The sequence below is a fragment of the Carettochelys insculpta genome, chromosome 6 (genome assembly GCF_033958435.1).
Source record: "Carettochelys insculpta isolate YL-2023 chromosome 6, ASM3395843v1, whole genome shotgun sequence".
Classification (NCBI taxonomy): Eukaryota; Metazoa; Chordata; order Testudines; family Carettochelyidae; genus Carettochelys; species Carettochelys insculpta.
Window position 1 is genome coordinate 60,540,471 of NC_134142.1, and position 255,818 is coordinate 60,796,288.

The 255,818-nt window shown below is 45.2% G+C and overlaps 6 protein-coding genes, 1 long non-coding RNA gene, 1 other non-coding gene and 1 pseudogene across 16 annotated transcripts; 5 read left to right on the forward strand and 4 right to left on the reverse strand.

Moving 5' to 3' along the window:
- Positions 1–27,674: 27,674 nt before the first annotated feature.
- On the reverse strand, positions 27,675–28,772 carry LOC142015366 (prolactin-releasing peptide receptor-like). Its single transcript, XM_074998847.1, has one exon. The coding sequence runs from the start codon at positions 28,770–28,772 to the stop codon at positions 27,675–27,677; it is 1,098 nt and encodes a 365-aa protein (XP_074854948.1).
- Positions 28,773–64,850: 36,078 nt separating this feature from the next.
- Positions 64,851–73,482, reverse strand: CCDC32 (coiled-coil domain containing 32). 3 transcript variants are annotated; one of them, XM_074996991.1, is made up of 4 exons: positions 73,377–73,482; positions 72,226–72,481; positions 68,831–68,987; positions 64,851–67,461 (listed from the first exon to the last, which is right to left on the reverse strand). In XM_074996991.1, exons 2-4 carry the CDS (start codon positions 72,467–72,469, stop codon positions 67,323–67,325), a joined length of 540 nt encoding a protein of 179 aa, XP_074853092.1. In that variant the 5' UTR covers positions 72,470–72,481; positions 73,377–73,482; the 3' UTR covers positions 64,851–67,322. The 3 variants fall into 3 exon arrangements, with proteins under 3 accessions (XP_074853092.1, XP_074853093.1, XP_074853091.1); XM_074996992.1 differs by lacking the exon at positions 73,377–73,482 and adding an exon at positions 72,799–72,851; XM_074996990.1 differs by lacking the exon at positions 73,377–73,482 and adding an exon at positions 72,645–72,750.
- Positions 73,483–73,585: 103 nt separating this feature from the next.
- On the forward strand, positions 73,586–91,159 carry LOC142014436 (protein-L-isoaspartate(D-aspartate) O-methyltransferase-like). 5 transcript variants are annotated; one of them, XM_074996985.1, is made up of 9 exons: positions 73,586–73,724; positions 81,493–81,638; positions 82,957–83,061; positions 86,833–86,864; positions 87,376–87,480; positions 88,138–88,258; positions 89,977–90,062; positions 90,273–90,442; positions 90,775–91,159. In XM_074996985.1, exons 2-9 carry the CDS (start codon positions 81,521–81,523, stop codon positions 90,785–90,787), a joined length of 750 nt encoding a protein of 249 aa, XP_074853086.1. In that variant the 5' UTR covers positions 73,586–73,724; positions 81,493–81,520; the 3' UTR covers positions 90,788–91,159. The 5 variants fall into 5 exon arrangements, with proteins under 5 accessions (XP_074853086.1, XP_074853085.1, XP_074853090.1 ...); XM_074996984.1 differs by lacking the exon at positions 73,586–73,724 and adding an exon at positions 73,820–74,190; XM_074996989.1 differs by lacking the exon at positions 73,586–73,724 and adding an exon at positions 78,510–80,289.
- A 1,712-nt stretch (positions 91,160–92,871) lies between these two features.
- Positions 92,872–97,688, forward strand: RPUSD2 (RNA pseudouridine synthase domain containing 2). Its single transcript, XM_074998849.1, has 3 exons — positions 92,872–93,357; positions 94,493–94,789; positions 95,921–97,688. The coding sequence occupies exons 1-3, from the start codon at positions 92,965–92,967 to the stop codon at positions 96,701–96,703; spliced, it is 1,473 nt and encodes a 490-aa protein (XP_074854950.1). The 5' UTR covers positions 92,872–92,964; the 3' UTR covers positions 96,704–97,688.
- Positions 97,689–108,903: 11,215 nt separating this feature from the next.
- TRNAS-GCU (transfer RNA serine (anticodon GCU)) lies at positions 108,904–108,985 on the reverse strand. Its single transcript has one exon. It is a non-coding gene; the product is annotated as a tRNA-Ser (tRNA).
- Positions 108,986–112,785: 3,800 nt separating this feature from the next.
- On the forward strand, positions 112,786–157,059 carry KNL1 (kinetochore scaffold 1). The gene is made up of 27 exons (XM_074998850.1): positions 112,786–112,820; positions 113,637–113,676; positions 117,641–117,700; positions 121,323–121,384; positions 121,844–121,893; positions 122,376–122,415; positions 126,014–126,051; positions 126,317–126,369; positions 127,977–130,416; positions 130,474–130,860; positions 131,425–134,219; positions 136,307–136,454; positions 138,060–138,127; positions 138,268–138,366; positions 139,248–139,363; positions 142,617–142,707; positions 146,884–147,000; positions 147,732–147,819; positions 149,100–149,180; positions 149,565–149,604; positions 149,732–149,833; positions 150,265–150,365; positions 150,683–150,751; positions 150,882–150,991; positions 151,605–151,723; positions 154,663–154,785; positions 154,918–157,059. Exons 1-27 carry the CDS (start codon positions 112,786–112,788, stop codon positions 155,030–155,032), a joined length of 7,587 nt encoding a protein of 2,528 aa, XP_074854951.1. The 3' UTR covers positions 155,033–157,059.
- Positions 157,060–165,594: 8,535 nt separating this feature from the next.
- RAD51 (RAD51 recombinase) lies at positions 165,595–187,591 on the forward strand. 2 transcript variants are annotated; one of them, XM_074998851.1, is made up of 10 exons: positions 165,595–165,689; positions 166,805–166,917; positions 167,556–167,693; positions 173,658–173,775; positions 174,364–174,455; positions 178,506–178,600; positions 181,501–181,614; positions 183,140–183,269; positions 183,567–183,688; positions 184,381–187,591. In XM_074998851.1, the coding sequence occupies exons 2-10, from the start codon at positions 166,831–166,833 to the stop codon at positions 184,502–184,504; spliced, it is 1,020 nt and encodes a 339-aa protein (XP_074854952.1). In that variant the 5' UTR covers positions 165,595–165,689; positions 166,805–166,830; the 3' UTR covers positions 184,505–187,591. The 2 variants fall into 2 exon arrangements, with proteins under 2 accessions (XP_074854952.1, XP_074854953.1); XM_074998852.1 differs by lacking the exon at positions 165,595–165,689 and adding an exon at positions 165,891–165,966.
- Positions 187,592–190,190: 2,599 nt separating this feature from the next.
- On the reverse strand, positions 190,191–234,267 carry LOC142015370 (uncharacterized). Of its 2 annotated transcripts, XR_012646140.1 has the most exons (4): positions 234,253–234,267; positions 228,237–228,282; positions 225,099–225,249; positions 190,191–190,499 (listed from the first exon to the last, which is right to left on the reverse strand). It is a non-coding gene; the product is annotated as an uncharacterized LOC142015370 (long non-coding RNA). The 2 variants fall into 2 exon arrangements; XR_012646139.1 differs by lacking the exon at positions 190,191–190,499 and having other exon boundaries at positions 224,467–225,249.
- A 4,235-nt stretch (positions 234,268–238,502) lies between these two features.
- Positions 238,503–242,285, forward strand: LOC142015371 (cytochrome P450 1B1 pseudogene; annotated as a pseudogene).
- Positions 242,286–255,818: the final 13,533 nt, after the last annotated feature.

Below are 255,818 nucleotides of genomic sequence, written 5' to 3' on the forward strand. Positions count from 1 at the left end.
CTCCGTGTGCTTCCCTTGGTCTCCCTGCCACACCACCTGCTCCTCTTGTGCATCCTTCAGCCCCGCTTGCTGCCCATTCAGCAGAGCAGTGTGGCTAGAGTGACTTCTAGCTGCTCACGGCTTGTGTGTCCCTGCAGTGAGAGGAACGTGGCTGTGGCTCAGGGAGGTTTTTCCAGGGGCCCCAAATTAGCTGGGCACCATGGACCCATGCAGGATTCTGTCACTGCCCCCTCCCCTACTCAAACTCTCCCTCCATTACCACCTGCCTCAGATACCCGGCTTCTGCCACAGGCTCACCCGCCCCCTGCCTCTTTGCAGTTTCCATTCCTTCCCCAGAGCATTGGTGGGGCAGGCTGGGGCCAGGTTACCTGCTGGGGCCAAGCCCCTAGGCTAACCTCCCAGGCTGCCCTGGAGCCCTATATTTCCTTGCTGTGTGGGGTGCCTCAAAGTGTGGGGCCCAGGGTGGTTGCTCTGTCCGTCCTACCAAAAATGATACAAACCCCAGGCCTGTGCCCAGTGCTCCCCGAATCCTGCCCACTCCCCAGCTCTTCTGCACACAGGGCCTCGTGCTTGTAAATCGGTGGTGGTGGTAAATGAATATGATCAGCTTTTAAGTTAGGGTATATTTGGCTGCCCACCTGGCTCCTGACGCCCTGCGGTTTCGGGGAGCTGTGAGCCATACCGGTGTGGCTGCCACCTTGTTCCCAGCTCCCCAGCCTGTAGAGAGCTGGGAGCTAACTGGCACGGCTGGCCCAGGTCCGGCTCCCTGTGGCTCAGGGAAGCCAGGTCTGGACTGGCATGGCTGACGCCTGGTTCCCGACTCCCCTGGACCGGCACAACTGCTGCCTCGCTCCCGGCTCCAGAAGCCAAGAGGTGTGGCTGCTGCCTGGCTCCCAGGTCCCTGCTGCTCAGGAAAGCTGGAGCTGGCCTGGCCTGGCTGCCACATGGTTCCCAGCCCCCAGCCTGGGAGAGCTGGGAGCTGGACCAGCGCTGCTGTTGCCCCATTCCTGACTCCCCACGGCTTGAGGAAGCCAAAACCAGCAGCTGCCCTCTGCAGCCAGGGAGCACCCCCTCCTCAGCAGGGTGGCAGCCCCCGCCTGACTGGTAAGGTGACCATCTGTCCTGTTTTGACCAGGACACCTAATCGTCCCCCTGTCCTGTATTTCCCCTGGGAGGTTTGGTCACCTTACTTTAAGCGCAAGACCAGGAGGCATAGTCATCGCTCCAAAAAGCCCACACTGTGCCATAAGAGCTCAAAGCAGTCTGGTGTTGTGCAGGCCTGTTACTTAGCTAGCATGTCTCACCTCTTAGTGTTCAGCATGTGTGTAGATTGTGGTTTGGTTTTCTGGCAGGTTTTTTAAATTTTTTTTTCTTCCCCCAGCCATCTCTTTAGTCACTTTTTGGACCTCCTTCTCATGCAGCTGAGATAACAAGCCTTGGGCAGCTGATGCTGCTTGTGTCTCACAGGCAGGGGGGCAGGCCTGCTGAGGACAGATGGGTGCTCTTCACAGCAACTGCATCATCAAGGTGAGTAATTGCAAGGCAAATTTGTTCTGTCATCCTTGTTTACTTTCCAAGACGAAATACACCCTTCCAAGCAGTCTCCACTCATTCTGCAGAACAAAGCTACAAGATAAAGGGGGGGGAAATCAAGCCAACTTATTCTCATCATGCTAAATCAATTACCTGCACTCAGCAACGGTGCACCTCAGCCCCTCCTATTTTCTGTTTGTCACACACAATCATCTAGTCCCTGTGAGTTGCAATATTTTAGTCAAACCCAGGTTACTGGGTTGAGCACAGGGACAACTGGGCTACGTCTACACGTGCAGCCAACATCGAAATAGCTTATTTCGATGTGGCGACATCGAAATAGTCTATTTCGATGAATAACGTCTACACGTCCTCCAGGGCCAGCAACGTCGATGTTCAACTTCGACGTTGCTCAGCCCAACATCGAAATAGGCGCAGCGAGGGAATGTCTACACGTCAAAGTAGCACACATCGAAATAGGGATGCCAGGCACAGCTGCAGACAGGGTCACAGGGCGGACTCAACGGCAAGCCGCTCCCTTAAAGGGCCCCTCCCAGACACAGTTGCACTAAACAACACAAGATACACAGAGCTGACAACTGGTTGCAGACCCTGTGCCTGCAGCATAGATCTCCAGCTGCCGCAGAAGCAGCCAGAAGCCCTGGGCTAAGGGCTGCTGCCCACGGTGACCATAGAGCCCCGCAGGGGCTGGAGAGAGAGCATCTCTCAACCCCCCAGCTGATGGCCGCCATGGAGGACCCAGCAATTTCGATGTTGCGGGACGCGGATCATCTACACGGTCCCTACTTCGACATTGAACGTCGAAGTAGGGCGCTATTCCTATCTCCTCATGAGGTTAGCGACTTTGACGTCTCGCCGCCTAACGTCGAAGTTAACTTCGAAATAGCGCCCGACGCGTGTAGACGCGACGGGTGCTATTTCGAAGTTGGTGCCGCTACTTCGAAGTAGTGTGCACGTGTAGACGCAGCTCTGGAGTGTGACTGAGTGGCCTATGATGTGCAGGAGGTCCAGAATGACTAGACACTAAGGCAGACACATTTTTATTATTATTCCTAATGAACCAGGAAACAATAAAAAGTATTTGAAATTTCCTGAACACTGAACGCAATCCCAGGTCCTCAGGGGAAATTCTCATACAATGGCTGGATTACAAGAGGCATTATCACTGCTAACATGATGAGAGAATAAAAATAGAAGGTGGACCAGGACCAGTGGCAAACGACTGGGCCAATTTTATTTTTGCTGCCTGATTGAGGACAAGGGAGAACATTTTCCAATAGGTGAGTCAGAACAAGCAAAAATATCCATGGGCTTCTATGTACATTTATGACTAGTGTTACATCTTGTTTCATTTGGAGAGGAAGGCCAGAGCTTGTTATGATTTGCAGCTCTTGGACCACTCTGAACAATAATCAAACGTTGTTAAACACCTTGCATTCATCTAAAATCTTTCAGAGGATAATCTCCAAGCAATTTACAAAGGAGTGTTTTATAACAATTATTCACCTCTTGGAGTAAATGGAAGCACAACCTGTTAAGCAGCCAAACGGTTGCCTTTTTAAAGCTGTTACATTAATGAATGATGTTGGACTGTGGGTAATCAACACCACTGAGGATCAGCTCATACATTTTCAACCGATGCAGGGTGAGTCCTGTGGCCAGCAGAGTTAAGAACAATAAGGTGGTCAAGCAGATTAGGAACAAAAGAAATACCAACAATTAGGGCTGTTGACTGATCACAGTTAAGTCATGCAACTAACTCTAAATGTTAATAGCAATTTAAAAATTAGTCATGACTGATCACAATTTTAATCACTGGTAAACAGACTAAAATTGAAATATGTTAAATATTTCAGATGTTTTCTACATTTTTCAGTTACAACACATAAAAATTATACAGTGCTCACTATATTATCTATTCTAAATATTCAAATTGTAAAAATGATTGATAAAAGAAACACTTTTTTTCAATTTGCCTCATACAAGGAATGCAATGCAATCTGTCATGAAAGTGCAACTCACAGACGTAGCTTGTTGCATAATTGCATTTAAACATAAAACAATGTAAGACTTCATAGCTTACAAGATCACTCAGTCCTACCACTCATTCAGCCAATTGTTAAGAGAAGCTGCTCAGGGTCGACGTTCTGGGGCTAAAGTGTTTTTGCGCACATGATAGGGATGCGTGAAATCAACCTGTCAGGGGTCATCAGTAGCGAGGAGTACGGGGGATCGATGGGAAATTTTCTCTCATCAACCTTCCTCAGTGAGGATGGCCAGGTAAGGCAATTTCAGATAGGTTGATTCAGCCATGCAGTTGTTGTAGCTAGAATTCTGTCAAAAACCTGAGAATGTGTCTTACAACAAAGAGACTTTAACAGCAGAGTGCAAAGGGAGACATGGGAGCTGGAGTTTATGCTCAAATTCGATACATTGAATCTTGGCCTCAATAGAGAGAGCAATTACCTCACACGTTCCAAAGACTGTTTCCTTACCTTTTGATAGTCATACTGATCTCAGGCAGGACACTTAGTATTTCACACCACCCCCTCCCCCCGCCGCTTTGGTTCTATGCATCTGATTTGTCAGTTTTTATTTCAAGGTTTTTTTGGATGGACGTATTATAAAACCATCAGTGCTGCACTAGAAATGTTATCTCCACATCTGAGGAAGTGGGTCTGCCCCACGAAAGCTCATCACCTAATAAATCATTTTGTTAGTCTTTTAAAGTGCTACATGACTGCTGGTTGGTTTTGTTAGAATACAGACTAACACTTCTACCTCTATCAAAACAAAAAGCACGGCTTCCTCTCTGTTACTTCTACCTCTGTGTTAGTATCTGAAATCAACTCATTGTCCTAGTGTAGACCAAACCTCAGGGTCTTTCATCACTGCTTAAGACTGCAGCTCCTGTCTACAGGTGGAGGGCAAAAATCAGAAAGCAGTAAAGTTCATTTCAAAGAATACAAGCCTCTTTAGCTGAACAACAGGACAATGAAGCCTGAGTCTGGCAGGCACAGCATGGGAAAATTCATGCCTGAAGCCCACAGGCTATCTTCAGAAGTGAAGAATGAGGATGAATCAATTACTTTTTTTCACTCCAACTGCTTTGCACCACTTATGCTCTAAGACCTGTTCAGACTCTCTCTGCTCTTGTGTGAGTCAAAATTGCGCTAACATGCTTGTAAGCAGATGATGAGGTGCATTAAAGTAGCTCTTGTCCTATATTGACATAATCCTTTTTTCAGGCTCCTAAATTAAGCCAGTTTATTCAACATCAACACTTAGAGCAGGGGAATGAGATTCCCACTGGGATGATAGACATACGTCTGCTAGCTCTCATCAAGCTAATGCACTAAATGTAATTGTGTAGTTGAGGTGGTAGGAGCAGCAGGGAAAGGTGGCATAGGATAGCTGCCCTCAGGACAACCCCACCCATACCCACTGAGTATGTATCCAGGGCAACTTGCCCCTGCTGCCACTGGCCATGCTACTGCAAAGCTGACTATGCTAGTAAGCCTTCAAGAGCTCAAACTGCAAACATAACCGCAGGCTCCCTTGTTCAGGCTGTAAGTAAGTCTCTAGGCCAGTCTGAAAGGGTCATTTCCTGTTGACTTCAGTGGAAGCTGGATTAGGTAATAAATTAGTACAGTGTATGTGTGTGGGATAACTTAAACTGCTTCTGCATTTGTTCCCATCAGAAACTGTGACGGAAATAGTCAGCATGAGGGGTCAGAACCCTGGCAGTCATGCTGAGTGGTCAGAGCCAGAGGGTCAGTGCCGGAATCAACAGTCCAGAGCGGGGTGGGAACAAGGTGGGAGTAGGAGCAAGACTGGAGCAGGCTAAGGCTTGTGGGGTGTTTGCCATTATCAGAGCTGTGCTGCACTGCTATAGGAGAGCCATCTAAGTTATGCAGCTTCAGCTGTGTGAATAGTGCTGCTGAAGTGGACATCCTTAACTCTATTTACTGCAGCATCTTCACTACGGTGCATCAACTGGAGACACATTCCTGTCGACTCCCCTTGTCCCCTTGCACTTCTTGATTGGGTGAAGTACCAGAGGCCACGGGATAACAATTTGGCAGTTGATTTATTGTGTCTCTATTAGATCTGCCAAATCAACCCCCCTACCCACCCACTGGATCAGTCTCTGCCTCGTGGATCCATCCCATAGTGAAGCTATGCCCTCAGGCTGGGAAGAATTCCAAGCCCTGCAATGAGCCTGGGTAGACTGAGCTCTTGCTCTTCCCATGACGTTTATATGTCTACCCAGCAGCACCCAGACCACCTCCTGGCATGTAGATTAGCTGCAGCTTGGCACAGGAGTGACTTGGTCAAAAATGTGGCAGGGAAAGACTCTTTATTTCAGGGCTGATTCATCAGCTTATATGTCCTACAATATTTAATTGAGCCCTGCTACAGTATTGAGGCAAGACAGATTTTTAAGTCCCCTGAGTGGTAAATGTGCTGCTAGGTGGTGAATAAAATTAGCCTGAACAGGTGGTGATGCATCACAGAGAGAATAATGTGGGGCCTTAGCAGAGTCAAAGAATCCACTACAAGACATATTAAGAGAGGACAACTTCTGCATCAGAGATGTGCCGCTTTAACCTTTGAAATTGTACTGTATGCAAACTGCAATTTCAAAGGAAAGGATAGATATAATTAGATTGTCCTATGAGCCAGTTTTGACATTTGAAAAGAAAACTGCAGGTGGGATGAAACAAAAACAACATTACCAAGTGGCTGAGTAGCACCAGCAATCGGAAAGTCCTAACACAAGAGCCCTTACACTGGGTCCCAGCACAGTGGTTCGTTCACATGCTATTGTTGGCTGACCATGTCCTGGTGAGCTTCATTATGAAGTTCACATAGAGCAAGAAGGAAAAAGTGGCTTCATGAGGGATTTTTTTTAATGAAGCTGTCTGCAAAGGAGAAGAGCTGATGGAGTTGCAGTTGATTTCAATGGCTCTGCTTACGTAACTGCTGCTCAACAGAGTAAAGGTTTCATTCAAGAGGCTCAGTAAAAGAGCTGCAACCATTTCTGTCTTTGCATCTGCTGTTGCAAGATCATTATTTCAAAAACAAGCCCACAGTTTGTAGCTGTGCTATGTGTGAATGACTCAGAAAGATTTCACTGTCATGCTCACAGATTTCATAGCTAGAGCTCATCGGTGGTGGTGTTTCACAGGTGGTAGCTGGGGCAGAAGTTCTGGTGTAGCCAAGGCTTAGGTGTTTTTACTCAGGTTAGAGTAGGAATGATGACACAGCAGTAAAACCTCTGTGCCTGGGTACCCTAGCCATGCCTCTGCAGAGCTGTACTGGTGGCAGCACAGTAGACCCCCCTGAGATACACACTTGAGTTGCACATATCGCAGGTTAATGCAATTTTGGGTGACACAGAGCTGGTGCCTGGCACCAGCACCCCATCACTCAGAAGAGTGGTCAGTTTCCTAGCTCCTGTCAGGGGCAGCAGCTGACTCGGCTGCCACCCCTGACAGGAGTGGAGAAACCACAGTTGTCAGGGGCAGCAGCCTGACTCTTGCCACTCCTGACAGGAGCTGTTTCCCACTCTTGTCAGGGCAGCAGCTGCTCCTGTCAGTGGTGGCAGCCAAGAGTCAGGCTCTCAGCTGCCACTGCTGACAGGAGTAGGGAAACTGACATGGGCAGCAGCCCTGGTCAGTTTCCTGGCTCTGCAAGAGTTGGGGAGTGGGGAGCCAGTCTGGTGCCTGGTTCCTGGCTCCCCTCCCATCACAGGAGACAGGAAACTGACCAATGCCGCTGCACTGGTCAGCTTCCTGGTTCCCCCAAGTTGCGTGAATTTTGACTTACGTGGATTGAGCAAGAATGCAACCCCCGCATAAGTCGAGAGTCTACCATATATATATGGCTTTGGAGCTTGCTAATGTAAATGAAATTACAAGTGCAAGCAGCCTCACAGGCTGGCCAGCATGGACCAGGCCCAGGATGTGCCCTATGGGGAAGAAGGCTGGCTGGAAACAAATTACAATAATAGTCTATGTGGCACTGGGTACATCTAGGCATCTTAGGACACTCTGATGCCACTTGTGTGCCACTTTTCACCTCTGAAATTACCAGGGCCCCCCAACCTGTTGAATGTCATCCAACCTGATGGAAATTTTAGTTACATTCATATGAAAAAAAATCCTTTCAGCACGTGTAAGAAAGTGTGTAGAATGTAACAAACTTTACTACAGTAAACCCTCAATTTTACCGACTCTGATTTAGTGGACTTTGGGAACAATGGACATCCACCAGACCCCCATAGTTCCCAAAGGCTGCTTAATCGGGGTCCATAAAATCCTAAACCCCCCCATCCTAAAATACTAAGGACAAGAATTGAGCGTTATTTACAGTGTTAAAGCAGGTTAACATACACCCAAAAGGGATGCAGCCCTAGCTACTCTTACCTTTTGGAATTTACCAGAATGGGCCAAGCTCTATCTTTAGGGCTAGCCCAGCTTGGGGATCTCCTGCTTATGATCAGAATGTTCCCCCAGCCCTGATGGAACTGATGTGGTTCCCTTCTGGTCTTCAAGGGAGTGGGTGTGGATGGGAGGGGCTGGAGACAAATCAACAGTCCTTGGGCTTTGGTTTTGCGCAATGGCTCATTTGGTTTCATACCATGGACTGCAGATGATGTAAGTGATAGCAATACATGCAGCATCCTACAATCATTTCAGCAAGTCTAAACACGTGCCTAACACACACACACAAAATAACTTACCCAAGCTACTGGAGCCGTTGCAGCCAGGGCAGTCACCTCTGCCAGAGTTGCCCTGTGTTCCCTCCACCAGGCATAGAGCGTGTACGCAGGCAGACGGTACTCATGTATGCCCCCACCCCTGGTGGGAGGAGCATGTGGCGGCTCCAGGGGCAGCGGCAACTCCTGTAGCCACGCAGCAGTCTCTGGAAGCTCCAGCCATGGGGCTTGGGGCTCCCTGCAGCTACGCAGCATGAAAGCAGCTCCAGCGGTGCGGCACGGGACTCCCTGCAGCCATGCAGCACGAGGACAGGTCCAGCAGCCATGGCAGGCGGCTCCTGCAGCCACAGCTCCTTCCACAGTGGTGGCTTCAGTGGCTCTAGCAATGCTGGTGAGTCGCCCTTTTTTTGGATGGGGGGGTGGGATCTGTGGAAGCCTGGCTGAGGGGACGCTAGGGTGAATACAGTAAACCCACTTATATAATGGACATTGGGCATTAACGCACACCCCTCCCTCCTCATTAGTCCAGTGTATAGAGGTTTTACTATAATTAGTATACAAATGTGAATACACATCCATAAGAACAGTAACAGATTTCAACAGTTTGAATGGGATGGATGAGCCTGAGACCCAGCAGCTGATTGTGCTGTGCCCCCCCCAAATGTCATGCCCCCCCAAAGCAGCCCAGCCCCAACTTTGCACACACCTGGGCTAGACAAAGGCACATCAGAGGGTTCTCATCTAGTCCTCAAAATTCCAAGTGAATTCAGCATTCATTCATCATTGGATGGCTAGGCATATATTCACTAATCATCACTGATAAAGTGTGGTGAGGTTCTGAACACCCAGAAGGAGAACTGCTACACAGGTTCTTCTACACCCACACTAAGCTAAGATATTAAGTAGGGAGGGGGGGCCTGATTATGCAGGTAGTGTCATAGGAACAAGTATACAGGGAGGGCTCAGCAAAAAGTCCCACTAATTAAGGATCCTTCAATGATGTTCTAGATTAAAGAGGATAAGCAGCCACATAATTATTTATCATGAAAGGAAAGACAGATGATACAATGACAAGCACAACTCCCGCTGACATTATTAATAATCATAAGAAAAGAATCCAACCAACAGAAATGTTTGGGAGAAAAAAAACATTTTTAACTGGAAGGTGCCCGCATCAGGGGACAGAGTGTAAACCCAGAGACTTTTCAGCACTGCAGCCTTCCTCAAAGCTAATTCTAGGTACAAAACTGTCGTAATTGAATAGGATCATCTTACTAGCTATAATGTGTCCTAAAATGTAGGTTTTAGTGAAAAGAAGTTTACAAAATCTAAGCCCAACAGAAATGTTCCCATGATGTTTAAAAAATTCTACTATAAATGAGTTTTAAATACACACAGCTCCCTGTTGTATCTTTTTTGCAAACTAAACATTGCAGCTTTGTGATTGTGCATGAGAACTTGAATGTGAAAACACTCATTTTATATTTAAAAAATGTGTATGTGTATGTATTAAGAATGTGTTCCTTGTTTAGACTTGCTGAAATGATTGTAGGATGCTGCATGTATTACTATCACTTACAACATCTGCAGTCCATGGTAGGAAACCAAATGAGCCATTGTAAAATATCAAAGCCCAAAGACTTTGTTGGTTTTATGTCATCTCCTCCCATCCACACCCACTCCCTTGAAGAGCAGATGGGAACCACACCTGTTCCACCAGTTTGAAAACTGAGGGACAGGAATAAAAATCCTTAAGCAGATGGCACTGGGTCACTGTGCTGCCTGGAATTCAGAGGGTGGGGTTGAGGGGGAACGTTCTAATCATAAGCAGGGAATCTCCAAGCTGGGCTAGCCCTGAAGCACAGATAGAGTTTGCCCGTTCTGGTAAGTTCCAAAATGTAATAGTACCTAGGACTGTCTCCCCTTTGGGTGTATGTTAACCTGCTTTAACATTGTAAATAACGCTCAGCTCTTTTTCTTGGTTCATAAATCCTTAGTTAGTATTACAGAATCAGCTATAAGCATTATTTTTGGCTTCCATTCTGAAGTACAATTGATGTGGGGTAAACATCTGGTTGCATACTGCTATGATCTTTGATGTAAGGGACCATCTCTCAAAGGTAAGTTTTGCCTGGCTGGCAAGATAAACCAGTACCTAAGGGAACTCCCCATGACTCCATTTTAAGGCTGTTTTAATACTTGTGTAGTTCACCCTGGTTGGTGAAATATGAGTATAGAATTCACACCTAGAATGGGACTCTTACCCAGTTTCTTGACAATCTGCCTTGAAACTGGAACTCACGGACAGCTTGACCCAAGGTTGGTGAGACAGCACTTTTTATTGGCCCAACTCCTGTAGGGATGAGAGACCAACTTACTACAGCTTTCAAGCTTACACAGAGCTCTTCTTTTGTCAGGTCAGGCATGAAGAAGATACGCTGCATATGTTCAAAAGTCCATCTCTCTCACCCACAGAAGCTGATCCTGTAGAAGATATTACTTCATCCACCTTGTCTCGCTGATATAAGTTCATGTGTTTTTTTTTAAAGCTATCTTTGCACGGAAAAAGAAAAGGGCTAGAAACATACATTTCCTAAAAGAAAACCAAAGTGTGTCCTCTCATTTCCAGCTTCTTCAAGTCGGGTTCAACTTCAACAGCTTTACAGAATTCGAAGGGCAGCTTGGAACATACTTAGCTGGTTAAATTGCTTTACTAGGTCACCCTTGGAAAATATTACTAACCCACTGGTCTTGTTGAGTAACTTTGACAGATGAGTAGACTATGACTAGGTATGAGTGTTACCCATCACCTTCAAGGTAAGGGCGGGTGAGTAGGGTTGAGCTAGGGTTACCAGATTTTTCGAGGCAGTTTTGCAAAGTGGTATTAGGTGCTGGTCAGCTTGCCACAGGGTGAGACAGGCCTTTAAGAAGGAAGAGGCCATTCAGTCTGTGACTGGTCAATAGAGCTTCAGCTGGGCTATACGAGAAGGAACCTGGAAGGGGAGCGATTCAGGCAGTAAAAGGCTGAAGAGAGGGGACACAAGGCTCTTTCTGCTTGCTCCATGAGAAAAGGGAAACAGCTCAGGAGGCCTGGGTGGTGGGAGAAGGACCAAGTTCCCTCAGACTGGCTGCCAGAGTCCCCTGGAAGGTGAGGGAGTGAGAACCTGCCCCCGAAGAGAAGAGCATTCTAACTGAGCATGGCCACCCAAGAGAGCATTAGAGACTCCTACCATAAGCCCTGAAGCAGGAGGCAATGGCAGGCTATAGCTCTGTCTGGCTGAAGAAAGTGTTTATGGTTGAGAAATAAAGCTGCCTGCCAAAGGGCGTGGCAGTGGGCTCTGCATGGGCTAGGGGCACACCAGCACTTTGCACAGTTATTTAAGACATGGATGCTTGTTACAGGCAGATTAGTTCCGTGTGTAAATGGGAAGGTGAACACCCAAACCAAGCTTTGCAAGTGGGGTGTCACTGAGACACTAGCCTTGAGGATCAGCCCTGGGATTATTTCCCCGATCCTACTGCTGGAGAAGGTGGTGGTCCAAGATGGGTGGTTTCCTCTCACTTTAGTTCTGTGACTGATGAAGAGGATGAGGCCAGCCTGCAATGCTTGGATGTTGTCTGAAGCCTTCCCCTGCAAAAATAGATGGGCTCTGTAAAATGGTTATTTTGGCTCGGCTCTCACTTTGCTAAAGGCTGAAAAGCGGTAGAGTCATAGAGCTTAGGTCTCCCTCTCCTGCTGTGGGTGACTCTCTTTCTATTACAAGTGCACTTTCCTTTGCAAACAACAGTAAGATTGGAGGCATGTAAGCTGTTTTCCTTATACACTGAAATAGAGAGAGTGTCAGAGAGAGAGAGAAAGCTTGCTGCCTGTCTGAATGGGGGTCGTGGGATTATGCTTTCAAAACCTGTTGTGCTCCATTACATTAGCCAGCCACAGGACAGACAGCAGGAGAAAGATGATAATTATATAGAACCAAAATGGTAGGAAAAGTTGACTTTGCTGTTCACACAGGCAACTCTGGAAAAACCCTAGAATATTCACTTTGAGTCAGTCCAAATTTTTCATTTTGATTTGGACCATTTTTACACATTTGATTGTTTTTAATGCAATTAAAGGAAAATTGAAAAAAGTTGTTTTGAACCAAAACATTCAAAATAGATTTTACTTTGTTGAACTGAAATGTTTTGATTTGGGGGACTTTGGTTAAAGATTTTGGGGTTTTTTTGGCTGACACAATTCAGCCAAACCAACATGAGGAGAGAGATCCTGAAGGCCACATATAGACCACTGGTTAAAATATTGAAATCCAGGACCTCCATTGTAATATTCTCTTAAATGCTTGTCATTCACACACAGGACCAGTTAGACACACAGAAGTCCGGGTTCTCTCGCGGCTGAGATAGTAGACTATGGAGGAGATTTAGATTTATTGGGAACTGGGGAAACTTTTCAGAAAGCGGGACCCTGTATAGGAAGGATGAGCTCCATCTGAACTAAAACGGAACTAGATAAATGGCACTTACAATTAGAAGGGTCATAGAACAGTGTTTTTAAACTAAGGACTGGGGGAAAGCTGACAGGTTCAGAGGAGCATGTGGTTTGGACAGAGACATCCCTTCGAGGAGGATCTGTTAATGAAGATTCTGTATGACTTAATGAGGAGGAGAGGATGGAAGATGAAAAAAGACAGGTAGGATCTGATAAGCAGTCACATGATAGAGTCCTATTCAAATTCATCATGAAGTAGCAGAGAGCTAAAAAGTGACCATTTTAAGTACCTATATACAAGCGCTAGAAATCTAAATAATGAGCTGGGCGAACTAGAATGCCTCCTATTAAATGAGGATGTTGAGATAATAAGCATCACAGAAACCTGGTGGAATGAGGGTAATCAAAGAGATACAGTAATACCAGGGTATGAAACATACTGAAAGGACACACTGGCTCATGCTGGTGGGGAAATGGCATTATTTGTGAAAGAACACACAGAATGAAGTGAAGTAAAAATTGAAAATGAACAAAACTGTACCATAGAATCTCCATGAAGAGTATTTTCTTGCTCAGATAGTAAGACTAAACTCCTCCCCCGCTCTACAAGCACAACTTGTTCCCAACTTTGTGCTCGTAGGCAAAAACTCTTAAGAGGCACACTAAATTCTCATTAAAATACACGTAAAAGTCTCTGATTGGTTCCTAGAGCTTGGCGAAGGAGTGGCGGCAGGTGGTGCTGCTTTTGAAAGGTAAGTGAACCTTGGGTTTGGGGGCTGGAAAAGGTTAACGGCTGGGGGCAGTTTGGGGCCATGAGTGGGAGGGAGGGTTAAAAGCTGGTGGCTGGTTGGGTCCATGGGGTGGGTGGGGGTTCAGGCTGCTGAAGGTTGCGTGTGTGCTCCAGCAAGGGGTGGGAGTGGGGAGTCAGGCTGCGGCAGGTTAGGTCTCTGGGGCTGGTGGAGAGGGGAGGTGGGGGTCAGGCTGTCACGGGGCTGGTGGAGGTGGGGGGTCAGGCTGCCGTGGGGCCAGTTGGTTAAGGCTGTTGCAGGTTGGGGCCGCGGGGTCAGCGGCAAGGGTCAAGCTGCTGCGGGGCCAGCACCGGGGGGAGGATTCAGGCTGCTGCAGGTTGGGGCTGTGGGCCTGGCAGCGGGTTAGACTAGGGCAGGTTGGAGCAACGGGGAGGGAATTAGCCTCGTGTTAGCAGGGGGAGTTCATGTAAGTAAGTAAATGTGTCCCTCGTTTAACAAGGGATGAGTGTATAGCAACAGGGATATTCTACCAACCACCCAAGTGGGCTAGTGATAACGGGTGAAAGTAACTTAAGTTTCCTACAGGTACTGTCATTTTGCGCACGCACACACGGAATGGGCTCAGAGCAGGGGTGGGAAAGTGCAGGAGTCAGGGCAGGAGCTTAGGGCCTGGGGCAGCTGCCCCACCTCGTCCTATGGATGGGATGGCTCTGGGAGCACATCTACACATGCCTTGGTGCATATAACCTAATTTATTCCACTCATGGATGGAAAAATATAGAGGGAACAGTGGCTGGCACTTCATATTCCACCTGCTAGGCACGGCCCAATTCCCTCCAAACAAATGAGTATTCGTGGTGGGTATGTGGCAAAGGATTAAGAATTCCATGTGCTTTTTTTTTTTTTACGAGCACTAAGGGCCAGAATCCAAGGGGGAGAAAGAGTTATCTGTGCTCAGGGCTATGGACTTGTGCCATCGGTAATCCAGGCCCTAGGATGGATGGACTCTAAAAATCATGTAACTGCTTGGATGCCTCTGTAAAGAAACCAGTGTCTAGCAAATCAGGATTAGCGTCTCCAAGGGTTAGAAAACCCCCTCTTCTGGCTAATCAAAATGCAGTATTAGCCTAGCCCTTGTGCTCTGTGCCACAGGAAATCCAAATATGATTGCTCAGACACTCTGTCTCTTTCTAAGCCAACAGAGTGGCATGTCAATTAGATGATTGCTGTTCAGCCCTGGAAGCCGGATTAACCTTGCACTACTCTCCAAGGCTTTGTCTACACTAAACAGTTTCATGCAGAGCTGCGGCAGCACTTTAAACAGAAAGAATGGCCACAGCACAAACAGTGGGAGAGAGGTCTCCGAGCACTCTGTGTAAACTGCCTCCGCAAGGGGAGTAGCCCGGTTCACACTTGTGCTGTAACCCCCACCTTGAAGAGGGATGGGGGTTCAGGAGTTTCACACCCCTGAGCCAGAACGTTACAGCTCTGTAAAGAGCCAGTGTTGACTTGGCCAAAGTGATGCAAATCAGGTTAGGATTGGGAGGCTGTGCTGTGAAACGCTAGGCTGGAAGGGAAAGGCTGGAGTACTAATGAATCTGACCAGTGAGCATTGGGACCTATAGCATAACGGGTTAGTGCATAAACCCTGCGCTCCAGGACAATAGTGAACTAGTAGTGAGTGATGTGCATGTGTGCCTCCAGCTTACATCACGCTAGAGATGCTAGTGAGGGGAAGTGATTCAAGGGCCTTCTGCCAGTGTAAGCCAAGCTACGCCATCCCAGCAAGCAGAACGTCTGCCTAGAAAGGCGTCGGTCTACCAAAGCTGCAACCAGCTAGTACAGTACCAGGGGTAGTTGCTGTGACCTGGGCACCCAGGGGCTGGGCAATCTAAGGCAGTGTTTCTCAACCTTTTTTTTAATGAAGTACCACTTTTTAAATAATATAAGTACCCCCAGGCTTCTCCCACATACCTCTAAGGGTAAACGTACCACTGGTTGAGAAACAGAAACAGGTAGTCTGAGGTCTTAAAACAAGTGCCATTCAACCTTTCCAAATTACTGTACCCTTTGCAGGAGTCAGATTTGTTTTGCATACCACGAAGTTACACCTTGCTTAAAAACTACTTACTGACAAAAACATACAAAATATCACAGATGACTTCTACTGAAAACTTGCTGACTTTCTACCATCTTATTATCAAATAAATGAACAGTAATAGAAATATTGTACTTAAATTTCAGTGTAAGGTATATGAAGCTGTAGAAATAAGTCACTGTCTGAATGAACTTTTAGATTGTACTGATTTTACCAGTGGTTTTTTTTTTTGTCTAGCCTGTTGTGAAATGAGTCAAATCTCTAGATGAGTTGATGTAGCCTCCTGGAAGACCTCAATGTATGCCCAAGGGTACACATACCCCTGGTGGAAAAACGCTGCTCTAGAGGATGCACAAAAATCAATGCATCTTTTCCCCATTCCTGTAGTCTCTGGGCAAAGGTGCCTGCTGTGTGCTGCCTCTTGGCCAGCAGACCTTCACCCACCGTCCTATTTCCAGCCAGCATCCTCTACTTGCTGCAGTGGTTGGTAAGTGCAGGCAGGCAGTGCTCACCCATTGGCCCTTAACATGCTTCCCCTCACTGCACTCTCCCTGCTGTGACCGTTCACCTCTCCAGCCCTGCTGCTTTTCTATAACCCCACCCCCCACCCCTGAGAGGTGCATCCCGCTCCCAGAGCTGGGTGGAGAACCAGACCTTGGTCGGACCATTCAGCTGGCTGGCAGTTTCCTTCCTCCCCTTACAGCTTCTAGCTAGGCTGGCACCCAGGGAAAACTCGAGACTCCCTAGCCAGGAGGAGCCAAACCTTGTATGTATGTGCCAAAGCCCCTCATAGGGCTGGCCTGGGGAAGCTTCTGCAGTGGCAGGGAAAAAGCTATTTCCAGCCTATTTGTGCCCCAAACCTGCAGGCTGCCCAGCAGTGCCCCAGACAAGAAGGAGGAAGGGACCAGCATAGCACTGCCCTGACTACTCTGATCAAGGATGGCCCACTGGGGTGCAGACTAGGAGGACAGACAATCCCCACCCCAGCGCTAAGACAAACTGCCCTCAGCCCCTACAGACTATGTTCACCTCCAAAATATTGGAGCCTGTCTACATCAGGGGCCTCTGCCAGCAGGGTTCCCTGCATGGCCTGCCTGATCCTTGTGCAGATCCTGGAAAGGACAGACAGCCATGGGTCACTGCTGGAAAACTGGGAAAACTTCTCCTTGTCAATAGCCCCTTTCTTGGCTCTGAGAAATGGGAGGCTAAGAGGTCTCAGCAGATATCCCAGAGGATGGCCCAGGTCACCACTAAATGGGATCAGTCTCAGAGCAGTTGCAGCCCCACCTCTTTGGGATGGCCTCCCACAAACTCATAAGAGGAAGGAGTTTCTCCCTGCCTTCCACCTCTCTCCTGTTTAGCTGATGTCAGGGTCTCTCTGTGAGGTCACCAACCTTTCCCCAATAGGCTGAAGTCCTGCAACAGGGATTTGTGATGTCACTGCTACACCCACCTCTCCACTGCAAGGCCCACCCTTCCCTCTAGCCGGCCCCTTAGGACTCGTTGGTCACAATAAAGTACTCTCTAATGAGCTACAGTCTAACAATTCCTCATTGTCATTATTCAGCAAGTATTTTAGAAAAACTGACGTATTAGAGAGAGTCGGGAATTGCACAGAGACAATAATTGCAGAGAGGCAGCATGATCAATCAATCAAATACATGATTGCTTGTGACTTAAGGAGAACAAAAGGACCTGAGTTCTTCCCTGTCAATAGCCACCTGCTTGGCCAATCAGTATTGACACTCTGAGAGATAGAGTCTCATCGAAAGTCCAAAAGGATGGCCAAGGTCACCACTGGAGGGGCTCAGTCTCCAAGCACGCTTCCAGACCCACTTCTTTGTGAGGACCTCCCAGAGTGACAGCAAACCCTGCTCATGCACACACTTCCTTGGTGGGGGCAGGGAAGAATAGAAAAGAGGCAAGAGAAGAAGAGAAAGCGGGAGGGAAGAAGGAAAAGGGAAACTTGAAAGGACAAATCCCCAATGTCCCCAGTGATTCTAGGGGACAAAGGCCTTGGTAGAAAATTAAATCACCCTAACCATTTCTATGCCTAGAATTCAGCTAGTACCAGGTGGATCAGACTGAACAGGTTCCAAACCTCGCTGAGACTCGTACCTTCTAAATGGGACCTTCAAAATCAGTAGGAGAGAAAGAAAACTCTGACGAAGTTCCTCCTTGTGCTCATGCGTATTAACCCTAATTCTCTCTCATTCCCCAAGGAGACACTTTGTGAAGGAGCCTTGGTGCTATAAAGCCAGGGAAGTCTCTGAGGTTTCCCCTGCCTTGGCCCCTTGTCCTGCTTTAATGATGTCAGGGTCATTCTACGAGGTCAAAACCTTCCTACTGCTGTCTGCCAATAGGCTGAGGCCCTACAACAGGGGTGTGTGATGTCACTGCCACACCACCCCTCCCTTCTAGGGCTACTATCCTGACCCTATCCAGCCTCTTTGAATGTTTGAGTGGCTTTCCCTGGGTCATCCCATTTAATGACAGCTGAGTTTGGGGCTCAAGCTGGCTGCGCTGTGAAGCGCCAGCAGTTCCCCCCATGCCACACTGAGTATTTCATTACTTAGAAGACTTTAAGGCCAGAAGGAACCATTAGAGCATCAAATCTGACCCCTACATATCCCAGCCCTCCTGTATAGCACAGTAACTAAGTTGTGATCCAAGCACACACCAGAAATGCATCTAGTCTTTATTGGAAGACATCAAAAAATAGAGAAACTATCAATTGCTTTGGCAGTTTGTTCCAATGGTGAATCATCCTCATGATGAAATATTTGTGCCTTATTTCTAATACGACTTTGCCTGTTTTCACCTTCCAACCGTTGCTCTTGTGCTGCATTTTTCTGCAACATTGAACAGTCCTTTAGTACCTGATAGTTTCCCTCCAGGAAGGCACTTAGACATTTCAATGAAGTTACCGCTCCACCTCCTTTTGGAGAAGGTAAACAGATTAGACTCCTTTCACGCGCTCACACAATCAGGATTTTTTTTTTCTTTCAGTCCTCAAAAACACTGGGCTCTTTGCTGGCCTATGGCCAGGATGGTTCCCCCATACGTATGTTAGCCCAAGGGTGCCAGGGTGACCTGGGGGATTGCCTGGGGCTGGCAGTAGAGGACAGGGCTCTGTGTGCTCACTGCAAAAGTGACACGAGCCATAGGAAGTGGAGTGACGCAAACAACAGCTCCACTCCATTGTCACCTCCAAGCTGGGTCACCCCCACTTCAGTGGGGCGATGGGAAGTGGAGAGACCATTCCTAGCTGGCTCCACTCCCCCAGATGACATGAGCTCAGGGGAGTGGTGCTCAGGTCACTCCAGATCCTGCCATAAAAGTGATTGCAGGAGCCTGACCACTGCTACTCCCATAAGCCAAGGCCCCCTCAGTAATTCCACAGGGCGTGTCACTCGGGGGGGAGGAGGCTTTGGAGAATGGGGGGCAGGAGAGGGCTGAATGATGGCGGGGGACAGGTTGGGGAGAGGCAGGGCTTGGGGGGGAGGGTAGTGTGATGGTGATCTCGGGCAGAGCAAGGGTACTGTAGGGCAGAGGATGGGGCCTGGGATGGAGAGGGAGAACCCACTGGTCACCAACCTTCTTTGTGAGTTCCTTTGAGCCACAGTCCACCTAAAACCTGTCTGAGCCAGAGCTAGAGGCTCTTTAAAGAGGATGAGGATGCAGTGATATTTGGGGATGATGGACTGAGATCCTGGAGCAATGGAACTTGGGTTCAGTGACTTGCTCTGTGATTAGCTGCTCTCTTTCAGGGCTTTTGCTTTAGTGCAGCATTACAGGAAAACTTGTTTGTAACCACAACCAGAAGCAATGTGGGGGAGCACCCTCCCTCCCCCATGAGCCAACCATCATCACCTTTAGCGCCACACCACTTTCTTCACTCCCAGCCCCATTCCCCTGAAAGCAGCTCCCATCTCTTCTCTCTGGCACAGCGCTGGAAGGCTGTTGCTTGCCACATTCTGGAGTGACCACTGCCTTAAATCGGGTGGGAGGGAGGGGTGTGACCTTGCCTGCACCTACATGTTGCCTTGAGAAGATGTGATGCCAGGTACCAAGAGAGGCAGGTCCATCCGTGGGGCCCATCTAGGTATGAAGGGTGGAGAGCACTGGGCAGGGAGAGTTGGATTAGCCCAGTCGGGCACCCCAGGTGAGAGAGTTGTACAGGAGTGTGTGTGTGTGTGTGTGTCACCTCTCCCGGACAAATCTTACAGGCAAGGAGGTAAATAAAGACTTCAGCTAAGCTGTACCAGTTGGAAAACTCTCACCCAGCAACATAGTTAGCTGCATGAGCACTTACTCTCAGTGTGGCCAAGTTTCTCATGGCCCCATAAAGTTTATTTACAGCCGTCAATCCTGGCTCTCAGTGTTCTGTGCTGTTATTTAGCTGTAATTTACCCCAAAATATCTTCTAAGAGCCCAGTGGGCGTTGGAAGCATTGGTAATGTACTAGACAATATTGACCTCCCGTCGTTCGGCATCAGTCTGATCCCAAGGGCGTCAGGTGAGAGAGGTTGAACCTTTATTTCTTTTTAACCAGAGCTCAGTTAACTTAATGTTAATTTGAACCTTTGTACTTCAGAGTTCTGATTAATAACCAGATGCTGACAATGTGTGCAGAGGGAAGATGCATGGGATTATGTTGCCTGTGTCATTACACTATGTAATGGAGAATCTTTTAAATTGCATTGGAAAATTAAATGCAGTTTACCTTTTATGAATGAATAGAGTCTGGTGTTTCTATTCAGGACAAACAGAATTGAAAGGACAAGTAATTCATTGGAATGTATAGCCACTAGACTTTGCTCAACAGGCAAATGCTATATTTTTCTTGGAGCTATATGTTGCTTCAGTGTGGCTGCATGATGCAATCGGAACTAACAGTGCTTGAGTTAATCTAGGATCTCCTACCAAAAGTGTTAATAACGTTGGACTTCAGTGTTTCATTAGTTTTTGGGCAGAACTCCCCAACGTAGGGGGTCTACTAAAAATCAGTTATTTCTGATATCCCTTTTTATTTTTAATTAAAATACTAATTCTGAAAAAAAATAGGAAAATCTGCAGGCAAAGAAAACTAAATCAGTGGAGGCTTTGTGCCCAGAGATGAGTACTGTATTTCTTCCGATTCTCATCTCAATCATTCAGTAGGAAATGGTTCCTGCACACCTGGGATTACTTATGAGCCAGAAAACTGCAGTTTTATTTCATCTGCTTTGCTTGAGCTGCTCCAAGTCCAGTGGAACAAACCCTTAAAACACAATAAATTGAAAAAAAAAAAAAAATCTGTAGCGAGCATTTATCTGATTCTCATGTGCCCTCTAGTGGCTGGAGGCCTCCAAAAAGTCCTTATGCTGTCATAAAAGCTGGCTCTCTGGGAAATTTAAACACCTTAATTACTCAAAGGGTCCTCAGCTGAAGTACCAATGAATTAGCTCTTCTACAGCTGCATATATTTCCCAGGCTAATCAAAGGTTAAATTACTATATCAATGGAGAGCTGTACCATGCAGACCATTTGCCATTGTTTCATTTAAAAATTTTAGATGGGTGCCACTGGACACCACCTCTTTAAGACAGTTTATAATTCTGCAGCATGCAGATAGATTTCATTTAATAAAATGTCCCAGATTAATGGAGAGAGAGTGATAAGCGCTATATGCCCATTAAAGCAGCCATGCCAAGAAACGTATTTGTTGGCAATATTCACATTTCTTACACATCAACTTTTTTATTTCAACATTTTAATGATAAAAAGATTGACTGTGACAGACACTAGAAAAGTACCAAGGGAAGCTCCTATCCTACATTCCTCACACATTCTTTTTCTGATCATTAATCAGTTTTTGCAGAACTTCTTATTTCTGCCATCAGCAAAGCCAGTTTACATACAGAGTAAAGAGTACAGTTTACATGACAGGGTAACGAAAAATATTGGTTATTAGCCTCTGAGGAGTAGCCGTGTAAAGCTATGTCTATACTAGCATGATCTGTCAACAGACGATACTGTCAGAAGATATTGACCGATAACACTTCTGTCGACATATCGCAGCCACACAAGAGCGGATTGCTCTGCTGATCCGCTCCGTCGACTGACAGGAGCCGGACTATCCAGCCACTCTCTCAACAGAATGACAAACCAGAAGCACAGAAGGCAGGGCTGGCGACTGACCCGCAAGCCTGTCTGTCGACACACAGCCCCCAGGAGCGTCCACATGACTTTTTTGTTGACAAAGTCTGTTGAGAAAGGCATTCTGCCTCATGCAAAATTGCCACATTCAGTCGATTTACTGTCAACAGAACACATTCTTTTGTGTGGATGCTCCCTGAGTTTTGTTGACAAAACTCTCTAGTGTAGAGATAGCTTTAGTTTGCAGCTTCACAAATAACAAGCAGTCCTGTCGCACCTTAGGATGTATTTATACAGCAAAGTTATTTCGGAATAACAGCCACTATTCCAAAAAAAAAAAAAAAACTTTGAAAGTGTCTACACAATGCAGCCACTGTTTTGAAATAATTTCAAAATTGCGGATGGCTTATTTCGAATTTGGTAAATAGCACCTGTTCTGAAATAAATATTTCAGAGTAGGGGCTGTATAGACGGGAATAGTGGCTATTTTGAGCTAGGGGGCCTTGGGCTATGGCTACACAGCATCGTTATTTCAAAACAGATGAGTGCCATTTCAATATGCATTTCGTCTGTAGCCAAGCTATTTCCAAATAAGCTATTCAGGAAAAGCTCTTCCAGAATAGCTTATTTTGAAATAACACTGCTGTGTAAATGCAGCTTTAGAGACTAACAAATTTATTAGGTCATGATTTATCTGAGGAAGTTGGCCCTGACTGGGCTCATGATCTAAAAACTGTTAGCTTCTAATGTGCTGCAGGACTGGTTATGACATCTTTGGTAATGCTAATAAATGTGAAGGAGTGGTCTGGGCACTGAGTACTGGTCTGAAGAAGCAGACAAAGAGTAATGTGTAACTGTTTCTCAGGGAGCGAGTATCACTTATCTGTCTTCTGAAACGCTTATGAATAAACAGAGAAAGCTCCAGTCAGAGTAGAGAGATTATTTTACCTCTGTACTGGCACGGTTGTGACCACTACTGGATTCCTGTGTTCTGTTCCAAGTTCACAATTCAAGAAGGATACTGATAAATTAAAGAGGATTCAGAGAAGAGCCATGAGATTGATTGAAGGATTAGGAAAAAAAATCTATAGTGAGGAACTCAAGCTGCTCAGTTTACTTAGCTGAACAAAAAGAAGATGAAGGGGGCACTTGATTACAGACTATATTTCATGAAGGTATTTAAGTATTTAAAAATTGGCTCTTCAAGCTAGCCAAGTAGTGGATAGCATGGTCCACTGGCTGGAAGCTGAAGCTAGATAAATTTAGACTGGAAATAAGGTCAAAAATGTTACTGATAAAGTAATTAACCCTTGGAGCATGGAGCATGGTAGAGTCTCTGTCACTAACAATTTTAAAATCAATATGGGATGGAAAAGCTAAGCCATATGAATTATTTGTGGAAAGTGTATGGCCTATGTTGTATAGGAAGCCAGAATGAATGAGCACAGTGGTCCCTTCTGACCTTGGAATCCATGAAAATAAAGGCATAGGAGGTAAGTTAAAACAAATCTAAATTTGTTGCTGTATTAAAAATATGTATTAAAGACACATGGTGCCCACCTACCACAGTCAACTTTTTTTCTATCTGGTGACATTTACTTAGAGAAATATCCTAATATAGCAACTACAAGTTCACTTAAACCCTGTGATTTCACCATTACCCACTGCAAGCCTCATCTGTAAGCCACCGCTGCACATTGAACCTCTCTCATCTGGCACCCTCGGTACCTCACCCGTGGCAGACAGGAGAACTTGCCAGACCACGGGAGGGCACTATTGTTTTGCTCATTACTAACACTTCCACTGCTTACTGGGCTCTTAGAAGACAGTTAGGGGTAAATTACAGATAAGTAACAGCTCAGAGCACTGAGAGCCAGGAGTAGTGGTTGAAAACAAACTTCATGGGAACATAAGAAACTTGACCACACACATGATAAATGGTTGTCCAGCTAATTAAAATCCTACTGGATTACAGAAATTGCCAGATGACAGAGTTCTGGATTAGAGAGATTCAACCCATAGATGCAGCAGCAACTTGGATAATCACATGTAGACACAGTATTAATTTTTAGAATAAGAGTGAACTGCATGGATTTTCTTTCCTTAGTGTGTCAAATTAAACTCCAAAAGATGATGGGCTTTGTACATATTTATTGGAAAACAAGAAGTGTTAGGTTTTTTTTTCCTGCGGAACAAATGACCCAGTCTCTTCCACAGAGCACAATCATACACGAAGCCGTCAAAAGTAAATAGTGTTTGTTCTTTTACAGTAGTGAAGCTGAGAGCTTACATGTTGCCCACATTGTATTTAATAGGTTCCAACTTCAGCTAGCTACACTGGAAAACCTAATACACCATTTAGAAGAACATCACTAGCACACACAAAGGTCTGAGAAAGAATAAAGCATGCAACAGCTCTTCCATGTGTATAATGAGACTGGATTAGGGAACCCACTGGGACTATTATGTTCAAACAGGCTGTGTTTGCACTGAATAATGCCAACATGCATTTTAAAAACATAGGGACATGAATGATTTCTACAGCCATTGCACTGAGAGCTTACACCTGGCAGTGGGAAAATGGGCTGTGCAAATCCTGCAATTCTGCCTTCTCTGGTGAAATACCAGGACATAAACTCTCGTTCATCTGAAGCTACGTGGACAGCTACACAAAAGGCGTTTCCTCTTAGAATGTCATCACAGGAACAGCAGCAAAACCAGCCCCTCCTGTTGAACTCAAGGTGAAAGTGGCCTGACACAGATGGTGGACACAGATCCTATTTTTGTCTCTCAAGTGGATTTATAAAAATAGCTCTTTGTTTTCAAGCTCTTCTGTGAGGGTTGGCATTAAAGAGAATGGGGCCCAGGGACAGTGCGTTTGCAAAGCCCACAGTGTGCCATCACATCTATATGTGGGAGGAAATACAGGAGCTGCTTGGTTAGTTTTTCACTCTGATGCTTTTTAGAAGGTTATGCAGCTTCAATTCATGAGCATATGAAAATCCTTCCCTGTTCTAAATGAAGCTTGTCTTGACTCTCTCTGGTACTATCTCTGGAGTTTGAACGTCACACAGTCACAGGAAAACATATTTCTTAATGTAAACTCTTTGCTAACAACCCATTTTGTTTGTGAAAAAATACACATTATAGAGTAACATAATTATTCTCTGCGGTGCTATTTTAGCACTTTTTTGTAGAAGAAAGAGATTGTTTCTAAGCAGCAAGTATTCTGAGTAATACAAAATGAATTCATAAACTTTTAAGCCTTCTTCAAATACGTCTAATGTGTGTGTATTTTGTTCATAGTTTATATTTGGTTTATAGTATATATTTTGCTCACTAGGACAGACCACCAGGAACATTTTACTCCTGTGCAGTGCGCTGGCTGGCTGCCCACTTCTGCTTGCACCTCAGGATGCCCTGGGTACAGTCTTATTGGCCTACTCCCAGCTATGTGCCACTCCTTTTGCACCTCACTCTATCAGCTGCATGCCAAAGACCGTCTTTCATGTTGGTGCTGAGCACTAAGTTATTCATGTCTGATCAAAAGCAAAAGCAAATGATTGTCTTAGAGAATACCTCATCCCTGTGGGCTGAGACTGAGGTGCAGTCATGCAAATCTTTCCTGGTCTCCCAGTACCGGCGTCACAACACAAGCTGTTGTGTCTTTCTCTGATAAGACTTCCTTCCCATCAAGTAGTGAGACACAGCTGCTGCCCAGGGTCTTTGCTGCACCATTTTCAGAATACTTGTTGGCCCTGTGCCTCTCACACAATGCCCCAGCCAATATTTTGACCAGCCTTCATTACCAATGGCATAACTCTAGTGAGCAGTCTCCTGCTTCTGTTGTTATACCCCTCCACCCCATTGAGGTACAGGTCAGACTCTGGGTAGTCAAGCTTGGCTACATTTTCTAGAGCCCTTTTCCCCGCAGCCTTTCCTTAAAATGCACTTCTGGTTATCCTAGGCTTTCCCCTGCTGTCTGGGTTTTCTTCATCCAAGGACTGTTTGGGCCTGGCAGTAGTTGTCATCGTGTGTTGGCTGACACCTATTTTGAAGGAAATGCTTGTTCTAGACGTGATCTAACCTCAGTACATGTCACAGAGATACTGTGCTGGTGGATGCCTGTAGTGAGCAGGGATGGCCACTCACTGAGCACTGAGCGCTAAGCCCACCCACTGCTAAGGCCTCTCCCCCAGCCTAGTGGGAGGGTGCCACTCACTGAGCTAGAGAGTGAAGAACCCCTCCGTGGAGCCTGATGGGCAGAACCTAGCCCTGCCCCCTCACCTGACAGGAAGGCAATGGGTGGGACTACCTGTATAAAAGCCCCAGCCAGAAGTCCAGTTGGGTCCCAGCTGCTGGTAGAGCCAGACAGTGATCCTGAGCTCCCAGGCTGATCCAGCCCAGCAAGAAGCTGAAGACTGGCCCAGACTGCAGGGCCCACAGCTGGACTTCACTGAGGAGGAGCTACCAGCCAGGCCTGAGACGCTGCTCTACCCACGCCCATAGGAGCTTGACCAGATTCCCAGCAAGGTATGTATGACCCAAGAGGGAGTTTTAGAAGTGGCCCAGGGATCACTGGCTCAGCGTGTTGTGGTGTGGGTCCCCACTGACACCAGTGGCAGACTGTTCTGCCGCTAATAGGGTCCTGGGCTGGGGTGCAGTGGAGTGGGTGGGCCTGCACCCTGTCACCTGTATCCTGGGGGTAGCAGTCTCCTCCTCTTGCCATTACAGGCAAATGCCTGGGTCTGCCGGCCGTCCGCCTTGTGAGAACCCTACCCTGAACTGTTGTGTGTTGCACCACCCTGAATCAGGGTCTGGGCCTAGTGACTTTAGCCCAAACTGTTGTTTGTTTGTTGTCCTGACTTGAACCAGGGCTTGGGCCTAGTGACTCTATGCTGAACTGTTTGTTGCCCTGCCCTAAAACAGGGCCTGGTCCTACTGGTTCTACACTGAACCATCATTTGTTTATTGCCCCACCCAAGATGAGGGTGTGGACCTAGCGAGGCCCAAGCACAGTCCTGAGTCCCAGGACTAAGCCTTTGCTGACTGACAGCCTGAGCACTGTCTTGAGCCCCACGACTAAGCTTTGGTGGCTGACAGTGCCATAGAAATCTGCATAATAATCATAAGCAAGTTAGGCAATGCACCATTTGACAGAAATTGTCGCAAAGTCCACATGCTAGCATTGGAATCTGTGTCAAACTGGCTCCAAAATGTGTGGACGTTCCCATTTTGGCACCGGTCTGTATATGCCTTTTGCTCTTGAAGTGTTTGAATGTGCCAAACTGATCTGTGCAACCAAATACAGCTCTCAGATGCCCAGTCCCCAATTTTTACATCAAAATACAATTTACTGATCCACACTTGACTTTTTGTGCCCCTGTAGGCACTGGAAAACAAGTAGAATACTAAGCATGCATATTTGCTGGCCGTGTCTGAAAACTGTGGTGTTTATAATAAAATAGTTAAGCTTATATTTACTGATCTGTTGCGACAGAACAAATGGTTGTGGTTTCATATGTAAAGACTTTTTACCTTTGAGTTGAATTAAGTTGAGAGGAAATGCCTGCTCCTCCCATAGCATTACAGTATACAAAATGAGGAAAATGTTAATGACTAAAAATTGTACAGAATGAACTTAAACTTACAGGACTGCCATTTTTGTTGTTGAAGTTGCTTGTTTTCACAGAGAGCGGAATACACTTCATTTGCTCAGATAAGCTGTTTCTGTCCTTTCAGACATAAACCCCTCTCTGTCTGTTTCCCTTGCACTACTCTTAAGTTTTCAGATGTTGACGTTTTCTTGAAATGACCAGATATCAGTGTTATGTAACTTGCAGCACAGGTGCCTGTGTCCACTATAAGCCTAGAACCAAGGGGCACACCACCTCTGCTCATTTGATTTCTTCCTGTATTTTAGTTAAAAGAGAACCAGCCTTGCACGGTTAGCTTATCACTGTTGCACATGGGAATGTCTGCCAGGGTTGAGCAGGTGTTGAGTCGTGAGGCCTTGCGGGACGTGATGCTGGACATCTTCTTGTGATGGCCAAAATAGTTACTAACATGAAACCGGAATTTGTCATGGAGGGAGGCATAGATGAAAGGGTTATAACAGGCTGAGCTCATGGCGATCAAGTGACATGACACCTGAATGACATTCACATACTTCTTATCTAAGATGGTAAATTCCTCGTCTAAATCTCTGATGAGGTTCACCACCTGCAGAGGTAGCCAGCAGATAGCAAAGCACATGACGGAAATAATGAGAACTCGGAAGGTCTTTCGCTTTTTATTGGTCCATTTCTCTTGATTATGGTAGGCAGCTCCTGGGACATTCCTCTTCCTGAGGTGATAAGAAATGGCACAGTAGGAGATGGACACGGCAGAAAGTGGGAGCATGTAGGACAAAAGGAGCATCGAGCAGGAGTACAGTAGCCTCTCTCTCTCTTGGTGCTTCCAGAATTCTTCACAGATGAACATGTCGTGGCCAATCTTGTTGAGATCCAGATAATGGGTGTGCATGGATGTAGGCACAGAAACCACAATGGAGAGTACCCAAATGAAGGCCACTGCATAGATACAGGACTTGCGGCTTAGCCTTTTACGAATGGGGTAAGCTACAACAATATATCGGTCCACTGCAATAGCTGTGAGAGACAGTACGGCCACAAATACAGTGGCAGTCTGCATCAAGGTGACAAAGTAACACATAAACACACCAAAGAGCCAGCCCCGGGTCTCAAAGGCATAGGATGCAGTCAGTGGGACGCAGAAAATGCACATGATCAGGTCAGCTGCAGCCAGGTTTCCAATAAGGAAGTTAGTGGTGCTGTGAAGTTTCTTGGTGACAGCAATAAGGATAATGAGGAGCAAGTTGCCTGTGCAAGCCACAGCCACCAAAGTGGCATAAAGGGGAATGAAGAGGGGCTTCAGGTCAAAGAGGAGGTCCAGGCCAGTGAACACAGGAGTCGATATGTTCTTCAAAGTGTTATTGGGTAGCTGGCCATGTGCCATATTGAGCGTCACGTCTGAGGACCGTCACTTATCCTTGCCTTAAACAAATTCAAACAGGGAAAGCTTGTTAGTATTAAAGAAAAATGGTGGTTTCGTTTGTTTATTAGTTTCTGACACAGGAAAGTCCCCTGATTTCACAGCCCAGATGTTAAGCTGTAGCCAAGGAGCCTACAGCCTGGCCCGGAAAGGGGTGGGCCCTGGAAGCCTTACCTTTGTGTTTCTCTGAATCTGGGCTGGCTGCCTGGAAGTTCTCCTGGAATCTGTTAGACTAGTCCAAATGCTGCTATGAATTATTTTGGCTACCAATGTCCCTAAGAGACTGCTATGGCACCAAAGTGCTGGGATGCCTAAGCCACACACCTTTTCCTCCAACTTCAGGGGAGTGGATGGCATGAGAATCACCAAGGTGCAGGATTCCCTCACATGGGGATGATCCTTCCTGTGCTGTTTACATCAGCTGTAGGGTTGTTTTATGTGGTGGTGCAGGGCAAAGCAGCCTGAACCTGGAGAAGGAGTCTGGTTCCATGGCTGTCTCTTAACTGTTCCTTTTGATTCAACCTCAGCTAGGACATATGCCTAAGAGTCTCTTTCCACATATGAAAGTGGCCAGTTAGAGCTGCTGGTCATAAGACTTTAATCTCTCAGTGAACATCTGATCTGTATGTCCACCCTACTTATTCTTTGCTGCACTGCTGTAGCACCAAGGGGCTCCGGGTGCCATGCAGTAGGCACTGTACAAACACATAACAGATTGGTTCCTGTCCCAAAGATCTCCAGGCCAGGAACCTGATTCTGATGGCCCTCATACTGAATATAAATAGCTCAGCCCCACTAAAGTAGTTATCCCCACAACTTCTTTGTGGGGCAGGGCAGTGCTATGATTGTCTCCATTGTCCAGTTGGGGAATAGAAGTACGAATAAGCTAAGGGATTTGCCTGAGGTCATTCTGGAGGTCTGGCAAAGCAGAGAATTGAACCAGGTCTACCAAATTCTTGGCTAGTGTTCTAACCATATGATCATCCTTCCTCTCAAGAACTTTGGTGGTACAAAGGACCCTTACATTAGGTGTAGCACTGCCACAGTGATGTGAATGAAATTCAGGCCCAAAGTACTTCATATGTTAACTGCACCTGACCTACCAGGAAGCCACACTTAGCAATGCCCGAGACTATGAACGTACCACCCTCACAGCTTGCTAGTGGGTGAGAAAAAGTCTTAAAATATTACTCCTGTCTCACTCTTCTTTCAAGCCCAGGTTTGCCATGAGGTACAGCTGTGACTGTCATTTTAAAATTGTTCAAAGCAGAAAGACACACCAATGAACTTTGTAAAGGGCAAAGAACTTAAAGAATTGTCAAAGCAGTGAAACATAACAGCTCAGCTCATGCTCAGTTTTGGAACATAATCCAGTTTGCCACTGCTGTTTCACACAGAGCAGCTCATTATACTTTTGTCACTGAGACAGCCAGTCAGTCATTCAGAGAGTTGAACCTCGAGAGCAGTGGCTCTCAACCAGGAGTATGTCAATTCCTCATTTGACAACAGGCTACATGAAAAGTGCTAGCAAAGGCAGTGCAAACTAAAATGCCATACAATGGCTTGTTCTCTACTGCTCTCTATAGCAGCGCTTTTCAGCCTGGGCAGGGAGTAATGATTTACTTTATAATTATAAAGTAAAAAAGGAGAAAGTAACCATTTTGCTATAACCGTGTGGCTGTGTATACACATGCCCCTCCCTTTCGGAAACTGGGAATGACAGCCAGTGCTTCTTCTGAAACGCAGAGTGGCTGTATTGACATGGGCGCTTCAAAATAAGCACCACACTTTGAAATTCCCTTATTTCCCAAATGAATTGGGAATAAGGGAATTTTGAAGTGTGGTGTTTATTTCAAAGTGCCTGTGTCTATACAGTCAGTCTGAGTTTCAAAAGCAGCACTTTCGAAGCACAACTGGCTGTCATTATGCTAATGAGGTGCTGAATATTCATGTCAGCACCTTATTAACCTGTTCTGAAGTGCCTCGTTAACATGCCCCTTCTGAAAGGGAGGGGCACATGTAGACATGGCCTGTACTGTTGCACTTCTGTATCTGATAAAAGTAGTTGTTAAGTGAGGTGCAACTTGAGATATTCAAGACAAACAAGCATCCTAAAAGGAGTACAGTTGTCTGGAAATGTTGAGAACCACTGCTGTAGAGTTGCATTTTATTGTCCCCTCTCCCAATTCAACTTCCCTAGCCCCAACCTTCCTCTCTAATCCAGCCTGTCTTTCTCAGTTCTCATCTTCCTCTCCCACCACTTAGACAGAAGGGCCTGACTCTCCCTTGCCCTGCACAATAACCTACAGCGGTGCAAAGTGCTGGTGAAATGTTATAATTCTGCACTGGTGACATTTTGCGCTCATGCTGTACAAATATGAACTGTTGTAGAAGGTGAAGGGCAAAGAAAAACCAGACTCCATGTCTATCCGCTCTGGGAATCTCTGTACTGGCTTCCCCTTGTCTTCCTTGTGAAGTTCACATTTTTCATTCTCCCTCTCCAGGCTTTGGACAGCTCTGTCCCCTTCCCCCTTGTACCAGTTATAGCATATTGCTTAAGTAACCTTTTATTTTACCCTTGACACATATTTTTGTTTTGATGATAAATGCCTATTTGCTTTGAGAAATCTTCTGAAGAGGTGGCAGTAATACTGGCCTTTACGTAAAGCCCGAAGAACCAATTCTGATCTCACTCTGCAGTCGATTAGGAGTAATTCTCTTGAAGCTAATAGAAACACATCAGTGTTTCAGCTTGTGTGAAAATAGAATCAAATCCTGAAACACATAGAGCAGAGGAGAGAATTGCTACAGAACTGTGGAGGCATATTATATACTGAGATTTATGCATGCAGCTTGTTGTGCAGTGAGATTAAACTGAACATATATCCTATTCATCCACTGAAAATACAGTACATATTGCTCTGGAATGACTGGAGTGTGTGTAAGCAGATATTAGTGACATTTAACACAGATCCCTCTAGAACTACATCTAAGTCAGTGCTAAGCCGGGGACTGGAGGCGCCAACATCACACTTTTTCATCACAAGAGGAGCACTGGCATCAACTCAGCAATGGTCCAGAAAATTATCTGTAACCAATTCATTACTTACTGACGGAAGGAATGGGATTTTCTTTCACTTACTTACATTTTGAGCATATCACATTAAAACTGAACAGTCTATTGGTCTTTTGTCACAGTCCATATTGACCTATGTAAACACAAATCAGCGTTTACATATAGCTCAAGGTTATGCGCCATTTGGGTTTGAATGTAACTAATATGATTAATTCCCAAAGGCTACGTCTACACTAGAGAGTTTTGACAAAACTTGCTGAGCCTTCCCCCGAAAAAGCGTTACCGTTGACGGAACCCAGCACTTTTGTCAACAGCCTTCTGCCTCTCCCCCATGAGGCAGAACACTTTCTCGAAGCTGTGTGGGCACTAGGGGGAGCCCTCTGTTGACAGACAGGGCTTCCAGGTCACCGGGGCTGTGCTTCTGGTTGGTCATTCTGTCCAGAGAGCAACCAGGCTATCTTGCCACTCTGAACAGAGTGGATCAACGGAGTGATCTGCTTTTGTGCATAGCCACAATATGTCAACAGAGGTTTTGTCATAAGATAGCTTCTGACAGTAACTTCTGTCAACAGATCACTGTAGTTTAGACATAGCCTAAGAATATGTCTTCCCTTTGCATAGTTACATGACCACCTTATCACTATCTCTGGTAAACTATCTTTGCTCCAGGTTCTTCTCATGCACTACTGGTTCTCCAGTGCTTTCATCCCTACTGATTCATACTGCAGTCCAGCCTTTTAGCAAGTAGCTCTCACCTTTGACAGTTATTGATGCCTTTCATCCTCTCTATAGTCTGTGGATCTGGTACCTTACAGGCATCAATTGTACAAAGCTTCAAAGACAAAAAATTGTGAAATTGGAGCCTACAAAAAAGGCATATAAGCAAGTCTCTCTCTTCACAGCATGTATGCCCCTAAATAAAATAGGCAATCAGGAATGGTAAGCAGACAATCCATGCTTTCATTTCAGTAGGACCCTTCCACTTCATAAATAAAACCAAGAGGGCAGTGGTTTAGTAAATTTGTGGAAATAAACTACATCACTGTAAGTATCTTTATACCCAGTGATTGCAGTAGCTTCACTAGCTCTGTGTGCACTCTCGGGAACAGCCCTGATTTATCAGTCAGTTACCAGAATAGCTGCATTGATTCTAAACTCTGATTGTTGATAAAGGCAAACTGAGAACTGGACCACCTGAGGTAATCAGGGTTTATCCTGGCTTCAGGCATGTCCTTGTCTACATTTAAAGATTGGGAATCAGCGCAACTACACTACAGGAGAGATAAGACCGAGGCTGGGGGGTTTATATTTTAAATGTCTGAAGTATCATTCCAATTTATTCTGTTATTTCTATCATGAGTATTTCAGTATGATATTTGAGTGTTCAGGTTGGATGGATTTAATTTTGTTTGTTTCTTTTGCTTTTCTGGAGTAAAACCAATTATTCCGCCCCTGAGACTTGTTTCAAACTTCCCATGGGATTAATAGTGTTACATCTCACCTGATATTAAATTGCAATAAATATTGTATTGCCAACTCAATGAGGTCATTGAAGGCCCAGCTTTTTAAAGGGATTTAGGCATTGCTTCATTTGGCATTACGATATCTGACTTAGGTCCTAAATCACATGACTGACTTAGCTCCTAAATCACATTTTCAAAAAGCACTATGGCTAGATTTGTATGCTTAAGTGCCACTTTAGGTGCCAAAGACTAAAACTGAGATTCTGAAGCCCCACCACTCAGCTGCCACCTAGACCTAAAGGGGGTTGACATTCCTAATTGCCCAAGTTCTTGCCACTGAGTGTGCACATTACACAGGCTGTACATAAGGGTCAGCAACCTTTCCAAGGCAGAGTCCGAAATGTGACCTGTTGACCTCTATGTACAGTACGAATACAGGTGACACTTTTTAAAGGCACTAAGAATCCTACTTACAACAGTTTTATTAATAAATAAGATGCAGAGATTTAACATTTAGGTGGTGGTTGGTAGCAGTAGCTGGTCTTTTGTTAATCCACAGGCAGCATGGTTTTGAGCAAGCCCCAGATGCATGGGGGAGGATGGGGTGGGGCTGAGCTCCTGCCTTGTATGCTGATGAAAATCAGCTCACGTGCCACTTTTGGCACCTGTGCCAGGGATTGCTTACCCCTGGTGATCATTCCTGACCACCGATGGCTCCTTGAGATTGCATTGATGAGATCCTTGGTCAGAAAGAGACTGCCCCAAAGCCCACCCAAGTCTGGCACCTCCATCATGAGGGGAGGGTGGTGAGATCAATATGCAACAAGTGCCACTGTGACCTGGTCATAAAGTAGGTGAGGAGGAGTGTGCAACTGCTGTGTTGGCACTTGGAGAAGGTCGCACTCACCTTGTCACACGTGGGGGGGCGGGTCACAACACTTCTGGGTTTGGCTCTGCAAACCTTTCATTGTGACAGGTGGGGGGGTCAAAACCGAGAGAGTGGTGTTGCAATCTGGCCCACAGGCCGCATGGCAAGTCATTGCACTGCTCAGTTTTGATCTGTTCACACTCCCCTCCCCCCATCACTTAGTTAGCAATGCTGTAGTCCCTCAACTCACCCCGTGCACTAGATCACAATGCCATTCAATTGCAGCTCCACGGCCTCTCCTTCGTGATGGAGGGAGGACAGCAGGGCCAAAACTGAGCAATGCTATGACACAAAACTTTGTGCACCAGATCGGGTTGTCACTCATTCAATGACAACAAGAAGTCTGTGGCACCTTATAGACTAACAGGTAATTTGGAGCGTAAGCTTTCAGGGGCAAAGACCTGCTCCACCAGATGTTGGCTCCACCACTCCTCTGTCATGAAGAGGGGACTGTGGGGACACCTTTGAGCAGTGCTGCAACACTCGCATGCCACCAGAGCACCTGTTGCTCCTGCTCTTCTCAGCAATGGAAAGAGGGTGGACCTGAGGCTTATAAGCAGGGAGGAGTAGGGAGTCAGGACCAGGACAGGAGACTCAAAGGATGGTGGGGGAGTTCCATGGGCTGACACTCTTGGAAAGGGGTGACTGTAGGGTCTCATGGGTGGGGTGGTCAGGCTGGTGAATGGTGTGTCCACTGTTCAATGCAGCTGCCTAAGTTCCAATGCCCAGGTGCCTAGCTCATGTCTAAGACCCAGACGGGGATGCTAGTTTGAAGGCCCCTCTATCTCCTCTCAACGGTCTGGTCTGGTAAAAAGGCTCACAGCACTCCTACCAGATTGGGCCTCACACAAAACACAGGAGGAGAAGGTGTTTCTGCCCTCCAGTGACCTTAATCCACTGTTTAGAAGAGTCACAAAATCCGTAGTGCCTAATTGCTCATTCTTAACAGCCTCTATTACCAGACATAGACCATGTAGCAAATGCCACCCAACCATCAAGACAAGAATAAGGGGGCTGGCATCCTTAGAACTAAAAAGAAATTTTTTAAGCATTATAAAAGTAACTGGAAAACTGACTTGATTTTAACAATTTAAACAGCATATAAATACTGGAGAGAAATGCTAAGGACAGTTTACTTGAGAAATGTTAAACATGACATTTGAACTGGCAGTGAGGGTTATTTCATTCATTCATTCATTCAAGAGTCATACTCTTTGTGTCCAGACTAGTTCAAAAAGTGTGTTAACATAACCAGCTAACATGTCTATAAAGATGCAAAATCCCTCCTACAGTAGCTGCTAAGCAGTATCTCGAACATCAGATTTTAAGAAGTGTTGGCTAACGTGAAAAAACCACTCCAAAATCTTTAAGGCTCATTTAGGTAAAACATTTCTACATATAGTGCACAAGTTGACGGTAGGCCTAGGATCTTTTCTGCAAGAGTGAATGAAGCTGTGCTATGTCTACACTGACCCTGAGCAGGGTGATCTTTCAGGGTAATCTTCTGAGGTTCAGTTTCAGCCATTTAGCATAGATGAACGAAATCGACCTCTCAGAGGTTGCAGTCGACCCCTGTACTCCTTGCAAGAGTGAAGCATAAGGGAGATTGACAGGAGAAACTCTCCCAAGGATTTTCCCCAGTCAAGTGAGCTGTGCGCAGATACGTCTATTCTAACTACCCAAAATCCGTGATAGACTTACTTTGCCTAATGTTGACATAGCCCTGGACACAGCTTTTCCCTTCATGTCCCAGAAGTCCACAGCCACAGATGCTGTTCCAGTGTGACCTGCACTCCAACCCATTACATTTTTCCCTCAGCTCTTTTCCCCTCAGAGCATTTGAGTGCTTGGTCTATTTGAATACACATCAGTCCTTCTCTTTGCCATCTCATGCTCTGCTTCCACTCTGCAGGGCTGAAGGCATTTGGTTTTTATTTTCAAGAAAGTGTTCAACCATTGTGCTTCTCAGCTGTATCCTGCCTGAAGGAGCGTATCTTTGCTTCCCTGTGTTTCCATTTCTTTGACCAGCCCTAGGAGGCTACAGAGCAGCTCATAGGCATAGCTGCCGATGGGGAGGAGGAGCTGGCAATTTGCCTTCTGCTCTCTGAGTGTTTCTCTGTGGCAGAATGTTGTTCTTGTTGACGTTCCTATTTCCTGTTGCCCAAGAAGAAAGGGCTCGTTTTGACTGAATGCATGATAAGCCAGGAAAGGCCACATCCAACCCTTAGTTTTATCAGACTGGGGGATCAGACATTGCTGTTTTTAGTCCTCTCCTGGCTTCCTTATTAGAAGGGTTTTGACAATCAAACTAGTAACTCCAAGGAAGTGGTATAATGAAATAACTCCATTCAAAGAAGTTAGAGGCAAGTGATTGCCCCCAGTCTCGAGCAACACCTGGTGCATGTGGAGATGGGTCCTTTCCCTGTGGTTAGATGATTCACCTGGTACAGCACTGTGCATAAGTGGTGAGGCTACATCTCACAAAGGGAGGCCAATGTGATAGGTCTATAATTCATTTCTGGGTCAAGTCATTTTATTGATTGGGCTTCTGCCATGTTCATTAATATTATTTGTTAATTATATTCCAAAAGCAGCTATGAGCTTTAGTCATGCACCAGCCTCCACTGTGCTAGGTGCTGGCCAAGCTGAACAAAAAGATGGTCCCTGGCTCCAAAAAGTTCACAGCCATAGGTGGTGAGTTATATAGGCCCCTGGTGGCCCAGCACCAGGAATATTCCTATCCTGGGGCTGGGCTCCATCAAATCTCGATACCTGGGCTCCCTGCCCTGTGCGCAGGCCTCCACTGCCACACTGTGTGCTCCCCCACACTCCAGCTGCTGGAGCAGCATATAGAGACACCACCCTTCCCCAGGGGCAGGGACGCATATGCCAGCAGCCAAGGTGAGCAAGCAGCCAGCAGCCACTCTTACCTCACTGGGGCATCTTAAATCACCGTGGGGACCAGCAGAAGGGGCTGGGGGATGGATGCATGGGGGCAGCAGCCCCCTGAGACCCCTGCATCCCCAGGAACCCTTGCCACAAGGGGTGCTGCCAGGTAAGTATGGCAATTCCCATCCACTCCCCCACGCCCTGTGCACCCCACTCTCTCCAAAGCCTGTGCCCTCTTCTCCCACCCCTGTCCTGCCACCAAGTTCCCTCTCCGCCGCCAGCACCCTGCCTCCATCTCAGGGCTGCATCCATATTCCCCTGCACCCCTCCCCCACCCAAACTCCCCAGCCCCGAGCCTGCGCCCCTCCCCCACCCAAACTCCCCAATCCCGAGCCTGCACCCCCTCCCCCACCCAAACTCCCCCTCAGAGCCCGTGAGCGGAGGAGACGAGCCTGAGTGGGGCGGGATCTGGGCACTCCGGACAGCCCCTAAACCGGATCACCCCTTCACTCCGCGCAGGAGCTCCGCGTGGGGCACCCCGGGATGGCGGGGTGGGGAGGCTGCATTGCTGAGGGGCGCGCGGGGAGCCTGAGGCATTGCCAGAGGGCTGCTGACTCCTGCACGTGCCTCCCACCCGCCAGCAGCGCTCTGCGGCCGGGGCAGCCCGGCGGAGCGGGATTCAATCCCACTCGCCCGTCTCTGCCTGTGCCCCCTCCCAAGCCGCCCCCCCTCCAACTGCTCGCACTGCAGCTGCCCGGCCGTGGGGGGGGGGGGGCGCAGGAGATCCGCCCCCCAGGAGATGCGCCGAGCGCGGGCGGGAGTCAGCCCGGCAGCCCCGCTGCTGCACCGGCCCGGGGGGGATGGGGCGCTCGGCTCCTGGGAACTGGTGTGATTGTAGCCGGGCACGCGGGATGGAGGGCGGGCTCCCCGCGCACGCTGGCCCGCGGCAGGGGGGCTCCCGAGGTCGCGCCCTCCCTCGGGCATTGCTTCGCCCCCGCGCTGGGCGCTGGCTGCCTCTCCGCTGGCGCGGCCGCGGGGGGAGAGCGCGGCGGGGGGGGGGCCGGGCGGGGTGCAGAAGCGGGTCCGCGCGGGAGGGCGCCAGTCGCGGCTTCTCCGCCGAGCCCCGTCTGGGCGGTTTCAGAGCGTCCCTGGGAAAGCCCGCGTCCCGCGTGCAGCGCCGAGCACCGCGGCTGGGGCAGGACGGGCCTCGGTGCCAGGGCAGTGCAGCCCAGCAAGCGCCGCTTTGTTGCCGGGCCGAAGCCGGCGGCTTGCCCCGGGGAGCCAGCCCAGAGCGGGGAGCCCGGGGGGGGGCGGGGGGCGGAGAGCGAGAGGTCGCTGTCTGGGGACGCGCGGGAGCCTGGGCAGCAGCTCCGCGGTGCGGGGGGCCCCTCTACGGCCGGGGGTAGCGTGAAGCCAACCGGGGGGGTAACTGCTACCCCGCAGCCCTCGGGCTCCGGCACTTACTAGGTGAAGCCGCTGGCAAGGCGAGGTCCTGCTGTAGCCTGGCGGCGCGCAGGCGAAGGCGCCGGGCTGCTGGAGTCGGGGCGCGGCGGTGGGGGGAGCCCGTCACCCGGCGCTGGCCGCTCGCTCCATCCCCCGGGGCTGGGCAAACTTCGCCGGGGCCGTGGGTCGTGCAGAGCCGGGCTGGGAGCTCGATCCCCGCGCTACCGGCGCTGGGAAGCCACTGGGGGTGCAACGCCCCCGCGGGTGGGAGACGCTGCCGGCTACACCCCCACCCCGCGCCCGGGGAGGGCGGAGGCTGCGGGGAAGCGCCGAGGGGTCACCCGCGGGGTTGCACTAGCTGGAGCCGGTCACCCGCAGGGCAGGGGGCAGCCCCTGCGCTCGGAGCGGCCGCCCAGCTGCACGCCTCGGCCGTCCCAGCTGCAAGCCCGGAGCCGGCCGGCACTCGGGAGCCAAACGCGCCCCCTAGGAGCTGTCCGCTCCCCGTGGTGCTGGAGCCTCGCCCCCTCCCCGCGCTGCAGGACAGGGAGCCGCCGCCGCCCCCCTCTGGCCCACTGCGTCTGGGGGACCTGCCACTCCGCCCTCCCTCCCTCCTTCAGAGACCGCGGAGAGCCAATCAGCCGGGCAGAGCGGGGGCGGGGGGTGAGGAGCGGGGGCTGCTCTGGCTGCTTTCAGTGAATTCCCCAGCCCCACAGCAGCAGTTGGAGGAAAGGGAGGAGGGGGAGAAACAGTCTCATCTCCGCCTGCGTCGCTGCGTCAGTACTAGGGCTTACAGACCGGGACCTGTAGATCGCTGAGGACAGGGTGTATCTTCTGGAAACCTCACCTTGAGTAAGGGAGTTGCTGTTCCAATTGCCCCAGCACAGGTCTGTGGCGGCCCCTGATGTTCTGGTCCAGAAGTGGGCTTGTCTGGCTTGAGACAGCCAGAAGCTGCCCCTGGAAAAGGCAGCTCTTCCTTGCTCTGACCCTCTTCCCCCCATGAGGCACCGGACTTGGGCGCCCTTTGCCATCACTGGGACACTTCTCAGAACTGAGAAGGACAGAATGGCTCTGTGGGGCCATCCACAGCTCTCCCCATGGGCCTGGAAGACCTGACATGGGCAACTCCAAGTAAGTGTCTTCTTGGGCCCTGTAGAATCAGAGCAGATGCTGGTTGGAAGCTGTGTTCCTGTAAACTGAGCACTTGGGATGCCACCCAGGAGACTGTCAGGGGCCATCTAGCTGATTAGCAGAGCACCCACTGCCACTCACGGCTGGCAGCATGAGTTTGTAACGGTAGCGAATATCTGCATATATCTCGATGCCCATGATAAAGTTTATTCTGCCCCTGGATGGAAAAAGATTATAAGGAAGGTTGTTTGGAAGAGACCTCAGGAGGTCATCTACTCCAACCCTTGTAGCAGCACAGCAAGGCAGAAACAGGTGTGTGCGGTCTTGCAGCTGATACGGAGCTCCCAAAAGGCTGACAGTTCCAAAATGAAGCTATGGCATCAAGAAAACTGCACAGGTGAACTGCAGAGAATGAAATCTACACACACTAGGCTGGACGTTAGCTGCTGCGGAGCTCCACTTTGCTCAGCTAATACAGGGAAAGGGTAGGTCTGGTTCAGGTCCCCAGAACAATTTACGCATCCTCAGAAATCTTTAGCAAGGACGAGCTGGCAACAGCTTCTCACTCCGCCCGTTGGGGCTCACCAGAGAAGAGCAGCACTCTAGTCACTGCGTCTGATAGGCCACTACAGCTCCCAGCTCTTAGAGGTAGATCTGAGTTTGCTGGCTCTGTGCTGCCAAGGAATTCCCCAGCACTAGGGAAAAGTCCACTCATGTACTAGAGGTGACTCTCCACCCGCTTTCCATTGACAGAATAGTACGAAGCTGGTGTGGGGGGATATTCAGGATATGACCCGTTGTGTTTAATCAAAACTTAGTCTTCCTACCTTTTGGTTTTATTGGTAAGTCTACTAACAATAGTAAAACATAAAGCAAACCTAAGTTTTCCGCCCAAGTTTGGCTGTTCATGGGGTTTTCATATAGCAGCTTCATCCAGCCACCCCAAGTCCCTCCAACCAAAGACCAATTTGCTCTTCAATTTATAGCCAGGGTGGATTTAGCAAGCCAGATGTGCCCCAGTGAGTCAAGACGAATCAGCCGCCATCTCCCTAGAGGGATCTACCATCTGCTAATAATTAAGTACTCTCCCAGGCTGCTGCAAAAATCAACTACACACACAACAGATGCTAAAGGCCTGATTCTGATTTCATTTGCCTAGGTTTTACAGTGTTGTAACTCTAAAGATTTCAGTGGAATTATTCTTGGTTTATATCAGCATAAATGGAAGCTAAATCAGGTCCTGTATGTCACTGAAGATGTATCTCCTTCCATCAAAATTTCATCTCAGCTCTGGGTCTTAATTCTTTTCTTCAGAGATGCTTCAGGACAGTTCTAATCTCAGAATGAATTAACCAAGACAATTGAAGTATCTCAGAAGTGGCTTCATGCAGAAATGAAGCAGAAATTTGTAAAATAAATTCTTTCCACTTGCGATTCTCCTGGTGAATAGATCATCTATCTCCCAAGGTCATGGCAGATTATTTTTTTACTTATTTAATACAATTCAACTTTAAATAAATGGATGAGAAAAAAGCTTTGCTCGTGAGCTTTTATTTTACATAGCTACTTTGTGTGTGGCAAGTACTTTTCCAATACTAAATATATTTAGGACACAGAAGATGTTGGTATTGTGTAGTATTCTAGTTTGACATGATTATTCTCTCATGTATCTGGTCTTAAATATGTTACAAGCAATGTAAATGTCTGCAGGAAAAAAAAACGTGCTACCAGGTCCCAGAATGAATGTTGCTTGATTTTGTGTTTTTGTTTGTCCAGTGAAACTGTGGCCCTGATGTTACAATCGGAATTGGGTAAGCAGATGTCAACTCCATTGCTTTTAGGAGAAGGACCTCTAATTTGTAAGGAGACTGCAATCACTTTCTGATCAATTAATATTATAGGTGCACTTTGAAGCATCCTGAATGACGACTAGAGCTGTGCAAAATATTTGGAGTGACCACTTCTGTTGTTGAATGTTGATGGTCTCGAGTTCACAAAGCTTTCACAAAATTTGGACCCATTGTATGATTTTTAAATTATTCCATCTATTTATGACTGCATATATTACAGTGAATGTTCTTATTATTTTTGCAAGGTTTTGAAATCATTTGCATTGGTCATGTAAGTGAAATGGTTTTGGTTTTGCCTTCCTGATTGGCTAAGTCCAAATAGTTAAGAGGGTTAACAGAAGCCATTTGGATCTATTTTCTCAGGGGAAATGGCTGCATTTGTACATGGCTCCTAAGCCAGGCAGAAACAAATGTGATAGCAGCAGGCGGTGACTCAGTCCACTACTCCCTACTGCAGTGCTACTGCTACTAAACTAGAAATTCCCACTCACACTGGGAATGTCATTTTATACCCTCTTTGCTCAAGTATAAATAACTACTCAAAGTTCAAGTCAGGGAACAATCAGTCCTGCTATCGACTAAACACAACAATTGTTGGGCCTCATCCTGTTGCCCTTAGTGCTAACAGCAAACTTCTAACTGATATCAACGAGAGCTGGATCAGCACCTTTGAGCGTTGTTCCCTGTATGCCTAGTTTGGGAAATAAACAATGTATAAAATAACCTTTGTTCATGAAAACACTAGTCATCATCATCATCACCGACAATCATGGTCTCAGTGTCCGTTGGTGTCCGATGCCTCCCTCACTATTTCCTTCCATCTTTCCCTGTCCAATGTGAAGTGGCTTAGTTTCTGTAGACTAGCTCTGCACCAATCCATTATATCAGCTACCCATTCTCTGTTGGGTCTGCCTCTCCTATTCGAACTGTCCATTATGACGAATACCAGGGCCTTGAGTTTTTGTTCGTTATTCATTCTGCAGAGATGCCCGAATAGCTGTAACTTCTGTTGTATAAGCTTCTGCAGTAAGTTCACTTTTATCTGTATCTTCCTATATAATTCATCATTGGTGACCTTCTGCGTCCATCCTGTCCTCAGGATCTTTCTATAACAACTTCTCTCGAAAGCTAATATTCTTCTCTTTGAATCTTTCGTTATCACCCATATCTCACATCCATACAACATGCTGCTGAATATGCACATTTTTAAGACACTCAGCTTTATTCCTAAGCTAATTGCTTTGCTTTTCCAGGTCTTATCCATTGCCTTCAAACATGCTCTTGCTTTCACTCTTCTTACAGTCTCGATCATACTTTATGTTGCTCCCCAGATATGTGAAGTTCTTTACATTTTCTGGTTCACTCCCATCTACACTGATCTTCCTCCCTATTTCCTTATCTCCAAATGCCGTTGTTTTTGTTTTATCTATGATCTTAATCAGTCCATACCACTTCCCTTCCTTGTTTAGCACCTGCACCATTCTTGTTAGCGTCTCTTCATCTTCTTCAGCGATAACTATATCATCCGAAAACATCAAGGTGTTGATTCTCATCCCGCGCACAGATATCCCTTTTACTTCTTCCTTGATCTCGTCCATTGCTCTCTAGGTGCGTGATGAAGATATGCGGTGATATCGGATCTCCTTATCTTGTGCATCTGACCAACCCTCCTCCTTCATCCAGGCTTGGAACTGGCATGGAAACTCTAGAGGCTTCAGGGTGGAGTTAGGACACTAGTGCTGAATGGCTAAGGAAGTGTAAAACTCTATCACACCCCAGCACCTTCAGCTTCTTTTCCTAATGTGCTTTGCTTTTACACCCTATGTTTTCTTTAGGGAAAAAATGAGTTCTAATCTGTCCACTAGAAATATTTCAAAAGCGTACACCTCTTGTACTCTGCTCCCTGCTGTACTGGTGGCAACTCTTAAAGAGAGGGCCATGAGATGCTCTGCCCTTATCGACATAACACCAGGTCTTTTATTGTTACTCTAAACACCTGATGGGTATTTTATTCATTTAATTGATTCAGCCCACACTCATTTACCATTTCCCTTCACCAAACGAATTGGTTGCTCATGAAAGGAGCCAGATTTGAAAGCCGCAGAGCTCAGTCCTGCAAGGATAAGGTCCTTTAGCTCAATCCAGCAAAACAAAAGTGGGAGGGGAGGGAGATGCAGGTAAGAACATGAGCAATCTCACTGAAATCAACAGGACTATTAATGTGGTTTCACTTAAGCACAGGCTGAAATGTTTTGCTGGATTGCAAGAGAGTGCTCAGTACCTTGAAGGATCCAGCTGCTGGAGACTAAAGTCCTTTAGCTAAATACAGAACAGGCAAAATACAGGCAGCAGCCTTTCAAAGTTCCCACACACATGCTGTCCTGCCAGTTTAAGTCAGTGGCATTCAGTCTAGTGATCTAAACCTGAAAGATTAAGCGACGCCTTTCCAGACGTGGATACATCTATTTGAAAAGCTGTATGTAGCCTGGCAAAGGAGCAGCCTACCTCTGAAGCACCCAGGGAGCAACTACTCCCTGCCCCTTCATGGGAGGAGTTAGCCTGGGTCCACCCCTTACTCTGGCAGCAGAGGGGCTGTGCAGAAAGGGTAAGAGATGGGACTTCCAGCGATGCTGAGAGCCAGGGAAGAAGCTGCATTGTGCTATATCAACCCCTTCATCTCAAGGAGCTGCTGGAACTGCCAACTACTGAGCACCCTGTGGAGCCTGAGGGCTCACAAGTACCAAAGTCTTTCAGACAGGCTGTGGGGGGAAGTAGCCAGAGGAACCAGACTTCAGTCTGGCTGTGTTTGCTGAAACTACTGTTGGCTGTATTTCAGCAGGCGCTTTGCTGACCCAGGGGTGGGATTCTCTGTCCTGGTAGGGCTGTAGGCTAGGATCTGATGGCATAGTGTAGGTCTGCGTCCCACAACCCCCTGCTGCTAACCCCACCTCTGCATTACAGCCAAACTACAATAGGCTGTGTGCCTGTCTCTGTTGCTGTCTGCTCAGCCAGCAAACTGGGCTGTGGACATCTTGGTATTCCTCAGCCCCTCCCTGAGGGCTAGGGCTGCCTGTGTGGCTGCCTGCTCCTGCCAGAGACAAAGTTCCAGACTGTTACTTGTGTTCATCCCCCATTGAGTGGCTTGCCACCACTGGGTGGTGGAGAGAAATGGAGTGGCCTCCCTCTGCCACAGGCAGGGAAGAACCACAACAATGTAATTTAGTTGTTTGTGGCAGGAATCAAAGGCTGTGTCTACACTTGCATTCCTCCTTCGAAAGAGACATGCAAATGAGGTGCAGATTTACATAGCCGGTGTCTCATTTGCATGTTCTTTCGAAAGAAGAAAAGCAGTGTACACGAGGCTCTTTTGAAAGTAAGCCCCTTCTTCCTATTCTTTTTGGGAAGAATGGTTCTTTTGAAGATGGTCTTTATTTTCAAAAGAGCCATGTCCACGCTGCTTTTCTTCTTTTGAAAGAATATGCAAATGAGGTACCAGATATGTAAATCTGCACCTCATTTGCATTTTCTATTTCCCTCATATGCATGTCTCTTTCAAAGGAGGAGTGCAAATGTAGACACAGCCAAAACGTCTGCCTCCTTTTCACCCATATTTTAAGACGTTCCATTAAACAGTTAAGGGAGTGTTTCAATCCTCTTTAGTTCACGTTCATTTTGCAGCCTATCATGCAACATGTACTCATGTCAGGAATGTTTACATGTGTAAGTAACACCGCTTAAATGAATGAGGGGTGATCTTCTCAAGTAGGAAGTCAAGGACTGCACCCTCCCTGTCCTAGCCAAGCAGTTTAGTATGGGTAAAGCTACCATAACATTAGTGCATGCGCTCTGGCTGTGCTGTTTTATCTTTCTTTTGGTTCTTTGTACCAGAGACAACCAGGTTATAATGATGTAATATATAGGAAAAATAGAAGCTCCTGGCTCTTGGGGAAACAAGACTGAGGCAACAGCTGTATCTAATCAGTAGACAGATGTTTGGAGGGGTGACATAAAGTCTTCAAGAGCAAACAAAGGCATGAGACACATTTTTGAAAACTCTCTGGCTTGTCCTGCAGTGCTCTGGAGAAGCCATCCAGGCTGCAAATATTGGAGTGATTTCCTAGATTTTTAAAATAGCCACCAAGTATCTTCATGTAGAGATTTATAAAGTCTTTGAGTACCAGGTGTGCTGACACAAAGTGGCTGGGGAAATAAAACTTTAAAACAGAACAAAAGCCAGCAAAGCAATAGTCATGGAAATATGGGTCCTCTTGTCCCAAAACAATATAGCACACAGGCAATAACTAGGCACATGTCTCCATGCTATGTTGTCAAAGCACATCTGTCCAGTTCTGGAGGGATGACCTCTCCAGGAAAGAATCTAATTCAGACTGCAGAGACCATGTTCTCTTGCTTGAGTCCATTCCCTTTCCTTCACTGCCACAGAAGATATGGAAAGCCCCCCGTATCTTCTCATCTGGAGACTCACTGGGACCAGAGACAGGTGGTGGAGGTCGCTATAGGCCAGGAGCTGCTGTAATTTTGAGCCAGGGCTGGCTTAGACAATGAGAGGGATGCAACCAGATCTCTCTCATACCTGTGTGCACCTCAGTGCAGGAGAGAATTGGGGTGCAGGCCCGTTCAGTTGTCAACCTCTACGCTGAACGAAACACCCAAAGTGAAAACCAGCTGTGAAAGCATTTTTGTGATGGGCTGAACCCACTGTAAAAAAATTAATGAATAATGAGGAGTGTTTTCTGTGCCCGTGTTCTGGCCAGCTATGGACCTCAGCAGACCCCTCCTGGTAAACTCCTCTGTGGATCATCTTTGTACTGGAAGTCTGAGTCCTCCAAACGAAGAGGGCTGCAGGGGCCAGTGACAGACATGAAAAGGCTGTGGCAGAATATGAAGACTAGGCCTGCCTCTCTAGAGGCCTGTGGCATATGAATGGTATAGGTCTGAGAGGAGATGAGAATCAGGGTGAAGAACCTGCTCCTGTGTTTCTTTTCCTTAGTGCCAGTCCTGAATTCCAAGTGCCATTTTGAATTTCTATTACTACCAAGTAGACAAGCTTTTAAAAACACAGGAGAAAATGTGTGGGGCAATACTTTGGCCCATCTTCATGCACGACCAAATCTTCACCCACCTCACAGAGCTGAGCTGTGTGTGGGGAAGATTAGTGGGTGAGCCCTCCACTGAACTTTCATTAGCTCCGTGCCCTTCCCTTCCATGGCTCCATCATGAAAGGAAAGCTGGAGGGTCCATACAGTTGCACATCCTTGTACAGGGCACAACATGGTGGACAAGGGTGAGTGGAGACTGTGTAGGTGCAAGACGGATTAGGAACTAAGATGAGTCTGTAATAGCTGGCTCTATTCCCTGGTACAACTTGGTCATTCCCGAGAGACTCTGCACAGGGTAAAAACAGGTTAGGAGCTGGCCAGAGGAGGGTTGCATCTGAGAAGATGTGTTCTTTAGTTGATCCTCAGCATGAAGTCACTCCCTTCTTTGGCCATTCTCCTGCAACTAGGCATGAGGCGCTTGCTGGCCATGCAGCAGCATTCCTCTTAATGCAGAATCAAGTTTCTCTACATTCTTAATTCTGAGCATCATCTTTTTTTTAATCTTGCACTTGCAGTGCACTTTTGTGCTGTCCAGCCTGCAGCAGACATTCAGAAGAGGTGACTTAAAAGATGCAGCACATGCTGTAAATGCTGCCACTGAGGAAGTAGCTACATTTACCATTCCTCACACCTGCTACGGGGAAGCAGAAGGCTATGTGAGACATCACCTATAGTGGAAGGCTAAAGCGGGCCTACCTTTGGGGGTCTATATTGAATCACTTTGGGAAATAAAAATTATAATAGAGCAAGTGTTTGTTTTGTTTTGCTTTGTTTTGTTTTGATCTCACCATCACCAGTCGTGCATTGTAGTGAATTCCAACCACTCCAGATCAACACATTTCCATTTATAAAGCCGCAGGGTAGGAGCTCAGCTCATATGTGAGGAAACACACATATCAAAACATTTTTTAAGTGTTGCAAAACATGGAAGAAGTTCTCAACATGTGAGATAAATTCAGAGCCTAGTGATTAATACCGAGTGACAATCTTAAAGTAGGGTGACCGTCTGTCCTGTTTTTACCAGGCCCTGCCTTTTTTAACAAAAGAGCTAATTATCCTGTATATTCAGGCCCCATGCTGAGCTGCCCTTCCCCCAACTCGGCAGAGCTGCAGGTAAAATCAATCAAGAGCTAGCCAGATAGCATGTACACCCCACCACTGTACTGGCCAGTACAGGCAGCAGCAGGAGAAGGAACCAGGGGACTTGCCATAGAGGTAACGCAAGGTATGTTGGGCAGTAGGGTAGGAAGTTTTGCCCTCCCCCCATCTCTAAGCTTTTAAGGGGGACAGCCAAGGAGACCACTGCAAGGAGGTAGCCCAACCCCTGCCACAGGACAGCCTCCTCTGTAGCCAGGGACACACACAACACCCCCTACGTGGCAGCCCCCTCCACAGCTAGGGAGCCCTTGTAGCCGGGGAGCTCTCCCACAGGGCAGCAGCCCCACTTCTGGCACCCAGAGGCATGGGGCAGCCCCTCGTGGGGCAGTGGTTCCATTTCAGCCCCCCATGGCATGGGGCAGCCAGGGAACTGCACTTGCTTGGCAGCTGCAGCCAGGGAGCTTCCCTCTGTCTCCCCAAGTGTCCCATATTTGGCCTAAGAAAATACAGTCACCCTACTTAAAGCCTTAGGAGCCACAATTTGTTATAGCCTCTCTCTCTCTCTCTCTCTCTCTCTCTCTCTCTCTCTCTCTCTCTCTCTCTCTCTATATATATATATATATATATATATAAAAATTTTGAGATGAGTATGCATTCATTCATCGTTTCATTTTCTTTATCTTCCCTCTCTCCCCTCTCAGTCACCTCTTGTTCAGTCCAAACTTAGCTCTTCTCTGACAGGTGAGAAATAAACAGCTTTGCAAGCCAGGCTTTCATTTGCAAAGCCGTTGTCATTCTTTTCTAACATTTTCAAAGAAGAAGTAAGAATCTGTTGTGGTCATGGAGTTTGCTGATGTGTGGCTGAGGATTTTGAGAAATGTGTGGGTTTAGCTGGAATTAACGTAGATTATACCTAAGAAGTATTAAAGCAATTTAGTTATTCAACATGATTAAAAGGAGGAACTGAATTGTTCTGCTACATTGATTTCAGTTGTTTGCAAAGGTAAATCTAAATGAAGACCTTGATTGGGCATTGAATGTTTGCAGAATGATAATATTAATGCCACTGACTGTAGCAATTAGTCATTCTTTCAATTACACAACATTGGTAAAAGAAATGTGATGGTAATGTGAGCTGAAATTAAACCCTGATGTAACTGGCCTCTTGACCAAAGGCCTGGACTTGTGCTAAAGTACAGCCAAGTGTGCGGTTGTGTGCAGGCTGGGATTAGGTCAAGCCCAAATTCTTGGTGGGTTTGTTCAAGATTGGGGAGTGCTCTTCAAGAATGGCTAGTGTTTCTGAATAGCTGTTAATTAGCCATGGCTAGATCACTGGTTACAGCAAAGAAGAAAGCCCACATTCACAATCTCCCCAACTCTGAACTGGAAGAGCAAACAGGAGCTAGCCTGGGACTCTTTCCTGCAGCCCCTGCATAATACTGTGGCAGACATTTGCTGCCCTGGGGAGAATTTGCCCAACATGGGCACTTCATAGGACTACCTGGGCCTGCCATCTGGAGGCCCTTTGTGGATGCCCAGGTAAGATGACTACTAGGTGCAGGAAGAGGAAAGCAAGTAAGACAAAGTGCTATAGAGATTCTGATTGCAGAGTTGCCTTTAAACAGCCTAAACAGGGTTGGTGTAATGTAGAGCAGTTCCCAGGATTGTCTAAATGATGATGTTCCTTTAGGCCACATCTACACTAGCAAGTCCTTTCAGAAAATCAGGCCTTCTTCAGAAAGAATAAGTGGAGCATCCACACAAAAATGCATTCTTTCAAATTCCTTTCAAAAGAACACAGTGCTTCTTCTGGGGGCCCTCTTCCTCTCCCAAATAAGGAAGTGCACCTTCTTCCAAAAGATTCTGTAAGAAAAAAGAGTGTGGATGCTCCAGAACCCCTTTGTTTGAAAAAGTGGTCCTCATGGTGCCAGATTTTTCGAACCCTGGCCCTTTCTTTCCAAGGAGCAGGGGCTATGTGGACACTCTCTTTTGAGAGGGCAGATCACTCTTTTGAGCCTCTTTTGTGTGTGTGGATGTGCTCTTTCAGAAGATCTTCTGGAAGATCATCTTATGACAGATCACAGTAGAGAAGATGCAACCTAGGAGTACAGAATCCAAAGGGAGTTTTCTCTTCTTGGTCTATTCCTATATGTGCTGAGTTTCTTGGAAACCAAAGCACAATCTCAACCTTAATTTTTAAGACTGTATTGGAAAAACCCACATACTGCAGATTGCATGGGATTTAGTTTATCTACTGAAGATGAAAGATGAGGTGAGCTTACTGCTAGAATTTAAAACTGGGGTTCCAGGAAGTCTATTGATGAAATCCTGGCTCCACTGAAGTATATGGGAGTTTTGGTGGCAGGAGTTGACTCTTCATATCCTAGGAAACACTTATTTCAATTCCCCACAGCTCTGCTGGTGATGGTGGCAGGCGCTTCTGGGGTGTTTTAAATCACCTGGGACTAGTGGGGGGGGGGGCTGGGGCCAAGGGCTGCAGGAGGGGATGGGCAAAGAAACATCTCCAAACATTGGTGAAGCCTGGTCCCAGGCCAGGAATACACTTGAGGTCTGGTCACCACAGACCTATGTAACTCACCATCTATATTCCCAACATGCCAGTGGTTTAGTTAGCAGGGATTGGTGTTGACCTCAGATTTTGCAAGTCTATGGCAGCTCCTGCCAGCAACATTAAGGGAAGGGGGTGAGTGGACTTGCTGTGTTCTCTTGTGGCCACAATGTCCCCTCCCTGCCCCATAGTACAGCTGCCTAGGACAGAGACAGAAATTTGGGAGTCTGAACACTGGTCCCTAGTGGCAAAGCAATACTTATATTGCTAGTGGGACGGAGCATTGTCTACTGATGCTCCTGATGTGTGTTTGCTACAATTTCCCATGGGGCTGTACTCACCCTGGTCAGAACAGCAAACCAGTTAATTGCATAGCTTGGGATTCTGATTACGTTCTGGTTTGAAAACTTGGGTGCAATAAAGGGAGTGTGATTTTTAACTAGCAAACTTGCACTAGGCCATGGTATGTGCTAACAATGGTTGCCTAATGCTGTGCATGCCTCGCAGTGGAAAGCTTGGCCTTCAGTGCATCTGCCACACCAGCACAGAGGCATTTGCAGATAAGATGCTTATTCATATATTCAGCGAGATGGCGAGTGCCTCTTAGCTCCATCTCAGCTGTCCAAGACCCTGGAGGATTTCACTCTTTGAAAAGCTGGGTATGCACCCAGAGAGCATCTGTGCATTGTGAGCATGGCATGCATTCAGAGATGCTGTGGGTTATGAGGTACCAATCAGACATGTTGAGGCATCTGGTTGTGTTTCAAGAAAAGCAGCTTAAGGCTAGATTCCCTCTACTTCAGAACTGCCTGCAAGCATCATGCTCTTCCCAATCTCCCTTCTCCAAATGTTCCAGGAGGCATAGAGGGAAGTTGAACATCCATTCCACTCCACAGCAGGGGAGAAAACTAAAAACAAAAGGTGGCCCTTCAAAGACTTTTAATGGTCAAAACTACTGGGCCTTCACAGACAAGCTGACTTGCTTTCTAACCGTCCCTGATTTTTATCACTCCATGGGCTGTGTCTACACGTGCCCCAAACTTCGAAATGGCCATGCAAATGGCCATTTCGAAGTTTACTAATGAAGCGCTGACATGCATATTCAGCGCTTCATTAGCATGCGGGCGGCAGCGGCGCTTCGAAATTGAGGAGCCTTGCCGCCGCGCGGCGCGTCCAGACGGGGCTCCTTTTCGAAAGCACGCCACCTTCTTCGAAGTCCCCTTATTCCCATGAGCTCACGGGAATAAGGGGACTTCGAAGTAGGTGGCGTGCTTTCGAAAAGGAGCCCCGTCTGGACGCGCCGCGCGGTGGCAAGGCTCCTCAATTTCGAAGCGCCGCTGCCGCCCGCATGCTAATGAAGCGCTGAATATGCATGTCAGCGCTTCATTAGTAAACTTCGAAATGGCCATTTGCATGGCCATTTCGAAGTTTGGGGCACGTGTAGACGTAGCCCATTAGTCCAAGGTTACATTTATTTTACTGTTCTTTAAGTTTCTTTGTGTGCACAATCAACGTTTTGAAGCTGAAATGCTCTTTATTTATTCCAGGCAAGGGGATTTGTCTGAAGGAGCAGGGAAACTGATGCAGTTAAAGAGATGGTAGGGGAAGGCACAACAGAGATGAACAATGCACCGAACAGTGGCTAATTACTGAAACAGGTTTTCTAATCTTCCTGGAGAGATCAATCTCCTCATTGGGGTCCTGTTGTATCTGGCTGCTCAAAATTAGCAGCTGCTTTATCTGTATCTATGCTGGACCCCTGTGGAAACTTCTGTCCCTTTGCTTCCCCAGTGTTATGGAATTGGCAGCGATAACAATGGCGGTATTGCTTTTGCTGAGGTCTAACCTAGTGAGTTCTGTCCCAGTAACCCTTCAAATGTGCCCGTGATTCTGTGAATAACCTGGTTAGGTCCAGTGATGGTGTCTCCAGAATAGATATGTGGACAAAGCTGGCAGCGAGCTTTGTTGCATGGAGAAGTTCCAGGACTGGTGTTCCTGCGGTTTAGACTGTGGTTGTGGGTGAGAATCCTCATAAGGCTGGGAGGTCAACAGGGCCAAATGAATACCCAAAGACCAGCTACTCCAAGATAGGCCCAAAAAAGCCAAGAACAGAACACCACTGGTCATTACCTACAGCCCCCAACTCAAACCACTGCAATGCATTATTAAAGATGTACAACCTATCCTTAATCAAGATGTCACACTCCAGAAGGCCCTAGGTGACAGGCCTGTTCTCTCCTATAGACGACCTCCAAACTTTATGAGGATACTAACCAACAACCACAGGCTATACCGCAGGAACACCAGTCCTGGAACTTTTCCTTGCAACAAAGCCCGTTGCCAGCTTTGTCCACATATCTATTCTGGAGATACCATCACTGGACCTAACCAGGTTATTCACAGAATCATGGGCACATTCCCATGTTCCTCAACTAACATCATATATGCCATCATGTGCCAACAATGCCCAGATGCTTTTATATTGGACAGACTTCAAACTCTCTTAGACAAAGAGTAAATGGGCACAAAACAGACATAAAAACACTCCTGATCCACAAATGGGTCAGCCAGCATTTTAATGGAGTGGGCCATTCTGTTAATGACTTAAAAGTTTGTGTCTTACTGAAGAGGAATTTTCACAACACTCTTGAAAGAGAGGCTGCTGAACTCTTTTTTATATTCAAATTCCATACATTAACATGTGGTTTGAAACAGGATGGGAATTTTCTGGGTCATTATAGGGGCTCGTTTGCATACTTGGCTTAATCTAATTCTTGACTCCCTCCCCAACCTTCTGCCCCTCTGCTCTCTGATTTGCTCACCTTGATCATTTTTTTTCTGATTTGTCCACCTCGATTACTGTTTTTGGTTCTCTGTGCCTTTAATATTGAGTCTGTTCTGGTATGGCTATGGTGTGAAGAAGTGGATCTGTCCCATGAAAGCGCACCTAAAAAATTATTTTGTTAGTCTTTAAAGTGCTATTTGACTGCTTTTTTGTTTTGATAGGAATATGCATGTTATCTATCACTTCCCAGTCCCCCGATTAGTACATAGTTTTACCACATTGGGGTTCCCTATGTTCTGCACATTGCTAGAGTCACCACCCTTTTTAGCAGAAGTCGATTAATGGCCCTACACACTTGGATCACGGCAACTCCCACACTGGATTCACCCACTCCAAACTGGCTTCCCTCTCAACTGCAGCAGCCTGGTGCTGCAAGCTTCCAGAGAGAAATCACTGCTTGCTTTTCCACTGTCAGAGCAGCTCTCCTTGTAGAGTTTCTGTGCTTCAGGGCTGGGGAAAGCACTGAATATGCAGCAGCTCATTAGCATAAGTGACTGGCAACAGAAGGGGGATTTAGTCCACAGAGACACATCCACACAGTCTCTGCAGCGCCGACACCCCCTTCTGCTGATGCCGAATCCTTGTGGAGCTATGGCAATGAGCTTCAGGAGTATGCAAACAGCACATCATTTGCAATCCTGAGAAACTCATTTTGCATAGCTCTGTTGGCAGCAGCGCTGGGGGGGGTGCCATGTAGACCCAGCCAAAAATCTGAGGCATAATACTCTGTCAACAGAGCACTGTAGACAGAAGTGCAATGTAGACACTTCTGTCGACAAAGACGGCTTCCAATTGCTGGGCAGCCGTTTGCAGAGCTGCCATTCTGCTTTCTGCCACCAGATGGCAGTGCAGTCTGGCAGTTCTCTGTCCACAGGGCAAGTTGTGTGTAGCAGCAATGGCTGGGGCTACACTAGCCCCTCCCCCCCACACCTTTCAAAAGGGGTATGCTAATGAGCCACTTTGGCAGATGCTAATGAGGCACTTCATGAATATGCAATACATCATTAGCATAACAGCGGACATGCACATTTCAAAAGTGCCGCTTTCGAAATGCATTCTGCTCATGTAGACAGGGGCCTTTTGAAAGGACCCCCCCCCCCCCGACTTTGACAGCCCCTTCTTCCCGTTTGGTTTTGGGAAGACAGGGTTTTCAAAATCCAGAGGGGTCCTTTTGAAAAGCCCCTGTCTACATGAGCAGCGTGTGTTCTGAAAGTGGCACTTTCAAAATGTGCGCTTCCACCATTATGCTAATGAGGTGTTGCATACTCATGGAAACACCTCATTAGCATCCGCCAAAGTGGCTCATTACCATACCCCATTTGAAAGACAGGAGCTACTGTAGCCATTGCCGATCTGTCGACAGAGGTTCTGTTGAGATTTCTTTGTCAACAGTAACTTCTGTCGCTAGATACTTCTAGTGTAGACATAGCCTGAGACTCTTATTAAGTCTATAGTCACATCACTTTGTTTTTTTCCAGGTTTAGATCTAGCTTTTCAAACAGTCTTTGTCTTACACTAATACTTTTTGTATATCCATCACAATTTGATCACTTCTCATTGACTCATAAGCTCGAAACTATATGTTGGACTTCTTATCTTTAGATCTGTTAAAATGATTCAAAAGTCTCGTTCTCCATTTGATTGCTTGGATGAAAATGAAATCTTTCAAATGCATTTTTGGTAAACAGTATTCCTCTTTTTTTAAGACAAATTCACTATCAGCTCGTTCTCTATCATTAAGTGACAATTAATTATATAATGAAATTGTTTCATTACTTGCAGTATTCAAAAAACCACAATTTTTATTCATTTTACTCATTTTCCTTACAAGTAGATCCTGGTGCCTTCAGAAATAAATCTAATTCTTATTTAAACATTTTTAACTTTTCTGCAGCATTTCTCAACATTTTTAGAAACACAGGAACTTTCAATTGAGTCATCTTATTCCATTCAAACTTGTTTTTCACTTCTGATTAACTTTCTACCTCAAGTTTTTTTCTGGGGTTTGGTTTTGTTCTGGATTGTTTTTGTTTATTATTTAACTTCTTCCAGTTCTTGTCATTATGTTCTTCATGCTTGGTATCACTTGTTTGTTATTCAAAGTCCCATTAGTCTTAATAATTATTCAGAGCAGTAATTTATGAACAGTCTTTGTTAGATACATAGTTAACATATACACCCAGTATCTTAACTCAGGTCAATCTTTTAGGCCTTGTTTATGCTTACTTTAACTGTCAGTCTAATTCAGCTACGCAAACTGTGTGGCTGAAGTTGATATACCTACCGCAGAGTCTTCCACATGGTTAGGCCAACGGAGGTTCCTCTCCCATTGACACAAGCTACTCTTTTCATTTTGCTGGAGTACCAGTGTTGACGGGATGATGCAATAAATGAATGCTTGGTGCATTGATTCCTTTCAGATCTATCCCTGGTGTAGTGAAGACATACCCTGAGTCTATTCTAAAACCAACTGCCTGTTCCCACTCTCAGCTCCCACAGCCTGGAGACCGTTGGTTCACGCATTCCATAGTAACACCATACCTAGTGCACTGCAGGATCTGAATCAGCAACATGGAACCAGCCTAGGGGGCCAACATGGAAACATCTATCACCTCCACTTTTTCTCTCCAGTCTGCACCCCTCTCTCAATAGGGTGTCAATGATAGTAATACAGTATTTCCACTGAATAAGAGAAATTCAAGGTTCTGGCAGAGAGCAGCAAACCTGGAAATGCTTGTTAGGAGTGAGGAAATGTTTTTGAGGCAAGAAAGTACAGTTGAATTTCCAGTGGACTTTCTGGGTACAGGGTGGTTATCGTCTATTTGAAATCAGTAGCTCGTTAATAGCATGCACATCCCTATGGAATCCATTCAAAACTTTCACTGGACAGACCATCCTTGTAGTCTTCCAAGTCCCTGGCTGAGAGATTGGGCAAAGCCAGGTGAGAATGAAAAAATGTCATCTCTGATTAGTTCCCAAGAATACAGACGATATTCCAGGAAATCTCAAATCAACAGACATCCCTTGTTCTGTTTTTTTAAACTAAATGCAAGCAGTACCACTGATAGAGTCATCAACACATGGAAATATGTTGTAGATTTACACCTGGTCCTTTGCTGTCTGCTTCAAAAATAATCCAAACAATCAAAACACACATTTCTGTTAAGTAGACTTTGTAACCACTGCTGTTACCTGTCACCATGGCAAACAATACATTTAAAAAGCTGTTAGCCTTTCAGTGATATGCCATTACGCAGAAATGTCAAATTATTGCACTGGAGTTGTTCTCCCCCATGACTTGCAAGAGCTTTATTCATTTTGAGAAGCGGGGGGTTGCATAAAAAACAAATCCTAGTATCGCTTTGGAAGTCACTTTGAAACAAGTTATATTAACTACTACACAAGTCACAATCTGATATTTAATTGAATCTGTGCTCAGTTGTCTTCTGCAGTGTATGTTTTCTGGCATTGATGTTATTGTCCATCAGCAAACTCTAGAGATTTTGTTCTCACTGGCCAAAGCATGGAACAGCTGCCTACATCAGGCTCAGAGGGGTAGCTGTGTTAGTCTTTATCTGCAAAAACGATGAGAAGTCCCGTGGCACCTTATAGATTAACAGACTTTTTGGAGCATAAGCTTTCATGGGCAAAGACCAGCTTCATTACATGCATCTGATAAAGTGGTTCTTTGCCCACAAAAGTGTATGCACCAAAAAATTTGTTAGTCTATAAGGTGTCACAGGACTTCTCGTTGTTTTTACATCAGGCTGAAAATAAAAGACGGAGTCATATTACTGCCAACAATGGACAACAGTGTTATGATCAGTCTTGAGTTGGTGAGCTGATGACCATGTGCATAAGCTGCTCACCTGACAGCCTTATCAAAATCACAACACCCACCTGTGTAAACTGGTAATGTTAATAACCAGAAAGCATGGGGCTATTCAATGAATGATGCTGTGAATGACCAGCTCACTGAGGCTATGGCCACACCGCAAAGGTATTTTGAGATAAGAGACATTTCAAAATAACTTTGCGAGCATCCACACTATGCACATGATATTTTGAAACACTTAAAATAGCGGGCATGTTATTTTGAAATTCATAAACCTCATTGCAGTAGAAATAATGCCTATTTCAAAATAGCTCTTTCAAAATAGGTGCTGTTAAAACATGGAATAGTGCTATTTTGAAATAAGCCATAATGGTATCCAATGGCACTGTTTCAAAATAAGCACTCTGTATCCAGACGTGCTATTTCAAAACAGCTGTTGCTGTTTCAAAATGCATTCTTGTGTGTAGCTATGTTATTTCAAAATAAGTTATTTAGGAATAGCTATTCTGGAACGGCTTATTTCAAAATAACACTGATGTGTAGACATAGCCTACAGGTGTGAGGAAGGCTTCCATGGTTGAGCTGTCTTGTGTTTCCTCAGGTGTGTCTGATCATCTAATTAAAGATTTCTTGGCTTCTCTGCTGCTATTTCCTCAAAGTGACTATATGATGAGTCAGTGAGCATCCCGCTCAACACCTCTTGCAGCAGGTCATCTTTCTTCATAATACTTATCAATGATATATGTGGGCTTTGAATATTTCCATTAGCTTCTTTTACAGGACCCAGGGCTTTCACAAGAGCTGTTAGTGTAAAATATGTTGAAAAAGACTGAATGTGCTTTGAGAATCCTCTACGTTTTAAGCCAAGTTCATCTTAAGAGTGACTAAATTCACCTAGGCATTTCAGCCAGGCAGTATAGTTGCTGAGCAGTGATTTAATGCTCCTGATCTTGAGAGTCTATCTTGTTGGGCACAATGGTCGTAACAAAGGCTTCCCTTTATTCTGAGACCCTCTGCATGCTGTGATATTCTTTGGTGCCACTCAAAGGCATTAATGAGAGCTTTCACCATCAAAAATATACCACAACATTTGGGAATATTATTCAAGGCATCCTGCATGGCAAGGTTAAGGAAATGTGCAGCCCTCTGCATAAATTCTGCTCCTGGCTCTCAGTCCTTCACTCTGGCTTGGATCCCCCACCCCAGTAAATTTGTCAGACACATACTGGCTCCATTATAACACTGCCCACAGCAATCAGAAAAGGGCACCACACACCTGAGAAGTGTATCTTCCACATTTTTGAAAAAGAAGCAGCATCCATTGCATCAGTTTGGTAAAACCCAACAAACTCCTCATAAATCTCCCAGGTTTCATGAGAAAAAAACCTGAAAGGAAAACTTACCTGTTCTTTTCTAGACACATCAGCCATCTCATCCATGACAATAGCATTGAACTTTGAAACCTTTCTATTTTGTACAATGTGTCTTAGCACCATTATTGACATCATTTCAACTATTTCATTAATAACTTCATGTGACACTTTTGTATTTTGTACAAATAAGCCACTGTTTCAGTTCCTGTGATTCTGTAGTGAGGACTAATAACAGCTGCCTCAAATCTGAATCATTTTCATTATGTCCACGTAATGCTAATCCTGATTGAGCTAGGTACTGAACACTCGGGAAAAAATGTGCAGGCTCATATAAATAGGTTTCTACTAGATAGGTTTTGATAGTTTCACAAAATGTAAAAACTAAAGATTCATTGTCAAACCACAAATTCCAGATTTTTTCTTGGCAAAAAATTATTAGTATCATTCAAATACAAGCAAATGTACCCAGTTTTATTGTGTGCAGTGCCACCTTCCCCACCTAACCCCTACTAGTTTCGCTATAGAAGTCTGAGACAGAAGCTGCTTTGTGCTAATTTGTTTTTACTCAAACATTGCATTGCTTCCTATTTATGTTTTAAAAATTCTCATCAAATAAAGACAATTAATTCTGGAAGGATTGTTGAATAATGAATAGCATTAGCTATGCAAATATGAACACCTCTGCCACGAAGCCATTCATTTGTCTTTAAGCACACTGCATTATTGTATCAGAGGGGTAGCCGTGTTAGTCTGGATCTGTAACAGCAACAAAGGGTCCTGTGGCACCTTATAGACAAACAGAAAAGTTTCGAGCATGAGCTTTTGTGAGCACAGACTCACTTCATCAGTTGCTGATGGTGACAAAAGCTCATGCTCAAAACTTTTCTGTTAGTCTATAAGGTGCCACAGGACCCTTTGTTGCTGCATTATTGTATAAGCTTTTCTGTATTTATGCATTGTGCCAACAGCTTCGTGCATTTCCTGTTTACCAGCCGTAGATTATATTTTGCTTTACTATTGTTGTTTCCTTCATTATTATTACAGTTCTGTGGTTATTTGAGAATGCGAACAGGCTAGTAAGCAAGCTACTTATTGACTGGCAATATGTCTCTTTGACAATTGATCCGGCCTCGTGGTCTCACCATAGTAAATGAAGGGCCATAGCCAGCTGCAGCTTACCCCTCTGGGCTTGAGTCTCTTCCACGCTGGTTTTAAACTGGTGTAACTGCACTGATTTTGAATAGAATTACTTCTTAAGTTGTTGTGAAAGAGAGCAGAAATAGACCCAGTGGAGGTATGCGTCCTTGTCCGACACCGTGCCTCCAGCTGTGCTGGATACAAAGGGGCCAAAGGCAGGAATAAGCACAGAGATTTGTCCCTGGGTAGAACATCGCTACCCTGCAAAAACTCCTGGCACAGGGAGCAAGAGGGATGTCAGAAGTGGATCAGGATTGGTAGGGGGAGGTGAGAAGGGATATGGCCAGCAGGGCTGACAGCCACCGGGGGCTCTGGGACAAGGTGGAAGGGCAGCCTGACACTACACCCCAGCAGGGACAGGGCCAAGGGCAGAAGAGGCAGAGCCTTAACACTGCCTGGATTGCAGTGTGGGGCTCCTCTCCCCCTTGTTTCTCACAGCCACGTGGAGCAGCACTGCTGCGGCACTTCAAAGGGGCCTGGAGCTCCAGCCGCTGTCGCTGCCAAGGTAGCAGCAATGGCAACTGTGGTGCCAGGCCCCTTTGAAATGCCAGGCCCCTGTACAACTGCCCCCTTTGCCTTTCTTCCCACCCACGTCAGTGGGCCTGGGCAAGGCTGTGCCAATCTTATGCCCTGGTGATCCCTGCAGGGTGGAGAGTGATTGTGATGTGCTGGGATTGTTTACAAACTCGTGGCCCCTTGAGGGCAGTTCCAACTTGCCCCAAGACCAACCAGCAGCCCCTGAAAAGAGTAGGAGCAAATCACTTCCGCTCATTCCGTGTGTCGGTCTCCAGAGGAATCTGGGCCGGTAGAGAAAGCAGGCTAAATATTCGAAGGTGAGCTCCCAAGAGAAGTCTGGACATTAGTGGGCATTCCAACTGATTCAAAGGATCAGGCTCAGGGGTGCCTGGTGTTGCTTACTGCAGGCCAGGTTGTATGTGTGGTAAGGCAGTGTACTGCAACCAGGGAAGTGAATGAAATGGGGCTCTGTAGACACTTTTCTAGGCACTGACATTATGAGGCGTACCCTGCACCAGCCCAAAACTCTGAATTCTGCTTTGCAGGCTGAGGAGAAAGCCCCTACCCTCTGCACCTCCTGAGCGTGCACAGCCTGGAAGTAGACCATAAAAGGTAGTGGCCCAGCTGAGGCTGAGCAGATTGCTGAAGGGAGCGGACACAGCCTACAGGCTCTCTCCAGGGAGCTGTTACAGGCCCTGACAACAGAATCACAACACACAGCGTTCCAGGCAGACTGCCAGCTATTGGACAAGCCCAGAGAAGATGCTGTCAGCTGGAGCGAGGCCAGTTGAGGAACCCAGAGACCTGAGGCACAGTGAAACATTGCTGAGGGAAAAAAAGTGAGGGAGGCAGCCTGGGGGCTTAGACTTGTCTCCAGAGAGTGAATGGGGGAGCCAGCCAGTGTGTTTTTGGAGGACCCCACTGACTGGGCGGTGGGCACCAATGCTTCCATTAATCTTTTCCATCTATGTGTGGAACAAACGTTATGTGCGCTGGGGCCTGTGTGGACAGACACCAGCAGGATAAACAAGCAAACAACTAGCTGTGGGCACCCTGCTGATCGGCTGGGCAGCATTTCATAGAATCACAGAATCATAGGGCTGGAAGGGACCTCAGGAGGTCATCTAGTGCAGCCCCCTGCTGCAAGCAGGATCAACCCCCACTAAGTCACCCCAGCCAGGACCTTGTCAAGCCAGGACTTAAAAGCCTTGAGGGATGGAGAATCCACCACCTCTCTGGGCAACGCATTCCAGTGCTTCACCACCCTCCTGGTGAAGTAGTTTTTCCTGATATCTAACCTACACCTCTCCCTCTTCAGCTTCAGACCATTACTCCTTGTTCTGCCATCTGACACCACTGAGAACAGTTTCTCACCCTCCTCTTTAGAGCTCCCCTTCAGGACGTTGAAGGCTGCTATTAAATCACCCCTCAGTCTTCTCTTCTGTAAATGAAACAAGCCCAAATCCCTCAGCCTCTCCTCATAGGTCTTGTGCTCCAGCCCCTTAATCATTTTTGTTGCCCTCTGCTGAACCTCCTCCAGCACATCCACATCCTTTTTATACTGAGGGGCCCAAAACTGGACAAAAAATGGACATTTGACTCTCTCCTGAGCTTGCAGGGAAAACTGGTGAGCACCCACCACAACCACCTCCAAGGCCCTGGGCTGGGATTTGGGGAGCGGGAGTGGGTGGGAGGGGCAAGTGCCCTTTCTCTGGATTCCGCCCCCTCCCCCAAAAGGTGCCTCATTTCTCTAGTAGGACACACAATCTCACAGAGATGGGCCACTTACTGATTCTGGCTTTTGGGTCATGCTGTCCTGAGAGAGAGGGCTGCTTATTGTCCCTGGCCACATTGCCATGTTTGCTAGTGAGAGTCACAAGCATAGTCTGTAACTCATGGCTATACAGCTCTTGTCCTTTCTTCCCTTCACATGATCCAGTCCCAGTGATGGGAAGTACCTACCTCAAGACAGAGGGCAAATGTACTTTGAAGTTAGGGTATGGTGGTGTCTTGTAACCAAAGTGAGCTATGAAATGTGTCAGTGAAATCATTTTTTGAGGAACTGATGTGCTTGAGGGGAGCTGTACCTGAGTGGCATTTTTCAGACCAGTTTTGTGGCATAAAAACCTCTGTTTATTCAACATAACAATGCAAGTGCAATTCAGACTGGTGGAGCTGTGGCAGAGCATGTCCAATGTGTGTTTGTTCAGCTAGGCTCTCAAAAACAAGTGGGTGGAGGAGCAAAATGATCCTTCTTGTCCTGGTGCGAGGGGGCGGGGGTTGCATGCTATGGAAGGGCCTGATCTCTGGGGGGAGCATGAGGGCGTTCCAAGTATTTTGTGTTCTCAAAAGGTGTGTGACATGGATATGGGGTGCTGGGCACGAACACCACGTTCTCCAGCAGAGCTGTTGGCCTCTGCATAATGCCCAGCAGTCTTTCCTTCATGCCCTTGTCTTTGTACGTGTACTCCCCTTCTGTGTCCTGGTGCTCCCCAGAGAGCCTTTCAGATTGCTGAGGGAAACCCCGCTCTCACCTGTTTCCTTGTCCCCTGAGGTGTGCTTACAAGGGTAGCAGACATTTCTTCTGTCTCTTCTTTTGCATCTGCTGGCGTTCTGTCAGAGCCACACTACCTATTTGTGAAGTTCTGGGCAGGCTGCATTGCTTCACAACGTGTGTGCCAAAATTGGGCGCTGTCTTTGCGGCAGGTTCTCTTTTGTGTAACTCCTGCATATCAGCACAAAGCTCGCTATGAAGTGAATAGACTTTTGCCATAATTACTTTTGAACTCAAAGAACAAATGAGCCTTTGAGAGGCTGATTTAAAATAGCCATAAATGCCCAATAATCTCTATGCGTTTTGAAATGTCTCTGTAGCCTAATTTTGGCAATTTACCTGTAAAAGTAGCTAGAACCTCAGGGTACCGGTCAAACTGCGAGCCAAAGTACCTTTTCAATTGCTTTTTCTGTTACAATAGACAGGCTTGCTGTGCAATGTGTTTGATTTTTTAACTCCCTGATGTGTCTGGGGTCAGACCGGCACCTGCGTGGCTAGCCGGCTTCAAGATATGGCAGAGGTTCAGGCCCCCCCCACCCCGGGCCTTCAGGCTTGTCCGGTCTCCTGTGGGGTTGGCAGCAAGCCAGCGCCCATGCCACGGGGATGCCTGCTGGGGCTGGATGGGACACATTATCATGCATGTGGTTGCACATGTTGGGCCCACAGCATGAGGTCACGCCCGAACCAGCCTGTTGAGCCTTGCTGCAAACCCTGTCTGCACCTGCCCCTCATGCCATGGGATGTGTGATGCACTGAGTGCTTACCAGAGGGCCCTTCCAACAGGTCTGGTGATGCCATGGACATGACCTGGCTGGAGAGGCCCAAGTCTCGGGGTAAGATAAGTCTGGCCTCACACCCCGTGTCTGCCTCTGGCTCCAGCTTCGTTTGGGCCCCAGGATGCTCCTCTTCCTCTGGCTCTGGCAGGGCTGGGGGGAGTTACTCCTCCGCAGTGTTCACAGGGGTGGTTGGCAGGGAGGTGTCTTCACTCCTCAGGAGTTGGTGGAATCCATTGTAATAAGGGCAGGTTGGGGGCCTGCCCCAACTTCCAGCATGCATCCCAGGCCCACGCATACCCCTGCCAGAGCTCCTTGACCTTGGCCTGCACCTGCTCTGTAGTGCGGCCCAGGCGGCCCCAAGATACCGGGGCAGTGGCCACGCAGGTGTAAGCTGGGGCATTGTGCCTCTTGGCGGAGGGGTCTAAGAGTATCGTCTCCTTGGCCCAGAGGCCGGGGAGATCCTGGAGCTCAGGCCCAGTCCACAAAGGGGCCTGGCATTTTGTGCCTTGGAAGGGAGCGGGGGGCTCCAGGGACCCCTCCGGTGGCTCCGTAGAAGGCCCCAGGGGGTTGCAGGGCAGCTGGCTTTGAGCCATGAGGTCAGATTCTGCGGCAGGGAGTGGCTGTGGAGAAGCAGCACGCTGCTGTGATGCTTCCACACTCTCAGCTTCTGCCACGGGGATTCTGGGGCTCCCTGTGGCTTTAAGACTGGCTGGGGGCAGGGAGCATAGAGCTGTGATTGCTGTGGACAGGACGTCTTCCGGGGCAGCTGGCCCATGCCATGGAGGACTTACCTGTTGATAGAATGCCCCCTCTGCCCCCAGCACCCCACCTGGAGTGTCCACACTGGCCTTCTGTCGACAGATTCTGTCCAGCGAGATGTTCTGCCTCCTGGGGGCACAGCAGAAGGCTGTCAACAGAAGTGCCACGTTGTGTCAGTTTACTGTCGCCAGACCATATTTGGAGTGTGGACACTCTGCGAGTTTTGTCGCCAAAACTCTCTAGTGTAGACGTAGCCAAAGGAAAAGACAAGCCTTATGGGGAGGTTTTAAGATTAAATTGCCAAATTATACCCTTGTTGGCCACAAAATGGTAGTTAGCTTTAAAAGGAGACATGGCTCACTAATTTATAGGCCAGACCAGTTGAGAGACCACAATCACCTTTGGTACTTGCATATCAAGTGGGGACTGCTGAAATGGTGCTGAATTATTGTGAATTACATGTGATTGACCTGAGTCTGGTAAAGCTTAGTAAGTCTGAATTTGCTAGGGGTTTCTGGGAGCTGGCTTCCTTTAGCATCAGACAGGTGGTATGGAAAGTTACGGAGTGGGAGTGCCGAACTTGCATTTGGACACTGACACAACTGTGTACTTTGGATGTTTATTCACGGACTTAGAGCACTGTTATGGTCAATGATCAGACCATACAGAAAACAAATATATGGTGATCTTGGTTGGTACTAACAAACCTACGGCAACTGACCTCTTAAGACAGCACAACAAAAAGAGCTCAGGTAAATGATTGATGAAAAGTTCAATGTCAGTGGGCCTTCAGTCTCTCCCTATAATCCCTTCCAAATACACGAAGCTGAAAAACCCAAAGTTATGAAATGCCAACAGGACAATTTGAAGGACATGTGACTCTTTAGAGAGAAGGATATAAAGTACAGGGGAGAATCATATGTACCACTCCAACTAATATCTGAGGAGACTTGTGATGCTGTAGGAAGGCCTATATAGTCAATATCCTGCAGCAAGAAATTTTAAGAGACGTTTGGCCACAGGGTTTCAGGATGGTCTGCCCCAGGAGACATTGACAGTCCAAGTGCTTGAGTAGAAAAAGAAAAGTCTCCATGTATGACTGGAGCTATACCTGCTTCATTTTCAATCAGGATAATGTATACAGCCAACGGAGTTACTATATGGAACTGAGATTTAGGAAGAAGCATTGTACAATACAGTCTTTTTGCTGCTTGTCTGTGATTATTTCAAATAAATAGGGTTTTCTTTAGTGCAAAACTAAGTCTGGGTTTTCACTTGGCTCTAATACTGAAAATTCTGCCCAATAAAAAAAGCCCAGCTCTCTCTGCTCAAATAAATGTGCTGTATTTTTCATGCCTACACAGGGAAATTTACTGAGAGCGCTATACTGGAATAATTTAAATTGGTATAAATTCCCACGGGGGCACTTATTCTGGAATAAAAATGTTCATGTTGGAACTTTTACTGATATAAATATAGTGATATAATGCAAGTAAATTTCCCCATTTAGAAGAGTTCCAAGTCATCCTACTGCACTTCCTGCTCAGAAGGAACAGTAAAACAACAGCCGTTTTCCAAAGAGACAATAGCACCATTCAAATTACAGAGACATGGATGCAGTGGTAAGTATTTCAAGCAGCAGTTTTTCCAAATGCATTTTCACAGATCCACATTAGCTACCAAACATCTGTAAAGTACTAGAACTAATCACTGCAGTTTTAAGATCTTTCCCCTGCAGAAGATGTAAGCCATTGCTCTGTATAGCCCTATGCGGTTGCTGGCAGAGAAGAAACTGCAGCTATACAATAATTAGAACAGTCAGTTGCATACTAAGGTCAGGATTACAGACTCTGAATAATGATAAAAAGGATCAAGTATATACAGAAACAGGCTTAATGTCTAAGGTGACCATCCATCACATATTGGGCGGGACGGTTATATATGTGGGACGCCAACTTATTTTTTTAAAAGGGACTAATTATCCCATATTTGGGTCCTCCCCCCTCCAACATTTTCCACCAGCAGCTATGCAGGTGTCGCTGCTAGCAGGAGTCACTTCCCTGATCCTCAGGGAAGCGGGGGAGCATGGGCCGCTGCCACATCCCTCCCAAATCCCTGGGGCTCGTAGGGAGTGCCGCAGCCTGCAGCTTCCCCAGGGCTCCTGGGGAGGGCCAGTGGCTACCACCTCCTTCTCAACTCCCCAGAGCTTGATGGAGCTGGGAGGAGCTGTCCCTCCCCCCTTATCTCCCTGTCCCCTATTTGGGACAGGGAGATATGGTCACCCTGTTAATGTCAGACTCACAAGGAATATTTAAGATGAAAATAATGCATTGATCAATTGTCACTTCCTCTGACTTAGAAACTAGAATTTATACGGAAAATCTAAATTGGCCCCCCTATTGGGGGACAAACAAATTAAAAAGGGAGAAAACCCTCTTTTCATACACGTGTCTGGAGATCCAATAAGGGTATTCCAGGGTAGTACATTATATAGAGAAAAGGGCTAAACAGGCTTTGGTAGTTATCACCAGAAAGCAGGATCCTCTTCAGTTTGGGCAAAATCCAAACAGTACAAATGTTTCTTGTCTCTCCAGCATACAATGTAGGGCAAACTAAAGCACAAACTGAGGAGTTTTACAGATAACTTTACAATGGAATTGTTGCAAAAGATCAACAAGTAAAGTCCATGAAGCCAGCAATAGGAAAGGTATAACCACAAAAAGAGGGTACAAGACAGGAGGAAAAGCGATTGTCTTTTCTGAGTGCTCTATTTTAAGACGTCACTTTTTCTGAACAGCTTATTTTTTTCAGTAATCATCTCAGTGACTTAAAAATAACTTTCTTTAAAGTTGGAATGACTGGTTTGCTACAAGATGGGAAACTCAGCAGATAAAAACAAGATTTAAGTCCAGCATGTATGGAGTTACAAAATTCTTCAATCCAGTCGACAACAAAAAATGTATCCTCTCTATGTCCATGGCTCTTCCCCTCACTGACCAAAAACTGGCAATTTCCTCGCCCTCCCCTTTTATCACTGGCACTGAATGCAGCTCTATCAGTCCTTGGGCAGCTGCTTCACGTAGTCGGAATGTGTTTCATTGTTCTGCTGCTGGAGACTCTTCTCCAGTTTCTTGCTTCTCTGTATGGGACTCTGGAGGAATCAGGTATTGTACCTCTTCAGTGCTGATTGCCACTTTATCAGGCTGCAGCCACCGCTTTAAATGTTCCAGGGTGCTGAGGGAAAGCAGATGTGAAAAGTTAAATATAAGGTAGCAGTAAAAGCCAGTAGTGAATTACAAAATGCATTAGTGTTAACCCGCCAGGAGCCTTTCTTCTGTTTTATGGGCTCTCCTGTGGTTACAGGCAGAACAGGGACTGATCTTTCTGCCAGTGAAGAAACAGGAATCCACTGTGCCCAAGAAGCTGAACACTGGGGTCCTGCCATCCCCCCCATGACCTATCTAATAGTAAAGGCCACAAGTCAGGACACTGTCTCTAAAGGACTGCAGTTCAAATTACAGGAAATAGCCTCTTTCATGAGACTGAACTAGGACAGTTATGCTGTGGACGAAAACATGCAGCTCAACCAGAACAATTTCCATTTCCTTTACTGACACACCTAATGAAAATGCTAATACTTAGCGCTTATATCAAATTTTATCTTCAAGGGACAGGGCTTACAAGAGCACTCTAGGCTACGCATAGAAACAGGAGCCAGGAACTCAAGAGTTCTAATCTGAATTCTGACACCAACTCCTGCCCTGGACCTGACTTTGCAATGAGCTCCTCACAGGTATATACTTGCTAGAGCACTGTGGATTTCAGTGGGGCTCTACACGGATGCAGGAGAAGGCCCGCATGAAGCATCTTGCTGTAGGCTGAGACCTAAACTTTTACCTTTTCCAACTAAGATATTTTCAGCCATACTTTCAAAAGGCGTAAGCACCCACCACGCCAGAGAAAGCAACTGGTGCCATAGCACCTAAGAAATGCAGACCCAGTGGGTGGGTCGACACTAGGAACTAACTTTGACATTAGGCACTACTTTGAAGTAGCCAGCAGAGAATCCACACGCATTTTGCCTTACTTTGGAGTTAATTTCTAAGTAGGGAGCCCAACTTTAAAGTCCTTACTCCATTCCCAGGAATGGACTAGTGCCCTTCTTTGAAGTAGGGTGTGTGTAGAAGCTCAACTTTGAAGTTCCTTACTTCAAAGTTGTACTTCGAAGTAAGCAACTTTGAAGTTATTTTTGTAGTGTAGACACAGCCAGTGTGTCTCAAGTTGGACATCCCAAAACCAAGACACCTATTATTAATCAACTTTTGAAAATTCAGGCCTTAATCTCTTTGTCACAGTTATCCTATGTATAAGGTGGAGATATGGCTACTTTCCTGTCTCATTGAAATACTGTGACAACCTCAGACAAATGCTCAGAAGATGCAAAATAAGTATCAATATTACTGTAAGGCTGTAATTTCCACACACACCTCACTAGAACTCTACAAAGGTCTTATTTCACTCTTTAAAAAGAAAGCTCTGCTCTATTTGCTAATAGTAACCCCTGAATCAGTTTCACTGGCCCTTTCTTCACCATGCTTGTTACCTCTCTTCAGATTCATGTCCCTCCACATAAAATTCAGATTCAAACTTCTCCTGCAGGAACCTATCCCAGCATTCTTTCTTAGCTTGGGCCAGAGTATGGAGCATATCCTTGGAGGTCACATCCTGAGACAAACCTTTGATTCTCATCAGTCTTCTCTCTGGGGGAAGGAAAAAATATTTTACTGAAGGAAAAGAAAAACAGGTGGTTATGGAAAGAGAGCTTAAATCCAAAGAGTTAGATTAATTTTACATGAGTAAAGGGTATTAAACATTAACCATTTGATATCTGGATAAGTGCATGATGCTTAAAACAATGTTTCGTTTTTAAAAATCTATTATAGTGGAATTCTTCATTATTTGGCTCACGTATTAACTTGTGCTCCCTGTAGTTTTGACAGAGAATGGTGCCATAGAAAGGAGTCAAACTGGGCTAGCTTTTGTGGTGGCACAACAGGCCAGTATTTTTGGAGGTTGTCAGCTTGTGTTCCAGACTCTAACATGTCAGAATACAAGAAGATAAATCTCTAGCCTTTATGGTTGCAAGGATTTTGAAACCTTGCAATGATGTCTGCCCAGCTCCCAGTGATACCAACAGTTGAGGCGGGCCTTGGGCAAGATAACTAGTAACTGGGGTAACTAGTGGTGTTCCCCAGGGGTCAGTCCTGGGACCGATCCTGTTCAACTTGTTCATCAATGATCTAGAAAATGAGGTAAGCAGTGAGGTGGCAAAGTTTGCAGATGACACCAAGTTGTTCAGGACAGTCAAAACCAAAACAGATTGTGAAGAACTACAAAAAGATCTCAGCAAACTGAGTGATTGGGCAGCAAAATGGCAAATGAAATTTAATGTGGGTAAGTGTAAGGTAATGCATGTTGGAAAAAATAACCCAAATTACACATACTACATGATGGGGTCAAATTTAGCTACGACAGATCAGGAAAGGGATCTTGGAGTTATAGTGGATAGTTCTCTGAAGACATCCACGCAGTGTGCAGCGGCAGTTAGTAAGGCAAATAGGATGTTAGGAATTATTAAAAAAGGGATCGATAATAAGACGAAAGATATCATACTTCCCCTATATAAAACTATGGTACGCCCACATCTCGAGTACTGCGTGCAGATGTGGTCTCCTCACCTCAAAAAAGATATATTGGCATTAGAAAAGGTTCAGAAAAGGGCGACTAAGATGATTAGGGGCTTGGAACGGGTCCCATATGGGGAGAGGCTAGAGAGACTGGGACTTTTCAGTTTGGAAAAGAGGCGATTGAGGGGCGATATGATAGAGGTATATAAAATCATGAATGGTGTGGAGAAAGTGAATATAGAAAAATTATTTACCTTTTCCCATAATACAAGAACTAGGGGACACCAAATGAAATTGATGGGTAGTAGGTTCAAAACTAATAAAAGGAAATTTTTCTTCACACAGCGCACAGTCAACCTGTGGAACTCCTTGCCCAAGGAGGCTGTGAAGGCCAGGACTCTATTAGGGTTTAAAAAAGAGCTTGATAAATTTTTGCAGGTTAGGTCCATAAATGGCTATTAGCCAGGGATAAAGTATGGTGCCCTAGCCTTCAGAACAAGGGCAGGAGATGGATGGCAGGAGATAAATCACTTGATCATTGTCTTCTGTTCTCCTTCTCTGGGGCACCTGGCATTGGCCACCGTCGGCAGATGGGATGCTGGGCTGGATGGACCTTTGGTCTGAGCCAGTATGGCCGTTCTTATGTTCTTAAGATGGGAGGGAGCTCCACCTCCCGGTCCCTGGAAGGGGTGGGGACAAGGGCAGAAGAGGCAGGGCCTAGGGAGATCAGCCCTGAAGCTCCTCCATGCTCCCTCAGAGCTGCACACAGAGCCACAGCACAATGATTCACAGTACTTTAAAGGGGCCTGGAGCTCTGGCCACCGCCAATGCTACTTTGGCAGTGGCAGCACCTCTGAGCCCCTTTGAAATGCTGGGCTCAGAGGCAACTGCGCCCATTGTTGTTCCCACCCCACCCCAACTACCGTTGGTAGGCCCACCAGCTCCACACACAGGCTTCAACAATACCCATGAGGCACAAACTTCTCCTATTAGTTGCAACAGGGTGCTGACTCTGAAGTCTATTCATAACAATGTAAACGTCAACATTAATTATTTAACAACTAATCAAAGCACAAGAGAAGAACGGAGGTCAGGATGCAGCGTGTGCAAGAAAGAAGGATGGTCACATTATGAAGATCTGCGCAATTACTGCGAGTGACTCTTTATTGGTCTCTGCAGTGCGCAGGTAGGAAAGTATTTGCTGGCATTTGTTTTGAGTCCCCCATTATTCCACCTAGACCAATAGTCACAGATCAGTAGTAAACTTCGCATCTGTCCCGAGACACACAGCACATTGGACAGAATGATCAGAAGTGTCTCAAAAGATGTCATAAGGCAACAAGTCAGATACTGTTAATGCAGGCATGGGAGTCATTATGAATTGAGAACATATTCCTCATTCATAGCTCAATGCAGTGGAAGCCATTTTCTTTAAAGGAAGAACAGTGGTTAACTCTGAATTATTATTGAAAGGTGTGGAATCTTTAATTCACCTATTAAAATACCCAGATATGTGTGGAAAGGACCTCAGTTTTAACAGCCCTGCTGAAGCCCAATCAATCTAATATTGTACAGCCTCTGATTACCAGAATGTCTGTGTACTATCAACACTGGCTACAAGTCAAACCCTCATGTGGTACTTGAGTTTATAGCAGTGGTGGGCAAACTGCAGCCCAAGGGCTCCATGGGGCACTTTAAGGTTCTCTGTGTCACCCACGAGTCATTTTGTTTACTGTTACCCATGCACAGGGTTGCCAGATTCTGCTGGTTTTCTTCGGCACAGTTTTTTTCCTACTAATATTAAAAAAGTGACATGCATGTGAGGTGAGGTACACGCTGATTACCCACAACATTATAAGAGCCATGCACTCCCTCTGCATCCAATCAAAACACTGATTTAGTTCAATCCGCACATCCCATAAATTTAAGTATGCAAGTGCAGTTAGTAAAAGTACCCTATCCTAGGAGACAAGCCTGGTAGCAACAATCTTGTGGCCCACTCAGCAGTCTAGGTTGCCCCTCACTGGTCTACAGCCTTTTAATTCAGAGGGATAAGTATCTTTCTCTGTATGAGAGAGGTAGCCGTGTTAGTCTGTGTCTTCAAAAACAACAAGAAGTCACCTGACGAAGCCCAAAAAAGCTTTTGTCTTTGCCCACAAAAGCTTCTGCTCCAAAATATCTGTTAGTCTATAAGGTGCCATAGGACTTCTTGTTATCTTTCTCTAAGCCACAATGACATTAACGGAGATACAGAAGCCATCACCTTTCTCACGACTTTCTTTCAGAAATTTGTATTTTACCATACACTTACCTAGCGATGCTAAATATATTTCTGAATCTTGCAGAGGGGCCCAGGGCTTCGGATTTGCTTGGAATGAACCATTGGGTTCTTCATCCTGCCTTTCTCCACAGATGTAAAAATCTGTGAAGGAATCTGCAAAAGCATCACAAGAGTCTTCTTTCTGGTCTGGATATGGCAGACATGAACAGATTTCAGCCCAGAGGTCCTGGCTTGACTTAGTAACTATGGAGTCAACACTCTCAATCATTTTCATTATGAAGACGTCCTGAAAAAAAACACATAATTTGTAAGCATCAACTGTAAAATAATGTTTACATTCACATACGATTCTTTCCCCACAACTAAGTCTAAAGGGAAAACTTCCAGACTATTTAAAAGCTCATTTCAGAGAATGTCAAAGTCTAGTTTCTCACATTCCAGTGGATTACCTTGCTGAGCTGCAGGTGTGTGTGTGGAAGGTTGCTGGCCCATGGAATAGCTTGCATTTGTATGTTGGGATTATGTTTTACAGTATGAGTCATAACAGAAGGATTCAACAAAGTTTACACCTCAGTCAATTTAAAAAAAAAAATGTAGGTTTACCCTGTTTTTCGTAATGAGTCACCCTGATTGTGATGGGGCCATCCAGTGACTTGCAGGCCATTAAACTAAGACAGACATTTTCAGGCCAAACACTACTTCATAATGCAGCAATTGTGTGAACTAAGACTCAGGTTTGACAGTGCCTATTCACAGGTGAAAAAAGACAGGACTCCAAAAATCTTTTTGCTCAAGTTATGTAAATCCAAAAAAAAAGGTAAGTGGATGAGGTCTACGTCCCAGTTCATGCACATCCCCATTCAGAGAGAGGCTAGGGCTGCTAAGTAAGTGGGGGCTGCCCATCACCCCTGCCAGGCACATTCCTTGTCTCAGGGGGCACAAGCCAGACACGAAAATAAAGACACCAGCTCTCAGCAGCTCAAGTCCCCGGGATGGTGGCTGCACCATGGCCACACCACGGAGACCCTTCAGCCCTGAAAGAGATGGTACCGCTTCTGCATCCAAAGCACACCCCAGACCCTTCCCCAGCTGATGCCAGAGGGGCGCTGACAGCCCCCCACCCCTGCTCCGGCACAGAGGCTGCAGCGACGCCCCAGTACCCACAGAGTCCATAAGCCTACCTGGGTTCCTTACTGCCGGTCCCTCCTCCCCCAGGATAGGACGAATCGGGACGTACTGAGATTTAACCGACATGTAGCCTGACAAATCAGAAAAAGGACAGCGCTGCTTCGCCAGCCATTGGCTACAGCGAAGTGCCAATTATGTCGCCCGCCGAGAGGGGACAGGACAATAACACCGTGCTTGGAAGGACGCCATCTTGAAGCCGGGCGGAAATTATCCTCTCCTTATAGCAACGGAAGGGCGCGCCCAGAAGGCCCCTCATTGTCACATATTTAATGCGTGCGCCCGCGAAAGAGGGTCTGCCTACGGTATGAGGGCTCGAAAGGACGCTTAGTGCGCCTGCGCAGGTGAGTCTGCTTTCCCACCCGCTTCCGCCGGGTCCGGCGAAGGGTGTGGTGTTATCTGTTTTCCTCACTCCCCCCGAGGTCCCCGGGCCCCGCTCCTATGGGCGGACCTGAGCTACGGCCTCGCCGAGCCCTTAGTCTCCCTCTCAGCGGCTCCCGCGCCGGAGCGGGCTTTGTTTTGTTCGCCTCTGACGTCAGCTCGCTGGCACTTCAGTCAGAGGCGTCACGGGCGGCCGCGGCGCACCAGCCCGTCCCGCCCATGTAAGGCCAGGGGAGAGGCCCTCGGGGGCCCGGCGCGCTCCCTGTGCCGGTTAGAGACCCGCGTGTTGTTTTCCTGCCCGGGTGACGCGCAGCCCCGCGCTGGGCGGCCCGTCCTAACCACTGGGGCCGACCTCTCCAGCCGCCTGACCGGCCAGGTGCCTGCACCCAGCGGAGAGCAGCGTTTCCAGCGCCTTTGGGAACTGACCTAGTGAGCTTTGGAGAGCGCCCGCTGGAGCGAACTCGTACTGCGAACCGCTCCGCAATGGGCGCGGTTCACAGCAGCCGAAATGTATCGGGGGAGCAGCTGTGTTAGTCTGTGTCTGCAAAATCGAGCAAGAAGTCCTGTGGCACCTTATAGGCTCACGGCTATTTTGGAGCATAAGCTTTCGTGGGCAAGCCCACGAAAGCTTATGCTCCAAAATAGCCGTGAGCCTATAAGGTGCCACAGGACTTCGTTTCTTTTAGCAGCTGAAATGTTCTTCATTGAACCAAACGTGTGGTTTGTTGAGGTTAGGAGCGAACGTTGACTGAATACAGCTTCGATGCTTTATTTCATAGAATCGAAATACAGGCCTGCTTTTCCTCTCTTCTGCGGTGCTGGTTAACATGATGCTGTGTAGTATTTGGGGGAGGGTTGTTTTTTTTTCTTTTGTCTCTTTTTTTGTATTGCCTGACTGTACTTTTGATTCCAAGTGAGGTCTGATATGCGGTAGAGGAATCAGTTTTCAACTCTGGTGCCCATAATTGTGCAGTTTTACTATCATAACTTGAAGATGATCATGCCCTGTTTCTTATGGGTATAAACTAATTATGTAATTAAGCAGCCTTTACTGAGGTGGAAAATGCTGTAGCTAATAATCAGCAACTTTCTTGTCGGTGAATTGTGTGTTGGGTAATGTCTTGGATCCCTGATGTTGCTTTGTTAGTTATCATGTGTTTTCCAGGTGCACCATTTGAAACTAACCAGCTTTTGATTAGTATTCAAGTGTGCTTGTTAAATTCTGTAAAGAAGCATGAAAAGGTTTTTAATCACTTGAATGTGGAATAGTTTGACACACCTGCAATCTTTCCTTACAGCTTTCTCTTTGGAGGAGAGTTATCAATCTGTTAATTCTCAAATCTGCAATGTAATCTCTAGTTATGGAAGCCCAAAATAAGTGAGATAATGAAATGGCTTGTAATCTGCACATTAATTGCTTGCTGGGGGAAGAGATGGTATTTCTCCTCCGCCCCAATCTACAACATTGCACAATTGACTGGGTGCAATAAGGCAGTCTTTCTGAAACTCCTCCAGATGGTGGAATGCCAAACAACAATATTTTTTTATGTGGAACACCTATGAAAATGTTCTTAAAATTGTCAGTTCAAAAAATCCTAAACAGCAACATGTAGAGCAGAAACAAAATGAAGTAATCTAACCAGGTATCATAGCAGTGAAGATGTACCATTGTATCTGGTTTCAATAACAGAAAATATATACCATCCATGTTTGATATCAGTGTGAGATGCTCATGGCACACCCACGAGTTGTTCACAGATACCAGTGTGTGTGGAATAGAGTTTAAGAAACAGTGTCTTCAGGGACCTTGCATTGAAGAAACCAGTTTTGGTGATTGCCGATAGCCACATGCAGTCAGTGGTCTGATCTTATTCTGATTCAGCAGTGGGATTCCTATTGACTTCTTCAAATATAATGTGCAAGGAGTGAATCCTTAACTCTGCTGCACTTGTCACAGTGGGACTTCCTTCAGCCTTCTCCCATCAGATTTTTTTTAAACATCTTATAAAACTAGTGGGGCAGAGGAGAGGAAATCCTAGTTAATGCTCATTAAATATGGAGATATACATATTGCAAGTAAAGTTTTAAACCTGAAAACAATACACTTCACGCTTGTAATGTTAAGCAACATCCCATTTATCCCATCTCTGCACTGTTCTGTACTACAGATAACTGTATTTTAATGCTTCAATAATAATGAAAATAATCACAATATTCAGCTCTCGTTGCTTTGTGTAGTTTTCTCACAATTGGAAAAATTATCATGATTTTTGGTTGAAAGCCCTTTGTCCAATTTTTGTAGAACCAGTTAAATTTGTATGACCAAAGCAATAATTAAAGATTATTAATCTGCAGAAATCCTGTTCAGGTATCAATATTCTTTCAATATAATAAGTTCGAGGCAGTAGACTTAGCCAGATATAATAGGCCAAAAAAGTAACTATTTCCTTTTACTTGCCAGTGATAAATCCTGTAAAACCTAGAGCTAGGTTTAGATTTTCTTTAAAAACTCATAACTTGTGTGAGCCTGCTCTTGCTGGGGAGGTGGGAACAGCCTTTGAAGGCTTTGTTCTGTGAGGAAGCTTGACCCCTAAAGATGTCCTTGGATGAAGTGGTATAGATGGACAAAATATCCTCTACCTAAGTCTATGAGCTGGGAGTTCTGGGTCATCCATCTGTCAATCGTGGTAGAATCTTGAGAGAGTAATGTTCTCTCTTGAGAACATGTGAAGGGAATTCCTCAGTTTCTCTCTTTCAGGTGAAGCTCTCCGTGAAGGCGTATTGCCCACCCAAAGACCAGCTTAAATATCCCAAAGAATGGGTAGTGGACCTGGAAATTTTTTTAGTAACTCAAGACTATTCCAGCTTTCAGTTTTAACAGGATCCTGTCCAGTGGCTTTTTTGGGGGGTGAGGGGTGCACATGAGGGGAGATAGGATCCCACTTGCTTTTTCTCAGAATTCTGGGTAAGACTAAAGTAGAATGTCATGTTTTAGTTGTCTCTCCTCTTCCTCCACCCCAATTAGAATCCTAGGGCTGAAAGGGACCTCAAGAGGTCATCTAGTCCCGTCCCCTCCACTCATGGCAGACCCAATCACCATCTAGACTGGGGTGAGCAAACTTTGTACATCAGGCCCCACATGTCATCCCTCCAATTAGTAGCCCCCCCCCCCCCCCCCAATGTAGTTCAAACAGGTGGAATTTTTGGTCATGTTCATATGAAAAAAAACCCTTTTGGTATTTGTAAGAAAACAAGTATGTAGAATGCAAAAACATTAATTGGTGTATTTAATGTGAATACAGACATAAAAATAATACATTGCAACATTTTTAATGAGATGAATGAGCCTGAGACCCAGCAGCTGATAGTGCTGCACTCCCTCCCTTATTAAATTTCTCTCACACACACACACACACCCCAGGGGCCCACCCCTGCTCTAGAGCATCACTGACAGGTGTTTATGCAACCTGTTCCGAAAATTTTTCAGTGGTGGAGATTCCAGAACCTCCCTAGGCAACTTATTCCAGTTTAACGTCTTCCAGGGTTTCCATTACCCCATCACCAATAGCATTAGATTCACTTAGACTATCAGTCAGCTTTTAGTTTCTGTTGTGGCATGTGAAAGAGAGAAATCAAATTCTGTGGAAGTATTTCAGTGAAAATACACGTTTGAGTTCCAGTACCCTGGCCAAACTCCAGTTTATCCATCTTGTATCTTTTCTGCTAGGTTCTCTGCAGCTTTGGTTGAATTAGTTCTTTTTCTTGTCCTAGTGTGGTGTGAGGCTTTTTATGACTTAGTGTAAAATCTGGCCTGCTCTCCATCCTGAGGTGACATGACTGTTCAAATGAGGAATTTATGCTGCTCTGCTGCAAAAGCAACCACTCCTGATCTACCTACACTTGTATTCCAGCTATGTTATGCAAGTTCTATGACCATCTACTCTTGAATTATGCTGCACAGAATCTCCAGCAAATTCCCAATTGCAGATTTTTTTTCACCCAGAAATATGTGGGTGGTGGTTTTTTGGTACTACCCAAGCCCCTTCCTTGATAAGCTCATTAGTGAATCTACCTGGTTTTGCTCATATCCTTAGATCAATAATGTGGTTTTTTTTAACGATAGGAAAATGTACATGCTTAATTTTTCAGAACTTGTGTGCCCCTGCCCCCACTCAGCCCCCTACTCTGAGCCCCTCCTCATCCCTAACTAGTCTTTCCTGTAAGATGAGTGGCTGGATAGCTGTACAGGAGAGGTTTGGCTGCCACCCAGCTGATTAGCAGAATGGCCACAGCCACCCACAGTGTTTCATATCCACTCATGCTTGATGCACATTATAAAACTTATTCCACCAAGAGATGGAAAAAACTAGAGGGAACACTGCCCCAACCCCAACCAACTGCCTTGACTCCTGCTCCTCTAACCAGACACCCCTGCCCTGAGCTGCTCCTCACACCCATCCTGTTGCTGTTCCCCTTCCTGTCTCTGAGGGGGTGTGAGAGCAAAGTGCACAGCTTGCCTGTCCCCTGCTCTCCCTAGCCAGAGTGAAGAATTCAACAAACTATGCACTTTTCCCTCACTTGATGGATGAGGAAAGGGAACAGCAAGAAATAAATCTGCGTGTGGGGGAGGGTCACACCTTCCTCTGTTCCCCCCCCCCCCCCCAGCACAACCAAACCCTTAACTTGCACAAACTCTCAAGATATGATAGATTAGAAGTCTGTCTTCATAGAAATAGAAAAGGATATGCATATATCCTGTTACCCTAACTGAAGATTCATAAACACTTAAATCCAAGCATACAGTACTGGGTTAGATAATAAAATTTGTTTTAACTGCAGGAAGATTTTTAAATAGTAAAACATAAAAGTCAGAATTGGATGCTGCTAAAAAGTAAAATGTAACCAAGTGAATTCAAAGCAAAGGTCTCTCACTACATGTTTTGTCAGTATTACTGGCTCTACTTCATTCACCAGGATCTTTCCTCCCAGTCCAGAGGTAATCCATTTGACAACATTTGAAGAAAAATGTCATGAATAGAGATCAAGGAAGAGATCATTTGGATTATTTTATATAGTTTTTTCTTCTCCTCTTTGAGACCCATATGCTGTAGCTCTAGAGACACAGATTGCATGGATGGGAACCTCCAGTTGTTTGCCAAGGTGTAAAATTCTCTCACTCTTTCTCCTGCCAAAGAATGACCATTTAACAGTTGACGATCCAGTTGATTTCATTGACACCTGGCTGAGGAGTTAGTTTGCCTTTTGTCTCTGAGGAACTGGTTTCTTGCTGCTTTTCTATACATGGAACACGTATCAGTGTTGTACAGTAGAATTTTAACTTGTTCCTTATTTTTATCAGGACAATGGTGAGTGAATTATGAATTTTTATACCTCACAAGGCATACTTTGCCTTGGTCACTAGTGATTGGGGAAGCTTTGAGTTCTGCTGGGTGTTACACATGCTGGTGTTTCAAACTCTTTTCTCTCCCCTCTCGCCCCATACTTTGCCTTGTTGAGGTAGCACACTTTGAGAGATCCTGACTCTCAGCTGGAGAGGATGAACTTTGCTTTGAATCCACTTATGTATTTTACCTTGGATATGAATCAAATTAGGACAAAAATAGCATAGAGATACAAACTGTCACAGTGACATTACTGTATATTGTTACACAGAGTGATAGGAGACTTAAGGAGTAATTCCACTCTGAAAGGTTACTGAGATAGCATTGTGGATTTCTTGACTACTTCTGCATCAAATGTCCTTAGCTTACAGGTAAGAGTCTCTTTCAACCCCTAGTCCTGCAAACCCAGTCTAGACTGACCATCAGTCTGGGTTTTTTCCATCTTGCTCATCACTAACAAAAATAGCTCTCCAGGATAAGTTCAGTAATATTGTTGCACTACATCGAAGCATTGCTGCATCACTGGCATGATATCAGAATCTGTAAACAGTACAGCTGCACTGCTATCCCTGGCTGGAAGCTAAAAAACAATCTGGTGTATAATAGAACTGCAGCTCATTCTCCTGTGGCTATGATGCCTTTTGGAGAAACTAAAAGGATTACAACTAATAAATTATGTGCTGCTAACTCTAATGGTAAAACACCTGACCAAGTATATGCAAGAATGTGACTACACACTTCAAAAGAGAGCTGAACTTAATGACTCCCCAGTAATTGGGACACTGTTAACTACACCCTTAAATGACTGAGTCCTCCCCACTTCGTTGACTTCTGAGGGGCAATTTTTTGTTCCTGCAAAATATGTAGAAATGCAGAAGCTGTATATTGTCTTATCTGTATTTTTGGACCCTGTATGCCCGCCAGGAAAAGAGGCTGAACGTCTTCCACTTGTGCTGCCTCAGGCACATCCTTGGAATATCATGGAAGGACAGAGTGACCAACACTGCCGTCCTTGAGCAAGCTGGAATCCCAACCATGCACACCCTCCTCAGGCAGCATCGGCTCCTCTGGCTTGGCCATGTCCACAGGATGAATGATGGAAGGATTCCAAAAGACATCCTGTATGGTGAGCTAGCCTCTGGCAAAAGACCTCCCGGATGCCCCCAGTTGCACTACAAAGATGTCTGCAAGAGAGACCTCAGAGAGGTAGACATCGAGCTGGACAACTGGGAAGAACTAGCAGATGACCGCAGCAGATGGAGGCAGGGGTTACACAAGGGCCTTCAGAAGGGCGAGATGAGGATCAGACAGCTAGAGGAGAAGCAAGCGCACAGAAAGCACACTAAGGACTTGCCAGACACCCACCACATCTGCAAGAGATGCAGCAAGGACTGTCGCTCTCGTGTGGGTCTTCATAGGCACAGTAGACGCTGTAAATGAAGTTCTCAATTGAAACCTATAAAGGGTGCGATCCATAGTCTATGGGGACTGAAGGATGCCTACTACTACTAGACATTCAGATTGAGACTAACCAACATTACAAACACAATTGAAAGGAACTTTATGGTTTACAATGAGGTCTCTGGATTCACATGTTGTCGAAATAAGTGACAGAGATAGCTGTGCTAGTCTAGATACTATCAAAACAAAAAAGCAGTCCAGTAGCACTTTCAAGACTAACAAAATAATTTTTTGTGTAGTAATCATGGGATAGACCCACTTCTTCAGACCATAGCCATACCAGAATGAGTCTGGTATGGCTATAGTCTGAAGAAGTGGGTCTATCCCATGATTACTAAACAAAAAATTATTTTGTTAGTCTTAAGTGCTACTGGACTGCTTTTTTGTTGTTGGAATAAGCGAGTCTTCAAAACACTTCCATGTTGGTCATAACATGAAGTGCAGAAAATTGGTAGCTCAGTACAGAATCTTTTATATCTAGACTCCTAGGTAGAATCCAGTCCAGATTAATGATTACAAAAAAGCTGTTATGTATGTTTGAGCACTTAATTCTGTATTTCCTGGGAATAAGTGTTCATGTTATAGCACGATCTGTGATGGTTTGTAAGTATAAGAGCAGTTTAAGGAATTTTTTGCATTGTAGCCCTCCATGGTTTGCTTGTTCATAGGTCTCGATTATTCAGGGTTGGTAATCCAGAACTTCTAACAAATGTAGAAGTTGTTAGAATTTTTAGTGGCTATAGGATGTGTATAAAGGGTCATAATCTTGGCCATTAGTGATTGGGGAAGCTTTTAAATTCTGCTGGGTGTTATCCATGCTGGTTTTAAATGCTTTTCTCCCCCTCCCCCACTCCTTCTTTCATGACAGGCACACAAGGCCTGTGCATTTCTGAGATATGAGCCGTTTGCTGCAGTGTGCTATTTTTACTGTGCTCATGGGACTCTTGTTCACAAGAACGATGGCCTGGACTTCAAGTGGGAAAACACATGCTGAGCTACTTAACAATCTTTACAGTGAGTACCACTAGCAGCCCCCCTTCAGGGCTTACGTTTAAAGTTGATGAGCAAACTTACCAGCATCTTAACAGTCACAGGTTTTGACTTTTCACAATAGACTAGGATTGTATGCCGTCATTTTTTAAAATGTCATGCAATAATTTTGGCAATTTTGTCTTCACTCATTTCTGAATCTGGATGTCGCAGCCTGGAGCAGTTCTGTTTCTAGTTCCAAACAGTCTCTTACTGATCCTAGCATCATGTTCTAGCTAATGCCAAAGTCGCTTGTATGTGTTTCCAATTTGACTAATTGCACAGCACCAGCTGTATGATTATATGGACAGCAACAGATACCGAACCTGATGTTGCTGACTTTTGCAATTGGCGCTCTGTGGTTATCTCTAATGTTTTGTCTTAGGACTAAAATAATTATTGGTATCCCTGCTCCATTTTGGATAAGAATTTGAGTTGTTCCTGTAACAACTTTTGAATACTCTCTGTTTCTAGAGCCATACAGCTATTCTCCCAGTAAGAGTTACTGCAGGGAAGCTAGAAAAGATGGAACAATGAACTTCTCTGCAGTCATTCTCCTTAACTTCATAATTTCACATTGTCCAAGGTGTACATTAAATATGACCTGAAAAAGACATGTATGGGTCTAAGTTACCTCTAAGTTGCACAGATGTGCCTGGCTCTCAGGTTCTGCACAAGCGTGCAGCCCAAAGGGCAGGGAACAAGTTAGGGCATATAGGGCTGCAGCTTGGGAGAGGCACCTCATTCCCACCAGTGCCGCCATCACCCTTCCGCCCCCCCAAATCTCTGTGCTAGATCTGTGCATGGCCTGCTCCCCCATCTAGGGTCATTATCCATGCACCCACCCACCCTCCCTCTCAGCCCAATCCTCTGTTCCCGTCCTGAACCACCTCTATACTCCCAACCCCTCTGCACCACCCCTACCACACATTGCTTCCATGTTGGTGCACGTAATAGTCATTCTACATGAGACTGTGTAAAATTTAGTGGTACTATCTGTATGGAGGTTGTGTGTGTTTAAATCGCCATCCATTTAGTTCTTTTTTTTTTCTTTTTGCTGAGATTGCCAAGTGTGGTGCTTAGTAATTCAGGCTCTTACATGCTAGGAACTGGCCTGAAATTACCCATTTATTTGATGGAGGGCATCAAACTGCTGTTTGAAGGATAGATCTGAACCACAAACCTGGAGGCAAATAAATAGTGGATATTTTGGGAAGGACAGGAAGTAGGGCTATGCTTCCTTCCATACCTGAATGGTACAGTACTAAATAGCTGAAGTCTTCCTCTCAATTTCTTTTTGTAGAAAATGGAGTGATTAAATCTCAACGAGTCTTGGATGTGCTAATGGCCACAGACAGAGCCCATTATACCAAATATTTCCCGTACATGGATTCTCCTCAGTCAATAGGTAAGAAATGTGTAGCAGATTATCAGTGCTTCTGTGGCATCTGTAATGGCTACACTAACCTCAGTAATTGAATGGAGGAGGGGAAGACACAGGTAGGTGTGCAGGTCTTGGTTTACTATGCTAACAAATCTTGCTGTGGATTAGTGTCAGAAATGGGAAAGAATCCATGTGTTCTTGTTGCTGGCTCACCAAGAAGAGTATCAGAATGGGTTTCTCATGGGCTTCTTTGAGAGAAACAAACCATTTGAACATACAAATGGCCATCCTGGGTCAGACCAAAGGTCCATCTAGGCAGGTATCCTGTCCCCTGATAACTGGCAAAGCCAGATCCCGCGCCCCCCCCCCCCCCCCCCCCCCCCCCCAAGAGGGAGTGAACGGAACAGGTAATCATCAACTGATACTTATTTGGTCATCCATTTCCAGCCTCTACTGGTCTTCACAACATCCTCTGGCAAGGAGTTCCAGAAAAGCTTTCTTGTGTGAAGAACTTTGGTTTTTTAAACTTGCTGCCTATTAATGTCACTTGGTGAACCCCTGGTTCTTAAGGGAACAAGTAAATACCTTTCCCTTATTCACTTTTTCCATATGTCATGATTTTATCGACCTGTGTCATATCGCCTTTTAGGCTCCTCTTTTTTCTGTTGAAATGTCATTTTAATCTCTTCCAAACCCCTATCATTTTTGTTGCCCTGGTCTGAACCTTTTCCAGTGCCAAGATATCGTTTTGAGAAGAGGTGACTAAATCTGTATGCAGCATTCAAAATGTGGGTGTACCAGGGATTTATATATATATAGGCAATTAAAAGATTTTTTTTTTTTTGTCTTAATCTCTAGCCTTTTTCAAGGCTGGGAATGCTCTTGTGATCATGGGGCCAGTGTAGTTGAAGAACAAATATTGTGACATGTAGAAAGAACAAATGGTATGAAAAGTAGCCTGAATCATTAGTAGGCCATTATTTGTAGACATACTTTGTGTCAAACATTTAGGGCAGCATAGGGTATACTAATGCTGCGTGTCCAACTGGCATTGGTATAAATAGCAGTGTAGAGAGTGAGGCATGACGTAGGCAAGTTGTGTCTAATATACAGGCCAGCCAAAGAGTTTGTGGGCCTAAGGTAACTGTCTCGCCGTAAGGCTGTGCCTGCAATAGTACCCTCTTCCCTATCTGGCATTCTATCATCCAGAGCTCTCAAATAACCAGCATTTTAACCATAAGTAAATTTTAGTTATCTTTACAATGAGTACAAGATAGTGAAAATACAATTATAGTGTAAGTTACAGTGTATAATACTGTTGGTAAATAAAGTACTATGCATACATTTTTGTTTGTTTAATATCTAGTGTGGTGTGGTGTGTGGGTTTTTGGTTTTTGTTTTTTTTTTTTTTTTTTTTTTTTAAAGTGTTTTGCATTGCTAGGTGTATCTCTCTACTAGCCAGAATATTTGAATATCCAGTCCCAGGGCTGCTAGATATGAACAAGTAAACTGTAATATGCTAATATGAACGCTTTGAGATATATCTTTCCAGCTTTCTACATACCCAAGTACAGAAGAATCCCAACTTAGACAATTTTGACTTGCGTGATTCTTGGAATAACGTGAGTTGAAATGAGCCAGTGCTGCTGCAATGGTCAGTTTCCTGGCTCCCATGAGTGGCAGGGAGCTGGGAACCAGATGGCAGCCAGGCCCTTGCGCTCCTGGCTCCAAGCAGCTGCACCTGGTTCCCAGCTCCCCTCCACTTCTGGGAGCCAGGAAACTGACCAGCGCTGCTGAGCCTGGCTCCAGCCTCCTGTTGCTCAGCAGAGTCGGGAGCCAGGTGCACCAGCACCTGTCACTTTCCTGGCTCCTGCGAGTGGAAGGGGAGCTGGAGTGCAAGGGCCTGGCTGCCACCAGGTTCCCAGCTCCCCACCACTCACGGGTGCCAGCAGTGCCAGTTGGCTTCCTGATCCCAGAAAGGAACTGGGAGTCTGGCAGCAGGGTGAGTGCTGCAAGCAGGCATGGAGCCACTACCATCTTTGGTGCAGCTGCCGAACCAAACCCTCACCTATTTAGAGCCCTGGCTCAGGGGACCCGAAGGCAGTAGGGCCCATCCCAACTTACACAAAATTGGACTTATGGATGGTTGCGCAGGAACCCAACCTATGTGTGAGTTGGTGGTCTACTGTAGTGCTGTTGCTGGAGCATTTCCTTACAGCAATGAAAGACTCTAGCAGCTCCCATGTCAAAACCTTAATTCACTGCTTCACCTACTGGAGCCTTTCACAGCTGCATGTAGTCACACACAGTAGAGGCTTCAGTGAAACCAAACTGCAGAAATGGTAGCATGTACCATGTGCTTACTACACATGTAAGGTTAGAAAAGACAACAGGTAGTTCAAAAAGCCATTGGTGTGAACTGCAAAATGCAGCGCGCCCACACATGCAGTTGACTTCAGTAGGGATTGTGCTGTGGATACTCAGTACCTCTGAGAATAGTCATTTGAGCCAGAAAAGAAGAGAATCTTAACCTCTCTAGATTCAAAAAATCAAAGAGATAAATGCAAACAGTGCAAACTCAATGGATGAAATAATACAGTATTTCACTATGCCCTAAGGAAAATATTAGGCACTCTCAGAAACTGAATTGTATTAAGTAGAGCAAAAGCTTCCTTGAAATAGGCTTTTCTTCCCAAGTGCAAAGTCAGAAAATGGAATTTAAAGGAAAAAGGACAGGTATAAGAGAAGAGGGAAAAATCCTGACTCTGCAATATCCGTGGCATTTATAAACTTAAATCAAGGCATGCTTTGAATGGAGGAAAGAAATCAACTTTCAGGTTAGGCTGTAGAACTGTATTTGAGGGATGAAGCCATTTTTTGTAACATTCTCACTTGTGAATCCTGCAATAGTTTACCTGAAAATATTAGGAGTGCTGCATATGATTGCTGCTAAACAATTACACCCACACTCTTTTGTTTTGCTTTAACCTGTTCTTGTGACTTCCCCCCCCCCCCCCCAAGACAGAGTAACAATATTGCACATTGATATTTCAACCAAACTAGACAATTTGTGGTATTAAGTGTACTTAGCTGTTTTTATGACTGTTAGTCGCCTCCTTTTTTTGTTTTTTGCGTAAGCTATTTGGTGTGGAACAAACTCTTTTAACAGGTCGGTTCTCTGCTCAGAACTCCATCTGCACTGTCACTTTCTGTGTTAAAATTGTAGCCCTTTGGGGTGTGAAAAACAACCCCCCCGCCCCCCAAAGGGGGGGGAGCCAAAAGTTAAGTGCTCAAAAGCACCAGTATAAACAGTGCTTTTTCTCTTGGCAGTAAAGCTGCCACCCCTCATCCAGGATGGCTTTTTATCACCAGGAGAGCTCTCCCCTGACAGTAGCGCAGAACTGTGCTGCCCATGTCAGTGCTGCCATAGCTCTACTATAACATGGGCTGTACAGACACACTCTCCTTGATTGGAATGGATTGGAAAAATGGGTTCTAACCAATAAAAGGTCTGTCTTGGTTGTGAATGAGTCTGAAAAGTTTGTGTAAACGGGAGCATTTGGGTGGTGACTGGAATAGTCAGATGCTGAACTAGTGCTCTTTACTGTCACTAACACTACCTAGAGGAAGCAGTTTAGGTTAATTCATTGCCTCAGGCAGGTGGGAGGACAGAAAAGGCTTGCAATATTGAAAGAAAAATAAAATGTTTTTAGAGGAGGCAAGAGTAGTTAATCAGACACAGTCATAGTTTCATAACACTTGTATTTTTTTTAATGGGCAATGGTTTCTTTTCAGGATATAAAGCTACAATCAGTGCACCCCACATGGTAAGACAATTTTTCCATTCTATTCATACTTGGAGGTTTGCTTAAATTTAAAAGATGTAATAGCAAATGGACACAGGTCTTACATGTATTGGGCACTGCGTTGTAGCCGATCTCATTTGCTGCTAATGTTCTGTATAACCATGTATGAAAGGCTTATAAAGAGTCTTAAAGAATGACAGTCAACTTTGGGGGGGGGGGTGGAGTTTATTTTAAATTTTAATTGTCTTGAGACTAACTGAAGCTTCTTTTGTCAAGAGATCCTCTTTTACATAAGCTAGGTATTTCTTGCTACACAGCCCACTAAGGAAACCCATATTCCTAACAACTGTAAAGGTGCTGTGATCAGAACAATTTGTGAACTCAACATTGGGACATCTTGTAAAATTAGTCCTGGGAAGGAAAGTTCTGTTTTAAACATAGCACAATTCTGACAGGAAAAAGCTGGGGGAGGGACATGAGAAAATTAATTTGTGTGAAAATGTTCAACTTATCATCCTGTTTATCCCCACAGCATGCTCATGCTCTAGAGTTACTGAAGAATCAGCTAGAGGAAGGAGCAAAAGCCCTGGATGTTGGATCAGGAAGTGGTTACCTCACAGCTTGCTTTGCCAGAATGGTGAGCATACTACAAGGTTATTTGCTTCATTGCTTGAAGTTTAAATATGAAGAAAAGGAATCTGCTGCTTAACAATGTAAGCCCATTGCGGTTTTTCTCCCCAGATCAACTTGAGACTAGAGATAAATGTGATTGTTCCAGTCAGTTTTAGTATAAACAGATAATGTATGTGCCAACAGGCATACAATCTACTATGAATGAAGTGCCACATACTGAAAGTAACTTTCTGACTTTCACTTGCTTTGCTGAACTTGTCATTTTTCTGTAAAGTATGGTTAAAGAAGTTAGATTCTTAGAGCACTACTAGAACAATGCCCTCAGCATTCTCCTACCAGGGAACTAGTTACAGTTTCAAGAAGAAATCCTGACAAAGGCTTCCGTCTCCTCTTCCCAAATGATTTTTGCAGAATTACTCCCTCTTCCCTAATGAATGGGGATTAGGAATCCCTGTAGGTGGGGCTAGTCTTCTTTTGGGTACCTATAAATAGGATTAGTTGTCATTAAAACTAACTTGCTACAGAATTTGCACCTCCTGTTTAGATATTCCCCCTATGAGAGAAATCCCTGGAAGCTCTCTGTAACCCTTCCTCTGCAACTGAAAAACACCCTGTAAAATGCACAGTATCTGTACACATAACAAAGCATTTGTCTTTTCAGGTGGGCCCCACAGGGAAGGCAGTAGGTATAGAACACATTGAAGAGTTGGTCCGTGAATCCATTAGAAATGTCAAAGAGGATGATCCAACTTTGCTCACTTCTGGCCGTCTGAAACTTCTTGGTGAGCTCTGTAGGCCATGGCCTTGTTGTCTTCATTACCATACATGAATGTACAGTAGCCTGGCAGTGCCTAGCACTTACTGTTTTTTGTAGACCTGCCTCTCAGTGGTTGGCATGGTTTTTTTTTTTTTTTTTTTTTTCCCCCCCTCCCCCCTTTAGTAATATTCAGGTGCTTGTCACGATACTATTAAACTGTTATTCTGGTGAATAACCGTGTGATGGATTGGATCAGAGAAGTCTCTTGGGGGGCTGCCACCCGGTGTGCTGATCATACCACTGAGCCTGTCATCTGGGGTGCCCCACCATCTTGTCCTGCTGGGCCAGAACCTCTGATTCTTCCCAGCAAAGGCAAAGAGTTGGGGTAGCAGTCATTTGGTAGAGTAACACAGATGTTGATAAACTGCTCTGGGAGGGCTCAGCTCCAGGGGTGTGACCGTGTCTAGGAGCTTGACCTTCAAAAGGGATCAAACCCCTAAATAAATCTTATTCTGTATACAAGTTTTACACAGAGCTCATAAATTTCCCTCTTCTCTATGAAGGTGCACACCTTTATATTAAGTATAAAAATAGGACTTTGATCTGTCTGTCTTTTCACTTGTAACCACAAGTTTCTAATCTAAAATAGCATGTCAGCTAAGCCAAATGCACCAACGGCTTGTCTACACTACCGCCTTCCTTCGAAGGAAGGATGGCAATTAGGGTGTTGGAAGTTCACTAATGAAGTGCTGCCATCCATAGGCAACACTTCATTAAGCACATCTCCTCCTTCCCACCCACCCCACCCCCCCCCCCCCCCCCCCCGACCAGGGCAACTTTGAAGCTTTAAACTTCAAAGTACTGGCGGGTGAGCTGTGGCTAGAGCATTTACAGATTGTTGCCTTTAGCACTGTGCCATTAAGTCGCTCAAGTACCACTACGAGAATATACACGTTAAGGGGATTAGTTACTTGAACTGTTTTTGCATAAAGCATACTTGCGTTATGCATGTTCATAGTCAAAATACTCATAAAAATATGGGGTCATATAGTCACAAACTCAATATCCCCATGTAAGTGCAAATTAGCTAACAGCATTAACTAAAGCCATATATAATGTAGGTGGGTACCATTCCGTTGATTTTGTTTCTGAACAGTTCTGTCAATACAACTTTCTCGTTGGTGTGCAACACTTGTATTTCAGTGCTAAGCCACTGCAGGGCCCACCATGGCTTGAAAGTAGAAAGGGGGGCACTCCAGCACAGCCAGAGCAGCCCTCATCTGCAGTGGGCCAGCCCACCTGTGCTGCAGGCAGGGGTGCTCCAGCCCAGCTGGAGGGACCTCCTCAGATGCACACTACCATCCCCATTTTAATCAGTTAATTAACTGGGGATATACTATGAAATGACTGGGTCTGGATTTTGCCCACATCTCCATTGGAAACCACCAAACTCTACTTCTGTTGTGACCCATCAGATTAAATCCAAGTCTGTGGAGTTCTGTGTACTCTTCATTAACCTACTTTATCATGTTTAGCCCTTCCATGGTGCCTCCTTTCTCAGATGGTATTGTCTGTTTCCAAAGTCTATCTTTAAAAATTAACTTTATATAGTAGCAGCCTGTCTCAGTAGACTTCTCTTTAGAAACCCAAATGCCAAGACAGTTGACATACAAAAGCCTTCCCAAGGAACCTTTCATGTGAAAGATAAGCTAGAGGGTTCTCTTTGTTGCACGTTCTCTGCAGTTGGGGATGGCAGACTGGGATATGCTGAAGAAGCACCTTATGATGCCATCCATGTTGGAGCAGCAGCAGACACTGTACCAAAGGAGGTAAGTATGAACGCACATGTTTGTCTGCATTTGTTTCCTCTCACCTCTGGGTATAACAGAACTGGAAGAGCTTCCTTTCTGGTCTGTCTGAAGCTGGCAACCCTGTTTTTGTGGACTTGAGACCATCTAATCAGCTTTGGTTTTTTTGTCTAACTTTCCTTGTTTTAAATTATTTCTGGTCCTTGCTGATATTTACTCTTGTTTTGCCAGTTGCTGAAACAGTTGAAGCCAGGTGGCCGGTTGATCTTGCCAGTTGGGCCTGAAGGTGCAAACCAGGTTCTGATGCAGTATGACAAAACCAGTGATGGGCAAATTGTGGAAACACGACTGATGGGTGTGATTTATGTTCCCCTGACAGATAAGGAGAAGCAGTGGTCTCGGTAAAAATGCTTCCCTGGTTCTAATGTCTCTTTGTTACATTTGCCCTTATCCCTGGAAGATGTTGACAGCTCACCCTTCCAGAGTCCACTGAGCAAAAGATCCACTCAGAATGCAGATACAGTGAGCAAGATGTAGGGGGGGGGGGCGGGTCTGTGTCTCTCTCTGTCTCCTGGCATTTTAGAGATGAAAGATTAACTGAGCATGTTAGCTCCCAGCACAGTCTCACCTTTGTTTTCATAAATATATTGTAGTACACATGCATTTCTTTTCCAAGGATAAGACTATGAATTATACACCGCAGTAACACACCTGCCTCTTTTTCTACCCATAGGGATGAGGTCTGACTGAAGATCATTTAAGAAAACAGTCTTGGAAAGCTCAGGAACTGTTCCTGAAGCAGCTATAGCTGTGTATGGCTTTGCTTTATACATCAGTTTGTTTTAATTTGGATGCACCGCAAAGGCCTTTTTATGCTGTTAAAGAAGTTGGTATGGAAGAGCAGATAATATTCCTGCCCAATCAACACCCAGTTCCTAAGTGGTGGAGACACTTTCTGATATCATCTTGGACTCTGAGTAAATCCTAGATAAGCACAGTTGTTCTTTGGTCAGCTCCATATACAATACCTATGTAAATACAAAAGGGACAGAGCATAATACTGTTACAGATGTGAGAATTCATGTGAATTGTACTTGATTAAATAGTAGTGCATTATATTCAGACTTGCTCATTTTAATGCTTGCGAAGAGTTACTGTATTAATTTGGTCTGTTTAATCTTCCAGAAGATCAAATACTCTTTAGCTCCCTGGAAAGGGGATGAGAGTCACCCACATTTATCATCACAATTCCAGTGTTTGAAGCCAGGAGTTAGGGTTAACAGCCATGTGGATGCTTGCTCAGAATTGAGATACAGGCTCTTTCCTAAAATTAGGCACTTTTCAACACAGCAAAAAATGTCTTTAATATGAAACAGAGAATTCCATGTTTCACATTATACTGACTAGCCTCGGTGTGACATGCCTTCTGAAGCTGGATTGTGCATGTTCTAGGAGCAGGAATTTTCTCCTCAAATGGGGCCCTGAAAGGTAGTGAGCAAGTTAATAAAGCTGAACTAAGGCAGCGCCTACTAGCATAGGCAGTAATTTATAACTGGAGGTGCAACCACCTGACTTTAAGTGGTCAACGACTGTACTTTTCCAAGGAGGGGTCTGGCATGTGTGTTGGGTGTACAAGGGAGCTTGGGGTAGGGGACTAGGGTGCAGACGAGGGTGGGGAGTCTGAGAGAGACTTTAGGTAAAGAAGTGGGGAGCTGGGGTAGGGGTGCAGGAGAGGATTTCAGGTTGGGGCAGGGGAGAAGGGGAAGCAGGCAGGGGCTAGCTGATGCTTACCTCAGCAGCACCCTCAGGCAGGCTTCCCTGCCTGGCAGCAGCCTGGCAGGTCTCAGGGTGTCTGGCTGTTACCTATGGCTTGTGCAGGGCCCTGGCCCACAAAATAATCTTTCAGCTCCCCCCTCGCTCTCCAGGGAGCCATACTGAACAGCTAGCTAAGTGGTGCTGTCCTATGCCACGGGGCAGGCTGTAGGCTGCTAGAAGGCTGGGAAGGTTGTATCCTACCTGCCCCAATACTAGTATCGTATGCTGTCCTCTATCCAAAGAATGCGTACAGCATTGGCAATCCTTTAAGCCAGCAGTTGCAGGGTAAAGTTTTACGCTGTTACTACCTGTGGTACAAATGCATGGGCATAGTTTTAGAAGGGCTGTAGGATTCCCCCAACAGAAGTCAGGGGCATGTCACTCTGTTTCCCCACATTTCTTTGAGCACACAACTTCTAGGCTTGCTCTGTTTACCTATAAGGCTCTGGTGAGCTGTGCATTTCCTGGACCCTGTCCCCTGCAGGCAGGCCAGCTCTGGAGCAAGTTGAAGCAACTGTTCGTTTATTTTTTCTGTAGCTGCTTCCTGTGAGTGATTAGGGGATCAAGACCAGAGGAGGCTGTGGGGTGGGGACAGGACGGAGAAGAGGAGAGGACAAGAGAAGCGGGAGCCTAGCAAAGGAAGGCACCAGAGCAGCCCTATCCCAGCCGCAGCAACCCCGTTAAGGGGGCCTGCTTCCCCCTCCAGGACCGAGAACTAGCTCTAGCGTATGCTCCCAGCAGGCAGTCCGCGCGACCCTCTCAAAACGCCTTAGCGAAGACGTCGGTGAAATCAGCCTGGACGCATAGGCCGTGCTGTGCCTGCGCTCTCTGCCTTAGCCCTGGACCGCGGCTCCTACGTGCTACGAGCCACTGCGCGCAAATGGAAAAGGGGGCGGGGAAAGACTGGGTTGCTGTCGCTTTTATTAGGCGTCACTGTCTCCTGGCGAGGTGATTGGCTGGCGTGGAGCGTGACACGCTCTCTGGGGACTGCAGGTCTGAGGCCATGTGGGGGAGGTTGGCTGAGGCCGTGATCGCTGGGCGGTGCCTGCTCGCTCCCGGCTCTGCAGTCCGCTGCTCGCTCGCCGCCCTAGCGCCCTTGCACGGCCTCATGGAGGAGACCGGCACCGGCACCGGCACCGGCAACAACGGGGACGCGCCTCCCCCGGTCAAGCGGCGACGGCTGCTGAGGGGCGAGGAGAAGCGACCGGGTCGCGGCGAGCGCTACGTTCCCCCGCCGAGGAAGCTCAACCCGGGCGTGAGCTTCGGCGAGACGCACTTCGCCGAGACGTGCTACTACTTCGAGGGCGGGCTGCGCAAGGTGCGGCCCTACCACTTCGACTTCCAGACCTACTGCAAGGGCCGCTGGGTGGGCAAGACCCTGCTGCACGTCTTCCGCACCGAGTTCCGAGCCCAGCCCCTCGACTACTACTGCGCCGCCGCCCGCGCCGGCCGCCTGCGCCTCAACGAGCAGCCCGTGCGGGACCTCGGTGTCGTGCTCAAGGCGAGTGAGGGACAGGCTCCGGCTTACCGCGGGCTTGGTACCGACGGGCGGTTATACCTCATGGTGGGGGTCGGCAAGGACAAATTAATGCCCCTCACCCGGCCCCCCATCTTCACACTCGCATTCCTGTCGTCTCCGCGGGACACAACCCTGCCCTTCGGACCGCTCAGGGCTGTGTCTCTAACTGTAATCGCAGGTGCCGATTCATTGCCTGGTTCTAGGTGGGTGGAGGCAGGGCTGTCACATTTCCCACTCTAGAAAGTCTCAAGTCCCTTGTTTAGACTACAGAACCCAGCCAATTAAAACAGCATTTTGAAGTGTATGTAGCTGATTTGTGGTGACCTGGAGTATGGAGAATAGCAGCCTACATCACGAAAACCTAGTTCGCTAACACGGCAGTACCCAGCATGCTGCATACAGCACTAACCACATGCGGCTGGTTGGCTTGAACATTAAATATATTTTCAGAATAAAGTGGCTCCTTCGCTGGTTGGACACCACAGCCCTAACATGTCCTGATGGCTCGATTGTTCTGTTCGTATGGGAAAAATAGTTTGGCCACATCCACGTTTAAACATAGTTGTTGTTTTCTATTATGATATGACCTGAAAGCTTCAGTTAGGATCAATACCCACTTATCTATGCACAGGACATCCAGGAAGACCTAGTCGTTTCCCACAGGAGCAAGGAGTAAGGCTTTCTCTGTATAGGGATGCTTTTCCATATAAATTAAGGTGTGACTTGAAACCAGAACTATTAAATTGAACTTCATGATGGTACTTGGAGCTGTACTAGTTAAAATTAATCAAACTTTCCATGTATAAGTAGCTCAGCTGCAGGAGTCAGGAAGAACTATATCTTTGTTAGGCAGCATTGCCCACGTGTGGCCTGTTGCATTATGAGTCATCCTTCTTCCTTAAAAAAATACTAGGCAAGACAGTATTGATGGAGGTGGGCTTTGAAGAGCCAGTATGCATCATGATTATAATACACCATAATTTTCCAATATATCTTTAGCTGATTTCATCACGTTGGCTCCCACTTTGTTCTAGATGTAGGCTTCATATCCCTTATTTTTCACAAATCGAGGACGTTTGGGAAAATCTTAACTCTTCTAAATCTCTCTTGCTTGTAGAATAATGATTTTCTGAGGAATACAATGCATCGCCATGAGCCTCCAGTCACTGCTCAGCCTATTCAGATTTTGGTAGAGAATGATGAGATGGTGGTTGTGGACAAACCTTCCTCTTTACCGGTACACCCATGCGGCAGATTTCGACACAACACGGTCATTTTCATCTTGGGCAAAGAGCATAACCTGAAGGAGTTGCACACTATTCATCGGCTTGATCGCATGACTTCTGGTGTGCTCATGTTTGCCAAGACTGCAGAAGTGTCCAAGAGGATTGATGAGCAAGTTCGACAGAGACAGGTGAGGGCTGATTTGTAGCTGATTTTCCAAGTGCATCTTTAAAGAGCTCTTTAAGCAGATTTTGCCCAAGTACAACTTGCTGACCAAACGTGAGCCCTGAAGTTTACATCGCAGCTGTGCCTGCCTTCATTTTTAATGCATAAATGTTGAAGTGGTTTTCATTATGTACAGGGCTAACACTTTGGTCCAGTGGCTCTCAGCATCCATGCTATAAAAATTGCTCCAGCACACCTGTTTTCCTTACTTCAGTGTTACACCATTTGTCTTGCAAGTGATCTTCTGTGCCCAAAGAACAGGGAGGCGTGATATCTAGAGGCATTTTTCTCTCTTTGTACTGGAAAAGTATTAACTGGTTCTTGGCAGTTCCATGGCTTACACGAGCTGCTAGCTGACCTTCAGGTGCACGATAAATGTCTTGTTTACAACTTGTCCTGCTAGTATATCTCCAATTAAATAGGTAATGGCCTTTTAGCACCTAGGTGACATGCCAGTGTGTCTTTGTCTTTGAGAAAATGTTCTGTGGGTGTTCAGAACTACAGCATGTTTCCATAACAATCACACAGAAATTTCGCAGCTGCGTAAACTGTGTTATACCTATTTTGACACGACATGATTCAGCAGATTGTTTTCAAATACCTCACAAAGCATACTTTGTACAGAATGTATCATAGCCATATAAAATTGATGAACGTGGGTGACAGAGCCCACAACCTGCCAAAGTCCAGTTGTGGGATTCTGGCTTTTGAGCTTGTAGCAAGGTCATAAACATAAGGGGGACAACGCACATCTGAAAATAAATCTTGAAATACATTTGGATTTAATGTTGTTAAAATGGTTTTCTAGATCTTAGTTGAAATGCTGAATTATAAAGTTATCAAACTCAATAAAGTAGCCCTGAGTGAGACAGAAACCAGTATAGGTCTAAATGGAAGACTTCACCTTATAACGAAGTACTTCTGAGATGCATGTTTTTCTCTTTATCTACAATCCTGTAACTGAAATATCTGAGCTTCCCCACATATCTCTAAGTGAAGGGGAAGGCAGTAATGGTTAGTATTAAAGCTTAATGTACTTGGAGCTCAAGAGGTATGGATTGATGTGTTTCTGATGTTCACTGTTTTCCTCCGATAGCTGGAAAAGGAATATGTCTGCCGCGTACTTGGGGAGTTTCCAGAAAATGAAGTGACGTGTGAAGAACCCATCCTGGTCGTTTCTTACAAAGTGGGGGTGTGTCGTGTGGATCCCAAAGGCAAGCCCTGTAAAACTGTCTTCCAAAGGCTTAGTTATAACGGCAAGACCAGTGTGGTTAAGTGTTTTCCGTACACAGGCCGCACGCATCAGATCCGGGTCCATTTGCAGTTCCTGGGATATCCAATTGTCAATGACCCCATCTACAGTATGGAAGCTTGGGGCCCTAATAAGGGCAAGGGTGGTGAGATTAATAAAACAGATGAGGAGCTTCTCAGGGCTTTAGTGGAAGAACATCGTTCCAAACAAAGCTTGAGCGTTTTGGACATTTCAGAGGAGGACCTCAAACCCATCATGGGAAGTGAAGAATGTGACCGTTCTGGTTGCTGTACTAAGCCAGTTGAGACTGAGCCCATGCCTGCAGACTCCTGCAGACCTGAGGATTCTGAGGGTCAGAAGGAAGTTGAAATACTGTCTTCCTTGCAGAATTCTGACACCAGGCCACAAACACATGACACAGACTCTGAAGGAGCTAGTTCAAGTGGAATTCGGGATGGACATTCAGAAGAAAAGGACCCTCTGTGTGAGGAGTGTAAAATAGTGAGGCAGGACCCATCTCCTAAGGAGCTGGTGATGTACCTGCATGCCTTACGCTACAAGGGAGCAGAGTTTGAATACAGTTCGAAAATGCCAGACTGGGCTCTAGAGGACTGGGATGAGAACTAAGAATAGATACTGACCTTTTTGTTTCATTTTAGTTTTGTTGGAAGGAAAGTATTTGGTAAAGTCCTGAATTTGTCTGTAGTTAAAAATACTTTATTGGAGTTCTGCTATCTTCCACCATTATGTATTGCATTGTGCCTGGATTGATTATCGATTCTGAGGAGGTGAGAAGAGTTCTTATTAGTTTTGAGAATTTTCCTAAAAATGAAACCGCTCCTAGCTACTGAAGGGAGAGATGGTTAATTCAAGACACTTTAACTATGTTTTCCTTAATGTGGCTACAGTGATGGGAGGAAAATATTATTCAAAGGTGAGATGCTTCGAACAATTGCTTCATCATCTTTGTCTTCTCACCACCCCGTTTTCAGGAACTTGTTTGCAAATTGAACACAGATGCTTACTAAATACATACAGCTAGAACAATCAGGAACTTGACTCTTCTGCTGTGTCAGTTATCTAACAGCCTTGTCTTTCTGAATCAGAATCGTGAGATACTAATCAGCCTAAAATACTCAGGGGTCACACTCAGATCAACTTCTGTGGTGGTCTTATGTTTTTTCATGCCCTGGCACTAGGCAGACTGATTCTTCTACTGCCAGGTTAATCTGCATTTATTTTATTTGGAGTTCTGGTGCACTGTGCAGTTGTCAATAAGAGATTTCCTTCCTACGTTTCCAGTTTCCTTTTTTTTGGTTTGTTCTGGCATGGAACATAGTCTATCCTTAAATGAGCTTTGCAGAATTCCTGGGAAAATAATACTGCTCCAGCTAAAAATTCAGTTACCTACAGCAGGGGTGAGCAAAGTTTTTGTGTTGGGGTCCCCTTTTCGTCCCTGCAATTAGCCAGGGCTCCCCAACCTGTCTAAGTTCTTACATTCTATATACTTATTTTTTTTATGTGCTGAAAGGTTGGATTATTTTTTTTAAATATACCAACATAAGTTTCCATTTTTTTGGATTTTATTAATCCGTGTATAAATGCAAATATACAGGCATAGAGTAACATATTTCAAAAATTTTAATGAGCTGGAGAGTGCTATATTTTTATATATTAAAAAAAATCTCTTTTTTTCTTGCTGTTTCAAGAGCCTGTCCCCATCCACTCTCCAGCTTGGGGAAAAATGAAAAAACATCTCCCTGTCATTTGAAGAGCCCATTCTCTCCCCTCGCTACTTTCTCCAGCCCTCTCAGGCAAAGTTAAACAAAAGATCAACGCTTAAAAAAAATAACGTCTGAACTCTTGGAAATCCTGAGCAAAGGGGCTGGCCTGGTAGAAGCTCACATTTCCTACCCCCTTCACTAAGCTGCTTCTGCCACACGAACTGGGAGAGGCAGTTAATGTGTCTGGGACACTGGAAATGATTCCAGCATTCCCAGGGGATGGTGAACCCCTAAAGGGGCTGGAGGGCTGGCAGCACAGGTCAGCCTAGCCTAGAGAAGCTGCAGGAGAGGCTGCATAGGTCCCTATCATGGTGGGGTTGGGGTTATGGGGACTGGAAATGAAGCCAGATGTCTGCCAATAGCACAGGCGGCTGAGCCACAAGAGGCTGTGGGGAGACAGTGGAGGGCCTCTAGGGGGCAGGGGGAATTGTACTGTATCCCCCACTTGAAATTTTGCAGCTCCCCAGTTTGCACCCCCCTGGTCTACAGTGCTATTGAGTCCACCCAAAACAGTCCTTACATGCTTTAACCAGTCTCCATTTCATTTTCCTATATTGCGTACCTCCTCCCATGCAGTTTCTCTTCTTATTACTTAACCCCATTGTGCTCTTGTCATGGCTGATTTCCCCACCTTGGCACTTGGACTGCAAGTAACAGGGACCAGCTTAACAAATAAAACACTGCTAGACCCTGTCTCTGCAGTTCCCAGAGACTGCAAAGTTTTCCTGATTTCCATTTTGCTTTTGAATTTTTCCTCTAGTTCTTATTGGCTCATTGCCACTTCCCCCCCCAGGCACCCTTCCTCAAGGCAAGGGTAGCTTAACCCTTTCCTAACCCTCCAGGTAAGTTCAGGAATTCCTTTGCAGCTCCCATTTATAACAGCTGTATGCTGTGCCTCTTTTCTAACGTATCTTGACTGTTTCCTTCCACATGCCGTGCGTAGAAAATTTCCAGAAAGCTAAGTGATATGTAAGGTGGCAGAGCCTTGTTGCCTCCAGGAAAGCTCTACTTCGTTCTCTTGCCTTTTCAATGGTTCCAAGGGGGGTGGTTTCTTACTAACCGATCCAGCTCCCAGCCTCAATAGGAGGAGCTTCAGCATCAACGTCTGCTATTGCTTGGAGACTTGAGCTGTTGCAAAATGAAATTTCTGATTGCGGCATTGATATCGGCAGACCACAGGGTTCTGAACAGTAGAAGTAAAACTTACAATACTGGTGTTAGTTTTTACTTTTCTGGAGCTTGTTCTAAAAGCTCTAATCACATCAGAGGCATTTGGAGAATTAGGTCATTCCATGTGTTTGTGTGGTGTGTGTAAAACTCTTTTTTATATGCTGCACATTTTCTGGTTTTTGTTTTGTTTTGTTAAGGACAGGGCAGCAGTGTACTCTCCAACCCAATCCCCATGTATTCCTTATTTGGCGTAGCAGAGGGAATTTTTCCATCACAACCTTAATGCTTATGTTGGTAGGTGTGTGCTGACTCTTTTGTACTTGCCTGCATTGGATAGTAACCGCCTGCACAAGCCAGTGCAGTGCTAGTAACTTTTCTGTCTGATACTAGGAAGACTAGAATGTTACCAGATTACTCTAAGGCTGCCAAGAGCTCATCTAGGATAGACAAAAGGAACTCTGGGGACCTTTGCCAAACAAAAATCCTCTTTACCCAGTGCTTTGTCAACATGCATAGTTATTTGTATTACAGCAGCACCTAGAGGCCTGGACCATAAAGTGGTATGCATTACCAGGCCCTTGTAAGAAGATAGCCTCTTCCATGATAGAGCTTTCTGACTGTGAATAGTCACATCTAGTCTTCTACATGCCCAAATAGGAGCCATGTCTTCGAAGAGACTTTTGTCAGTGTTTATAATTTTGGCACATGAAATATTGTGGTGCCTTTGCAGACCACATTTAAACTTTTTTCTACTCCTCAGCTGTATAATACTGATGGTAAAGAACAAAGTGCTGTTTTGAAACTGTAGGGTCCCACCCATACAGCAGAGATCCTGACAGCCCTGGAAGCTTCAGCTGGAAGTCTCAGGGTTTCCATGCTTTCTGATGAGGGCATGGCAGCCTTGCCTCAAGCTGTTGATCTCAGCATCTGGACTCCCAGCACCACATTTAGGTGGTGGCTGGTAGCATTAAATGGTCTTATGTTAATCCATGGGCGGCCTGGCTTTGAACAAGCTGCGTGAAAATTGTCTCACATGCCACCCTGGGCTCCCCCAGGGGGGTTGCTGACGCCTGGGGTAAAAGGTGGGGAACAAAGGAATAAAAGTTCCATTTTTAGAATGGAGAGAGGTAACTAGTGGTTTCTCTCGGGTTGGTACTAAGACCAATTCAACATATTCATAAATGATCTGGAGAAAGGGGTAATCAGTGAGGTGCAAAATTCGCAGATGATACAAAACTGCTCAAGATAACTAAGTCCAAAGGAGACTGAAGAACTTCAGAAGGCTCTCACAAAGCTAGGTGATTGGGAAATGAAAGGCCAGATGAAATACAAGGTAATGGATGTTGGAAAACAATCTCAAAAAAGACAAATTGGAATTGGCAAAGGTTCAGAAAAGAAGAGTACGGAATGGATGTCCGGTAGGAGATGTTAATAAACCTGCATATTTTTAGCTTGGAAAAGAGATGACCAAGGGGGGGGTTATGATAGAGGTCTATAAAATTGTGACATCTGGAGAAAGTGAATAAAGAAGTTATTTTTCCTTCCTATAACACACGAACTAGAGGTCCCCAAATGAGATAGCTGGCAGGTTTAAAACAAAGGAAGTACTTCCTGCAGTGCACATCCAACCTGTGGAGCTCCAGACCAAGGATGTTATTGATGGTCCAGTCTTTAAAGGGATTCAAAAAAGAACTAGAGCAATTCGTGGAGGATAATCCTGTTAGTGGTTATTAGCCAGAATGGGCAGGACTTTGTCCCTAGCTTCTGTTTGTCAGAAGCTGGGAATGGGTGATAGGACAGATCATGATGATTGCCTGTTCTATTCATTCTTGCAGTGGCACCTGGCATTGACCCCTGTCAGAAGACAGGATACTGGGCTAGATCGACCACAGGTCTGACCCAGTATGGCCATTCTGCTGCTCTTGTGCTAGCTTGGTGTCATGACTTCTAGCTTGAAGAATGCTGAGGGTGAGTCCATCTCTTGCTCCCTGGGTCAACAATCTAATGAAGTGGGTCTTACTCAGGAATAAATAGGTTAGTCTTTTAGGTGCTACAGTGCTGCTTGTTAACTGTGGCAGGCTACCTTTCCATGCAAGTCATACTATTTTGTGTATTACTTTAGTGCATAGGAACCAGAGTCGTGCCACATAGAACAATGTGTGTATGCACATCCACAGTCACCCTCCACTCCTGGAGAAATTCCGCACCACAGTGCATGTGGAAAATTAATAGGATGCATTTTTTTTAAACAAGCAGAAAATAGTTTCTGCTGAAAGTTCCACCTTTTGCCCACTAGGGGTCGCTGTCGTGCTAGAGCTGAGCACGTGTTGCTAGCTGGCTAGGATGGGAAGAGAGCCTGCTATGCCTTCTTCACAGCATCTAGTGGGGCGGGAGACAGCGGGGGGTGGAGGGCGTTGGGGGTCAGACGGCTCATAAGACCTAGTGGGGAAGACAAACTCGGGAGAGGCTAAATGGGGATAGGGGAGGGGGCTGGCTGAGGACACATGGGAAAGAGTCCTATCCTGTTGCCTTGCTAATTCATCTGCTTGTCAATGTACTTATTTTGCACAGATAGATTTTTCTCTGTCTCTTAGAGAACTCATGACAGCTCTGTCTTCCATCCGGATTTTTAGTATATTTAACAACTTTTGAAGTCTACCATTGCAGTAGGCATTTAAAGAGTTTGGCAGCGCAGTTAAGCAAATTCTGTAAGACGCTTCTTCAAACGGTTATAATTGTGTGTGAAAACCATGGAATAGAATTGCCTCATGGAGCTCTGCTGTTCCATTAACTGCATATTTCACCTCAAAAATGATGTATTAGACCTGGAAAAAGTCCAGAGAAGGGTGTCGACTGTGGAATAGCTTCCATTAAAATGAACTATTAAAAAATACAAGGATAGTGCACCTTGGAAAAGGGTTGACTGGAGAAGGAGGGGATAGGAATGGAGAGTGCATAAGGAATAACATGAAACAAGAACCGGCAGATTTAAAACATGAGAGGCAGTACTTTCTCATACAATGCACAGACAAACCTGTGGAACTTGTTAGGGGATGTTGCTATAAAGGCCAATAATATAACTGGGTTCAAAAGAGAAGTCAATCAGTGGCTATTAACTAGGATGATCAGAGATGCAACTCAATGTCTTCCATGTCCCTAAACCTCTGACAGCAATTGGTTTGGATGATGAGACTGGAGCACTTGATAAATTGCCCTGTTCTGCCCATGGGGAAGAATCTGGCTCCAGCCACTCTCAGGCTATGGCTACCCTACGCTTTCTATTTCTGAATATGTTTGTATCCCAAAAGAGAAACCACGTGGCCAAACACCACACTCGAAATAGCAGGGCTATTTCGAGCATGGTATATTGTTCCCAATAACCCTCCTCATACGAGGGTTAGCAGGAATTTCGAAATAAGCCTGCACTGGGTTCAAAATAAGAAGACTTAAAATAACTTATGCAATTTGCATCATGCAAATTGTGTAACTTATTTCAAGGTAGGGCTACAGTATAGCTCTAGCCTCAGAGACAGGATGCTGGGCTAGATGCACCTTTTGTCTCAGTCAGTATTGCTACTCTCATGTTCCCCTTTTGGATAAAACAAGCTGATAGATTCAAAGGACAGAAGGACCCAACTTGCTTTTTTGGATAGAATTTTATGTTAAAATCTGCTTAATTTCAGGATAGACTTGACCAGTTCCAAGAAATAAGCATTTGGGATGAGGGGGAGGGTAGGGGGGAGACCTTCCTCTGGTTTTTGTTTTGTTTTGTTTTGAGGGATTGGAATCAATTGACCTAGAATTAACTGAGCCCCAGACCTTGCAAACCTTATCCAAATAAGTAACCCCACAGAGGTCAACAGGATCACTTATATGAGGCTATATGCATAGACACTCATTGCAGTGACAGGCGGGGGATCTCCCTTGTTGTAGTAGCAACGAAGGGTCCTGTGGCACCTTATAGACTAACAGAAAAGTTTTGAGCGTGAGCTTTCATGAGCACAGACTCACTACATCAGATGCTGGTCTTGGAAATCTGCAGGGCCAGGTATAAATAAGCCAGAGCAAGGGTGGGGATAACAAGGTTATCTCAGTCAGCAAGGGTTAGGCTTACTAGCAGCAGTTGATCTGGAGGTGTGAACACCAAGGGAGAGGAAGCTGCTTCTGTATTTAGCCAGCCATTCGCAGTCTTTGTTTAAGCCACAGCTGAGGGCGTTGAATTTGCAGATGAATTGTGGCTCAGAAATTTCTCTTTGGAGTCTGGTCCTGAAATTTCTTTGCTGTAGGAGATCTCCCAGGCCACACAGTAGCAGACTTAAAAGTAGCTATCCTACAGCAAACAAATTTCAGGACCAGACTCCAAAGAGAAATTTCTGAGCCACAATTCATCTGCAAATTCGACACCCTCAGCTCTGGCTTAAACAAAGACTGCGAATGGCTGGCTAAATACAGAAGCAGCTTCCTCTCCCTTGGTGTTCACACCTCCAGATCAACTGCTGGTAGTAAGCCTCACCCTTGCTGACTGAGATAACCTTGTTATCCCCACCCTTGCTCTGGCTTATTTATACCTGGCCCTGCAAATTTCCAAGACCAGCATCTGATGAAGTGAGTCTGTGCTCACGAAAGCTCACGCTCAAAACTTTTCTGTTAGTCTATAAGGTGCCACAGGACCCTTCGTTGCTGTTACAGATCCAGACTAACACAGCTACCCCTCCGATACTTGCTGTAGTAGTGGATCCACCTCTCCAACAGGTGGTGTCTAGGTTGAAGGAAGAATTCTTCCAAACCGAGCACTGGCTCTTCTGGCTATGGATTTTTCACACCCTTAAGTTGCATGTCTGGATCAGCTTTAACTTTTTATTAGTGACAGTGAGGTAGCTGTGTTAGTCTGTATTCCAACAAACCAAAGCAGCAGAAATGTAGCACTTTAAAGACTAACAAAAGGATTTATTCAGTGATGAGCTTTCGTGGGACAGACCCACTTCCTCAGATTGATCTGATGAAGTGGGTCTGTCCCACGAAAGCTCATCACTGAATAAATCCTTTTGTTAGTCTTTAAAGCACTACATTTCTGCTGCTTTGGGTTGTTAACTTTTTATTGTAGGCCTGGCCTGCTAAAGACAGCATGGAGTGCAGGACTGCAAGCATAAACTCAAGAAGGGCTTGCTAGGAGCCTGCAGTGCCTGCATTAGCAGACAGCAATTGCTTCCTAGAGATTTTGATCCCAGTACAACCTGGTTTTCATGATTGTTTAGAGAGGGAGCCCTTTCTGGGATCTTGTGGGTGGTCCAAGCTCATAAACTAAATAAATCTCACTTCATTTTTTGACCAAGCAAATAATTTCCCAGAGGAACCAGATGGAAATGAACACTGTAGATAAATTTAAACAAACTTCCAAATCCCAAACTTCAGTGTACTGATGTTCCTTCCCTTAGCTGTGGAGGCTTCCTTCTAGCTCCCACAATTCCTGTCTTGGTAGGATGGGTAAAAGAGAGGCTGTTTTGCCACAGTGGGATATTAAAGGTGTAAAGTCAGCCTGAGTGTTAATCCCTCTTTTTTTTTTTTTTTTGGCATGACCGTTAAAACTATGGGTCCTTGCTAATCTTGCACCACAAATGTAATTGCATTGCAGGCGCATACGAAGTACTTTCTAAAAAAAATGTATCCCTAACAGATAAATTTGATCACTTGGTCTAGTTGAAGACCGCTACTAGAAAAAGATGTTAGCAGGGAGGACGCAAAGTATGCAGATCGTACAAAATTATTCAGGATAGCTAAATCCCAAAATGACTGTGAAGCATTACAAAGGGCTCTCTCAAAACTGGGTGATAGCGTGATAAAATTCAATGCTGATAAATGTAAAATGTTGCAAATTGGAAAACATCCCAACTGTACATACTAAAAGATGGAGTCTCAATTAGCTTTTACCACTCAAATTATATCTTGAAGTTTTCATGGATATTTCTCTGACAATTGCTCACTGCTTTAGAGTGACAATCAAAAAAGCTAACAGTGTTAGGAGCCCTTAGGAAAGGGAGAGTTAGAATAGAAAATATCATAATGACACCATATCAATTCAAAGTATACCCACATCTCAAATACTGCATGCAGTTTTAATTGCCCCCTCTCAAAATAAAGCAATATTAGAAATGAAAGAGGTACAGAGCAGAGTACCAAAACTCATTAAGGATATGGAACAGCTTCTGAATGAGGAAAAATTAAAGACACTGGGATTATTCATCTTGAAAAAGAGACCTCTGAAAGGGAAGATGATAGATCTATAAAATCACGACTGATGAGAAGCTGAATACGATTGTTTATTTACTCCTTCATATAATACAAGAACCAGGGACACCAAAATGAATGAAAAAGCAGCAGCGCTTTTTTTGAAAAAGGAAATGTTTCTTCACACAGTATGCAATCAACCTGTGGAACTCCTTTCCAGGGAATGCTGTGAAGGCAAAAACGATATCTGGCTTTAAAAACAATTATATGCACTAGGGCTGTGTCTACATTTGCATTCCTTTTTTGTAAGAGGTATGCAAATGAGGGAAATAAAAAATGTGAATGAGGTGCAGATTTGCATATCACACCTCATTTGCATATTATTTCAAAAGAGTGTCTTTTGAAAGAAGAAAACCAGATTAGACACTGCTCTTTTGAAAGTAAACCCCATCTTCAAAAGACTCTTCCCTTTATGGCAAGAAGGATTCTTTCAAAGATGGTGTTTACTTTCAAAAGAGCAGTATCTACACTGGTTTTCGTCTTTCAAAAGAGCTTCTTTTGAAATAAGAATACGCAAATGAGGTGCCAGATATGCAAAACTGCACTTCATTTACATTTTTGATTTCCCTCATTTGCATACTTTTTTCAAAAGAGAAATGCAAGTGTAGACACAGCCAGGTAGCTCCTGACTTACCCACTAGGATGGGGGTGCTCAACCCCCCCACCCCAGATCATGCCCCGAGTCCACCCCTTGAGTCTACCCTGACCTGCCTCTTCCTGCAGCTGTTCTGCTGCCACCCTGCCCCTGTTCTGCCTCTTTCTTGCTCCCTTCCCAAGTGTGCCCTATCCCCGTTCTTCTCCTCCCTGCCAGAGCATCCCAAATACCACGAAACAGCTGTTTGCAGTTCCTAAGAAAGCAGTTGGTCTTGAGCTAATAGTTGCCCAGATGTTGTTCTGTATCTAAAGTAGTGCATAAACTTGCCTAAGCAGAGGGGCAACCTAGGCATTTCCCACTAACAAAAAGAACAGGTGCCCCTGAAGGACAAGAAACTACTATAGGTAGGAATTTGTTAGCTCAGATACCAGTGTTTTACAGTCACATATGCGCAGTCACAGGCTGTGTCTGCACATTCCCCCTCCTTTTGGAGGGGGCATGTTAATGAGGCAGTTTGGAAGATCCTAATGAGGTGCTGATATGAATATGCAGTGCCTCATTAGCATAATGGCAACCACACACAATTCCAAAGAGCCTCTTTCGGAATGCATGCTGCCTGTGTAGATGGGAGCCTTTCGAAAAGACTCCCTGGCTTTGAAATACCCTTCTTCCTATTTGGTTTTAGGAAGAAGGGGCTTTTGAAGTCTGGGGGGTCTTTTCGAAAGGCCACTGTCTACACAGGTGGCGTGCATTCCAAAAGCGGCACTTTCGAATTGTGTGCTGCTGCCATTATGCTGAAGAGGTGCTGCATATTCATGTGAGTTCCTTATTAGGATCTTCTGAACTGCCTCATTAACGTGCCCCCTCCAAAAGGAGGAGTACGTGTAGACACAGCCACAGAGAGCCACAGCCACAGCCACAACCCTGTTAGTCTGTGACTTCACAAAACGCAAAAGAAGTCCTGTAGCACTTTAAAGACTAACAGCATGTTTTATTGTGGGATGAGCTTTTGTGGTCCAGACCCACTTCTTCAGCTCTGGAAGTTCTATCTTACTGGCAGATGAGTAATTGCTACACCTAGCCAATTCACCACTATAAGAAAAGAGGGCGGCTATTTTGAGTGGGTTCTGATTCTTCCTCCTTAGAAGAGGAAAGCCAGAGGACTTAAGAGCTGGGATCAGATCCCCTTTGTTCCCTAGTAACAGAGAGAGAGCCGTGCTAGTCTATATACTATCAAAACAAAAAAGCAGTCAAGTAGCACTTTAAAGACTAACCAAATAATTTATTAGGTGAGTTTTTGTGGGACAGACCCTCTTCTTCAGACCATAGCCAGACCAGAACAGACTCAATATTTAAGGCACAGAGAACCAAAAACAGTAATCAAGGTTGACAAATCAGAAAAAAATGATCAAGGTGAGCAAATCAGAGAGCAGAGGGGCAGGAGGGGGTGGGGAGTCAAGAATTGGATTAAGCCAAGTATGCAAAAGAGCCCTTATAATGTCCCAGAAAATTTGCATCCCGGTTCAAACCACGTGTTAATGTGTCAAATTTGAATATGAAAGAGAGTTCAGCAGTTTCTCTTTCCAAAGCAGACTGAAAATTCTTTTTCAATAAGATGCAAACTCTTAAGTCATTAACAGAATGGCCCACGCCATTAAAATGTAGACCAGGCATGTCCAACCCGTGGCCCTGGACAGCTAGTAATGCGGCCCCACAAGATTGTAAACTTTTAACATTATTATGTGATTTATATACATTAACTATATTATATATTTTATATGGGGCCCAAGACAATTCCTCTTCACTCAATGCAGCCCAGCCAAGCCAAAAGGTTGGACACCCATGATGTAGCCTAACTGGTTTGTGGATCAGGAATGTTTTGATGTCTGTTTTGTGCCCATTAACTCTTTGTCTGAGACAGTTTGAAGTCTGTCCAACATACAAAGCATCTGGGCATTGCTGGCCAATGATGGCATATATGATGTTAGTTGAGGAACATGAGAATGTGCCTGTGATTCTGTGAATAACCTGGTTAGGTCCAGTGATGGTATCGCCAGAATAGATATGTGGACAAAGCTGGCAGCGGGCTTTGTTGCAAGGAAAAGTCCCAGGACTGGTATTCCTGTGGTATAGACTGTGGCTATTGGTTAGAATCCTCATAAGGTTGGGAGGTTGTCTGAAGGAGAGAACAGGCCTGTCACCTAGGGCCTTCTGGAGTGTGGCATCCCGATTAAGGATAGGTCGTAGGTCTTTAATAATGCATTGCAGTGGTTGGGGGGCTGTAGGTAATGACCATTGGTGTTCTGTTCTTGGCTTTTTTGGGCCTATCTTGGAATAGCTGGTCTCTGGGTATTTGTCTGGCCCTGTCCATTGGATGCAAATTTTCTGGGATATTATGGGGCTCTTTTGCATACTTGGCTTAATCTAATTCTTGACTCCCCCCCTGGCCCCTCTGCTCTCTGATTTGCTCACCTTAATAATTTTTTCTGATTTGTCAATCTTGATTACTGTTTTTGGTTCCCTATGCCTTAAATATTGAGTCTGTTCCGGTATGGCTATGGTCTGAAGAAGTGGGTCTGCCCCACAAAAGCTCATCACCTAATAAATTATTTTGTTAGTCTTTAAAGTGCTACTGGACTGCTTTTTTCCTTTGTTCCCTGTGTAACAATGCAGCAGCCCACGTGTCCCACCTGTGACAGAGAGCATCCCCCTAGCTCACAGCCTGTGGGACGTGGGGTGGGGGTGAAGAAAGGCAGCACGTGTACCCCTATAGGGAGCTGCTTGGGCAGCAAAATGCCTTTCAACGGTGAAGTAATTGATTGCGGCAGGCTCCCAGCGGCTTGCCGCCCACCCCCTTGTTCCAAGAGGAACTGTGTGTGGATGATGAGCCTAGCAGGGGTTTTAAGCAGGCTGCTAAATAATCGGTATCGCTCCCGAGAGCAATGATGGAAGTCCAGAGGCTTCAATCGGTGAAGAGAACAAAAGACAGCTTCCGACGAGGATGGGATTCGAACCCACGCGTGCAGAGCACAATGGATTAGCAGTCCATCGCCTTAACCACTCGGCCACCTCGTCACAGAAGCTTGCAGCTTCCCCCAGCCTATAAGCAATGATTCTATCTGAGCTGAGTTGCAGCACATATTTCCTCGCCGGCCTATATTGTATAAGGAGGCTGCTGTATTGTACGAATCCCCTCTCCCAGCCACGCTTCTGCCTGCGGGTCGCCGAGGTCTCTCTGCCCTGAGATTGTTTAGGAGGAAACATCGACATGCGATATGTAGAGCAGGATAGGAGGAAGCCGCCATGTTGTACGGAAACCCGGTGGCCGCCATGGTGTACGGCGGAGGGTGCGGAGCCACCCAACCACACAATACTAGCGGGTTCGGTTGGCCCCGCGGCCAGGGCGCATGCGCAAGATTAGGCGGTTAGGTTTGAATAGCGAAGCGGTGGCCCGGCCTGAGCCTAATGGGCGCCGCGGGACTAGGCTGAAGCGAGGAGACCAGACGGTGGCGCCTTGAGGGCTGAGCGTGGAGCGGACGGTGAGGGTCCCTGGGCGGCGGTGGCTCCTGAGGGGCCGGGAGCGCGCTTGGTGGAGGGGGGGCTGGCGGGCCTGCCCCGGTCCGGTACGTCACGTCACCCTGGGAGGTGGCTCCCACCGCGGCCCAGGCGGTGCCGGGGGACGCCGAGGGCGTCGCGGCCTTGTTCCGCCCAGCTGTCTGCGCGCGCTGAGGTCCCGCTCTGTGCGCTGCGGACCCCGCCGGCTCGTGCGGAGCCTTTCCTCAGCCAAACTGGAGCAGCCCATGGGGCGGGGCGGGGTGGGGTGGGACACCCATTGATAAGCTGTGAACGTCAAAAGTCCATCGGGCTCTTGTGCGTGCGAAGGTTTAGTGCAGACAGCTGCTGGGGCGGGGGAAGGGGAGGATTCAGCTATTTTGCTTCTCACCCTTTCCTAGGCAGTATCATTAGAAACTCCCATTGATGCACTACTATCCGTTTGGGGGGGACGGGCAAAAGCGCTCGTGCAAATCGTAGCATTGTAATAGTGCTTTTGCTGGTATGACTTATTTCTCGTGTATGCTCATCTCTCCCAGAAGCATCAAAACCCACCCCACAAATGAAATACGTTATGTCGGTGGTTTTCAACCAGTGTGTTGCGAGAACTGTCTCAGTGGTGAACGTTGGGGTCCTGTGAGAACTGTACAAGTGCCTGGTGACATTTCATCAATTTCCCCTGGGGCAGGAGGGAAGGGGGAAATAGACGACCTTGCGCCAGCAAGATCTGAAAAAGTGGGGCTGCCCCACAAAAGCTCATCATCTAATAAATTATTTTGTTAGTCTTTAAAGTGCTACGTGACTGCTGGTTTCTTTTGTGAGTCCCAGGTGGCAAGTGTCAGTCAGTTTCCCCTTGTGGTACTACTGGGGAGCCTGCTCAAACCCCCCTCCACCCTCCCGCTATTGGGGATGCGCTAAATCAAACTGTCATGCTGCTGCCTTGACCCTGGAATTCCTGGCAGTCACAAGGAGTAAGGGAAGATGATGGGAGAGTTTCTTGCACTGTCCTGCTGTGTGGATGGCAGCAAAAATTGATTTTAGATAAGTCATCTCCAGCTACATGGTTCTTGTACTTGGATTTATGTACCTAACATTGATTTTTACCTCCTAGTGTAGACCTGGCCTTAGCCACAATGTTCAGGGAGTTAGCTCCATGCCTGGAGTGAGCGTAAACCTCTGACTGCCAAAAGTAAAGAAATGAAGACAGTGTGGATCTCTCCAGAGTTGCCCTGTTCTCTACATTCCCCCCTGAAACTGGAATTAGCTGCTGTTGGAGACTCTATACTGGACTAGATCAAGGGTGTTCAATATGTGGCCCACAGGTCAGAATCAGGCCTGCTGAGGCTTTTAATCCAGCTTGTGGAGCCAGTAGCAATGCCATTTCTAAAATGAGCTGTGTGGCTCTTGGGACTTGGTTTGGCTCTTGGAGTTCTGGCAGTGGCTGCAGTGAATCACCAGGGGTGGGGTGTAGGGTGCCTGGCTGTGGGGCATGATGAGGGGGAGTTTAAGCCTGGGAGCGGCTTGGGGATGCAGGGCTGGGGTGGGGGTTAAGCCTGGGGGCAGGGAGGGGATGGATGGGTGGTAGTTTGGGACTATTTTGTGTTCAGCACCCAGAACATGTAAAATATTGTTGTGTGGCCTCCCAGTGAAAACAGGTTAGACACCCTGGACTAGATGAACCATTGGTCTGACCGTATGTGGCTGTTCTTACATTTTTATTATACAGCAGAACCCCAAGATACGCACACTTGACTTGTGCATAACTCGGGTTAATGTGACTTTGAGTGGTTGGGGGTTGGTTCCTGGCTCCCGGCTGCCAGGTGCCCTCTCCCTGCTACTCAGAAGAGTGGCGAAACTGACCATCTACTGCCCTGGTCAGTTTGCGGGCTCCTGTCAGGGGCGGCAGCCCGGAGCCTGACTCAGGCTGCTGCCCCTGACAGGAGCAGGAAAACTGACCAGGGATGTGCTGATCAGTTTCCCGGCTCCCAGGAGCAGAGGGAAACCAGCAGACTGACCAGTGCTGGTCAGTTTCCTGGCTCCTGCAAGCGCAAGGGAGCTGGGAGCCAGGCTGCTGCTTGGTTCCCAGCTCCTCCTGACTTGCTTGAAATTTGAATTACATGAGGTTGCCCAAGAACGCAACCTTTGCGTAACTTGGGGTCTACTGTACCTATCAATTTAACAGTACCGGGCAGCAAAAGAAAATAATTTGGGGCGGGGGTTTCCAAGTCAGGAACCTTGGTCAAATGACTCCACATTTGAATCACTAATGCTACTCTGCCTTCCCTTGAGGCACACCAAATTTCAAAGCAATCAGAGTAACAATTTGTATTCAAGAGCACTTACAAAAGACAAATGTAAAGCATTTATAATGATACAAATTGAATACTAGAGCTGGGTTTACACTACAGAGTTCTGTTGACAGAAGAGGCTGTCTGTTGACAAAACTAGGGAGTGTCCACACTACGAATGCACTCTGTCATGAATCTGTCAGCAGAACACAGCAGTTTTCCCGGCAGAGTTCAGTCTTGATGGTACGAGGCATAGTGGCTCTGTCGATGATAAAAAAAAATTTAGTGAGATGCTCCAGGGGGTGCTCTGTCAACAGAGAGGGCTTCCCGTTCACCGGGCTGCCCTGTTTGCAGAGATTCCGGTTGGCTACTCTGTCAACAGAGGGCTGGGCAGTCTGGCCACTCCCTGTCAACAGAGGGCATTGACAGTAGGAGCCTGTATTAGCTGTGGACGTGTTCTGCAGACAGTTTCTTTCAGGAAATATCAGTCAACAGAGAGTTCTGTGGACAGAACTCTGTACCTGTTAGCTTGCTAACTTTTAGCTGTTTTTCTAATATTGGCACATGCAGTGTAAAAATGTACATTTTCTTAAATACCGCTCTTAATTTGGGTCCCCCAAAGATTTAGTGAGTGCCACGCAAAATCTTGGGTAAAACTCTGTAGATTGTGACCATTTTGATCCACTTTATCTCAGTAGTTTTATCTCTAGCCCTGGTGGGCAAAATGAAACCTAGAAACCTTTCCACATTTCTATGACTCCTGGCTATTGTGACTCCAACTTTGGATCTTTAACCCTGCATTACACTTTTCTGAGGCACACAAAGCTTCAAAGAAATCCAGTGAAGCATGTTGATTTTAGAGAATTTAGGTCCACCTTTAAATGGATGTCATGATGTAAACTTAATAATAGTGGTTGTTTTCCTGCTCCATTATAATGATCAGGGGTTCTGAGATTTCCCTATTGCTTTGACTCTTAACTGTTTTTTGGATTTTGATATTGTGTGTTTATTATAGGAAAAGCACACCCTTCAGAAATGGACAGGATTTATTCAGAACCAAATGATGAAAAGTAAGTTGAAGCTTCCAGCTGAGAATTTTAAGGTGCCAAACATGGTTTTGTTTTAGTGGCTAAAGATTAATTCTTTCCTGTATTTGGCCCTACACACAGCAGCTATTTCAAGAGATTCTAACATCTCCGTTAAACCTAACAGACAGAGGGAGCTTTATTGGTACTATAGGAGAAAATTCTACAAATATTTCACAGCACTAGATTGAGGTCTCCTCAGAAAAGGGGCAGTGCTATCTTTTCCTGAGCTTATTTTTTGTTTTCTAGTATTAAGATCAGCTTTGCCAAGTGGGCTTGGATTAAACTATTTTTGAAACATTAAAATACAGTAAACTCTCAAGGTACACCCAGTCAAGTTGCACATGTCTTGGGTTAATGTGACTGCTGCAAGCCAGGCTGCCATCCCTGACAGGAGCGGGGAAACCGCTCCTGTCAGGGGCAGCAGCCAGACTCTTGTCACCCCTGACAGGAATGGTTTCCTGTCGGGTGACAGCTGCGAGTTCGGCAGCCGCCCTGACAGGAGTGATTTCCTGGACTCTGGAGTGGTGGGGAGCTGGGAGCCAGGCTCCTGCCCGATTTCCAGCTCCCCGCCACTTGCGGGACCTGGGACACTGACCATCTGGTCAGTGTCCCAGGTCAGGCAAGGGGGCGGGGAGAGAGAGGAACCAGGCTGCCCCCCTGGTTCCTGGCTCTTTGCCACTCTTAGAGCCAGGAAACTGACTAGTTCCTTTTAAAAACTTTTTAAAGGTAGTGTTGTTGAAGAACAGCAGTCCTTATGTGGGTTTGAGCACTAAGATTTTCTCTCTTCTTTTCTCTCAGTGATCATACAGAACGCATCAGAAGGCAAAGGCTTTCCTCGGTGAGTGTGACTTTGAATATGATTATTTATCAGTAATGGAATCTAGTAAAAATGGGCTTACTTTCCTCACTAGCATATGGAAAATTCAGTGTCAATAAAGAGAATGAGACACCTTACATGTCTTTCTAATGGTCATTCTAGCTGCTTTTATAGTGCAATCTGGCCACTGAATAAGCATCTAGGATTGATTAAATGTAAGTCACCCAGTACATTGATTTAATAACTCAATTTCTGTGAAAGGCATAGTTCTTAAGTTACTCCCAATGAGGAATTGGGGATGCAAGGGAGGAGAGCTGGCACCTCACCCCACTGCACCCATATACCAATGAAGGATTGAGAAGAGATGCGGGGGGGAAGAGCCTGAACCCAGGTTGCCTCCTAGGGGTGGACTGAATAGCGTGAGGAGAGCTGTAGGCTTGTTGCGGCCTCCTGATGAAAGATTTGGGGATGGGATGAGGGTATGGAAGGATAGTCTGAGCTTGGTCTGCCTGCTGGTGTGGAATTTTCAGGGTCGGGGTGGAAGAAATCTGAGCTGCGGTCAATGAAATTGGTGCTAGTGCTCCTGCTGAGGATAGGCACCACCAACAGTAGAAGTGTAGTGTGGGCGTTAAAAATCTAATTATTGCAGTGTCTGTACGTCAGCTTAAGTCACCTTAATTTTGTAGCGTAGACAAGCCCTGAGTGTTCTACACAGCATAGCAAAATAGCTGCTCAATGGGTACATTGGACAACTATTTAATTATCTGTATGTTGCATAATGGAAGAGAATGGAAGTGTTGTTAACAAAATGATGTAAAACAGTTGGACACAGTTTTTGTGGGAAGATTTATAATTTAAGAAAAAAACATACATGAGCTCAGTTAGTATCAATCTTACAAAATGCAAGAACTCGTTACTGGAAAGGACAGCTTTCTGTAACTTGTCCAGTTGAAGAATTGGAAGTACAGTTTGAACCTCTCTAATCTGTCACACTCTCATCCAGCAACATCCATAATCCAGCATGATTTTAGTTATCTGGCTGACCGCTTATTATGGGTGTGGCCAAGTTTCCCAGGATCCCATACAGTTTGTTTACAGCCGCGAGTCCTGGCTCTCAGTGTTCTGTGCTGTTATTTAGCTCTAATTTACCCCTACAGGGCTAAGAGCCCAGAAAATGGAAGTGTTGGTAGTAAGAATATAAGAACATAAGAACAGCCATACTGGGTCAGACCAAAGGTCCATCTAGCCCCGTATCCTGTCTGCCGACAGTAGCCAATGCCAAGTGCCCCAGAGGAGGTGAACTGAAGACAATGATCAAGCGATTTGTCTCCTGCCATCCATCTCCTGCCTTCAACAAAAGGCTAGGCACCATACGTTACCCCTTGCTAATAGTCCTCTATGGACCTAACTTCCAAACATTTATCGAGCTCTTTTTTAAACTCTGTTACAGTCCTGGCCTTTACAGCGTCCTCTGGCAAGGAGTTCCACAGGTTGACTGTGCTCTGTGTGAAGAAAAACTTTCTTTTATTAGTTTTGAACCTGCTACCCATGAATCTCATTTGGCGTCCTCTAGTTCTTATATTATGGGAACAAGTAAATAACTTTTTTATATTCACTTTCTCCACGCCATTCATGATTTTATATACCTCTATCATATCGCCCCTCAGTCTCTTCTTTTCTAGACTGGAAAGTCCCAGTCTCTCTAGCCTCTCCTCATATGGGACCGGTTCCAAACCCTTACTCATTTTAGTTGCCCTTTTCTGAACCTTTTCTAACGCCAGTATATCTTTTTTGAGGTGAGGAGACCACATCTGCACACAGTACTCAAGATGTGGGCGTACCATAGTTTGATATAGGGGAAGTTAAATATTCTTCGTCTTACTTTCTATCCCTTTTTTAATTATTCCTAACATCCTATTTGCTTTACTGACTGCCGCTGCACACTGCATGGATGTTTTCAGAGAACTATCCACTATAACTCCAAGATCCCTTTCCTGATCTGTTGTAGCTAAATTTGCCCCCATCATATTGTATGTATAATTGGGGTTATTTTTCCCAATGTGCATTACCTTACACTTACCCACATTAAATTTCATTTGCCATTTTGCTGCCCAGTCACTCAGTTTGCTGAGATTTTTTTTGAAGTTCTTCACAGTCTGCTTTGGTTTTGACTATCCTGAACACTTTGGTGTCATCTGCAAACTTTGCCACCTCACTGCTTACCCCTTTCTCTAGATCATTGATGAATAAGTTGAACAAGGTTTGTCCCAGGACTGACCCTTGGGAAACGCCACTAGTTACCCCCTTCCATTGTGAAAATTTACCATTTATTCCTACCCTTTGTTTCCTATCTTTTAACCAGTTCCCAATGCATGAAAGGATTTTTCCTCCTATCCCATGACCACCTAATTTACATAAGAGCCTTTGGTGAAAGACCGTGTCAAAGGCTTTCTGGAAATCTAAGTATACTATGTCTACTGGATCCCCCCTGTCTGCATGCTTGTTAACCCCTTCAAAGAACTCTAATAGATTAGTAAGACATGACTTCCCTTTACAGAAACCATGTTGACTTTTGCTCAGCAAATCATGTTCTTCTACGTGTCTGACAATTTTATTCTTTACGATTGTTTCTACTAATTTGCCAGGTACTGATGTTAGACTTACCAGTCTGTAATTGCTAGGGTCTCCTTTAGAGCCCTTTTTAAATATTGGTGTTGTATTAGCTGTCTTCCAATCACTGGGTACGGAAGCTGATTTAAAGGATAGGTTACAAACCACCGTTAATAGTTCCGCAATTTCACATTTGAGTTCTTTCAGAACCCTTGGGTGAATGCCATCTGGTCCAGGAGACTTGTGACTGTTTAGCTTATCAATTAGTTCTAAAACCTCCTCTAATGACACTTCAGTCTGGGACAGTTCCTCAGATTTGTCACCTATAAAGGATGGCTCAGATTTGGGAATTTCTCTAACATCCTCAGCCATGAAGACTGAAGCAAAGAAATCATTTAGTTTTTCTGCAATGGCATTATGTTCCTTGATTGCTCCTTTTATGCCTCTATCATCCAGGGGCCCCACTGCTTTTTTAGCAGGCTTCCTGCTTCTCATGTACTTAAAAATTTTTACGATTGTTTTTTGAATTTATGGCTAACTGTTCCTCAATCTTTTTTGGCTTTTCTTATTACGTTTTTACATTTAATTTAGCAGTGTTTATGTTCCTTTCTATTTTTGTCATTAGGATTTGACTTCCACTTTTTAAAAGATGCCTTTTTATCTCTCACTGCCTCTTTTACACGGTTGTTAAGCCATGGTGGCTCTTTTTTGGGTCTCTTACTGTGTTTTTTAATTTGGGGTATACATTTAAGTTGGGCCTCTAACATGGTGTCTTTGAAATGCTGCTAATCAATATTGACCTACCATGGTCTGGCAAATTCTCTTTCAGAACTGTTCAGGTCCTGAGGGTGCCAGACTAGAGAGGTCCAACCTGTACTTAAAACAGTGAAATGAGGTATATATTCAGAAATGCAGAGCAAACTCTGCCTGAGGTACATCTTACTTGATTGTTTTGTTTTTAAAATTCCTCCGAGGTTTTAAGAGTTGCTGCAGTTTCATCTTCTGTGGTCATTAATATCTCTTTAAAAATAAATCTTTTCTGCAACAAAACACAGTACGAAGTTAATCTTATTGTCTCGTCCATTTTCTGATGTCCCAATCCTGCATAATACTTTTCTCAGATGGAGTTTTGTACTGTCTTGCTTTCTGGAAATCTTCATATAAAACTCACTGGTGGTAGGCAAGCTTCTAAAAGCCAGGAAGCAGTAGCAAACTATGTGACTAACATTCTGGTTGTAGTCGAGAAGAGGAGAGATGGTGTGTATTTGGAATATCTTAATTTGCTAGCTTTTCTGAGTGCCTGATCTTCAGTAGTAGGCCAATTGTTGAAGCTGCTGAGATCATCTTCTCAACTATTATAAATATTTCCTTTTAGATTTTAAAAGCTCCACGGAGTCCTCTCAAGGACCTTGGGAGTGGGAATGAATTTACTCAGGTAGGTATTAACCTTTTACCTGTCAATATTTTTAACGATTGCATTCTGTTCTGGACAAATGCCGCTGACTGAATCGCCTCTCACTAGTGTAGCTTCACAGAACTTATTATAACTGGTCGAGAATATGACTACTTCAATTGCTAAAATTCTATGTACTTTACTTATCTGGTATTTTGTAGGCTGAATAAAGTGCTTACTCCAGTCAGCTCTTTACTTTTTGTGTTTTACTTAACAAATGCAAACTTCCTTAAAGTAAAAAGAGAGGGAAGAGAGTGACAATTAGTGATTAGTGGATATTACTTGCCTTTGTTATAGTCCATAAGACTTACACTTTTAAAGCTGTTTAGTTTTTATAGACTGTTGTAGCAGTTAAAGATTTTACGTGTGTAAAGCTAAAAATAATTTATTCAAAACTGGGTGGTAAACTCCATTTAAGGCAGATGTGGCCCCCTGCTTAATTTCATCCAGCCCATGGCAAGTCTCATATGCCACAGGCTGAAATCCCTAAGCCTTGTCTACCTGTCTCCCCACCCTCTGCCCCCAGTGGGGCTGGAGCTGAAAGTGCTGGCTCATAGTGATCTGGAAAGCTCCACGTGCTTCCATTGCCTGTAGGCACTGCCCCTGCAGCTCCTGTTGGCTGGGAAGCATGGGCAATGAGAACCACGGGGATGGCATCTGCAAGTGAGGGACATGCACAGAGCCACCTTCTGCTGCCCCCCTCCTGCCTCCAGGTTACGAGGACATGTGCTAGCCACTTCCAGATCCAGGCGCTGCTGGAGGTTAAGTCATGCGTTCCAGCCCTGAGTCCACTCCAGCACCCTAACTTCTACCCTGAGCTCCCTCTGACACTCCCAATCTCTTGGCCCCAGGCCAGAGCCCCCTCATCCTAAGACCTTATCCTCAGTCACCCCAGCCTGGAGCCCTGTGCACACCATCCCCATCACCCTGAACCTCTCATTTTTGGCTCCAGCCTAAATTACAGGGTTGCCAGCTTTCCTCACTGAACAGGAAGGCTTTTCCATTCTAGTTGGGAAAGCTGGCAAACCTAATCCAAAAGCCTAGAGGGAGACCTGAGCCCCTCCCCCACCCCTCATGAGGCTGTGTGGGGCCTGTGGCTGATTTGTTTTTTCGTAGGGGTCTGTTGCCCCTTGTAGGAAAAAGTTTCTCCACCTCTGATTTAAGGTAAAGCTTAATGAATATCAATATTTTCATTTTATCCAGAATAACTTGTTTTATTTCAAGTATGCAATGTCTGCCATCCCACAGTACATGTGGACATAGTCTCAGCTGTTCTGCTAGTTTATAATACTCTTTTTAAATGTGTGTTTTATGGACTATGCAGCTCATTAGACTGTGATCAGTACACAGGTGGAAAATTTAAGATTCTCACCAAAAAGTACTGTGTATTTGTGGTTTTCATTGATCACAAAATCTAATTTTCAATTGTTTGTCTCATTTTGCACTGAGGAATACAAGAAGGGTATATAGGATGACAACATTTGATCTTTGAGATTTTGAACGTGGCTAGGTTAGGTTCCCTGTCTTTCTCCTATGGTCTAGTTACTTAATCATCATGTTGGCCATTTTGGATTGTTTTTTCAACTACTTTATTTTTTAAAAAACCCTCTTTTCTGCCAATGCAGTTTGTGCAGTATCCAGTAGAGTATAGGTTTTCCATCTGTGGTTCGTGAGCCTCTAAAGATCTGCAGACTACATCCATGATTTCCAAACGGGGTCCGTGCCTCCAATTGAAATATTTTAGGAGTCCAGAGATGAAAAAGTTTGAAAACCTCTGATGTAAAGGGCAAGTCACAGAGGCCACTATTAAGCTATTATCTTCATATTTACTTAGTGGCAAGAACAACTTTTGGTACTGATTTCATAATACACTTGGTTTATTTTCCAGTTACAATGGCTGTATCTAGACTAGCCCCCAACTTCGAAGGGGGCATGGTAATTAGGGTATTGGGAGATTACAAATGTAGGGCTGCGGTGCATACGCAGCACTTCATTAGGCTAAATCTCCCCCATGGCAACTTTGAAGTGCCGGCTTGAGTGTACTGTGGTACTTCAAAGTACTCGCAGCTACACACAAGCTGGCACTTTGAAGTTGCCACGGGGGAGATTTAGCCTAATGAAGTGCTGCGTATGCACCGCAGCCCTTCATTAGTAATCTCCCAATACCCTAATTACCATGCCCCCTTCGAAGTTGAGGGCTAGTCTAGACAGAGCCAATGAGTTTTAATGTACATATCACTGAGCATATGTTTACTTTAAGAAAACATTTTGGATGTTTTCCAACAGTATATGCATATAAACCCTGAGATACTTACAGTACATATGTTATATCTGAACATAAGAACATAACACAAGAATGGCCATTACTGGGTCAGACCAAAGATCCATCTAACCTAGTATCCTATCTGCTGACAGTGGCCAGTGCCAGGTGCCCCAGATGGGGTGTACCAAAGACGATGAGCAAGCGACTTGTCTCCTGCCATCCATCTCCAGCCTTTGACAAACAGAGGCCAGAGACACCATTCCTACCCCCTAGCTAATAGCTACCCTGGGCTCTGGTGTGGAAGACAGTTCACAATGCACTGTGTAAGGGATCTTCCCAAAAGCAAATGTCTCCTTAAACTATCAAGGTTTTTGTTATGAAAAATGTTGGTCAGTGTAACTCCATTTATAATGGATTGACTTTATCTACAATTTCTCATGTTGATGCCATTATCTGAGACTTTTGCAGTGCGTTTAGATGAATTTCATGGAATGAGTCTTGTTGCAGGAATATATCATTTGGATTCTTCCATGTAAGTCTTTTGTATATTCCCTTAAATGAGCGATCCTCAATCCTGCTGAGATTCCGATCCGATTCATCTCTGAAGTGAGTCAGAGAGCCATAGAGCTTAGAAGTCCTAACATTCCATTGCACTGTTTATCTTGTGATAGTGTCATCACAGTGATGCGCTACAAACAATGCTATTGCAAGACACTATGCTGTGGTTGTCTTGTGATTCTCTGGCATATCCTTTTCTCTTCCTACAGTGGTGAGGATGGCGAATCTTTGTTCCTTCCCATCATTATTGGCTACTTGATAGGACTGAGGGAAATTCCATAAAAATCTTGCTCAGCAACATACACATTTTCCTGTGTGTCAGTAGCAGGCTGTTTACCGTACTGAAGAGATGATTGATTTTTGAGAGGAAGACTCCATAACAGCTACTTGCTCTAGGGTGGGGATCTGTTTTTAGGAAAAGGAAAGGCTCAGAAAATCTGTAAATGGAATTACCATTCTGCTAGATAAACTAAGCCTGGCTATATTGAAATCTGAAACTGTGCTTCAGATGTATCTCATTAGCATGGAGAATAATTAGTGTAGAAAATTTACTTTAAGGGTTGCATCCTTAAGTCTAATTGTTTCTGTGCTGCATAATTTAGTGGGTTGTATGTGAGCTCCAGTTTTTTTGGTGTGATGAGCTGTTAAAGATGATAGTAAATGCATGAGTGTGTTCTATTTATTGTGTGCCCATCTTCTCCAAAGGCTGGTATGCTAGTTTATATGGAACAAGTTTAACTATCAGCTCTAAATCATATTGCTGTGTCTTCTTTCTGTCTTCAGGATTATGACCCTGAGAAACGTCGGAAAAACTCCCGTCGTGTAAGCTTTGCAGATACCATAAAGTAAGTTTAACCTGAAGGTTGCCAACCTACAGATTCTTTATGTATAAGAATGTACATCACAGGCAGTGAGCTGGTGGCCAGTGATACCATCAGGATTGTATAAATGCATGAGAATTGAAGTGAAGGAACTGAATATTATTGGGGGAGGATTCAAGTTTAGAGTCAGACCCCTCAGGAATTTGAAGAGATTCATAACCCAATCTTCTGCCTCTTACGCAAAGAATGCGAAAGGGTGAGCTTTCCTTTTAAGTGCAATAAAGTACCATGGAAGGTTACAGATACGTTCAGGAAGTTGTCTTTCTGAGCACTTTTGTTCAGGTATTTTGTAGAACATACAATATGGAGAAGTGCCGAAACCAAACGTGATTATTTTAACTTGGTTTTAAATGGAACATCCTTTGCTGCAGTAGAAATAAACTTGTATAGTTTATGAAATGGCTATTCTGTTCTTTGTTTCAGAGTTTTCCAGACAGATTTTCAAACTAATGTGGCAGAGCCAGAAAATACAGGTAAAATATGCTTTCTTTTTCAATTACAAGGTCTACAAAACTGTTGGCCAGTGGACTTTCAGCATGCCTGCAGCTATGTAAGCAGAACTAGAACGGTCAGTCGTGGCTAGGGAAGGGCAGGGCTAAATGTCAGTGGCTGACATGTCTGATTCAGCCTATGTAACTGCATGAGGCTGAGAGCCTATCAGTTAACAGATTTGTGGAACATATAACTGAGAGATGTTGATAGATCAATATAAACTTTCCTAGTCTATATATTTAACAATTTGCATCCAGTTTCTACAGATCCAGCGCAATAACCTTCTTTATACTCCGAGCGCCCAAAAATTAGTCTTTCAAGTACCTGGAAAGAATTAATAGAGGGCACATCAAAAATCAGAAAGGATGGAACACCTTTTTACTGTAGTTAATTCCTATCTGAATGTCTTGATGCAGCTTCTCATATTGTTGCTTTAATATTTGTATTCTCATTTTATTTTTAGAGCAAGCAACAAATGGAAGGAATCAAGTCCTATTTAACCAGTAAGTATGGAAAATTCCCCTTTTGGACATCTAAAGAGCTACGGTCCTGAATGGGGGAAAAAAAAATCCTTACGTAACACAGCTTAAGTTGCCTGTAAGCTGCATGGCCGTGCAGCTCCCTATCAAGTGCCGTGCAGGCACTGAAGGCACCTGCTGGGATAGTGCCACCCCACCCCAAGCCCTAATCTAGCTCAGCCTCCACTCTCCTGTGGCTGAGAGAGGGAAAGTCTGAAGTCAGCTCCAGCCTGAACTTGCTGTGGCTGGAGCTCTCCTACCTCAGCTGCAACTCTGCCTTGAGATGGGCCTCCCATGACCAGATGACCTGCCTCACAGACCTGTTGGGGCAGCTGCAGCTGAGGCATCCCGGCTGCAGCTCCAACACTGCCTGGCTCAAACCTGTGGGGGGAGATGATTGCCTTCCCCACTGCCACAGCAAGAACTGGTGCTTGCCCCACAGCCAAAGTGCTGCTCTGAGGAGAGAGAGCTGGTGCGAGTCTACTCCTCACAGTAGCCCTGGAGCATCCTCCTGCAATCCAAACTCTTCAGCCCAGCCCCACCCCAGTTGGAGCCCTCATACTCTGCTCACCTGGCCCCACCCCAGAGCCTGCATCCCCTGCCAGAGCTTCTTGCATCCCATCCCTCTGCCCCTGGAGTGAGCCCGCTCCCACACTCAGAACCTCTTGGCCCCACCCCATCACGTGAATTTTATGTGCACCAGTGTGAAGGTGACGTGTGACAAACTACCTCCATTTTGTTGTACGTAACAACATTGATTCTGCACAGTGACAATATGTGGTGGCGGTGGGGCCAAGAGGTTCATAGTGTGGGAGGGGAGCTCAGAGTTGGGGAGATGAGTGCTTTGGCTGAGGATGAGAGTTGAGGTGCAGAGGGATCAGAGCTGGGGCAAAGAGTTGGAGTGCGGGGTGAAGGCTGTGCCTGGGAGTGTGGGATCTGGAATGGGGGTGGTGATTGAGGGGTTTTTGCTAAAGGCTCCCGTGGGAGAGAAGGCTCCCTCCAGTCCCCTTTCATGGCAGCAGCTCAGGGCCAGTTGAGAGGCGCCAGTCTTCCAGCTGTGGCAGCTCCAGGAAGGCTGGGATGGGCTGGGAGAAGGGTGCCTCTCTCCCACCTACTGCAGGTGTGTGCTGGTAGGGAAGTCAGGGGGAGAACTTTGAGAAAGTGCCTCTCCCCCATCTGCAGCAGCTTAGATGGAACCCTATTCAGGGGTGGGAAAACGTAGAGGGAACACTGAGCACAACCCTCAAAATCAGTGGTTTCTCTCAAAAACAAAATTAACCATGGAGTACCCTTACTTTAAAAATTAGTTTAGTGGGTTTAGATTGGTTTTTGAAAAGATAAGAATCTTGAAGAAAGCACATGTTCAGCTCAGCCACTCCGAATAATAATACTGTATGAATCCTGGTATTCACCACTAGTCATAACTCCCAAAGAACCTAGAACAGTTTCTTCAGGTTTTTAATGTTTAATTCTTATGAAGGAAGTGAAAATCATTGGGAACAAAGCCCAGAGTTTTCTGAAAGATTTGTGAAGGAATGACGAAAATAAGACCTGCATGTTTCAAAGGCTTTCACTTCCTATGCAGTATTGTGGTACCAGCATGATAGTATTTGCACTTCAAAAACCATTCAGTGTGGGCGGGAAAGATAGTTCGGATCATATGTACGCTAGATACAATGTTTTTAATGTTTTATCTCTTTGAGGTGAATCCTACTGAGTTTAAAAAGAAAAAGAAGTCCTGTGGTGCCTTGTAGACTAACAGATATTTTGGCGCATAAGCTTTCCTGGGTAAAGACCTGCTTCGTCAGATGCATGGGTTAGGGGTCATTTCAGAGTATGGTTTAAAGAGGGAGTCTCAGTCAAGAAGGCCAGAGTTGACAAGGTCTGTTCAGCTGTGGAAGATGTGGCCCATTGTCAGCAATTAATGTGGAGTTGTGAACATCAAGAGAGGAGAAATCAAGTCAGTTCAGTCAGGGAGGATGTGGCCCGTTATCAGTAGCTAATGTGGAGGTGTGAACATCAAGAGCAGAGAAAATGCTTTTGTAATTGGCCAGCCACTCCCAGTCTCTGTACAATCATTGGTTGATGGTGTCAAATCTGCAAATGAATTGCACTGTGCAGTTTCTCTTTGGAATTTATTTTTGAAGCTTTTTTGTTGTAGGACTATAAAGACTAACAGAATTTATTAGGTGATGAGCTTTCATGGGACAGACTTGCTTCTGACCTAATGAATTATTTTGTTAGTCTTTAAAGTGCTACTTGACTGCTTTTTTGTTTTGATAGAATACAGACTAACATGGCGACTCTCTCTCTGTCATTGTTGTAGGACTGCTACTTTTAAATCTGTTACTGAGTGTCCAGGGAGATTGAAGTATTCTCCAACAGGTTTTTGTATGTTACCTTTCCTGATGTCTGATTTATGGCCATTTATTCTTTTTTGTAGAGACTGTCCAGTTTGGCCAATGTAAATTGCAGTGGGGCATTGCTGGCACATGATGGCATATATTATATTAGTAGACGTGCAGGTAAAGGAGCCCCTCATGGTATGGTTGATGTGGTTAGGTCCTGTGATGATATCGCTGGTGTAGATATGTGACCAGAGTTGGCAGCGAGATTTGTTGCAGGGATTGGTTCCAGGTTTGGAGTTACTGTGGTGTGGTCTATAGTTGCTGGTGATAATTTGTTTAAAGTTGGCAGGCTGTCTGTTAGGTGAGAACTGGCCTGCCTCCCAACGTCTGTGAGAGCAAAGGATCATTGTCCTACCGAGTTTACTAATTCATGCTACAAATACACCTCATTTCATGCTGAAGACAAGCCTGTGGAATCTGGGCTCTAAGGCCTTGTCTGAATGAGGGGGAATGGAGTTTACTCTAAATCACACTTACATTTTTTAAAAGTTTTAAAAATATATCGAAGCACCTTGTGAATGGAAGACTTTAGTGCCTTTTTAATACATTTTAGTTGGTGAGGGAGGAGCTTAGGATTGGCCACAACCTGCTGACATTTTTAAGAGTCAAGCCCTGTCCAGGTACTAACATATTTTAAACCAACTCCGTTCTGTCCTCCCTCATACCCTCATTGTGCTAATGTCTGTCAGTCTGAAAAGGCAGTAAAGGACATTGATAGAAGAGGATATCAGAAGCCATATTGCGAGAAAAATAAGGTGCTCATTTTATACTCTCCTTTCCCTGAGACAGAATGATTGGAGCCTGTTAGTTCATAGAACATTCAACTTAAAACTGCCTTAAAGCTCAGTGGGAAAGGAGCCTAATTAGAAGACCTGGGTTTAGATTGAGGAATTAATTTTAGCCCTTCTTTCTTTCAGTATGCAAAGTATTTGGGATCAGCAGTATCATCTTTACATGTAATAATGCAATAATTTCTTGGGTTAAGGGCTGTCCTCAGCATTGGGCTGAAGCTTTGTATATTACAGATCAGATCTACTCACAGCATCTGATACTTGCTGTTCAATACCTGAACTCTGTTTCATGCCTAATGCTCACTTCATGCTATACTACTAAAATGAGAAACCTATGTTTGAAATCTTTTAATAACCTGTTTATTTAAAACTCCTTTTTTTAAGGAATGAAGGAGCTGAAGCTGTTCAGTGTGAGATTACAGGTAAGTCTGAAAGTAGATTTTATTAACAGGTTACTTTTTAGAACTCTTGTGTAACCAGGCTTTTTGCCCCATAAACTACTTGGCAAACATTCAGCTGTAAGACCTCAGCTACTTCCTTGCAAGGGACTGCTGAAAACTTATTTGTCCTAGTAGACAGTATTTTTGTTCAGTTCACATTCAGTTACTGATACATATAGACTAAATTCAGATTCTCATTTCCTGTGATACTGAACTGAAGTGATGCAATACTTTTTTCTCTTGAAAGGGATGGACACTTTGCTTCATGCCCCAATACAGACACTGGGGCAGCAGAGTGAGGTATGTGAATACTTTTTCTTTCACAATGAGAAAAATTGCATTGATTTGTGTTGGAAGTAAGAGTCCTAACCAGCACAGATGAATGTGCCATTTAAAATGTAACAGTTGTTGAACAAACAGGATCTTTCTTCACAATTATCTCGGAAAGAGAAGAATGCTTGTGCTTTCTTCCAAGTGCTTTCTCCCAGTCTGATCGATATCATTCTGAGATGCTGCAGACTTTTTTATGTTAATGTAGCTTGCTAAATTTCCCTGTTAGAGAGATCTTGTAATCTTAGTTATGTAAATCACTGAACTTGCATTTTTTTCTCTTGACTCATGCATCGAACAGGATGTAATCCAGTGTTGTAGAATAGGGGTCAGCAACCTTTCTGAGGTGGAGGGCTGAAGTTTGACCTTTTGACCTCTATGGATGGTCTGAGTGCTGGTGATACTTGTAAAAGTCACTAATAGTTCGACTTACAACTCATTTCATAAATAAGATGCAGAGCTCTACAGTTTAGGTGGTGGTTGATAGCATTAAGCTGGTCTTTTGTTAATCCACATGTGCAGTGGCTTTGAGCAAGCTCCTGGCTAGATGGGGGAGGAAGGGGAAGGGCTGAGCTCCTGCCTTGTGTGCCAATGAAAATCGGGTTGTGTGCCACTCTTGGCACCTGAGTGAGGGGGTTGCTGACCCCAGTTGTAGCACATGTTCAATCTTTTTGATTTTCAGCCAGGCGTTTGCCAAGGTACTTGCTGCTATTGTAACACCCTTTGACTTTTTCTAGTTTGGGACTTAACTATGTGATATCTGATAGAAGCTAACTAAAATGTTCTATAGACAAGGCAGGGTATGCTTTGACATATGCTAAACTGATCCAGTTTAAGCCTATGCTCCTGATTGTTTTAGAAAAGCCCAAGCAGGTTATGCTTTTTCTAACATACTGCTTATTGTTTGCATTGCATGAAAGTATTGCACTTTAAAGTATGTATGGAGTTTTTTCCTTGATCTACATTTTATAAAATATGAGGACCCTGGTCAGTTGTGGATCATTATTGATCAGTTTTCTTTTACTACATTAGATTGTTTTTGCCTGACCAAATCTCTGCTTCATTATCTTCTTGGTTGTGGGTAAAAGTTATATAATTTCCAGATCTCATTGTTGATATGAGCATACATATGTAGGCAACAAGGCAGGACTTTTGGTTGCAGCCAAGAAGAAAAGATTAGGCTACAACATATGATTAGGGAAAAAAGGGGACATTTTTGGTTTATAACTGACCCTCACTTTGATTCGGCTATAATTTAAGCAAAATAGATCCAAAGCATCTCAAGTTGATATATCACTAAAGTTTGGAAGTAAACTCTTACTATTTAAAAAAATGCTAAAAATAGTGTTATGCTGTAATTACGGAGCCCTGTCTCTTACCTTGAAGGCTTTCACTTTTACCTATAGCCGTGTCTGTACTTACTACTCATCTAGCAGGTCAGATTCAATTGACAGTCTTTCTTTTATTAAAAATAAAACTGGCCTTTAGGCCACATTAATTGAGCCTTGTTTAAACAAAATAATTGGTTTAGTACTTCTTGTAAATATCAATAACTCTTGTTTCCTGTCCTTCATTAGTGGCATGAGAACAATCAAACGAATAAGAATGACAGGACACTCATCTTTTTGGATGAAAACGAAATGGATATGACAGCTAGTCACACTGCAGTGATCACACGTAACCTTAAAAGCAATGAAGAAATTGACAAACCTCAGAAAATAGACATCAAATCATTTTTAGCTGGGTTAACATCTAAAAATGAAGAGCCAGAAATGAGGAAGGAATTGCGATTTTTCAGTGATCCTACAGAGGCAAATTATGCATGTCCGTCTCTTCAACAGAAGCCAGACTTTGAGCCCATAAAGAAAATAGATTTCAATGAATTCTTGAGAAGGCTGAAGTCAAATAGAACGTCTGTCAGCCCCACTTTTGAAGGACCTGACAAGGAGAACCTGTTTTTTGTCCCTACGCAAGTTCCAGAAAGTAGTTCATCTTCTCCAGTGAAGAGTGTATATTCCCATGCACAAGAGAACACAAGCAATATGACTAGAATCTTCAGAGGACAAGATGATGGAATGGATATTACAAATTGTCATGTATCTTCCATTAATACCATGTTCCCTAACACTTGTGAGATTGTATCAAAGCAATTAGGCTGTGGGGAAGTTACTATGGCTTGTGGAGATATGGGCGTGACTGCCAGTCAAACAGTAAATATGTCTGTCCCCAAAATTAACACATTCAACATTGAGAAACAAAGTCAGAACATCAGAATGGATTTATCATCCAATTTTGTGGCTGACCATTCTAGATTAAACAGAAAATCTGACCATCAATTGATTGTTCCACAAGGCTCCCAACAGCGTGTTGAAAAGAAAACTGTAAGTGTTGAAGTTGAGGAGGATATTACTAGAAGCCATACTATCTTGACAGACAATCACAATGTATCAGAGACCTCTGATCAAGGTTTCAGATCAAGGACTGTGGTTCCTGGATGTGTTTCTTCTGAGCCTGTCTTCCATGGTAATAAAACCGTTGTCTTTTCTAGTGGTAACGATATGGAAATGACTGGGAATTGCACAATTGACAACTGTAATGAAACTTCCAGAGGAACTGGCAGGTGTTTCTATGAAGCTTTTCAAAAACCAGGAAATTCCTGCTCTTTGCTAATGGAAAAAACAGTTTCAAGGAATGATGACATGGACATTACAAAATGTCAAATTTCAGATAATCACATTCTCAAGCAGTGTAAAAATAATTCCCGGACAATATCTTTTGTTCTAGATAATGGTCATGAAAAAGCTATCCAAAGTCATAGAGCTGCTTCTGAGACTTTGGGGCCAGATTCAAGTGCAAATCCTGGTTCTTGGACTTCTTTGGACACATTTCAACACAGGGCAGGGACCTCGCTGATCGTTTCACTGCCAAGTGACAAAACAATAGTCTTCTCAGGAGAAGATATGGACTTGACTACAAGTCACATTGCCAAGGATGCTGAAGTGGGCATTGGAAGTCACCTTCCTCCTATGTCTGCTGATATGAAATTCAAGCCTAAAATTTTTGGAAGCAAATCCAGCTCTTCTAATTTAAATGATCAGGAAGAAATGGGAATAAGTAAATGTCATGCTTTAGTTATTGACAATCAAAACACTGAAATAGCTGCAAGCCAAAAACAAATTCAGCCTAAAACTATTTCAGAAGAGAACTGGGACAAAGAAGTGAATGAAGCTGTAAGTTTTGTAATCCTTGACAAGGAAAATGCACTTTCAGGAATGGGTGATCACATGGATATTAAAAGAAGCAATCCCAAGACCATGATTTTTTCATCACAAGAGCAAGAGATGGAAGTCCCTAAAAGCCCTACCATTGCCAGCAACACCTGTGTGCTGAAACTTTTGCAAAGACAAAACTGTGAAATATCTCAGCAATTGAGGCAAAGTCTAGTTAACCCTTCACTTGCCTGTACTAATGACAACACTGTTTTTCCAGATGATCAAAGTATGGACATAACCAGAAATCACACTGCTGCTCTTAACTTTCCTCCGATTCTTGCAGCACAAGAATATGAGTGTACGCATACTCAGAACAGTATAATATCTGAACCACAACAGCTACAAAATAAGACCCTCTTCTTTTCTGGTGGTTCTGATATAGATATTACCAGAAGTCAGACTGCAGCAATAGAATGTGGGAGCCTCAGAAAGAACTCAGATCAAAAGAATGGCACTCCTGGAAATAATCAAATTCCAGACCGCGGTACTGCAAGGTTTTCTTTCACTTCCAGTGATGATGTCCTTCCCTCTGGAATTGAAGAAAATGTACCTTTTGGGAAGACAGCAGGAATCCATAATTTTGGGAAGACAGCAGGAATCCATATTGACTCCAAAAATTCTGAATCACAACAGCAAAGCCATACTATGGCAGAGTTAAACAAGGTACCATCAAACACTGCAAATTTCGAGAAACTTTCTTCAACACATAAAGCTTCACTTTCTTCAAAACAGGACTTCACTAAAAGTCATGCTATTGAGAATGATGACATGCATTTGAGGTGTGCTGAACAGCCATCACTAGCGAGGATATCAATGCCAGATACAAAAGATTCACAGAGGGCTTCTCTTTCGGAAAAGTCAGATGTGTTTTTCTCTGCAGAAAATGTGGATTTGACTGGTAGCTGTGTAGTAAATGTTCTTGATACAGTTTTAATGAAAAGAAAAGACAATACTTTACTTCCAAAGAAAAAGGATTTCATCTCATGCCGCACCACTACAGCTGCAGATAGCCTGCAGCAACAAAAAGGTGGTGAGTGCCCCTTGATGCATACCAAGATGTTAAGCAGAAATGGCTTAATATCGTTGTCTTTTTCAAATGAGAAGACTGTCATATTTTCAGCAGATGATGATGGTATGGAGATGACCAAAAGTCACACCATGACAACAGACAACAAAATATATCTACAAGGCCAGAGTTCAAATAATATAAGACCCTTAACTGCTGCAGATAAAACTGTTGTATTTACATGCAATGATGAGATGGAAATAACTAGACCCAATACTATTGTAATTGACAAACCTTTGGAAAAGACTTTATCCGAAACTGTGGCAGCACAAGGTAAAGAAACTGGAAGGAAGAATCCGATTGGATCAAGCAGTGAAAAGACTGTTGTGTTTTCGCTGGGTGATGAGAATCATATGGACATGACTGAATGTCACACTGTGATAAAAGAAAAAAATTACCTACGAGGTGAGAGTTCAAATAATGTAATACCCTTAATTCCTGCAGATAAAACTGTTGTATTTACATGCAGTGATGACATGGAAATAACTAGACCCAATACTATTGTAATTGACAAACCTTTGGAAAAGATTTTATCCCAAACTGTGGCAGCACAAAGTAAAGAAACTGGAAGGAAGAATCCGATTGGATCAAGCAGTGAAAAGACTGTTGTGTTTTCGCTGGGTGATGAGAATCATGTGGACATGACTGAATGTCACACTGTGGTAAAAGAAAAAAATTACCTACGAGGCGAGAGTTCAAATAATGTAATACCCTTAATTCCTGCAGATAAAACTGTTGTATTTACATGCAATGATGACATGGAAATAACTAGACCCAATACTATTGTAATTGACAAACCTTTGGAAAAGATTTTATCCCAAACTGTGGCAGTACAAAGTAAAGAAACTGGAAGGAAGAATCCGATTGGATCAAGCAGTGAAAAGACTGTTGTGTTTTCGCTGGGTGATGAGAATCATATGGACATGACTGAATGTCACACTGTGATAAAAGAAAAAAATTACCTACGAGGCGAGAGTTCAAATAATGTAATACCCTTAATTCCTGCAGATAAAACTGTTGTATTTACATGCAATGATGACATGGAAATAACTAGACCCAATACTATTGTAATTGACAAACCTTTGGAAAAGATTTTATCCCAAACTGTGGCAGCACAAAGTAAAGAAACTGGAAGGAAGAATCCGACTGGATCAAGCAGTGAAAAGACTGTTGTGTTTTCGCTGGGTGATGAGAATCATATGGACATGACTGAATGTCACACTGTGGTAAAAGAAAAAAATTACCTACGAGGCGAGAGTTCAGATAATGTAATACCCTTAATTCCTGCAGATAAAACTGTTGTATTTACATGCAATGATGACATGGAAATAACTAGACTCAACACTGTTGTAACTGATAACCCAACACAAAAGGTTGCACCCCAGACTGTGCCAGAGCAAGGTAAAGGGGACAGAGGAAAGCATGTGATTGGATCAAGCACTGAGAAGGCTGTTGTGTTTTCATGGGGAGGAGAGAATGACATGGAGATCACAGAAAGCCATACAGCAGCAATAAGCCATGAAATCCTTTCTCAAGATGAGAGAGCACCTCATGCTCAGTCTGCATTTCATGGAGATGAAATGGTGTTGGCATTTAATCAGGATGATATGGAAATAACTGAATCTCACAATACTGATACAACTATGAAAAAAGGCATGCATGTGGATAGATTAAAACTGGATATGGGGGTTGGACAGGAAGCTTTTTCAAATAGCAAAACAGTTGTTTTTGCAGTGGGTGATGATATGGAGACCACTAAAATCCATAAAGTGTTCTTAGATTATGAAGTTGCCCAACAAAGTATACAAACTATCCATGCTGGTCCTGTGTTTCCTGCTAATAAAACAATTGTGTTTACATATGACCAGGAGAAGATGGATATCACTGCATCTCACACGGTTGCTATTAATAGTAATAATCTTAAAGGCTCCGAGGACCAAGAAGTATCAAGTAAAAGCCACAAGCAGCAGAACTTGTGTAGAACATCAGCTCCTACCTGTGGAGAGAGAACACATTTTTTGCATACAGAAGATTTGGGTAAAGGATGCCACTCTGATGTTGGGGACAATCATGGACCGGATTTCCCTGCTTTATCAGTTTTAATGTTTCCGGGTAAAAAGGAAGAAAGAGAGATATTGAAAATCCACAGTGATGCCACAGAAAAATCCATTGTACCCATCTCTCTGTCAATTCCAGAAGTCACTTCAGATAGTGTTCAGGAACCACAGAATGTTAATAACTTTTCCAAGGGTAGCTCAAGTTCTGTATACTGCCGGGATCTCAAAAACCAAGTAAAACCTAAATCAAAGAGAGTGTCTTTCAAGCTTCCAGAGAACCAGATAGAATCCTCAACTTACAATGTAGAAAGTCAAAGAAAAGATGTTGCTGAAAATAGTCTCCTGGGTGGTGAAGGAGAAAATGGTAATAACGTGTCTCAAGTACTAGACTGGAATTTGAAGTCTCACTTATCTAAGGAGACCATTAATAGTTTGAATACGGGTGCAGTTAACATGTTGGATACTGGAAATATAGATCTGAAAAACAATCCAGGGACGTTGACTTCATATAGACATGAACACGGTCCTGCAGAGTTAGATACTGATGGCACAGACGTTATTTCTCACAAAGAGACTAAGGAAAACGAGGGAGTGTCTGCTGAATGGGAAGAACTTAAAAGAGATACTGAAAAGACTAAGCAATTCTCCCAAGACAGTGACATGCCTGCAGAAAAAGTAGATCCCAAACTTTTGCCTGAATTATCAGAAATTGTTAATATTTGTTCAAAGATAAAAAATTTGAAAAGGAAGTATGATGTTTTCCCTGTCTCTCAAATGGCTGCTACGTCTAATCTGTCTGAAAATTTCCCAAAATTGCCAACACAGCCAGAAGAACTTTTGAGTTTAGGAAAAGATGTTGAAAAGGGGTCAACCAATGCATTGTATAACAAAGAAGAGGAAAATGTATATTTTGAAAATGGAGATGGTCCTACTGACCCTCTCTCAGACACAACACATACAGGTAAATTGCAGGTGAGAAATCTGCCCCTAGGTATCTTCCCACCTAAATTGCCAAACAAAAGAAATTCCACTGCTTCAAGTGTAAAAGATCTCAATGCCAAATCGGTAGATGGAGTAGAAATTCAGGGTTCGGAAATAAATATAGTCACCAGCAATACTTCTGACAACGTCTGTTCCACTGGCAGGCAAAACTTGAGCCCTTCTCAGTATATAGATGAGGAATTGCTTCCTACGTGTCCAGAGGAATTGGATTCAGTTGAGTTTGTAAGTTATGAACCTCTTGATGGAGCCTATAATGAGATGAACAAAAAAGCGATCTTTCAGAATAAAAGCAACCAATTAGAGGAGCAAGAAACTTGCAAAAACCAGAAGAGAGCTTGGGAACAAGAGAAAGAGGAACTCCATAAAGAAAAGAAGATGAAGAGGATTGAGAGCTGGGATGGAGATACCACAAAGGAACAACAGGTGAGCCTAACTAATCGGTAATCAGAATATGATCAAGTGTCACAGGGTTTTGATTTCATTTGCCTAAATTACAGGAGTGTGAATTTAGAAATTTCTTAGTGTAGTCTTTATTCTGAGATTTTACCTAATCATCAGTTCATTACTCTTCATGGTGTTCCCTACCTTTCCCTACTATCTTACCCTATCTCTTGCTGTAGCCACAAAAGAAATTGATGTGTACAGCGCCCATCTGAAGTGAGAGGAATTTGGGATGACAGAGTACAGAATCTTATGCAACTTTTAAAGCACCTACCGTTAATAATTTCATGGGGTTTTTTTTGTAGTATGTGTTTTTCGTTAGGTTCCTATTAAATTCACGGCCACGAGAATTGAATCACAAACCCTGAAATTTTTTTTTCGTGTGCTTTTACTCTACACCCTGCGTTCCCAAACTGGGGGGTGTGAAGAAATTCCGGGGGGGGTGCAAGGTGACCGCGCCCCCCCCCACCTGAAGAAGGAGCTGACCTTTCCTTCCGGCTCTCAGCCTCTGCCATTTCACATGGGTGACCCAGTGCAGCCAGTATAAAAAGCAGGCAGCCAGCAAAGACCCATGTGGAGCTAGCTGCCTTCTGCAAAGATGAGCGAGCGTGGGTTGGGAGGGTGGGGAGGAGGAGGATGGGATTAAATGGGAGGCTGGGAGTGCTGGGCTGAGGTGAAGGGGATGGGAACGGGGAATAGCGGGGGGCTGGTGGTGCCTGGCTTTGTGGGATGGGAGGGGCTCGCGTGGGTAGCTCACAGGGCTTGTGAGGCTCAGGTGGTTGGCTGGCTTTTGGGACTAGTAGTAGTTTGGCAGGTGGCCCCAGCTTGTTAGGGTTCAGGTGGCTCAGGCTGACGGCTCGCCCTGGGACTGTGGGGCTTGGGTGGCTCAGGCTGGTGGGTGGGCAGCTGGCCCCAGCAGCATGGGGCTCAGGTGGCTTGGGATGGTAGGTGGGCGGCTGGCCCTGGCAGCGTGGGGCTTGAGTGGGCAGTTTGGGCAGCTGGGCTGTAGCTGGGGCAGGCCTCTGCTCAGTGGGCAGCTGGTGGGTGGGCTGGCCCAGGTGACTGGCGGGTGGGTGGGTGGCTGGGCCTGACAGTGCTGGGCTCAGGCAGACAGCTCTGGCAGTGCAGGTCTCAGGTGGGTGGGTGGCTGTCATGGTCGACTCTGGCGGCTGGCACAGGGCTCAGGTAGCTGGCCAGATGAGGTTGCACCAAGGACCTACAAAGGCCAAGAAAACTTTTTGCTTAGTTTTAATTTTAAATAACATTTTGCATCAAGTTTTTGTATTTATTTTAAATTACTAATTGAATTTTTTGTTAAAGGGGGGTTGGATGATGGTAACAAAGAGGCGGAGGGGCATAAGGATTTCTCAAAAATCAAAAGGGGGACGTAATGCTGAAGAGTTTGGGAACCGCCGCTCTATACTACACAGATTTCTTAGGGGAGACCAGCATTTCTTATGCTGGGGGTCCTGACCCAAAAGGGAATTGCTGGAAGGTTACAAGGTTATTTTAGGGGGGATAATGGTATTGCCACTCTTACTTTTACACTACCTTTAGAGCTGGGTGGCTGGAAAATGGCAGCTGTTGTCTGGGGCACTCATCTATGAAGGCAGCACCCACCAGTTGCAGTTCAGGAATGAGGATGGCAATACCATATCATCTTTACTTGTGTGCTGCTGCTGCAGGTGGATGCTCTGCCTTCATACTTGGGCTCCTGGCTAGCAGCCATCACTCTCCAGCTGTCCAATTCTGAAGGCAGCACCTCCAGCAGCAGCACAGAAGTAAGGGTAGCAGTACCACCATTCTTTTACAATAACCTTCCAACCCTCAACAATTGCTTTTAGGGTCAAGATCCCTACTATTCCAACACTGAAATTTCAGGTTTAAGTATCTGAAATGATGGAATTGATTATTTTAAAAATCAAATGACGGTGAAACTGACAAAAATGTATCATGAATTTTGTAGGCCCCTACATCTAAACATGATCTGCTATTGAAAGTCATAATATGGCTGTTGTACACCAAGTGTCTTAATAAATATTTGTTCTCTTAACACTCTTTGATTTTAGGCTACCGCCAGCATCATTTTATCTCACAGTCAAGCAGAAACTCATGAGGGTGAAAATCCTTCAAGTGTATCAGCTAAAAGCCTAGAGAGGACCAACTCTAGCAACAGCAGCTGCCTGGATTCTCTTAAAACTGACACAGATTTTAGTAGTAAGACTCTCTTGGCAATATTCACCTAAAACTGTTAAATTATTTCAGTTTTAAGTAGTTCAGTGGATAAGGAGCTCTTACCAGTATGTCATGTAAGCTGTTTATAGTACTATGAATTAATCTTTTTAAGCTCTTAGATTCTGTGCAGGGTGGGTTGATTTTATACCAAGATGATTTAAAAAAGAATTTATTTAAATCAAGTTAACAACAAGCTAATACTGTGCTTAAAGTGCACTTAATTTTGGAGTAAAACGCATTGGACTCACTGGTACTTCTGTTTTTTGAGAACACAAGTATAGAATGGGCTTTTCTTGGGAAAAGCTGAGGTATGCGGAAGTAAAATAAGGAATAATCTTGAGGCATCACCATTATGGTCTGTGGATATGACCCAGAAATAAGGGGCATGCTTTATGTAGTACAACACAAAATTAGAAAATGACACTCAGCGACAGCAGGCAACTCTAGATTTCTCTTACGGCAGCTTGCTGTATTGTATACTTGAGTGATAGATTCTAACTCTATTTAGCTGTAAGTGTATATGTAGCAGGTTTGTGGTGAAGTTTAATTGTAACTGTTGTTTATAAATAAGAACTTAAGTATTTTATTGATTTAAAACATTGATTTTTTTTAAAAAATCATCAATTTTTATCCACCCTGATTTTGTAGAAGAGTAGAAATTTTAATGGGATTTTTCCTAAAAAGTGAGTTAGAAAAAGGAAGACTCTGTTACAAGTTGAAGAGATGCCTGCAATAATTTTACTTGGCCCTGACCAGAAATAGTGGTTGCACTCATAAGAGCGGCTCATATGTCACGGATCAAATGAGATAATATAGGTGGAACTAATAGAACATGTAACAGGGAGAACTGGGTCTTCTGTATAGACTGTACAGATAAGTGTCTCATTTGATTATTCAAACAAATTAGATTTGAAATTTGGAAATATGCTTTGAACAGAAAATCAAATTAAAATGTAACTTAAAGCCAAAAACAGTCTTGAAATTGGAGAAAGTTGAAGGTAAGATTCATAAACAACTTAACTCTGATTCTGTAACTATTTTCACCATCAGCCTAATAAGTCATGTAACTAATATTTAGGATATATTCTAACACACAAACATTAGACATTTAATATAATTAACACTAATGAACTTTCCAATTACCTCAAATTTCCCCAACTATATTTCTTTGACTACTAAGCACTGGCCTACCCTGGAAACTTACATCAGCTTAACTACACCACTGAGAAGTGTGGAGAGACGGTTAAATCAGCCTAACTCCCAGTGTAGAGAGTGATGTATCAACAAAGGGCTTCTCCTCTTGCAATAAGTACTGTCTCTTGAGGAGTACCTATGCCAATGGGAGAAGCTGTGCCTTTGGTATAGGTAGTGTCTTCACTGATCCCTATAGTGGTGCATCAGCACTGCTGCAGTACTGTAACTAGATGAGTCCTGAATAAGCAAATGCTTAGGTAGCAAAAGCATTGTTCAGATGGTTTGAAGGTCAAACTCTGAATTATATGAAAATTGTTATAATCTGGTATGGACCTACAGTCACGATGCCATAGGGTTTTATTTTTGAATCACAGTAATTGTTTTTCTCTCTAGTGCAACAAAGTAGTCAGAAGGAGCGTCAGCTTCTCATGGACAGTATTTGCGAAGAGAATTTATTTGAGGTACATAGATATCTAAAAGGCTTTTGATTTTTTTCCCTAATGAGAAACATTTCCTGTCTCCCCTTAGATATTCTTTGGGCTGCACCCTTACTAATGAGCATACTCTAATGGTTGATGTCCACGCTTTATTCATTTTGCAGAAACTGCAGGATGGTGTTATCACGGTAGGGGAGTTTCTTACGCTTCTCCAGGTCCATGTTCTGATTCAGAAACCCCGGCAGAGTCATCTTCCAGCCAATGTGAGTATCTGTCCTCTCAGATGCGCACACATCACTGCCATTTAACTTGTATCCTTCTGTCATTTCAACTATTTTACTGAGTTGGACTAAATTCAACTCAGCTTCTGTAGCTGTCAAGACCTTTGTTATCAGGTCTACAGACTAATCAGCCCCCTTCCCTTTTCCACAATGTATTTCTGACTAAATCTGTATAGTTTACTTTCCAACCATGTCTTGCTCTATTACCTTCCCTTTCTTTGTCTATGGGGAGGCAGAGGGAATATGGGATCTGGAAGGTGGTGAAGCAGCCTCGTAGGCTGAACTAAAGACCGCTGCTGTCCCTGCCTCTGGTAGCCAGTATTTAGAGTTCTGAACAGATACAAAATTTGTATCCACTTTTATATCCACATCTGATCCAAAGTCCAAAAGCTGGTCCATGGATATCTGCATCCACATCCACAGATCCGTATGTCTACTGATACTAAGTTGATATCCATGGATTTGCACCACTCTAGCCATTTCAGTAGTCAATGAACAGTCAACAAAACTGAAAGCTTCCTTGAGATGTCACTTCCACCCTGGCTTCAAATTAGAACAGACTACCTAAATTCATGTTTATGAACAATTTTTTCAGAAGTATCCAGTGACTTAAGCACTAAGGAATCCAAATCTGATTGAAAAACCTTAAATTGCATAGTAAATCCAGTACAGGGTAGACTAAAACTTAGCACTTCTAACTCATGGTGCTGTCCTTTCCACTAGGCCATGCTGCCTTGCCCACCCCAGCCCCCAACTTTTTCTGCTAAATAGCTATCCCAATCCTTGTATTAAAATCTGGATGTGGCTTTGACTTGTAATTGTTTTATCTGAAATGCATTCTTGGATTTTTATCATTCTTCTAGCATGCAGTCGATACAGCTCCTACTCCAGAAGACCTGATTTTCAGCGAGTACATTTATCGCCCCAAGTTGCAGATTTATGAAGAAGATTGCCAGGTTCTCGCTCAGATGATAGAAGAGTAAGAGAGTTGTTTTTATTTTGGCGGTTTTTTTCAGTCATTCACGGGGAGTATTAGTTCTTTTGTTTGTTACCCATCATCTTAGATTTGGATACACTTATAACAGCTTGAAGGGGAGTAATTCCATTGTTTTCCAAATGACACATGGAGAAAGGTTCAAGACTGTACTTAACCTGTTCAATTTTAAACAAGTACTCAGTTAAACCTATGTGTAAAAGCTGAATACAGTAATCTCTCAAGATACAAGAGGGTTGCGGTCTACGCAACCCTCGCGTACCTTGAATTTCATGTAAGTTGGGGAGGGCTTGTGGTGATGTGTTGGGGCCCTGAGAGGGGGCACGGGTGTTAAGCCAGGGTGGGTTAGGGTGGCAGGGTGCACTTGAGCCAGGGCACTCAGGGGGTTGGACCTGGGGAGCAAGGTGTTGAGGTGGGGGTTGAGCCTGGCCAGGCGGTTGGAGTCAGGGCCACGGGGGAGGTGGGTACGGGGATTGGAGCCGGAGCCCCACATGTACACATGCCGGAGGTTGGAAGCCCTGGGCACAGGTTGAAGCTGTAGCCCTGTGTGCCGGGGGCTGTGAGCTTGGGCCATGGTGGGTTGGGGGAGGGTTTGAACAGGCTGAACCGGAGGAGGGGCAGGTTAGTTGGGGGCGAGGTAGAGTCTCATGTGCGTGCAGTGACTGACAGCTGGAGCCCTGCACACGCAGGCGGCTGACGGCCCAGAGCATGCCGGATAGTGGTGAGCTGGGGATGGGGGGGATTGAACAGGGATCAACCGGGGTGACGTGCTTTGGAGGAGGGGTTTGAAGCCCCATGTGTGCTGAGCCAGCCATGTGGTGGTGGGTGGGGGGTGAGCTGGGGCTGCATGGAGGCCCCAGGGGGGGTTGGGCACCAGGGTTGGAGGGGAGCCCCATGTGTGCAGCTGAAGCCCCTTGCTGGGGAGAGGTGAGCTGGGGGCGGGGGAGTTGGGAGGTGTTGAGCCAGCAGGGGGTTTAATGGGGATGAATCAGCATGGCTGTTAGTCGGCACTGCTCTGAGAAGCAGGGGAAAGGGGGTTTTAGCCCACCTGGCTGCCCACAAGGGCAGGCAGCTAGGCGGGCTAAAAGCCTTTCCCTTACCTTCCCAGAGCGGTGCCTAGCACTGCTCTGGGAAGACCAGGGGAAGGGGCTCTTAGCCTGCCTACCTGCCCGCAGCCGCAGGAAGGTAGGTAGGCTGAGAGCCCAGCAGCCTCACTTTGTGCAAAACTTGGGTTAAAGTGAGTTTCCGGCACCATGAAGCTGCATAAAGCAAGGGATTGCTGTATAGGGAAGCCTTGGTAGGACTTGCGAGAGTGGAGGTGGATAGAGACAAATCTGCCAAAAGTGATTTTAATTTGTTCATTCTCATCCAACCTGTAAATGTAACTTAATATTAGCAAAAATAAACATTTTCGATCCTTTTCTCATAGCTTGTAAAAGACGGCAAACAGAAGAAAGTAGGATGGGTTATAATCTGCCATTGTCTGTTCTAATTCTTTGGAAGTTACCAAGTTAAAATACACCCAGTACAATATCCTAGAGCAGGGAACAGCAACCTTCAGCTCGCATGCCAGTCTTGGCACCTGTGCTGATTTTGGTCAAAGCCATGTCGCCTGTGGATTAACAAAAGAGCAGCTAATGCTACCAACCAACATCTAAACTGTAAAGCTCTGCATCTTATTATTTTCTAATGAAGCTGTTGTAAGTAGAACTATTAGTGACTTTTAAAAGTATCACCGACACTTGGACTATACATAGAGATCAAATTTTGGCACTCTGCCTTGGTAAGGTTGCTGACCCTTGTCCTAGAGGCTTAAGTTTTCTTGTTCCTGATTGAGTCTTAGTGTTGGATTCATCAGTCACACTTCAGTTAAAGTATTAAAACAAAACACAAGAGATAAAATGTAAAAGCCCTCTCAAAAACTTCCCAACCATAACATCAATTCCATTTCCTCTTTCTTTGTTCCCTGAACAACTCTGTCCTGCATGCTCAGCCTTCAAAAACATCACATTAAACTTCATCTGGAACATAAATACTAACCAAAGGAAATACTGAGCAGCAAATGTTTAATGTGTTTTCAGCATGAAAGCAAGCTGCAACTTTCAAATTACTTGAAGTTTTAGATTTCACTGTAATGATCCAGCCTCTAGGTGACAAGTTGTGAAAACTATAGCATGATCCATAAGCCCCACCCCACAAAAAAAGTCTTTGTCCCAGGCTGAGGATTTAAAAAAAAAAAATCACTCATGGCACACTTTTAAGTGGATAGTCCACAAAAATCTCTAATTTGTGAATAAAACCGTACGTTTATCTTAATTGAGATAGGTTTTCATGTAATATAAATCACTTCTGGGTGTCTTGTGTATCCTGTAAGTGAAGCCAAATTGTATCAGAAACACTTGTTTAAGAATAAATCCGTATTCAGCTGTTTAGCTAACAGCTATGCAGCAGTTACACTTTCATTTCTGACAGTTGTAATTTAGGGATGTTATAGGTTAAACAGATAACCAGCAGGGGCTGGAGCAGCCCTCTGTCCAGCACAGGTATGGGGTTGCTCCAGCCTCATGGGGCCACTGCAGGTGCAGGGGGACACACCAGCCTAAATGGGGCAGTACGTGTTTGCAGCAGCCCATATGGGGGGAGGAACGACTGGAGTGCCCCTGTCCACAGCACTCCTGCAGCGCTGGGAACCAGGGCTGCTCTGACCCAGATGGAGCATTCTTGCCTACGGTGCACTGGGGCCCAGGGCAGCTCTGGCTATGCTGGAGTGCTCCCCACCTGCAACAGCATCACGAGTGCCTAATCAGTTAACTAGGATTTTACATCCCTATTTGTAATACATTTAATTCCCTGGACAACAAAAAGAGATTACGCCCCTTTATTTTGCATAAACTTTTGGAGTTTGCTGATCTGTAATTTTATAACTGAGATTAAAGAATAGTTAAGTGTAGAGAATCTGAGGAGATTATTCTGTGAAGACTACTTCCTTCACAATGTGATCTGTTAGGAGCTATTCATCAAAAAAAGGGGTAATATCTGAAAGATAGTGAAAGGGCTGTAAAGGAGTCATGTCTGACAGGCAAGTCAAAGATCCTGAGTCCTACTTAAAAGGAAATACTTGAATCTCCATGCATTGTTAAAATGCAGTGGAGTAGATTTGCATAAGATGTATAACCTATTACATGCTGTCTTGTGTGACTACAATGAGGCCATTCTCTGACCTTGTTTCATATTTCAGTTTAAAGTTGTGTGCGGGTGTCCAGGATAAACTTTTGGTGGATGTGAATAAGAGCCTCTGGGAAGTCATGAGGACATGTTCTGACAATGAGGTAATACTAGTATTGCAGTCTTCTTGCATGCAACTATAAAAACTTGAGTTCAGACTGTACGTGATTAGCTAATTGTGGGACAAAAGACAAATTATTGTTACAGTTCTAAAACTGACTCAGAGGCAGGAAATGAAGAGCTGAAATAAATAATGGTCAATTATCATGGCAAAAATTGAACAGCAGAATGTCTAAGGATTGTGTTTTAGCTCATATGTTCAGTATCTTAACAATCTGGAAAGCCGGGGGAGTGAGTTGTAAGGTAGCAAAATTGCATAGATTCTAAGGCCAGAAAGAACCATAACATAAGCCGTAGAAAGCAGCAGCAATGTAGCACTTTAAAGACTAACAAAATGATTTATTCAGTGATGAGCTTTCATGGGACAGACCCACTTCATCAGATCTGATGAAGTGGGTCTGTCCCATGAAAGCTCATCACTGAATAAATCATTTTGTTAGTCTTTAAAGTGCTACATTGCTGCTGCTTTGTTTTGTTGGAGTACAGACTAATACAGCTACCTCGGTTACTATAAGCCATAGAACATCTCCAAAACAATCCCAAAATTGTAGCTTTTAGAAAAACATCCAATCTTGATTTTAAAATTTGGAGAATCCACATAGGATCGTCGAATTCTAGGGCTGGAAGGTACCATGGGAGGTCATCAAGTCCAGCCTCCTGCCTAAAGCAGGATCAACCTCTAATTAAATCATCCCAGACAGGGCTTTGTCAAGCTGGGACTTAAAAACCTCTAAAGATGGTGATTCCACCACCTTTTTAGGTAATGCATTCCAGTGCTTCACCACCCTCCTGGTGAAATAGTTTTTCCTAATATCCAATCTTACATCTCTACCTCTGTAACTTGAGATCATTGCTCCTTGTTCTGCCTTAATCACTTCTGAGAACAGCCTCTCTCCATCCTCTTTAGAGCCCTCTTCAGGAAGTTGAAGGCTGCTATCAAATTGCCTCTAACTCTTCTGCAAACTAAATAAGCCTAAATACCTCAGCCTCTCCTCATAGGTCATGTGCTGCAGTCCCCTAATAATTTTCATTGCCCTCTGCTAGATCTGCTCCAAAACATCCACATTCTCTCTATACTGGGGTGCTCAGAACTGGATGCAGTACTCCAGATGTGGCCTCACTAATCACAGGTAGAGGGGAATAATAACTTCTCTATGACCCTTTGTAAATTGTTCAGTGGTAATTAGCACATCTGGTAAATATTTACCCCATATTTCCAGTCTGAATTTATCTAGTTTCAACCTTCAATTTGAAGGTTATACAAAGTTACTTGGGTTTGTTGAGTTCAGAGAAGACTAAGACATTTAAGAGTAACCGAGCCAAGCAAAGAGAATAGATTATGCAGTGGCAAATGATCATTGTTGATAAATGCAAAGTAATGTACGTTGGAGGTTAAAAATTGAACTACTCATGCATCTTTCTGAATTCTAAATTAACCAATTCAGGAAAGAGATTGGCATATCACTGCAGACCAAACAATGAAGAATTCTACTCAGTGTACCACTAAGTCAGAAGACAAAATGTTAAACTATGAAACTAATGTTTTGGGTAATACAGAATGTTATGCCATTACTTAAGTCAGTGGGCATCCCTCTATCTGGAATGCTGGATGGGCACTGGTCACCCTATTTGAAAGGAAAGTGGGCAAAGGTTTGAAGAAAGACAGTGGGAATGACTGGAGGTATGGAAAAATTCCTATATGAAGAAATTGAAAATATTTGGATCAAGGGGGAAGGGGACAGAATATAAGTATACAAAATAATAGTATTGAGAGAATATCAGGGGCTTCAATGTTTCAATATAAGAACATGGGGACAGTCAATAAAATTAGAACATGGTGAATTCAAAAGTGATAAAGCAATACTTTTTTGCCCAATTGAGCTGTGGAGCTCATTGTCACAGGATATCATTGAACTTGTTATGGATAACAACTCTGGTTATTTTTGTTAATGCTAACAAATGTTGGAGGGGATACTAAACCAATCACGAATTAGGATTAGAATGAAACCTTCATGTGAAGATTGTCATAAGTGTGAATGGGGTGTGTCTTTCTCCCTCTCCTGAAGCTTCTGGTGCTACCCACTGTCAGAGCCTAGATGAACCACAAACTGGATCCAATATGTGACCTCAACTAAATAAATAGATATAATCCACCAATCTGCCATATATAGTGGGGTTGTGCTAAATGTCTCAGATAACCAGGGCAACAAACTTTCAGAATACTTAAGGCAAAAAAATTCAAATAGCACCTTATATATGCTGAGAGCTCCTTCTCTTTGGTTATCTGACATGAGTGTCCAATGCTCTTGATGCTTTGATACTGTGTATGTTGCCTTGCCTTTGAATAAGGGATTTCCGGTATGCTAAATCTGCTTGCAGAATAAAGTCATACATTGTATTCGTAAGACAAGGTCTTTTTAGTATCCTTTGGCTATTATCTCTTTTTAAATTAATAGCTCCTAACACAGCGAAATTTCTTGACCCAATTTTTTCATTCCTTGTGTATCCCTGTATGGATACAAAATTTTTTACGAGTGTCTGATCCACAAACATGGTCCCTGCTCCAAAGAAGATTGTGATAAATATGCTGGGATGCGACCTGGAACTGGGGTACTGCTGAGTCCTCTGCATACCAGTGTGGGCCCCTTTTCATGCTGTGAGGCTGTGGTCAACTGCAGTCCTCTCCAGGCCTCATACTTACACAGCCATACACAAGCAGACACATTTCAACCTGCAGTTATACGAATGCTTCTCCCCGCCATTTGAGAGACAACAACAGAGGTGTTCCAGCTCCTCCCCGACTCTACAGCCTGGAACCCAAGAGCCGTACTGTCTTGCTGTGGTTAAAAGCCTGAGCAGTGGAAGTTTATTTCTCCATCCTCCCCTCCGTCAATGTGGAGAGGACCGTGTACCAGCCCCTGTTCCTGAGATCTCTCTTTGTACTTCTAACAACACACTGTTCTAGGTAAAAACAAAAGTATTAACCACAGAAGGATTTTCAGTGACTGTAATTAATATTGTACAGATCAAAGTTGGCTACCTAAGTCATAAACAAAAGTGCAATATAAATTCTATAATCTAGACATGATTTGAAACAAGCGATGTCTTACCCAGATGGTGTCAGCAGTCCATCAATCTACCATATACAAACAGTGCTTTCTTCCTTCCTATCTGGGGCCCCACCACCACCACCTCTCCAGTTCATTCTTTGTTGCTAAGGTGTTTCCAGGTGATATGTTGTAGGGGGAATGATGCCCAGGGTTATATTACGTTCCCTCTTTTGTAGCTTCTGCCATGTACAGGGGACTTCGTTCTGCCAAGCAAAGTCCCCAGAAAAGTTAATAGAAAAATACAGGCACAAGATGGAATTTAATATGATATGATTAAGTCACATGCCCTTGCACGCTTCAATAAGTTATAGTAGCCATTACCAATAGAAGCATGCACAGGAAAGCTCATCAGGTGAGTCTGAACTTTTCCCATGCATACAAATACAGTTGAATATGATTATCCTAACTTTTCCATAGACATTTCATATGACATATTTCATACAAGATGTCTCAATCATATCATAATCATATCACTGCAGTGTATATGGGGTGCAGAATGTCACAGGGAAATCTGAAGATTTGCAGTGCTCTGTCTAGATATAAAACTTGGATGCACATCCACCTGCGATTTGCAAACATGGTCTATGGATAGCTGCAGATTTGCAGGGCTCTACTTGTGTAGCTCATACACTGCTACAGATTGAACCTCTCTAGTCTGGCACCCTTGGGACCTGATCAGCACTGAACGAGAGAATTTGCTGAATGATAGGAGGTCAGTATTGTTTAGCACCATTACCAACGCTTCCACTGCTTACTGGGCTCCTAGAAGACATTTAGGGGTAAATTACAGCTAAGCAACAGCACAGAACATTGAAAGCCAGGGCTAGTGGCTGTAAACAAACTTTGTGGGACCATGAGAAACTTGGCCACACCTATGGTAAGTGGTTGTCTGGCTAACTAAAGTCATGCTGGATTATAGAAGTTGCTGGATTAGAAGTGTCAGACTAGAGAAGTTTAACCTGTACTAGACAGTTAAATCAGTCCCAGAAGCTAATTTGATTCAACTTTCTAATTCCCCTTGCCTACTGTTGTCTTTCCCATTCATTGCAGCTGAAGAACTTTGGAACAGAGTTGAATAAAATGAAATCTTGCTTCACCAAGAAGAGTAAAGTCCTGGGTCACAAGGGGAAAGTGAAACTGTATGACAATTTGGTGCAGAACACACAGGTATTGAGATGGGTGAAGGGAAAAGAGCAGTAGAGGGCTGTTAAGGATTCCTGATTTATTTATTTCATTTCCAATAAAAATATATTCAGTGAATTGGGACTCAAATTATGCACATAACTATCTGATGTAAAGATTCATTCTACTACTGTTAATCTCCTACTTCCCTCTTTAGGGCAGGGGCAATGTCTTTCTATGCACCTTCACAGTGGGGACACTGCTCTTGATTCAGACCTGTGGATGCTACACACTGCATGTTATAAGTGGGGAGAGAGCAACAGTTATGTGCACTACTGTCTTGTAGTGTGATCATATTGCACTACAAGTAATGAGAGAGGAGGGATTTCGGCATAGGCCACCAGTTGGACACATGTATAATGTTTTCGTCCCATTGTGGAACACATCTCAGGATGTATTTCTTAACGGTCAAACAGCTTATCATTTGTTCAAAAAACTATCTTAATTAGCATCTGCATCATCTCTCCTCTTCTTGAGAAAGGTTATTGAAAGATTATGAAATCCTGAAATCCTCTGATGGCCTGTAGCAGCTGAATATCTGATTTTAGGTCTAAGAATGATAGATTGCATTGGTTCCATTGGTCAGTCCCCAGCAAGCAGAGATCACTGTGAAAGTCCTAGCAAATTCAGAACTATTATTTACATGCAGCACTAGATTTATGTGAAAATATTTTACCAAACAAATATGAAACATAACTGTCCAATTTTTCCCTTAGATCCAATGGGAGAAACTACAGTCAAGAATAGCAAAAGTGGATGAATTCCTCAGGGAGATGGATAGTTGTCTTTGTGCTCTGGGAACAGGTAAGTTTTTCAGATACTAGTTCAAGAATTTTAATTTACTGGAATAGAAACAACTCTTAGCTACTATTCAAATGATCACTTACAAGCGACAGTTAGAAAAAAGGGGTTTTGGGGCATTGCAAGTCCAGTATTATGAGTAACTTGTCTGTAAGAGGCTGGTTGAATAGGCCCGTGATTATAGATGTGACTTGGAATCTTTTAAATGGGATATGGGAGATTATGACCAGTTTGATTTTTTTTCTAGTATATTTCAGTGCTGAAGACAAATGTGGACTATAAGTTTCAAAACTGCTATAATGAGATATAGCACAAACAAGATTTTTACCCACCATTACACTGCCACCATATTCTGTGTAATCTCTGTAACTACAGGCTTCTTGTGACAGGTGTTCCTATTGTCATTTTTGAAAAAGTAAAATTGCAATACATTATAATAATGTCTGAAGACAACCGAAACTATACATTGAGCCTAACAGATACAAAGAGAGGCTGCATTTCTTCAAGGGTCACTGCCAGTGTTCCCTCTAATTTTTTCCATCCTGGAATGAATTTTGTTATGAGCACAAATATGGAGGTGGTGTGATACATCACCTTCATATTGAAGCACATAAAATTAATGTGGTCAGGGGAAAGGGGTTTTTAATGGGGGTTGGGACTCAAGCATGGGGAGGGATTCGGGGTGTAAGGTTATGAGGGCTTTGGCTGCGGGTGTGGGCTCTGGGGTGGAGCCAGGGATGAGTGACTGAGAGCTGAGACAGTGGTTTGGGGTGTAAGGACTCCAGCTGGGGGTACAGGCTATGTGGTGGGACTGGGTTTGGGAGCAGGTTTGTGGTGATGGAGGGTGCTCTGAGGCTGCTGCAAGGAGAGAGGACGTACCCATCTCTCTCTCCACACAGCAGCACCTGGGCTGGGGAGGCTGGAGAAGACAGCATATTTCCCCACCATGGCAACTCTGGGGCTAGGATTGCCCAGCCATAGCAGGTTTTTGATCAGGGCTAGGGCACCCAGACTGCCGCAGGGAGGTCAGGGCCAGGCCAGGCCCTGCAGCCGGGGTGGAGGTCTCATGGCCCTGGCTGCAACAACTTAGAGGGCAGGCTAAGTTGTGGGTTGGCCCTACCCCAGCTGCTGCAGGTTCCCACACTACATGGCCTTCCAGAGTGCCTGCGAAGGGTTAAATAGGTAGTTGTATGGCCACGCAGCTTACAGGGAACTTAGGTCACTGCTGTGCCTCAGAGTAATGTGTTGGGCAGAGAGTGGCTTCTAATGCTTCTTTCCTTTAGTTACTGAATTGGAAGAATGGGAAGCAGATGTCAGTGATCCAGTGGCAGACTGGGAGTCCAAAGTCAGAAACCTGGAGAAAGGTAATGGGACCAGTTGATGTCCATTTCTGTTAATGAACTCTAGGGGTAGAAAGGTTTGTGGCCCAGAGTAGGGGATAAGGTGGACATCCTATACCACCACAGTTTCTTCTCTTGGTTGGGAGATGGCTATCCACTTGAACTATCATTTGGAAAATCAGAACTCAGAATGTGGACTAAAAGCGCTGAAGTAAGTATGCTTGGCTTGTTCTCCAAGTACTGAATAATTGCCCACATCCACTGACATCTGAGTTGGGGTAACTATCATCAGCCGGGGATTTCTCCTGATGTTGAAAATCATGGCTGTACAGCCAGGTTTTTTTTTTCTTTTTTCATGCTTCTCAGACTGCTTGCAGTTCTCTCTAATAACTTTTTTAAATTTCTTAGAGCTTGAAAACCTCAGAGCCCAAGAAGAGGAGCTTCAAAGGTAGAAATTTCACACAGTGATTCTTTTACTTCTCTTTAAAGCCTGTATATGCATTCAGGTCTTACAGGTTGTATCAAGGTGCTTTGTCTTCCCAGGAGAATCTGATTTTGTTGCTGTATTTCTGTAGGGATCTGATAAATCTGGAGATTCAGAAGCAGCAGGGTTTTTCTGAAATAAACTGTCTGCAGAAAAAAGCAAGTGACTGTGAGGAGCTCCTCGACAGATACAAGTAAGGGAAAGAAAAAGTCTTCAAGCTTTGATTTTTATTCCAGAGCTCAACCAATTCCCCCTTCCCACCTGCCTAGAGTTAATAAATGTTTAACTGCTGCACCGTGTAGGAGCCTATCTTCTAGCAATATAGGATTAGCAGTAAAGCTTCCGTGAGTGTAAGGTACAGTGCTGATTTTATATACATAATGGTCATTGCAAAGTCTCTTCCTGTAGCACTCTCCTCTCCTTCCAACACATATATCTTTGTATTGATGTTTAATATTACCTCTTCATAGAAAAAAGTCAGTATTTCCTGGATGGTTATGTTCATGCTGCTGTTTCCATCTGATAGGGACAGCAAAGTGCCAGCTACCGTAAGCACAGATACGTGGAGGCAGAAGGTGTATGTACACCTAGTACTCTGATCTTCTTCTGTTTTTTCTTCTTTAGCTTCACTGAATGGGAGATGAGCGAATGGAGTGATCAACAGGCGGTGTTTATCTTCCTTTATGGTTCTGTAGAACTGACTATCAAATTTGAACCACCAATGGGTGAGTGGCAAAATTTGGCAAGAGCTTTCTCTGATTTACAAACCAAAGGGTTTACGTAATCTGGGCAGGCAGATATCTTTAGACCGTATACTAGTAGGAGAGGCAAACATACAAGAGTGGAAGCATTCAAACTGTGAATTAAAGTGGTTTATGGACTGTGAGCCGGACATGGTGTTTTTTGTTTTTTGTTTTTTTTTTTGTTTAACAAAAGAATTAAATCCTATAACCTGGCTGTCAGCTCCTAGAAAGAGTTCTGTGAGGTGCTGGAGATAACATATGCAGTCTGGAAATATACACTTTGTATTGGTCTCTTACAGATGGTGCTGTTTTCAATGACAACCCTTGCAGAAAGATTATAGATATAAGCTTTGAATCTCTGTTGGATGGTAAGGCTCTGATGTGGCTTGTTGCTTGGGTGCTGGGTTTGCCTGTTTATCTGCAGATACATAACCTGATGGCCTCAGAAAGAGATTACTGTTATAAACAGTTCTGGAGAATTATTCTTTTATCTTACAGAAGAAAAAGCTCCATTCTCATCATGTCTAGTCCAAAGGCTCATCTTCCAGTTTATTGAAAGTCAGGGTTTCTGGCAGACAAAATGCACAACAATGCACCACCTGCCCCAGGTAAGGTTCGAAGAAATTAAACTACTGAGCCCTGCGAAGATGATCATGGAAGCAATTCTGTCCAGTCTTTTTAACAACGATTTCTTAAAGTTCAGTCTTGAATTAATGACTATTCTGCTGCTTAAGTGTTTGCCATAAGGAAAGTGATTCTAAAGCTGTAGTTTCAATCTAAAATCACACAATGAAGAATGTGGTTTTGCACTGAATGGTGACTCTAACTGTAGATTCCTCAGTCAATAGATCTATTCTCTGGTTGATGCCTGCTTGCTTTACAATTGAAATGAGTTATACTACTTCATCGAGCAACAGAGAGCCAGTACAACTATCCAGGATAGAAATTCTGTTCTGGTTCTTAATTAGTAGAAAAGTGGTTTTAATTGCTGAACTAATTTTGGCCCTTTCACATTGAAGCACAGTTATATTTGAGGGTGTAATTTGGGCAGCAGAATCTTTTTCTGTGTGATACTTGAGCAGTTTCAATTTCAGAGCTCAAACTGAGTGCAGCGTTAGCAGTTATGATTATGGGGCTGTTTGTGTACTTTCTAAAGTAAAATTACAGTTTTAAATTATTATGTAGCTTACAAGAGTGCACTTTCTTTGAATGTCCACTTAGATGCTGCATGAGATCTCATTAGTGGTGAATCGCTGTCGACTCCTGGGAGAAGAGATTGAGTTTCTGAACAGATGGGGTGGGAAGTTTAATCTTCTGAAGACAGAAGTGGACAATACAAAGTGCGTGATTAAAGATCAAGTCTACTCCAGTTCAGTCCCCAAAAAGTGCTATTAGTGACTACTCAAACTGAATATTTTAAGGCAGTTTCAGTCTAACTTTAATAATGGAAGCTAGCTGACATTCAAAAACTTCATTGCATGGGTTTGGGGTGCCCCCCAAATTCAGCACCTCTTTAAAAACAAAATCTTCCTTACTGACATATGTCATCTTTGTTTTCTGCTTTGGGTACAGATACTTGTCAAAGTAGTACTGGATCAGAGTGCAACAATGTACAGAAAGTAAGGACTAAGAGTTCTTCAAATAGATGTAGCTGTGTGTGTGCTCTAAAGCTGGAGAATGTTCCCTAACAGTACCAATAGAGGGGCAGTGCTCAGACCTCATGGCCACAGCTGCTTCCTGACTCTGTGAGACAGCCTCACCCCAAAACAGGGCCCCTTCAGTTTCTTTATTCTGCTTGTGGATGTAATTGGAACTCTTTGTGGTCCGAACCTTTCACTATTTTAGTGTTTTTTTCCTAGTTCTGTATAGTTAATTGGTACCTTTAGAGGTCGTTAAATTAGTGTTGTATTTAGATAAGTATTCCCTTGCAATGTACTCCTCAGGATTTAAACACTGTCAATTGTGTGGGGGAGCAATCCCTAACAATAGTCATTCAGAGACCGATGCTTGTAGTGTTTGTATGAGGCACATGACACTGCTTTCCTTGCCAGAAACAATGGAGATATACTGAGTGTCAGCAGTACGATTTTCACCATCAGGGTCAGGTTCTTTTCTGGTTTTGGACTACAGAGGAGTTAAGGTGCAAGCAGCCACAGAGCTGGCTGCATCTTTATCCTCTGAAGCCCAGGACTCCTCAGTGCCCAAATGGGGATCTACCTCTTCCCACTCTCCATTGTCTGAATTGCATTGGGGGACATTTATGGAACTCTATGGCTATGAGGATTGGCTCTTGTCTGGCAGTTAAGAAGCCTATTGAACATCTATGTCCTTACCCATATCAGTGGAATCTGTGTATGTTCTTTGGCACAAGGGTCCCACTCGTCATCTTGCCTTAAGGCAAGGTCATTGGACAGGTCTTTGGCAGTGGCTGTTGATAAACTGCAGGCTTGGGCAGCAGTAAACCTTCCATTGCCTCCAAAGTCGTCATTCCAAGTCTATCAGTCTAGGAACACAATCTGGCTCTGACACACTTAGCCACTTCCCCTTTACCCCCAAACAATCCTGCATTGCCAAGCTCATTCTCTTTCACTACCGGAAGATTTCAAGGTGTACCAGGACCTCCCTGGGTATCCAGGAGGAGATTTTTCCAGAAGAATATCCATAAGTTGTTGGATATCTTGTTGCCATCTGCCTGTAGGACAGTAACCCTCCATACTGTGCTCTTAGAACCTGCTAAGCCTGCACTCTGGCTTTAATATTGCCCACTGTGGAAACCCATGGAGGAATGCTAATTTACTCTATTGCAGGGATTTTTGAGGGTTTTAGTCACACAGTGCTCCAAACTCACTGGTTGTAAGTGGGGTGAACAAGAGAGTCTAAACAGGTAGGTTTATTTCCAGTCCTGACAATAGGAACTCTAAATGGGTAGTCGTAATGGGAAGAAGGATTTACACTGTCTCTTACAGATGCAGATGGCTGACTAACAGGCACTGCTGTCCAAATACAGTTTTGTGAACTGGACAGTGGGAGTACCCAGAAAGGGACATAGGGACCAGAGGAGGCGGCATTCAAGTCTGGGGTTTGGCCAATCTCACATGCTTTCATCTAACACCCCCTGAGCATCTGTTTGGATTCTTTGGTCCAGAGCAGTGTTCCAGTGGTCACTCCCTTCTTGTCTGTTCTGTTTGGGGACAGGATAGCTTCTTTTCCCATGTTTGAGCTCCACAGATAGCTGAGCCTTAAGCACCATCAGATTGGGCAACACCATCTAGTTCTGGCTACAAATCACAAGTTTTCCCCATTTATGGTACTGCTAAGCAAATTGTTTTTTACTTCAGTGTGCCAGAAAAGTGGAATACACAGCTGCATGACATCTGAAAGAATCACAGTTACATTAAGTCACTATCTCATTATTATAATTTGTGTTCAAGGAAAAAATCAAAACAGCAAAATGAAGACATTTCAAGTTTGTTTCAGCCAGGCAGAAGAAAACCACAGTCCTTAACTTAAAAGTTGTTTAAAACAATAATTCTTCATTTTCCCAGTTCCCACTGTGCTCCTTGTACCGTGGCATGACTGGTCTGAGCTGGGCATGTACTTTTAACTATAGGATCCCTCTTCCAGATTTCCACTGCCTTTGTATTGCTGTTCTAGTTAACCCTTTCTGTGTTTCCTAACATGGGGTATAGTTACATCATCACACACTGCTTTGTTTTGGTAATATCCCTCACCAATAGCCTCTCTCTCTCATCACACACAACACAACAACATAGAAAAAGGCAGTGTTCTTTAATTAGGACAACAAAACAAATGTGCAGTTAGAGATTTGGAGAAAATTAGATTGATTCGTTATTTTTTTAAAGGGTGGAAATCTAGAAAAGGAATCTTTCATTTCCCCTCTTGCCTTGTCTTTCCAGAACAATTCTGCCTAAGACAATGTGGTCTTTAGGGAAACTGGTTTCTTCTGAGAGGAACTAGGACCTTATTCCCTTATTACTTAAAATGAGAGGATTCCTTCAGCTATACCTACTGCTACTTTAGAAACAAATTATATCAGTGCTCTTCAAAGATAGTGGTCTTACCCACAAAAGCTCATGTCCTAATAAATTTATTGGTCTCTAAGGTGCTACAGATCTGCTTGTTGTTTGTAAAATGAGGCTGTGTATAACATCTGTGTTAAGACACTAACCTGTCCCATCTGGAGACACAATTTCAAAGGAAGCTGTATTATAGGAAGTCATGGCTTCATCTTCTGCATATATTTTTGTTTTCCATCCAGAGTGAAGCTCTCGTTCTCCACTTCCACAGCTTTTGCAAAGTTTGAGGTGACACTCTCTTTATCTGCCAACTACCCATCAGCTCCACTCCCCTTCACTGTCAAAAAACAGATTGGGAGGCTTGGGTGAGTAGCACAAACAGAAGTGTAAACGACTGTGGACATACTTTCCACTTCAAAGCGTGGAACTGGAAGTTAAAATACTAAGAAGTACGGTATCAGAAGCTCTCTGAGATAATTTATTTTTGTCTTTCCCAGACATGATGAAATTTCTGCTGTTTTGTCCAATGTGCCACTGGGCACCAACTACCTGAGGAGAATGGTCAAAATGATTCATCAGAACTTGCTCCAGGGTTCCCTGATTATTCACTAAATCCACTCAGATCAACACAGTTTTCATGTTGGATGCTGGCTCATTCCTGTACAGCAGTTAGTTTCAGTGCTATGAGAATCTGAGTTAGCAAGTGACTTTGAACTTGTCCAATATTTAAACCACCGAAATGAAGTATCTGTATGGCCTACCACCAAACATCAGTCCTATACCCAAGTATGCTGGGTATATGTAGAAATATCTGTAGAGCTAATGAGAAATTTCAAATGATTTGCTTTAGCTTGTCCCATTTTCCCATATTTCTCCTTTTCCCCAACCGCTCCAGCAAATGCTGGTTGTAGATTTTTTTTTCTTGTTACACTCTGCCACACACAGAAAACTCTAGGTACTATATCCAGCAGAATTAACCTGATATTTTTTCTCTGTTTTGTTTTTATGAAGAGCTGTTATCTGTCTTCCCAGGTTTTCATGACTGGAAGTTACTATCCCTAACTATTCCAGATAATACATCAAATTTGATTATTTCATCTGACTGGAACATCTCTCAGATCACAGAAATTATAATTGTTCAACAGAATTATAATTTACCAAATTTGCAAATGGCATGCACAGTTAGAAGTTACTCTTTAAAGTTACAGATCCATGTTTCTAACTTTGTGGAATTTGGTTCTAATCATTCTTCACATAGATCCTTTCTAATGTTAAAGTGGTATGCTACTTGATGCAATTACATAGGTTAGGCTTCCTAGTTCTCAAAAGGGGTAAGAAGGCTAGATACGTATATCTGTTTTTGCTTCGTGTGTTCAGCAGATGACCTGGTGGGGAGATGTTCAAAAGTGCGGGATCTAGCACATACATTTCTATTGCCAACCATTTTTGCTACTGAATTGCTTGAGGCAGCTATTTCCTTAGGGGAAAAAGACAAAACTGTGGTGACCTTCATGGGACAGAATTTTCTCTGCCTATACATGGACCCAAACAGTGTGTGCTCTCATTTTATCTGCAGTATTGGTACATTTGGTTATAATAGATATAACAAATTCAGCACAACAAATTCTAGCTATCTAACAATGTCTTGAGAGTCTCAAAACAAGCAGCTTTTAGTAGTAGTTCAGTCAAATTGATCATGTTTTGCTTAATTATTTTATAATTAAGTTCCTAAAGAACCTCTTAGTAATTTTAATTAAACTGGTACTACTAGAATTTTTGCTTTACCTTTAACGATGCTTTATGGTATTTTTTTTTAATTTTATCATAAACTCTTGTTTCGTCCAAATACAATCTCCTTTAATGTCCTCAGTGGAATAAAATTATTGGGTGGCAAACCATCCATATGTTTTCTTCCCTTAACTCTTTGTACTGATACTGGTAATAGAGAAATTGGCACAAATTCTAAACATTTCCTGAATGCCATGGAGAAATAAGGGTATAATTTGCCATAAAAATCACTGCCAACTTGTCTGTCCCTAAGGTTTCCATGAATTGCGTGAGCTGTAATGTCCCATGAGCCATAAGGAGAATCAGTGGGTTAGATTGCAGTGTTGGTCTTGTAGCAAATTTTGTCCATAGAGACTGAATTATTTGGTTTCAAAAGTAAGACTCCAGACTGATTAGTTAAAATCATAATGTACCTCTTCATATTATCAGAACTCAAGTAGTTGTGTCATGTGTAAACAGAACCTTTTTCCTGTGGTGTTGAAGCATCTAGTACTTCTCAACTCTCCATTCTGTAGGTGCCTGACAGTTTCTGTATGTCTGTAAAATATAAACTTTTCAAATGTGTTTTCAGAAGTTTAAGCATAGATATATTTTATGATGCTCGTTTTTTTGCAAATTTTCCCTTCTATAGAAGGAAGTTTTGACAAGCTTATTAAACTTTTGTATTGTTATACTTTCCTTCTCTTGTTTATTGTGAAATGCTTCAGAAGTTAGATAGTTAACTTATATCAGATTTCCACCTGAAAATTTACTTAATAGCATGGGAATGAATTTTGTTGTTTCTTGCAAATTATTAGAAGAATATTTTTCTTGTGTATGATTTGTGAATTTGACAGTACAATATTTGTATGTAAACTAGTTGCACTATTTCCTCTGTGTATAGTGTTAATTTCCTCCATTGTCTGTCTGACTTTGAAAAAATAGGAGAAAAAATGCCCACAAACTGGAAGCAGACTCTTCAGATGCAGTATTGGAAACTACTTTTTATGCCTCTTGAACTTATCCATTTAAGTTGATGAATTATTGATATTTTTAACCAGCAGAGGGCAAGCCTGCAATACTTTACAAAGTTCTATGCAGTGAGACAAGAACATCACAGGACTACAAGACTGGGGTGGAATGTGGTCAACTGTCTGATCACAGCTGTCTTCGTAGCCGCTCAGTTTGGAGACCTCAAGGGTAGAGCAGATGCATGCATCTGCAGCAAAGAGAATGCAAGCCCCATAGAAATGAAGCCGCTCTAGTCTTGCATATACTTTTTATTCACAATGTGCATACACATGAACTCCTCCAAGAGTTTTAGGAGTTAAAAGTTCATGGTGTGTTGTCATTCAAAGTGTTAATTCCCACAGTTTTCCTCCAAGGTTTCAGATTTGACTTACAACTCTATGGGCGCATCTACACTAGGAATTAACTTCAAAGTTAGGCACTACTTTGAAATAGCTAGCAGAGAGTCTACACGCATTTTCCTTTACTTCGAAGTAAGCAACTTAGAACTTGAGCACCTACACACACCCTACTTCAAAGTTAAATTTCGAAGTAGGGCACTACTCCATTCCCGGACAAGGAGAAAGGACTTCAAACTTGAGCTCTCTTTCCCATTCCTGGGAATGGAGTAGTGCTCAACTTCTATGTTGCTTATTTCAAAGTTTTACTTCACAGTAAGCAACTTGGAAGTTATTTTTGTTGTGGTGACAGCCTATATGTCACAAGGTCTTAGTAAACTCCATAGTGGTAATATGCCCACTAGAATTAATTTGCAAAGATAAATTCAGTTAGAATCTAATTTCATAATTATATTGCATATGCCCATTGTTCATCAGAGAACGTCATGAGTAATTCATAAGAACGACATAGTAGGTCACATCAAAGGTCTATCTAGCCCAGTATGCTGTCTCTGACAGAGGCCATTGCCAGATGCCCCAGAGGGAGTGAACAGAACAGGTAATCATCAAGTGATCCCTTGTCTGTCACCCATTTCCAGCCTCTGAACGGTATCTGATCATTTACATCATCTAAAACTCTGCTCGTAGGATAGATACAGTGGTTGAAGGTAGGTGTGTTTTGCTGCTCTCCATTCAAGTACATGAGATACTGTGCTGACATAGAATGCCAAGTGATTAACCTACTTGTCTACTAAAGAAAAAATGAAAAGGACACTTGAGTTGGGATTAGATTTAGATCTATCCTCAGAGCTGATCTAGTAAAAATCAGATATAGAATAAAGCCAGGTCTTGCCTGCGCCTCGGTCTAGTTGGGCCCAGTGCTTCTATTACTTGAGAATACAAACTTTTTTTAAAGACCCCCATATGCCATTATACTTGTAAAATAACAGTTTTTCTAAAGTTTAACTTTGTGAAATACTCTAACTTTCCCTGCAACTTCAACCTTCCTTATTTTTACATCATCTTCAGATATGGAAGCTACTAATACTTTCATCGTTTGTTGTCTATATGAAGAAGAACCTTCTCGGGCTCCTGGATTGGAAATGGGATCTGTAAATATGCTTTTCAGTGCTCTCAAAGTTACTTCATTTTAGTTCAGAATGACCTGCTGGGTAACCCGGACTTTGTTACAGTTAATGGCTTGGGCTTCTGCACTTACAGTACACAATGGATTTAATTTTATTCAGATACACTGATAATTCTGGGAAGCACTTTTTCAGCCAGACTTCCAAAGCTGTAGACTCTTTTCTTTACAATTCTTCCAGTGTAGCCAAACAAATATCGTTGTTAGTCTGCATACATAGTTAGTTACCTCTTGTTATGCTTGTACCTTATTTTTTAATCAAATCCATAAAGTCCCCTCTATCAGCAGAACTACTCTATATATGTTACTGTGAAAAACTGAGCTTGCTGCTGTCCTCCATTTCAAACTGGTGTGGCGCTAAACCACTAATTCTCACAATCTGACGTGTTACCTGGGCACAAGCATGCACACCTCAAACTCCTATGCCTTGCACTTCCTGCCCAGAGACCCCTTCACAGTGAAGAAGAGCTGGATGGCAGAGACCTCAGACCATGCTATGTGGGGCAGGACAGGGCAGCTGGCTGGCAGCCCATAGCCACCAACACTGCATGGCCAGCCAGCAGCCTTGGATCCCTGCAATACACTGCTAGGTGGCAGTCCTGGATCCAACAGTGGTGGGTAGTCCAGACCCTGCCAGGCTAGACAGCGGGGAACCTCAATCCCCATTGCATGGGCCAGTAGACTTTGGCGCACAGCTGGGCCACAGCTATGTGCTAATTGGGTCATGAGAACCGTTGCTCTAAACCATATGAAGCTCCCGTCTGCCTGGCTGGGGCTCCAGTACGTGTGAAAAGTAAACTGTTCCTAACCTTTCCAGCCCAGTGAAAGTTGGTATGAGCTGTGGTTCTAGGAGTTGGATTACAGCCGCCAATAATTTCCTGCTCCTTCAGCTTCCTGCTGTGAGATCAGCAAAGTTTAGTAATGAATCCAACATTGCAACACCTCTATTAACCCTTTGGCTTCCTCTTGGCAAGCGATTTCTCAGCAAGGAGAGAAAATCAGCCTTCATATAACTAGTCCCCTTTTTCCTGTCTTCCACTGGCATATCCCTGTTTTCAAACTATAGCTCTCTTTGAAATTTGCAACTTAATTTTGGCAAAAGTTTATATAAAGAGAGTGTTTTTACAGGCTTTATTTAAATTTAGGTGGGAGGTGGGAAGGCAGAGTACATACTGATAGTGATGGGAGAGCCAAGGTGCAATGATCAAAAATGTACTGTGGAAATGTTTTGTTTAATTCTATACACTATATTCTGTGTTGTTTAAGGCTGCTCATTCGGCATCTTTTCTGAACTTGCTTTTTAGTTAGGGATATACCAAATTCTGCTGCCAAATATGAAGTTGCAAATTTGTTCGGCAAAAGAATGAGCCCACTGACATATAATTAGCAGATCAAATAGTACTTTCGTAGTGCTATATAGCTGCAGGTTGCACTTTACAAATGAGTTAAAGGTTTCTGCCCTGATATATTTATGAGATACATTGGTAAAGTGGTATCAAGTAGGGGAGAAGATTGTTCTCTACTTAAGATTCGCTTTGTTTCCTTCTGCCGTGCCCCAACTTTATACCACTGTTGACTTGTGTGGGAGTGGCTCATTCAGGTTTTAAAAGTCAAAATTTAATGTGATTGTTGTTTTGTATATTGAATTACTTAATATATTTAATCCTAGGCTGCCCTCTCCACTGTTTTACTACTGTCAGGTTACAGTGGACAGGCTTTCTACTTTTAAAATCTTCTCTATCCTCTATATGTGGATGGCTGTTGTTGTAACATGTGCATAGGCCTGGTAGTTTGCCAGTACTGAAAGACAGATTAAATAAACATCTTAATGGAAAGAATTAAGACTGTGTAGCTACTTTTAACAATGCTATCCTGATCAGGCAACGTTTTGTTGATATTGTTAGGATGACCTCTTGTCAGCGTCGGTAGTGTTACCATGCCATAACATTTTGTCCTAATAACTTCCGTGTCCTAGCTGATCATTTGCAGATAAATACTAGGACGCCTTAAAAGCTTGGTAATTCTAAGATATGCACCAATGAAATGTAGATACTCCTGTTTAACGGCACGTCTTGTTACTTTCATGAAAATTATTTCCTCTCAATCATGAATAAAGTGGCTATGGCATTTTATCAGATTATCTGAGTTTGAAACTCATCTAATGGGAGGCTCCTTTTAGATGACATGTTATAGATCTTATCGAGTATGCTCAAAGGACGACAACAGGTGGTGTTGAGATTAAAGCAACTAAACTGAGGCAACTTGGAGTGAAATTATTTATGACCCTCTGTGCCAGGACACGATGCCACTCATTCAAATTTGGCCCAGTCATGCCTTCAGGGAAGGGGCTATGCCTTTATTTCACCTGCTTCAGTTTGAGGACAAAGGTGGTGGGGAGTCCCCTTCTTTTCATTGCATCCCTCGCAAGTTTAGACAATGGCTTTTTGTTCTCTCTCATCCCCCACCTCTAGCACCTATGACTATTTAATGTTCCCATATTAGCAGTCTATGCAGCGACTACATATCTTGCCTACTTTCCATTGTTTGTGTTGGTAATAAGCCATTAATTCTTTGGGTAATGTCTAAGAATGCTTCCTTTCAGGTTCACGTGCATCCCATGTACCTTCCATCAGAGATTTTCATTAGCAGTGGCCATCTGACCTTCACATACACTGCTGATCCTTGTGCCCTGCACCAAGGGCATACAATGTTGCACAGCTGGACTGCCCCCTACTTCTTCTCAATCACCTTGGCCTAAGATGGAGCTTAACATGTCCACATTGTGTGCATTGTGGCTGCTTGCTGAGATAAACTAAATAAGAACAAGTTTAGTTTAGCTGGTTGTTTAGTAGTAATTACTGTTTGAGAAGTTTCATTTCCTGTGGGAAAATCCTTCCACTGAGGTACACATCCAGTTTGACAGGGTTCAATGCGTGTTTCTTGTATAGAGAACTGGGAAGTCAGGCAGCAACTGTTAATAATGGAGAGCTCCCTTTGTTCCACTGTGAAGCCAGATCAGAACCCCCTGCACATCAGTCTCCTGAGGTTTCTAGCACTCCTTCAGTCTCAGTGCCTCACTCACCTAGAAATGGGCAAGTTTCGGGGACTTCATCTAAAGATCCTGAAAGAGGAGCTCCCCTCTTAAGGAATCCACCTCAAAAAGACCTCACTTTCCAAACAGGGCAACAACTTCTGCAGCTTCATCTTTGAGGCTCAGTGTCAGAAGCGTAGGGCTAACCAAGTACCAGTGAGTCAGGAAAATCCAGTACTACTACTAAGATGAAGCATGGGTCTAAAAAGGCACCAGTAGAAAGTACCATCTATTGGAAAAAGAGTAAACATAGATGATTGGTAGCATTAGATTTACCCCCTCTTTTGGGTAAAGTTCTTTTAGTAGTGTGAAAGACTGAGCCTTCATCTGGGTCAATGCTGTCTGCGAAGTACTCCAGAGCTGTCTGTATCTTCCTCTAAGCTGACGGACTTCTAGGTACTTTATCTGACTGCTGAACCAGTGTCTCCATTTGGAGGTACTGAGCATCTTTCTGTACCAGGAATGACTTGGTCTCCAGACTTTTATGCATCCCCAGTCTTGGTGCCTCCCTTTTTAGTCAGAGCTCCCCTGGTTAAAGGAAGAAGAGGATAATGATGGAAACTTGCATTCAGTATCGCTGATATCTGTCTGGGGTTCTGCATAACTTTGTAGGACCCCTTTTCTTGGAGAAAGTGTGAAGATGCGTGGGAATCTCATTAGTCTTGGTGGGAGCAACCCTAGATGCCACCCCCTATCCTTTATGGCTTCACTTATTACATTAGGATCCCTGGACAGCCTATGCCAACAGCCCCAGTGGGGGAAGTGGGGAGAAAGGAGGCAGGGAGAACCAAACTTTAAGGCTTTCCATAAGCCAGATTAACTCTTCTGCAGTCTTGTAGTTAGCAGATTTTGAGCCCCATAATCAGCTCTGGGGTTCAGTGGGGGGAGGGGCTGCCAGAATAGAATAGGAGTGGGATGAGTGGACCTGGGGTGGGGGGAAATATGGGAAGGAGGAGAGGTGCAGGAGCAGACTGGGCTGGGGGATCTGGATGAGAAGGAAGGGATGCAGTAGTGAACTAGGCTCTGGGAAGGAGAAGCAGGAATGAGTGCAGCAGCAGATTGGAGTGGGAGGGGGTTTCTGGGCAGGGAGGAGGTCTGAGCAAGAGGGGTGCAGTCCTGGCCTCGTGTGGAGAGATTTCACATGTGGACTGGGAGTGGGGTGCAGGAGCATGTGTGGTCCAGGGTCTGGGTGGGAGGAGAGTGCAGGAGCAAGGGAGGTATGGGAGCAGTCTGGGGTGGGGTCTGAACAAGAGGGTGCTGGACTGGAGCAGGGCTTGGGAGGGTTGGGGGGGACTGGGCAAGGGGGGGTGCAGAAGCAGGCAGGCAGTTGGGAGAGCTGAGTGTTGTGGGGCATGGGAGGGGAATGGGGTGCGAGGGGGATAATTACCTGACTGCTCTCCCTGCTGCTCCTAGGTACCACCCTCTACGGCTCCCTTTGACCAAAAACCAGCAGGGGCAAGGGGGAGTGTTGGCCTGCAGGGGGTCGAGGCTACTCTTTTCATAACAAAAATCAAAAGGTTTATTTATAAAAAGTGAGAATTAAAGTTGGTTGAAAGAATCAGACGCCATAATTACAAGGGTCTTGGATCAGGCTTAAAGCAGTGCTGGCATAAACATTTGTAATTCAAAGGTGATAGTTTTCAAATTATTTGAAAGATCCTCAGTCCTCTGGTTCACCTACTTCCATTATTATAAGTTCCTAGTCCAAAGGTCTGAATAGAAAAGAGGCAAAATCGAGATGTTTCTGTGGCCTTTTCTAGCTCCTGCTAGGTGGAGGGAAGCCTGTTCCAAACACAGTCCTCAGTCATAAGCAGTGGGGAGAGGAAGATGTACCTCCCCTAAGAGCTAGGTATGGACACACACACTCTGTCCTCAGGCCCCCATTTCAGCTGTGCTGCCGGGCTCCTGTGACTGGGCCTCTCCACTTGCTTTCCTGGGGCTTGGGAGACTGCAGCAACACAGCCATGCACACTCTCCTCTGGCACTGGGATGGCTGGCTGCTGAGTCCATGCCACCCAGTGCTGGGGCTGCCTACCCTATGCTCGGGGATGCATTAGGACTGGGAGGGCTAGGTGCTGCTCATCCTCCACTAGGGGGTGGGGTGATGCTGCTCACCTTGCGCGCAGGAGCAGCCAGCCACCTGCACAACATTCTGGGTTTGCGGTCGGGGTGGCTCTGTTGGCAGAACAGGAGCAGGGCTGGCCAGGGACTAGTCATCCCCAGCCACAATTCATGCACTCCCCATGGCCTCAGTCCAGTTTGTGGAAAAATACAGGCAACAAGATGGAGTCTGGGGTCACATGGGCCAGTCACACGTCCATGCATGCTTTGCTTAATCAGAGCAGATGCCATCACAACTACTTTAGTTAGAAGGTTCCTAGGAGAATTTATTAAGTGTAGATAGGCGTCTTCTATGGTTCACTGTGCGCTACATGTTCTCTGAGGGGCCATTCAACTTGAATAGCTCCTTCACAATGTGCTGGCTCAATGCCTCTTTGCTGTTACCACAGGAGCACACCTTTGAATTATAAATACATAGTTAATGCAATTTCCAGCACAAAAATGATACATGCATATGAATACCATAATCACATTCAGCAAGTCATAACTTTTCTCTTGACATCTTACTTATCTAAGATTCGTTGCAACTATATATCTGTGGTAGCAGTAATTATCTGCCTGGTCATGTTTTAATCATCACACATTATATAACACACTCTTCAATGGCAGTTAATGGAAACTGATTTTCTGGGTAGGTGTTGGAATTGTTGCAATCAGCCTTGAACTTATGATACCAAATAATAAATTTGTTATAATAAAACATGTAGAATTTAAACTTAAAAATACAAAATGGCAAGCTAACCAAGCCATGTTACATTTGAAACACTGTGATCAGATTGCTGAAACTTTAAGGAGCAGCTATTACTCTTTTCAATGATTGTAAAAATACAAGTTACATAGCATGACATCCCTCTTGACCCTGGCAAGAAAGAAAAACAATGAAGTGCTAGGCGCAATAATACCTTTTTAAAAAACGTAAAGGAGTGAAACCAGGGCTGTGATGGATTATTAGGAGAAGGGAGTCTTGTTCAGACAAGCCAAAAAGCAACAAAGACACAGGTGTGAATCGTCACAAGGTTTTAGTTAGACCCCAGAAACTCGTGTTGTTCTCTTAGCTATAGCCAGGAATGACAACTATTTCATTTGGGGGAGCCATAAGCGTGCAGCCCAACATGTCCTAAAGCTGGTCCTTTCGGAGCTCAATGCTCCCTTCCAAACATGGGAGAGCTGTCCTGGCTAAGCAGGGTGCGCGTCCAGCCGAGGTGCTGAGAGGCACAGTCCTGCTGGGGCGAGTGTCACTCTGCTGCACCCACAGGTGCTGGAACTAGGGGCGTTGGGAGCTGCCACAGCCCAGGACTTGAAAACAGCTTCCAATGGATGCTGGGTTTCCGTGTGATTCGCTGGTTCGCAGCACGCCGAGCGCAGAGGGCTCTGCGTAGCTGAAGTCACCGCACCCCTCGGGCCTGGCACGTCTGTTCGGTCAGCTCAGTCACGCCAGGTTCCCCCCGCCCTCTCTAGTCCCGGAAGCAGACGGGATCCCCAGGACCTGCACGGTTCCATTCGAAGGGCACCGGCGTCAGCAGACGAAACTGATCACGCTCAGTCTGAAGCGCATGCTCAGTAAGGCCAATGCCCGGGGGCGGGGGTTGATGACAGAGCAGCTCCAGGAAGGAGGAGGTGCGCAGGCGCAGAGTCACGTGACGGAGTGGCGGGCTCCTCCGAATCCTGCCGCGGACGGGGAGAGCCAACGGGCCGGGCGCTGAGCCAGCCCCGCGGGTCAGGAGCTGCCGCCGCGGCGGGGTGAGTGCGGGGCGGCCTCAGCGCCCCGAGTCTGCGTGGGAGGGGGCCCCGCCCCGCCCCGCCCCGCCCCGCCCCGCAGCACGACCCCTCCCCGGGGCAGCTACGTGGCCTCAGGGCCCAGCCCGGCAGCCCTCTGGGGCCGCGGCTGTGCGCGTGCGCGGCGCTGTACAAACGAACCCCCCGTGGGGCCGGGACCCTCGCCCTGCGGAGCCCATCCGCGAGGCGGGCGCAGAGGCCGGGCCCAGCGGAGCCCCGCTCACCGCCCGGGGCCGGGGAGGTGGGTAAAGTCATTCGGGGCCTGGTGGGAGGGTTGGGGGCCTAACAGCAGGCGGTGTCTGACGGCCCCGCTAGTGGCTGTACCAAAGATGTTAATAACTGCCCGCAGCTCTGCACCAGCTCCAGCAAGTGTCATTGTAGTCAGCAATAGCCAGCCTCACTCTAGAGCTGTAATAAAAACAGCGATGAGGAAATAGAAGGCAGGGGATGGCAGGTAATAGAGCGGGTCTTGTCATCCTTTCCGCTGATACAGCCTTGGTGTATTCTAGTGTTCCTGTAAAGAAAAGCTAAATAGATAATGACCTAGGCAGTGTTATTTCTAAATAAACAAATTACTGAGTTTTTTCCATGAGAGGTTATTGTGCCTTTAACTGTTGTAAGTTTTTCTCACATCTCTTTGGCCAACATCCAAAATATCAATTCAGACGTATTAAACTCCTACAGAAATACAGAAAAAAGTAATAAACTTCTCTGGCAGGGAAGTTTTAGTACAGGTTGAATCCCTCTTGTCCAGCACCCTCAGGACCTGACCAGTGCTGGATGAGAGAAATTGCTGGATGATGGATGTCAATATTTTCGAGCATATTACTAATACTTCTATCTGTTTTTATTAAACTGTAAAGTTTTTTAGTGAGTAGCATAAAATTAAAAATGCATCTAGTGAATAATTCCTTTTAATATAAACACAAGTAATTTAATAGCATGTGGGAGAGAAAAGTTCCTATATTCTCTGATGAAAAAGCTGTTGAACAAATGCAGTATTTTTAGAAATTCTGTATTGTCATATAGATGACAGGTATGTTTGAGCAGTGGATTTTTATTTTTGTATTTTCTCTTAGGGGAGTTGTATTTAATATTTGGCACGATGGCTATGCAAATGCAATATGAAGCAAATGCAGAGACATCAACAGAGGAAGAGAGCTTTGGTCCACAGTCTATATCAAGGCTAGAGGTACGTAATGAGTGGCTAGCTCAGGACTGGTTTCCTAAGGAAACCAACAGTCTTTACCTAGAAGTTGTAACTGATTTTGCCCACTTGACTTTTTCCAAAGAAGAAAAATATTGTCCAGAAATGTATTTAAAAGTATAAAAGATAAGCTTCAGGAATGCATTAATATGAAACACACTGTTCAGTTACCACTATGATAATACACTGATACTTCAGGATGTATAAGTGCACTGAAACCCAGTAAAACTGTTCATAAAGTAGTCAGATTCTGAATCATAACATACAATTAATAAGTCAAATATCCTGTTGAGCAGAATGGATTCCTTTTCCTAAACTTGTATTGCTTCTTATTCAATAGCTAATAAACCAAATGGAAAGTAGTGCCTCTTTCATGATGTGTATCTTATTGAAACATGAAAATAGTATATAATATAAAGGAAGATTTATGGAGAGAAGCAGTCCTTTCAGCTATTGTTTTATTTGCTAGTGAAGAGGGAAGTTACACTTATTATGTTGCCTTGTAGTATTGCACTTGTAGTCTGAGCCAGTTCCCAGTGAAGTTAGACAGTTTCCATTAATGTTGATGGAAGTTGGAGCATTGTGCCTGCTCCTTCATGGACTATATATTTTTCTCCTTTCAGCAATGTGGTATAAATGCAAATGATGTGAAGAAGTTGGAAGAAGCTGGATTTCACACAGTTGAGGCTGTTGCTTATGCACCAAAGAAGGAGCTACTAAATATTAAAGGCATCAGTGAAGCCAAAGCCGACAAAATCTTGGTAATTATACTTTGCAGCTCCATAAACAATTTAATTCAAGAATGTCAGAATGCTTTACAGAAACTGACCATGATTTTAAAAAGAGACTAAGTGATCGTGAGGACCTCAATCTTTTGGTGCCCAGACTTATTGAAAACCATGCCCCTTGAAAGTGTCTCAGATTGAGCATCTAAAACCTCTAATTGCTTTTTAAAAATCTTTGGTGCTTCTGGTGAACTGTCTGAGCAAACGTCCTTTGGCTTAATGATTGCACCTCTGCGAGAGGCCATAGTTGTGTTGGCTGGAGAAGCTCTCCTACTCACCTACCACAGCCTTCATGGGAAGCTGGGTTCAGTGTAACTGTGTTGCTCTGAGGTGTGGATTTTTCACAACCTTGAATGACCTAGTTATACCAAAGTAAGTGTGCAGCATAGACCTGGCCCAACCTTGTTGTTCTTGACAACGTAAGGGTATGTCTACATTAGGAATTTAGGTAAAAATTGTTACGGTCAGTTTTGTGTCACACGGTTTTTGTAAAATAGAGGGTGCATGTCCACACTAGCACATGAAGTCAATGGAGTTTGTCCCCCATTAGGTTGACACCTTTGACTTTGTCAGCAATGCACGGTTGGTACCTATCCCACAGTTTCTGCTGCCCCTTTGCATTGTGAATTAAGCTCCCAGTGTCTGACAGGACAAAAAAGTGCCGTGAGTGGTTCTGGTTGTGTGTCATCAGCCTCCCATACTGCACTTCTCCACCTCCCCCACCCCTTGCAAAGCAACTGCAAAAAGTGTTTCTGTATCCTTTTTTCATATCCGTGCAAGGCTAGCATGGAGCCCATCCCGCTTCAGAGCATGGGGGCAAGTATTATGAGCACCTTACACATTGTGCTGCAGTATTTGCAGTGCCTAAGCAGCCTTCAGAGCAGTGAAGACTTGGAGGAGGACATGGACATACACGAATATGAGACACTGGAGAAGAGGAAAGGGGAGAGCCTGGCTGCACTCCATGTTTTGTAAACAGTTCAGGGCTGGTTCTGGTGCTGTGAAACTCAGATTGGTGCTACTGTGTTGTTATGCAGGTAAGAGATGATCTGCAGTGGCTACAAAACTTCAACATGTGTAAAGTTCCACATGGAATTTTGCGAATTGCTTTCGCCCACCCTGAAGTGCAGTGATATTGAAATGAGACCTGCTCTGACAGTACAGAAGCCAGTGGAAGTAGCGCTGTGGAAGTGTGCAGTGCCAGGCAGCTACCGGTCAGTGGGCAACTCTACAGTGGGGGCTGCTGTGATCCAGGTAGTCAAAAGACAGTGACTCTGGGAAATGTGCAGGACATAGTGGACAGTTTTGCAGTGATGGGGTTCCCTACCTGGGACAGGGCAATAGATGAAATGGATATCCCTATATTGGCACCAGACCACCTTTCCATATAGTACATAAATTGCTATGGGTACTTCTTCATGGTGTTGCAGGCAGTGGTAGATCACAAGGGCCATTCACTGACATCAGTGCGTGATGGTTCAGAAAGGTGCATACCCTGCACAGCTTTCGGAACACTGGTCCGTTCAGAAAGCTGCAGGATGGAACTTCCTTCACAGACCAGAAAATCACCATTGGAGACATGGAGATGTCAATATTAGTCCTGGGAGATCCAGCTTGTTGCTTGTTCCCTTGGCTCAGGAAGCCATACACAGGTAGCCTGGACAACTGTAAGGAACAGTTCAGCTACAGGGTGAGCAAGCGCAGAATGGGAGTAGAATGTGATTTTGGCCTTTTAAAAAGCCAGGTGCAGGAGAGTCCTAACTTGATTAGACCATAGCAAAATAAACATTTCCCTTGTGGTGGCAGTCTGCTCTCTGTACCATAACTTATGTGATAGTAAGAGGAAAATTTCATGCCAAGCTAGAGGGCTGAGGCAGATCACCTTGCCGCTAATTATGAGCAGCCAGACACCAGAGCAATAAGGAGAGTGCAGTGAGGGGCTCAGCTAATAAGGGATGCTTTGAAAAACAGCTTTATGAATGACCAGACAGTGACATGATAGTCATGTCTGTTGCTGTCAAGGAGGTGCCCCTGTATGATTTGTGCTGGACTGTAAATTCTATGCAACACAAGCAACAAAAACACTGTTTGTGTGAACTTTATAGTTTTTATTCTGCAGACAGTAAAGGAGGTCCTGGCAGGGCCTTTGGGGGTGGGTAAGCAAGAGGTGTTTTGCAGTAGCGGGTGGGGGAATGTCAGCCTTCTGCTCTGAGAAGAGCTCTGGAAGAGTCCCTGGGAGTGGAATGCAAGCCTCCCCTTAACCTCTTCTCTCCACACATTCTGAGGTGCCGATGGGGGGAGGGCACGTGAGTCGTCATGGTCTTCAGTGGGGCTCTATGCTCTTGTACGTACCAGGCACCTCAGGAGCGCTGTTCTCTGCCTCATCAGGTGCAAAATCTCCTCCTGGGGCTGGACTTCACACACACTGAGTGCTATTCTGTCATCCCAATCTGCCTGCCTCTCCTCCTATGTGGTTCGCCAGGCATTTAACTGTGCCCTCTCTGTGCAGGAAGTTTGCATGTGCTCTAGGAACATGTCTTCTCACGTTAGTTCACTGCTTGGGATCTATTCCAGTCTAACAGCTGGGGGCGGGGGGGAGCAGGGTGTGTATGGAGTGGAGCAATGGTCAATGAGCCCACTGTTGAGCACACTGCAACAAAACATAAGTGAAGACCAGACATGAGGGAGATGCATTTACTGTGGATGAGAAGTTTTACAACTTACAAAGGAGTTTATGAAAGATCCTGTCTTGCACACAGCAGGCATATGTGTAGGGAAACATTTGACTTATAAGCATCCTCTGTAAAGCAAGTACTACAAAGAGATCTTAGAGACCTGCTTAACTTGGTTCACTTCCAGCTATGATAAGTCACAGATTAGGGCATGCTCTCAAGCTTGTGATTGCAATAGCAGTTTCTGAGCTGTGGAAGCTGCAAGTGGGTGGGAGGGAGGGATGGAGTGCAGCTTGTGTTATTGGGGCTGGGTGGCTTTCATGGTTGCTGTGTGCTTCTCCTCATTCTGCTGGGACAGTGAAAGCTTCCCTCCCCCCAGCAGGAGGGAACAAGGAGTGGGGACAGCTGGTAGGGGTGACAGGGCATGGCAGTGTGGATTGTGCTTTCCTCCTTGTGGTTGTGTGTGTGGCTCTCGCAGTTGCTGTGTGCGCCTTCCCCCTTGGATGGGGCACTGAAAGTGTCCCTTCCCCTAGCAGCCTGGGAAAGGGAGGGGAGGGGAGTGACCCAGGCATGGCAGAGCAGCTTGTGCTATCATAATAGCTTAATACTCCTTTTCCCTGCTTCCTCTTAAGTTGCAAAGAGAAATATGAGTCTCCTTAGAATAACACATGTCAGTAAGGAGCGGGTGATGAGTGAATGTGGGCAGAAAGCTGGTTGGTACGCTGCAGTGCTCTGTGATATAATGACACCAGACTACTAACTGGTGGCTTGCTTAGAAAGGTGGCCTATAGTGGAGGTTGGAATAAGGCCCAGATATCCCCAAAAACCCTCATGAGAAGAATTAGAGTACCTGTCTGAGAGTTTTATGGAGATGTCCAGAGACAGTGAGCACTTCATCCTACGCAAGTTAAAAAGTTGTTCTGAGGGCCCTGGCCTGTGTAGATACAGCACCCACCACAGATCACACCCAACTGCCTCAACCCACTTGTGGCATGATTAAAAATGAGAACTCCACCAGAGGTGCCCCCCAGCTGCCATCAGTGCCCCCTGGGAGGAGGGGATGGGATCTAAAGTTGAAAAATAGTCCTGGCTGTCGGTGAAATCGGCTTCTCCATTCACTTCCTCACCACTGTTGTTGTCCCCTTCCTCATCCTCCATGTCTTTCTAGCTGTCGCCAGAGGCTGCCTGGAGAACCTCTTTGGGGCTGGTATTTGGGTGGGTCCTCCCCCTGCGGAATCCTACATAACTGCTCGTAAAAATGGCATGTTTGTGACAATGACCCAGAATGTTTATTTGCTTTGTCTTCTGTTAAGCCTGCCTGAGCACCTTTATTTTCATGCAGCACTGCTGAGTGTCCCTTGTGTATCCTTTCTCCACTATGCCCTGTGAGATCTTGGCATGGACGTCTGTGTTTCTTTTGCTGCTTCATAGTTCTGCCAGCACAGTTTGCGTGCGTGCACGCACGCACGCACGCACGCACGCACAGTGAGGTCCTGGATCTCCTGTACATGCAATGTTGGAGCTCATCTGTGACTCTGGGAATTCATGGCCAGATGTGCTGATGAGGTTTTCTGCCTGCTCCACTTGTCATGCTGGCCAAACAGGAATGAAATTCAAACTTTCCTGGGCCATTTTCTGCATACTTGCAGGGCAAAGGAATTGAAAGTGGTGGTCAGAGTGGTCACACTCTGGGGTACTGTGGGACACCTCCAGGAGGCCAAGAATATTGAATTTCACAACACTCCATCTGCACTACCTTAAGGTTGACCATGTAAGGTTCATTTTGGTGGTATTCTTTGTGAAAAGCAGGAGTATAAAAGTTGATTTTAGGAGCCCATAAAGTTGGCGGAATGGACCTTGTTGTGTGGACTGACTACTTAGATAATTGACCTAAGTCACCTAAATTTGAACTAACTTCCTAGTATAGACCAGGCCTAAAGCCTAGAGTTTACAGGACAAAAAGATGTAAAAAGCCACAGACTCCACTTGTTCTGTGAAAATAAACTTCCTCTTGTAATGCAAGGATTTTCACACACCGATTTTTAAAGTAAAACCACCCTCTGTTACTTGAATACATTCCCATAGTTGCTTTTAAAGCCAAGTATGTAAAAAGTAGCAGGCTTCTTGCTTGGTGGTGGCCAAGGTGGAGATACAGAAAATACAACTTACCATGAATAAAAAATCCTAAAAGTAATTTTTTGTCATGTAAATAATGGCTCTGACTAATTCACAGATTTACAAATAGGCTGGAAGGCCCTATTTACTAGTCAGAATGCTGTAGCATGTGTTCTTGCTAATAATGCTATTTCTTGACCCAATATAATAACATATATTTGTTATAAATCAATCAAGATGGTTGTATAAAACTGTGCTGTGTACTGGGGGGCCCTGTCTACGTTTGGCTTTTAACCATGGTGACCAGAACAGGGTGTTTAAAAACAGTTTTATAACACAGTTCTGACAAACATATCGATACAACCATGCTGCAGCAGTGTTGGTACATCAATAGTGAGAACATTTGGAAGCTGTCTGTAGCTGTGTATTTTGGGATTTCTAGCCAATGATGTAAAAGCAAACATGAACTCAGGACTGACAACTGAATTGAAAATTTGTGGGAATACTGATGTTGGTATTGTGTTCATCTGTTCTACTGGAAGTGATAGGCTGGCTGGTATTCTTTAAATTGCTTCATTCTGTGACACTGGCTTCTTTTCAGATTTGTCAGCTGTACTGTAGACAAGAATAGACATCCACTGTAGCTGGTCTTTTCTGATTGGATTCTGAGTTACTGTATCATGTAGCATCTTCTAATTTGGAATGTTCTTATGACCCTACTGAACCACTTTTCATTTATAAACAAATGAGCTGTAAAACGCAAAGCTTTCCTCAGTGTACATTTGCTTGCATACTGTAGGGAGCTAGCTAGCCTTCAAAATAAAATATGTTCATGTGCTAAATGTTTCTAGCTTCACACATGGAGGAATAAGGTAAGGTGTTTTGTTATAAAAATGACTTGCTGTAAAATAGGCAAAATAGATTCTGGAGAAATTTCTGTGAATGAGATTTCCTTCTAACTATGAGGTACAAGTAACTGCATGTATAATCTGCCAATAACTGCTGAAATACATGCCAGTTTATGTAAATGCTTTCTCACATCATGGAAGAGGAAAATTTCTGTATTTGTTAGTTGTATGAGAGGTAATACAGCTTTTAAACCCATATTGTGTCCCCTTCACTGTATATATGATTTAATTATCTTTGTCTTCAGGCAGAAGCAGCTAAATTGGTTCCAATGGGTTTCACCACAGCGACAGAGTTCCATCAGCGGAGGTCCGAGATCATCCAGATAACTACTGGATCCAAAGAACTTGATAAACTGCTTCAAGGTGTTAATTCTACTTATCTTTGTTCATTATATTATGTAGTCTACAAAATCGTAAACCCATCAGAGCAGTGCATGGAACATGGGGTTTTCTGCTAGCAGAACTGGAATCTTCACAGTGCTGCTCTGCCTTGTAATGATTAGTTCCTCTCAGCTGCCATGTCCAGAGAGAGCACCAGGAGAAGCTCTAATAGGAAATGAATTTCACTGGATGTAGGAGGACGCAAGAGACAGTTTTACATCTTTTGTTACTGACTATTACTAAAGTTTTATTGAGAAAACAAAAAGTAGTATTTGCTTTTCCCTATTCCCCCTTCCTACATGAGAAACGCAAAGGATAATGGGATTCCCCTTAATTTAGCTAACCTGTGAACATAGTTATCTGTGCTGCTGCTCCACAACATGAACAAACCCAGGTACCCAAGACCTGTGGTTATTTATTATCTGAGTTTTGAAATGTTTCTGAAGTAAAGCTACACAGATGTAGAAAACATACGTGACAAACAAGTCCCTATAAATCATACACTTCCACTGCACTTTATAACCTATGTTCTTAATGTATGGGTGCCTGTGTTTTTTTTTTCTTCCCCAGGGGGAATAGAAACAGGGTCCATAACTGAGATGTTTGGGGAATTCCGAACTGGGAAGACACAGTTGTGTCACACGCTGGCAGTAACCTGTCAAGTGAGTGGTTGGTCATTTTATGAAAATTAAATATGTATTTGTAAAAGAAGTTGCTTCTGAATCCTTGACGATCAATGTACCTTTCTTACTCATGCAAATAAACTTGCAGCTAGAAAGGAAGCGCAAAAAATCTGTAGTCACGTACACTGTACAACAGAAACCAGCCAGACTTTGTGACACCATGGATTGAACAAACAACTTGCTACGAGCTTGTGTTCCATGCTTGTGCCGCTCGTAAGGGTAACTTTAGTGGAGATGTTAAGCATGGAAATAAAAGCCAAGTTATGTTCAATCCAACTACAGAAATAATAAATGGCACCCAGCAAGCTACTTGTTGTTGCCTTGCTTTGATTTTTGAGATCAGAAAAGAAACTTCCTGGTTTCTGTCTAATTTGGGTACCATACTGTACTCCTGTGGGAATCAGAATTCATACCATCTATCAAAACAAAAAAGCAGTTCAGTAGCACTTGAAAGACTAACAAAATAATTTATTAGGGGGTGAGCTTTCGTGGGCCAGACCCACTGCTTCAGACCATCACTCACCACTTAATAAATTATTTTGTTAGTCCTTCAAGTGCTACTGGACTGCTTTTTTTGTTCTGATAGTATATAGACTAGCACGGCTCCCTCTCTGTTACTATTCATACCATCTATGGATTTCTTGTCTCCTCACTGCAGAAAAATGGGGAAATGAAATCTGTGAGGAACACTGTGCTCCTTCACAGCAGTCCAGTTGCATCTGCTGGGAGCAGTCAGCAGCAGAGCAGATCATTGCTGTGGGGAGGAGGGAAGCTGGGCATGCATGTGCTGCTTCTGTAGAGAAATGTTACGGGGTGTGGCAGGACATGTGCCTGCAATGGGAATGAGCGACAGACACTCACTCTCTCCCTCTCACTCACTGTTGCTGCATGATGGGCTTGCAGGTGTAGGGAGCCCTATGAAGGAGGCTCTGAGTTCCCTGAGGCAGAGCAGAAATGTCACAACTAAGCAGGAGGTTGCTAATGTTCCAACTGTCAGTTAACTGTTCCAGTCCTTAGTCAGTTAAGGCTCCTTCACCATTCCAGTGTGGCATAAATAACAGTAATGGAATGCTCTGCTAGGAAGGTCTCTGCTTCTTTTGCTGTGCCAGGGTAGGTCCACTCTACAGTGGAAGGTCAAATTAAGATACTCAATTCCAGCTATGTTAATTACATAGCTGGAGTCCACTTACCTTAATTCGGGCTTCTGCACCATCTCCATTAACAGAGATCGAGGAGCAGGAGTACTGGCACCCATGGGGTCACCCTATAAGTTAGATTTAGCACGTCCCTACCAGGTATGCAAAACTGAACCCTGAAAAATGGACTACAGCAGGGTCGATCCTCCCTGTAGTGAAGACGTACCCTCAGAGAGGCAGAGTTGGATTTAGATTACAGCTCGGGATCTGTTCTTTGAGTGCTTGCTCATGTTCATTCTATAAGAGGTGTGTGAGCTCACCACACACAGCGGTGCTGGAAGCCTTTCCCATAAAGGACTGGCTCTGATGCGCTCTGGAGTGGCTCCCATATGTCGTGGTATAAGGGGCATTGCTGGCTTCCCTCCCACTCATTTCCTTCTTGCCACCAGTGACAGTGCTGGAATGTCTGCTGCTTCAGCTAGCTTTTTCACTTAGTTCAGTGTTACAAACTTTTTCTTTATAGTCTACAGTAATCCTTTAGTGTGTTTGAAATAGTCCCGAGTGGCATGCAGCCTAGGGATGGGGCATGCCCTAGTTCCCAGGCTTTAAGCCCTGCAGTAACTGCAAAAAATGATGCTTGTCAATGATCTGCATTACAGTTGTTTTAAAGTGTCTGGGCATATCACATAAACGTGAAAGTGCCATATCTGTAAGTCTTTCAAGTGTCAGACTAAGAATGAACGAGACATCTGTCTTAAAGCACTCCTGATGTAGTTGGTGTGAACTCTGGCACCAGAACAGCAGAGGTCCAAATCTGCCCAGAGCACCCAGCAACCATGCAGAATACCTGTGCCAGTGCCAATCCTCTGCCCTGGCCCCAAACAAGCAGCAAAAGAAGACCAGGAGAGGAGGCTCTCCTGTAACATGCAAGAGAAAGGAGAGAGCAGGAGGGGGAACCAAGACCTGAGAAGGACTGTTCCCTAAATCCCTGTCTCACCAACGCTGCTAATGTCCCACCAGTGCTCACCCATGCAGAACTACCAGTTCCAGGAGGCAGGCTCAGTGAAGCCCTCATCTGTCTGTGCACTCGGGAAACCATCTAGAAGGCTTGAGATGTGCCTCCCCAATGCCTTGGAGCAAGCCTGTGGAAGTGTACCCTTCCCAGCATCAGCAGCATTGAGACCAGCCCAGTGCCTCACCCATGACTTTGCACTTGGATATCATCATAGCCTTGGCCATCTCTATATGGAGGGTGTCCTGGTTGTTCCTTTTGGGCTTATTGACAGAGGTTCAGCAGTTGATACGGAACTTTCTTTTGACGGACAGGTGCTGTTTCCTGACTGGGTAAAGTAAACGACATGCATCAAAGGACTCCTGTACCACACTGAAAACCCTCAGGCTCTATGTTCTAGATTCATCCTGTAAGTGGTTCAAGCTGCAACAACCCCAGGATTAAGGGAGCCAACCCAAATGAGAGACAGCTCATAAAAGAGCAGCAACTACAAATACCACCAGAGCCACCAACATCCACCTTCTACCCATTCGGGCTCCACCTATAACAGGCAGTGTGGCAAGCAGGCCTTTTGAGGGTGCAAGCATTCGAGAAAAGACCGTTACCTGTTCTGTAACTAATGCTCTTCGAGAGGTATCGTTCATGCCTGTTCAATGAGCCGCTCTCCTTTTCCCAACTGTCAGTTTCCAGCAAGAAGAAACTGAAGGTGGTGGAAACTGGCAGCTCACATTATTCCACGGTATGCCTGGGCCACTGCCCAAGGCACCAGTGCCAGTCCCCTCTGAATACAACTGAGGGAAAAACTTCTGGTACCAATACACATGGTGATGAGTACACTTAGTATGGAATGCACATGAGCAACGCATCTCAAAGAACACCAGCCACGGAAAGGATAACTTTTTTATTCACACATTTAAAAAAATGCAGGATTACGATTAGCAAAACTGTATGGCTTTCTTGTGTGAAAGTCTGAGCAATTTAAAGTGATATTCTACTTTACAGAACCCCAACCACTGCAATACAATAATGTAATTTAATTGAAAATCCAGATTTATGACTGTAATGCAGGGCATTGGCTAGCAAGTATTTGTAATTTAACTTTCATGTGTTTAGGAAATGCTGCATAGTTATTGTGATTTTTTTTCTGTATATAAGTTTAAATAAATTACCAAAATAAGTGAAACTAGTGTGATTATACTGCACCATTTAGAGTAACAAAATATGCATAATTTGCATAATTTTGGATTTTTTGGCCCAACATTGTGGATATTTTTGATGCAGAATTCTCTAAGCGGTAACGCTTCCATAAACCTCTCTCCTTGCCGATAACTGAGAAGAGGGAGGTGAAGCTGTTTACAACTCATCCCCTAGCTAACTGCTCATTTTATGTATTTTACGTTTCCAACTCATGTCTTTTCCTACGTTTCAATTGGCTGTTTTTATCAGACAGTATATCAGTGCAAGGTGGAAATGGGTTACTTAAGATTGAATAAGAGGATTAACTTTCAATTCGATTCTTATGCATATTATAACTTTTTTGACAGGAAAGGGCATAGTATTCAACCTGACTGCTTAAGTTGGGGTGAATAAATCAGAATTTTTGTTTTCAAATTGGTTACTGGCTGCTCAGGTTTCAGGAAGCTTATGCTGATTTGTGCACTTAGTACAGAACTGAGTACCCTAATGTTTGTATTCATTTTTAAAATTAGGCTTCTCCTGTACTGGGTTTTTCATTTCCTGCTTGGTTCTCTCAGGGGAAGGTTATTTGACTCGCTGATATTGGTTAAATATACTAGTATCAGTAAGATGTGAGACAGTAATTGGCTTTAATTTTCCAGACCTGAAAACTGGTCACTGACATTTATTTGTTGTTCTCTTTAGCTCCCCATTGATCGAGGTGGCGGCGAAGGAAAGTCCATGTACATTGACACAGAGGGTACCTTCCGCCCAGAACGTCTTCTAGCTGTGGCTGAAAGGTCTGTATTATAGTTAGAAACTCACTGGCTCTAGTTATAACATGGGTCTGTTGCCTTATCAGTAAATTGTCCATGGATCATCAGTTTGACTCCTTATACGTACTTCAGTGGAAGCTGCAAGTAAGAACTCTTCCTACAAGATCTTTCCCCACAGCAGCTGTTCACCTATATAGAAGCACTTTGGAACAGCATGCGTACATTGGCTTTTGGCAAACATACTTTAACCCAAGTTCTCCAATTTTATTCAGCAACAAGAATAAACTAGTCTTTATTACAGCTGGTGACACTGATTTACTTTTTAGTAGCCATTTCTTATAAACCCAGTTCTGGATAAAATGCTGTGCATTCAAAACGTTTCATTTTGAGTTTAGCCTATAAATATTATTAAAGAAATGATGGTAAATCCCATGTATAAACCTCTTCAGGGCACCTCCTTAGAACTAGGTTTTTGTCAGAAGAGGTGGGACAGCAATCAGGGTGTCTTGATAATTCACAGATTTTTTTTTTCCTTTCTCATACCTGTAGTTGGGTCCTGTTTCCCTTCGTTTCAAAGGATTCTAAAATGCTTTACAAACTTGCATATATGCCACAGCTCTGATTCTCTGTTTGAGCATCAAAGGGGAAGATCCAAAAATCTTGTCCCTGCATGGATTCTGACCAGTGTGTGAAGTCTGAGGTGCGGGTACCATTGACTAGACACAGCAGCTAAGTAGTTCCACTTCTGTGGAGATTTAGAACTCTGCAGGACTAAAGCACCGTGTCTTTTGGTACTTAACTACATGTGTCTGGTTTAAATGAAACATGACTGGGGGTGTATGGCTGAACTTTGTTTAATCTGGGTTCAAATATATCATTTGACTTATAGCATTCCCACTTGAGTGCTGCAATTTTAACAGAGTAAAGCCACATCAGAGGTTAGGAGAGGAGGTGAAGCAAGTCACATGCAACGGAAATGACAGGAGAATTTTAGGAAAGTGGAATGTAACTGCATGGTTTGGAATTTGGCTATAAATCTGAAGCTTTCACTTCTGTTGTAATTATTAACAGATCTAGTTGACTCATCCACCTTTTGTGAGTAACTAGAATCACAGCACCAAAACAGAAGGATCAGCAGCATTAATTAGCCAAAACAGCCTGTCGGCAACAATGAGCATTGGTTTTTCTGGCCTGCAACTGTTTGCATCATACAAAAAGGCTGGTTTGATCTGGGTGCAATGGTTAGAATGTTCTACAGAGAAGTAACAGTAAAACCCTGTTCAGCTTGCTTTTTGAAGAAACCTGCCATGCACCTATTTACTGTCTTAAAAATACCTTGTTTGTTTTTTCTTCTGGAGTAACTCATGTACACACAGGCAAGGTTCCTCAATCTGTGTCCTCTCAGTCCACCTCAGGGTATCTAGTTATAAAGGCCTTCTCTGTCCTTACAAGAGACTTCTTCAGCACTGGCTTTATTTTTGCCTTTTTCCACTGCTCAGAACATTTCTTCTGGCGTTGTGGTATCTGTGCCAAGGCCCCGTACCTCCCTGGTGTGTCACCCTTGGGATCTTAGTAGACCTGAACAAGAAAATTTGCCAGACCAGAGGAGGTCATGCTTCTGGGATTGCCTGGGAGGCCACCCCTTCAGGCCATGACCCACTCCCTGCGTCCAAGCTGCCTGGAGGGCTCTGCTCCTGGCAGGGCTCTCTGCCACCAGGCTGCTCCAGGGCTCCCCAGCCCAGTTCCCTGCCTCTGTGGTCTGTCAGTGGGGATCCCATCCCATGTGGGGATACCCTGGCAGGGTCCCCACAGGCCTTCCTGGCTCAGCTCCCCCTGCAGGGAGGCTGGTGCTGCATGAGACATTGCCTAATGAATTAGGTAAAGCAGCTGAGGCTTTTCCCATGCTTTGGATGACTTCATAGTACAGTAAACTCTCATATCCGGTGGGACTGGCAGATTGACATAGTCAAATATTCTGGATAATGGAGAGGTTTACCTAACACTAAAGAAAAACAAGATTAGATATTAAGAAACAAACAAATGTATGCAGAGTACTTTATTTGCCAACAACAGTAGTATTTTATTCTGTAAACTTATACTGTATTTGCTTTATTTGTATTTACGTTCACTATACTGTACTTATGGAAAACATAACTATAATTCACTTATGGTTAAAATGCTGGTTATATGAGAGTTCCAGATGACAGAATGCTGGACATGAAAGAGTTTACTATGTGTTAATTCCCACAGTACAGCTACCAGTCCACATGCAATATATACGTCATGTCTGTAAGCCTTTCCATGACTATATTTGGTAAATCTAATACGTTGAAAGGTGGCAAACTGGTACGACTACCAGCTTGCTGCCCAAAACTCTTGCATTTTGGAAGGAAATACCTTAATTTGCTGTTCTCTAAATATTAAGGGATTTCTGGGTTGCTATCAGTATGCCCAATGCCAAGAAAACAGTCAAAGTTGACTTTGTTCTTTCGTAATGGAGCAGAGACTAAGAGGATTGTTTATTACTGCTCACATAGATACCTCTTAAATTTATGATCAAGTAAACTTCACATGAATTTCTTTTCAGTCTTGTGATGTTTTATTGGAGTAACACACTGCATTTAGTCTATTTCATTGCAGAATGGTAATTGGTGTGTTCTCATTGTCTTGTTCTCAACTTTTTGTTTTGCAGAAGTATGTTGGAGGGTAGGGTTTGGAGCTGTTTCTAGTCACTAAAATCCTGAAAGTCCCCTGAGAAGCCGACTTTGATTTTCAAATTTTCCATTTAATTGCAATAGTTTTTATATATTCAGAAGATCCTTTTCTTCAGTTTATTCTTGTTTTCAGGTGCACCTGCTAGCTAACTACTCTAGGCAAAAAGTCGCAGAATCTTCCATGTTCTTGTTTTAATTTTTTTTCCCTAGATATGGCTTGTCTGGCAGTGACGTCCTTGATAATGTGGCGTATGCTCGAGCATTTAACACAGATCATCAGACCCAGCTCCTGTATCAAGCATCTGCTATGATGGCTGAATCAAGGTAATAAAACTGACACAGAAATAACTTGTCCACTCTTAAATGATGATATTGTGAAGCCACCCAAAATGAAAGATTAGTGGGTAGATTGCATTTGCAGAACAGATGCAGAAATGATTTTAATCAAATACTTTTAGACATATCAACTCTACAATATGGATAATGATTTTATCTGGCTAAAAGAGGAATCAAGCCTCAAATGAAGCTGCAACTATTTACATATAAGATATGGTCCACATCTGCTGGTGAAATTTTGGGTGATTGACTAATGCTGTGGTAGGTTGGAGGGTAGTGTTTTACCAGTTCACACTCCTTTTTAGGAAAGGGAAGATTTAATTCAGATGTTGAGTGTTAAAAAAGCTGATAATCAGAGGACTGTGATGAAGTTAATTTAATTGGAAATTAAAATTAGTATTTGAACTGGAGAGGAGATGCTATCGGTACCTAGAAACTATTCATTAAAGGCTTGATCTAGCAAGTGCTGATCACTCTGAGATGATGAATCAATGCATTGAAGTTACATGCCTTGCTGAAGTTGATGGGGTGCTTACACGATGCAGTGGTTAGCTGAATCAGACCAGAGTGCTGAGCACCCTGCAGGAACAAGCAAGACTCTGGAATCTGCAATCTCTATCCTGTTGGAGAATCTTCAAGCTCTAACTGTAAGAGTTCCTAAATTACTGCAGCCTCCTCATGCACTAGACTTGTGCAAAGGACTGAGTGGGATACGCTGTACACACTGTGAAACAGATCAGGGATGTCCTATTTGGTTACATGACTGACAGATAAGCAGATGCTTATTGGTTAGTGTTACTGGTTACTGTAGCACCCCCCCGCCCAAATACATAGGGAATGACTGGCTCAGCCTCTCTCCCTGCTCTCCTGTGCTGGGATGCCCTGCTGCTGCTCTGCCTTTAAAAGCCTGAGCTGGCACGCAGGCTGGCTCATCTTCTGTCTCTGCTGTGACACACAGGGTTGTTAACCAAATAATTGAGAGATTTTGGTAGTTACTTGCTTATCAGATTACTTGCTCTTTAACATCCCTACTACAGATGTTCAGTAAGTGAGTTGTAGATTGGTGAGTTCAGCCCCATTTCAAAGCATAATTGGGCTAATAGCAACTGCATTCCCCTCCCTAGAAAAACTGATCAGTTCTTCAGGAAATCTGACCCTGCAAGTGTGCATTAAGACACATCGACCCTGAACAACAGTGGCCACTACCAGTCCCCCCTCATATTCTTGAAGCAACAGAGAGGGGTTGGAGAAAGGTGTTTAGTGCCATTTTAAACTAAGGGGGGAAATGGATGTGGCCTTTAGATTGCTACTATTGATTATATTATGGAGGTGTCTTTTTTAAAAAATATAGCTCCTGATAGTTGGAAGGGTAGTTACATTGCTTTATTGTTTTCTTTCAGTAATGCGGTGTGCTGGGCATTGTACAAAGACAAATGAAAATACGGCTCCTGACATAAAATGCTTATGAGAGCTAGATAGGTACTGAAAGTAATACATGTGCCATGTTCTCCAGGTATGCTTTGCTGATCGTGGACAGCGCCACAGCCCTATACAGGACTGACTACTCTGGCAGGGGTGAGCTGTCAGCCAGGCAGATGCATCTGGCCAGATTTTTGCGTATGCTACTTCGACTTGCAGATGAGGTAAGCTGTCAGTGGACTCTTTTCCTCCGGTCCCCTTATTATTTCATTCTCTGAATACCCACTACCTGCAACACTTCCTCTTGCTGGAGTTTACTTCATACAAAGGATTTTCCACACATCATACAACTGCTCTCAGTATCAGTCGGGGGGGTGGGGGGGAAGGAGAGTTCACTGGGCCCCACTAGGTCTAGAATGGGAAAGTAGTGCCTACAGAGATCTGGTTACCAAAGCTTGACTTTTACTAGCTCCATTTGTTAAAAAGAAACAGAGCTTGATTTCATGCTTCTGTCCCAATAGTTCGGTGTGGCAGTTGTGATCACTAATCAGGTGGTAGCACAGGTAGATGGAGCTGCCATGTTTGCTGCAGATCCCAAAAAGCCTATTGGAGGGAACATCATAGCACATGCCTCAACCACAAGGTAAGACTACATTACTAATTTCCATTCACATTATTCTTTAACGTCTTGGTTTGTTATTTTGTGGGTGGGTGGAGGTGACGGGGGGGGGAGTCTGTCAATCATGTTTTTCTGATCTTTTAAGAAAAAAAAAAAAAAAACTAAGGAGCATCTTTGATCAGGGAGAAGTGACTTTTGTGGTGAAATTAAAATAGAGTAAAATCCTGATTACCCAACATATCCCAATTGTCGGATAATCAGGGGAGGGGATCACACGGGGGTGTGGGGGGGCTGCCTGGGTCCCTTCTGGAGGGTGTCCTGGTGGCTCCCTGGGGTGGGCTGACTGGTGGCTGCTATGGAGCTGGCTCTCAGGGTAGACTGCCAGCTGCGATGGGCAGCTTACCCAGGCCCCGGAGTATAGGGCCTTAGCATGCCCAGGGTGGGCTGCTGGCAACATGGGGCTGGGGGAGGATATCTGACCCCGACTTATCCAACATTCTGTTTTATCCCACACTGGTCTCAGGGAGTGTCGGATGAAACAGTGTGTTGGATAACCCAGGGTTGGGTAATCAGGGTTTCACTGTCGTGTGATATAGCAATCAGAAAAACCTCGCTGGTCCTCAGTGTGTTGGATCTTTATGTTGCCAGATATATGACTGATTTACTGCAAGCAAACAATATTTGAATAAATCACTTTATTTCTTTCTCTTTGTCAGGCTCTATCTGAGAAAAGGCCGAGGTGAAACCAGAATATGCAAAATTTATGACTCTCCTTGCCTTCCTGAGGCTGAAGCTATGTTTGCTATTAATGCTGATGGAGTGGGAGATGCTAAAGATTGATGAGCCTGTTCTGTTCCACTTGTAAAAACACGAGGCGGTTGACCAAAGGAGGCTGTCTACTCTATATGGCCAACTTTTTATTTTTTTACAGATGCTTTCCTACTGCAGTCTCTGTAGAAGAGCTACCTGAGGAGTCTATTGCATTTGTGTGACTAAACAGATATGTTTGGAACACATCAGGAGCAACTAGTCCTGGTCTGAGGAACATAACTCTTGGGGGCTAATTTAACACAGTTTCTTAAGAACGTCCAGGAGGGCTGTAGTTTCCATTGCCCTGGCAGATGTTGCTACAGTTGGATCCTGCGTGTGGAGGTAGCACTGGGCAACAACTTGTTACCTTGGTTTGTGGATTCTGTGCAGGGTAATTGGGTTTGTCACATGGGAGGAGTGATAACTTCAAGGTTTTCCCAGTTATTTTAATGATTTAATTGAGAAACAGAACAGTGTTATAAGATACGGGTACAAGAATAGAACTACACAATGCAGTGATTAACTATGATCACAGTTAACATACTAATTCCATTCTTTTGGCTACTGAAAGCACTCTCTTTGAATTTGCATTTGTGTGGATTTCTTTTCTATCTCAACAGCATTGTGTGGGAATCTGTTTTTAATAAAGGAGTCATGAAATTTTGGTTATATTAGTGGTTTCTGGGATTCAGACAGCCACCAGTTCAGACTACTGTGTTTTCTGCTGAGCCAATGAGAAGAAGTCCATTAGTCTACACTGGTGCTGCTGATTCCCAGAATCTGAATTATAAGCTAGAACTTTTCTTTGTAGATCCATTTACATAGCCACAGTGATTAAAAAAAAGTATATTCTCCGCCTAGCTTGAAACAGCTAAGCACATCATAACCCTGTACTGTAATTAATTTGTAGGCACCTTTTGGGAGCATTTTTGAGAGGAGATATAGGCCATGTAAAATAATCTTTTACACAAAGAGTAATTGTGTTAACTGATTTAGGGCTGATTAAAGTTAGTCTTACGGTGGTGATGGTTGGCAGTGAAAACAGTGCCTCCTTGTATTTTTTTGTCCTTACCTGGCATAAACATTTCCAGAGACTAGAAGAAAGGAAAATATGCAGATGCCCCTATGTGACTCAATGGGATTAGTACATAGTTTAGTTTAATATCTTACCTGGAAAGTTCTTTGTACTGATGGCAGAAACGTGCTCCCCTTCCTTTTCCTTCATATGGGCAGGGCCATATCGACTGTCGGGCTGGGCAGCTCCCTGTATTAGGCTGAAGTTTCCTATTATCTTTGTTTACCATTTTGCCAGATTTTAACTACTTAGGGCTGACATTTGGTCAGGTGGGATGCGTGTCTTTGACCTGAATTGTTTTTGTAAAATTTCAGCCAATCCTGTTCTGATATTTTAAAAAATGAGGCTCAAAAAATACTGTGTTCTGCCCTTTTCTTCGAGAGGCTCTTGCATCCCTAGTCTTTTGGCAGACCCTTGAAAGGGGGCAGGGGGATGGCCTTTAGCTCAAGGCTGTGCTTTCTAGCGATCCAGAAGAGTGGGACTGAGACAGCACAGATGACCTTAACTTGGCCATTCCTTAGCTTCTGAGTGTTTGACTTTTCACCTTTAATGTTCTTTTCATAGTTGTTCAGTGTATAATGTCAATCATCTCTAATATAAAACACAGCTGTTGTTAAATAGCTCACAGTGTTACACTACAGTTTAGAAATTCACAAATATCATTTGAGATCACGCACACAGTGTCATTAGCTGAACTGAAATTTAACCAGTAAACTGGGATTAATATTTCCACATAAAATGGCATAAGATTGTTTCAAGTCTGATATGAAACCAACCCTCCAGGAGCAGACGGCTCCTTCATATCAAGTTGGCTAACTAGTTCATTTCTAACACGATATTCTATTTGAGGTAAGCTTAGCATAAGACCCTATCACTCTGGTTCCAATGCCTTCGAGTAGGGCATTAATGTAAGTAACATCTGGCACATATTTAATCCGCCCCAAGGGCAGAAGCATGTAACAGAATGTCTTGTTTTAGTAGGATTATATTGTGCATTGCTGTAGTTGTTAGAGAAGGCCAGGTCAAGGCAGTGAGCCGTGCAGTTGGAGTAGAAGGTAACTGGGTTTGTCATGATTCTTTGTTCCTGGTGACAATCATTCCACAGTCTCAGACCAGCCTCCAGGAAAGTTCTCTTATGCACAGTTGCACATTTTTATAAAACCAGTTTTTATTGCAGGTCTCCTCAGTATCAGCTAGAGCTGACTGGTCAGCGCCTGATTTTTGATCTGAGAGCACTTCGGTGCATAGAAATGCCAGCTCCTCTTTTCCGAACAGACAGCTACTCCTGAATTTGCAGAGAACACTGTTAGCTTTATCCAGCCTTCAGCGGCACTGAAAGGTGAAAGTTCCATTTCCAGTCTCATCCTATGTATTACGTTGCTTCTGCTGTCCTTTGACAGCATTATATGACACAACTCCCCAGTTGGATCTCTGTGTATTTTAGCTCCATACAATTAAATTGACTTTTACTAATCCAAATTTTTCTCAGTTACTGACTCTAACATTTGGTCTTTTGCAGAGTTGCAGTTACTCCTGAAGTACTTACCTGTATTGGTATCGCACTGCCACTCTCCATAACAGCTCTAGTTCCCACACAGTCTAAGATAGGAATGGGCAACCAAGAACAGCTGCTGGGCAGCATGAGTGGCTCTTCATCTCAGTGGGCCGCAGCAGCCTGTGGTTCACTGGGATTCTGTGTGTGTGGCCCAGTGGCTCCCCTGTGTGCCCCCCTCTCCCATGCCTCTTGCACAGTGGGGCAATGGAGCCCGACACTCAGCACTCTCGAGCATGTGAATCAGGCAGTTTGTGGTGCTCTGAAAGTGCGAGGGGGAGGGGTAAGGTGCAGGGCTCTGGTGCTCCAGTGTGCGAGAGAGAGATGGGGGGGGGGTCCCATTGGCCACAGGTTGCCCATCACTGATTTAAGAGATGTCTAGATTTAGGCTTGGCCTGTAATAGGCAGGTAAGTTGATTGCAGATACAACTTCTAGCTATAGTAGTTGCATAGCTAGGCTCCATTTATCTGCAATTGACTTGCCTGGCCATCCACGCAAAGGGAGGTCACCACTGACCTCTCCTACTCCTCCATGGTAGTGGTTGACTGCCAACCCCAGATAGTTTGATTTCATGTGTCTCCACCTGACCGGGTTGATCGTCCCTGTAGCATAGAAAAACCCTTAGTTGCAAGACATAGAGCTAAGCACTTAGGGGGCAATGGAGGCAAACGTTTCAAAGCCAGGCCCCCTACTTAAAGCCTGATCCTATTGAAAGTCAGCGGGATTTAGGCTCCTATAGTACTTAGGAAATTTTGCCCAAGGTAACTTTTGTTTTACCCAGAGCTGAACAGCGAGGCATTTCCCCACAAAAGATGACAGCGCTTATCACACAGCATTGACTTACATTTTGAAGCAATAGTCCTCTTTGAAAAACATCAAATACTTAAAAATAAGCCTGTCATCAACATCTCCTTTACTCTCAAGGGAGTGCAGCTAATATTGCTAGTCCTGTAAAAACACTCTTCCTATTCTTCCCTTGTGCATTTCTTGACACTTCATAAAAGGTCCTTGCAAGCATTGGGGTAGAATCAGGCAATAGCATATAGATAAATTTTTTCAGCTGCTCTTTTTACAGCAGTTCACACTGTTCAAGACAGCTTTGCTCAGGACCTATACTGGAGTCTAGACATGACTAATATGAAAGGATTATTGTTGAAAGGAAAGTTTCACAGTGCATGACAATCTGTGTACTTAGAAGTATTGCTAGGTAGTAATTACTGGTAGAGGAAATGAGTGGGCTGAAATATTTGGATTAATTAAAAGCTGTACATGCCCAGAGCGTGATAGTTTGCTTTTTCTTTTCCCCCCTGAGGGCTATTGACAGCTGTCTGGTAGACTGTAATATATCCTGTGGCGGGGCACTGACCATCACAGTTTCAGCACTGGTTAGTTACCAGTCACGAATGTCCTGCTGCCAGTCCTCTGAGTAATGACACATCTGCTTTGCATCTCTAGGAAAACTGGCAATGCTATTAGCTACATAATTTGCCTTTTGTAAAATGCAGAAAACATGGGCCTGAAGAACTGAACTAGCCTCACAGTTGGAAGAACATGCACATTTCAAGCTGTTGAGAAATATTTCAGTGTTTTCTCATAAGAGAACAGTGACAACACATAATTTGCTGCATTTTATTCTGGGCAACTTCCCAGCTTCAGAAGCATTTGCTAAATTTTTCCAGATGTAGATGTGCTGGTGCAAGTGTAAAAGCACTACTCAATGGCTCCAGTTATCCCCCTTTCTTAGCTTTGCAAATACATGAGCCCACTGTGTGACAAGAGACCTTGCCTGGGGATGGGATCTTTAAGGGTCAGAATTCCAATAGAAAACAGGATTCTTGAAGGAGGTTTCTGGTGTTTCAGCACTTCTCAAATTGCAGGGCAGGACCCCCAACTGGATCACAATCCCATTTTAATGGGGCCACTGGATTTGGCTTAGATTTGATGGAGCCCACACCCTGGCTCTGAAACCCAAACACTTCAACCCTAGTATTGGGACTCAGGCTACAGGACGGCAGCCTGGGGAATGAAGTGCTTTGGCTTGAGGCTTCTCTGTCCTGGGTTGGGGGCTCAGGTCTTTCTCCACTCCCCACAGTCATGTATAATTTGTCAGAAGATGGTGACAGTGCAGTGAATTTTGAGAACTGCTGGGTTATCTCATTTCAACACTACGCAAGCCTGGGTTTTCTGACCAGAACCTTAGGTTGAAGCATCAGTCTGGCTCATCCCCTGGCCGCTTGTCTTCTCGCTCAAGTTCAGTTTACGTAGTTGATCTTAATATCTGCCATTAACCTTTTTTTAAAGCTGTCTTCTGCCAGCACTACAGGGTCTCTACAGTGCTCCTTGTTCTCAAACACTGATTATTGGTAATCTCTGTTACTGACTATTAGTGCCAGGGGAGAGCTTGCAGTAACAGGAAGGGGATACTATTGTAGCACATGGTCTCACTGGCGCCTATCTTTTTCACCCACCTACAATTGGCCTCAGTGTTTCCATTAGTTTTAGTCACTAGAGGGTTTGAGCTAGTGGAATAGGAGGCTAGTTAACTATTACAGAGAGCTTTGGGCTTTGAAGACCCATAGGTGGCCACCAATTTTTACCTTGTTTTAGGTGACAACAACTGGCATTGTCATCAAAGAGTGTGTGGTGTTCTACTGAGGTGTAAGTACTTGAAATCCTCCCCTGCCCTCACAGTGATAACTAGCTATGTTATTCTTTGCTTCAGCCCCCACCAAAAACTGTTATCTAATATTGTTCTTGACTGCTCAACTGATCCCATGCTTTGTCCTTGAGAGTATATATATCCATGGCCTGATTGGTAAAGGATACAGAGAGATCACCTTCATCTACCTCTCATTTGTCAGTTAAAGTTCAGTTGCTTAACCTGTGGAGCACATCACGATCCTTGCATGAAAGACACTCACTGAATTACAAACTAATTTCTGGGTGATAGCTCTATAGCTGAGTAATTAACACGGAGGCTGATGTTCACTTGATTGCCTGTGGTGGAACAAAAAGTATTTTCTGCTAAAATAGATGCAGAGCAGCAGGCAAACTGGTGAAAATACCATGTACAGTACATTGCTGAGAAGCTATTTTATCTCAGTTTATGATAGCCATTATGAATAATCATCTGTGCCTTGCATTATACTGCTCTATTTTACACTTGAAAAGATGACCCTTGGAGCGTGTTGCTTTGCATACCATCTTAAGCATTCAGTTAGATGACAGACGAGCTACTGCTGCTGCTCTAAGGGTTTAACCTTTTTTCCCCTGGTATGTTTTCTACTGACCAGAGAAGTTCTTATTTGACTCCTGAAGTAGTGTCTAAGGTTTCTGGTAAAACAACAGCTCCTATCCCACCATAACTGTAGTCTGGCTGGGAGGCGGCACTGCAGGCCTGAAAACAAAGGAAAGATTGTCAGCATTAGCATGTTGCATAAGAACACACCTCACTGCCTGGTAGGCAGGCAGCCATTTGTTAGTGTTACTCACAGTTCCCAATTAGTGCACAAGTTGTTGCTGGTCAGCACCTCAGGCACTTAGACTCCAAATAATTTTTTTAAAGGCTTGTAAAATTCCAGGCCCCTTTTGAAGAGGTAGGCCTGTCCCCATACTGTACCCTGTATGTGTTTTGGCGCGGGTGTTCTCGTGTTGGTTGGTTGTGGATTTACAAGGCTGTGCACAGCTAGGGTGCTATGTGAACAATTGTTAGATGTTTATATAATAGGTGGCTGAGCAGGTTTAATATTTCCATGTTCTTTTTCTGATCGTACTATTGTGTATTGGCCCATCATGCTGAATTGGGAAGCAGTTTGTTGTGGAAGGGAAGAATGCATTTATGTAGCAACTCGCCCTCAGTCTTTAGAGCAGGGGTCAGCAGCTCTTCCACAGCAGAGTGCCGAAATGTGACCTTTTGACCTCTATGTACTGTCCCAGTGCCAGTGATACTGTTTCAAAATCACTAAAAGGCCTACTTACAACAGCTTCACTAAAGGAAGATGCAGAGCTTTACCATTCAGGTGGCGAGTGATAGCACTACCTGGTCTTTGGGTGGTGGCTTAGAGACTGCTGGGTTAGGCTGTCTACACCGCACAGCTGTGCTGTTTGTAAGGAGCAATGTGTGGCTACTATTTCTCCCTGGGAGGGAGCTCTCCCAGTGCTCAAATTAAACCACCCTTAATGTGTGGTGGTAGCTTTGTTGCCAGCAGTTGGGCTCCCGCTAACAATCTTTTCATCACTAAAATTTCTGTTGTTCAAGGGGATGTTTTTTTCATGACCTGGTGTGACAAAAAGGGCAGTGTAGCTACAGCCTGAGACAGGGTGAAGCTGATCACTCACAGGTCGCAGTCTGCCCCACTGGTTACCAAAATTCCTGTGTTCACAGAAGTCCTTCGCAACACATTGATGATACCTCCAGCCGTAGTTACTAAGGTTAGTGTAAGCAGGGGAGTGGGCTTACTGCTGACGGGAATGTTCTTGGCTTCTACACTACCCTTGTGAAATGGGCCAGCAGAAGGATCTGAGGCCCTGCTCCCACCTCCTGTACCTAAGGGTGTCTCACCCTCAGGGCTACTGTTCCAGTGTGGCAGAGTCCAGGTAACTTCAACCAGCCTGGGCCCGTGATTCCTGGAGGTTCAAACCCTAACCTTATGGTTATTTAGGGCACAGGCTAAGGTGTCCCCTCTCTGGGGTCATCTTCCCTAACCCACTGATGGTTGTATACAGTTCAAAGCAAATAAATTAATTTTGTTTAATAAATTGTAAGACAATAGGGGAAAATATGGGAAAACAACTTACTTTGCTCTGTGCCACAGTGTCTCGGGCCTATCCGCACAGGTCACAGGCCACCTTCCCAGGCCCTGGCCACTAAGAATGGCACTAGGCCTACCAGAGAACACGCCCACATCAGATTTCAGCTAGAAGCAACACTGGGTTATTACCCCCTCAGTTGCAGCCATGAGGCTTTCAGTTAATTGGCTTTATTTGACCTGTGCTCTCAGACCCTTTCCTATGTTCCCAGCAGATCTGTTGCTCCATTAATGGCCTTAGTCCACCTTGGTAGAAACAAATGTTCATCTTAAGACCGTCTACCTTGGCCCCTATTTCTTGCATTTGTCAAATTGTGACAGTTTTAAACAGGACGTGGAACCATAGTCATTTGATTCTTCACTTGCTGAGTTGCCCCTCAGCTTGCTTCAGGCTGTGAGTCAAGTGAGCCAGGGGCCCTGTAGACAGCCCAGGGGAGGGCTGAAGAGTGGCCTCAGGAGATGTGATGGGGACTGTGGAAGACTGCCCTAGCAGGAGCAGAGCTGGGATCAGGCACGTTGAAGGAGCACAGAGGATGTTTAAGGTGACTGCTAGCAGTACACTGGTAGTTTGAAGGGGAGCATAGCAGGTAAGGGAGTAGCAGCTGACCACCTGTGCAGCTGGCTTATATTTACATTGACAATAAAAGCTTGTGCACTGACCTGCCATTAGCAATGTGGGTGAATGAGCGAGGGCAACCATATGTTCCATTGTGGGTGGGGAATAGTCCCTTTTTAAGCCCTGTCCACCCCAGCTTCCCCCTGCTCCATGCCAAAAAGGGACATTTATCCTCTTTGGTTGTGCGGCCTTGATCAGTGGGCAAGAACAAGCAAGACAAGGGCTCATTTTTGTCAAAAACTTGTGGGGAGAGGCCAACTTCCCCCCCCCCCCCCCCCGCTGCAAGGGGGAAGCAGGGCTGGAGAGTGGCAGTATTCCAGCATAATGGGGGCCCTTGACAGGGATCCAACCACAGGCAACAGCCTCCTCTGAGGACCCTACAGGGTCCCACCATCTGGCAACAGGCCCCTGACTGCTGCCACCAGGCAAACTCTTGCTTTCAGTACTGCACAGCTGGGAGGTCATCTGGGGGAGTCTGTGCTGTCTAATATGCTTGCAGAGGTAATAACTTGCCAAATGTTCTTGTAAAAGCCCCTACTGCTGAACAATGCATGCTTTGGGCAGCTCGCTCCTCTGCTAAACCCTGGGCCAGGCTTTCCCTCCTGCCCCCAGCCTCCTAGGCTTTGTGCACATGCTCTCCCAGGGCTGGAAAAGAAGGAGTTAAGGGAGCCGGTCACAAGGTGGAGGTCGGCTGGAGGCGAGAAGGGAGGCAGTCACGCAAGGAAAACAGTGCGAGCTTGCAAGGGGCAGGGTTCTCACGCATTGCTGTGTAACTCTGTCATCTATCTTGTCCTAGTCCAGCCTGCCTGTTGGCATTAATCCACAAGGACAGCAGATTAATCCACCTTCCCACCCACAGCCAGACAGTTGTCGGGGGTGGTGGGGGGAGCTGTCCTTAGCCAAGCTGCCTGCACACCCCTGGCTCACACTTGCACAGAAACAGCAGCACATTGCCTACAGCAGGGATTAATTCCTGATTACACATGCCAGAGGGAACTTTTTTTTTTTTTTCAGGCCCTTCTTTTCGCCAGCAGGCCATGGAACAGCTCCCGCTCACTGCCAAACAAACACCCCTCCTGTCCTCACAGTTGGTCCTGGGAAGGAAATCTCAGCTAGCCCTTGGGTAACAGCCCTGGCTGCAGCAGCCAGGTCATCCCACTCTAGCGAGTATATACGAGACAGCTTACAGGGGGACAAATTTCTTCCCGTAAATTCCACTGCACCCTCCCACCCCCACTGCAGGCTGAAGTTCAAAGGCCAGCAGGAGGCTGGTGCCCTCTGAGCGTTGCAGAGGACACACAGGCCTCGTCAAGACTGGGCTGGGAGTGGGGGCTGGGCATCGGCTACAGCATGGCTTGCCCACACAGCACACCCAGGGCCAAACCGTCAGATGGTGCCAAACCCTGGGCTCGCCTCAGCAGTGGTCAAAAGCGGCTAGAAATGGATCTCACTGGCACCCGCTATACGGCAGTGCTAACTGATGCTGGGGACCTTGTTACACAGTGCATGGTGGTACAGAGAGGGCTTCCACATCATTAGAGCCCTATGTAATTCACAGCTGTGAAAAACACAGCAGGGGACATGAAGGCTGCATGAACTCTGCCATGGAAGGGCCAGGTTGCGGGGGGGGGGGGGGGCACAACTCCAGCTGTTAGTCCTGGCAGCGTTGGGGAGGGAAGGACTTTCCTTGTCCATGGCAGGGCCACTCTGGCCTATGTCAGATCCCACTCTGGGCACCTCCCTCAGCTGCAAGAAGCTCTAGGGCTATTCTCTGTACATGCCCTCCCACCCCCACATCTACAAAGGTTTTGGTGACCTTGCCCTCAGCTCTGCCTTCCTCAGCTCCAGGCCCAGTGCGCAGGGGTTAATCAGGCCAGGAGAGAGGAAGTAGGGGGCTGTAAGCCGGCAGGAAACCACAGGGCCCTGGACTATCACTCACCCATAAGGCTGGCCCTGCCCCCCCATCAAACGCAATGCCCTCCCTGCCCCAACTCCCCCGTACCATGTGCCTCTTTGGCCTAGGCAGCCTGCTGCTCAGCTCTGAAGGCAGCATCTCCATCAGTGGCAGTGCACCACTAGCGGAAGAAACAGGGGTGGCAAGTGGCATCCCCCTCCTTTGCGAGGCTAGCGCCCAGCTACACCTCTCACCCCTCCCTCCAGCCCCCACCTCTCATGGCTGGACCTCAACCCCTAGCAGCTCCCCCTCCCCTGCAATCCATGGGCCAGGCGCAGAAGCATGTGTTCTCCCCCAGCAGGTTCCAGGGCAGCGGAGGAGGCAGGATGTGCAGCTCCCTTCCTGGCTTCCTCAGTAACACCGCTGGCATCCTGGGACAATAGTGATGCACTCAGGAGCTGAATAGCACCTACTGCTGCTGCCAGCATCGGCATGGAGCCTAAGAGCTAAAACTTCACTGCCTGAGCCTGCAACTGGGGATCCAGTGGGCACATCAGCATCAGGGGAGACAGAGCCTTCCCAGGCCTTCTGTACCTAGCCCCCAGGGGTGGCGATCCCATGAGGCCCCCACCTCTCTCTTTTGGGTCAGGATGCGAGTGGTTATAACCCCACGACAATGCAGATGTAAAGCCCTGAAACTGAGATTGTGGCTTTTGAAAAGAATGTGACTAAACAAGCCCAGGAACGTGGAAGGGCTCAAACCAGGAACTTGTTTGCAATCCGGCACTGCCCACTTGTAACAGGGCTAGAACCCATTCCCTTCAGCCTACAAGGTCACAGGGCTTTAAACTGACCTTACATGTGGTTTCTACATACAGGGCTTGGATCTCCTCTCCCACACCTCTGTATAAGGCCCCACAAGTCAAAGACAATACACCTGTGCAAAGTGAGAGGTCACCCCGGCTTTCATTTCCCATTTTTAACTGGGGCAGGAGGGGGATGTCAAAGAATTCACTTCAGCCATCTCACGCTGAAGGCATCACCGAGCACCTGGCTGGCAGCTCTGCACAAACCCCAGGGGAAGGAGCACCAAAGAAAACTTGAGAGCAGTAAATCCTCTAAATAAACCTAAGGCCTCCCCCTAGCACAGACATGGCTTTAGGCTGGCACAATTTGTAACTAGCAGAGTACCAAGCGCATCAGCAATCAGCCTCCTGCCTCAACTGCAGGAGCGATACCAGGACACACACAAGGAAAAGAAGTCACCTGAGGTGTAAAACATTGCGCAGCTGGGTTGCAATAGTGGTGGAGTGAAGTACCAGCTTCCTGTAATAAACATACAGCAGTAGGTGCCACATTCTACTGCTCACCTAGGCTATTTGCGCTTCCTTGCATCACAGCTGAATTCAGTTTTAGGCTAGGGTGAGCAAATGTGAAGAATCGGGGCACACTTTTCCTGAGTAAGGGGATACAGTTGCCTACCTAAAACAAAGTCCTTCATATTGAGCTGTCCCAATAAAATTGCATGTCTGGTACTCCTAATATAAGCAGAGGAAGGACCTTGTCTGGGGAAGAGGAAACAAGAGTGGGGAAGACCAGTGCCTTGTTTTTTCATGGATACGTCTGGCTAAAGCTGCACAGACTGGGACTGGAATCTTTGATTAATTAGCAACAACAACTTGTCATGAAGCCAAGCTGGCTAGAACTACAAGGACTTCCTGAAATAGTCAGCCTGAATAACCTAAGCCCTTATTTAGTTTCCTAGATCAGAGAGCTAACAGAGGAGAAGTGAGCCCACAGAAAGCACAGTTAGGACCTGCCAGACACCCATTACACATGCAACAGATGCAGCAAGGATTGTCACTCATGTGGGCCTTCACAGTCACAGTCGATGCTGCAAATGATGATCCCAAATGGAACTACAAAGGGCGTGATCCATAGTCTATGTAGACTGAAGGATGCCTACTACTACTATTTAGTTTCCTAGGGGGGCTGCAGGGGCTGGAGCGAGCTTCCTTCAAACTGAAGCATGCAATGTAATACTTGTTTTATCCTGGATTGGCTTTTCCCACAGGAGCAGGAAAAAATATGTAGGGCTTTCTGAGGGGCTAAGTGTGAATGTGATGGCTGCAATTAAAAAAAGGTAATTTGAGGCTGAAAAGGAGGAACGTTTCCTGACGTGAGATGATTCATCTGGAGCAGGAGGTTGGGGAGCCCCATTGTTTGGGGCATTTAAAATGGGACTAGCAAGGAGACCAGAAAATGCACTGTTAGAAAAAACGTGCTCTGGGAAGGGAAAGACTAGGAGCCATCAGCTCTTTGCCATCTCTTATGTGCAGCTGTTTTCTCATTTTCTTTTCGCTGTCCTGCTCAGAGAAATACCTTAATACTGCCTTACCTCGCCAGATGCCCAGCTACAAACAGCTCAGATCCTATTTTCTTCTGTTCTTTTGTGCTTTCTAGTCATCCTCCTACATGCCAACCCGTCCTTATAGGCTGGCTGGAGTTTCTGATCGTGCCTATAAATCCATTTCTAGACTACTGCATTCAACAAAAGCTTCCCAATCTCCCTATCCTTCTGTTTTTCACTCTCTCTCTCTCTCTCTCTCATAGGATAGAAATAAATCCACCCTGCTCACACCTCAGCCTACCTCACTCCTTCCCCATCCTGCTATCCAGAGCTTGAGTAAGGCCACCTGGACTGCTTGTGGCCATCAGTCTGAACACACTTGATTTTCAGTGCTTTCTTTTTTCGTCTGGGATCAGAACTATAAGAGCAACTTCTTATGCTTTCTTGGTGCCTCCCTCTTTGGGGCTTTTTATACAATTACAACCAACCACTGTCATCTACCTCCTGGCTGTGACATCCGCACCTGTGTCTCAGGCATTTTCGGCTCTTCTGCAGGCTGAACAGAAGCACTATCCCACCTCCAGTGTTTTCAGCTCTCAGGAATTTTAGCTCTTAGAAGGCAGGGCAGAAACACAGCTCTGCCACAATTAAAATAAGAAAGAGGCACCCAATGAAACCTATTTCACTTTGTTCTTTGAGCAGTGGGGGGAAAACAGGTCAAACCGGTCTAGGGACTACCACTGGGAAGGGAGCAGCGTTCCCTCAATTTTTTTCCATCCAGGTCCAGAATAAATTTTGTTATGTGCACTACGGCACAAGCAAATGGGCACCGCAGGTAGAAGCGCATACTGCTGGCTGTGGGTACTCGATTGATCTGCTGGGAGGCATCTGAATCTCTCCTGGGTGGCCACCCAAGCGCACAGCTGACAAGGAGCACTGGAAGGATGCATAAGCCTCCTGACCACAACACTTGCCTCCACTTTACTCTCCCAAAACTTTGACAGTTGAGCCCCCGTTTAGCCAGGCCATTTCCGCAAAATGTGAGTCCCTGCCTTTACAACACATTAAGCACAGTCCTGCTTTTCCGTATCCCCACAAAAATTACATTGGTTATCAAACTGACTACCCTTGCATTCAGTGCTAAGGTAACGCGGTATATGGGCTAATCTGATTACATTGAGCAAAACACCACCCCACCTGCTGACTATCTAGCAAATTTAAGCACAGCAAGAGCAAATGGTATTTACATAAACACACATAGGGTCTCTCCCCGCTCCCAGCTAGCTGTCAGGGAAGCATTTCTTCAGACCCTGCTGGGTATCAATAGTTTCCGATCGCAGGTTTCACCATTCTTTGCTCCCACTAGAGTCAATGGAGTCAAGCCAGGAGAGAATCTGACTCACAGGTTTCCAACATGAGTGCCTTGTATTTCTCTGGTACGTGCACAAGCCTGGGTGCATGACCATGGATGTGGGAGAAAACGTGTGTTTCCAGGTATGGCTGCTGACATAGGAATGTGATACCAACAATAAACTAGCTGGCAGGAGATCCATTACACAGTGTCCTCTCTCCAGAGCACTTCAAGCGCATGGCCATAGTGAACAGAATGCAGCAAGGAAAGAGCAAAATCCCACCAGCTCCAACACCACACAATAATAAATACCAAAACCAATAGTCAGCAATGCATAGGGCCAGTCTGAAAAAAGCAGCTATTGACCCTTTCACAGGACTAGCCATGGGGGTAACGGCTCTCCCACTGGCACAGGAATTTCACAGTCTGGCCCACAAGAGAGGGCTTTATTATAAGCATGCAGCTTTACACCAGCAGCCATGTGCACGAACACCAGACATCAGGTGGACTGCAGTCTGCTGGACCTCCATGTGGTTATACCAGGGATGGATTTGGCCCCAGCTGTTTAAGTAAATGAGACACAACAAGGGTTTAGGAAAAAGGAACAGGGAGGAGAAGATGACGTCTGAAAAAAAGACTCCAAAGGACGTGGAACTCAAGGGACTGCTAGAAAGTACCTAGTGAGAAATGTGTCCTCACTGAGACCATCGCTCCCTGACACATAGAAGGAGGGGACGGCCCAGCTTGGTCACCATCTCTGCATAAGATGTTGGCATAAAGGTCAAGAATATTCCCCAAACTCTACCTGAGCCTTCTGCATTCTTAACCAGCTAAGCATCAACCGCTGGTTGGGTCACCGGGACAGCAGAAAGTCTGTCCAGTCAAGGGATGAAGTAGAATCATGGAAAAGTAACCAGCCAATTACACACTTCCATCATGATCCAGGCTGTATGACACAGATCTATATGCCTGTACACAAATGGAAAGACAGACCTGCAGGAAGAGAATAACAAAAAGATAGAGTAAGAAGGACCCACATGAATGCATTCACAGTCCTACTCCTGCAGCAAGGGTCTGGGAGCTACAGGACTTGCCTGTATTGACGTCTGCTGATAAGAGCCACAGCATATAACTGATGACAAAGCCTTATTAGGGCTTCTTGTTCCTCACCCTTCCAATCCAGCAGCATTCCCTGTTGCATATTAACATTTTGACTCACCTGTTTTTAAATACATTAATCTAGGGGGCTTCCCCCACTTCCCTTGAGAATTTTTGCATTTTTTGCACGTTTAGACATGACTATGTCAGAGAACCACAGGCCACTCACATTTCAAATTTCCTCATATGCCGCCCAGTTAAAGTAGCTGTAAGCCATCTTGTTAAATCAGTCACTGTGAAAAATACCATGCGCTACAGACATTTGAACTGCAGGAAGATAGACCTGAAGTATAAATCTGCCTAAATCTTGCTAGACTTGCTCAGCAGCCTAGAGCAGAGAGTGAGTGGCTGCTGACGCATTCTGGACTGGAAAGCTGGAAAGCATGCTCTCCTAGGTATTCCTGCTCTTTTGAAGCATGGGGAGCATTAAAGCTTTTTGGAGGCAATAATGCCAGGGGGTACCACAGAGATCACAGCAAAGGGGGCTGGGGGGTACCGTGTACTTGGTTGACCTGACCCCCATCCCATGAATTACAATTATGATCTTTAGATATGTGCAATATGAAATGCAAAGCACGAACAACAGAACACGGTATATGCACGTCCCATGAACCTAGGCTATCAAGCAGTAATTCTGGTTTTGTGCTGAGCAACGTCAGCAGTTAACGTGACTCGCCAGGGTTGCTTCCAGCTGCGAGAAAAATGCAATTTTTATGTGTTACAGAATTTACCATTTAGAACAACACTATGAACGGTTTCATTTGCCATGTAAATTGCAAACATGGATCATGATCAAACATTTCACTTATTATTGCATTTTACACCATGCTCCCCATCTGAAATTAATTTCTCCAAGCTTTTACTGGCTTCATGTTCACAAGAATAGAGCAAGTTCTACAAAATGCTGCACTAACCGTTAAAATACAAAACCTTTGTTTGCTTGCGTTGAAAGCCCCACTTTCCAATGCAAAGTGATCAAACTCCACAATTAAACTGCCAATGAACTTTTTCTGCTTTTCCCCATCCTTGCAAATCTGTGACTAGAGAAGCATTTCCTGTTCTAATCAGCTTGCGCCTGTTGCCTGATTCATTCACAGATTTCTGATAGCCCATTTGTGAAATCCTCACTGCATCTGTTATGATGGACTGTGATGTCACAAACACTGAATGATGACATCACAATCCTGAGGGGGGAGGTTGAATACAAAGGAGAAAGCTTGCAGTTATACACAGCCTGGCAGTCAACATGTCTGGTCTCAACTGATGCACGCCTAGTAAAGAAACTGAAAATTGAAAGTGTACCTCTCATTTTTGGGGCCCAAGACAGGAAAGACATTGAAAAACAGAACAACTGAGCCTGCTCTTTCCTTCCTGCTTTGTGCAATCCAAATAATGGACTGACTGCAGTAGAAACTGTTGGTGCGCAAGCAATGAAGGATTAGTTCCTCAACAGGGTTTTAATAAAAAATATAAGGCCAGATCCTCAGCTGATATGAACAGACATAAGTCCACTGAGGAACCTGGAACTACGCCATCTGAGGTCTGAGAGCTTACACACTGAAATAACACTGACTTTGTTGAAATGGATCTAACAATTAAGGTAGGATGATACCTTCAATCTAGAGCTGTCAGAGACCCCTGCTTGCCTTTGTTTCTACTCACTCACCCTGTCTGACAGGGGAGGGGAAAGGCATGTTTAGATTTACTTAGAACCATTATGGTTTATTTTATTTGTACACCTGGGCGCACGGTAAGAAGCTTGTGTGTTTCCTATGGAGGATGAGCATGTGTTTACATAGCCTCTCCCCTATACCAGTTCCATGTTTATTTTATACTCATAGACCCCTGTATTTGGGCTGGATTAACTTTAGTATAAACTGTGGTTTTTAAAAGTTCTCTGTTAGTGGACTGTATTGGTTTGCTGTTTCTCTATCAGTCTAGCTTATAAATAAGTAAGGTAAGTGTTACACACAAACTCAAAACCAAGCCCTCAAAAGTTAGGCAATGCTTGAATTAAGATGGCCTATGCACCATTAATTCAACTCCCTTGTGCTTATTCAATTCTGATACAGTCCTAAATTAAATGACCACATATTTTTTCTGCACGATCCTGCCTCATTCCCTGCATGTGGTGCATAGTGTTCACTTGATAGGAAACTATTCCACATTTCGTTTGGTCCTCATCTTTCAGTGTTTGGACTCATGCCACATTTACTGCACGCTGTCTAAACCTGGTATTGAACATAGAATTAACTTCCCCCATGGGCTTTTCAGTGGTGCTTTTAGTGGTATGATTATGCTCAGCTCACAGAGGGGGAACTCAGGCATGAAGCTATTAATGTCAAGTATCCACTAATTCGAGGTGCCAATCTGAGCCCCCAGATCCTGATTTTTCAAAGTCCTTCGCATTTATGTGGCTCTGTATGTTCTGCGCACAGCTTTCACTCACCCGCAGCTCTGCACGCTCACCATGCCAGGAAATTACACCCACACGTGTCAAGTTGGGTACCAAGAAAATGAAGACTATGCATCACAATTCGTGGCCATCTGTGAAAGAGTGTGGTTTCAGTGACTTGCTCAACATCACATATGAAATCTATGGCAGAAGTAGAGAGAGAATCCAGTTCTCCCAGGCTACATTCAACTGCTTTAACCATGAAACCCCCCTTTCTGTGCCTGCAATGCCTTGCCGCAGTGATTTATTTACAGTCCTTCCAACGTCAGTAAGAAATGAGGCAGGATTCTTGTCTTACAGTCAGCAGTCTCCATTACTGCACAGCCCTGATTCAACCCTACACCCCTTCCCACTCCAGGAGGATGAGACCCACATGGTGCCAGTGGATTTCACAGCTATTTGCAGACAGCAGAGGAATTCTGAGACTGGGGGATCTTGGGCACATTGCAGGAGTTGGAAAGGGAGTGTTCTCTAGCGGTCACACACCTTTCCCATGCATGCTTGCTCCTTTTTTTGCTCCCATCCTCCAGCATGTCCCTTCCCCACCCAGTATGTCCCCCTCTAATCCTATCTCCTCTCCCAGCCTGCTCCTGTAGCCCTCTGCTTCCCACCTCTTTATGTTCAAGTGCAATTGGTTCCTCCATCCCCGTACAGCTTGGCTACCAGCAGAGGAAGGCCTTCTCCTATTGCAAGATGTAGCAATTAGCTCAAAGGCAGAATTTTGCCATTGACATAGGGACATAGCTCAGTGTAACCACTTCACACCAGGAACAGATTTACCATGAAATAAGCTGTGCAGTGGCACGAGGTCCCCAATGACTAGGGCTCCTAAAACACAGGTGTGGAAAGTAGGGGCCCAGGAAGTGCTGCATTACCCTCAAGTTTTACAAGGGGCTCTGCAGGCTGCTTGGGACCGGGGGAGGCTGAGAATGAAACTGCACACCGAGCCCCACTAACTCTTAACTTGCCTCTGCCTCACATGGTGTGTGCGTGGAACAGGGTGAGCTTTTCACACCCCTGAGCTAAGATCTCTATAAGCTGGAGGGCTGACAGGCCATGCAGCTACCTGTTTAATACTGTGCAAGTGCTCAATTAAGCTGCACAGGCCAGGGACCTGTGGCAGCTGGGGAAGGACCACCCCACCCCCAACCTCTCAGTAGTTCACCCTCAGACCAGCTGGGGCTGCTGGGCTCTATCCCAGACGCTGCCACAGCAGCATGGCCCTGACGTGGCTCCTGCCACAAGAGGATCTGGGCCTGGCCATTTGGCTTCAGCTGCCAGGCTCTGGCCCTGCTCCTGCCATGGGGAGGGGAGAGCGCAAGTGGCCTCGGCCCCACCCAGCCACAGCAGTAGAGGCCCAACTGTTTGTCCGGCTGTGGTGGCCCCAATCCTGCCACAGTGGCCCCCAATCCTGCCCTCACCTGGCCACATCAGCTTGGCCTTGGTCCTCATGCTGCAGGAGGCCCTGGAGACCTCGACCCCATTTGGCCATAGTCCCCTTCCAGCCCCATTTCTGTCTCCCACACCAAAGGTGCTGCTGCCAAGAGAGAGAGCTGGGAGGAGTCCCCTCTCCTCACAGAGCTTCCTTCACGCCAAACCTTTCCCGACCCCAGCATCACCCCACAACTCATACTCCAGCTGAAGCCCTCACACCCCTGTACCCCAACCATCTGTCCCATCCCTGAGCTCCTCTCCTCACTGTCCACCCCAGAGCCCACATCCCCAGCTGGAGCCCTCACAGCCTTGCAACCCAACCTTCTGCCCCCAGCCTGTGCCTCCTCCCACAGTATGAACCGCTTGGCTCCACCCCCACGACATGGATTTTGTTATGTGCACCAGTATGATGGTCACACACCAGCTCCAAGTTGCATGTAATAAAATTCACTCTGCTTTGGGGTGGGAAAAGAGGGGGGGACGCAGTCCCTGAGTGACGTAATTAAGCCAGGCTAGCCTCCTAATGCACACCAGGCCTGAGAGACCTCTGCTGAGCCAGTGAAAACCCAGGTTTTCAGAGGCGTTGGCTGTTCTGTGGGACAGACGATGATGGCACAATGGACCTCAATCTTTGGGGGTCACGGTGAGGTTCCGAACCTGTCTTTCACCACTCTTTGGTGGGAGCTGGGAGCTCTGAGGAGGCAACATATATGGTCTCCTGGCCAGGGAAAATACCCCTCACACAATGGTCATGTGACTGATGACTGAGGCATGCAGCGGTGCCCTGAGGACTCCTGGAGCAGCTGCAGCCAGCTGTCCTTAGGAAGTGTGTCATGAGTTTAACATGGCATTTAAGTGAAGGAGGCCTTGAGTGCACTTCCATGCCTTGGAAACAAAGAGGCCATCAACTGGAGAGCATAAAAAGGACAAGCATCAAAAGGGAGAGAAACCAGCTGAGGAAGACGGTTGACAGAAATAGTGCTGTTTCCCCCCACCGCTAGTTTTAATGAAAATTCTGTCCAATGAAGCTGACCATGCATAGAAATGTTGCTGGGAACTTTAGGCAGCTAATAAATTATTCAAGCCCTCCCTGGAAATATGATTTGCTTTGAGACTGATTTATGCGCAGCGGCCACAAGCCAAAAAACAATTACATTCCAATTCCTTAATGGCAACGTTCAGAGAACAAACCTGGACTTTATAACCAGAACGAAAAACTAAATATCTCAGGTCAAAATGGACTCTATAGGCTTCCTCAGACACCAACATGGGACCTCTCCCTGAAAGCACATGGGCCACAACTTTACTCATCCTGAAATCAGTGGCCCTTATTTTCTCACTGCTCTGCACTATGTACACCAGTGCCGAGTGGCTGGTAGCCATCCCACCTCAGAATGCTCTAGGCAGGGAATCCATGACCAGGAGCATCCACAATGGTTTGTTCCAGCAATGTTCAGGCTGATACAGACAAGTGTGTTAATTAAATCCAGTTAACTGGCAATCAGCTGGACATAAAAACTCTGGTGCAGACATTTCAACTGAGTCATATTTTATTCCATACCTCCATTGATGTCAGTGGAACGATTTCTAGTGCAAAGTACTAGTCTGCATGTGTAAAGATATCACAGTCTGGTTCCTCATGACAGGAGTCTCAGTCTGAGATTTGAATGAGTTAGAAAAGTTCTCTGTCAGCACAGTGATCCCCTTCCAATGTGGTGAGACCAGAACGGAGAGTTTTCATTTAGTAATTTTTTAGTCCTCCTTCACAGTTTCATGGGCCCTGACTTTGATTTGTGGCTGATCTGCATTTGGTGAAACTCAGGAGGGGAGCTGAAGGTGCCTAGACCAGCTGTGGCCAACCTGCAGCTCTTGAGCTGCATGTGGTGTTTTACTCAATGAAATGTGGTGCCTACTTGGAGCTGTGTGCCTGGACTGCTTACCACCACTCCGCATGTGTGCCCCGGTACCTGGAGGGAGAAGTGTGGGAAAGGGACCTCTGGGCAGGACCATGCACCATCCCCTGACAGAATTTTTTTTTTCCAATCTATTTACCCCAGACCCCTAAATGGCCTCCTCAAGGAATGAGCTCACAACCCTGGGTTTACGAGGCCAATGCTCAAACCACTGAGCTATTCCCCACCTCCCTCCAAAACTTTATACCTGTATAGTTGAGAGTAGAATTTGGCTCCAGTTTTTATACAGAACTGGAAGGGACCATGAGAGATTATTGAGTCCAGTCCCAGCCCTTGCAGCAGGACCTAACACCATCCCTGCTCCAGATCTTTGAGGGGCTGAGCTCACAACCCTGGATTCTTCTCACTGGTACAGTGTCACCAGCATACATATACAGATCTCACAGAGCTGGAAGGGATCTTGAAAGTCCAATCCCTGGCACTCATGGCTGGCCCCATCACCATCCCTGACCCCCCCCCCCCTTTTTTTTTTTTAAATCTAACCTGCCCCAGACCCTTGAAAGGCCCCCCTCAAAGGCTGAGCTCACAACCCTGGGTTTACAAGGCCACTGCTCTAACCCCTGAACTATCCCTGCCCCCCCTCAAGGCAATTTTTAATCTTTCTTTACATTTTATCATCCTAGAATCATAGGACTGGAAGGAACCTCCAGGGTTCATCAAGTTCAATCCCCTGCACTTGTGCCAGGACACAACAGTATCTACAAAATAACCAAAAAGTTCATATTTAAGGTCAGGAACAGGTCTAAAGGGGCCCTTCCATTCTGATCCTCAACCTGCTTTACTGACCCGCTCCGGCCAGCAGATCCCGGAACTTCAGAGAGAGTGTACAGCATTACACGTTGTAGTGATCAGCATGACACTACAGTAGAATAGCAGTGATGGTAGGAGACCAGGTATTGCCTCCTGCCGAGGGCTGATGTCATTAATGAACTCTGACAAATACAGAGCTGAAACCAGCCTGCCCCACCTGTGTCTTAGTGTTACTAAAAAGGAATCAGAGAGTTCTAAAATATGCTCAGTGTTTAGACTTTATTGAATGTCTGGAAGTTGTTGCGTGCTTTCATCTCACTTATAACATCTGTATCCCATGCCGTAAGGCCACATTTGAGCATCTGCATTGTAAGCCTTGGTAACTGTGTAAATCACCAGACAGGAGAGAAAAAATAACTAGTATGAAATGCTGGCTGGCACCCCAAACCCCCTCTCCCTTCCCACAACCCTCTGTCTCCCTCTACTCGTGCCCCCCTGCCTCACATAACCCTTACCCTCTGCTCCCCTGCATCCAAACCCCACATAACCAACAACCTCTGACCTCTTCTGCTCCCATACCCCACATAATCCAAACTCTCTGTCCCTCACGCACGCATATCCCCTCACAGATCCTGCACCTCAGTCCCCTGCCCCAGGTCACAACCCTCCCCTCAGCCCTAGGTCACACCCCAAAACCCTGCACCCCAGTACCTGTCCTGTGTCACAATCCCCTCCTGCCCTAGATCACAACCCTGCACCCTCTCCTGCATCCCAGACCCCTGCTCCAGCTCACAACTGTTTCCTTCACCCCAACTCCCTCCCAGACCCCACACCCCCTCCTGCACCCCAGTCCCTTACCCCAGGCTCCCTTCTGCACCCAGCCTCCATCCCAGACCCCACACCTCCTCCATTAATATCATGGAAGAGTGCAGCCCCGACCGCTTTCCAGATTTTGAGAGGGGTCCCCCATCAGAAATTATTGCCCACCTCTGCACTAAGCAGTCATAATAATCTCTGTACAAAATGTGCCTTGTGAAGGATCATTTGAAAACGAAACAAAGCAGCAGAAATGTAGCAATTCAAAGGCTAGCAAAATGATTTATTTGGTGATGAGCTTTTGTGGGATAGACCCACTTCATCGGATCTGAAGAAGTGGGTCTATCGCACCAAAGCTCAGCACCGAATAAATCATTTTGTTAGCCTTTAAAATGCTGCATTTCTACTGCTTTGTTTTGCTGGAGTACAGACTAACATCAACATGTGAGGCACCACATTTAGCCGTTTGGAATGGAGCTCCATCCACTATATGAAAAAAACTCGCTCAGGCTACCTCTCTACTATTTGAAAACTATTAAGTCACTGGTCATTGATATTCTTGCATGCTGTATGTACATGATGTATTAATATTTCTGACTATATGCTGGAATCATGACTAAACCAGGTACGTCCGGGGAGTTGTCAAACATATCTACTGGAGACAAAGGAATGTGCATTTGCTTCTCTGCCCAGACCAACAGTCAGGCACAGATAATGAAGACTGATATTTATGAATAAGCAGGAAGAAAATCATCAAGACAAGCAGGGGAGGAGATGGCAGGAAAATAGAACAATCTGCATTTTGGCAAACGTGTGTGGAGGGGGAACACCAGGGATCTTTCTTCTACACTAGACTTCCCATTGCCGAAGTCAACTTTACTTTGGGAGGTAATCCTCAGAAGAATCCATTACAAAGACAGCAGCAGACTCTCAAGCAATAAGCAACTCAATCAACTGATTGCACATAATTTTAGTCTATTACAAGAGTGTAAAGAAGCTGAAATTAACTGGTAATTAATACGATTATGAAATGTTTGTATTAAACACTTAAGGACTTATGGACAGTCACTGATATGAGGCTGCTAGTTTGCACTGGAGGAAACATCAGAGCTATCTGCCTCCAACATAAATTAAGCATGTTAGAAATGCAAAAATCCTGTTTAGGCAGAAATCCTAGAGCAGGATGAGAAGCCCACAGGAAGGGAAGAACCATATGAGGTCCTCCTGCCTCTCAAAACAACTTCACTGATCTTTGGATGATATAAGCAAAGACAGAAGCCATCTTTGGCATCCATCACTGCGCAGGCACAAGAGGCCAGAGCTCTTGCAAGCTGAGAGAGATGTGCCTTCAGCCCAGGGGAGCTGAAAAGCCTGCACTAGAATATAGCTGAGAAACCTGCCTAAGCAACAATCTTTCACCACATACGACAAGGAAAGCCAGTACCTTGTACTCTTATGGATGGTCTTGGTTGAGCGAAAGTCAGCCAGGCCTAGGAAGAAAAATGACAGGTGAGAAACCATCTTGAACAAAGCCTGTCTCTTGCTAGATTAAAGTTTTAGACTTTTAGATGCATATTTTCACTTGAATTACCTTTTGGCCCTTTCTTATTCCTTTCACTTGTCATCAGTTAACCAATGCCCTATCATATCACTTTACTGAGAGTTACGCTGGTAGAACAGAGGGTGAATTAGGCCCCAGTCCTACACTTTGGACCTAAATTAATCTATCTTCATCCCTCTGAACATGTCTAGAGATGATGCCAAAAAAAACCTTTGGTCCTCTTAATACCTAATTGCCCTTTATTATTAAGCAATTGTTTAAAACATGTAGCCGACATTAGACTTTTTCGTTTCACAAGCACTGAGTAAACCAAGCAACACAATTCATTCAGGAGAAGAATTTAAGAGTTCCTTTGTGGCGCTATAGCGGGACCAAAATTTTGCTTTGTAATGAGCATTTCAGCCATTGAAGACTGGCATGGAGTAGATTTTATGCTAAGTATACCGAACCCCAACTCCCCGCACAATCTAGTTCAAGGCCAAATTGAGGCCATCTGGACTATCTTGGCAAGACTCGATTCTGAAGGACTCATTCTTGGATGTGATCCAGGACTGTCCCATCACTTCAGGAATTCAAGCTCACGCTCCAGAATTATTATGAGGTATTAGAATTCAGCATCGGTTAAATGTGCCAAACGACAGACCTGAAGGCCTCCATGTCTCTAAAGAAGGGATACAAAGTACACAGCAGTAGTGCAAGTCTCAACAGCTGGCCCATATGTCTCAAAACCGATTCGACGGAGCTCCATGCACATGTAAGAGAGCCCAGTTTCGTCTCTATCCCATTCGGTCCTTGGTCTTGCTGCGGAGACATTCAGCAGCAAAGAAGCTAATCAATGTGGGCTGTCGTGGTGGGGTTTGTGCTGCGTATACCTGTCCCCTGGGAACTATTTTCACATCAGCCCCCAAACAACCTTCCCAAGGGAACAATGAGTTCTTATGCAGCACTTACCACTAGAAGATCTCCAAACGCTTTTTACAGGAGATCACGAGCAATATGACCTTTTTTGCAGATGAGGAAACTCAGATTAAGGGAAGTGACTTGTCCAAGGTTACCCCCAAAAAAGCCACAGCTAGTAGCTGGGTCTCTTCAGCCCCCCAGTTCAGGGCTCTGTCATTGCTTTCCATGAGGTTTCCTACTCTCTACCAGTCAGAACTTGCAAAGTAGTGGGACCCTTCCACTCTCAGCATGTCCAGTGGAAGTCCAGGGCACTTGCAATATCGCAGGCGCTGCCAATCAGATCTGAGCTGAGAGACAAAAGGCCCAAAGCTCCAAACTCAACTCCTGAGCATTTTAAATTAGTCTGAAGTTTTAAAATACAAACCAAAATCTTCCCAGGGATGAACATGCCAGACCCTTACAGCAGGCAGCTGCGAAACGAGAAGGGGAAGCTAAATTTGACTTTCGCTTTCAGACGTCCTGCTGCTCACAGGCTATCTCCTGCAAGAGGCTGCAGTAAATAACCTCCCTATGCTCAACAGTAACACAGAAATTATCTTGGTGTTAGCTTCCCCTCGCAGTAAGCCCTTCATGTGAACAGGCTAATTCAATGGACTATTCCAGTTTATTCCACCCAGTGGAGAGAGAAGGGAAGGAGACAAAGATTGTTTTATTCCTGCTCTTCTCAACATTTGGCACTGAGGCTGCTGCTACACTAGCATTGTCCCATTGGAGGTGCCATGGTAATGAGGCACTTCAAAAGCAGGGTAATAAGGTGCTAACGTGCATATTCAGTGCCTCGTTAGCATAATGGCGGCTGCATGAACAGATTTCAAATTGTAGATTGACAGTGAAGATGGGGGCATATTCTAAATCAGCACCCCACTTTGACATTCCCTTACCCCAATTTAGTTCTGTGAGCGTAAGGGAATGTCCAAGTGGGGTGCTTATTTTGAAGTGCTGAATAGCTTATTTTGAAGCACCCATCTTCACTGTCAATCCGCAATTCGAAGTCTGTTCGCGCGGGTGCCATTAGGCTAATGAGGCACTGAATATGCATGTCAGCACCTCATTAGCCTGCTTCGAATTGCCTCATTACCATGGCACCTCCAACAGGACAATGTTAGTGTAGCAGCAGCCTTAGATACAACAGTGCCAGGTCCACAGGAACAGAGACACAGACTGTTGTCAACTCACAGTTTTGCAGCAAGCCTTGTGACGTTTGTGGTTGTTCTGAAAGCTCCCAGGGGCACACGTACACATGAGACTCTTAGCTGTCATTTTAAAAACAACAACAAACGTCTAGCCCTGGTAGCTGCAGCAGAAGGCTTGAAAACAGGAACCCTACCGGCTCAAAATGCAAAAGGCAAATAAAAAGAACTCCCAAGTTATTCTTTTTACCAAAAATCTCATGGTGCCAGCAGGGAATGAATCACGACTGTTGAAGATATGTGTTCGGCAGTTTGCCCTTTGGGGCAGAGATCATCTTTCCGTTGTGTGTGCGCACGTGTACAATCAGTCCTTGAGATAAGTTGCTCTGATAGAAGCTATTCACTCTTACGCCACTGACACTTTGAATAACGTGATGCAAAAATTCCTTGCAACTAAGTCGTTACGTCGTTCAGAAAACAACACTAGTGGACCCTACCCTTCTCTCATACTATACACAGGATAAAAATGGTTTAAAATTGTATTTTGGGTTAGGATCATTAAATGTTGCTTAAAATGCTTTAAATGCATATTATGGTAATACTTTTTTTATGGTTTAAATGGTCACATTGGCAAAATTTACACTTACAGTCCCTATCCCCGTCCATTTACATTATTTCTTATGGGGGGAAAATTCCCTATTATATAGTGTTTCACTTGAAGTTGCAACTTTACGGTCCCCATTCCTGACATATATTGAGGACCCCCATACAGCAGCTAGCTCAATGGAGTTTTTGTCCATGACTAGAGCTCCTAGAAGCTACAGTAAAACAAATAATACCGAGCTGTATCTGTCTAGGGATAGCTAACTACATAATCTTAACCCCAGCTGTTATTTTTCATTTTGCCTGGAGGACAAAAAACCCACTCAACATGTTAACTGTCTATATCGCTGACTAATGCAAGCATTAACTTCAGCCGTATAAAATCTTTGCAAGGAAAGAGAACCAAGTGTTGCCATGTGTCCTTCATGGAGTTGTACAGGAGTCTGCATGGCTTGGTACTGCAGAGAGGGGGCTTGGTAAGCTGGGGGCATGCAACAAATGGTTGAAAGAGAAGGGTAGGGAGAATGGCTGAATTTAAGCCCCCTACTACAGGGTTTTTTGTTTTTTGTTTTTTTTTTTTTGGAAAAGCGGTTGGTGGAGGAAATGCAGGCAGCTGAGAGAGCCATTGGTTTCCACATGTTTAGAAAATGTGTGAATCACCCCAGACATAAAACTCGTTTTTAAAGCAAAGTGGCTAACAATAAACAAATAGATTAATGGGTCTGACCTGACCTGAAGGGGAAGCAGTGCAGAAACTGTCCATAGTAGCAGTATGCTTCCGCCTGAGCCCCTTCCTAGGGGATGGCTTGGGGGCCGCCTCCCAGCTGGCTTGAACTCCTGGTTTTACCTCACATTTCTATTGAAGTTATTCTAGGACATTCTCCTGCTCAGCTGTTTCCTTCATGCTTCACCTTTCCTCTGTTCCATTCCTAGCCTCCTCCTCACTGATAGCCTTCAGCATTTTTCATTCCCTTTCCTTTTTCACTCCCTTCCCTAGTTCTCTGTACTTTGCTTGCCTCTTCCCACATGGCCTTGCTGCTTCTCTGGTCCTTCACTCCTTGAGTCCTCTCACTAAACAATCTAACAGATTCTTGATCAGGCATGGCTATGGAAGTGTGTGTTTGTACTATATGCACAATCTTCTAGACACAAATATATGCCTTTGAAAAACCACACGGTTCTAAAGGCCCAGGCCTGCAGATTGGGGCATAAACAACACTCGGTTTTAACACCTAATCTTCTTTTAGTAGTAAGAATGCAACTATATTCCATTTACTGTTGCGAGCTTCCCCATACAGCTCCCTCACCCTCTTCCCTGGCTCTGCCACCCTGGGAGTGCGTGACAGAAGCTGGGAGGAAAGGGAAATGAAAGCAGTAAACAATGATCAAATCCAGAATTCACTGCCCTGGCCTTCGTGACTGCAGTCGCCAGCTCCTCAACTGCCAATTATTTCACACGCAAATTTCAGCTGGAGTTGCCCCCGGGTCAGGTCCTCTTTTCACAGCCAGCTCAGCGTGTACTGTTTGGACAGGGGAGGAAAGCTGCCAAAATGACCATACAGTCTCCAAACGCTCAGTGGCAGGAGGCCACACTCCAAAACACTCTCTCCCCCTCTCTCCCATCAGTGGAGCTGCAAATAATTATGAATGACAATGCTTTGCGGGCTGGAATAGATTGAATTACACACAGGCAGACAGATGGTGAGCAAGCGGAAATCCTGCTGCAAAAGTGGGCAGCTGACTCGCATAGCTAAACTTCATAGGCAAACCCAATTTCCTTCTTCTCCAGTGAGTTAGGAGCATCTCTGTAAGCTGGCTCTTGCTAACAAACGGAAGTCACAGCCACAGTACTTGTACCTTCCAGTCACTTTAGGACTTTTTAATCCCTAAGGACCCCAAACTGCTTTACAAAATTATGGGCCCAACTTTGCTCTTAATTATATGCTGAGCTATAGCCAGAGTTTCCAGCCTCAACAAAGTGATTGAGACCAGAATGTAGAGCAACATCCACACAGCAATGCTGAAAAAGACAGCCCCAGGGCTGGGAGGGGAGAGCACACAGCAGCCTGCGCAAGATGGAGAAGGGAAATTGCGCTGCGGCACAAAGGGAAAGCCGCGCTCTTACACTGATTTCCATTTCCTATTTCATGTTATTTTTCCTTAAACACCTGTAATTTTTCAACTCTTCCTTTTTTAAATTTAAAACCTTTTTGAAAAAATCTCTGGTTTTGTATTTTCTCACAGTCACAACTATCCATACAGTTGAAAGTAACTTCATTTGTCTTAAATAAAAAAGCATATAGTTGAAAACAATGTATTTATCACTGTAAGTTACCTTCACATCCTTTCACAATGCTTTTTCCATCAAACACTCACTTCTAGATAGTGTGCTACAGAAAAGACCCCTGCCAAATAGAAAAGGGTTTTTTTTTTGTTTTTGTTTTTTAATGAATGGAAAGAAGGGTTCTGTAAACTATTGCAAAGTGTCATTACCAGTATCCTGGCCTACGATATCCCACTCCACTCACCAGATGTCAGAGAGGGTGTGGGTAACCAGGCCCTGCGCCCCTCTGCAGTCAGGTGTGACTCGCATTCAGCAGGGAGAACAAGAGGTTTATCACTTGACAGGGACAGGGTGGTACAAACTTGTCACCACAGGAACCAGAAACTGTCAGTCCAATCCATTTTGGAGAGAGGAGGCCCTGAGGGGTGTCCCCGAGCCCAGGGGCCATCCTTGCTCCAAAGAAATCAAATGTTGCCATCACGTTCTGCACAGAACCACCTGCTGGAATAGGCTAGCACCAACCATAGGATGCTGAAACACATGTAACACAACTATGTCCACACTTACAGGGACTTACTGAGTACAAGCACTATCTGGGTAGCTACACATCACAGTGGAATACTCCAACAGCAGAGAGGCCGCAGGATGCTACACTCCTACAAACAGCTATGTAGGAGTGTGGATGTCATGGGCACAGAGAGAGCCCATGTAGGGTACATACCTAGTGAGTCAAAGCACTTTATTCACCTAAACTGTGCCTTGTGGTCCATGCTAACATTTACACCCAAGTTAGCCACGTTTGCACTTGAGTACTCTGCACACCTCAGGAATGCACTGTGGATGCCGACAATGTACCACCGCTGTAAACTTTAATGATCTTAAACTGAAAAACTGGCTTCCTTTACAGCGTGGACAGGCACCAAGCCTTTAGATTCCAGCCTGCAGTCCACTGGGGTCCTCAGGCAGACTTCCTGCCTGGCCCAACCCTAGGTCACTTTCCTCCCTTTTCTGTAGTTCTCTCTTTGATCAGGGCAAGGCGTTTTTCCTCAAATGTGGATGTTCCTTCTCTGATAAGACTTTGCCAATTACCCCATCCTCAGCTGCTATTTCCCAGTCTGAGGTGTCGATAACTCATCTCTCGATGTTTACGTTGAGGATGTCTTTAAAGCAGTGGTGGGGAACCTCTTCTGGGTCTGACCCAGAGAAGAATTAGTCTGGTGCCACATTTAAAAAAACAAAAAATGAAAACATAAAAGCCTTGAGAATCGAAGGCTTTGGTCAGATTGATTAAGGCCATATACAGCTCCTTGTCATGTCATGGTCTGAAGGTGTATTGGGACTCTGGAAGTACTTCCTCCGCAAAAGAGAGCAGATGATTCAGCTTTCCCAGCGATGGAGAGGAGGACAACGCCTCTACAGCTGCCAGAGATGGCCTTGTCTCCCTTTTTGAAAACTGGTGATGACGTTAGCATTACAGAAGTCAGCAGGGATTTCTTTGGCACACCAGATTTTAAGGAGCTGCAAATGAAGCTTGTTCGGCATTGTTTCTTCCCCACTTTCAGTACTCAGACAAGATGGTAAAGCACCAGGTCCTAGTGCTTGATGGTTTTTCATTTGTTTAATTGCTTTGCTGATCTCCCCAGGTTTCAGTTGGTTGGCAAGAGTTTCCCAGGTTGGGGGCTGATGGCTAGAGTCAATGGTGTCGACAGTCACAGTTGATTCTCAATGTAGAAGCGGTTGGTAGTGTTCCTTCCAGCATTCTTTAAAGTAGGGTCCTGCCATCTTTGGATTTCAAAGATGTGAGGCCACATGAGCTTGGTCTACACAGGGTCTTTGTCTCACAAGAAAACACCCCACACAAAACTCCGCAAGTCTGTCAGCCAACTTTTTGGTTTCTTTTAATTTCTCCTCCCAATATTTCTGTTTGACTTCTCAGATTCTCCTTTGGACTTCAGCTTTGAGATGATGGAAGGAGCTCTGCTTCTGACTGGATAGTGGTTTTGTTAATCACAAAAAGCTTTTATTTTCTGGTCTCAAAAGGACTGTAATTTCAATGTTGCTATTGTCAAACCAGTACTGATAGTGGCAGGTAGCAAGGCCAATGGATTCCTCACAAGCCTGATGGGACGGAGGTCTGTTTTAGGGCTTCTCAGTTTTCTTTGACACTTGTGTTGTAATTTCTAGGTGTGCATATGATCAGTTTTTTCCCTGAAAAGTGTTTGGAAGTTCTCTTGGTGCACTGAGGATTTATGTCTTTGGATGTCATACTGCCACCTGTGTGATTTGAATCGCTTTGTACGTTTCGGTGCAATCCTGATGGACATGGCTTCGCCAGATAGTGGTCAATCCAGCAAACATCAGCTCATCTCTCAACATAGGTGATCCTGTGTTCTTACAATGACCATAGTCAGGGAGGTGCCATTGTTTTAAATGGGGATGTTACCAAGTTATTTTGTAATTGTTGCTCTAATTACCGTGTTTGTCCCCTAAGAGGATTGTCCTATCTGCTTTTGGAATGGATGACAAAATTTTAAATCAAAGTCAGCATAGAAAGATTTTTTTCGGTTCTTCTTTGGAGTCAAGAGTTGGTGCATATGCACAGATGTTAGAGGCAAATAACCTATTGACCAGCTCAGTGTGAAGTGTCATAAGGTGCTCATTGATGCAGATGGGAAACGCAGTCAGGCGGTTCACTAGAAGGTTCTTGATCACAATGCCAACATTGTGCAGTTACCTGTCTCTGACCGGTTTTCCCTTCCAAAACAAAAAGTGTAACCACCACTGCTCTTCTCCCTCAAGTGTCCTTTATACCCAAGTCTTGCTTTGCTGAGAGTGGTGATGTCAAAATTATAGCGCAAGATGATGTCTACACTAGAGGATTTTGTCAACAAAACTGGCATTTTAAATCAACAAAACTTGGGGAGCATCCAGACTCCAAAGGCATTTTACCAATAGTAAAGCGACAGAACACAGCATTTTTTTCCCAACAGTGTCATCCCACTCCCCACAACAGAGATATGTCGACAGAAAGCAAGACTGGATGTTCTGGGGCCCCTCTGCCCACAGATAGGGCTTCTAGGACTCAAGGCATCCCTCTCTGCTGTGCTTCTGGTTGGGCATTTTGTTAACAATCTGCTTGGCAATTTGGCCACGACCTGTTGCAAGACGTTTTGTTGGAAGGTATTTTCTGACAAAAAAGAGAAGTTACTGACTTGTGTAGTAACGATGGTTCTTCGAGATGTGTCCCCATGGGTGCTCCACAGTAGGTGTCGGGCTCACCCCAGCGCCGCAGATCGGAGATTTCCAAAGCCGTATCTCATCAGATCGCGCATGAGCTGATGCACGCCTGTCCTTCACGTTCTTTCAGTCACTTACGCAAACCAGTCCACGCCAGTTCCTCAACCAACCGCCCTGGGCGCTCCTGAAAAATATAAGCAGAACTCTGAAGCGAGGAGGAACGGGTGTGTAGTGGAGCGCCCACAGGGACACATCTCGAAGAACCATTGTTACTACACAAGTGAGTAACTTCTCTTTCTTCAAGTGGTCCCCATGGGTGCTCCACAGTAGGTGACTACCCAGCAGTAACCCCAGAAAAATGGAGGTGGGTACCAGATTGTGTGCAGCTTGCCCTTGAAAGGACTGCTGTTGATAGGCGTGTATCCTCTTCCAACACCCAGTGAATTGCATAGTGTCTGGCAAAGGTGTCGTAGGATGACTATGTCGCTGCTCTGCAGATGTCCTTTACAGAGACTCCTTTCAAGAAGGCTGTCAAGGCCGCCATCGCTCTGGTGGAGTGAGCCCTGGGCGGAACTAGCAGAGGGGCCTTACCAAGTGCATAGCACATTTTTATGCAGGATACAATGTTATTTGAAATTCTTTGTGATGACAGTCCTTCTCCTTTTGATCTGGGTGCAAGAGACACCAAGAGTCTGTCAGTTTTTCAGAAGGATTTAGTTCTGTCTATACAGAAGGCCAGTACCCTTCTCACATTGAGTGAATGCAGCCATACTTCTCTACTCGAGGTGTGCAGTATCAGGTAGAAGGATAGTGGGACTATCGGCTCGTTGACATGGAACTCCGAAGAGATCTTTGGAAGGAACGCTGAATGCAGGTGTAGAGTCACCGCTTCTTTCACCCTGTGAGCTGAAGGCATTGCGAGAAAAAAGGCCATTTTCATGGTAAGTAGATGGAGGTAGTCAGTGGCTAGAGGTTCGAAAGATGGTCTAGACAGCATGTCAAGGACTAGATCTAAATTCCATGAAGGTGATAACGGTTTCCTCGGGGGGTTTAAGTTCATAAGTCCCTTCAGGAACCGTGCTGTAATGCGATGGGTGAAGACAGCTGACCCATCCACTGTGTGCCAGAATGCCGATATAGCTGCAAGGTGGACCTTTAGTGATGATAAAGAGAGTCCCCCTTGTTTTAGGTCTAGTAGGTAATCCAAAATTGTGGGAACCAGGACCTCCAGGGGGATCAATTGTTTGGACAAACATAAGAACCTAAAGCACTTCCACATATATACATAAGCTTTCCTGACAGAGGCCCATCGACTGCATTCCAAGACCTCTTTCACTCCTTCTGAACATACTCCCTCTAGGGCGCTAACCCAGGGATTAGCTGTGACTTGAAGCGAAGCGTTTGAGGCTGAGGGTGTCTCACAATCCCCCAGTTCTGTGTGAGGAGGTCTGGTGGGCAGCAAGACATGCGTTGCAGCAGAGGAAACCAGTGCTGGCGGTTCCACGCTGGGGCTATAAGTATCAAGTGTGCCTTCTCCCTCCTTGCCTTCTCCAGGACCTTGCGGATAAGTACTGTAGGAGGGAATGCATACATCAAGGGGCCCTTCCATGAGAGCAGGAAGGCGTCCCCTAATGAGCCCAGGCTGATGCCCGCTCTGGAGCAGTACTGAAGGCATTTCTTGTTGATGTAGGTGGCAAACAAGTCGATCGGAGGGAAACCCCATGTGTCGAATATATTGTGGAGCAGATCAGGGCGGATCTCCCATTCGTGTGTAAGAGCGAAGTGCCTGCTCAACTGGTCTGCCCTTGTATTGCTGACACCTGGTAAGTATGAGGCTTTTCAGATTATGTTGTTGGCAACACACCATTTCCACAGGCAGACTGCCTCTGCGCCTAAAGCGCGGGATCTGGCCCTGCCCTGATGGCTAATATAATACATTGTGGAAATGTTGTCAGTACTGACCCCAGCTACCTTGTGTTGCAGGTACTGGCAGAAGTGCTTGCATGCACTGAACACCGCTCTTAGCTCCAGTACGTTTATGTGCATTGCCACCTCTATAAAGGACCATTGCCTTTGCGCTGATCTGCTTCCCATGTGTGCCCCCCAGCCTATGTGGGAAGCATCTGTCGTGAGGAAAACCGTGATTTGCAGTTGGTGAAAGGGCACCCCTTACAGCAAATTCTTGGGGTCCATCCACCATGTCAGACACTTTCACACCTCTGCTAGGGGCGATACCTTTTTGTGAATGACATGTATTGTTGGCACATACACAGTCGCCAACCAGTGCTGGAGGCAGCGAAGATGCAATCTGGCATTCTGCACCACAAATGTGGTGGCAGCCATGTGCCTCAAGAGCGCTGAGAGAGAGAGGTGCGATGAGAAGATCCGGCGATGGACTTCAGTGCCGAGTCTTAGAGCTTGCCTTTCCTGGTTTGTGAAACTGTTTAGTCAGTGCCGATGCAGGTGTTACGTCTGGTGCCTGAGATTTGGGTGCGGGTATTGGTGCCGGCAGTGCCGCGCCCAGAGCCTCTGCCTGCGGTTCCGCACGCACGGCGGTCTCTGGCACTGTTAGACTCCGGGACGGCGTGTCCGCTTCCGATGCTCTTGATGCTGGGAATCTCGGTGCCTGCCGTTTAGGCACCTGCGGGATCTTCGGTGCCACCTCTTTAACAGTCTGAGCCCCAGGCACTGTCTTGTGTTCTCTGGTTTTTGCACTGCCCTGAGTGAGCACTTCCCAGTTCTGTGCCTCACTCGTCCTGCTCGTAGATTGTATCAGCAAGGATCAAGTAGGGGATATTTTCTTCTTCTTATGAGCTGAGGATGTCAAAGAGGTTGCCTTCTGCTTGTGTGGCCCCAAGGGCCCTTCCACCTGGGGTATCTCAGACGGCTCAGGCTGAAGAGCCTTGTCAAATAAAATAATTTTTAATCTCATTTCTCTGTCCTTTGTTGCTCTAGCCATCAGTTTAGAGCAGTAAGGATATTTGTGCGGGACATGGGTTTCGCCTAGATAACGAATACATTTGCTATGGTCGTGGGAGGCAGGCATAGCTTCACAGCATGACTCACATTTTTTTGAATCCTGTGGGAGTCATCTTCCTGTTAAAAGTGTTAACAACGTGTAATTTTAACAAAGGTACTTAACAGCTACTAAACAGCAGATAAGATTCAACAACAGTCTTTTGTAGAGATAAGCAGGCCCCAAAAGCACCTGCTCTTCCCTCTCTCTACTCCTCTTCTCCTCTTTTTTTTTTGTAAAACTATATACAGGAAAAAAAATTTTTAAACCGTTTCTAAGAGAATGGTTTTTAACAAAAGGGAACTAGCAATAGTAACGAATAACGTTCCTATCTTTCTTAGGCGTTGGAGCTGAAGCAAAGTCCCTCTGCAGCCGCTGGTGGTTGAGAGGAACTGGTGTGGACCGGATTGCGCACATGACCGGCGCGCATTGGCACATGCGTGATCCGATGAGATACGTCTTTGGAAATCTCTGCTCTGCGGCGCCAGGGAGAGCCTGACACCTACTGTGGAGCACCCATGGGGACCACTCGAAGAAGAACTTCTGTTGCCAAATCCCTGTAAGCTAAACTTAGCCCAAGAGTTCTCAGGAAACAGTTGCTGTTCTGTATTCAGGCCTTTCATTTTTGGATTCCTCTAGCAGGATACAGACTTCCAAACTGCATGAAACATTCTTGTTTTTCAACTGCACTGGGCGCGATCCTGCTGGACGTCAGGTACAGTAGGATGACATACATTAAGGGCACTTTTTTTAGCCCTTTCCCTGGATGGAGTAAGAAGAGGGATTCCTAAAAAATGCCTACTTAGTCATGCTCACTGCTGCCAAAAATGCCCCCTTCTCCCAGTTCAGGAGAACAGTGATCATCTTGCAGTCACTGCCTGCATGTGGGCCTGTGATGAAGGACTCCTGGTGATCACTGTGCCTGTCCTGTTACCACTCGCCCATTGACACAGGACTTTATGGGTAGGGCTGAGGGAAAGGTTCGTCATGTGAAAAGAGCCTGCATGTGATTAGTTTAACATGGGGGAGATGATGTGCACTAGATCTGGTATTCTAGTAGTGATTGAATGAGTGCCAAACAGAGGGGAAAACGCCACCTCCCTCCTACTTGATGTTCCCTTGCTTACAATTTCAAGAATTGCATTAGCCCTTCTAGCCACCAAGTTGTGATGCGAGCATATGTTTATTTCATTGTTTACAATGACCCCCCAAACGACTTTCAGCATCCCCATTCTGTAAGTACAGCCTATATTCTTAGCTATATCACCTTATATTTGTCTGCACTGAAACACATGTTGCTTGAACATAGATTAGCAACATCTGTGCTTCTTCGTAATCCAATTCTGACTGCCATGACTTCTGAAGCTCACTAACCACTAATTGCTCCATGACTTCTGATGCTCACTAACCACTAATTGCTCTGAGATCATATTTTCATTTTTTACTAAACTGTTTTTGGGAAGACAGGAATTAGCACGAGGCACCACAATTTTGGTATATTATTGAAAGGAATTGTCATGACACTCACATTGGACTGTGAAGGGAATGACTAGGAGGATATGACAGCTGATGTTAACCTGGTGATCCCTAGGAAGAAAGCATCTAGTTCAAGAAATACTTTAAAAATTAGCAGAGTTTGGTAAGAAACCCCCAGAAAAGTATAACAGCATGATGGGGATTTGAGAACACCTTTGATTTGAAGTTTATCATAATGCAGTGTGGAGCGGCTCTTAAAGAAAAGAGATGAATTGATTGCCACTATGTCATGACCAATAGCTCAAGCAGGCAAGAGGCAATCTAAACCCATGATTAAGTGGAACCTGAGTGGCCTGGTAGCTGGAAGGTCTATTGGGATCGTGGCAGTCTGGGGAGGCAAATAGCTGAGAGGTCCAGGATAGGTAGACAAGGTTGGGCAAAGCAGCAGGGCAACAAGACAAGGTGATCTAGGCAGCAACCAGTAGGCCTGTGGCTCAGAGAGGTTCCTCTTGCTGTTGGCATATTTACAGAATCAGGTATCCAACAGAAAAGCTATTTGTCCAGCAGTCAGGAGTTGGGGCTGTAACTATAGACCCTTTGAACTCAGGCTGCTGGTAGAGGACAGCGGCTCAGCTACACTGCTGTTGTATGCAAACCATGGATGCTATCTAGAGACCAGTATTCCCTGTAAGCTACGCACTTGTGGGGACATTCAGGAGAGATTCAAATGCCAACCAGCTGATTAGCAGACCTCCAAACAGGTCTTGTGTTTCTACTGGTGCTGCACATTCACACATGCCTCAGTGCTCCTAAAAAAATTATCTGCACTTAAATGGAAAAAATTAGGAGGAAGCTTGCTAAGGACTTAGGGGACCATGGTTTGCTGCTGGAGGCCTGGCACACTAGCAGAAGCTCAAAAGATTTGAGACCCATACAATCCATCTGTCACTAGAAATGAGCTGCACAGGTCCCAGGGGGAGCCTGTTGCCAGACCACCCATGGAATGCAACGATGCCTTCTGTCCTTAGAATTTAACAAGAACCGTGAAACCACATCTGTAAGTGACACTTGTTGGAATAACGGAAAAGATTACAACACAGCCAGAAAAACACTAGTATGACAGTGCCAAGAATACTTGTCCTATTAAAGATGAGTTCTGTGGTAAGCATTTCTCCTCTACCATGGGTTCTTTCATTTATAATATGAAATATATACGTTTGTGTGGTTTTGGTACAGTGATTCTATTGTCAGGAGGTTGGGATGGAGGTATTACTTGTGAATAAGTTAGCAAGTGAGTTCTGACAAACCCTTTATACCATCCCATGCCATAATGTAGCTGAGGGGTAAAACACAGAATTTTAAAATATATTAATTCTTTTAAAATCTTCCCCCTGTAAGGTTAGGTCAGTTCCTTGGCACAATGAACCTTCTCTCTCCTCATCCCCTCCCCATGATCTCACCCATCTAAGCCTCAGAGTGAGAGAAAAATTACAACTAATTACAAATGGCTATAAAATTACTGAAAACATCAGGATATATACTTCTGCTATTAATTAATACAATAGCATACAAAATGAGATGAGGGCCTCTTTATGCTAGGCATTGTATGTACATTCAATAAGAGACCATCTCTACTCCCACAAAACATATAGGCTGTTGACCTAGAAGCAAGTGCTGTATATACCACTGAAAAGCTGAGACTCTCCCCATCTCCAGTGGTAAACCTCCTGTTTCCAGTCCATATTGAACCTTCACCCTGCCTGCTGGTCACTGCTGAATACTGTCTGTCCCGAACATGGCCATGGTCAATGTAAACTTATGGGTGGGAGGGAGAGGTAGAAGGGGAAAGTAGGGCATGGCATTTAACATGTAATATAGAAAACGAGGCACTTGTTTGGCAGGGTTTGGTTTTGTTAATGGTAGATGTCTGAAGCTGCTCAGAGATCTGCAATATTGGCAGTATGGCCTAGAGCAGGGGTCAGCAACCCCGGCACAGGTGCAAAGAATGGCGCATGAGCCGATTTTCATTGGCACGTGAGACTGGAGCTCAGCCTGCCCCTTCTCCCCATGCAGATGGGAGCTTGCTCAAAGCCACACCACCTGTGGATTAACAAAAGAGCAGCTAATGCTCCCACCACCTAAGTGGTAAAGCTCTGCATCTTCATTTATTTTTTTAATGAAGCTGTTGTAAGTAGGACTATTACAAAGTATCACTGGCACTGGGACCATACATAGACGTCAAAAGGTCAAATTTCAGCACTGCCTCAGAAAGGTTGCCGATCCCTGGCCTAGATATTGTGGTAACAGAAGCTCTCTCGCTACCTTAGACAGACAGTCCTGCAGGGAATACAAGCCTAAATCAAAGCCCACTGAAGTCAACAGAAAAAAAAGACTACTAAATGAGCACAGCTTTAGATCAGGTGCTTGGTGCAGCTGTCAAAATGCCTAGTAAAACGTAGTTTAACTATTTAAATAAAGCTTATTCCATACTTATAGTAAGTCATGGCAACAGTTAAGCCCAGCTAATGTTGTCAGAGAATTGCATCACATACAATTTCTTTGACATTATATTCCTTTAACTAGTATCAAAAGTCTTTTTTGGCATTACATCTTTCACATCAAACAGCAAGACTTTGTCACCAATGAGGAGCTTTGGAACAGAGGAGAAGAAGAACCGGTTGACATTGAAATCAAGAGCAGAAACTGGGAATGACTAGGCCACACTCTCAGAAAACCATCACCCAGTGTAGTCCGTCAAACTCTCACATGGAACACGCAGGGAAAACGCAAAAGAGGAAGACCTCGGATAACATGCAGGTGGTCTACTGAGACTGAAGGACAACTGGGGTACTCCTGGAGCCAGCTAGAAGTTTTGTCCAAAGACAGAGTGAAGTGGAGGAGACTTGTAGATGACCTGTGCTCTATGTGGAGTAGAGGGTTAAGTAGTAGGAGAACCCTTTCATGGTGCTTTGAGGACCATTTGACATCTATCAATGTTCACTTTACATGGCTGGAGTGGGGGACTGGGAATCAGACCTCTTGGCTTTTGTCCCCAGTCCTGCCATTGACTCTTCCAGAGTCCTTGGGCAGGTCACCTCTCCGGCTTTGATTTTGCCTATTTGCACACTGGCATAATACTTTCTTTGTAAGGGAGTTGTGAAAATGCAATAAGTGTTTGCAAATGGCTTTGAGATACTTAGGTGAAAGAGACTAGTACAAATTTCAGTATCAGAGAGACAGGAATTGTGACTATTCTTCAAGAATGATCCTCCCTTCCTGTGCAATTTAATAAAATGCCAGTCAAGTCTTTGATACCCAGCAACCCCAGGACCAGGAGGTTATCACATATTCAAATATTCCGGATAGCAGAGAGGTATGCCTAGCAATGTGTAACACTAAGGAAAAACAAGATTAGATATTAAGAAACAAAAATGTATGCAGTGTACTTTATTAACCAACCACAGTAGTAAATTTTTCTGTATTTGTATTTATTTTCACTGTACTATACTTATGGAAAACGCAGGTGAAATTTACTTGTGGCTAAAATGCCAGTTATATGACAGTTCTGGATGATCGAATGCTGGATATGAAAGAGTTTGCTGTACTTCAGAAATAGACCAGCTCCCCGACTGCAGCTGTTGCAACATTCACTGAATTAACATGCTCTCTATTTTTATGTCAGTGGGCTAATGCCCATTCAACTGAATGGGAGTTTTGCCTGTATCAGGGGATGTAGCCTCAGACCCTTTGACACTGAATTCCAGTAAAGGACACAACTCCTCCATTTGGCAAGGAGTTGGAGGCCACAATGCAACTTGTGAGCATTTGTGTCCTCAGCCAGTCAAGTTTCATCTGTTTATGTTGATCAGGAGTCTTCATTTTTTCTTAATGTTCCTGGATGCACACACAGCAAAGCTCATAACCAAGACCCAAAACCTTCCAGCAGAGCGGAAGGGGAAAACTATTCAGCTGACTTTATATTCAAAAAGTCTCTTTGGCCAAGTCTACAGTAGAAGCACTATGTTGGTGCACTCGTACCAATACAACTGCACCAATGCAGCCTGTCTAGTAAAGATGCATTAAACTGATAGGAGAGTGTTCTCCCATCAACATGACTACTCCACCTTCCCAAAAGGCTCCTGTAGACATAGCTCCAGCGTAGACAGCGCTTAAGTTGAGGTAACTCGTGTTGCTCATAGGCAATGGTCTGCAATCTGCAGCTCTAGACCTGTGTGCGGCTCTTTGAGGACTTCTTTGTGGTTCCCAATGCTATAACTGCAAAGTAAAACAAACAAAAACAAACAAACAAACAAACAAACCCCTCCTGATTATTTTCAATAAACAGTGAATGTCTAAAAGCCCAATGAACAACTCATATCTAAATAGCAAACTATATGTGATCTGGAAACGTTGGATAATTTCCCTCTGGCGTCCTCCAGAGAGAGAGATAGAGAGAAGGTTCGGGAGTAAAAGTCAGGGAGACAGTAGTATAAGCACACACATGTAAAGTGTGAGGAAATAGAATATGCACGAAGTTTGTAAACATCCTGCAATAAACATGTATCACATTCAAAATCATTGTGTGTGCACTGCTCTTAAAATAGGGTTACAAAAAGCCTGGTTTGACATTATCTGTTCAGGGCTCTCATTCACACACACTGTGTCGCTTGAATTATTGTTTTTTACTGAGTGAGAAAAAATGGCTCTTCTAGCTATTTTGGGAGCTGACCTCTGCTCATGAGGGTGGAGGGAGGGGTTTTTCACACCCCTGAGTAACGTAAGTTAGATTGATGTAAGCGGTTGTGTAGACCTGCCCTTACATAATGAGATCTCATTTATAAGCAAAGTTACAAATTTATTATTATTATTTACATACTACTATAGCACTGTCAGGTGTGGCAGGCTCTTTACAGCATCCTGAATATACCAATCTGAGTACAAATTTGGTGTGTCTTAACTTCCTGCCCCCACCAAACACAGGGCCCACCCCAACGCCAAGGGAAGTTCTTCCAATTATTTCAGTGGGCTCTGAATCAGATCCCCTTATAGACCAAAGGTAGGAAGGACTATGATACAACAGGAACAAGTGTGATGTAGGGTCATAGTAAATAAAATGCATTATGGGAGTGATGGATTTGGAGATGATTTTCAAAGGACATTTAGAAATTAATGGTTTTTGAGAGCTCCTCTCAACTGCATTAATATTATTGTACTTTATTGTTTAAAACGGAAATACATGAACTGAAATACAACTTCAAAACTTCATCTGCTGCCACAAACAGGACCTCACAGCAGAACTTGCACTCAGTCACTCTCGCTGATTGGGTAACTGCTTAATCTTCATATTTGAGATTCAGTTTATTTTATTTTAAAAGGTTAATTAGAACCCAGACACAAGATCCAGACCAGACCCTATAAGATGGTGTTTGGAATTGGAGCCTGGATCGGATCCTAATTCTGCAGCTGCCTCAGCCCCACAGCTGAATTTTGCAATTCAACTGTCTCTCTCAAATGTTACACAGCACCTGTTACCTCATGGGATTTGGATTAAAAACAAACCATTTCATAATTTCACAATCCCCACCCCGCACAATGCTCAGGAGAACTGCTACCATAACAGCTCACTGTCTATCATGTCTCAAATAACCCTACTTCATTGTCATACAAATAATCAACCAAATGTCTGGCTAAACACACACACACACACACACACACACACACACACACCTTACCTTAAGCCCTGAAGGCAGCTAAGCCCTAGTGAACTGTCACTGTTTTAACCTGTTTTGGTGCCGATTTTGCATACATTTTGTTGTCAGTTTCAGAATGTCCTACTTCAGAAAATAAGAAGCGTCACCAGAGGATAAGGAACAATGCATCCATCATAGGAATAAAACTATGGAAATAGCATCATGTGCAGGAAATCACATCAAGACATAGCATTATGTGCAGATGATGCAATATTTTTGTCTAAACCAAACACTTACCTACAATTAGTTGCTATACAAATTCAGGACTTTGAGCATTTAAAGCTTATGGATTTAGAGTAAATTATTCTAAACCTGAACTATTATTTATACATTTGCCAGACTCTGAAAAGTCACTCCTCCAAAAAACACTTTGGTACAAATGGGCATAGAATTCTATCAGAGAACTGGGAATTTAAATTTCAAAACAATTTAGAGGAGAACTGTGATTTAATTGCCAAACCACTACTTCAAATCTTTTTTCATTTACTGGTGTGCTGGGAGAAGTTTGTAATTTCTTGGTTGGGAAGAACAGCCACAATCAAAAATGAATTTTCTGCCAAGGATATCTTTCTCGTTTCAAAATATTTCTGTGGTTATTCCAGAAAAAACACACTAGCAAGAATATAGAGGATGTTGTTACAATTTACATGGAACAATAAAAGACCAACAGTGAGACCAAATACCTTGTACCAACCCATTAAAGAGGGTGGACCAGCTGTTTCAAATATTCCATGGTATTATCAAGCCAGTCAATTCAAAATGGTAGTGGACTGAGGGGCGCACTAACTCAGCCAAACACTGGGTCTTTACTGAACAAGACATTGCAGCTAGGCTACCATGGATTAATAAAAAGTCATGCCCACCAAAACTTTACACACGTCCTTTGGCAACAGGTACTGTATGGCTTTGAGATAGAACTATAAATGCGATAAGCTCTTTTCCCTCACCAGTGACCCCCCACTGCTAACAATCCAGCTCTGAACCCAAACTGCAACTATGGAGCTTCGAAGACTGGGACAATGATGGAATACATGAAGCTGGCCAGCTATTCAGTAAAGAAGCTTTCCTAGCTTATTTAAGAGATCAAAACTAAATGTAATTGGCATGGTCTCGCCTGGTACCAATACTTTCATGTGGGCATTGTCTCTCAGTTTTCTACAGAAAGCTAACTTTAATAGAAGCAATGGCATCTTCTCAATTAGGAAACAAGTAGTATAACTTTTGCATATGAATATTTGCAGACAGATTTCCTTACCCCCGCTCTAACTCCACCTCCCAAAATGTCCATATTTAATACACTAGGAAAAGGATAACAGAAAAGTTTTGAGCATGAGCTTTCGTGAGCACAGACCCGCTTCATCTGACGAAGTGAGTCTGCGTTCACGAAAGCTCATGCTCAAAACTTTTCTGTTAGTCTATAAGGTGCCACAGGATCCTTCGTTGCTGTTACAGATCCAGACTAACATGGCTACACCTCCGACACTAGGAAAAGGATGTGGATTGAACAGTTACCTCAGGAGAAAGGGGTTTGATCTGGAAGAAGATCAGAAACTTGAGTCTGTAGATAAATAAAAGAAAATGTCTTTATGAAACTGAATTAAGGTACATCACAGTAGTCAGGTTAAAGAACAGGGAAACTGAACGGGGAAACATCCTGGAAAAATTGTGGTAAAAAAGGATATTTGATGCATATATAGTCATTATGTCAAGTGATTTGAGTACAGGAATATGATCTACAACAACATCACAATTGAGGGATATGTATTACCAAATGCCACTTTGGTAATCTTCCTAAAGCTTCATATCAGAAATGGTCACACAAAAATAAAAGAACAATTCATTTCTCATCTGCTATTAGTTGCTTGGCTACTGGTAGCCTCTCATTAGAAAAAACCATGCCATAGAAGAATGGTTTAAAAATATGGGAATGGAAAAATTTATATACCAAGCAAAAATAGGCAGAGGACCTTTTAGTTAATATTCAACATACCTTTACCTGCAAAATAAAATAAGTAACCAGTTCATCTGTCTAATTTTTTAAATACTGATGTGTGTACAGCTATATCCTGTTAAATGTGTGCACCAAGATTTCATTCAGTTCAATAAAATCACTAGAAATGACATTGTAATGATACTCTGCACTATGATAATTCCCAGTTAAACACAAGATCCAATAAATATATCCCTTTATAATGTCTCTAAACAAAAACTCACTGCTTTAATGATTGTTTTGTTTCTCAAATTTACATGGCAGAGATTTGTAAACTTGCTAAAGCTTCTTAAATAAATACCTTTAAAACAATTATTTCTGGTGATCTCTCTCTGCATCCAAAAGCACTATACCTGGGTCCCAGGTCAATTATGGTTTTAAAAATAATCATACCGTACCCAGAAACAAAGTGAGGATGAGGAAGATCACCTTTCATTCCAATATCTGGACTGGAGAAATGCATTTTTTGTCCCATTTCCAATCACCCTTTTTGAGATGTCAACTCAACAGAACCCATGATTGATTTTCCCCTTGTTTGACTGCAAACAATGCATCTCCTCTATGTCTCACTGTGATTTTAGTGTTCCACGGGGCCTGGCTGATTTCAACAATGACCAGTGGTACACTGCTTACACTAATGTACAAGTTTGCAGAGGACAGAGCGTCCACTTCACGTCAGTGATGGGAAAAATAGCAGCATCAGAAAACTCATCCTGACTACAAACAAAACGTGCAGCGTTATCTAGCTAACAGGATCTGTCCAACATCATCTTCTAAAACTCTAGGCCTTGCAAGCTGCAATTCAGCACATTCTCATCAAGATAAAGCCTCTAGGTTAACAGTGCATTTCTCAAGCCTAGCGAAGGAAAGCAGGTTCTATTGAGACAATCTGCTAGTGCAGGGGTGGCCAACCAGTTAGGAACTAAGACCCATGGATAGAGTGCAAAGAGCCACATATTATATATTTATTTATTTTGATCTATCTACATACAGATAGGTAGGTAGGTAGGTAGATATCTAGATAGATGGATAGATAAAAATAAACAGTGCTTTTTTTCTAAAAAATGAGGAGCCAACGTGCAGCCGGCTCCCTGTCCCACCAGTGTTCCCGTGGCTAGAGCTGCCAAGGGGAGCTCCATGACCCTGCTGGCTCCTCGCCGTGAGGCTGCTGGACCCCTGTGCCCCGGCCAGTTCCCCAGCACTGGAGCTGCTGGTGGGGCTTGGAGCCCCAGGGCTGCCGGGGTTCCCCTGGCCTGGCCAGGTCCCCAAAGTTGGAGCTGCTGGTGGGGCTCCACACTGCAGCTGACTCCCACCTGCGGGGCTGGTGGGGACCCCGTCACCCAGCTGTGGATCCTGGCTGTGGCTAACCAGGTGCTCGTACGGCATACCATCCCAAACCATCCCGTACCATCCCAAACCATCCCGTACCATCCTGTACCATCCCGTACCATCCCATCCCATCCCAAACCATCCCGTACCATCCCAAACCATCCCGTACCATCCCAAACCGTCCCGTACCATCCCAAAACTAGCCCTGAAAATAAATACATAAGTGGCTCAATGCCCTCTCCCTCCCCCAGAGCCAGGCCCCCCCATTGCTCTAACTCAATGCCCCACCTCCCCAGAGTCAGGCACCCCCAGCCCTTCCCCACTGCTTTAACTCAATGTCCTTCCCCTCCCTCAGAACCAGGCACCTGCAGCCCCCTACTCAAACTTGAAGCCAATGACTCACCAGAGCGGCCACCGCTGCTTTCACATGCTTCTCCCACCAAGTGCTAGGGCTTGTGTGCAGAGAGGCGGACGGCTCTCCTGGGGCACAGCTCTGAGCAGAAACCGCACTGAACTGCTCAAAGAGCTGTGTGCAGCTCAAGAGCCATGGATTGGCCACCCTTTCGCTAGTATTTCCCTAGTCCCTGGGAGGTGCACAGCCACAAGATGGAAGGCATGCGGTGTGCACAAGTCCCAAAGCTAGTGAGCTTCCTAGCAAAGGGTTGTTGACCTGATACCAACTTGTTGGTTAATATTAAACATTGCGGAGGTGTTGTTCATGAGGACTTGCGCCCCCTTGCTCTTCCAGGGGGACCGGAAGGGCTAGCAGGCCAAAGGAACTGCTCTGAGCTCCCGGACAGCAGCAAGAGCCATGGGAAGCAGAGTGACCCAGCAGCCTGCTCCACTCCATCCCCCATCTCCCAGGAGGGTCGTCCCACTTCCCACTGCTGCAATTTTCAGAAGTCCTGAGTATATTTAAAGGTATAGAGCAAAGAAAAAAATCACATACTTAAGGAACTTCCTTCCCTCTATTGCGAGGAGCACCTTAAAGCATTCCAACTAAAATAATTCTTGCAAAACGCACTTGCTTTTTATCATTCGAGTTCTTTGATTTATTTCTTTCCACTCAAAAATGAAGGCTAGTCAGTTTTACGCTGTCCCACGTGCTTGCTTAGCGCAATACTCTATACCGCTGACAAGCAAAGAGAACGTTTAAAGGGGGAGAGGGCAAGCCGGGGGGAAGTGACCCTTTGCTACAGGTGCTGCCTGCGCCCCGTGCCAGGTAATCCTTGCCTCTCCCATCCATAGCATGGCTGGGGCACCTGCCGCGGGGTGCCCAAAAGCGCAGGGCCTGGGACAACCAGTCCACCTCATCCTATGGATAATCGGACAGCTGTGTGTGTAAGAGACACAAACAGACAGACAGATATTCTTTTCTACTTCACCAATACAGCTTCTGTGGAAACAATCTTAGCTCTGGTCCTTAGACAATACTCAAAGAATGTGAAAACTTAAAAAATGTTCTAGAACTTTTACACTTTTCCATTGGTCACTGGAATGCTCTGGCTCTCAGGAGTAATCAGTGTTCATCAGACCTTGAGCTCTAACTGTAGGAAAAGCTCTGACTGACCCAAGTCAGGGCTACAGGTCTGAGTTATTTTCTGTTGAAGTCTACGAGTGAATTTTGTTTTCAGGGATAGTCGTTCCTACACAGTAGCTGCTTTCCTTGAATAAACTGATAGCTATTAACTTGGAACAGCCACTATAAAAGGCCCACAGGGAGCTTTCTTCAAGACAGCTGTTTAGTTTAAACCTGACTGCTCCAATATGTGTTCTTGCATCTCATTGCCTTTACAATAAGGAAAAACAGAAGAGGAAAGCATGTCTAAACTAACTGTTCTGGGTCCTTTAAGGTCTCTTATTTGTGGTGCTGTCAATGACAATAGAACTACAATGGCTAAAATCAAAAACAAAACACACTTTAGATTACAACAGAATGTTTATGTTAAATAAGCAACTAGCCTGGTTGTTGGCTTGAAGTTCACACGCCAAAGCTCCAGAACACTGAGAAACAATGAAACCACCTGATGTAGTGTTTACTCTCTTATTGGAGTTGTGGCTCAGGCCACCAGTTTTCAGAAGAGTCCCCAGGTTTTTGGCTGCCCAACTGGAGAAACACAGGGGCTGGATTGCAGGGATACTAAGCACTCACAGGATATATCTTCTCTAACCAGAACATCAACCCCAGGGTTCAGTTTTGTGCACCTAGTAGGGATGTGTAAAACTGAACTATCAGGGGTCAAAAACTGACACACACACACCCCAGACTCGAAGAGTAAGGATGTCCCTATGTAAGGACAGCCAGGTAAGTTGAATGTAGACAAGTTGATTCTAGCTATGCCACTTTGATGTCTGTGGAATGCTCACAGTGACCTACTGGAATCTGAATCACCACCGAGAAGCTTCCCTTCCTGTTGACGTCCTCGGTGGCAAGATGGGCTGGCACTAAAATGGGAATGTGGGCTCCGTCTCGTCTCCCCTCCCTGCCATTTGGGAAATCCTATGTCTGCAAAGCCAGCCACTATGTCATGCACGTTTCCCAGAATCACACCCTACGCAGCAAAATGTGATTTATTTCCCTGCACCCTTGCAGCAGTCCAGCACCAAAGGTAGACTCCAAACTGACTTGCAACTGACCAGTAGCAATCAGAAGTTGCCAGCTTCCACAAGCAATTGTCACATGCTTTTCTACGGAGATGGCAGCTCTCACTTTGGTGTCCTTGTGCTGCAGGTCAGGGGCCAGCTCAGCACACAGCTCCAAAGAAGGTTGCTTTATGCCTCCTATAGTTCCAAAGCCACTTGTCTTAATTCCACACCTGCATGACAATGAGATTGCAGAAGTCAGCGCTGGTTTCCCTAGTCCAAAACAGCCAACTGGGCACACTATTAGGCTCCTTCAAATTTTCTTCCTCTATCAGTAATTTATACCTAATTCATAATTCATAAGTAATATCGCAGAGTATGGTACCATATCTAGGCTGTTCCCCACTCTGACACTGAGTGAAGAAGGTGGGGGCCCACAGGAGACCTTAAGAACACCTTGTTTCTATAGGCTTCTGCTTAAAAGCTTCTCAGGGTCACAAATTCCCTGACTCTGGGAAGTAGCTGCCACCATCCAGCCCCTTTTTAAAACCCAGGATGACACACTTGGGATATGTCTCCCTGTGGGGTAACTCCAAGCTCTTAACCCTCCTTTAGGAAAGGACTTGAAAACAAAGAGGGAGGAATTAAGCTGCAGTCTGATAGCTGACCTATCAGTCTTAGGCACGTATATACATAGACCCTTCTCTAGGACTCAGGAATCAAAGCATTGCCTTTAAACAAAAAGGTAATTTATTAACAAAACAGAAGTGTTACATGATAAAGCATACTTGGTTGCTAGGTGTTGCAGAGCAACTAAAAAAAAAAAAGTAGGTTTAAGCACAGAGAACTACTTCCCTGGAATTCAACTTAAAAGTTGAAGTACACAGGGGGGTACATCAGTCAACCTGAGAAGTCCCACAACACACGCAAAATAAAAGAGTAACCTGATTGCGTCTGACTCAACATTTCCTTTCTACTTACATACCTGTATGCCCAGATCTTCTTGTGGCCTGGATATTTACTGAAATCCTTCAGCCCTGGTCAGGATTAACCATCTCTGTGTCTCTCCCTCCAGCCACATGAGAAAGAGTCCTCAGCAGGTAACTGCTTCAATTCAAAAGATCCCTCTCTCTACCCACTGCCTCACCTGTCTGCTTGCCAACAGACAACCCACTCTCTCTGGGTTTAACCCTTTACAGGTTTTCGTTCATTACAATACCATAATAAACATAGAAGAAGAGTATTTCCCTGAAGGTTAAAAAATAAGGGGTCATTCTAGTCTGCAGGTTAAATGCTTATTATTCTACTTTTAGTCTTCACCTGGCTCATTGATCCTGTAACTCTTTGAGTATCAAACAAGTCATTGTTAATCAAGAAGCACTGTTTACAGTTCCATCTCTAAGGCCAAGTTGGGTTTTGCACTAAAAGCAGGGACGCTATACTCTCCCCCATCCCTGAACTAACTAACTAAATTACAGCCCTCGTTCTTTGAGTACTGAATGAACTTTCGGAGAGCTCACAAAGAAACTGGTAGGTTAGTTTTTGAGTTAAAATTAATTAAGAAGTGGGATCTGTAAGATATTTAGCACCCCGCACCAAAGAGTTTTTTGTCCTGAAGGATCTCACCTAAGACATCCAGATAGTGCAACTGCAGAGCTTCTTAAAGCAGCCATAGGTCTGTAACAGGAAGTTTTCAAAGTTAGTAATTGCAGTGTTTTTAGTTAAAATACTTACCAAAAACCCATTACAGCCTAAATACAAACAACACTATGCTAGAAAGAAAGACAGTTTTGAGTTATAGAACCAGAAAAATGCATCTTAATCTAATAAACTGCTATTGTTTGGCACTCATAATACAGTCAGATTAATTCCATTTTTCCTTAAAGAGTTGTTTTTGAAACTTGCTTACAGGCTGATACTTTGTACTTTGTGAGCAGAGTGCAACTTTGTGTTCAACTAATTTAACAGTCCGTGAGAATCTGGATTTATAATGGAAGTGGTGACAATTAACGTCTTTATTGATACACCATATGAACATGTGAAACATGTCCTGTGACATCCAGAGACAAACATGAAGGCAGTGTAAAAGCACTGTACACGGTCTTTAAATTCTGCTGATCACCACGCCATCCTCTCAGGCAAAGTATTTGTTCCATCAAATGCAATGACAATATACCTTTGCCCAAAGACATCCACCATACCCTATGCCGTTTTCATTTTTGTGAATAACGTAGTGAAACACTCGAAGAGTAGAGCCCCAGGCAATAACCCTCTGTGCATCGGTTTTCAGATGCTTACAACAACAGATGTTTGAAACGCAGAGTTACTTCGGTCTTTTGTCTCGAAGCATAAGCATGACTCTAAGAATTCCCTAAAGAGAGACACAATCCGGCAAGTATCCAATCATAGATGCTTTGTTTATCGGATATGAGGCAGATCTGCGTATAGGTCATCAGCAGTGAACTTAACCATGTTATACAGACAAATCACCTAAAATTTCTTTTATTTTGCCAAGTGTATGGTGAAGCCTTGTCCAAAATGGGTAAAGGGTCAAGTATGAATAATGGATCCCTCACAAACTGATGATAGAACACTTACTTTCCAACCTAAATTTCTTTCATCTTTGCCAGCAGAACGAGGACAAGACCCCCAGGTATGGCATTACTTCCTGCTAGTAAAATCTGGCTTTCAGATGCTACTGCATCAGTTCTTTTCATGTCACTATAGCAACTATGTCAAACAAGTCAGGGAGCCTGAGCGACACTTTTTGGTCAGCACAGCATCCCATAAACACAGAAAGGCGTCTGTGTGTCACCACTTTGGTATGCTCATATGAGATAGTCTGCACAGCACACATCAATTTCTTGCAAGTGTTCATGATTTGACTTAGCTGTACTAGCTGAACCTCTTAAATCTGGTACTCTCTCATTCGACGACATCCGTGGTCAGGCAGGACCACAGATGTTGCAGGACCAGAGAGTCCTGTGGCTAGGACTGGACCTTTGTCCATGGGGCAGTGGCTGGGGCCAGGGCAACGGCTAACACACTGGCCTGGGCCAGAGCTAAAGCCCTTGATGGCCCTGCTGCAATGTGGGAGTATGGGGGTAGAGCTCCCTGCCCCAGACAGAAGCCTCCACCTGCTCATGCCTTGTGGCAACCGCGGGACGCCCAGAATCCCCAGGTGCTGGAGACTGGAGATGTCTGGGGTAGGAGCCTTGGACCTCCCCTGGTCTGGCAAATTCTGTTGTTCAGGCTCTGTCAGGTCCTCACCATGCCAGACCAAGGAGGTGCAACACGTACTACATTTTGGAAGGATAGTTAGCATCTGTCAGTAGGGTTGGCAACTCTGACTGAAGCTATTCTGGGTGATTCCTTCCCACGCCCCAACATGACAATCTTATTTTCCTGAAGTACCCCCTTACAATCTCCAGGATCGCTTCCAATAGTCACTGGGAGATTGAGGTTGATTCTGGGAGACCCCTGGCCAATCCTGGAAGGCTGGCAATCTGTCAGGAGTCTAAGTCCTATGTTATCTTGCTTTTCTAATAACCAGGCTGTCTTAAGAACACCACCATGCCCATGGCCCCTTGCTGTCATGGAAGCATTGTCAGGCTAACACAAAATCCGCAGAAAGATCTGTTTTCACATGAGTCCAGTCTGCCACGTACTTATAAAATCACAGCTGGGCAATTTGCAATGTTGCATCATGTCCGAATGTTGCATTAATATGTGTTTTGATTGTATCATAGTTGTCTCATAAGCGATCTTATGATGATTAGGTCCAAATCTCACAACTTGGAATTGGTTGGATTTAGAGCACTAAATCCAACACTAACTTGGAATGGGCCCCCAAAACCTGCAGTTAGTGCTGTTGATACCAATCTCTGGAATGAGTGCAATGGGCTTGTGGACATTTTGGTATCTTTGTCTAATGTGAGATACCTCTGACCAATTGACTTGGAGAGTTGTATACAGTAATCCCTTGATTTGCGTGGAGGTTGTGTCCTGGGCATCCTCCGCGTACATCAAACTTTGCGTAAATCGGTGGGGGGGAGATCCCCAGAGTTTCCCTCACTGGGGAAGCAGGCAGCTGGGGGAATTGGGAGGGAGGGCAGCCACATGGTCCCCCTGGCTTCTCCCAGATGCGGTGCACACAGCTGCTTGCAGTGTGGTTTCTCCCAGCTGGTAGAAACTGCGCCGCAAGCAGCTGTGCGCCCACTGGGCTCCCCAGGTAGGGGAACTGGGGGCAGTTTCAATTTGCACTTGACTTGCATTAAAGTGAGTTAAGCGCAAATCGAATTTGTGCTTCTCAAGGGTTTACTGTATGTTTGTTTTTATACATTTATGGTTTTTGAGGTCGTTCTCTGTAAGATTGAAGATACATGCAGTTTGCATTCACACTGCAGTAACACTGCAACCCCTTTCTTTCAGAGCTATTCAGCGGCAAAATGAATTACAGGTAAAAGAGAAACAAATCCTGCCGCTTGCACAGTGCAAACTGTGATTGACACCTGGCCTCTGTCTAGTCTGATCCAGCTAAATATGCCCATTAGCCAAACCAGTTTGGTTTGACCTGGAGATTTCATCACTTGAAATAAATCTTTAATTAAAAGGTTAGTTTTTCCTTTCTGGAGACTCCCTGGCAATCCTGAAGGGCTGGCAACCTCACTAACAAAAAGGGTCTGGAAAAGCAGTAGGGCACAACGTCAGAATAAAACATGACAGATAGGTGATAAAGTCACATGATCAAGGTTTGATGAAAGCTAAAGCCCAGATCAGCACTGATATTTTTAGGCAACAAAGTCCCATAGATTTCAGTCAGATTTAGACACAAAAATGCTTTGAGCACCCAGTCTTCTCCCGAGGCTCTTCGCGTTCCGTAGGGGGAATGGCAAGAGTCCCAAATCTGTGTACAGGGTGTCTTTGTCACAAAAGCTTGACCGACCCACAAAGAAGTGGTAACCTTTAAAGGAAACCTTCCCCCCCAACTCTCCCTCTCTCTCTCTCTCTCTTTTTTTTTTTTACTGCCATGCTATGTTCCTCCATGTCTGGGCAGATGTGGGGATCCCCCTTGTACAATAAGACACCAGGTAACAGAGATAGAATTGTTACATGTTTCACAGAAACATCTCTTCCCTGCAGCAACAGCACCCAATGGAGTAGGAAGGCATTGGGAACTGTCCATCTTTGACCCCGTTGACAGGAGGAAGAACTTCAGGGGTGTGTGTGATGAGTGCAGTACGAACTGCCTGAGACCATTTAAGAAAGCAAAACGATATATGGCCCAACTAGCGGCCATCAAGAGCTTCTCAGAGTTAAGTTCCACTGGAGAGAATAAATGAAGAGTCACAAAATTGTAGGATAAGGGGTATAGATCCCTCTCTCCTCTTGAAAGCCAAGTATTGGTGAATTGAGAGGTATAAAACACTATCTGGGGAGCCTAGGAGTAGCAGGTTACTACTTCGGACAGCTTAGGACTGAGATCCAGGGGAAGTGCAGGGACTAGAAAGCAAGAAACAATCTGTGTGGCTCTCTCATCACCAGACAGTCAGCAGTACAAAATGAACAGCTCCCATCTGCGTTACGCAAGGGCGAGATGTCGGCTCCTGACACAACCACTGATCAATAGCTGTAAACAATTCCAAACCTCTTAACGTGCATGCATGCACTTGCATGCGTCCAAGCACCTGTAATACTATAGCATGGAAATGGCCACAAACGGTTAACTAGTAAAGATGTACAGAAAACCAAGTTTCCTCTGACCACAATCTGGGCGCTTTGCCAGAAAGTAATTTCCTCTTAGTTCGGGCGTCTCACCAGAGAACAGAAAACCGAAGGGGTATGCTAGCCAGCCCGAAAGGCTTTTCTTTTTCCCTTTCCTAGGCACTGAACTTCTCTCCCCACTACTGTCCGAAATTACAGGTCAAGGTGACCGCTGCAAATGCCGCGAGAACGCCTGCTGGCTGTTGACTGGAGTTCAGCACAGTTAGATAAAGATATCAAATTCAAAGCATGAAAGACTATTCCTTCCGTGTGCTGAAGTCTCCCAGTGGGGGAAGACTGTTAAGGCAGCTCACAGAGACCCGTGGTAAGAGCTCTTCTCCTCCTGCTGTTGCTGCTGCTCCGGGAACCGTGTTGCCTTTGGCACAGGGAAGACTTTGGAAAGTTACAGACTTTCCTCTTCTGATGGATGAATCTGCTGTTTTAATTCTCCCCGGGACGAAATCACGTAACTGCTTCGCACGGACTTTTCGGGGGACTCTGGGACCACCACAATGGGAGGAGAGAGGCTCAGCCCCTTTCAAGGAGGCTATAAAGCCAGGGCATGCACCCTTTCCAGTCATCAGAGCAGAGAGGGGGCTCTTGGAGAAGGCTAACACAGGATGGGACTGAAAGCACCAGGCAAGGACATGGGCACAAAATAACCTGCTCTCCAGTGCAGATCAGCTGAGCACGCAATCTGAAGAAACGCACTGGGACCTTTTGCTGAGTGCAGGCCACCCTGGAAACAGCCAACGGATCCATAGACTGTGAGGAAACTTCCAGGAGCTCCGGGGAGACACACAAAGGAGGATCCTAGATGGTTTGGGTGCCGAGTTGGATGAACAAGACAACCCTGCCAGCACAGGGGTCACAAGTGGCTCCCTAGACTCGCCCCAGGACAGGTGGCCAGGCCCCCAGAAGCACCATGGCCCTGGGAGGTGAGAGCGGCGGTGGTTGCCCCAGAGAGCCAGCTGTCTGCCTCCAGGGCACAGCCCGGCCAGCACTGGTCCTAGCCAGTGCCTTCTTCCTCTGCTTGTGGGCAAGGCGGTGCCTGAGGACACAGCACAGGGGCCCGCCTGGCCCCTTTGCCTGGCCCCTGCTGGGTAACGTGTTGCAGCTGGGCCGCTTGCCCCACCTCACCTTCTGCAAGATGGCTCAGCGCTACGGTGACGTCTTCCAGCTGCAGCTGGGCCGGTGGGCCGTGGTGGTGCTCAACGGCGAGGCAGTCATTCGCCAAGCGCTGGTAAGGCAGGGCAGGCAGTTCGCCGGCCGCCCCGACTTCCCCTCCTTCCGCCTGGTGTCGGGAGGGCGCAGCATGGCCTTTGGGCGCTACAGTCAGCAGTGGCGTGCACACCGCCGCCTGGCCCACTCCAGCCTGCGCGTCTTCTCCACCGCCAGCGGCCGCAGCCGGCGCCTGCTGGAGCAGCACGTGGCAGCAGAGGCACAGGAGCTCATCCACGGCTTCCTGCGGCGTGGTGCTGGCGGGACATACTTTGACCCCTGCCCGCTGTTCACCGTGGCCAACGCCAACGTGATCTGCGCCCTGTGCTTCGGTCAGCGCTACAGCCATGATGACGATGAGTTCCGGGCCCTGCTTGGCCGCAACGATAAGTTTGGGCAGACGGTGGGAGCAGGCAGCCTGGTGGACGTGATGCCCTGGCTCCAGGCCTTCCCCAACCCCGTGCGCCACGTCTTCCGTGACTTCCAGGCACTCAACCGGGAGCTACATGACTTCATCAAGGCCAAGGTGGCCCAGCACCGGCGCACCTATGACCCACGCCTCACTCGGGACATCAGTGATGCTGTCATCAGCGAGATTGAGCAGGGTGGTGGAGGGCTCAGCCGGGACTATGTGGAGGGCACCATGACCGATATCTTCGGGGCTGGCCAGGACACCACTTCCACTGCCCTCAGTTGGGTCCTGCTGCTGCTGCTCAAGCACCCACAGCTCCAGCACCAGCTGCAGGTGGAGCTGGACCGGGTGGTGGGCCGGGGCCGGCTGCCCACGGCTGAGGACCGCAGCTGCCTGCCCCAGTTGGAAGCCTTTATCTATGAGACACTTCGCTTCAGCAGCTTCGTGCCGGTCACCATCCCACATGCCACCACCTCAGATGTGGAGCTCTGGGGCTTCCATATCCCCAAAGACACAGTTGTCTTTGTCAACCAGTGGTCGGTCAACCACGACTGGCGCAAGTGGAAGGACCCACATGTCTTCAACCCAGCCCGGTTTCTGGATGGAGAGCAGAAGCTGGACCGGGACCTAGCCTGTAGCGTCATGATCTTCTCCATCGGCAAGAGGAGGTGCATTGGTGACCAGCTCTCCAAGTTGCAGATCTTCCTCTTCACCGCCATCCTCCTGCACCAGTGCACCTTTGAGGCCAACCCGGCCGAGCAGCTCACCATGGACTGCATCCACGGGCTGGCGCTCAAGCCCCTACCCTTCACTGTCTCTGTGAAAAGAAGAGATGCCCCTCAAAGCTGCCTGGAGGGCAATGCCCAGTGAAGAACACCCTCCTCCAACCCCGCAGGTGCTCCTTGGCATTCCATGGGGCACGCCAGGGGCTGCCCTCAGTGCACCTACACTCAAGCAGACATTGCCCAATGGGGATGCTCTCTGTAGAGCTTTTAGGTAAGATTGATGCTTATGTTTTCTCCCCCACATAGGCCAGTTACTTCCCTTCCCAGGAAAGTCAGAAGTCCCTTAGGGTGAATATCTGTTACCTTGTCCTTGAAAGCCTCCAACCGGGGAGAAGGGAACTGAAAGCCTCCAGCAGAGAGAGTTGGACAGCGACCCTTCCTGTCCACTAGCCTTGCTGCTCTGTAGCAGCTGTGCCTCCAATGTAGTTTCATTCCAGTTCAGATTGGTCAGGACAACATGTGGAGCCTGGGGAGATTGTAACACAGCCCTTACTGCCGGGACAGCGGTAGTCACCCCGAGGCCTTTCTCCAGGGCCTGAGTCTCAGCGATTTTTGCTTGCTAGAGACCAGATGCTTCTGATCTCCTGCTGCAACGGGAGCATTGCCCCAACTCATGCATGTGTGTGGCAGGGATTTGAAAGCAGGAGGCTCAGCCTGGGGTGAGAAGGATTGATAGAGAAAAGAACCACAGGCTTTTCCATCTTTTGCCTCAATTATATTATTGACCTATATGGGGCAGCTTATTTGCACTGCCCCTCATAAAAGCCCCAGAGCGTCACAGCAGCTCATAACATGAAGTGAAGGGATTCAGGTGACAATGATTTCTCCCAGCTAAAGTAGACTGAAGGCATGTGAAGGGTGCACTCCCTCCACTAGAACTGCGCACACAAACCCACCAGCGGGCAGTTGGTACTCGCCTGCCCTCAGCATTTTTGCATTCTGATTCAGGCAGTGCCCTATCATTTTCCTGGCCCCGGAGCTGAAACTGACATTTGGTTGGGTCTTAACCGGTTAATATGATTTACCGGATGCCTTGCAAGAGCCTGTGTTCAGCCTCTGAGACACTGACCTTGGGGAAGGATCAGCACGCCTAGAAGCACTGCAGGCTGGCAGGGGGCTTTGCCTTCTGCTGAGTCAGTCCCTGGGGAACAAGTGTACATCTAGCTCACTTGTTCTACTGACTTTCACTCTCAGCAGGAGGCAAGTTCAAAAGCGGAGTAGCATTTCCTTCCCGGCAGCTTCGCCGTTGCCTGGCAAACCTCGGGGTGGGAGAGCTTTTAGCTTATCTAGATAGTGCTGCCTACTGTGATATTTTACAGGCACCCAGTCTCTCTCCCTGGAACACTAAGCTTCAGACAGATAAATATATTTGTTTACTGTACTTCCCTGCGTTATCCTTTTGTAATACGAATGATTTCCATTTTAATGCATGGAAGAACAAAAACTGACCTTGCCCCTTCTCAATAAAGTATCTTTGGCACGAATTTATTGAACTGCTGGTTTTGGTTGGTTGGAGGAAGGAAATGGGGAATGAGGTGTAATTTGTACCTAGAGTGTGAGGGGGTGGGGGTGAGTGTGTGTGTTTTTGTTTGTTCCTAGCCTGACTTCAGTAACCCAAAGGAGAAGGATATTGATAGGGGACACAGTTTTCCAACGCTTTCTGCCCACTGACACGGCAGGAATCCCATGGGTCGTGTGTGAGCGAGGGGAAGCAGAGCCTGCCCCCAGTCAGCATGACGTGACATTCCCACCATCTCCAGAAAAGCTCATTCTACCCCGGGGTGGGTGGGGCAGTGTGGAACGAGGACGAGGTTGTGCCTTCCTGTTATTAGCAATAGGGCCATCTCAAACTCATGGTCCGTTTTGGTAAACTTCAGTCATTGGCTTTTTAAAATCTTCAATGTCACAGTTTCAGATATTTCTCTCTGAAGGGTCACAGTGTTGGTAACCCTGAGAGTGGTAAGCCAAAAGAGGGCTGGGGGGTGGGGTAGGGCTGCAAGATTATTGTAAGGGTGGTGCAGTACTGTCACCCTTCTGTGCTGCTGCTGACAGAGGCCCTGATTCATAGCTAAGCCAGCAACACAGACTCCAGGGTTGCCTGGCATAGTGGAGACATCATCTTGTGGGAGGCAAGACCAGCCTTAAGGGTGGGTGACTGCCCAGGAGCCCGTGGTCAACAGGGCACTGTGGGACCCCTCCCCATTCCAGCCAAAGGTCCTTTTAGCCCCCAAGCACTGGGCCTGGAGCCCCAGAGGACCTGACTGAGGGCCAGGACCCCTGAACATTTGTCAAAGGCGGGAGCCGCTGGTGTCAGGGATAGGGCTGTAGGCCAGGGCTTCCTTAACATGGGTGCAGTTTGGATGGCAGGGGCAGCATCATCCTTGCCCCCACCCCCACAGTAAATCTTACCTTTCCACCTCCTAAACTGTAGGCTTGGGGCACATACAGAGGGGTGCTGGCAGGGGCTGTGCTTCACAGTGCTTCCCCCCTGCACCCATGAAGCACAGCTGCTACCGGCCCTGCCAAGAACTCCTACCACGCACTAGGCTCCAGCTGCTAGTCCCAGGAATGGGACTTCCTCTTTTCCCCTTGCTGAGCCACTTCTGGGTTGAGTCCGGCTCACCTCTGGGAACTTCCCCAGCTGTAGGAAGCCCTGTAGCTGCCCCCTGTGATGTGATGGGGAAAGCAAGTGGAGCAGACATGCAGACCTTGAAGATGGGGCAGTGTCCCAGAGATGCATCTGCCCAATCCTGGGAGCAGCTTGCACAGAAAAAGAGTTAAGACTTAGCTTCCCCCACCCCTGCCAGGACTAGAAGCTACAGCCTGGCATTAGCTGGGAGCTCCGGCTGGGGTGCCCCAGCCCTGCCCTCATGGACAATGCCTGAAGGCTGGGCATTAGCCCCAGATGCTCCCCAGAAGTAGGAGGGCTTGCTGGCACCTGGACTGTGGTCCTGTGCCCTGTTCCGCCCAAAGGGCCATGCGTGCTCAGTCCCCAAGGCCTCTGCCACTCACGCCTCTTGCCCCTCCTTGGCCCTCCCAGTGGCTGCTCAGACCCCTCTTTGTCCCCTCCCTTGATGCCCCCCCACACCACTTGCACCTCTTCACTCCCTCCCCTGATGACTGCAGCTGCTACTCATGCCTTTTTGCCCCCTCCCCTAAGGGCTCCCTGAGCCCCTCCCCTGCACACCAAGGAGTGCTGTTTGGGGGGCAGGGGAGCCCAGGGGACGTGGCAGAGCAGGGTTGGGCATAGAAGCAGTATAGGTGGGGCAGGGGGGAAGAGGACAAGCAGGAGTGCAGGCTCATGGTGGAGCATGGCCCTGACAGTACCACAAAGATGACAGGTTGGCCTGCACTTCGTCTGTCTGGGGAGGGTTAGCTACCCTGGCCTCTTATAACCGCTGCCCATGCCCTCCCCTGGCAGACTGCACAGCAGAGACCAGGATTCCTGGTCCATAATGCACTGTGAATTTTTAGGGCCCTATTCACGGCACTCCTACAGCGAGCGTGGGGCACTATGCAAAATTAAGACAGGGCCTCTGCTTTTGCTCAGACACAGACAAAACTATGTGCGGATGCAGGTTTGTGGAGGAGGGGAAATTGTGTGGTAAACGCTCAGCAGGGCTCATGCGGTCAACCCCTGTTAAGGGGGAGACAAGGGGCCGGTAGGTGCAGGAAAACAGGGCTTTCCAGAGCTCACAGGGCAGCACTGAAGCAGGCACAAGTGTAAAGCAGGAGACAAGAAACTGGTAGGCTCCGCCCCTTCCCCCAAGCCCTGCCCCATGTCCTTGCCCCAAGCCCCCTCCCCCACAAGGGACATGAGGCACAGGATTACCTGAGGATCTAATGGGAGTGTCCCCCTCGTACCCCCACCTGGCCCCTGCTGCAGCCAGAATGGCCCATCTCCCAGCCCACTGTCCACTTCACCCTGACGGGGGAAGCACAGTGTGCTACAGATGGGCTAGGCTGATCTGGTTCCTGCTGCCATAATGAAGCCCAGCACAGGGGGCCAGGAGAGGGCAGCAACACAGAACAGAGTAGGTGGCTTGGGGGCGCTGGCTCCCGCTGCCACAGTAAGCAAGGCGTAGGGGAGCAGCCTAGGCCGCTGCCCTGTGCCAGGCCCTGCTCGTAGGATGGTTGAAGCGGTCATCCCTGGGCAGCTGCCCTAAACCATCCTATGGCCAGAACAGCTCTGGTAGGAGGCAGAGGCAAAACAACCCCCCAGCACAGCGATATTCAGACTAAAGCTCATGAGTTCCAAGTTTCTGTCAAGGGTCACGTGGTTGCTTGCTGCACCTGAGATTAAAACATCACCTGTCTGCACTGGCCCCTTGTTGAACATGCAGGTGTGTGTTTTAACCCCCCAAACACAGAGCAGGCTGCCTCTCTAGTGCAGTGTTTCTCCAACTTACAACACTGGCGTACCCCTTTCGGGACCTCAGCCTTACTGTCATACCGCCTCTCCCCCTGCTTTTCTCCTGATTTTCAGTACCGTATTTTCTGCCACATATCCCTTGAAACCTTTTCATGTACCACACATGGTAAGTGTGCCACACTTCGGGAAATGCACTAGAAGATGTCTCTATGAAAGGAAGATTCAGCCAGCCAAAGCTCCAGTCAGCCTTGTAAGTTGCGTGACAGAGAACAGACTCATTTCCTGAGCTTGGGGTGGCTACCCTAGTCAGAAGGAGGGACTGCACAATTGACTCACCCTGGTCAAGCTTCAACCCATCTATAAACTTTGCTCAGTAAACCACAGAATTCAGGAACGTGTATTTGTTGCCTTTGTTATCACTCTCCCTTTCCTATGAGTTGCTGTATAAACAAAACAGCAGGCCCCAGGAACACCAAACGCAAAGTACAGAAGGGATTGTAACTCGAGAGAAGGCTTGGAACAGCTTTTGCTGTGTGCAATTGTCACCGGGTTACAGTGAGATTCTTAGGCCCTGCCTGGGGCTGACTGCATGGTGCCCCGTAGGATCCCATTCTCCCAGCGCTGTTAGTAACTGAAACCTAAGTTCATGCTGAGCTGTGCAGCTTCCCATTAAGCTCTGTGCAAGGCTGCAGAGTGGGGAGATGCCCCAGCTGGGGGCAGAGGGAAATGTCCCCACCAGGTCCAGCATGGAGCCGCTGCAGTGGGGAGACCCCTCCCCTCCACACACCTCGCCTGCCAGACCCAGTGCAGAGCTACCACTGCCAGGGGAGCTGGAGCTCTGGGCTGTGGCCAGGATGGAAGCAGCCAATGAAGCAAATCCAGCTCCTTGGCAGGGAGACTGTGGGGTTCCATGTGCCACAAAGCCTCATGCCCCCAGCCCACGTGGAGTCAGAGCTGCTGGGTGCTTTTGTGCACAGTGCGGTGCCCCAGAACAGGCAGTCTGCTGTAGGGCTGCTGCCCAGGAAAGCCAAAGCCCGAACCCACCACACCCCCGAGCCCCCCAACCTGGAGCCGGTCCCTACACTCCATCTCTCCGACCCAGCTCCACCCAAAAGTCCACGTCCCCAGCCCAGAGCCTATACCCGGCTCCTGCACCTCATTCCCCACCCACGAGCCCCTCACCAAACACGGACCCCACCCCTTGCATCAAACCCGTCATCCCCAGGAGCCTCCCCCATTCCTGCACCTCAAGGCCCTGCTTCAACCTGAAGCCCTCTCTTGTATTCCAATTCCCTCAGCCCCAGCCTGGCACCCCAAACCCTTTGTCCCTAGAGCCCTTCCACCCCAAGTCCCCCACCCCCAGCCAGAGCCCTCATCCCTGCACTTCTGTCCCAGGCCTGAGTCCCCTCCCACACTTAGAACTTCTTGGCCCCACTCCCACCACACGAATTTGGTTCCATGCCCAAATATAAAGGTGCCGTGTCACACCACCTCCATATGGGTGCATGGAACAAAATTCATTCCACTCAGGGGTGGGAAAAGTTAGAGGGAATGCTGACTGAAACCCCCAGGCAAACTTGCCTCCCTCCAGCTTCTCACCAGGGCACGCAGCTCCCCATCCTCCCACAAGATGCCTCAGCCCTTTCTGGTAGGGCTGATGCTTCTTTCCCTCCCCCTGCCAGCTACTCAATACACTCACTGTTTTTCAACATCCTCCAAGGCAATGCACAGCTCTAGCTGGCAAGGAGAGGAGTCAAAGGCAGCAGGGAAGTTAGCACTTGGTGCCTTCTGCTCTCTCCATCCCCCTATCGAGCTAAACCTCTGAGGACTAAAACCAGGAGGGAGAGAGCAGAGCTAGAATAAAATCTAAGACACTGCAACTTGAACTCTCTAAATCGAGATTTGAGGACTTCAGTAACTCAGAGGTTCGGGATTTATTACAGAAGTGGGTGGGTGAGGTTCTGTGGCCTGCAATGTGCAGGAGATTAGACTCTGTGATCATGAAGGGCCTTTCTAGCCTTAAAGCAGGAGTGGCAGAAGCAACCTTAAAGCAGGTGGAATGCACATTATAGGTGCCCAAAATATGGCTCTATACACACACCCCCAGTCTTCCCCCACTCCTTCTCTTAAGATCCCACCCACACAGTACACCCACCCTCCCATGCATCCATGCTCCTTGTCTGCCTTCCCCAGGATCCCATCCCCTGCTCACGCCTCTCGATCCCCTTCTTCCCATTCTTTGCTTGCCCTTCTACCAGCCATAAGGTAGGAGGGACTATGGACTCCTAGCCCCACAGATTCAGTTCTCTTGCCTTTAAGTCAGTCTTCAGCCTGTAACAGTGCTTGGGATTTTTCCACCCCAAGGGCAAGATTCAACACTTGTCCTCATTGAGCCTCAGATTTCTTTTGGTTCAATCCTCCAATTTGTCTCGGTCATACCAGATCCTATGCCTACTCTCCAACATATCTACTTCTCCCCTCATCTTACTGTCATCCATGAACTTCCTGGACATGCACTTCACCTCCTCATCAATAAAGATGTTGAAGAAAACCAGCCACAGAGACACCCTCAAGGCATTCCAATTGATATCGCCAACCAGACATCCAGCTGTTCATCATACCCATTAAGCCTGATGACCACAGAATCATAGAAGACTAGAACTGAAAGGGACTTTAAGAAGTCATCTAGTCCAGTTTACTGTCCTCTCAGCAAAACCAAGCACCATCTATAGCATCCCTGTTATATACTTATCCAACCTGTTTTTAAATATCTCTGATGATGGAGATTCTGCAAGCCCCTAGGTAATTTATTTCAGTAATTAATCACCCTGAAAGGATATTTTTCCTATTGTCCAGTCTAAACTTTCCTTGCTGCAATTCTTGTCCTATCATCAGAGACTAAGGAGAATTTTTTTCTCCCTTCTCCTTGTAAAATCCTTTTAGATACCTGAAAGCTGCTATCATGTCCCCCCTCAGACATTTCTTTTCCAAACTAAGCAAACCCAATTCTTTTAATCTTCTCATAGGTCATTTTCTAGACCTTCAATCATTTTTCAGTGCTCTCCTCTGGACCTTTCCAATTTCTCCACATCTTTTCTAAACTGTGGTGCCCAGAACTAGACACAATACTCCAGTTGAGGCCTAATCAGTGCAGAGTAGAACAGAAGAATTACCTCTCATGTCTTGCTCCCAACATTCCTGTTAATGCATCCCAGAACCATGTTTGCTTTTTTGGAACAGCACCATGCTGTTGATTCGTACTCAGCTTGTGGTCCTAGAGCTTTCTGTAGTACTCCTTCCTGTGGAATCCCTTCTTATTTTGTAGGGAGGTATAATTAGTTTCACACATAACTGGTGTACTTTGCATTTGTCCCTATTGAACTCCAGCCTACTTGCCTCAGACTGTTCCTCCAGTTTGTCCAGATCGTTTTGAATTTTGACCCTATCCTCAGAAGCACTTATAACCCTTTCCAACTTGGTATCATCTGCAAACTTGATAAGCTTAGTCTCCAGGCCATTATCTAAATCAATGATAAGATGCCCCCACCTCACAGTAGCCCACTGTAGGTTGCATTTCCCTAGTTTACTGATAAGGTCATGTGATACTCTATCTAATGCTTTATAACCTAGCCAGCTTTCTGTCCACCTTTTGTCTATTTATCCAATCCATCCTCAGAGGTTTAAGGTCAGACTTGATAAAGCCTTAGCTGGAATTATTTAGTTGTGGTTAGTCCTGCTTTGAGCAGGGGGGTTGGACTAGATGACCTTCTGAGGTCTTTTCCAACCTTAATCAACGATTTCATGGTGGGATGGATCACTTGATAAATACCTCTTCTTATTTTCTGGGGCACCTGGCATTGGCCAATGTCAGAACAGGATGCTGGGTTAGCTGGACCTTTGGCCCAAACCACTCACCCTACAGAACATAAGAACAGCTTAAATCTGCAGATGAGGAAAACTCAGCTAGTGCTCTTACCCAGCAAGCAGTCTCTAGGGGGACAGATACCTAACTCTGGTACAAGTTCTCCCTCTGCTTAAGAAATGCTTCAGCCATGAATGCCTTTCTCAGCCAATCCCACAGATACACAGGAGAGAACATCTGTTGGCCCTTCTGCCACTGGAGAGATGTGCTTTGTTTATCTGAAATGCTAGTTATGGCAAAGGGTTTCACGAACAAGCTCTTCAGAGTCAGCTTGAAAGCTCATGCAAGGATTTAATGCAGCTGAAGTAGTTTATTGCACTGGATAGGGAAAGAGCTCAGAATTTGACCAAGACCATCTGCCCTGCAAGCACAGGGCTGAACTATTCCAATTGCTTGTTGAAGCTCCTGAACTACTGATCCATGTGAGAGCATATGCACCATACCACACACACACACACACACACACTATGAAACCCCACGAACATCTCAAAACAGTTTCATTATTTAATCTCATTCAGCACATTTTTCCATAGCTAGATCTTTTTTACATTTTACTAAACACATTTATATTTGCACAGAGGGGTAGCTGTGTTATTCTGTAGCTTCACCAAAAAAAAGAAGGAGCTAATGTTAGTCCTTAAGGTGCTACAGGATTACTTCTTTTAGTTGTATTTGCAAGCAGTGTAGAATAGGTAAAGTACTGTTATACTGGGCAGGAGTTTTATTCCTAGCTCTGCCAGTGACTTGCTATATGATCTCACCTGCTGTCAAACAACCCTATGCTGGATTCCTCACCTAAAGTCTGGGTTCAATACATACTAACACACAGGGAGCTACAGTAAACTGTCTTACCTGGCATTCTATCATCTGCAACTCTCAAATAACCAGCATTTTTAACTAAGTAAATTTTAGTTACATTTTCCATAAGTACAGGACAGTGAAAGTAAATACAAATACAGCAAATGCAGAATAAGCTTGCACAGTACAATATTACGGTTGTTGGCAAATAAAGTACTCTGCATACATTTTTGTTTCTTAATAACCTTGTTTTTCTTTAGTGTTATACATTGCTAGGTATACCTCCCTATTATTCAGAATATTTCAATATTTGGCAACCTCCTAGTCTCAGGGCTGCCAGATATGAAAGTTTACTGCATAAAGATACAACAAATATTTTTAAAAGTGTTTTGAGATCCTCACATAGAAAGCACTGTATGGAAAAGGAAAAGAAACATTTGCCACGCTCTCTAAACCTATTAGGTGCTTTGGAATTAGATGCATAGAAAACATTAGGTCTCAAACATGCACCCTTTCTGTACCTCTCATTGGGATCGCCTGGTACCAGCCCATCAGGCAGGATAAATTTTTGTCTGTGGCTTTCTAGCTACAGAGGGTTGGTTTGTCTTGTCAATATTTTTTGCAGGCACTAAAACTATTGGCTGGAAACTAACACAGAACAAGTCTCCTTGTCTAGCATAGCTGGCGAAAGATTTTGGAAGGTCTGAACTGGAATTTTAAACCTTTTGTAGAACTTCTATGAGGAAAAATTACATGTAATAAACATTTAATGTGTTTTCCCGAACATCTTTAGCATCTAAATTCAATCTGGCAAAGTGACTTGCATTTTTTTAAATGTTCTTTCCCATTGCTGCACAGAATTAGAATCCTCACAAGCAGTGAGCAATTAACAAATGCATAACTCAGACAACACTGCTTTTTCTGCTATTAACTCCTTCATGCTAGACTTTTCAGTACTACTTTAAAATGCATCACTAATACAGCTAATCAAAGATCGCATATTGTGCTTTTCATCTCAGTATCCAAGAACCACCATAGCTCTTCCTCTTCCAAAAAGAACCATAGAAATTATCATACTAAATAAGACCTGTGGTCCACCTAGATACCAGATGCTTCAGAGCATAAGGCAGAATACCCAAGATGGAGAATGATGGATTAAATGCCAGCAAAGGAAGTTTCTCCCTAACTCCAGGCAGTTTGTGGTTGGTACACATGGTCAAGATTTTTGACAGAACTATTTCCTAAAGGAAGATGCAGTTTCATCAAAATCAATGCACTTCCTGAGACTGATTCTGACAATTTTAGACTTGTTTTGGTAAGACAGAAATATTTAATTTCAAATACATATTTTCAATTTAGTTACACCTCTATTTTCTGCTAACTGCATTATAGCCATGCCTATTTATATTCCATAGTTTATATTATGCTTTAACATTACCAAAATTAAATGTTTCAATGTTTCCAAATGCTAAATTTTTCCATTTTTTGTTTATGTGAAAATAATTAAAATTGACTTTTCCATCCAGTTCAGAATAAAAATGAATTTGTAAATGTTAGAATTTCTCAGAGAGGGAATTCAGTTTTCTGACCAGCTTGAGGAGTTGGCTTATGCACCCAGACCCAGTTTATACCCTGGTAACATTTGTTATATGTAACCAGACTAGGGAAGAAGATCTTACCACAACAAATACCAGTGTGAAACTTGGAGCTACACCATTAAGAAGTGTGGCACAGAACTCACAGCATGGGTTGTGGCATGAAGTGGTTTTTGTGTCATTTTTGCAGCACTCTGTTCTGAATTGTTTGGCTGATCTGGAGAGGTCCCCAAACTAAACACAGACAATCCTGGGGGGCTGCTTAAATTACATCAGCTTCTTTGGGCTGCAGCACTGCTCAGAATCTCTGCAGGGCTGCATCTCTGCCCCCAGCACGCCTCCCACACCTCGTGAGGTGGGTCCTGAGGACATCCTTAAGTCTGGCAGTCTTGCACAAGAGAAATCCTCCTTCAGGAGGAGATGGGTTTTTTAAGGATTCCTTTACACACCTCTGGTCCTTTTATCTAGCATGAAGAGGCTATATCTGGGATCTCACCCCTACTCATTCTTTTTAAATCCTATCAAGCTTTAGCTGCCCCCTCCCAATGATATCATCTGATAACAGGCTTACTTCAAGATTTGTTGCTTTTTAAATTCATGGGCTGTTCTTTTAAACCTTGTACCCTAGGGAAGGGCAAACAGGAGCACCCAGGTGGTACTTTGTACATCACTAGCATGCATTTCCGTCTTTGTCTTCTCTTTAAATTAAGCAGGCCCAATGTTATCACTCTTACTTCATATTAAAACCTCACCACATGCCAAATCTTTTCGTCACCCCACTCTCAACACTCCTGCCACTGCACCATCTTTCACCAGAAGGTTTGCACAATCCACACGGTCAAGCAGCTTTTTCTTTATTTCTCACTTTGATGCTCAGAGTTTTCCTGTGATCTGTTAATTGCCACTTTACCTGCCATACAGACTATGTGTTTGACTTGAACTAGATCTCCACGTTTAATTCCTTTAACAACCAGTAAAAGGAAAATGGAAACGGGGACTGGGATAGAGGACAGACACCTTGGGAAAACCCCAGGGAGAATGATCTGATCTTCTAGAACCTGGCAGGGAGAGGAGGGAGAACAGGAAATAGATAAACTGGATGGTGCAAGGTTCCAACTCCAAACAAAGGAAGTACTTGGCTTGGTGACAAGCTATTACAGAAGACCCTTCAATTTGTTCTTGTTTATTATATTAATGAAATTATTTAAAGGGAAAAGAATACAGATTACTTAAGAAAAACAGTTTGAGATGTTTTGATGTAAATGGAAAAATACTGCATGGTTGTTCATTTGAGTAAGCTATTTCCTTCCCCCCCCAAAAACACTATCCGAAGTAAAAAAAAAAAAAAAAAAAGTCTCAGGATAAAATATTTCAGAGGAGTGGACTTTGCTCCTTCAATGCTTTCCAAGTAACTTATGGTGTGGGAGTTACAGTCATTACCACTCAGGAAACACCAGGATTACACAGGTTTATAGATATTCTCTGTACATAGTTGCTTTAGGCTGTAAACGGTGCATTCAGCTTTAAAAATGAAGCACATCAAGTGTTTTACTTGCACATCTGCCCTTTGCCTGCCTCATCCAAAGGAGAGAGGACTGTAACTGTGTACCCAAAAATCAGACACAAAAGCTTGTTTTAAGTTAGATTATTGAATGTGGGCAGAACTGGAAAACTAGAACAGTAAATTTGACATGTCTGCTTGGACAAGAGGGTCATTCATGAAAGTACCCATCACAACCTTCCTCCCTCCCTCCGCCCTGCAGATAAAACCAGCATTTTAAGGCATACTATTGCATACTGATTTATATTTGGGTGATTTTTGAATTAATGAAAATGCCAGTGCAGAAAACATACAACTTACATTTGGGGTAGGAGCAAATACAAATCAACTGTAGCACAGGAACGGCTCTCCTTTAACGACTGTAACCTACAAATACAAGCAAAAGTCAGCAGGAACATTCAGTACTTCATTTTCAGTGCAACAGCTACAGCAAGCCACAGAAGGGCATATTTTTGCTGCTTCTCTGCTTTGCTGCTGTTTTAGTTCTGCTTTTAAAGCAGAATTTTGAAAAAGTGGATGAAATACTTCAGCATTAGAAATGTGCCCCTCTGGATCCTGCAAAGAGTATCACAGAAGGCGGCAGGTGGAAGTCAATAGGGGCCTGTCGACCAGCATAGAGTAGCTGGCGGAATTAGGGCTTAAACAGGAATCCAGGCTAAAAGAAGGGGCAGGATAGGGAAACAAAAGGGAAGGTGGAATGATGCAATTGACTGAGAGCCTTTTGGGCCAACCACAGAAGTGCATTTAGGTAACCCCCAACCATCGGGGATGAGGGATTTAAGTTCGCTCACTGTTTTTGGTGTGCAAATTCCTCTTTAACCTTAGCAATCTTGGCATACAAATCTTTTCACATTTATACCACAACTGCCAAATAACCTCAATTAAAGAGGCAAATATCCATCATGAAACAAAAGTAAAATCCTATAACTATTAGGCCAAAAATTCAAGACTTTACAGTAAATTCACTTTGTCCAATGAACAGGACAAAATAATCATCTTATTTAGAAAACAGCTACATACATAAACAAGCCAGTACTCAGCAACTGTTTCAAAACGTGGAATTTTAAAAACCCCAGATTTCCATTTCCTCCTCCTCTGCACTCCAGGCTTTTGAATGTGTCTGAATAGTGCCAGACAATGTCACAGGAGATGCCAGATAGCAGCCTTCCAGCACTCTGTTTATTACATAGCTCCATTTTATAGTTCATTTACCCCAGTTCTGTGGACAGTAACCTCTGGTTTTACAATACAGCTGGTGACTTATTTGGTATCTGAGTGAGTGATGCTGGCATTGTAGACTGATGGACCACCTTTTACTGAATAAGTCTTTTTGACTGAGGGGTAAAAATTGGTAAAGCAAAGCAGCATACACTTGTGGACGATGCGTATATGTACATAGTGAATATCTTCCTGCATTTGTTTTGTCTGCCAATCTGTGCCAGTTTAACAGGGGGTGTGAAGGGTGGGGAAGGACTGTCAGAGACCAGGGGTCAAAGAGCCTGTTGTTGAAGACATGAAGGAAATACATTTGCCGTAGGTAAGTTTCACACACAGAGGAATCTCATGAATAAACCGCTGTCAAAGACAGCAGGCGTGTATTCCTAGCAAGGACACATTTTGGTTTCTAAGCATCTCTTTGCAGCAGGTACTACACAGAGATCTTAAGGGACTTGCTCAACACAGTTCACACTAAGGCACAGATTAGGGCATGCTTTCAAGCCTGTGATTGCAAAAGCAATTTCTGCAGCTGTGGACACTGCAAGTAGCTTGGGGGCGGGGGGGCACACTAGGGGCTGTGGCAGTGGTGGCCACCACATGTGCCTGGCACTCTTGATCACTGTGTGGCCCTCTGCCACCTTGACTGGGACAGTGAAAATTTCCCTTCCCCCCAGCAGCCTGGGAAAGGGAGGTGGTGGCCCAGGCATTGTGAAGCAGCTTGCACTGTCTTCTATAGCTGTGTGCCTGGCTCTTGGTCACCATGTAGCTAACCTTTCTCACCCACCCCCCACCCCCTCAGCTGGGACAGTAAAAATTCCCTGGGCTGCTGGGGGAAGGGAAAAGAAACGAGGGTGGGTCCAGGCATAGCAATCACAATGCTTAATGTTCCTTCCCCTGCTTCCTCTAGGTTGCAAAAATAGATTAACCTCCTTAGACTAACATACACTGATAAGGAGCATATGCTGATTCAATGTGGGCACAAAGCTGGTCATTACGCTGCACTGCTATATGGTGCCATGACTCCAGATTACTTACTGGTGACTTAGCGTGGAAAGGTGTCCTATCGAGGAGGGCAGAATAAGGCAGGCCTCCCCGCAAACCTTGCGACAAGAATTAAAGAGTACCTGCCTGAGAGCTTTATGGAGATTTGCAAGGTCAGCACTCCATGCCCAGACACGTTAACAAGATGTTGCAGTGCCCTGGGCTGTGTAGATACAGCAGCTGCCACAGCTCACATCCAACTGCCTTAGCCCCCTTGTCACATGATTAAAAATGAGACCTCGCCAGAAGTGCCCTCCCCACCATCAGAGTCTGCCTGCAAAATGTCCTGGGAGGAGGAGGAGGAGATAGGATCCAGTGATACAAAACATTCCTGGCTGTCTGAGATATCAGCTGCTCCATTCACCTGCTGACCATTGCTGTCATCACTCTTCCTCATCCACTGACTTCCCTGCTGTTGCCAGAGATTCCTGAGGAACCTCTTCAGAGGCATCTATAGATTCTGAGGACAGTAGTTGCGTCACTCGCTCCCCATGATCCCATGCA

Excerpts from the sequence above, each read along its gene's own strand:
- RAD51 (XM_074998851.1), top strand. The coding sequence starts at position 166,831 with ATGGCTATGCAAATGCAATATGAAGCAAATGCAGAGACATCAACAGAG. Across the intron at positions 167,694-173,657 it reads CCAAAGCCGACAAAATCTTG|GCAGAAGCAGCTAAATTGGT; the intron begins GTAATTATACTT and ends CTTTGTCTTCAG. Across the intron at positions 178,601-181,500 it reads CTTCTAGCTGTGGCTGAAAG|ATATGGCTTGTCTGGCAGTG; the intron begins GTCTGTATTATA and ends TTTTTTCCCTAG.
- LOC142015366 (XM_074998847.1), bottom strand. The coding sequence starts at position 28,772 with ATGGCACATGGCCAGCTACCCAATAACACTTTGAAGAACATATCGACT.
- CCDC32 (XM_074996990.1), bottom strand. The coding sequence starts at position 72,737 with ATGACTCATACTGTAAAACATAATCCCAACATACAAATGCAAGCTATT. Across the intron at positions 68,988-72,225 it reads AATATATTTAGCATCGCTAG|AGAGAAGACTGATGAGAATC; the intron begins GTAAGTGTATGG and ends TCCTTCCCCCAG. Across the intron at positions 67,462-68,830 it reads GGACATGAATCTGAAGAGAG|CACCCTGGAACATTTAAAGC; the intron begins GTAACAAGCATG and ends GCTTTCCCTCAG.
- KNL1 (XM_074998850.1), top strand. The coding sequence starts at position 112,786 with ATGGACAGGATTTATTCAGAACCAAATGATGAAAA. Across the intron at positions 138,128-138,267 it reads GCGAAGAGAATTTATTTGAG|AAACTGCAGGATGGTGTTAT; the intron begins GTACATAGATAT and ends TTCATTTTGCAG. Across the intron at positions 150,752-150,881 it reads CTTTGAATCTCTGTTGGATG|AAGAAAAAGCTCCATTCTCA; the intron begins GTAAGGCTCTGA and ends TTTATCTTACAG.
- LOC142014436 (XM_074996985.1), top strand. The coding sequence starts at position 81,521 with ATGAGCCGTTTGCTGCAGTGTGCTATTTTTACTGTGCTCATGGGACTC. Across the intron at positions 86,865-87,375 it reads CAATCAGTGCACCCCACATG|CATGCTCATGCTCTAGAGTT; the intron begins GTAAGACAATTT and ends TTATCCCCACAG. Across the intron at positions 88,259-89,976 it reads TGGCCGTCTGAAACTTCTTG|TTGGGGATGGCAGACTGGGA; the intron begins GTGAGCTCTGTA and ends CGTTCTCTGCAG.
- RPUSD2 (XM_074998849.1), top strand. The coding sequence starts at position 92,965 with ATGGAGGAGACCGGCACCGGCACCGGCACCGGCAACAACGGGGACGCG. Across the intron at positions 93,358-94,492 it reads ACCTCGGTGTCGTGCTCAAG|AATAATGATTTTCTGAGGAA; the intron begins GCGAGTGAGGGA and ends TCTTGCTTGTAG. Across the intron at positions 94,790-95,920 it reads AGCAAGTTCGACAGAGACAG|CTGGAAAAGGAATATGTCTG; the intron begins GTGAGGGCTGAT and ends TTCCTCCGATAG.